This window comes from Amblyraja radiata, chromosome 15 (genome assembly GCF_010909765.2).
Source record: "Amblyraja radiata isolate CabotCenter1 chromosome 15, sAmbRad1.1.pri, whole genome shotgun sequence".
Classification (NCBI taxonomy): Eukaryota; Metazoa; Chordata; class Chondrichthyes; order Rajiformes; family Rajidae; genus Amblyraja; species Amblyraja radiata.
The window spans coordinates 23119966-23348337 of NC_045970.1; the positions used below are offsets into that span (position 1 = coordinate 23119966).

The window sequence follows — 228372 nt, forward strand, 5'->3', positions numbered from 1 at the left end:
TCAGAAATCCTTTGATAAGGTCCCCACACAGGAGGTTAGTGGGCAAAATTAGAGCACATGGTATTGGGGGTAGGGTATTGACATGTATAGAGAATTGGTTGGCAGACAGGAAACAAAGAGTACGAATAACCGGGTCCCTGTCAGAATGGGAGGCAGTGGCAAGTGGAGTGCCACAATGCTCGGTGCTGGGGCTGCAACTATTTACAATATATATTAATGATTTTGATGATGGAATCAAAAGTAACACTAGCAAATTTGCAGATGACACAAAGCTGGGTGGCAGTGTGAACTGCTAAGAGGATGCTATGAGGTTGCAGGATGACCTGGACAGGTTGAGAGAGTGGGCAGATGCATGGCAGATGCAGTATAATGTAGATAAATGTGAGGTTATCCACTTTGGTGGCAGGAACAAGGAGGCAGATTATTATCACAATGGTGTCAGATTAGGAAAAAGGGAAGTGCAACAAGGCCTGGATGTCCTTGTTCATCAGTCACTGAAAGTAAATATGCAGGAACAGCAGGCAGTGAAGAAAACTAATGGCATGACTTGACTGTCGGATGGCGTGACTGTCATATGAGGAAAGATTGGAAAGACTGGGCTTGTATTCACTGAAATTTAGAAGGGTGAGAGGATCTTATAGAAACGTATAAGATTATAAAAGGACTGGACAAGCTAGATGAGAAAAAACCTTTTCACCCGGAGAGTTGTGAATTTGTGGAATTTTCTGCCACAGAAGAGGCCAATTCACTGAATGAATTTAAAAGGGAGTTAGATAGAGCTCTAGTGGCTGGCGGAATCAAGGGGTATGGGGAGAAGGCAAGCACGGGTTACTGATTGTGGATGATCAACCATGATTACAATGAATGGCGGTGCTGGCTCGATGAGCCAAATGGCCTCCAATTGCACCTATTTTCTATGTTTCTATGTAATGTAGAAATTTTGACATTTGTCACAAAATGGAAAACTTTAATTATTTGTGCTAGATTAGAGTAACATCTCCTGTGCTTTTAATTTCCAATCAGGGATACCGATTACCTCACCAGACTAACAGAGATGCTGAAAGTACAACAAATGGGATTGATTTACCATTGGACTGATATACAATATATAAACATTTTGTCAAATAATCAGTGATTTTTGTGGAAAGACAGGACCGGCAGCACAGTACCACAGTGGTAGAGTTGCTGCCTTACAGCGCCAAAGACCCAGGTTCGCTCCTGACTGTGGGTGCTGTCTGTACGGAATTTGTATGTTTTTCCCGTGACCTGCATGGATTTTCTCTGGGTGCTCCTGGTTTTCTCCCACACTCCAAAGGCATACAGATTTGTAGATTTATTACTCTTTGGTAAAAAATTGTAAATCATCGCTAGTGTGTAGGATGGTGCTAGATCCGCTGGTCGGCGCAGACTCGGTGGGCCGAAAGGCCTGTTTCCGTGCTGTATCTCTAAACTAAAGTAAACTAAACAGTATGTAAACATCTTGTCAAATAATCAATGATTTTTTAGGACAAATATCCTGAATAAAAATTCAATTATAAAATGCTTGTGAATGTGCAGACCAAGACATTTATAAGAATGATTGACAGTAAATAATACTGACCTATAATAGTTGTGTAAAGGCCACAATATCCTAGAGAGAAAGAAATTAGTAATTTAAATTATTCAGTGTCTTTTATCAAGTTGCTTCTAGTCATACTCAGAAATATTATTCAGACACATGGCAGAAAATGCCAAGTTCAGTTCTGACTGAAAGGGGATGAGCAAGTTCACAACAGTAGTCAGGAAACTTCCTAGTGGTGTCAGGTGACTGTCACAAATAGCACTCACAGCAAATGCTTCCCTACCCTGCCCGCCAGCAAACCCTGCCCTAATGTCTCAAAAAACTCACAAAGTCTTAAATTCGGCAATGATTATGCTCAGGGAAGGTTGGAGAACAAAAGAGAGAGGCCACCCTGCTTCTCCCTATCAGAATTTGTGGAAACAAACAGGTTTCACCAACACAAACCATTTCCATCAGTTTTATCAAACCACTCCAATCTTTCCTTCTGTCCTGATACATGGCTGATATAAGCAGTAAAAGAGGAAAAATCTGCTCTTTACTTAGAAAATGTGTTATTCAGGTAACATATGGTTGAAGCTTGATCTTAAAGGCATACATTTATTTTCCAGTTGAAATTAGTCTAGGATCTCATGAAGGTCTCAATACTGACATAGGAAAACTGTCTGAAGAAGGGTCTCGACCCGAAATGTCACCTATTCAATAGGTGATTAAATCAATTATAGATCCACCAATTTCCCCCCTTTCCCTGGTGGTGACAATTAAAATACTAGATTCTAGTTTATGTACAAAACATAATTTATGCTCTATAATTTGAAAGAAGTTGAAGGAATTATGTCCTAGTGTGGAGTAGCTGGATGGAATACAGCCAAATGTAACAGTGTGTAGTGATCCAAATTGCTGTATCCACGTGCATTGTGAAATTCCACAACTTCCTACAATTACAATCATGAAACATTATTTATTAATTGTCATTTTGTGTGTTTGAATGAATCAGCTGCAGTTGGGGATTTAGTGGAGCAAGCAGTTGATTTCCCAAATGTCTGATAAGCAAATCACCAACAGTTCATAATCTGGCTCTGCATATTTGAATAACTTTGCTATGGATAAATGTAATAAATTAAAACAACACAGCAGTGATTAATTGGAAATGTTGAAACAAAGAACTGCAGATGCTAGTTAATATATAAAAGGACATGGGGAAACTCAGTAGGTCAGACAGTATCTCTGGAGAACATGGATAGGTCACGTTTAGGGTCAAGACACTTATAATAACATTGTTGTAAATATGTTTCACTAAAAATCTTTTCCTGTCCGAATTTATACCCAGGTGGTCATTGATGCTTCCCATCCTCGCTCAGTGGAATTATTATCACCTCAATGCTACTCAATAGAGTGATGCATGAGAACTACATCAAACAGTTCAAGATGGCCATGCTAATGATAACATTGTCCATTCCATAAACTCAGTCAGGGCACCAAGTGCCATCTACACTGCTTTGACAAAATACTACTCAAGGAATTTTTGATCACTTGAGGGACTTGTTCCATTTGTAATATGATAACTTTCATATATAGTTAAGGATGACTTTGCCTTTTAAAAATCCTTACCAGAATCCATGTAAGAACAGTAGTCACAGAAATCAGGACAACAGTTGCCATAGTAACGACAGTTGTAATCACAGGAGCATCCATATGAAGACCCCCCACAGTTGTATCTGCACGAATCGTATCCTGTTGTCCAGAAAATGGTGGGTTAAATTGAATGAACTTTTCAATTTTCAAATCTGAGATAAATTTAGCAGGTTAATCTTTAAATGTGGTGCAATATGCTTTCAAAGAACATTTTCATACCTGCTGTCTCCATTGCTTCAGTAGTAACTGTAAAAATAATAAAATTAAAAGCAGTATCATTTATTTCTGTTCAAACTGTGTATGTTTTTCCATAATCAGAATAAGACCATGGCAAGAAACTTACTGAAGTCTTTGTCCCTTTCTTGAACAAAAAGCCCATGCATATAATCTTTTTCCAAAATGATAATGGACTAGAATGATTAAAAATTATTGCCAAGTGATAACTATTGCAAAACTCCAAATGGAATTAAGATATCATTCTAACTTCACATTTTCCTTTTATGTATGAAGCCGAACTGTTAATCTCACGTGTGCAGTACTATTTACCATAACTGAGTGTCAGTGAAGCTCAAATAAAGTGCATCTAAAAGTACAATGAAAACTTACTGTCAGACTGACGTACAGACTTTAGGAACCAACATGTAAAAATGTGATCAACAGCATGGTTCTATAAGGACAGCCATTACAGATACAAATTGATTGATAAACTGAAACAAAGAGTCAAAAAACATTTATAAGAATGTTTGAACTAAACTTTTACTAACCTGCTCCAATTGTGTAACCACCACAGTTTCCTGGAAACAAGAACATTAGTTATTTACTTACTTCATTGTTGAGTTACCTACCAGTTAAACTCGGAAATAGTTATTAAACGCGTGCTAGAATTAACTATTGTTAAGATTGAAATGAATGTGCAAGTGACCAACAGCAGTCAGGAAAAGTCCCAATAGTGCACCCAGGTTGTCACAATCAATGTACAATATGGACAAACTTGTTGTAAACTCCACCCTCGACTTCGCAACTCCCCAGAGTGCTTGATTCAGATAAGTACCATTGGAGAAGGCAGATATAAAATTCCTTTCCAATGGAAATTAGTTTAGGAATTCCCAAAAATCTCAATACTGATATAGGAAAACAAACAGATCCTCAATTCACAGGACAAGAACCTCCTCGCTGCAGTTTATCCACCTGTAGATGACTTCAGACTGTCTGTCATTCCTGCTCTCCCCTGTAGAAGCAAACAGGGTTCACTCACACAAAGCTCTCCCTCACAACACTTCCACAGTTCTATCCAATAATCTCAATGTTTCCCCTTTTCCTAATACGTTGACAATTAAACCAGATTCTCGTTCTCTCTGAAGAAGGGTTCCGACCCATAAACATCACCTATCCATTGTCTCCAGAGCCTGACCCGCTGAGTTACTCCAGCATTTTGTGTCTATCTTCAGTATAAACAAGCATCTGCAGTTCCTTCCTACACAAACTAGATTCTAGTTTATGCAGAAAGCATAATTAATGCTCTGTAATTTGAATGAAGTCAAAGGAACTACATTCTGGTATTGGAGGGATGTGTGGTTGAACTAGGAATTTCTCAGGAGTTTTGGACAAAAATGGGATGCCTTTTGGAGGTGGGATGTATTACAACTTGATCAGTAGTGATCCAAATTGTAGCACCAAAGTGAAGTATGTTTCAAATTCCACAACTTCCTATGAATGCAATGTACAAACATTCTGTATGCCTATTTACTTATTTATTATACTTGGTGTGCTTGAATGAATAAGCTGGAATCAGAGTTTTATCGAACAAAGACACAAAGAGCTGGAGTAACTCATTGGTACAAGCAGCAACTATGGAGAGAAGGAATGGATGATGTTTCGGGGCAAGAGCCTTCTTCAGACTGGTTAGTGATAAGGGAAATGAGAGATATAGACAATGATATAGAGAGATAAAGAACAATGAATGAAAGATATGCAAAAAAGTAAAGTTGATGAAGGAAAAAGGCCATTAATGTTGGGTGAAAAAGTATAGCTAGTGCGACTTACGTGCGGGAGGGATAGAGAGAGAGGGTTATTGAAGTTACTTAGAGAAATCAATATTCATACCTCTGGGCTGTTAGCTGCCCAAACAAAATATGAGATGTTGATACTACACCCTGGTGACCATTCATGCGTTCTATTCTAGCTCTCATCAAATACTGCACAAAAATGTGATGCATGAGAATATCAAACAGTTGAGGAATATGTTCCATACACTGTAACTGGTCAATATTTCATAATGCCCAGATGTTCATGATGGAAGTAATGCAATTGCTATGCTTTTGATCACATTGTGCATTGTTGATGACTTTGTCATGGCATTAAGATCCATCTACATTGCTTTGCCAGAATAATCTGCTGTATGGATTTTTTGATAACTTTGAGGGCCTTGTTCTAATGTGATATCTCAGCTTTAATTTTTTTAAGAATTGGATTGCTTTGTAAATATTCTCTTACAAGAATCCATTCACCACACTAATCTTCCATTCGGATCAACTGATAATTTGAGACTATTTATAGAACGCAACATTTTTGACTTGAGCATATATATACTGTATGAACATTGCTTTCAAAATGGTCCCTTACCAGAATCCATGTAAGGACAGTAGTCACAGAAATCAGGACAACAGCGACCATAGTAACGACAGCTGTAATCACAGGAGCATCCATCTGAAGACCCCCCACAGTTGTATCTGCATGAACCGTATCCTGTTGTCCAATAATTGCCTTGTGCTGTTGTGTCTGTACAGATATGAAAATTAAATGATGGGCTACTTATTCATTTTCAATAATTAAACTTTGTCAAACTTGCTGAATCACATTAAATAGAGAAACTGAAGTATAAATGACTGGGCAAACTTCAAACATCCCTTTAGCATTTCTCTTGCATTCCCCCATCACTCTCAGACATCCCCATGGTGCAGAGATGTGTATTTCTGTACCATTGATAATTACAGGTGATATTTTGTCATTATTCAACTCGGTGTAAAGATATTGTATAGAATTGCCTCTCAGTTTTCTTCAAGATTATTGCTTCTTTCTTTTTATACCATTTGAGTTTTTATGTGCACACAATCAAAGTCAGAGCACACTGAAATAGACTTTTGCACATTTTTATGTATTGTAGGGTGCATAAGTATTTTTCTGTGAATCGTGGCTCTGGTGTGGTCTGGTGTCATATATGTTTAATTCATATTGATATTGGAACAAATTGATATTCTAAGTCTGAAACAGATTTATCATTTCTGATTCATGTGAAATGCTGGACTCCTAATCACTGTTGAATCATAAAAAATACCATCTCAGGGTGTCATTAAGAGAGCGCAATAAAACAGGACAATGAAGAAACACTCCTCCACCCTGGGAATGATATAGAGACTTAAGTCACTAATATTCAACAACTTTTTCAAATCAACAAAATAATTCCCAGTGAACAGGCTTTGTGAATAAAATTTGACTTATTAAGGGTGCGTCAACATACAGATTCACCAGTTTACCCAAAACCTTGTACTTAAACGTTACTGACCTGCAACAGTTGTGTCATAGCCACAGTATCCTACAGACAAACAACAAAACAAACGTTTTGGATATAAGTACTTGTGATTAATCTTCTAGCAGTTACACTCAGAAATATTAATGGGGCTGTGATAAAAGTGAAATTTTTCATTGAAATTGATGGCGAGTGCACAGCAACTGCAAATCAAGGTCCTGGTGATGCAGGCAAATTCAGTCAGGCAATGTAAAATATATTCAAACACTTCATCTGGCCCACACTCTCTCTTCCCAGCTCCATACCTAAGGACCTTTCAGTTGCTTGATTGAGTAAATTATATCTCAGGGAAGTATGGAGAAGGCCAATGTAAGATTGGTCAGCAACAGATGCTGACTGGAGTCAGCAATGCTGTGAATTATGAAGACACATGAAACTGCAGATGATGGAATCCTGAGCAAACTACAGATTGCTGGAGGAACTCAGCAGATCAGGCAGCATCTGTGAAAGGAATGAACAGGCAATGCTTCGCGTCCCAATCTAAAACGTCGCTTGCTCATTCCCTCCACAGATGCTGTCTGACCTGTTGAGGTCCTCCCGCACCTTGTGTCATGGTCTGAATTATATTGTTTGAAAACCATCCTTTTTAAAAAGTGATCCCCTTAGCATCCAGAAGGAATTCAGTAAATTATTATTCTCTATACGAGTTAACATTTCTTCCTCTGTTCTCTGGAACTAAAGTAAATCTTTAAATTATTCCAATTCCATCTTTTTCATATAATTTCAGAAAGTCACTAACTGGTTCCTAACTGATTGGACAAAAAGTTTTACTAAGGTGAACAACTTCCATGAACACCTCATTAAGTGCTATTATACCATCCCACTAGAATACTGTATAAAGGTGCCATATTTGTTGTCCCAATGTATAATATAAACAAACGTTCATCTCTCATCCTTTTTCATACCCAGCCCCCCGATTCCTTGCATTGTCTTTAGTGAGATATAGTTACAATCTAATGGAAGTTTGGAAAAGACAGATATAAACTTGTCTCTAATCAAAACTATTCAAAGAAACTTGAGATTTGAAAGGGATTCTGAACTGGGCATTGACACAAAATGCTGGAGAAACTCAGCGGGCTAGGCAGCATCGCTGGAGAAAAAGAATATGTGAAGTTTCGGGTTGAGACTCTTCTTCTTCAGAGTGTGAAAAGGTCACTTCTTTATCGTAGTGTCCTGCTAGAAATTACACCGGACAAAGACACAAACAGCTGGAGTAACTCATTGGTTACTTTGGATTTGGAGAAGACAGATATAAAATTCCTTTCCAATGGAAATTAGTTTAGGTATTCACAAAAATCTCAATACTGATATAGGAAAACAAACAGACCCTCAATTCACTGGACAAGAACCACCTCACTGCAGTTTAGGTTTACCTGTAGATGACTCAGACTGTCTGTCATTCCTGCTCCCCCCTGTCCATATTGGTAGAAGCAAACAGGGTTCACTCACACAAAGCTCTCCCTAACAACACTAATTATACCGGACAAAGACACAAACAGCTGGAGTAACTTATTGGTACGAGCAGCAACTATGGAGAGAAGGAATGGGTGATGTTTCGGATCGAGAGCCTTCTTCAGACTGGTTAGTGATAAGGGAAACGAGAGATATAGGCGATGATGTAGAGAGATAAAGAACAATGAATGAAAGATATGCAAAAAAGTAACGGTGATGAAGGAAACAGGCCATTGATGTTGGGTGAAAACGAGAAGCAAGTGCGACATGTGTGGGAGGGATAGGGAGAGAGGAAATGCCGGGGTTACTTGAAGTTACTTAGAGAAATCAATATTCATACCTCTGGGCTGTAAGCTGCCCAAACAAAATATGAGATGTTGATATTATACCTTGGTGACCATTCATGCGTTCCATTCTAACTCTCATCAAATACTGCGCGAAAATGTGATGCATGAGAATATCAAACAGTTGAGGAATATGTTCCATACAATGTAACTGGTCAATATTTCATAATGCCCTGATGTTCATGATGGAAGTAATGCAATTGCTATGCTTTTGATCACATTGTGCATTGTTGATGACTTTTTCATGGCATTAAGATCCATCTACATTGCTTTGCCAGAATAATCTGCTGTATGGGTTTTTTGATAACTTTGAGGGCCTTGTTCTAATGTGATATCTCAAATTTCTTTTTTTTAAGAATTGGATAGCTTTGTAAATATTCTCTTACAAGAATCCATTCACCACGTTAATCTTCCATTCGGATCAACTAACAATTTGAGTATTTATAGAACACACCATTTTTGACATGAGCATATATATATTGTGTGAACATTGCTTTCAAAATGGTCCCTTACCAGAATCCATGTTAGGACAGTAGTCACAGATATCAGGACAACAGTTGCCATAGTAACGACAGCTGTAATCACAGGAGCATCCATCTGAAGACCCCCCACAGTTGTATCTGCATGAACCGTATCCTGTTGTCCAGAAAATGGTGGGTTAAATTGAATTAACTTTTCAATTTTCAAATTTGAGATACATTTAGCATGTTAATTTTTTAAATGTGGTGCAATATGCTTTCAAATAACATTTTCATACCTGCTGTCTCCATTGCTTCAGTAGTAACTGTCAAAATAATAAAATTAAAAGCAGTATCATTTATTTCTGTTCAAACTGTGTGCGTTTTTCCATAATCAGAATAAGACCATGGCAAGAAACTTACTGAAGTCTTTGTCCCTTTCTTGAACAAAAAGCCCATGCATATAATCTTTTTCCAAAATGATAATGGACTAGAATGATTAAAAATTATTGCCAAGTGATAACTATTGCAAAACTCCAAATGGAATTAAGATATCATTCTAACTTCACATTTTCCTTTTATGTATGAAGCCGAACTGTTAATCTCACGTGTGCAGTACTATTTACCATAACTGAGTGTCAGTGAAGCTCAAATAAAGTGCATCTAAAAGTACAATGAAAACTTACTGTCAGACTGACGTACAGACTTTAGGAACCAACATGTAAAAATGTGATCAACAGCATGGTTCTATAAGGACAGCCATTACAGATACAAATTGATTTATAAACTGAAACAAATAGTCAAACAACATTTATAAGAATGTTTGAACTAAACTTTTACTGACCTGCTCCAATTGTGTAACCACCACAGTATCCTGGAAACAAGAACATTAGTTATTTACTTACTTCATTGTTGAGTTACCTACCAGTTAAACTTGGAAATAGTTATTAAATGCGTGCTAGAATTAAACTATTGCTAAGATTGAAATGAATGCGCAAGTGACCAACAGCAGTCAGGAAAAGTCCCAATAGTGCACCCAGGCTGTCAAAATCAATGTACAATATGGACAACTCCCCAGAGTGCTTGATTGAGATAAGTACCATCTCAAGAAGATTTGAAGAAGACAGATATAACATTCCTTTCCAATGGAAATTAGTTTAGGAATTCACAAAAATCTCAATACTGATATAGGAAAACAACCAGACCCTCAATTCACTGGACAAGAACCACCTCACTGCAGTTTAGGTTCACCTGGAGATGACTCAGATTGTCTGTCATTCCTGCTCCCCCCCTGTCCATATTGGTAGAAGCAAACAGGGTTCACTCATACAAAGCTCTCCTTAAAACACTAATTACATCAGACAAAGACACAAACAGCTGGAGTAACTCATTGGTACGAGCAGCAACTATAGAGAGAAGGAATGGGTGATGTTTCGGGTCGAGAGCCTTCTTCAGACTGGTTAGTGATAAGGGAAATGAAAGATATAGGCGATGATGTAGAGAGATAAAGAACAATGATTGAAAGATATGCAAAAAAGTAACGGTGATGAAGGAAACAGGCCATTGATGTTGGGTGAAAACGAGAAACAAGTGCGACTTATGTGTGGGAGGGATAGAGAGAGAGGAAATGCCAGGGTTACTTGAAGTTATTTAGAGAAATCAATATTCATATCACTGGGCTGTAAGCTGCCCAAACAAAATATGAGATGTTGATATTATACCCTGGTGACCATTCATGCGTTCCATTCTAACTCTCATCAAATACTGCACAAAAATGTGATGCATGAGAATATCAAACAGTTGAGGAATATGTTCAATACACTGTAACTAGTCAATATTTCATAATGCCCCGATGTTCATGATGGAAGTAATGCAATTGCTATGCTTTTGATCACATTGTGCATTGTTGATGACTTTCTCATGGCATTAAGATCCATCTACATTGCTTTGCCTGAAGAATCTGCCATATGGGTTTTCTGATAACTTTGAGGACCTTGTTTTAATGTGATATCTCAGCTTTCATTTTTTTTAAAGAATTGGATAGCTTTGTAAATATTCTCTTACAAGAATCCATTCACCATGTTAATCTTCCATTCAGATCACCTAATAATTTGAGACTATTTATAGAACGCAACATTTTTGACTTGAGCATATATATACTGTATGAACATTGCTTTCAAAATGGTCCCTTACCAGAATCCATGTAAGGACAGTAGTCACAGAAATCAGGACAACAGCGGCCATAGTAACGGCAGTTGTAATCACAGGAGCATCCATCTGAAGACCCCCCACAGTTGTATCTGCATGAACCGTATCCTGTTGTCCAATAATTGCCTTGTGGTGTTGTGTCTGTACAGATATGAAAACTAAATGTAGGGTTACTTATTCATTTGCAATATTTAAACTTTTTTCAAACTTGCAAAATCACATCAAATAGAGAAACTGAAGTAGAAATGACCAGGCAAACTTCAAACACCCCTTTAGAATTTCTCTTGCATTCCCCCATCACTCTCAGACATCCCCATGGTGCAGAGATGTGATTTCTGTACCATTGATAATTGCAGGTGATATTTCATAATTATTCAACTCAGTGTAAAGATATTGTATAGAATTGCCTCTCAGTTTTCTTCAAGATTATTGCTTCCTTCTTTTTATACTATTTGAGTTTTTATGTTCACACAATCAAAGTCAGAGCACCGCAACTAAAGTTGCTGAAATAGTCTTTTGCACATTTTTATGTATTGAAGGGCGCAAAAGTATCGTGGCTCGGGTGTGGTCTGGTGTGATATATGTTTAATTCATATTTATGAATTCAGATTTATTATTTCTGATTCAGATGCAATGCTGGACTCCTATTCACTGTTGAATAATAAAAAATACCATATCAGGGTGTCATTAATAGTGCAATAAAACAGTACAATAAATAAACACTCCTCCACCCTGGGAATGATATAGAGACTTCAGTCACTAATATTCAACAACTTTTTCAAATCAACAAAATAATTCCCAGTGAACAGGCTTTGTGAATAAAATTTGACTTATTAAGGGTGCGTCAACATACAGATTCAGCAGTTTACCCAAAACCTTGTGCTTAAACGTTACTGACCTGCTCCAGTTGTGTCATAACCACAGTATCCTACAGACAAACAACAAAACAAAAAATGTTGGATATAAGTGCTTGTGATTAATCTTCTAGCAGTTACACTCAGAAATATTAATGGGGCTGTGATAAATGTGAAAATGTTCATTGAAATTGATGGCGAGTGCACAACAGCTGCAAATCAAGGTCCTGGTGATGCAGGCAAATTCAGCCACGCAATGTAAAATATATTCAAACACTTCATCTGGCCCACACTCTCTTCCCAGCTCCATACCTAAGGACCTTTCAGTTGCTTGATTGAGTAAATTATATCTCAGGGAAGTATGGAGAAGGCCAATGTAAGATTGGTCAGCAACAGATGCTGACTGGAGTCAGCAATGCTGTGAATTAATTATGAAGACACATGAAACTGCTAATGATGGAATCCTGAGCAAACTACACATTGCTGGAGGAACTCAGCAGATCAGGCAGCATCTGTGAAAGGAATGAACAGGCAATGCTTCGGGTCCCAATCTAAAACGTCGCTTGCTCATTCCCTCCACAAATGCTGTCTGACCTGTTGAGGTCCTCTTGGTAATTTTGAAAGATTTCTATTATCTAAATATTTTGAACTTTACCAAATACTTCACCATTAGTTTGCTTTTCCTCACCATTATCCATATAAGCACAGTGGTCACAGAAATCAGAGCAACAGTTGCCATTGTAACGACAGTTGCGATCACAGGAACAATCAGATGAATATCTCCCACAGTTGTATCTGCAGGAACCATATCCTGTTGAGCAGAAAAAATTGGTTAACTTTGAATAAAGTCTGCCTTATAGAATTTTGAAATTAACAGATGTGAAATTTATAATTTTCAGGTGGATCCATATATTTTCAAAAGATATTTTCATACCTGCTGTAATCGCTGTTGAAAATATGTCTGTGACAATAATTAAAAATAATGGCAGATTAGTTTATTTCAAGTCTCACACATTGTGCAAACATTCTGAACAGCATTAAACAAAGAATTTGAAGTAAAAATGACCAGGAGAGGTGATATCTTTCTGTTAAACTGTAACTGTACACATTGAAGGCAGACAAGATAGGACCATTTAAGAGGCTTTTACATAAGCACATGGATATGTATGGCATGGAGCAATAAAGATCAAGAGTCAAGAGTGTTTTCTTGTCATATGTCCCGAAACTGAACAATGAAATTCTTACTTGCAGCCACGTAAACATAGTACTCTGTAAAACCCATAGTAATCAACAGGTGTAGTAATCAATAGGTGTAGTCTATAGTTTGCAATATTTCATTTACTTTCTATTCTGAGCATTGTGGCCAATTCTAACATCCTGACCACGCCCCTTGAGATAAGCTTGAGCTAAACTGATTAAAATCAGTCAAATCTGAGGAATCCGCAATTTAAAACTTCAGAGCTTTTGATGGAAACTATTGTATACCTTCATCTTAATAATCAGCAAATTCCTTCCTTAAGAATTTGATCCTGAGAGGCCAGTCTATGGAAAATATTTTGAGGTAATTTTTTGATCATTAGACATGCATAGGCAATGGAAGAATTTATCCCTACAGAGGTTTACGATTCCAAAGCATCCTTCCATCCTTTTTCATTGATTTGTTATCTTTTGTTACTTCAGTGCAAACTTCTGTACTGGACCTTCTGAAGTATCCTTAGATTTTCATTACTAATGTGTTATTATTAAATATCCTCTAACATTTAATGGTTCAATGGTGCAAGGTTCAGAGCAAAACATAAAGTGCTGGAGGGTTGTGCAGCATCTGTGGAGAGAATGGACAGACAATGTTTTGGGTCAGGAATTTTCTTGTGACTCCATTTAATGTTCAGATATGAACAATAGCTTTTTGGCGAAGGCAGACGTAAGCTTAACTGGACCCGATTATATATCACATCTTACATTTAAGTTTATTGCAGAAACATATGGGTAGCATTTAAAATTAGTTACCTGTTTTTGGTGCTGAAAAGAAGAAAAAATAATAAAATTAGGAAAGTTGATTATAAATAATGATAATGTATTTTGACAGGGTATAATTTAAAAGCAGTAAACTATGAAGTTTTAACTGTGTCAAAATTGATCTAGTACAGATTTCAATACCTCTGATCACATTTACCCATCCTGCTTTCATATCTCTTTAAATTCCTCTTCCACCATTCAATCTAATCTTGAATACTGATATAACTTTTGTCTCAGTCACTCAACCTAGAAGTGAATTGCATTTCTTCTCAAGTAACTTCTAAAGGTTCCTCTTGTTCTCTAGCCTGGGCCTGTCAATTATCGGACATGTTATTCTGTATCTAACCTTCATATTGTTTCAGAGGCCACTCAAAATAATAACCAAATTGTAAATGCTGCATCAATGAAATCAATATTTTTTTTAAATGCGTGAACTGAAAATTACTAAACTGTTGTGTATTTTTCACATTTGGGGGGCAAACCTTACCATGGGATTTATTTTAACTTTTTCCCGCCTTTTCTATTTTGATAAATAAAAAATTGGCTATGGATTTATTAAAAATGACTGTCAAGCCATAATTGTAAAATTTCAAATGGAATCTCAAATATTGCTGTCTAATTTCACCTTTACTCTTCAGGTGCAAAGCTGTTTTTTAACTTCTGATGATCAATACAGATTATCTTTACCAGAGTCACAGCAATGCTAATATGAAGTACATCCATATAGTACAATGAAGAACTCATTGCTTTACTATGGGACTGATTACAGACATTAAGTAAATGTTTCATCAAATTAATAAAATGTTTTTAGAGGTCAACCTTTCTGAATAACATTCGACTTATAAAACCTCTGACAATGTGCACATCAACAAATACATAAGATGTGTTAATGAAAAGGGAAAGAGAGTATAGGAAAAGTTAAGAAAGACACCAGAATTAACAGGACAGAAAGCTCACAAAGGGATAGAAGAGTATGGCCAAGTGAAATAGGAATCGATGTGAAAGTTGAGGTGAGTAATGGATTAAAAGTATTATATATGAATGTGTGAAGTATAAGAAGTAAAGTGGATGAGCTTGAAGCTCAGTTAGAGATTGGTAGATATGACTGTGGGGATTACAGAAACATGATTTTACCAGCTGAATTACTGCTTGGTAGCAAATTATTTCTTCAACATTCGAAAAAGGAAATCAAAAGGAAGGCTCTGCAGGGACAGGAAGGCTCTGCAGGGAGGACAGGAAGGCTCTGCAGGAACGGAAGGGACGTCACGACCGCGGTGCCACAGGTGCTGTCGCCGAGGGAGGACGGACGGAGCCGCGGCTCGAGAGACTAACAGAGGCAAAGAGGTTTGCCACGCACTGCTAGGGAGCAGTGGACCAGACAGGAAGAGCGGACGGAATTACCACTAGACAGCCAACCCAGTAGGTAATTTACGGCTGGGGTGAGTACTTTCCCATTTATAGGAGGTAGGATTATATAATAAATAAGGGGTGTATCAATACAGTAATCCGGGTAGGGGATTCTTAAATAGGACTAGTTAATTACTTATATAAGATGGGCGGCCAGGAGATGTGCCAATACTGTGAGATGTGGGAATTTGTCGACACCATTGAAGTAGAAGATCCCTACAGCTGCAGTAAGTGTTTGAGGCTAGAGGAACTCGAGCTCCGCATTGATGAGCTGGAGACCCAACTTCATACGCTGCGGTACATCAGGGAGGGGGAGTATTACCTGGATGTTTTGTGCCAGGGGATGGTCACACCGACCAGTTTAACTAATTCAGTAGGCAGTGAGCAAGGAAAGGAAGGTGTGGCCATAAGCGAGGCAGGTAGGGGGAACCAGGAGGAGATGCGGCAGGAGCCACAGCCCTTGTCCCTGACGAGCATGACCGAGGCTCTTACTCAATGTAAGGACGGGATCAGGGGCTGTGGGAGGGATGAGCAACCTGGCTGCAGCACCGTGGATCAGGGGGCCATTCAAGAGGGGGGAGTTAGAAGAAATGCCGTAGTGATAGGGGATAGTATTATTCGGGGGGTAGATAAGGTTCTCTGCGGCCAGCAGAACATGTCCCGAAGGCTGTGTTGCCTACCCGGTGCTAGGGTTAAGGATATCTCTGCGATGCTGGAGAGAAATTTGCAGAGGGAGGGGGAGGATCCAGTGGTCGTGGTCCATGTGGGGACCAATGACATAGGAAGGACGAGGAAGGAGGATCTGCTGAAGGAGTTTGAGCAGTTAGGGAATAAATTAAAAAGCAGAACCTCGAGGGTACTGATCTCCGGATTGCTACCTGAGCCACGGGCCAAATCGGCGAGGGTACGTAAAATTAAAAAGCTGAATGCGTGGCTCAAAGACTGGTGTGGGAAAAATGGGTTTGGTTTCTTGGGCCACTGGCACCAGTACTGGGACAGGGGGGATCTGTTCTGTAAGGACGGACTTCACCTGAACGGTGCTGGGACTGGGGTCCTGGCAAATCATATAACTAGGGCAGTAGAGAGGTCTTTAAACTAAGTAGCGGGGGGGAGGTATCAAGGGGGGTAATAACGGCAGGGGTAGAGGAAATAGAGCAGGGTATCAGTGTGGAAGCGGAAAGTCAAAATGTGACAGGAGACAGAATGTGTGAAGATAAAGCTCTAGATGTAAAAGGGGCAAAAACGGAAAGGAAGGGTAGTAAAAATCATCTGAAAGTGCTTTATCTAAATGCACGGAGTATTCGAAATAAGATAAATGAATTAACGGTGCAATTAAGTATATATAGTTATGATATCGTGGCCATTACGGAGACATGGCTGCAAGGGGATCAGGACTGGGAGTTAAATATAGAGGGGTACTCGACAATTAGGAAAGATAGACAGGAAAGAAAGGGAGGAGGGGTGGCCCTTTTAATAAGGGAGGGAATAACGGCAATAGAGAGGAAGGATATTGCGTTGAAGGATCAGGATAGTGAAACAGCTTGGGTACAGATAGAGAATAACAAGGGGAAAAAAAACACTAGTGGGTGTAATTTATAGACCTCCAAATAGCTGTGACGCTGTTAGTCAGAACATAAATCTGCAAATAGTTGACGCATGTAAAAAGGGAACTGCTGTAATCATGGGGGACTTCAATTTTCATATTAATTGGGCAAACCAAACTGGGCAGGGTAGACTAGAGGAAGAGTTTATAGAATGTATTAGAGACGGGTTCCTAGAACAGTATGTCACAGAACCGACAAGGGGGGAGGCAATCTTGGATCTGGTCCTGTGTAATGAAGCAGGATTAATTAAAAATGCCATAGTTAGGGACTCGTTGGGAACAAGTGACCACAATATGGTCGAATTCCATATTCAAATAGAAGGGGAGCAGGTTGAAACTCAGGCTAGGGTGCTTAGTCTAAATAAGGGGGATTATGAAGGTATGAGGACTGAGCTGATCAAAGTTGACTGGGATAGCAGACTCAAGAATAAGACGGTACATGAGCAGTGGTGTACGTTTAAGGGTCTACTGTATAACCTTCAAGAAAAATTTATTCCTATGAAGAAAAAAAGGGGTAAGGGTAAGAACAGTCAGCCATGGCTCAGTAAAACTATAAAGGATAGTATTCGGCTGAAGGCAAGGGCATATAAGGTAGCCAGAGATAGTGGGAGGGTAGAGGATTGGGAAGCATTTAAAGGTCAGCAAAAAATAACTAAGAGATTAATTAAGACGGGGAAAATAGACTATGAAAGGAATTTAGCGAACAACATAAAAACTAATAGTAAGAGTTTTTATAGCTATATAAAAAGAAAAAGGGTGGCTAAGGTGAACGTTGGTCCATTGGAGGGTGAGACTGGAGAGTTGTTGGTGGGGAACATGGAAATGGCAAAGGCATTAAACGAGTATTTTGTATCAGTCTTCACCATAGAAGACACAAAAAATATTCCAACGCTGGATAAACAGGGGGCGGTAGGAATGGAGGAGCTAAATACTATTAAGATCACCAAGGAGGTGGTATTAGGGAAATTAATGAGACTGAAGGAGGATAAATCCCCTGGGCCTGATGGATTACATCCAAGGGTCTTGAGGGAGATAGCGGTGGGGATTGTGGATGCATTGGTGATAATTTTCCAAAACTCCCTGGAGGCAGGAACGGTCCCAGTGGATTGGAAAATGGCCAATGTAACACCTATATTTAAAAAAGGAAGTAAACAGAAGGCGGGTAACTATAGACCGGTTAGTCTAACATCGGTGGTGGGTAAAATGTTAGAGACAATTATTAAAGAAACACTAACGGGGCACTTGGATAAACATGACTTCATCGGACAGAACCAGCATGGTTTTGTGAAGGGGAAGTCCTGTTTAACGAATCTGCTCGAATTCTTTGAGGAAGTAACAACCCGGGTGGATAAAGGGGAACCGGTGGATGTGGTATACTTGGACTTCCAAAAGGCTTTTGACAAGGTGCCACATAAGAGACTATTGCTAAAAATAAAAAATTATGGGATTGGGGGTAATATATTAGCATGGGTAGAGGATTGGCTAACAAATAGGAAGCAGAGAGTGGGGATAAATGGTTCATACTCGGGATGGCAACCGGTAACTAGCGGGGTTCCGCAAGGGTCGGTGCTGGGACCCCAGTTGTTCACAATTTATATAAATGATTTGGAGGAGGGAACCAAGTGTAATATATCAAAATTTGCGGACGATACAAAAATGGGAGGAAAAGTAGGGGATGAGGAGGATAGGAAGAGTCTGCAAAAGGATATAGATAAGCTAGGTGAGTGGGCAACAACTTGGCAGATGAAATTTAATACTAATAAATGTGAAGTCATTCACTTTGGGAAAAAAAATGATAGGGCAAGTTATTTTCTAAATGAGGAGGAGCTGCGTTGTAATGCAACGCAAAGGGATCTAGGGGTATTAGTACATGAATCACTAAAAGTTAGTATGCAGGTGTAGCAAGCAATCAGGAAGGCCAATGGAGTTTTGGCCTTTATTGCTAGGGGGATTGAGTATAAAAACACGGAGGTCTTGCTGCAGCTGTACACAGTATTAGTGAGACCACATTTGGAATACTGTGTACAGTTCTGGGGTCCATACTTAAGAAAGGATGTACTAGCCCTGGAGGCAGTGCAGCGAAGGTTTACAAGATTAATTCCTGCAATGAGGGGATTGACATATGAGGAAAGGTTAAGTAGGCTGGAACTCTACTCTTTGGAGTTTAGAAGAATGAGAGGCGATCTCATTGAAACATATAAGATCGAGAGGGGCCTTGATCGGGTGGATTCACCGAGGATGTTCCCAATGATCGGGGAAACTAGAACTAGGGGACATAGTTGCAGAATAAGGGGGGGCTCTTTTAAAACTGAGATGAGGAAGAACTTCTTCACCCAGAGGGTGGTTAATTTATGGAATTCACTGCCCCAGGGAGCAGTGGAAGCAGAAACGTTAAATATATTTAAGACTAAAATAGATGGTTTTTTAGCTGCCAAGGGGATAAGGGGCTACGGGGAGAGGGCAGGGATATGGACCTAGGTATGGTTAGTATAGTAAGACCTGAGTGATCTCCTGGACAAGTGTCGATCGCCTGGATTGGGGTCGGAGAGGAATTTCCCGGATTTTTTTCCCGAATTGGACCTGGGTTTTTATCCGGTTTTTTGCCTCCCCCAGGAGATCACGAGGTTCTTGGGGTGGAGAGGGGTGATAGCGGTATAAAGGGGAGGGTAGTGTCTTGTGTTCTGTGTCTTGTGTCTACTGTTTGTGGGTAAGTGTGTCTGTTTAGTGTTCAGCCATGAGCGAATGGCGGTGCGGGCTCGACGGACCTGGTGGTCTACTCTCGCACCTACTTTCTATGTTTCTATGTTTCTATGTCTGCAGGAGGATCAAGACTGGGAACTGAATATTTAGGGTTATACGTCCAATAGAAAGGACAGGCAGGTGGGCAGAGGGGGTGGGGTAACTCTGTTGGTGGGGGATGAAATTCAGATCCTTGTGAGGGGTGACATAGGGACTGATGATGTAGAGTCGCTGTGGATAGAATTGAGGAATTGTAAAGGTAAGAAGACACTAATGGGACTTATCTACAAGCCCCAAACAGTAGCCTGGATATAGGGTGCAAGTTGCAGCAGGAGTAAAATTGGCATGTAACAAAGGTAATGCCACTGTGGTTATGGGAGATTTCAATATGCAGGTAGACTGGGAAAATCAGATTGGTTCCGGACCCCAAGAAAGGGAGTTTGTAGAATGGATTCTTAGAGCAGCTTGTAATGGAGCCGACCAGAGAAAAGGCAATTCTGGATTTAGTGTTGTCTAATGAACCAGATTTAAGAAGGGAACTCGAGGTAAAGGAACCGCTAAGAGGTAGTGACCATAATATGATGTTTTAAACTGCAATTTGAGAGGAAGAAGGTTAAATCAGAAGTATCAGTGTTGCAGTTGAACAAAGGGTACTATGAAGGCATGAGAGAAGAGTTGGCTAAAGTCGACTGGAAAAGGATCCTAGCAGGAATGACGATGGAACAGCAATGGCAGGAATTTCTGGCCATAATCTAGAAGATGCAAGACCATTTCATTCCAAAGAGGAAGAAAGATTCTAAGGGGAGTAAGAGGCAACCGTGGCTGACAAGGGAAGTTAGGGATGGAATAATATTAAAGAAAAGGTGTATAACAAAGCAGAGTAGCGGGAAGCCAGAGGATTGGGTAACTTTCAAAGGACAACAGAAGGTAACAAAAAGGGTAATACGGGGTGAAAAGATGAAGTACGAGGGTAAGCTGGCCAAGAATATAAAGAAGGATAGTAAAAGCTTCTTCAGATATGTTAAGAGAAAAAGATTAGTAAAGACAAATGTGGGTCCCTTGAAGGCAGAAACAGGTGAAATTATTATGGGGAACAAGGAAATGGCAGAAGAGTCAGTCTTCACTAAAGAAGACACAAACAATCTCCCAGATGTACTAGAGGACAGAGGATCAAGGGAGACAGAAAGAAAGACCATCAAGGGAAAAGGGGATCAAGGGGAACTGAAATAAATTTACATTATGCGGGAAATAGTATTGGGTAGACTGATGGGACTGAAGACTGATAAATGACCAGGGCCTGATGGTCTGCATCGCAGGGTACATAAGGAGGTGGCTCTAGAAATTGTGGATGCATTGGTTAAAAAAAAAAAAAATGCAGATGCTGGAAAAATGGATGATAGACAAAAATGCTGGAGAAACCCAACGGTTGAGGCAGCATCTATGGAAGGGTCTTGATCCAAAACATCACCTATTCCTTCGCTCCATAGATGCTGCCTCAACCGCTGAGTTTCTCCAGCATTTTTGTCTACTGTGGATGCATTGGTGATCATTTTCAAATGTTCTATAGATTCAGGATCAGTTCCTCTGGATTGGAGGGTGGCTAATGTTATCCAACTTTTCAAGAAAGGAGCGAGAGAGAACACGGGGATTATAGACCAATTAGCCTGACATCGGTGGTGGGGAAGATGCTGGAGTCAATTATTAAAGAAGTAATAACGGCTCATTTGGATAGCAGTATTGGATTGGTCAAAGTTAGCATGGATTCACGAAGGGGAAATCGTGCTTGACTAATCTTTTCGAATTATTTGAGGATGTGACAAGTAAAATGGATAAAGGAGAGCCAGTGGATGGAGTGCATCTGGACTTTCAGAAATCCTTTGATAAGGTCCCACACAGGAGGTTAGTGGGCAAAATTAGAGCACATGGTATTGGGGGTAGGGTATTGACATGGATAGAGAATTGGTTGGCAGACAGGAAACAAAGAGTACGAATAACCGGGTCCCTGTCAGAATGGGAGGCAGTGGCAAGTGGAGTGCCACAATGCTCGGTGCTGGGGCTGCAACTATTTACAATATATATTAATGATTTTGATGATGGAATCAAAAGTAACACTAGCAAATTTGCAGATGACACAAAGCTGGGTGGCAGTGTGAACTGCTAAGAGGATGCTATGAGGTTGCAGGATGACCTGGACAGGTTGAGAGAGTGGGCAGATGCATGGCAGATGCAGTATAATGTAGATAAATGTGAGGTTATCCACTTTGGCGGCAGGAACAAGAAGGCAGATTATTATCTCAATGGTGTCAGATTAGGAAAAAGGGAAGTGCAACAAGGCCTGGATGTCCTTGTTCATCAGTCACTGAAAGTAAATATGCAGGAACAGCAGGCAGTGAAGAAAACTAATGGCATGACTTGACTGTCGGATGGCGTGACTGTCATATGAGGAAAGATTGGAAAGACTGGGCTTGTATTCACTGAAATTTAGAAGGGTGAGAGGGGATCTTATAGAAACATATAAGATTATAAAAGGACTGGTCAAGCTAGATGAGAAAAAACCTTTTCACCCGGAGAGTTGCGAATTTGTGGAATCTTCTGCCACAGAAGAGGCCAATTCACTGGATGAATTTAAAAGGGAGTTAGATAGAGCTCTAGGGGCTGGCGGAATCAAGGGGTATGGGGAGAAGGCAAGCATGGGTTACTGATTGTGGATGATCAACCATGATTACAATGAATGGCGGTGCTGGCTCGATGGGCCAAATGGCCTCCTCCTGCACCTATTTTCTATGTTTCTATGTAATGTAGAATTTTGACATTTGTCACAAAATGGAAAACTTTAGTTATTTGTGCTGGATTAGAGTAACATCTCCTGTGCTTTTAATTTCCAATCAGGGATATCGATTACCTCACCAGACTAACAGAGATGCTGAAAGCACAACAAATGGGATTGATTTACCATGGGACTGATATACAATATATAAACATTTTGTCAAATAATCAGTGATCTTTGTGGAAAGACAGGACCGGCAGCACAGTACCACAGTGGTAGAGTTGCTGCCTTACAGCGCCAAAGACCCAGGTTCGCTCCTGACTGTGGGTGCTGTCTGTACGGAATTTGTATGTTTTTCCCGTGACCTGCATGGATTTTCTCTGGGTGCTCCTGGTTTCCTCCCACACTCCAAAGGCATACAGATTTGTAGATTTATTAGGCTTTGGTAAAAAAATTGTAAATCATCGCTAGTGTGTAGGATGGTGCTAGATCCGCTGGTCGGCGCAGACTCGGTGGGCCGAAAGGCCTGTTTCCGTGCTGTATCTCTAAACTAAAGTAAACTAAACAGTATGTAAACATCTTGTCAAATAATCAATGATTTTTTAGGACAAATATCCTGAATAAAAATTCAATTATAAAATGCTTGCGAATGTGCAGACCAAGACATTTATAAGAATGATGGACAGTAAACAATACTGACCTATAGTAGTTGTGTAAAGGCCACAATATCCTAGAGAGAAAGAAATTAGTAATTTAAATTATTCAGTGTCTTTTATCAAGTTGCTTCTAGTCATACTCAGAAATATTATTCAGACACATGGCAGAAAATGCCAAGTTCAGTTCTGACTGAAAGGGGATGAGCAAGTTCACAACAGTAGTCAGGAAACTTCCTAGTGGTGTCAGATGACTGTCACAAATAGCACTCACAGCAAATGCTTCCCTACCCTGCCCGCCAGCAAACCCTGCCCTAATGCCTCAAAAACTTCACAAAGTCTTAAATTCGGCAATGATTATACTCAGGGAAGGTTGGAGAACAAAAGAGAGAGGCCACCATGCTTCTCCATATCAGAATTTGTGGAAACAAACAGATTTCACCAAAACAAACCATTTCCATCAGTTTTATCAAACCACTCCAATCTTTCCTTCTGTCCTGATACATGGATAATATAAGCAGTAAAAGAGGAAAAATCTGCTCTTTACTTAGAAAATGTGTTATTCAGGTAACATATGGTTGAAGCTTGATCTTAAAGGCATACATTTATTTTCCAGTTGAAATTAGTCTAGGATCTCATGAAGGTCTCAATACTGACATAGGAAAACTGTCTGAAGAAGGGTCTCGACCCGAAATGTCACCTATTCAATAGGTGATTAAATCAATTATAGATCCACCAATTTCCCCCCTTTCCCTGGTGGTGACAATTAAAATACTAGATTCTAGTTTATGTACAAAACATAATTTATGCTCTATAATTTGAAAGAAGTTGAAGGAATTATGTCCTAGTGTGGAGTAGCTGGATGGAATACAGCCAAATGTAATGGTGTGCAGTGATCTGAATTGCTGTATCCACGTGCATTGTGAAATTCCACAACTTCCTACAATTACAATGTATGAAACATTATTTATTAATTGTCATTTTGTGTGTTTGAATGAATCAGCTGCAGTTGGGGATTTAGTGGAGCAAGCAGTTGATTTCCCAAATGTCTGATAAGCAAATCACCAACAGTTCATAATCTGGCTCTGCATATTTGAATAACTTTGCTATGGATAAATGTAATAAATTAAAACAACACAGCAGTGATTAATTGGAAATGTTGAAACAAAGAACTGCAGATGCTAGTTAATATATAAAAGGACACATAGTGCTGGGGAAACTCAGTAGGTCAGACAGTATCTCTGGAGAACATGGATAGGTCACGTTTAGGGTCAAGACACTTATAATAACATTGTTGTAAATATGTTTCACTAAAAATCTTTTCCTGTCCGAATTTATACCCAGGTGGTCATTGATGCTTCCCATCCTTGCTCAGTGGAATTATTATCACCTCAATGCTACTCAATAGAGTGATGCATGAGAACTACATCAAACAGTTCAAGATTGCCATGCTAATGATAACATTGTCCATTCCATAAACTCAGTCAGGGCATCAAGTGCCATCTACACTGCTTTGACAAAATACTACTCAAGGAATTTTTGATCACTTGAGGGACTTGTTCTATTTGTAATATGATAACTTTCATATATAGTTAAGGATTACTTTGCCTTTTAAAAATCCTTACCAGAATCCATGTAAGAACAGTAGTCACAGAAATCAGGACAACAGTTGCCATAGTAACGACAGTTGTAATCACAGGAGCATCCATATGAAGACCCCCCACAGTTGTATCTGCACGAATCGTATCCTGTTGTCCAGAAAATGGTGGGTTAAATTGAATGAACTTTTCAATTTTCAAATCTGAAATAAATTTAGCAGGTTAATCTTTAAATGTGGTGCAATATGCTTTCAAAGAACATTTTCGTACCTGCTGTCTCCATTGCTTCAGTAGTAACTGTAAAAATAATAAAATTAAAAGCAGTATCATTTATTTCTGTTCAAACTGTGTATGTTTTTCCATAATCAGAATAAGACCATGGCAAGAAACTTACTGAAGTCTTTGTCCCTTTCTTGAACAAAAAGCCCATGCATATAATCTTTTTCCAAAATGATAATGGACTAGAATGATTAAAAATTATTGCCAAGTGATAACTATTGCAAAACTCCAAATGGAATTAAGATATCATTCTAACTTCACATTTTCCTTTTATGTTTGAAGCCGAACTGTTAATCTCACGTGTGCAGTACTATTTACCATAACTGAGTGTCAGTGAAGCTCAAATAAAGTGCATCTAAAAGTACAATGAAAACTTACTGTCAGACTGACGTACAGACTTTAGGAACCAACATGTAAAAATGTGATCAACAGCATGGTTCTATAAGGACAGCCATTACAGATACAAATTGATTGATAAACTGAAACAAAGAGTCAAAAAACATTTATAAGAATGTTTGAACTAAACTTTTACTAACCTGCTCCAATTGTGTAACCACCACAGTTTCCTGGAAACAAGAACATTAGTTATTTACTTACTTCATTGTTGAGTTACCTACCAGTTAAACTCGGAAATAGTTATTAAACGTGTGCTAGAATTAACTATTGTTAAGATTGAAATGAATGTGCAAGTGACCAACAGCAGTCAGGAAAAGTCCCAATAGTGCACCCAGGTTGTCACAATCAATGTACAATATGGACAAACTTGCTGTAAACTCCACCCTCGACTTCGCAACTCCCCAGAGTGCTTGATTCAGATAAGTACCATTGGAGAAGGCAGATATAAAATTCCTTTCCAATGGAAATTAGTTTAGGAATTCACAAAAATCTCAATACTGATATAGGAAAACAAACATCCTCAATTCACAGGACAAGAACCTCCTCGCTGCAGTTTATCCACCTGTAGATGACTTCAGACTGTCTGTCATTCCTGCTCTCCCCTGTAGAAGCAAACAGGGTTCACTCACACAAAGCTCTCCCTCACAACACTTCCACAGTTCTATCCAATAATCTCAATTTTTCCCCTTTTCCTAATACGTTGACAATTAAACCAGATTCTCGTTCTCTCTGAAGAAGGGTTCCGACCCATAAACATCACCTATCCATTGTCTCCAGAACCTGACCCGCTGAGTTACTCCAGCATTTTGTGTCTATCTTCAGCATCTGCAGTTCCTTCCTACACAAACTAGATTCTAGTTTATGCAGAAAACATAATTAATGCTCTGTAATTTGAATGAAGTCAAAGGAACTACATTCTGGTATTGGAGGGTTGTGTGGTTGAACTGGGAATTTCTCAGGAGTTTTGGACAAAAATGGGATGCCTTTTGGAGGTGGGATGTATTACAACTTGATCAATAGTGATCCAAATTGTAGCACCAAAGTGAAGTATGTTTCAAATTCCACAACTTCCTATGAATGCAATGTACAAACATTCTGTATGCCTATTTACTTATTTATTATACTTGGTGTGCTTGAATGAATAAGCTGGAATCAGAGTTTTATCGAACAAAGACACAAAGAGCTGGAGTAACTCATTGGTACAAGCAGCGACTATGGAGAGAAGGAATGGGTGATGTTTCGGGGCGAGAGCCTTCTTCAGACTGGTTAGTGATAAGGGAAATGAGAGATATAGACAATGATATAGAGAGTTAAAGAACAATGAATGAAAGATATGCAAAAAAGTAACGTTGATGAAGGAAAAAGGCCATTAATGTTGGGTGAAAAAGTATAGCTAGTGCGACTTATGTGCGGGAGGGATAGAGAGAGAGGGTTATTGAAGTTACTTCGAGAAATCAATATTCATACCTCTGGGCTGTTAGCTGCCCAAACAAAATATGAGATGTTGATACAACACCCTGGTGACCATTCATGCGTTCTATTCTAGCTCTCATCAAATACTGCACAAAAATGTGATGCATGAGAATATCAAATAGTTGAGGAATATGTTCCATACACTGTAATTGAATTGAATTGAATTGAATCCTTTATTTGTCATTCAGACCTTTCGGTCTGAACAAAATGCTGTTGCCTGCAGCCATACATGTAATAATAACAAAACACAATAAACACAAATTAACATCCACCACAGTGAGTTCACCAAACACCTCCTCACTGTGATGGAGGCAAAAGTCTTAGAGTTACTGTCTCTTCCCTCCTCTTCTCCCTCTGCGCCGAGGCGATACCCCACCGGGCGATGGTATCAGTCCCGCGGTTCAAGCTCCACGGCCCGGGGGTGGTCGAAGCTGCCCGCAGCTGTTGCAACGGGTGCTCCGGAAAACAGGCACCAGCCTGTGACCTGCGAGCTCCCGACATTGTCCTCCACTGGCCCGCGGCCGAGCCCCGGATCCAGGTCGCCGCCGCCAGAACGCCGCCTCAGCCGCCGTAGCACCGTCACCGCCCCGCACCACAAGGCAGCGTCTCAGCCCCGCACCGGGCTGCCCCCACGAGAGCACCTTCCAGCCGGGAGCCGGTCCGCCCACACGGCAGCGTCTCAGCCCCGCACCGGGCTGCTCACACGGGAGCGCCTTCCAGCCAGTAGCCGTTCCGGCCGCACGGGAGTGTCTCAGCCCCGCGCCGTCCGCCCTCACCGGAGCGCCGATACTGGTCAATATTTCATAATGCCCAGATGTTCATGATGGAAGTAATGCAATTGCTATGCTTTTGATCACATTGTGCATTGTTGATGACTTTGTCATGGCATTAAGATCCATCTACATTGCTTTGCCAGAATAATCTGCTGTATGGATTTGTTGATAACTTAGAGGGCCTTGTTCTAATGTTATATCTCAGCTTTAATTTTTTTAAGAATTGGATTGCTTTGTAAATATTCTCTTAGAAGAATCCATTCGCCACGCTAATCTTCCATTCGGATCAACTGATAATTTGAGACTATTTATAGAACGCAACATTTTTGACTTGAGCATATATATACTGTATGAACATTGCTTTCAAAATGGTCCCTTACCAGAATCCATGTAAGAACAGTAGTCACAGAAATCAGGACAACAGCGACCATAGTAACGACAGCTGTAATCACAGGAGCATCCATCTGAAGACCCCCCACAGTTGTATCTGCATGAACCGTATCCTGTTGTCCAATAATTGCCTTGTGCTGTTGTGTCTGTACAGATATGAAAATTAAATGATGGGCTACTTATTCATTTTCAATAATTAAACTTTGTCAAACTTGCTGAATCACATTAAATAGAGAAACTGAAGTATAAATGACCGGGCAAACTTCAAACATCCCTTTAGCATTTCTCTTGCATTCCCCCATCACTCTCAGACATCCCCATGGTGCAGAGATGTGTATTTCTGTACCATTGATAATTACAGGTGATATTTTGTCATTATTCAACTCGGTGTAAAGATATTGTATAGAATTGCCTCTCAGTTTTCTTCAAGATTATAGCTTCTTTCTTTTTATACCATTTGAGTTTTTATGCGCACACAATCAAAGTCAGAGCACACTGAAATATACTTTTGCACATTTTTATGTATTGTAGGGTGCATAAGTATTTTTCTGTGAATCGTGGCTCTGGTGTGGTCTGGTGTCATATATGTTTAATTCATATTGATATTGGAACAAATTGATATTGTAAGTCTGAAACAGATTTAACATTTCTGATTCATATGAAATGCTGGACTCCTAATCACTGTTGAATCATAAAAAATGCCATCTCAGGGTGTCATTAAGAGAGCGCAATAAAACAGTACAATGAAGAAACACTCCTCCACCCTGGGAATGATATAGAGACTTCAGTCACTAATATTCAACAACTTTTTCAAATCAACAAAATAATTCCCAGTGAACAGGCTTTGTGAATAAAATTTGACTTATTAAGGGTGCGTCAAGATACATATTCACCAGTTTACCCAAAACCTTGTGCTTAAACGTTACTGACCTGCAACAGTTGTGTCATAGCCACAGTATCCTACAGACAAACAACAAAACAAACGTTTTTGATATAAGTGCTTGTGATTAATCTTCTAGCAGTTACACTCAGAAATATTAATGGGGCTGTGATAAAAGTGAAAATTTTCATTGAAATTGATGGCGAGTGCACAGTAACTGCAAATCAAGGTCCTGGTGATGCAGGCAAATTCAGTCAGGCAATGTAAAATATATTCAAACACTTCATCTGGCCCACACTCTCTCTCTTCCCTGCTCCATACCTAAGGACCTTTCAGTTGCTTAAGTGAGAAAATTATATCTCAGGGAAGTATGGAGAAGGCCAATGTAAGATTGGTCAGCAACAGATGCTGACTGGAGTCAGCAATGCTGTGAATTATGAAGACACATGAAACTGCAGATGATGGAATCCTGAGCAAACTACAGATTGCTGGAGGAACTCAGCAGGTCAGGCAGCATCTGTGAAAGGAATGAACAGGCAATGCTTCGCGTCCCAATCTAAAACGTCGCTTGCTCATTCCCTCCACAGATGCTGTCTGACCTGTTGAGGTCCTCCCGCACCTTGTGTCATGGTTTGAATTATCTTGTTTGAAAACCATCCTTTTTAAAAAGTGATCCCCTTAGCATCCAGAAGGAATTCAGTAAATTATTATTCTCTATACGAGTTAACATTTGTTCCTCTGTTCTCTGGAACTAAAGTAAATCTTTAAATTATTCCAATTCCATCTTTTTCATATAATTTCAGAAAGTCACTAACTCGTTCCTAGCTGATTGGATAAAACGTTTTACTAAGGTGAACAACTTCCATGAACGCCTCATTAAGTGCTATTATACCATCCCACTAGAATACTGTATAAAGGTGCCACATTTGCTGTCCCAATGTATAATATAAACAAACGTTCATTTCTCATCCTTTTTCATACCCAGCCCCCCGATTCCTTGCATTGTCTTTAGTGAGCTATAGTTACAATTTAATGGAAGTTTGGAAAAGACAGATATAAACTTGTCTCTAATCAAAACTATTCAAAGAAACTTGAGATTTGAAATGCATTCTGAACTGGGCATTGACACAAAATGCTGGAGAAACTCAGCGGGCCAGGCAGCATCGCTGGAGAAAAGGAATATGTGAAGTTTCGGGTTGAGACCCTTCTTCTTCAGAGTCTGAAAAGGTCACTTCTTTATCGTAGTGTCCTGTCAGAAATTACACCGGATAAAGACAATATAAAGAATGTAAAAAGAATCTTAAGAAAGAAATTAGAAAAGCTAAAAGAAGATATGAGGTTGCTTTGGCAAGTAAGGTGAAAGTAAACCCAAATGGTTTCTACAGCTATATTAATAGCAAAAGGATAACGAGGGATAAAATTGGTCCATTAGAGAGTCAGAGTGGACAGCTATCTGCAGAGCCAAAAGAGATGGGGGAGATATTGAACAATTTCTTTTCTTCGGTATTCACCAAGGAGAAGGATATTGAATTATGTGAGGTAAGGGAAACAAGTAGAGTAGCCATGGAAACTATGAGATTCAAAGAAGAGGAAGTACTGACACTTTTGAGAAATATAAAAGTGGATAAGTCTCCAGGTCCGGACAGGATATTCCCTAGGACATTGAGGGAAGTTAGTGTAGAAATAGCAGGGGCTATGACAGAAATATTTCAAATGTCATTAGAAACGGGAATAGTGCCGGAGGATTGGCGTACTGCGCATGTTGTTCCATTGTTTAAAAAGGGGTCTAAGAGTAAACCTAGCAATTATAGACCTGTTAGTTTGACGTCAGTGGTGGGCAAATTAATGGAAAGGATACTTAGAGATAATATATATAAGCATCTGGATAAACAGGGTCTGATTAGGAACAGTCAACATGGATTTGTGCCTGAAAGGTCATGTTTGACTAATCTTCTTGAATTTTTTGAAGAGGTTACTCGGGAAATTGATGAGGGTAAAGCAGTGGATGTTGTATATATGGACTTCAGTAAGGCCTTTGACAAGGTTCCTCATGGAAGGTTGGTTAAGAAGGTTCAATGGTTGGGTATTAATGGTGGAGTAGCAAGATGGATTCAACAGTGGCTGAATGGGAGATGCCAGAGAGTAATGGTGGATGGTTGTTTGTCAGGTTGGAGGCCAGTGACTAGTGGGGTGCCACAGGGATCTGTGTTGGGTCCACTGTTGTTTGTCATGTACATCAATGATCTGGATGATGGTGTGGTAAATTGGATTAGTAAGTATGCAGATGATACTAAGATAGGTGGGGTTGTGGATAATGAAGTAGATTTTCAAAGTCTACAGAGAGATTTATGTCAGTTGGAAGAGTGGACTGAAAGATGGCAGATGGAGTTTAATGCTGATAAGTGTGAGGTGCTACATCTTGGCAGGACAAATCAAAATAGGACGTACATGGTAAATGGCAGGGAATTGAAGAATGCAGGTGAACAGAGGGATCTGGGAATAACTGTGCACAGTTCCCTGAAAGTGGAATCTCATGTAGATAGGGTGGTAAAGAAAGCTTTTGGTGTGCTGGCCTTTATAAATCAGAGCATTGAGTATAGAAGTTGGGATGTAATGTTAAAATTGTACAAGGCATTGGTGAGGCCAATTCTGGAGTATGGGGTACAATTTTGGTCGCCTAATTATAGGAAGGATGTCAACAAAATAGAGAGAGTACAGAGGAGATTTACTAGAATGTTGCCTGGGTTTCAGCAACTAAGTTACAGAGAGAGGTTGAACAAGTTAGGGCTTTATTCTTTGGAGCGCAGAAGGTTTAGGGAGGACTTGATAGAGGTCTTTAAAATGATGAGAGGGATAGACAGAGTTGACGTGGATAAGCTTTTCCCACTGAGAGTAGGGAAGATTCAAACAAGGGGACATGACTTGAGAATTAAGGGACAGAAGTTTAGGGGTAACATGAGGGGGAACTTCTTTACTCAGAGAGTGGTGGCTGTGTGGAATGAGCTTCCAGTGAAGGTGGTGGAGGCAGGTTCGTTTTTATAATTTAAAAATAAATTGGATAGTTATATGGACGGGAAAGGAATGGAGGGTTATGGTCTGAGCGCAGGTATATGGGACTAGGGGAGAAAACGTGTTTGGCACGGACTAGAAGGGTCGAGATGGCCTGTTTCCGTGCTGTAATTGTTATATGGTTATATGGTTATATGGTTAAACAGCTGGAGTAACTCATTGGTTACTTTGGATTTGGAGAAGACAGATATAAAATTCCTTTCCAATGGAAATTAGTTTAGGTATTCACAAAAATCTCAATACTGATATAGGAAAACAAACAGACCCTCAATTCACTGGACAAGAACCACCTCACTGCAGTTTAGGTTCACCTGTAGATGACTCAGACTGTCTGTCATTCCTGCTCCCCCCTGTCCATATTGGTAGAAGCAAACAGGGTTCACTCACACAAAGCTCTCCCTAACAACACTAATTACACCGGACAAAGACACAAACAGCTGGAGTAACTCATTGGTACGAGCAGCAACTATGGAGAGAAGGAATGGGTGATGTTTCGGATCGAGAGCCTTCTTCAGACTGGTTAGTGATAAGGGAAACGAGTGATATAGGCGATGATGTAGAGAGATAAAGAACAATGAATGAAAGATATGCAAAAAAGTAATGGTGATGAAGGAAACAGGCCATTGATGTTGGGTGAAAACGAGAAGCAAGTGCGACATGTGTGGGAGGGATAGAGAGAGAGGAAATGCCGGGGTTACTTGAAGTTACTTAGAGAAATCAATATTCATACCTCTGGGCTGTAAGCTGTCCAAGCAAAATATGAGATGTTGATATTATACCCTGGTGACCATTCATGCGTTCCATTCTAACTCTCATCAAATACTGCGCAAAAATGTGATGCATGAGAATATCAAACAGTTGAGGAATATGTTCCATACACTGTAACTGGTCAATATTTCATAATACCCTGATGTTCATGATGGAAGTACTGCAATTGCTATGCTTTTGATCACATTGTGCCTTGTTGATGACTTTTTCATGGCATTAAGATCCATCTACATTGCTTTGCCAGAATAATCTGCTGTATGGGTTTTTTGATAACTTTGAGGGCCTTGTTCTAATGTGATATCTCAAATTTCTTTTTTTTAAAGAATTGGATAGCTTTGTAAATATTCTCTTACAAGAATCCATTCACCACGTTAATCTTCCATTCGGATCAACTAACAATTTGAGTATTTATAGAACACACCATTTTTGACATGAGCATATATATACTGTGTGAACATTGCTTTCAAAATGGTCCCTTACCAGAATCCATGTTAGGACAGTAGTCACAGATATCAGGACAACAGTTGCCATAGTAACGACAGTTGTAATCACAGGAGCATCCATGTGAAGACCCCCCACAGTTGTATCTGCATGAACCGTATCCTGTTGTCCAGAAAATGGTGGGTTAAATTGAATTAACTTTTCAATTTTCAAATTTGAGATAAATTTAGCATGTTAATCTTTTAAATGTGGTGTAATATGCTTTCAAATAACATTTTCATACCTGCTGTCTCCATTGCTTCAGTAGTAACTGTCAAAATAATAAAATTAAAAGCAGTATAATTTATTTCTGTTCAAACTGTGTGCGTTTTTCCATAATCAGAATAAGACCATGGCAAGAAACTTACTGAAGTCTTTGTCCCTTTCTTGAACAAAAAGCCCATGCATATAATCTTTTTCCAAAATGATAATGGACTAGAATGATTAAAAATTATTGCCAAGTGATAACTATTGCAAAACTCCAAATGGAATTAAGATATCATTCTAACTTCACATTTTCCTTTTATGTATGAAGCCGAACTGTTAATCTCACGTGTGCAGTACTATTTACCATAACTGAGTGTCAGTGAAGCTCAAATAAAGTGCATCTAAAAGTACAATGAAAACTTACTGTCAGACTGACGTACAGACTTTAGGAACCAACATGTAAAAATGTGATCAACAGCATGGTTCTATAAGGACAGCCATTACAGATACAAATTGATTGATAAACTGAAACAAATAGTCAAACAACATTTATAAGAATGTTTGAACTAAACTTTTACTGACCTGCTCCAATTGTGTAACCACCACAGTATCCTGGAAACAAGAACATTAGTTATTTACTTACTTCATTGTTGAGTTACCTACCAGTTAAACTTGGAAATAGTTATTAAATGCGTGCTAGAATTAAACTATTGCTAAGATTGAAATGAATGCGCAAGTGACCAACAGCAGTCAGGAAAAGTCCCAATAGTGCACCCAGGCTGTCAAAATCAATGTACAATATGGACAACTCCCCAGAGTGCTTGATTGAGATAAGTACCATCTCAAGAAGATTTGAAGAAGACAGATATAAAATTCCTTCCCAATGGAAATTAGTTTAGGAATTCACAAAAATCTCAATACTGATATAGGAAAACAAACAGACCCTCAATTCACTGGACAAGAACCACCTCACTGCAGTTTAGGTTCACCTGGAGATGACTCAGATTGTCTGTCATTCCTGCTCCCCCCCTGTCCATATTGGTAGAAGCAAACAGGGTTCACTCACACAAAGCTCTCCTTAAAACACTAATTACATCAGACAAAGACACAAACAGCTGGAGTAACTCATTGGTACGAGCAGCAACTATAGAGAGAAGGAATGGGTGATGTTTCGGGTCGAGAGCCTTCTTCAGACTGGTTAGTGATAAGGGAAATGAAAGATATAGGCAATGATGTAGAGAGATAAAGAACAATGAATGAAAGATATGCAAAAAAGTAACGGTGATGAAGGAAACAGGCCATTGATGTTGGGTGAAAACGAGAAACAAGTGCGACTTATGTGTGGGAGGGATAGAGAGAGAGGAAATGCCGGGGTTACTTGAAGTTATTTAGAGAAATCAATATTCATATCACTGGGCTGTAAGCTGCCCAAACAAAATATGAGATGTTGATATTATACCCTGGTGACCATTCATGCGTTCCATTCTAACTCTCATCAAATACTGCACAAAAATGTGATGCATGAGAATATCAAACAGTTGAGGAATATGTTCAATACACTGTAAATAGTCAATATTTCATAATGCCCCGATGTTCATGATGGAAGTAATGCAATTGCTATGCTTTTGATCACATTGTGCATTGTTGATGACTTTCTCATGGCATTAAGATCCATCTACATTGCTTTGCCTGAAGAATCTGCCATATGGGTTTTTTGATAACTTTGAGGGCCTTATTTTAATGTGATATCTCAGCTTTCATTTTTTTTTAAAGAATTGGATAGCTTTGTAAATATTCTCTTACAAGAATCCATTCACCACGTTAATCTTCCATTCAGATCACCTAATAATTTGAGACTATTTATAGAACGCAACATTTTTGACTTGAGCATATATATACTGTATGAACATTGCTTTCAAAATGGTCCCTTACCAGAATCCATGTAAGGACAGTAGTCACAGAAATCAGGACAACAGCGGCCATTGTAACGGCAGTTGTAATCACAGGAGCATCCATCTGAAGACCCCCCACAGTTGTATCTGCATGAACCGTATCCTGTTGTCCAATAATTGCCTTGTGGTGTTGTGTCTGTACAGATATGAAAACTAAATGTAGGGTTACTTATTCATTTGCAATATTTAAACTTTTTTCAAACTTGCAAAATCACATCAAATAGAGAAACTGAAGTAGAAATGACCAGGCAAACTTCAAACACCCCTTTAGAATTTCTCTTGCATTCCCCCATCACGCTCAGACATCCCCATGGTGCAGAGATGTGTATTTCTGTAACATTGATAATTGCAGGTGATATTTCATAATTATTCAACTCAGTGTAAAGATATTGTATAGAATTGCCTCTCAGTTTTCTTCAAGATTATTGCTTCTTTCTTTTTATACTATTTGAGTTTTTATGTTCACACAATCAAAGTCAGAGCACAGCAACTAAAGTTGCTGAAATAGTCTTTTGCACATTTTTATGTATTGAAGGGCGCAAAAGTATCGTGGCTATGGTGTGGTCTGGTGTGATATATGTTTAATTCATATTTATGAAATCAGATTTATTATTTCTGATTCAGATGCAATGCTGGACTCCTATTCACTGTTGAATAATAAAAAATACCATATCAGGGTGTCATTAATAGTGCAATAAAACAGTACAATGAAGAAACACTCCTCCACCCTGGGAATGATATAGAGACTTCAGTCACTAATATTCGACAACTTTTTTAAATCAACAAAATAATTCCCAGTGAACAGGCTTTGTGAATAAAATTTGACTTATTAAGGGTGCATCAACATACAGATTCACCAGTTTACCCAAAACCTTGTGCTTAAACGTTACTGACCTGCTCCAGTTGTGTCATAACCACAGTATCCTACAGACAAACAACAAAACAAAAAATGTTGGATATAAGTGCTTGTGATTAATCTTCTAGCAGTTACACTCAGAAATATTAATGGGGCTGTGATAAATGTGAAAATTTTCATTGAAATTGATGGCGAGTGCACAACAGCTGCAACTCAAGGTCCTGGTGATGCAGGCAAATTCAGCCACGCAATGTAAAATATATTCAAACACTTCATCTGGCCCACACTCTCTTCCCAGCTCCATACCTAAGGACCTTTCAGTTGCTTGATTGAGTAAATTATATCTCAGGGAAGTATGGAGAAGACCGATGTAAGATTGGTCAGCAACAGATGCTGACTGGAGTCAGCAATGCTGTGAATTATGAAGACACATGAAACTGCAGATGATGGAATCCTGAGCAAATTACAGATTGCTGGAGGAACTCAGCAGATCAGGCAGCATCTGTGAAAGGAATGAACAGGCAATGCTTCGGGTCCAAATCTAAAACGTCGCTTGCTCATTCCCTCCACAGATGCTGTCTGACCTGTTGAGGTCCTCCCGCACCTTGTGTCATGGTCTGAATTATCTTGTTGGAAAACCATCCTTTTTTAAAAGTGATCCCCTTTGGATCCAGAAGGAATTCAGTAAATTATTATTCTCTATACGAGTTAACATTTTGTTCCTCTGTTCTCTGGAACTAAAGTAAATCTTTAAATTATTCCAATTCCATCTTTTTCATATAATTTCAGAATGTCACTAACTCTTTCCTAGCTGATTGGATAAAAAGTTTTACCAAGGTGAACAACTTCCATGAACACCTCATTAAGTGCTATTATACCATCCCACTAGAATACTGTATAAAGGTGCCACATTTGCTGTCCCAATGTATAATATAAACAAACGTTCATCTCTCATCCTTTTTCATACCCAGCCCCCCGATTCCTTGCATTGTCTTTAGTGAGCTATAGTTACAATTTAATGGAAGTTTGGAAAAGACAGATATAAACCTGTCTCTAATCAAAACTATTCAAGGAAGCTTGCGGTTTGAAAGGCATTCTGAACTGGGCATAAGACACAAAATGCTGGAGTAACTCAGCGGATCAGGCAGCATCGCTGGAGAAAAGGAATATGTGAAGTTTCGGGTTGAGACCCTTCTTCTTCAGAGTCTGAAAACGTTGCTTATTCTTTTTGTCCAGAGATGCTGCCTGACCCGCTGAGTTACTCCAGCATTTTGTGTCTATCTTCAGTGTAAACCAGCATCTGCAGTTTCTTCTTACACATGGAAACAGACCATTCACTAAACAAGTCAAAAGCATGCTGCAAACAACCTCTATTCTCAGGAACAGGAAACTCCTAAAAATCAATTCCAGCTCCATATATTTATGACTTCTGATAATCACCCCTGCTTCTCTCTGTCATAATTGGTGGAAGCAAACAGACATCACCAACAAAAACCATTCCCATCAAATCATCCCATTCTTTGCTTCTGTCCTGCAATAATGAACTGTAAAAACCTGGATTCTGGTTAATGTGGAAAAATATGTTTCTGTTCTTGAGTTTGAAAGCTTTCATCATAAGAAATGTTGTTCTGGATTGGATGTGGTGGGACTTGGACTTTCGCAAGACTTTTTACTAAATATGGGTTATCTTTTGGAGGCTGGTAGCAATTTAACAAAATGTAATTTGGTGTATAGTGATCTGAGCACACTATGGAAATGAAATGATCAATTTCAGCAGTAAACACATATACGGTATAGAGACACTAAACTAGAGTACACCGTATGCTAAGGCACAGTCAATTCCCCTCTACCTCATTGCAGACATTGGACTTTGTCCCTGAAACTGTTGTGCTGTAATGCTGAGAACTGTATCCTGCACTCTCTTTGACTTCATTCGATCCATTTTTCATACATTTGGCTCAATTGTATTTATATTCAGTATTATCTGATTTGATTGGATATCTTGCAAACAAAGCTTTTCACAGTATGTATAAGTAATTTTACTCATTTATTATATAGATTGCAGAATACTATGTTTACATATTTTATTGTGCTGCTGCGTAAGAATGTAATTGTTCTGTCTGGGACATATGACAATAAAATTCTCTCACTTGATTGGATATAGGGCAAAACAGAGTTTTCCACTGTACTCGGTAGATATGATCTAACCTAGACTAGTTTATCCTAATCTCTCACAATCACTGTTCCCCCTCAATACTCTCCCGTAAGGTCCTCTTGGTAATTTTGAAAGATTTCTATTATCTAAATATTTTGAACTTTACCAAATACTTCACCATTAGTTTGATTTTCCTCACCATTATCAATATAAGCACAGTGGTCACAGAAATCAGAGCAACAGTTGCCATTGTAACGACAGTTGCGATCACAGGAACAATCAGATGAATATCCCCCACAGTTGTATCTGCAGGAACCATATCCTGTTGAGCAGTAAACAATTGGTTAACTTTGAATAAAGTCTGCCATATAGAATTTTGAAATTAACAGATGTGAAATTTATAATTTTCAGGTGGATCCATATATTTTCAAAAGATATTTTCATACCTGCTGTAATCGCTGTTGAAAATATGTCTGTGACAATAATTAAAAATAATGGCAGATTAGTTTATTTCAAGTCTCACACATTGTGCAAACGTTCTTAACACCATTAAACAAAGAATTTGAAGTAAAAATGACCAGGAGAGGTGATATCTTTCTGTTAAACTGTAACTGTACACATTGAAAATAGCCACTGCTGAGGATTATCCATCTGTACCTGCCCTCCCACCTCAAAATACATGTGGTGATCCCACAATCTGGTTTTGTCTGTTGGTCAATCCCAAAGATAAATGATATTCCTAATTATTGACTTCAGGATGTGCTATTGCAACATAATAATAATAATAATAAATTTTATTTTTATAGCGCTTTTCTAAGACTCAAAGTCGCTTTACAATAGTAACAGACAATAGCAAACGGAGAAGCGGCGAACAAACAGCATTCACCAGTGTCTCAGGTCAGGTCAGGTCAAGGAAAATATTATTCATTCAGATTCAAAATGTATATGACCACTGAGTGGCGCCGCAATGGCAGCCTCGCCAACAATTTGTCCTTTCTTCTTTTTTTTTGTTATTTTTATTGTGTTTTAAAAGTTTGTGTTAATGTTCGCTGGTTTGTTTTATGTGGGGCGGGGTGAGGGGGTCGGGGGAAACTTTTTTTCAATCTCTTACCTTGCCGGAGATGCGATTGTTTTCCGGGTCGTATCTCCGGTTGCTCTGCGGCCTAACATCATGGATCTGGAGGCCTTGCTCGGGACTGACTTGAGCCACACGGCGGGGCCGTGGAGTTACCATTGGAGCCGATTCCTTCCCTAGGATCGATGCTCCAACCGCGGCCTGCAGATTTCACCATCGAGGAGCTTGCAAAGTCGGGAGCTCCAAAGTCATAGAAGGTTTCGACTAGACCCGACCCGGGGCCCGATCGCCTGGAGCCGAGATCCCCCCCCGATGCGGGAGCTTGATCTCCCCAAAGGAGAGTGCCTGCATGCCAGCTACGGGAGTGAAGATTGTCGCGTAAACGGAAGGCTCGAGGTCCTTGACCACGGGACAATGAAGGGAAGAAATTGAACTTTTTTTTGCCTTGCATCACAGCGAGGAATGTGGAGGAGTCACTGTGGTGGATGTTTATGTTAAAATGTATTTTGTGTGTTCTGGTGCTTTTTATTAATATGATGATTGTATGGCAAATCAAATTCCTCGTATGTTGCAAAACATACTTGGCTAATAAAGTATGATTATTATATTATATGTTTAATTTAGTTTAGTTTAAAGGTACAGCGCGGAAACTGGCTCTTTGGCCCACCGAGTCTGCACTGACCAGCGATCCCCGTACACTAACATTATCTTATGCACTAGGGACAATTTACAGTTTTACCGAACCCAATTAACCTACAAACCTGTACGTCTTTGGAATGTGGAAGGCAACCGGAGCAACCGTAGAAAACCCACACAGGTATCGGGAAGAACGTACAAACTCCATACAGACAGCTCTGACATTTAAGGCAGCAAAGCTACTGCCATTCCAGAATTGTTCAGGATTGAAGATTGCATCTCCCAAGCCTAAGCCATGTGAGCCAAGAGGTATTGAAGAGAATAGTCTGCCCCTTATATCCTTAAGAAGAGAGGGGCCTTCGGATGATTCGTTGGGACTGAATCCCTCCCAGCAAAATCTGTAAATGATGCTTTTAAAGATCTCGGCTGAGATACTTTGGTTTCCTTTATTGTTTCTGTTGTATAAGGACATGCCCTGTCACACAATGCCATGGAATGCAAGTGTTTATTCCTATGCAATATTGACTGGTTTGTATTTAATATCTGGGCTAAAACTGTAAAATACGGTACTTTTTTCAGATATCATGAAGAATGTTGGTTAAGATGCTAATCAGAACCAAAGCACAACAACAAATTTGCTCAAATTGTCTTTGCCATTTTCCTTTGTTAAATGCCAGGAAAAAATATTCGACAGTACACAAGTAATCACAATGTTATTGAAAATGAGAAATGTTTTGCTCAAGGAATACTTGTTGGAAAATAATAAATGGAAAAAGTGAGAATCGTTTCAAATTCACATTTTCTCTTTGGAACTAGTGTTGGATTCTTCCTCTGTGATGAATGGGACAGATTAACTCACCCACATAAAGTACATCAACATGCAGTGAAGAACATACTGCGCTACATTGGATTGATATACTAATTTTAGGCAAGGGTTTATGATTCCCTGAGAGCAGCCACTTTAAGTGTAATAACTAGTTTATAAGGAAAATTGACCTCATCACTGACCTGAGTCCGTTGAGAAACCATTACAGTATCCTGCAAACACATGCAAATTATTTGCTTTGTTAATTGTTTTTGTTTAATTCGCTTCCAGTGATACACAAACATGTTAACAGAACACATATTGCATATGTATTTGATATCAACAGTTACAATTAAAATTGATGAACAACCACAGTATAGCCAAAGACTTGATGTCAAGTATCCCGAAAGGCTTGGGGAGGATATTACTGAAGAAGTGTCTCGACCCGAAATGTCACCCATTCCTCCTCTCCAGAGATGCTGCCTGTTCTGCTGATTTACTCCAGCTTTTTGTGTCTATCTTCTATGAATATCAAAACTGGACATACTCTTCTGAAGGAATTATTATTCACTGTCTGAGTGGAGTATATTGTCAGGAGGTTCAACAAATCCAACCTGCAATTGAACTGAATTTCCACATTTCAGATTGAACTATCATTAATTGTGAAGTTCAGGAGGGATTAGTTTCTCAACAATAATCTCAGACACAGAAAACTATCTCTATCATCAAAACCCAACAAGCTAATTCATATTATGTGGAAAAACCAAGCATGCCCTTTTGTCTGTCTTAAATTTTAATAACTGTAATACACATTTAAGTCTTTGTTTATTCGCTGATAAATGCGCTCTTACCGTAATCTATGTGAGAACAGTGGTCACAGAAGTCATTGCAGCAGTTTCCATCATAACGACAGTTGTAATCACAGGAGCAATCTGATGAATATCCTCCACAGTTGTATCTGCAGGTCCCATATCCTGTTTAAAATAAATGTTAGGATGGTCAGTTATCGTTGTATTATTAGCAAGGCTGCAGATTACTATTTTGAATGAAATATCTTTGCATTTGATGGAAGTGATTTACAATATTTTTCTCAGTTTAGGTTGTCTCTCGCTACTGGAAGAAGGTACAGGAGCCTGAGAACCGTGACCTACAGGTTCAAGATCAGCTTCTTCCCATTAACCATCAGGCTCTTGAACCCTAGCCACAATCAACACTGAACTACTATGAATCTTTTATGCCTGCACCACATACTTTGGTTTGCATTATTTTGGTCTGGTTATCAAGTATTACTCGTAATTTATTGTATTATTAATTATTGTGTATTTATTTCTTATGTTATTGCATTAATGTGTCTATAAAACTGCACAGCAAGTGAGAAATTCATTGTTCAGTTCTATTGTGCATATGACAATTAAACACTCTTGATTGTGTAGTTAGAATCTGAAGCCTGGTTAATGCAGAAAGCCAAGTGTAATCTTTGCTGGTGCAAAATTTAGGTCTGATCGTTGGCCATTTGTTGGCTGACACTACCTAAATAACTTTAATTTATCCTTGGCATAATTTTACCTTTGGTGTCTCAGGCCTGAAACGTTAACTGTATATTTTGCTGCCTGACCTGCAGAGTGTTTCCAGCATGTTCTGCTTTTATTTCAGAATTTCAGCAGCTGCAGTTTTTTTGAAGTTTTGAGGAACATTGACCATAATAACATTGAACCACAGAGAGAGTGGGAGAGGTTGAGATGGAGAGAGAGTTTACCAATACAAGAATCAGCAAGAGATAACCATCTTCATCTTTTATTCCATCCAGGAGTGTGATGAAATTCCGAATAAAAGTGCTCACTACTGGAATATTGGATATATTAATGACTAGAAGACTCTAAAGAGTTGATGAAGAAAATACAAGAGAACATTTGACTTGAATGAAGTGCATTAGACTTGAGAAACCAAACTCAGCTGGCCTTGTGTGGAAGAAATTTCACCATTCCAAGAAAACAAATTAATTGTCCTTCTTTTATACCTTAGGAACAGATGATTTGTTCATTTATAAACTTGCTATTTTTGAGAGTCTGCTAGGTGCAACTGGCACCTGTACTTTCTGCACAACATGGCTGCAAAACACATTTAACCCATCCTGGAATTAGGAAGATATTTTTAAAATGCAAAATCATTGCATTCTATCTCTGCGGCTCATTTGCGTTTGACAGGTGAGTTACTAATCATTGCCCCAACAGTACTTCAGTGTCTGGGTGGTAACTGCATAATGTTCTTGTCTAAAATATGCAAAATTACAACAGTTATGAACACCCTCGTACTTACCTTTAATTTGTGAATGATCCTGCTGCAGGAAGTGTCTGAAGTATATGAAGGAGAGTGACCTTTCAAGCAGCTAAACCTACCTTCCTATTAAATCAATGGGCTAAGGTGATTAAGTCACTTTGGTTCAACGTTCCCTAGAGCCATTGAGGTAGATCTAGAGTGGACTAAGGCAGCATTTACTGATATTAAAAGTCTTAAATTGACTTCCACTTAAGATCCATGATCCTAGACAAAGAGGTTTGAGGCCATTAAGATCCTAAATCCATTCCACCACCCAAGATTAGACTTCTACCACAGCCTTTCCTCCCACTTCAGGAATATTGGTCTGGAATATAGGGCAAATTAACACCAAGGGAAATATAGGCATCGGACTCAGAACTGGAGCTGTGATAAATGATGGAAGCACATCATTATTGGCAAAATCCTGCTCGGTTTCAAAAGCTCTATGTCCTTTCAAAAACATGTCCTCCGCCACTGGGAAAGTATTAGAAGTGAGCACACTCACAATCAAGATGTTAATGACCAACCTTTTACAGGTATGAACTTCAAATGTGTTTCTCCATCAGTTGACCCTGTAGTAGAGGGAAAGTATCTCCTTGCATAGAAGTGTCATTCTGAAGTATATGTTGCATTTTGTATGGGTATTGTTCTACCACACGCACCGGATTTTCAAATGGCATTGCCTAAATACAACATCTGCACTGAAGTGTATACTAGAGTAACAATTCCCCTGACATATCTAGATAATATTTAGGAATATATTCAGGAAAACCAGCCCCCTGGGAATTGATGGCAATGAAGTTATAGCTTGAATTATTGGATTGGATGAATTATTCTCCTCATCCCACAACATCACGGAACACCCAGATGGAGTCTCATTCTCTTATATTTGTTAGCCAACGCACTCAGCAGAAACTGACATCAATTAACAAGGTTTCCACCAAAAAGAGACAATGCCGAAAGAAAGATATACAAGAAGCCAGAACTAAAATGCCAATGGCCAAATGTTAACTGATGGAACAGATAATGTACATAAGCAAAAAACTTCCAATGAGAAGCACAGGGACTGAATTTAATTGTTTGATCAAAGACATTGCTTAATCACCTTAATTTGCGTATTCCAACACTTTCATTCCACATGCCAGTGTCAAAAACATGAGTTCATAAGTTAATTGTTTTTAAATTCATAGGTGCTAGGAGCTGAATTAGGCCATTCAGCCCATCTACACCATTCAACCATGGTTGATCTATTTTTCCCTCTCAACCCCATTCTCCTGCCTTTGCCCCATAACCCCTAACACCCTTACTAATCAAAAATGAGCTTTAAATTAGGAACATTTTCATTACCTGGTGTTGCAGTGAATTCTGTGGATAATTGAAAAAAGAATTGTTAGTAAAACTATTTCAACATACTTTCAAACATCCATTTTGTCCTTATCAATGTGTAAGGCAAGCCAACATTTCATTGATGTAAATTATTGAACATCAAACTTGTCATGCACTCAAATTGGTCAGATTGATTTTATTTCTGCTTTTCTCTCTCAACACAACGATGAGACTAATGACAAACACTTTATTTACTATTAAAGATGTTCAATTAACCCAATTGAATGAAATTAAACATCCTTACATCAATTAACAGTATCACCTTTGAACAGAGAGACAATGCATTAACAATGAATGACCTGACTTACCATGGCTCTGGGTATAGAAGGTAAAGGTGATGAGAACGACATGTAAAAGCATTCCTGCTTTCGATGCCATTTTCTCATGTGGTAAAAGACACTGGGAAGCAGCTTTCATTTATACTCAAACTGACAAAATGGGAGTGTCAGAAGATCCCATTAAATTAAGTAATATAATTTGTTATTCCCTGAAAAAATTTGTAATATCTAATGAACACATTGTATGAATTACACTATCTGTTAATATCAAACATAGGCATGGAATTCTCACAACTGTTATTTTATTGTATTTTTTGATGTTATCGACATTGGACATTGATCACAAGGTTTGGTTTTATTATCTGTGAACAAAACCATCTTGCAATTTTTTTTTATAGCAGTTAGCTTTCAGTTTTACATAAACGGTTAAAAAAAAGGGCCCAAAACATGCAATCTGTACATTTTCTCTGATCAAATCATGAAATCTGCTTTATTAATTGGTTTTATTTTTACACTATTTTTGTACTGTACCTTTCTATTGACTGAGAAAGAGTCAGGTAAAATTGATCTGTATAGGTATTTAAATGATTTATAAAAATGTGCATCAAAATGTCATCGTAATCCCATGCCACATGTACCATCACAATCAATGTCATTTGACCAAACACCGTGCGCTCATCCACGCACAGTACACAATATAGTTCATTAAATAACCAGTGGAAAACAGGTTCGTAAAGAGGTATTACAGAAATATATTCTGTATATATATATTATTTACAAATAAGGAATAATGAGTTCAAGTGCACTGTCAAAGTTAGAATATTCACCAGGAAATGTATCCACCAGAACTTTAACAAAGTTTCAAATTATGTTTTTCCAAAATTAAACCAGTTAATTTGGAGTTTCCAGAAGAACTTGAATTTGATCCTTTGGGAACATGGCTAAACCCTGTAAAAATAGGGCAAAATAAACATACACTAATGTGGCTCTTCGGCTTTAATTCTGAAAAAAAAACAACAGTTAAGGTATAAAGAGGTTTATGAGTAACTTTGTTTGAAAATGTCCCCAAGTGATTAATGTGTAAGAAAGAACTGCAGATGCTGATTTAAAGCAAAGATAGGCGGAAAAAGCTGGAGTGACTCAGGGGGCAGGCAGCATCTCTGGAGAGAAGGAATGGGTGACGTTTCCCATTGTACATTCGGTCCACTGGCTGAAACATCTACTTTCCCAGCAGCAAGCCTTTTGCACTGACTAACCCAGATGGTCTCCCATCCAAGTACTGAGCAGGACTGAGTTTAATCAACTTGATACTCATGGGAACCATGGTGAGCACGAAAGGTTCATTGTTCTCCAAATAATAGAAACATAGAAACATAGAAATTAGGTGCAGGAGTAGGCCATTCGGCCCTTCGAGCCTGCACCGCCATTCAATATGATCATGGCTGATCATCCAACTCAGTATCCCGTACCTGCCTTCTCTCCATACCCTCTGATCCCCTTAGCCACAAGGGCCACATCTAACTCCCTCTTAAATATAGCCAATGAACTGGCCTCGACTACCCTCTGTGGCAGAGAGTTCCAGAGATTCACCACTCTCTGTGTGAAAAAAGTTCTTCTCATCTCGGTTTTAAAGGATTTCCCCCTTATCCTTAAGCTGTGACCCCTTGTCCTGGACTTCCCCAACATCGGGAGCAATCTTCCTGCATCTAGCCTGTCCAACCCCTTAAGAATTTTGTAAGTTTCTATAAGATCCCCTCTCAATCTCCTAAATTCTAGAGAGTATAAACCAAGTCTATGCAGTCTTTCTTCATAAGACAGTCCTGACATCCCAGGAATCAGTCTGGTGAACCTTCTCTGCACTCCCTCTATGGCAATAATGTCCTTCCTCAGATTTGGAGACCAAAGCTGTACGCAATACTCCAGGTGTGGTCTCACCAAGACCCTGTACAACTGCAGTAGAACCTCCCTGCTCCTATACTCAAATCCTTTTGCTATGAAAGCTAACATACCATTCGCTTTCTTCACTGCCTGCTGCACCTGCATGCCCACTTTCAATGACTGGTGTACCATGACACCCAGGTCTCGCTGCATCTCCCCTTTTCCTAGTCGGCCACCATTTAGATAATAGTCTGCTTTCCTGTTTTTGCCACCAAAATGGATAACCTCACATTTATCCACATTATACTGCATCTGCCAAACATTTGCCCACTCACCCAGCCTATCCAAGTCACCTTGCAGCCTCCTAGCATCCTCCTCACAGCTAACACTGCCCCCCAGCTTAGTGTCATCTGCAAACTTGGAGATATTGCCTTCAATTCCCTCATCCAGATCATTAATATATATTGTAAATAGTTGGGGTCCCAGCACTGAGCCTTGCGGTACCCCACTAGTCACTGCCTGCCATTGTGAAAAGGACCCGTTTACTCCTACTCTTTGCTTCCTGTTTGCCAGCCAGTTCTCTATCCACATCAATACTGAACCCCCAATGCCGTGTGCTTTAATGACGTCACCTTATCCCCTTTGTGTATTTTTTCCTCCTCTTTCTCTTAATGAAGACTCTGGTGAGGCCGGATACCTATGGAGATTGCCACACGCATTCTAATAATGATGAAGAATTGTTGATTCAGGGAATATGCAGATTGAATTAGACTCTAGCACTGGTGGAAGTGGTCAAAGTGCAAATCTTAGGGAGGACAAAAATGAGGGGAAACGGGTTGAAAATGTTGACGAAAAGACAAACCTCAGCAAGCAAAATTTGAAGTTGGGGTTGCATCTGTGGCCTGAGAATGATGCATCTGTCAAACGTTCTAATGGTGCAAGAATGGAGCAAGACTAGGAAACTCTGGGTGCCGTGGAACGGTTGACTGGTTAACTCATTGAAGGTATCCCATTCAAGTCACGCATCCAGGCCATTGAAACTGTAAAAAGATTGAGGAAAGCCGCATTGATCACACTGAGAGTGGACAATGTGCTAAACACATTTGCTTGACTTATTTTGGTAAATTGAAGTTACTTTGGTAATATCGATAGGAAGTACATCAATTTATTAATAGCCTAAATTCTAAACAGAGTGGAAATCCAAGACCAAAACTTTTAATCTGTTAGTATTAAGATATCTCATCCACTCATAGAAAAAATGCTAATTGGTTACTGCATTCTACAGTGCCTGCCTATTAGTTTCCACAAACCAGAAACAGGGAAGGGACAGGACATTTAGTTTTTATTTTACTTTTAGAGATACAGCATGGCAACAGAGGCTCTTTGGCCCACCAAGTCCATGCTGACCAGCGATCACCCATACTCTCGTTCTATCCTCCTAGGGAGAATTTACAGAAGCCAATTAACCTGCACACCTTTACAATGTGTGACGAAACCGGAGCACCAGACAAAACCCACAGGGTCACAGGGAGAATGTACAAACTCTGTATAGACAGCATCCGGAGTTAGGATCGAACCCATATCTCTGGCACTGAAAGGCAGCAACTCTACTGTTGCACTACTGAAGGAGTTAAAATGAAAAACATAAGCTGGACATATCTGGTACCATGTGCACTCATTGACTGTTGTGCAGTAGCAGATATTGGGCATTAGAGTAACCTGCCATTATGAGGTAGCAATTGGATCATTGCCTTTAAACCAAGCTCCAACAGGGCTCCAACTAAAACCGTCTTTGAATCAATGATTTCCATGGACACCAAACGACACACCCCATCTCTGTCTCCCTCAAAGTCATTACCTTTGCGTCAACCCCACCCCCTGCTGTCCATTTAAGCCTGTGTTGTCATTCAATACGTTCATGACTGCGGAAACCTTTGTTAATGAGGTCGGAGAGTGACATCGTTAATTCAGAAACAAGTGTCCTGAACTTAAAGAAAGGTAACTTTGAGGGTATGAGACGTGAATTGGCCAAGATAGACTGGCGATTGATTCTTAATGGGTTGACGGTGGATATGCAATGGAAGGCATTTAAAGACTGCATGGATGAACTACAACAATTGTTCATCCCAGTTTGGCAAAAAAATAAATCATGGAAGGTAGTGCATCTGTGGATAACAAGGGAAATCAGGGATAGTATCAAAACAAAAGATGAAGCGTACAAATTAGCCAGAAAAAGCAGCCTACCAGAGGACTGGGAGAAATTCAGAGACCAGCAGAGGAGGACAAAGGGCTTAATTAGGAAAGGGAAAATAGATTATGAAAGAAAACTGGCAGGGAACATAAAAACTGACTGCAAAAGCTTTTATAGATATGTGAAGAGAAAAAGATTAGTTAAAACAAATGTAGGTCCCTTGCAGACAGAAACGGGTGAATTGATCATGGGGAACAAGGACATGGCAGACCAATTGAATAACTACTTTGGTTCTGTCTTCACTAAGGAAGACATAAATAATCTGCCGGAAATAGCAGGGGACCGGGGGTCAAATGAGATGGAGGAACTGAGTGAAATCCAGGTTAGCCGGGAAGTGGTGTTAGGTAAATTGAATGGATTAAAGGCCGATATATCCCCAGGGCCAGATAGGCTGCATCCCAGAGTACTTAAGGAAGTAGCCCCAGAAATAGTGGAAGCATTAGTGATAATTTTTCAAAACTCTTTAGATTCTGGAGTAGTTCCTGAGGATTGGAGGGTAGCTAATGTAACACCACTTTTTAAAAAGGGAGGGAGAGAGAAAACGGGGAATTACAGACCAGTTAGTCTAACGTCGGTAGTGGGGAAACTGCTAGAATGAGTTATTAAAGATGGGATAGCAGCACATTTGGAAAGTGGTGAAATCATTGGACAAAGTCAGCATGGATTTATGAAGGGTAAATCATGTCTGACGAATCTTATAGAATTTTTCGAGGATGTAACTAGTAGAGTGGATAAGGGAGAACCAGTGGATGTGTTATATCTGGACTTTCAGAAGGCTTTCGACAAGGTCCCACATAAGAGATTAGTATACAAACTTAAAGCACACGGTATTGGGGGTTCAGTATTGATGTGGATAGAGAACTGGCTGGCAGACAGGAAGCAAAGAGTAGGAGTAAACGGGTCCTTTTCACAATGGCAGGCAGTGACTAGTGGGGTACCGCAAGGCTCAGTTCTGGGACCCCAACTATTTACGATATATATTAATGATTTGGACGAGGGAATTGAATGCAACATCTCCAAGTTTGCGGATGACATGAAGCTGGGGGGCAGTGTTAGCTGTGAGGAGGATGCTAGGAGGCTGCAAGGTGACTTGGATAGGCTGGGTGAGTGGGCAAATGCATGGCAGATGCAGTATAATGTGGATAAATGTGAGGTTATCCACTTTGGTGGCAAAACAGGAAAATAGATTATTATCTGAATGGTGGCCGATTAGGAAAGGGGGAGATGCAACGAGATCTGGGTGTCATGGTACACCAGTCATTAAAAGTAGGCATGCAGGTGCAGCAGGCAGTGAAGAAGGCGAATGGTATGTTAGCATTCATAGCAAAAGGATTTGAGTGTAGGAGCAGGGAGGTTCTACTGCAGTTGTACAGGGTCTTGGTGAGACCACACCTGGAATATTGCGTACAGTTTTGGTCTCCTAATCTGAGGAAAGACATTCTTGCCATAGAGGGAGTACAGAGAAGGTTCACCAGACTGATTCCTGGGATGTCAGGACTTTCATATGAAGAAAGACTGGATAGACTCGGTTTGTACTCGCTAGAATTTAGAAGATTGAGGGGGGATCTTATAGAAACTTACAAAATTCTTAAGGGGTTGGACAGGCTAGACGCAGGAAGATTGTTCCCGATGTTGGGGAAGTCCAGAACAAGGGGTCCCAGTTTAAGGATAAGGGGGAAATCCTTTAGGACCGAGATGAGGAAAACTTTTTTCACACAGAGAGTGGTGAATCTCTGGAATTCTCTCCCGCAGAAGGTAGTTGAGGCCAGTTCATTGGCTATATTTTAGATGTGGCCCTTGTGGCTAAAGGGATCAGGGGGTATGGAGAGAAGGCAGGTACAGGATACTGAGTTGGATGATCAGCCATGATCATATTGAATGGCGGTGCAGGCTCGAAGGGCCGAATGGCCTACTCCTGCACTTATTTTCTATGTTTCTATGTTTCTATGTTTCTATGATACAAGGAACTGCAGATGCTGGTTTCCAAAAAAAATGCTGGAGTAACTCTGTGGGTCAGAAGCATCTCTGGAGAACATGTTTATTCGGCCGAGATCTTTCCAAATCTGAAACATCGTCAATCCAAGTTATCTAGACCCACCTGACCCACTGAGTACTCTAGCACGATGTGTCTATTTTTGTTAATGGGGTCCTGTTGGTAAATATATGCCTCAGACCTCATTAGTGTAAGTTGTTCATAACTTCATCCTCACCTTTCCCACTGATATCTGGGATCAGTTTTCAGTTGTGACATTTAGACTATGGTATCAGTAGCAGGAATATACAATAAGTGTGGGATATAAACATTGCAGAGCTGGAGACGAGGGCTGAAAGAAGGTGTTTTGCGTAAACCGAGACCTCTGAACAAGGCAAAAGCAGAAACAATATTCTCTCTAGTGAGAGGCTGATCCATATTTTTGGAAGGGAATGCATCATGATAAAAGAACCTGGGCTGCTGTAGCTCTCTTTACGTAGGAGATGGCTTTTTGTGTTTGCCCTTGCATAAAACAAATATATTATATGAGCGTATATTTATTGGGTATTCCAAGCATGCCTGCTTACAGATTAATATCACATTGTTCCCGCATCTTCTTATCTGTTTAATTTGTTTAAATAAAGATAAAATCTAATTTTCAAGCATGTAAGGTTATAAAAGATATAATTTACAATCAGGAGTCTTATTGAACCAATATGCAACATCTGACTGTTTCACACCACATCACAGACACGGATTTTCCTTCATGCAACACCCGGACAAAAATCCTGTCAGGAAATTAAAATACTTGTGCCCAATAAACATATTAACGCCAAATTCCTTTGCTTCTAGTTTATTTTAAATACGTAAGCATCAGATTTAATATAATGGACAAGATCATTCAGATTCAGATTAGTTTATTGTCACATGTGTTGATGTGTCACCTTTCATCAGAACTGGGAAAGAAAGAAGTAGATGTGTTAGTGTAGGAAGGAACTGCAGATGCCAGTTTAAACCGAAGATAGACACAAAATGCTGGAATAACTCAGTGGGACAGGCAGCATCTCTGGAGAAAAGGAATGGGTGACGTTTTGGGTCAAGACCCTTATTCGCCAAGTTACTCCAGCATTTTGTGTCTAAGAAAGTACAAAGTTAGCTTTCAATAGAATTGCAGATGTGTTGACAAAAAGGGAACATATCTGACAGGGTGAGTTAAAATGGTTTAATGTGAGTATTTACCAGCATATTGTCAGTGTGAAGTATTGTCAATAGCAAGGTTATGGGACCTACCCAATAGACAAGACTATACATGTAGAATAAGCAGATTTAAGATAACACAATATAGTAACAGAAAAGGGAAAATGATGGAAAACCCCAACATGTCGGGCAACATCTGTAGAAAGAAGTACAGTCAAATGTTTTGGATGAGGGACTCTTCATCAGATGAGAAAGAGAGAAAGATGTTAATGTTGGTGGCAAAGAAGAAGGGAAAAGGCATAAGGGTGAAAGGAGACTTCTTTGATGGAATGAAGGCGTATAGCAGGTAGGCTCAGGTTAAACTATTACAGCTGCGTAATGTGCTGCTAATGTGGTGTTGGTTCTAATCTGACTCTACATCTTCAAAATGCTCTTAAATCCGAGCACTATTACACAAAGAGATTGCCAGATGAACGGGGTAAAGATTCAAGGATGTGCTCAAATACTCCTTGAAGAAATGTAACATTGCCCTGTTTCGTAAGAATACCTAACCCATGGCCACTCATAGAACATACTACATAGAGAAGTGCAGCACAGGACATAATTGCAGGTACTATAACAGATTTAAAAATCACTTGGGCAGGTACATCTGTAGGAAAGGTTTAGGGGGATATGGGCCAAATATGAGCAATAGGGCGAGCATAGATGGTGCATTTTGAAGATTTCATGTTTGCAGTTTTCAATTTTTTCTCTTTACCTGACTTTAAATTCTTTCATTCCTTGCAGTCAAAAATCTATTTTATTGGCTTAGAATTGCAGAAATGTATCCAAAATATTGCTGCAAAAAAATAGGAGGCTCAGAAGTTGTTGGAATTTAAGAGGGGTAAAGGTTAAAAGAGATGTGGGGGACAAGTGCTTTTACACAGAGAGCGGTGAGTGCCTGGAATGCGCTGCCAGGAACAATGATGGAAACTGATACCATAGTGGTGTTTAAGAGGCTTTTAGACAAGCACATGGTTGGGCAGGGAATGGAGGGATAGGGGTCATCTGCATGCAGCCAAGATTAGTTAATCTTGGCATCATGTTCGGCACAGACATTATAGGTCTGTTCCTCTTCTGTACTTTCTATGTTTTATGAACTATGTTCCTCAACACTTACAGCCCTAAGGAAGAAAGGTAAGAATATACATTTATTTTATTATTATTTTAATTTAAATTTTGAGGTTTTTATCCTTTTAATTATGTGCAAATGTGATTAACGTTATAGGTTTTAATGATTTTAGTTCTTTTGAAGTTGTAATTGTTTCTGAATGTTTTCCATTTGATATTTTTTTACATTTCAGTCACTAGATGGCACTGCCTTAGCATCTCCCACTGATTATGTGCAAAATTACTTCTGATACCAAACTCGCTTTTATAACAAAGTGAAGCATTTCAAGTTGCTTCACACTACCAGCCAAAAAGCAACAGAGAAACAAGTTAATAGGGCGTGTGACCAATACTTTGGTCAAAGCGAAAGGCTTTGAGAAGTATCTTAAGGAGGAATGAAAGATGGAAGATGGAACAGGATACTCTGGAACTTCTGCCAATGGTGAAGTGATGAAACGTTTTGGAAACACTAAAGGTCAGAATTGGAGGAACAGTCTATCAGAAGGCTAATGAGGGCAGTGGGTTACTGAGATGGGGAGTGGTGTTGGCATTAACAGGGCTGCCAACTCTCACGCTTTGAGCGTGAGAATCACGCATTTGAATAAACTCTCACGCTCTCACGCTGATCAGAAATTTCTCACGCTCTGTGGTGAGAAATTCTGTAATCAACGAAAATTTTAAAACTCCGATAAACTGCATGGGCCGCGGGTGTTGGAGAGCCGGGGCTGAGGGAGGGATGGAAGCAGCGGGCGGATACAGATGCGGGGAGTCGGGGCTGGCGAGTGTTTGTGGGGCTGGCGAGTCGCTCGCTGCAGCTCTGGCCATGAAGCAGCCCCTGTGCAAGAGTCCCGGGCCGTCGGAGGCGTCGGAAGCTTTGCGCCGCTGCCACAAGAGTCTCTGTGCCGAAGGGACAGACTCTCAAAGGGAGGTGGAGAGAGAGAGGGGAGGGAGACAGGGGGGAGAGAGAGAGCGGGTGAGAGGAGATAGGGAGATACAGAGGGGGCGTGAATGGAGAGAGAGAAGAGGGAGAGGGGGGAGAGAGAGAGGGGGGAGAGTGAGATGGGAGAGGGGGGGAAGAGAGAGAGGGGTGAGAGGGAAGAAAGAGGGAAGAGAGAGAGGGGGTGGAGAGGGAGGAGAGGGTAGGAGAGAATGGGAGAGAGAGGGGGAAGAGAGAGGGGTGGTAAAAAAAGTGAGGGAGAGAGGGAGAAAGAGAAAGAGATGGGGGGGCAAAGAGAAAGAGGAGATAGAGACAGGAGAAAGAGAGAGGGGCGAGAGAGCCAGGGGGAGAATGAGGTGGGAGGGAGAAATGGGGGAGAGAGAGGAGCAGGAGGAGAGAGGAAGAGAGAGAGAGATGAGAGAGGGAGGGGGGAGAGAGAGAGAGAGAGAGAGAGAGAGAGAGAGAGAGAGGAGGAGAGAGAGAGATGAGGAGAGAGAGAGAGAGAGAGAGAGAGAGAGAGAGATTGAGGAGAGAGAGAGAGAGAGATTGAGGAGAGAGAGAGAGAGAGAGAGTGTGGAGGGAGAGGAAGAGGGAGATAGAGAGGGAGAAAGAGAGAGGGGGGGAGAGAGAGGGGGAATCGAGGGGGAGAGAGAGGAGAGAGAGAGGGAGAGAGGGAGAGAGAAGAGGGGGGAGAGAGAGAAGAAAGAGAGGGGGTGAGAGAGAAGGGGAGAGAAAGTTAGGGGAAAGAGAGGGGAGAGAGAGAGGGAGAGAGGGGAGAGGGGGGGAGAGAGAGAAGAGAGAGGGGACGAGAGAGAGGGGGAGAGAGAGGGGGGAGAGAGAGGTGGGAGAGAGAGGGGAAGAGAGGAGAGAGGGGGGAGAGAGGAGAGATGGAAGGGGAGAGAGTGAGAGCGGGGAGACAGGGGAGAGAGAGGGGTAGATAGAGACGGGGAGATAGAGAGGGGGGGAGAGAGAGGGGGAGATAGAGAGGGGGAGATAGAGAGGGGGGAGAGAGTGGGAGAGAGAGAGGAAAGAGAGAGGGGAGAGAGAGAGGAGGAGAGGGGGTGAAGGGGGGGATAGAGAGGCAGGGCTGCCAACTCCCATGCATTGAGCGTGAGAATCACACATTTCGCCAAATTCTCACGCTGATCACAAATTTCTCTCGCTCTGTTGTGAGAAATTCTGTGATCAACGAAAATTTAAAATCTCATATCAACTGCATGGGCCGCGGGTGTTGGAAGCAGAAGCAGCGGCAGGGACAGATGCGGACGGGGAGCGGGGCTGGCGAGTGTTTGCCGGGCTGGCGAGTCGCTCACTGCAGCTCCGGCCATGGAGCAGCCTCAGTGCAAGGCGTCGGAAGCGTTGCGCCGCTGCCGTGAGAGTCTCTGTGCCAAATTCACCCTGGTGACCGGCATGGATCAGGCTGCGGCTCGATGCATCCTGGAGGACAACCAGTAGCTGCTGGAAGTAAGTACCAAGCACTGGGTAGAAATGGTGGAAGATAGTGGACTTCAAATGGGGGTGGTTGGAGAAAGCATCCTGCTTGCCTGCTAGATTTTCACTTACTGTAACTGCAGTAAAAATGTTCCCGATGTTGGGGGAGTTCAGAACCAGGGGTCGCAGTTTAAGAATAAAGGGGGGGGGGGGGGCAGTTAGGACTGAGATGAGGACAAACTTTCTTCACACAGAGAGTTGTGAATCTGTGGAATTCTCTGCCACAGAAGGCAGTGCAGGCCAATTCACTGGATGTTTTCATGAGAGTCACAAGGGATATGGGGAAAAAACAGGAAAGAGGTACTGATTTTAGATGAATAGCCATGATCATATTGAATGGCAGTGCTGGCTCGAAGGGCCGATGGCCTATTCCTGCACCTATTTACTATGTTTCTATGCTTGAGTATATGGCAATAAAACTCGATCACTTGATTTTGAAGCATTCATGCATGGTGGAGGTATAATGTAGTCATAGAGTGATACCGTGTGAAAACAGGCCCTTCGGCGCAACTTGCCCACACCCGCCAACATGTCCCAGCTACGCCACCTGCTTTTGGTCCATACCTCCAAACCTGTCCTATCCATGTATCAGTCCAACTTTTTCTTAAATGTTGGGATGATCCCTACCTCAACTACCTCCTCTGGCAGCTTGTTCCATACACCCATCACCCTTTGTGTGGATAAAGTTACCCCTTAAAAAGTTACCTCTTAAAAATACTTCATACAAAAAACATTGAAATCATACTTCTACAATGCACTAAAACATGATTTTAATACATAAAATTTCAAAAAGTTCCTACCCTGGGAGGGGGGGACACCCTTCTTCCACACCCTCTCCCCACTCTGTTGCTCCACTCCCTCACCGGGTACCCCCAAGGCCAGTGATCTGTGATCGTTCAGCCTCCCCCCTTTCAAAAAAGCTCCAATCCAATTTAAAGCATATATATTGCATTCAAGTGTAAGTTAAAAGACTTGCCCCCCTCAGTCGCTATGCTCTCTCGGGCTTGGTCTCTCGCAATTTCTCACTCCCAACTCTCACCCAATGTTGGCAGCCCTGGAACATTGGAAAATGATCACCAATGCGTCCACAGTTTCTAGAACAACTTCCTTAAGTACCCTGGGATGCAGACCATCAGGCCCTGGGGATTTATCAGCCTTCAGTCCCATCAGTCTACCCAACAACATTTCCTGCCTAATGTGAATTTCCTTCAGTTCCTGCATCAACCTAGGTTCTCTGGCCACTAGTACATCTGGGAGATTGTTTGTGTCTTCCTTAGTGAAGGCAAATCCAAAGTACCTGTTCAACTCATCTGCCATTTCCTTGTTCCCCATAATACATTCACCTGTTTCTGTCTTCAAGGGTCCAACTTTGGTCTTAACTATTTTTTTCCTCTTCACATACTTAAAGAAGCTTTTACTATCCTCCTTTATATTATTGGCTAGCTTACCTTTATACCTCATTTTTTCTCCCCATATTGCCTTTTTAGTTATCTTCTGTTGCTCTTTAAAAGTTTCCAAATCCCCTGGCTTCCTGCTCATCTTTGCTATGTTATACTTCTTCTCTTTTATTTTTATACTGCCTTTGACTTCCCTTGTCAGCCTCTTACTCCCCTTAGAATCTTTCTTCCTCTTTAGAATGAACTGATCCTGCACCTTCTGTATTATTCCCAGAAATATAAATCTATAAAAAATAATTTCATATGTAAACGGAATATATTAAAGTATCTTGCAGTTCCTTTGCAGCAACTTCAGTGGAAATTAATTTACTGTTTAAATTGATTTTGCAGGAGAGGTCTGAAGAAATGCTGATGCATTATGTTGGGCCATGTGAATCTACAGCAGTGGTTCTTAACCTGGGGGTCGTGACCCCCTATGGGGGTCGTTTTGGGCTTTGCCGGGGGTCATGAAGGGGACACAAATAACATATCAATTTGTTGAGCCCATGTTTAGGAACCTAACAAAGGTACATACCACATACAGTATTTTGTTCACATATGCCAAAAAGGTTAAGAACCACTGATCTACAGTATAACATGAGCTAAAGTTCATGCAGAATGTTTAATGCTGTATTGCTAAATGTCCAAATTAGAGGGTCCGACAAAAATCAGACAGTATTATTTCTATTATGCATAATTATTCCCAGCTGATTCAACAAAGAGAGGACAGAATAGAGACGATTAGAAATGTGAAATGTCTGGCCAAGTTGGAGCCACAATACATAAATAATAGTGACTAAATGTGAACAAGTTAGTGCGCTCTCAGCCACATTAGCTATTAGTTCCTTAACCACATCAGATTCAAATGTTCAGTTACATTACAGATATGTAATTGAGTTATTTGACTCAGAGTTACGCTGGCTTACATGGATAGTATGGGTTAGGCATAGAGGATAATTTGTGGATAAAAAGACCGTTGACTCGGGCTGCATAGGAAAATGGATAGGACGGATTGTCTCATTCATTAGTGAGGGGAGCAGAGAGGATCATTTGCGTCTCGCTACCCTCGGTACAAGAGCCGCTGCTTGAAAAAAACACTGAGCATAGCAAAGGACAGATTGCACCCACTCCACACACATCTAGATTGCACCCACTCCTGCCATCAGGAAAGAGATACCGTAGCATCAAAGCCCGGACAACCAGACTGCTAAACAGCTTCCTGCCACAGTCTGTGAGGCTGCTAAACAGTCACTCCACCTGATTCTGCTGCTTTTGCTATGACAATTTAATAACTGGCACTAAGTAATAACTCTGGCACTGGCTCAGGCCACTTAACTCAGCTGCCCTGGACATTTTATGATTGTTTTTACTTGTATTTTAATGTTGCTGTTTTTACCTGCACTTTTAAAAAACTATTCGTACTGTTTTATCAGGAACTGGATTGTTTTTTTTTGTCGTTTATATTTTATGTGTGAAATGTTTAAGTTTTTATGTGCGATGCTCCGGTATTCCCTGGGAAACGTCTTCTCATTTTGCACTGTACAACTGTTGCTTTGCAAGATGACAATAAAGGATGATAATAATGATTAAATAACTTGTTTACAATAAAAGAATGTTGCATTTGCAATATCTAATAGAGTCAGATTGAGATGCACCACAGCAACAGGCCTTTCAGACAATGCTTCCCCCTCTGCTCTCAAGCTCTGTGCCGAACAACTGGCACCAGTCTACACAGACATTTTCAACCAGTCCCTGCAAACCTATGCTGTCCCTGCCTGCTTCAATGTCTCCACTATTGTCCCTGTATCCAAAAAGACAAGGATTACTGGTTTTAATGACTACAGGCCTGTGGCACTGACCTCTGTAGTCATGAAGACCCTTGAAAGGCTTGTGCTGAAAAATATCACGAACCCCCTGTTGGACCCTCTGCAGTTTGCATACCGGGCCAATAGATCTATGGATGATGCAGTCAACCTGGGCCTGCACTTCATCCTCCAGCACCTAGACCGCCAGGGGACCTATGCGCGGATTTTGTTTGTTGATTTTAGCTCTGCATTCAACACCATTGTGCCAGAGCTACTACACTAGTCAGGAGCATGTCAGGCTGGGAAAGCACATCTCGGACCTGCAGACCTTCAGCATTGGAGCACCGCAAGACTGCGTACTCTCCCATCTCCTCTCCTCACCAATGACTGCACCTCCACTGACTCCTCTGTCAAGCTTCTCAAGTTTGCGGATGACACAACCCTGATTGGACTGATCCAGGATGGGGAGGAATCTGCCTACAGACAGGAAGTGACACAGCTGGCGTCCTGGTGCCATCGCAACAACCTGAAGCTCAATGCTCTTAAGACAGTGGAATTGATTGTAGACTTTAGGAGAGCTCCCCCTCCCCTCACCCCACTCGCCATCAACAACACCACAGTCACATCTGTGGTGTCTTTTAAGTTCCTGGGAACCATCATCTCCAAGGACCTTAAATGGGGGGCCACCATCGACTCCACAATCAAAAAGGCACAACAGAGGATGCACTTCCTGCAGCAGCTGAGGAAGCACAATCTGCCACAGGCAATGATGGTCCAATTCTACACGGCCATCGTAGAGATGAATTTGGTCTAGTTTGGCACAGCAACCAAGCACGACATCCGGAGGCTGCAGCGAATCGTCCGATCAGCTGAGAAGGTTGTTGGCTGCAACCTTCCCTCCATTGACGAACTGTACACTGCAAGGGCCAGGAAGCGAGTGGGTAAGATCATCTCTGACCCCTCTCACGCTGGCCACAAACTCTTTGAATCACTTCCCTCTGGAAGGCGACTCCGGACTGTCAAAGCTGCCACAGCCAGACATAAAAACATAATTTTTCCATGAGCAGTAGCTCTATTCAATAACCAGAAATCTGCAGCCTCCTTTTGCTCTGGTATTTTATTTAATTCACATGTTTAATCGATAATGTTTTATTATTAATGTTTAATGTTTTATGTGTCATTCCTAACTGTCACTGTATGTTATGTTGTCACTTGCGGTCAGTGCACCAAGGCAAATTCCTTGTATGTGAATACTTGGCCAATAAAATTATTCATTCATATATTCATTCATTCATATATTCATTAATTCATTATTCATTCCTTCATTCAGCCCATCAAGTCCATCAACTGCTCATTTACACCAATGCCAAATTAATCCTATATTTCATTCTCTCAAACACCACTGTGATAGGGTTTTTTTTGCACTATCAGGGCAAATAAATTTACAAATTCTAAATGGTTTTGAAACAGTTAAAATGTCAGCAAACGTTACACAGCCTGCCTTGTTTTTAGGGCTCTTTCTGAAAACCAGCTTGGATTTTTGGCACAGAAAGCTAACCACTGATCCATTTTATTCGATGTTTTCAATTCTTTACCACTTTGTATGGTAACATCATGTCACACTATTCCTGTTATTTTGCAAAATAAAAAACTACTCATGGTCATTTTACCAAAAAAACTATTTTGAACATTGCAAAAACTTAATCCCACATACGGCAATATAGAGATTTGATTTTAAAAGTAAAAGCTTTACATCTTTTTGTAGTTATAACTGGTTGGAATCATTCCTTTTTCCTTCATCTGTTAGCTCCCTTTTTTTATACTTGCCAGAAGCTGTGTGACTTTGTACTACAAGCTCCTTGAGAGTAACTGAATTTCAACGGAGTCATTGGGCAGCCAGCATGAAACCCATATCATTGATTTGGTGGGATAGAAGATAAAAACAATTTAAAACAATGACAATATATATATTATTTTCACTAATTAATGCATGCTTAATGGGACTCTCACACAGGTGATTAGGCTGTCGCCACATGGTCGCCGGAGTGTCGCCTGTATGGTCTCTTCAGTCGCCCAAAGAATTGTAGCGTTTTCCTGGTCGCTGGTGGATTTTGAAATTCGCAAAACTTTTCAGCGACAGTCGGCGACAGTTGGCTTGTCATAGGTTGTCGCCAGGTTGGCGTAGGTTGACGCCAGGATGGCGTAGGTTGTTGCCGGTGCTGGCTTAGGTGAATTCCATTGGCGACTACCTACGTCAACCGGCGACAGGTACCGGCGACTGAATTGTCTTACCTTGTCGTAGCTTGTCGCAGGTGGACGAAGGTTGTCGTAGGTGTGGTCGTCCTAATGGGTCGCCGGTTGTCAGTAGCTTGCCGTAGCTGGACATCAACTAGGTGATAGGTTGTTGTAGACATTGTCATAGACATTGTCGTGGGCGGGGGGGTCCAGTCACCGGTTTTTAGGCGACCTGCTACGACTATGACAGTTGCCGACAGTCGCCGAAAAAAATTGCCGGACAGGCCAATAACATTTTCTCTTCATGCATTATTCTGTAAAAGTAATGGCCAATAAATATGGAGTTGAAGCATTCGGAAAACACTTTACCTTGTGCACGGAGAGTTTATGATCTGGAACTCTGTCTGTAAGGGTGGTGAAAATGGCTCCAACCAGGGCTTTCAAAGGGGAATTGGATAAGCACTTGAAGGAGTATAATTTGCAGGACTGTGGTGAAAGAGCAATGGGTTGGGAATGAATGGATTGCTCTCCATGCAACAGACATGAATTTGAGAGGCCAAACAGCCTCCTTTTGTAATCACGCAAATTGATGACATTATGATTCCAAATGCAGTCTACAGTTTTCCCAGCAAATTATTTTGGTTTATCTTTTGTTCAATATGAATTTATAATGACAGAGAATTTCCAAGCTTTGAAATTAATGGTCCATTTTTATGATACATTCCAATGCATTAGAATTTCCGTTGTGGTTGCCCTAAACTGCATTCAAAGCTTTGTTTGTTTTTTTTGTCTGGATTCTAATGTTAATTGCTTCTAAACTATAACAACCTTATCATGAATAATGTACATTTTTTTTCCAAAAAATTGACAGCTCTGAAAATATTAATAGAATAAAAAGAAACATGCCTTCAACATTATCTTCAACAAGGTTGATTCAGATTCATTTTAACCTTAATGCAATACAGCTCCAGAAAAAGTTAATATAGAAGCAATACAATGGCACAGCTATTCGAGCTAATGTGTCACGGCGCCAGAGACCCGGATTCAATCCTGACCTCAGGTGCGGTCTGTATGGAGTTTGCACGTACCCCCTACGACCACTTGAGTTTTGTATGGGTGCATCCCAAAGATTTGCTTGTTTGTAGGTTTAAGGCCCTAATGTGTAAAGAGTAGATTAGCAAGTGTGATAACATAGGACTAGTGTGAATGGGTAATCAATGGTCAGGTGGGGACTCGGTGGGACTGAGGGCCTGTTTCCATGCTGTATCGCCAAACCAAATACAATATCAACAAATGTTCTTCAGATGGAAAGGCATGAAAAGGTAACTAAGGTCTTCTCTCCACAGATGCGACTTGAATACCTCAATATTTTCAGCATTTCCTATCGTTATTTCAGACTTCCAGCATCCAGAGTATTTAGATTTAATATTTATGTATACTGTTTGACAGGAGGACATCATGTCCCTTTACCCGATAGTTTGAACGGTTGAACATGCATAAACAGTGGTGTGTTGTGGTTGGGAAGGACCCATGGGATACTGGTCCATGAATATTGCTGCTTTCAGGACTGTCACGATTTAAAGTTGGATTCAAGGAAACCAGTTGAGATTTCACAGAACTTGAAGACCACTGTCTAGACAGATGGAATTTCCAATCAGAAACCAGCCTCACCAGAAGCAAAGCATATTAATGTTCTCACCCCTCCCTCCATACTGTGCAATGAGCTCACAATTCTCAGGAGTGAACTAAGCTGTTGACAAGTGGAAAATAGTGAGATGGTGCAGGGAATAAAGACTGCAGGAGTTTAAAGGGCTACCTCTCAACTTCAGAGTTCTCTGCACCAAAGCATGACCATGTGTAGAAGTAACGGTGATAGGGACACATTCTTTTGTTCTCTCTGTCCCCTTTTTTTTGTTATCTAAAACTTTTTAACAGTTCTCAGTCTTGATGAAAAGGCCGTTGATCTGAAATGTTATGAAACGTTATGACATGTTAATTCTAATTCTCCACAGACACTGCCTGACCTGCTGAGCATAACTAGTATTTTCTATTTTAACTCAATTTCCAATTCCTGGAGGAATTTGTTTTTAAATGAAACAATAATAAGGGATATGTGCAAACATGTGTTAATATTCCAACATGACCCTGTTACAGACTGATTCTCTCTCATGTGGTAATTACAACTTTGAACAATTAAATGGAAACTTTCCATTTAAATCTCCCATTGTTACAAATTACTTTACATTCACCTCACTGGTAATGAGGGAAAGTGTTTAATTAGGCATAAAATGTTCCCAATTTTCTCATTAAAAAGATTGCGTTTGTCAAACAGCCTTCTTTGAGAGCAAGTAAAACAAAAAGGCTAGGAGCAGATTTTAATAAAAAGATCATGTCACTTTTTTGTATTCGTGGAAGACAAAATCTGGCTAGTACTTTACATAAAAATCTTCCAGTAAAAACATTCCACTTGCATTCACCCAGGCGACCAACATGTCTTAACCTGTGTAGAATCATGTTCCATTTTATTGGAGTGAAGGGAGGAGACGGAGGTCGTCATGCAGCCTAATGAAATCAATCATCCCCATGACAACTGTTAACCGAGAAGAAGGGGCTTCATGCAGGATAAATGTAGTCAAAGAATCACAGCATTTATGTTCTACTTTGTATTATATACTATACATTACAATGAATCACTAAGAATGAACTAAATTGTTTCCTCGTGGCTTAGCCACCAAAACGACCATCATTGTTTTAATTATAGATTTACCATAACATGGGTCACAAAATACTCAATAAAGCACTTATAAGATTAAAATCAGAATTGCAAACATATTCCAGTCTCCATTGCAATGACAGATGGCTCCATAATTTTATTTTCATGAGGTTTCCCAGAAGCTGTGCTCCTTTCTCTCTCCAAGATGTAGAATGTTTACTTCCACTGCACTTCACAGAGGTTTGGCTTGGATCCACCATTTAAAAAACAACTTCTGTCTGCTGACATTAATATTGCTGACTTTAACTGATTTAGTTTCATTTGTCAGTTGTACCATGGAAATAGATGTAAAAACATCTATTTTTCATCACTAGTTATTCTGGCACTGCCAATTGTATGTGAAACCAGATATCAAGAAAAGGAGGTGAACAACCAGATGAACAGAATTGCATAGTTGCCAGGATTACGCAAGTATCCAGTAGATTGCCTCTAAGGGTAATGGAAAACAATGTTAATGCGTAGGAACCTGTAACCACAACAACTGCCCAACCATGATAACTACAGGTACACCTGAGACCAGAACCACCAATGCTTTCTTAGCATTTGAAATGTGGTTGGGCAGCAAAGCATGTGGAGACATCCATTACGGCACCAATTCCTGCTGTCTGCGCTGATGAAGCTGGAATGTCCCTGATGGCATGAGGAGTTTCAGTCCCATTTGACATTTGAGATCAAGAGTGAGCTGCACAGCCGTGTTTCAAAAACTTGTCATGATGAGGCCAATTAATAACCCTAAAAGAACCCAGGCATCACCTATGCACAGTTAGCCAACTGCAACCAGAATAGTTTTTGACCGGAACTCGAAAGAGGAAGCACATTACGCCAATTTTGGCCTCCCTTCACTGGCTCCCAGTGCACTTTCGAGTTCATTTTAAAATTCTTTTATTTGTTTTCAAATCGTTGAATGGGCTCGCCCCGCCTTACCTCTCTGAGCTGCTCCACCTATATGCTCCTGCCCGGTGCCTCAGGTCAGCTGATCAGCTGCTCCTTGAGGTACCGAGGTCTAAGCGGAAGCTCAGAGGGGATAGAGCCTTTTCTGTTGCTGCTCCGGCACTTTTGAACACCTTGCCGTTGCACATCAGACAGGCCCCCTCACTGTCCATCTTCAAATCCTCCCTAAAAACTCATTTTTATTCTCTGGCTTTCGACACTGGCTGAGACATTGCTCCTGTTCTTAGTGCTTTTAATGTCTTTTAATTTTTACTGTTTTTAGTCCTTCGTTTTACGGTTTTTAATGAAATTGAATTTGAAATTGAAATAATTTAATTGCCACACAACCAAGGTCGGTGGAATTTGGGTTGCCAGCAGCGGTACAATAATAAAGAACACAACCACAATAAAAATTTTACACAAACATCCACCACAGCATTCATCACTGTGGTGTAAGGCACAGAGCTTGGCCAGTCCTCCTCCATTTTCCCCCGTGGTCGGGACCACCACCCTCCACAGCCGTTGCTGCGGGCGTCCAGATGGTAAGGGACAAAGTCAAAGTCAAGGTGAGTCCAGGATCGGCTCTTCCCAACCAGAGACCACGGCTTCAGGCTGGTGTAGGCCGCAGGCCGGCGGTCAAAGTTTTAAAGTGCCTGCCGTGCCGCAGCCGGAAGCACCGCAGTCTGCAGGGCCGGCGGTCGAAGCTCCCCTCCAGGGGTGATGATAAGTCCATGTCGCACCCGCGGTAGAAGACGGCCGCGGGCCGGCGGTGAAAGCTTCTTCTTCCCCCCGGGTCCTCCACGTGAGATCCCGGGCTGTAGACGCCGCACCAGCTGGAGTTCTGCAGACCGCTGCTTCAGGCTGCCGGCTGCCGCGGGCCAGCGTAACGGAGCGCTCCCCTCCAGCGAGGTCTCACCCGCTCCGCGCCGAGAGTCCACGCTGTGCCCGCCGCTGAAGCTCCGGGCGCGTCTCCGGGAAAGTCGGCGCCGATCCCTGCTGTTAGGCCACGGGGGAGGCGACCTGAAAAAGTCGCCTCTCCATGGAAGAGGCGGCCGAAACGGTTTCCCCCTTACCCCCCCACACCACCCCCCACACATAACACACAAAGAAACATTAAAAACTGACTTTTAAACATACTAAAAAAATTTAAAAAGTTGAAAAAAAGACGGACACGCTGCCGACAGGCACTGCCAGTGCAGCGCCCCCTACCGGATATGGTTTGTAATAACTTTTTGTCCATGAGTTCTCATGTACAGCACTTTGTGGCAACTGCGGTTGTTTAAAGTGCTTTATAAATAAAGTTTATTATTATTATATTGATCAAACCCAGGGTTCTTGGTACGGCGAGTCCTGGATGTACAGTACGATGAATCCTGTAAGTGGCAATTCAATTGGTAACACAACCACTGGATGACCAAGGGTTGATCGTACTCTCAATTTCAATAGTGACAAATTTCCTAGATGGGATATGTGGGATTTCTTTCATTAGATCTCATTACGATGACCTGCCTTGCAATCATGATTCTGAGCCATTCTTTTAATATTTCTCGTTGTATCTCTCGTTTAGGCTGTTGGGGATCTAAAAGCAAGAAATTCTGGGCTGCATTGCCAATGTTCACCATTTACTCTTCATCATTTGGAAACTAAAGCTGGGAGTTCTCCTGATCTTCTGACAAAGTTTCCCTCACCAATAGAACAGATTACCAGAAGAAGGGTCATGACCCGAAACATCACCCATTCTCTCTCTCCAGAGATGCTGCCTGTCGCACTGAGTAACTCCAACATTTTGTGCATATCTTAGGTTTCAACCAGCATCTTCAGTTCTTTCCAACATAGAACATATTACCTGGTCACCCCAGTCATTGTTAATAGCTGGACATTGATGGAAAAGTATAGGTGTAGTGTTCACATATAGCATAACATTGACCACATTCTAGACGTGTGAAATGCCTTCATCTGTTTCAACAGTAACGTGATTATATAAATGTTAGTCTGAAATTCCATTCTAATTGTAATATTAATTTGGTTGAAACAACAGAAGTGGATCCAGCACAGTTCAGCAGTTCTCTGCTGATCGTACAATTGGTAACTTCATATGCATTGAAGTCTTTGCCCAGTTAGGCTGTGTTCTCAAGGGAAAAGAAAACAACTGGAAACTCTACATAGGAGTTTCCATTTTCATGGCTCAGACAGGATCCAATAAAGGTCCAAAGCCTGGTACAAAGCCATTCAACTTTGAGATTGTTAAAAACCAAACAGCCTCTCCCCTTTGCTTCCTGCCAAGGTCAAGCAGCATCTTAAAAATATTAATTGCATTGGCCTAATTGTAAAAGTGCTAAGGTGATGCTTATCTCTTGGTGTAAACGCCTGGAGAAACCGCATGGCAATTAAAGAGATGATATCCTACGGACAAAGTCTACTATGATCAGGGCAGTTATGAACTTCATCTGCAGGTCCAGTCAAAGGGATACAAAATGTTAGGTTTTCGAAGATTTCAGTGACCCTAACATTTATACAGTAGCTCTTTGAGCAAAGATCCAAGAAGTTGTTTTATTAAAGTAGTCCAGTTTCACCAAAAAAAACACTTTTTGAGCAATGTTAAGATTAGCTTGTGTAGATGCTCTTACGATCAAAGCCTGTTACTTTATAAGTTGATATATTTAGATGCTTTAATGTTGTAAGTTGATTGTAATCAGCTGTCGGGAATTAAATGCATATTACTTTTTATGCATGACTCACATAGCAGTCAGACCTAAAAATATTTCTTCCTCTGACTCGGTTGCACGCTGTTTACAATAAAATAGTTCACATATTCATTTACAGACGGCTTTATAATGTCACGAAACATAACATTTTCCAAGTCCATGGTATGAGTTTAGTTTAGTTTGGTTTACTGTCAAGGTCATAGGTGATAGGAACAGAATTAGGCATCAAGTCTACTCTGTCATTCCATCGTGGCTGATCTATCTCCTAACCCCATTCTCCTGCCTTCTCCCCATAATCCCTGACACCTATACTATTCTACCTCATCTCCTTCATAAAGGAAGGCCCTATCATTCTGAGGCTATGACCTCTAGTCCTAGACTCTTCCACTAGTGGAAACATCCTCTCCACATCCACTATACAAGTCTTTCACTATTGGGTATGTTTCAATTAGGTTCCCCCTCATTCTTCTAAACTCCAGCGAGTTTAAGGATAAGGAGTAAACTATTTAGAACAGAGACGAGGAAACACTTTTTCTCACAGAGAGTGGTGAGTGTGGAATTCTCTGCCTCAGAGGGCGGTGGAGGCAGGTTCTCTGGATGCTTTCAAGAGAGAGGTAGATAGGGCTCTTAAAGATAGCGGAGTCAGGGGATATGGGGAGAAAGCAGGAACGGGGTACTGATTGGGGATGATCAGCCATGATCACATTGAATGGCGGTGCTGGTTCGAAGGGCCAAATGGCCTGCTCCTGCACCGATTGTCTATTGTCTACAAGCCCAGTGCAGTCAAACGCTCATTATATGTTAACCCACTCATTCCTGGGATCATTCTTGTAAACCTCCTCTGGACTCTCTCCAGAGCCAGCACATCCATCCTCAGATATGGTGCCCAAAATTGCTCACAATACTCCAAATGCGGCCTGACCAGCACCTTATAGAGCCTCAGCATTACATCCCTGCTTTTGTATTCTAACCCTCTTGAAATAAATGCTAGCATTGCTTTTGCCTTCATTACCACCAATTCGATTTGCAGATTAACGTTTTGGGAATCCTGCACCAGTACTCCCAAGTCCCTTTGCACCTCCGATTTCTGGATTCTCTCCCCATTTAGAAAATAGTCTATGTCTTTATTCGTACCAAAATGCATGACTCCACACATTGCTACAATATATTCCATCTGCCTTTTCCCTGCCCACTCTCCCAACTAATGCAAGTCCTTCTGCAGATTCCGTGCTTTTTCTGCACCACCTGCCCCTCCACCTATTTTCGTATCATCCGCAAACTTGGCCACCAAGCCTTCAATCCCCTCATCCAAATCATTAATATACAACGTGAAGAGTAGCGACCCCAGCACCGACCCCTGGGGAACTCAAGTGTACCAAGGTACAGTGAGAAGCTATCCAGTCAGCAGAAAGACTACACATGATTACAATCAAGTTGTCCGCAGTGTACAGACACAGGATGGAGGGAATAACGTTTAGTGCAAGATAAAATCTAGTAAAGTCCGATTAAATAAATTCAGAGGGTCTCCAATGAGGTAGCTGATGGCTCAGATTACTAGCATGGATAGAAGGTTGGCTGAATGGCAGAAAGAAAAGAGTGGGAATAAAGGTGGCCTTTTCTGGTTGGCTGCCAGTGACTGGCGGTATTCCGCAGGGGTCAGTGTTGGGGCCGCACTTCAGGTCGTATATCAACTATTTGGATGAGGGTATTTATGGCTTTCGGGCTAAGTTTGTGGATGATACAAAGATAGGTGATGGGGCAGGTAGTGCAGACAAAGCAGGGATTCTGCAGAAGGACTTGTGTAGATTGAGAGAGTGGGCAGAGAAGTGGCAGATGGAATACAGCTTAGCAAAGTGTGCAGTTATGCATTTTGGTAGTAGGAATAATGGTGAGGACTATTTTCTAAATGGGAAGAGGTTTCAGATATCGGAGGTGCAAAGGGACTTGGGAGTGCTGGTGCAGGATTTCCAAAAGATTAATTTGCAAGTTGAATCAGTAGTAAGGAAGGCAAATGCAATGTTTGAATTTATTTCAAGAGAATTCGAATATAAAAACAAGGATTTAATGCCACTGGTCATACTGCATTTGGAGTATTGTGAGCAGATTTGGGCCCCATATTTGAGGAGGGATGTCCTGGTGTTGGAGAGAGTCCAGAGGAGTACAAGAATGATCCCGAGGATGATTGGGTTAATGTATGATGAGCATTTGATAGCACTGGGCCTGCACTCACTGGAGTTTAGAAGGATGAGTGGGGACCTCATTGAAACTAACCGAATAGTGAAAGGCCTGGATGGAGTGGATGTGGAGAGGATGTTTCCACTAGTGGGAGAGTCTCAGACTAGAGGCCATAGCATCAGGATAAGAGGACAAACCTTTAGAATGGAGTTGAAGAGGAATTTATTTTGTCAGATGGTGGTGAATCTGTGGAATTAATTGCCACGGACAGCTGTGGAGACCAATTATTGGGTATTTTCAAAGTGGAGATTGACAGATTCTTGATCATTAAGGGTGTCAAAGATTATGGAGCCTTGAATAAAGTGGAGAAGGAAAGATAAGTCAGCCATCATTGGATGACAGAGTAGACACCATGAGCCGAATGACCTAATTCTGTTGCTCTTCAAGAAACTCCAACCAAATGCCCAATTATTTAGAATGGTTTAATTCAGGACTTCATTAGTTAGTAGGCTGAAATTGTTATATTTTAACATGCTTCAAGAAATTGACTCAATTACAGAACATTTTTGAAAATTATTTATATCTTTATGTAGTTTTCACTTATAGTAAAATGTGCAAATATAAACATTTGAAACTGTTAAAGACCTACACTCCAAACATAGTTTTGTAGGTGAATTGGTTTCTGTTAATAATAAATTCTCCCAAGTGTGTAGGATAGTGCTCGTGTACGGGGTGATCCCTGGTCGGTCCGGACTCGATGGACCGGTGGGCCTGCTTTTGCCCTGTATCTCTAAAGTCTAAAGAATTGCCCAGATGTCTACCTTATACGTTCTTACCCTTTGTTGTGCATTTTGAATATACACCCCCAAATGATTTGTGTGGTTCAATGGCGAAGTGGCAGAATTGCTGCCTTACAGCGCCAGAGACAAGAGATCCATCCTGTCCGTACAGGTTTGTATGTTCTCCCTGTGACCATGTGGATTTTCTCCTGGTGCTCCAGTTTCCTCCCACACTCCAAAAACATACAAGTTTGCAAGTTAATTGGCTTCCGTAAGTAGAAAAATTTTCTCTAGTACGTAGGATATTGTTGAAGTACAGGGTGATCGCTGGTCGGTGCAGACTTGGTGGGCCAAAGGGCTTGTTTCCATGCTGTATCTCTGAAGTCTAAAGATTACTTTTTCCTTTTCTGCATAATATACTATTACTAAAACAATCTTCTATCTAATGGATTAGTTGTCTATTTCAAACACCCAAGGCTCTACAGATTTCTTATGCTGACAGAATGTAATTGTGTACAGGGTAATGTTGGTACTGTTATGAGCAACATTTATTGCCCTGAATGGAAGGGGTAGTAGACTCATAGAGCACAAATTAACTATAATGATGAGTCTACAATTAAGTTTAGGCTAGTTCTGGTAAGATCAGTGAATTTGTCACACAGACATTAGCAAACCACCAGTTTATAACCACAATCTGACACATTTTCCCCCTTACTCATGTTATATTATCATTTCCAGACCAATTTAATGTCTTCAATTTAATATTCTCTGCTGCCATGGTGGGATCTGAACACAATAAGTTAGACTCCCGAGTATCACTACAGTAATTTAACCACTTTGCCACTAATCAGTTTTGTGGCCCTTCTCAGAGGCTGGAAGCCTGCATTAAAGAAACCAGAAGTACAGATGAAAATATAATTTCATGCTTAGGAATCGTCTTGATATAAAGATTGCAATAAAAAGATCACTCACCATACCACAAATTGAGTAGTATATCTGGACATTGTTCTATTGTAAACTATTTCAGAAAAGTCAAGGGGAGCTTGTTCCCCAAGAGTCCCCCTTCTACAACTATGATATCTACCTTTCCCAATCTGCCTGACCACTGGCAAGTGGGCCTCGACCAAACCAGAGTGTTGCCCATCTAGACAGCACTGGGATCCAAATATGATCTAATTGCTCATTAGTGAGGCCCAAACTTCCAACCTTGGCAGACCATTGGAGCTCTTCAAACCCCACAAATAACCATGAAAAAAACGACCTGATGATATAGATGTCAGGAGCATTATTTACCTGCATTAAAAGTTATCTTTATTGTCTAATATTTTAATAACCTTTTAAAATAAATGTTTTTCCTGTATGTGTGGATATAAACAAAGGATCCAGAAATACTCAAAGGGACCATTAAAGATCCAGCTTCTTAACATTTTTCCTAACCCCTTAAAATCTGACTGCAGGACCTCATCCATTTTTCTATTTGTGTCACTGGTATAACATCAGATGGGCCATGTCTCTTCCCAGCTGTTACCAGGCAACTGAACCATCCTATCACCAACTAGAGAGTGGTCCTGACCTACCACCTACCTCACTGGAGACCCTCGCACTATCATTAATCAGACTTTACCGGACTTTATCTTGCATTAAACATTATTGCATTTATCGTGTATCTGCAAAACGTGGACGACTTGATTGTATGTTAGTTTTGAACTAGAGCATAATGAAGACAGACACAAAAAGCTGGAGTAAATCAGCGGGTCAGGCAGCATCTCTGGAGAAAAGCAATAGGTGATGTTTTAGGTCCAGACCCTTCTTGAAACTGAGTCAGGGAAGAGGGAAACGAGAGATATGAAAAGGTACAAAGAAACAAATAAATTAACGGTATGCCAAACCAAAGCCAACAACGATGATCAAGGAAAGGTGGAGCCCACAATGGTCCATTGTTGGTGGAGAGGGGGAGGGGAGAGGAGGGGAGAGGGAGAGGGAGAGGGAGAGGGAGAGGGAGAGGGAGAGGGAGGGAGAGGGAGAGGGAGGGAGAGGGAGAGGGAGAGGGAGAGGGAGAGGGAGAGGGAGAGGGAGAGGGAGAGGGAGAGGGAGAGGGAGAGAGAGAAGAGGAGAGGGAGAGAGAGAGAGAGAGAGACTTGATGTTAGAGAAATCAATTTTCATACCGCTGGGTTGAAAGCTGCCCAAGCAAATATGAGGTGTTGTTCTTCAAATTTTCATTTGTCCTCACTCTGACAGTGGAGGAGGCCCAGGACAGAAAGGTCAGTGTGGGAATGGGGAGGGGAGTTAAAGTGTTTGGCAACTGGGAGATGACATAAGCCAAGGCAGACTGAGCGATGGTGTTCAGCGAAACCAGGACATTTGGCTAACAGAATATTAGAGAGCTTGATTGATGAATAGAGTAGAGCTGCACATTGATAATCTTCTGTCAAATTCCAATCTGTCAGGTCTCTGGTCATATATAATGTAATTTGCAAGATCTGGCTACACACCTGTTTTTCCAGCTGTAATGACTCAATACAACCTCCCATGGTTTATTTGTATGCCACTCAACACAGAAATTAGAAACACTTCAAAATAAATTATTCACTATTTATTTTCTAGGAACACAAATGTATTTTTCCCTCTTCCTACTTCTAATTGACTACTGATGAAGATGGAATCCTGAATAGGAGGTCTTGAGTTGATTTCCAAATTTTCATTTTCAGGAAATGTATTTCCGTCTCCCTCTGAAAGCGTTACATCAGTGTAACCAAATACAGAAATGATTAAACCACTGACAGTCAGAACAGACTGACATGTTGGCCCAACATCTTCAGAACAGGATTTAAAGGGCAGCACAATGGGTGCAATAGTAGAGTTGCTGCCGTGCAGTGCCAGAGACCCAGGTTCGATCCTCACTACAATCCTCACTGTATGGAATTTGCACATTCTCCATGTGATCGCATGGGTTTTTCTGCAGGTGCACTGGTTTCCTCCCACATTCCAAATATATGCCGGTTTGTAGTTTAATTGGCTTCTGTAAATTGTGTCAAGTGTGTAGGATGCAAAACTAGAATAACATAGAACAAGTGTGATCATTGGTCAGCGTGGACTCAGTGGGCCAAAGTGTCCATTTCCATGCTGAAATAGTCACTAATCGAAACTAAAATAGGAAAGGTTTGGAAGGATATGGCCTAAACACAGATAAATGGGACTAGCTGAGACGGGGACATTAGATATACAACTCTCTTGAGTTGTACCAGATACATCATCATTGAGCCTCTCTGCACAGTCCACCTGCTCTGCCAGATATTTGGTATATTTTGTTTTATTTCTGATTTCTAGTGGGCTAAGCATTGGTATCTTGCTCAGGTCTTGGCCTTCTCAACCAACTACTGCAGTGCAAACTCCAGATCATATTTCCACACTGTAAAGGTCTGATGACAGCTGAAAGAGGCTGCCAGATTCACCCATATTAAACACTAAGATATTAAAGTCAAGATAATCTCATCAAACTAATAATGAAATACAGCTTCAATATAAGTGTTTACAAAGTCAGTGGTTGGAAAGTGTGGTGGAAAGTTGTTTTTCTCATTCATTCTCCAGAATAATATCCAGAAAAATGTTGGAGCAGTATAAAACAAAAATTGCTTCATTGAAGTTGAGTCATTGATATGACAGATGGCCACGTCAAGCAGAGATTGTCAGCAGCAGCATCTGCGTTCATTCTGAACATTGCACAGTTAAACACGGCAAATAACATTAGCAGCAAAAGGGAATTTTTATGTGTGACAAGGGAAGGTTTACAATTGTCCATCTGAAGTGCCCCTTGTTAGTTTTAGGCTCATCAATGCACACATCTTTGCAACACTGATGGGCAAATTGGCTTGAAATCAACTCAAGTCTGTATGCACCTCAGTCATCAGCAGGCAATTAATCATTTTATATTTGCTTTGTTTTAACACCCTGCAGGAAATGTAGCAAGCCGATCAGTTCAGTACTCTGTTGAATCAAGTCCTAATTCTGTACATAAACACTGGTAAAACCATGAGCAATGTAACTGATCTCTGATCTAAGCCACACTGTCTTCATCTCATTTCTGATTTTTTTGTTCTTGGGTGCTGATAGTTTTTCTTCCACATCTTAAAATCAATGGCACACTTATTTTCAGTTAATCTTTGCAGACAGAAGCTAACTTAACACATACTTTTGTAAATTGTATAAAAATCAAACATTTCTGGATTGATATTTTTAGAATAATCTCTGAAGTTGTTAATACACAATTGGATCCCGACTCAAAACTAATAATACTAGGAATATCAGAACAAAGCCTAACACTTACAACAAGCCAAAGAAACTTTCTCGACTATAGTATAATAACTGGGAAAAGATTAATATTAAAATTTTGGAAAGGCCCTATAATCCCCACAATTAAAATGTGGATCATGGAAATGTCGGAGACCCTACACTTGGAAAGAATTAGACTTGTCTTAATGGACAAACAAGAACTTTTTGTCAGAATATGGTCTCCATTCATTGATTATTTGAAGGGGTAGAATGGTTCAGCACGGGAACCTAACTGAAGCTTGAACTCAGGATTAGATGAAAATTTATACTTTATAATTTACGAACCTATCTCCAATGATGTATTATTAGTAAATTATTCCATTCTTCCTTATCATGCCTTTTGTTTTTTTGTTTTTTTTCTTTCTCTCTTGCTCTCTTTCTATTAAACAAAACCTAGAAGCAGAGTCAATACACAACTGATAATGCTATTGGTGTACGACTGATATACATGAAATGTTTTTATTATGATATGTGCTTGCTTCTAATAAAAATATATATTAAAAAAAACCTTTGCAGACAGATGTAACCGGTTAATACCTTTCCATGAATATCTTTTCCAATTTGCCCACTGTGCTTTTGCAGAGTCAAAGAGACTATGTCAATACATAACCAAATGATAGAATGTGAATCATTACTTGGCAAGATTTATTTCTCACTCCCTCTTTCATTCCTTTACTCAGTTTACTTTCTTGCAAGAGTACCGAGGGGCCAAGAGTCAGTCCAGTTCAGAATGGAAAGCTAATTGCAAGGTTTATCCTTTTCTTCCCATAATTTGTGAAGGAAATTGGTAGTACAAATAACTGAGGCGATTTTGAAAATGGGAGAAACAAGAGTTGCATATTTTCTTTCATTTATTCTCTCACAAGATGAGACAATTGATGACTGGGGATCAGCATGTTTAGGCCGCTACTATTGATTACCGGTTCCTAATCGCCACTGAACAGAGAGCAGTTAATGCGCCAAACTGGGTAACAGCAGCAGCTTTCCTTCACAAAAGAAAATTAATAATGCAGATGGGTTTCTAAGTCAATGCAGCAGTTTTGCGATTGCCATTGGTTATAACATTTCTTAATTCCCGATTTAATTAATTGCTCGAATTGAAAGTCTATAGCAGACCCTGGTGCCATAAGGCGATTAACTACGGATCGCTGGATGCAAGTCTGATAACTTAACCATCGTGTCCCCAATTTCCTATTATGTTCCCGAAATATTCCACAGAAGTGTGATTAGTAGGTTAGAAAATTCTAGAATGAGAAACCCAGGTGATTTTAATCGAAAAAATTGCCTTACTTCAGAGAACCCCATTTTGGTTCCTCACTTCGATTTGCTCTTACAGGCAGGCTCATTTATTCAACCATTGAAATATATTGGGGGCCCACAGATATAAGATACCAACTGACATGCCTAATTCATCAAAGGGTTTGACAGCACAAATATAACCCAGTTAAGATTAGTGACCCGGATTGTTAATTTATATATAATACAGAACTGCAAATCTCTCCATAACCAAGAAAAAGTACTTCTGGATGTTCTTTATACACTACTTCATTTCAATTATGGTGCTAAAAACACAAGGATGATTGTGATCGATTGCTGGCTTCCATTTCCGACTCATAAACCCACCAGTCCGTTCCTCCCTCAAGTGAAAATAGGATCTAATAAAGCTTGTGTTCATAAAATTGTACAGAATCAAGTTCCCATCCTGTTATACGAACTGCCGACTTAATATATCAGCACAAATATGATGACAAACAGTACAAATTGAGCTATTTCATTATAAATTCAGCTCAATTATTTGACTAAAGTGCATGACAGCAAGTGCCAGCTTTACTCCCCAAGCTTGGCTTTGGACTCAATCAACAGGAACAAATGTAAGCTGGACAGCTCCTCTGGGGATGATCACAATATCAGCTTAATGCAAAGGAATGCAGCAAAGGAGGCTTAATTAGAGCAATTTGCATTTAATTGCTGACTTTAGAAAAGTGATAGTGACCCAAACCAGACACTGAAGTCAGAGGCATTTTCACAAATAATTCAGGTCCCCATTTAATTAGAGGTAGGCTAGCCTAAAAATAAATTATATTTGATAGGTCACTAGACAAAGTGGGACCCGTTGGGTCCCATGTTCACACGGGAGGGCTGGTCGCCCAACGCAATATTCCACCTCTCCACCAATTCCAATATTGGCGGCCAGTGGGGGGGGCATTCTGGAGTGCTAGTATGGGTGTTGTGGGCTGAAGGGACTGGTTTCCAGAGGGCTACATGGACATTGTGGGCCAAATGCATTCTTGGGATGGCAGCTCAGTCACTCAAGCCTGATGTGCTGCCAGCTCACTCACGGCTGGTAGGCTGGCAGTTGACTCACAGCTATTCCTTGAAAATCCATTTCAAGCAGGGTGCAAGGCCACCAAATTCAAGTGCAGCATCATACCCCTTCAAGCAGGGTGCAAGGCCACCAAAGTCAGTTGCAGTTTCCTACCACTTCAAGCAGGGTGCAAGGCCACCAAATTCAAGTGCAGTTTGCGACCACTTCAAGCAGGGTGCAAGACCACCAAATTCAAGTGAGTTTCATACCACTTCATGCAGGGTGCAAGTCCACCAAATTCAAGTGCAGTTTCCTACCACATCATGCAGGGTGCAAGCCCACCAAATTCAAGTGCAGTTTCCTATCACCCAAACAGGGTGCAGGGCCACCAAACTCAAGTGCAGTTGCCTTCCACCAAGCGGGGTGCAAGGCCAACAAATTCAAGTGCAGTTTCATACAACTTCACGCAGGGTGCAAGTCCACCAAACTCAAGTGCAGTTTCATACCAATTCAAGCAGGGTGCATGGCCACCAAATTCAAGTGCAGTTTCCTACCACTTCAAGCAGGATGCAAGGCCACCTAATTCGTGCAGTTTTATGCCACTTCAAGCAAGGTGCAAGGCTACCAAATTCAAATGCATTCATACCATTTCATGCAGGGTGCAAGGCCACCAAATTCAAATGCAGTTTCATACCATTCCATGCAGGGTGCAAGGCCACCACATTCAAATGCAGTTTCATACCATTTCAAGCAGGGTGTAACCACCATAAAACCACACAAAACACCACATAAACAGAACACTCAGTTCAGTAGACATTCAGTGTGTTCAGTTGATTCACAGCTCAGACAGAGTCGTGACCTATCCCTCCCCCATCTTGCTGAGACTGAGCCACACCCACACTTCCGGGTTTTATAATCCTTCCCCCTTCCACCGGAAGGGGCGTGGCCTTCATGGCGTGATTGACAGGAGAGAGATTCTCAACATTTTTTAAACAATAACTACTTTTATTTTTAATTGATGGGAAGAATTCTCCGCACCTGATGAGCGGAAGGGGACCAAAAATCACGGCCGTAAGTGGTAGCGTTTTATCTAAAATCAATATACAGTGCAAACAGGAAGTTGTCAAGTTTAGACTTTTAATCATTTGCCATTTCAAACCAACCACCGCCAACCATTTGCGGTGCTTTATTTCAAACCAACCACCGACCACCATTTGCTGTGCTTTATTTCAAACCAACCATTTGCTGTACTTTATTTCAAACCAACCACCACCAACCATTCGCTGTGCTTTATTTCAAACCAACCGCCGACCACCATTTGCTGTGCTTTATTTCAAACCAACCATTTGCTATGCTTTATTTCAAACCTACCACCACCCAACCATTCGCTGTGCTTTTTCAAACCAACCATTTTCATTTTCAAACCACATTAAGGGCACTCAAGGTCAGTAAAACCACACTCAGTTTAGTAAACATGTGTTCAGTGTTATTCACAGCTCAGACTGAGAGACGCGATCATCTCGCTCCTCCATCTTGCAGAGACTGACTAAGGCACTCAAGACTTCCGGGTTTTATAGTCCCTCAGGAAGGGGCGTGGCCTTCAGAAGAGAAAATCTCAACATTTTTTAAACACTAATAACTTTTATTTTTCATCGATGGGAAAAATCCTCTTGTCCTGTGCAGCGGAGGGGGACTCTTACTCAAAGATGGCTAAAAATCACAGCCGTAAGTAGCAGCGTTTTTTCTAAAATCAATATACAGAACAACAGGAAGATCAGACTTTTAGTATTATAGAATAGATACCGAGGAAGGCTGAACGTCGATTTTGTCCCAAGTGTTGTATCGTGTTTTTAATCATTTCATTTGAAATTTTATCACCAGAAGCAGAGAGATTTTTTATTGTACCCGTACCTCACGGATTTGTGCATGTGGCAATAAACTCAGCTCGACTTGTCCTGGTCCAGATTCTTGAAATGTCTTCACGCTGTCGGAGTAACAAGGTGTGTTGTGCAAGAGTGAATTCTCTGCTGATTTTCAAATCTCAGCAATGAGTTAAGGCATGGATATGAGCTTGGACAAATTGTTTTAATGTTTTTAAGTAAGGATAATCTTTTACTGTTCACCTTTGTATTTTAATTGGGACGGGAATGGTAGTGATGGTTAGTTGAATCATGAGAGTGAAACAGAAGCTATTACTGAACATAAATGGCGCCAAGCAGCACCAGTAAAGGAATGAACACTGGATGAAACATATTCAGGAATAAGTTTCAATGGTTCCAAAATGTTGCCCCCACTTGTCAATGGGGCAGGAGTAAAGACATTTTAATTGAAGAGAACAACATCCCAGTCCTTAGTCAGAGCCAGCTTTGTCCTCCATTTACAGGCAGAGATCAAATCTAATGGATGATCCAGACAGTGATCGTGGAAAAAGTTTTCTTGAGCACTCAAGAATAAAATTTCCACATAAAATTTCCCTCTTGGACAATAAATGTGAGTTGAAAGCTGAAGTATTCTGTTACCAAGATTTATTAATTTTATGAAATAATCACAGCAGCTTGGTGCTCTTACTTTCATAGACTCCAGACAGGAAACTGGTGGCGCAGAATTATTACGGAACTAAACTCTCATTGCTCAGTGGATGTGGACAGTGTACTGTGTCCAAGTAATCAACAGGAGATCTGGGTACTGGCTTCACCTTTAGGTAATTCAAACCTTAAGAGGTAATGGTTAAACGGAAACCTCAGCAGAGCACCTGAAGGATTTATAACTTGACTAAGAACAGGATGTGAATGAGCAGCTTTATTTGCTTAGAGGCATCTCATTTCTATAGAATACTTTCCACCAAATGTGAAAAATGAGCAGTATTCTGCAATAAATGTTGAAGCAGAATAAATATTTATCCTGAGATATACCAATATAGACTTGTATTGACAATACAAGTCTACCTCTCATGAGAAATATTGCCTAAACAGCAGGGCAGGAAACGGTAGTGTCTCACAATTTCCCCCTGATCTTTTACCAGTGCAGTCCAGAGAGATGGTGCATGCACAGCTACTTGACATTCACACCATCAAAACGTTTCAGATAAAATTAAGTGCAGGCTGACGAATTTAGCTGAAGTCTTGTTAAAGGCAAATAATTAGCCTAAATTGTTTCTTGGTTGCTTATTGGAGCAGGATAGAGAAAGTTTACCCTGATACAAGTGTGCTTAAAATATTTAATGGCATATAAACCACAACTAGAAAGCCCTAGGCGTCAACCGACATTCACTGCTGCAGTTCAAAACTGATCTCTTTCCCAAATTTCACTTGAATCCTTTACTTAGAGATGAGTGGAGAGTACACAAAATACCCACTGGCCCATTGGATGGAGAATTTCTACCTTCTCACTCTCCAAATGTAGCCTTTGCAGACTAATACTGGAATACTTGCAAAGTATATCTGCTGATCAGGAAAATAATTATACAAGCAGAATAAAATCACCAACAATTACTCTCATCATCCAGAGTAGGTTAGCTCCTCAACATGTGAACATCATGGCATGTCTGTGCTGCAGAAAACATGGACAGGTAGGGATGAAGGAGGCAAATAATAGTCAAAATGTAGAAAACAAAGAACTGCAGATGCTGGTTATTATACAAAAGGACACAAAGTGCCGGAGTAACTCAGCAGGTCAGGCAGCATCGCTGGAGAACATGGTTAATTAATGTTCCAGGTCAAGACCCTTCTTCTGTCAGAAGAAGGGTCTTGACCCAAAACGTCACCTATCCACATTCTCCAAACATGCTCCATGACTGAAGAAGGGTTTCGGCCCGAAATGTCACCTATTTCCTTCGCTCCATAGATGCTGCTGCACCCGCTGAGTTTCTCCTGCAATTTTGTGTACCTTTTATGCTCCATGACCTGCTGAGTTACTGCATCACTTTTTGTCCTTTGAAATAATGCAATCCATTTATTTTCGTAACGGTGAGAAGCTTGGCTTCTGCATTCTGATATCCAGCAGAAGAAAAAGGCTTCACCAACATATTAAATTTGCCAGGCCCACACGTGTAACATCAAATTGAAAATTTACCAATACAGAGTGAAAATTAAACAACTGTAAGAGAATTAGTGCCAATAACAGTAATCTCAACATTACTGGAGTGGAATATCCAGCTGAGTTAGTCGCATATACGGACATTTGAAGTAAAGCAGATTACAATAAATCAAGAAAGAAAATATGGAAAGATGCATCAAGGAAGTACACAAAATAAACGTTACAACATCAGGATCACCTCAGCTTGTAATCATCAAAGAGTTATATTCAAGCTGTAGATATCTCCTGATGATGTTTTGCAGTAGAAATACCAACAAGATTATGAGCCATTAACTAGAGACCATCTTTATCCAGTAAATAACCAAAATCTTTGCTGTTTTATACATAAAGGCAGGAGACCCAGCTCCATCTAAGGTTCAATTTCTTCAGTGACAACATTTATTATCACATCTCTGTTGCCACGACGGACCACAATGGACAAGGATGGATCCTTTTTAATTGCTTCGCTGACATCACTGGAAGAAGTTATCAAGTGATTATTTATGCTAATAATCACATCATTGTCCTCCAGGCCACCGCTGTAAAACCAAAAGGAAAAATTGTCAACATTCAGAAGCTTCTGTTCCCTATATATATTTCGCAAACCAAAAATGCAAAAAACTACTAATGCTGGAAATCTTAAGTAAGATCAAAATTGCTGTTAGCATTTGTTCGGTCAAGTAACGGGTGATTTATTAAACTGATACACACCAGGAGGTCAGACAAAGCTAACCTACCAAGTGTGACTTTGGTATGGTTTTTATATTCTCAGATTACCCAGATACTTGGCAGTAAAACGTATTTACATAAACTTGACTAACAATAAAACAAGGTCTTGCACAGAAACTTGACAAACAGTAAAACGAGGTCTTACACAGGATGGAACGTCAGAAAGACTTAATTATGTGACAAACAGAATGAGATGATTATCCACAAGCCTAACTACATTAACAGTAGATCCAATTTTCTGTTACAATGATAGATATACAATGATAGATATACAATGATAGATATACAATGATAGATATACAATGACAGATATACAATGATAGATATACAATCAATGAAGTACCTGAAACCTGGGTGTCGTCATAGCTACATTCCATGTCTCTACTTTTAGGCTGTCTGCGATTCCCTGTCGCCACGTGAGCACAATACACATCCCTATTTACTAATTATTAGCCCTCACTATTCTTTACCCTATAATGGTCAAGCAGTGGCATCTCTGGAGAACAAAAAGTCTACGATCTTTCACCAGAACCAGGAAAAGTTCAATATTAAACACACTTAAGCTGCAGATGAGGATGGAGAAAACAAACTGCATGGAGATGACAGCCAAACAGATATAAACTAAGTAATTCTCATATTCTAGATTATTTTCACACCAAAAAATGCCATACAATTTTTCTCCAACCAGTGGAAGAAAGTGGCGCACAAGATTAAAAAGAATGATTCAAATATGGGAGACATTCATGCTCGCTCAATCATACATATCCTAAAAAAACTCTCCAATAAACCCCTACCTATTTCTTAAATAACAGTAGTTTTATTTTCACTTCACTACTCAAACATTTATTGCATATGATGCCTATTCTTTGCACGTGAGATTTTTGATTGAATTCAAAAGGAATTAATCGTTCTTTATTTGTTTGCCCGTCCCACTTACGTGTCCTTGGCACGCAAATTACGCGACCTCGTGGTCGCGTTGAGCCGCGACAGTCCCGCGAAGGTCGCACGCGATTTAATACGTACGCACAGCCGTCTGGAGTGCATGACATCATTTGAAGATGGACACAAAGCTGGAGTAACTCAGCGGGACCGGCAGCATCTCTGGAGAGAAGCAATGGGTGACGTTTCGTGTCGAGACTTCTTCAGTCTGAAAAGAAGGGTCTTGACCCGAAACGTCACCCATTGCTTCTCTCCAGAGATGCTGCCGGTCCCGCTGAGTTACTCCTGTATTTTGTGTCCATCTTCAATTTTCTTGGCCCCGCTCTGGGAGTAGAAGTGGGGGCGGATCCGGTCCGCAACGGCCGTGAGCCCCAGGCCGAGTTCGGCGATCGTTTGCCTGCTTCTGCTGCTGTTGAAGGTGAGACGTTGCGTCGCGCTGGGGTCTTGGGACTGTCCCACTTTGGCCGTCAGTTACGCGACAGGCCGTTGGCGCTCGAAGATTTTGTTTGTTACAAAAATTTCGGAGCCCCGCGCGATGTCGCGCACAACTACATACCCCTCCGTGCTTCTCAGTGGGACCGGCCCCGTGCGCCTCAATGCGACCACGAGGTCGCGTAATTTGTGTGCCAAGGACACGCAAGTGGGACAGGCCCTTTAGGTGCTGCCTGACCCACTGAGTTACTCCAACTTTTTGTGTCCGTCTTTGGTTGAAACCAACATTTCCTTCCTACATGAGCCGTTTGCAGATATCGGATCAGTGCAGATTTCAGCAGATTTCATAGACTTTCAGCTGCAGCTATAGAGATTCCGGTGAAAGAAATGAGCAACAAGGGAGGCCCCTTTCCACACAGCTGTGGATAGCAAACAGGCAAAGGGAGCTGGCATTCACATTTACCCATTATTGCCAGAACCCAGCTGCAATATCATGGGGAAACTGAGAATCTTCTTGACAGTTCTAAGGCAAGTGTCAGTAGAAATCTCTTGTCCTATGTGAATTGTAAGGGCCTTGTCTTTGCATCATGAATTCTTTGGTCACCCACATGCTTTGAATCAATTAAGAATTACCAAGGAATACTTCCACACAAGACCTTTCAACTTGCAATGGTTCAATGGTGTTTTACTTGCAACTAATGCAACCGCACAGTGAAATTATTTTTGCATGTATTGGCATCATTTCCAAAGTCCAAAGTCTACTAGAGCAGTTTCCGACCCTGGTAAGCCCCAGTCTCTTCAGTGAGAGCACCTGAAAGCTCTCAATAGCTGCATCTGCAGTCGAATATCCATTTGCTGATAAAATGTTGAAACCTCTTACCAAGGAAATGGTCATGTTTCTCACAAACAAAAAATCTGTCAAAAGGTAGAAAACGGTAGACGACAAACTCCTTTCGTGGTCAGGACCAAACTCAACGATGCATGCAAAACAGTCATCATTGGAGATGTAAAGACTAGAGGCCCTGTACAGAAACTAACATTCATTTCTTCTATCATCAGACTTGTGGGAAGTGCTCCTTGATGAATGGGGATTCAACGTAAAAGAGAAAAGGAACAATTTATCATCCTTTCAGTCACATCTTGGCTGCGACCATTTACCGATTGCACTGCTAGAGCATATCCCTGGAACTACACCTTATTGCAGGCCTCGCTCCACATGAACAATCATTTGGTTTTGACATTTCCGTGCCCTTGAAGAAGAATTACTCCATAACAGCTTCAGAGCACCATTCTCAAACAAATCAAACTCCAATGAAAAATTAAAGCTGCACAAAAAAAAAATTCAAATGGTGTTAAGCATATTCTGCCATGTAGTAAGCTTGCATCTATCCTATTATTTCTCATTGTGCCTGTTCAAACGCAAGAGTTAAAAGGAAGAACTAAATTCAACACAAGCCCCAAAACTGATAGTTAAATGAAAATTGTCTATTGATAAGAAACTTAATGTCCATTTATTTTATTTTGTCAGCTTTATTTTCATTTAATCTTTTTATCAAAATCTTAAAGCTTACTTTGTTGAACATTTGTATGCAGGAAACATTCAACATCTTTGTTGAATAGATAGTGTATTAAAAATAGACATTGGAATTGTTCCATTTTTTGAGAAAGATGACAGTGTTCATGCATTCCAAGCATGCCAACTTAGTTTGATAAGTTTCAAGGACAAAGATGTTTATTATAATTGCCAGTGACAAGTGGAAGTAGATTTCCTTCTAATCTTACCTTGGAACAAAACCGATTCCAGCACAATGAATTTTAAAGTATCTTTCTCCCAGCTTATTCAGTTAATACAATTTTCTTTGTTTTTTCCAGTTAAATCAGTTAGTACATTTATTCCTCAAAGCGCTATGACATAATGGAAATCATGACAGTTCATTTAATTGCTTTGGCATTTATTAGAATTGTATAATGTTAAGTACAGAAAAATGCCATCTGACCCATCAAGTCCATGCTGTGATAATAAAAATGCTGGAAACACCCAACAGGTCAGATGGCAGCATCTGTGGAATGAGAAACAGAATTAAAAGTGCAGGTCTGAGACCTCGTCTCATGTAGACGCACGTCAAATGGAAACACAAGGAACTACAGATGCTGGAACCTTGAGCAAAACCCAGTGTTGAAGCATCTAATGGCGTGGATAGGTGACAATTCAGGTCAAGCCCTTCTTCAAACAGATTGTCATGAGGGGAGGGGGGGAGGGTTGGGGGGAGGAGGGAGAAAGCTGGAAAAGAAGTGGAGGAAGGACGAAGCCTGGAAATTGGTATGTGGGAAAAGTGATGGGGGGAGGGTTGATGGGTGGAGTAAGTGACAAAATCTAGAGGTGAAAAGGAGACAAAAATGGTGTTGATAAAGAGAGGAGTTAATGTAAAGCAGATGGAGGGATATAGCTGGAAGTGGATGGAGGGGGAAGTGAAGAGGATGTGGGATAGTCAGAGAAATGGGAACATATCAGGGTGGAATTTATCCTTGATGCTGAGACATTGCCCAGGAAAATGATTCCTGATATTTTAATGCTAGCCTTTCCGATAAGACACAGATGACTTTTACTGAAAATATACTGTAGGAGATGTACATGGGATTTTTGGGTCAGAATATCTATCGTAAAAACCTCAAACTCCCACGCAATCACAGTTGCAAGAATAGCATTACTCAGAGGATGTTTCATTTTCACAGTTCACTGAAAAGATGATTAAAAAAATGCTGACTTTTTAGCCACGAGTATCTCTACTCAGCACATGCCTGAATACTTCAGCACCATAAGCTTATAGGCTTGTCACTTACAGCAAGTGACAAAGGTTGGATATATATAATGTCAAAGACAGAGAACTGTAAACAGGTGAAGCCCTTCAGGAGAATAGTAAGTGTAAGAGGTACTCAGAGGTAAGAAGAAAGGACAAAGAACCTTGTACACCAGTGATATTTAAGGGAAATGTCCAACTATGTTACCAGTGTATTCAGAACAAGAGAGTAACCGTGAAAAAAGAGTAGAACTGCTTTTTATTTGCATTTACCGTGGAGAAAGTCAATTCAGGAGAGGTGGATGGTGGAATTCTAGAATAATTGGAAGTGGTAATGATACACCAATCAATGTTTGTTTCCTGTAGACATTATCTGCCCATTATCAATTTTGAGAACACAAAGAGCTGGAATAACTCAGTGGGTCAGGCAGCATCTCTGGGGGACATGGACAGGTAACGGTTTGGGTCGGGAGGCTTCTTCAGATTCTGCATTATGTCTCAGTTTTACTATTTCACTGCAAATGTGTCCGAAGAAGGGTCCCGACACGAAACGTTCCCTGTCCATCTCTAGCGATGCTGCCTTACCCACTGAGTTTCTCCAGCACTTTGGTTGTTATGGGGAGAAGGCAGGAGAATGTAGTTAAGAGGGAAAGATAGATCAGCTAAGATTGAATGGCGGAGTAGACTTGATGGGCCGAATGGCCTAATTCTGCTCCATTCACTTATGAAAATGGAGGTGGTATTAGCTAACGCTGATGGCTGAAAGAAGGTGAAATGGCCAGGGTCTGAGGAGTTGTAACCCAACCTGGTTTTAGGAAGCTCGTGAGGAGATTGCTCGTGTTAGGATTAAAGGTTTCAAATCAGACCATGAAAAGGTGTCTAATGACTGGCAGACGGCAATTTATTCAAGAAGAGCAACTGGGATTAGCCACATATTTAAAGGCCTCTTGTGTCACTGGTAGAGACATTAGGAGGTTGGGGATCAATCTACATTTGGCGATAAGTCAGCATGGGCTTTGGGATGGGAAAATCCTGTCAAACTATTACAGCTGCTTCAATATTTAGGCCAACACATTTTAATTTTATATTTTTAAATGTGACGCACTAAAACTTGATAAGCTTGAAGGGAACATTGGAAACTGGATCAGAGTCAGCTTAACGAGAGCCCCAGATCTCATTAAAGTTCTGAATAGGAGCAGAAGTGCGGGTGAGTTGAATAGGAGCAGAGGAACCAGGACTAGAGCAAGGCAGAGCCACCATTTCAGATCAAAGACCTTTCAAGCATGTTGGAAAAATAGACAAATGTCTTCATTTGCAGAGATGGATTGTAGAGAAATTACACAGAATGCCCGTGATAACTGTGCAGACCAAATATGTCAAGGTAACAAGTATTTTAAAACCCGTCAGTCTGAACTAAATGATCTGAGACAAATTGCAAAATAACAAGTTGAAACAAAGGTACAGCCACATTTGTGAAAAAATGTGTGGAGAGGGAATAAGGTGAAATCATTAAACCCAATAATAAGTCCCCAGGGTTGAAACGTGCATTTTTGGAAAATGAATTGCCTCACTTAGAGCTAACACCAACATCTCTGGAATGATCTAACAGATCAAAGATAGAGTGGGAGTGAGATGGAGAATTAAGATGACAAGCAAGTGGAACCTCGGGGCTATCTTTCCAGGCTCAGGGCTCTTTTACAAAGCAACCACAAAATCTATTTCTGGTTTCTCTGAAGTAGGGAGATCACATCAAGAGCACCAAAAGCAGTGCAATAAATCACAAGTGCAAGTGAATTGGTGCTTGAACTGAAAGATGGAAGAGCAAAGGAGATGTTCACAAAGGTTACAGATCTTTGTAATGCTAGAAGGGGAGTGAGAAGAAGAGGTCTGGTGATGGAAATTAAGGATCTGGTGAATGTGGAGCCTGGTGGGATGGAAAGCGAGGATAAGGGGAAACATATCTTGCTCTAGCAGGGCGAGAGTAGACATTCAGGAACGGAGGAAAAACATTTGAGTGCTTCAACCTCGACAAAGGAAAAGCAATAGCTAAAACGAGAAAGGAAAGCATCTTAAAAGCACTGGGAAGGATAGAACAGATACAGACAGAACTAGAAACGGAGGTTAGAATGGCCATTTTAGGGAGCAGGAGGCATACTCACGATATCATGGATAATGGTAGTTAGATGTGAGATGTGGTGCTGGTCATTGACCTTGTTCTGGGCCAGTCCAGTGCAAGTTTAAAGAACAGCACCTTTCCTTCTAACTGCCTATGTTACAACTCTTGGACCTAATTAGTTTAATAATTTATCGTGAATATCAATTTTTCTCCACATAGATGTAGTAGTACATTTATTTCAATGTTAATGTCCTAATTTGTACCTATTTCATTTTGTTCCAATTGATAGATTTTAAAAGTAATTGTGAACTTGACAACTTTGTTATGACATTCCTTCAGTTCTCTCTACCTCCCCCTCCCTCTCCTCTCACTTGTCTAGTCCTGAGGAAGGGCTCATGATTCAAAACGTCAACACTTTTTTTTCTCCCACTGATGCTGCCTGACCTTGTGAACACTTCCAGCATTCCGCATTTTTGTTTTGGATATCCAGCACCAGCAGTTTTTTATTATTTTCTAGAAGATATAAAATCTGTTTCCTTGACTTACATGAAAGCAGGTGTACGTGGAAGAACCTCAATGATATAGGCTCCAGAATTAACATCTGGGAAATCACTCTGGCGCTCCTTCAGTTCCTTGGCAAGGCTGGGGGAACAAATAAGACTCAGCAAAACTTATACGCATCCAAATAAAAACCTGCATTAAATTTCCTGATCTTTGTGACAACACATTGTTTTTATCAATGTATGACCACAAAGAGTTTTCCACTAATATAAGATATTAAATTCATCTGGATCAGTCCAGTCATAACTGGAAGCTGCTTTTTTTATATACGTTTTGCATTATTTTCCTACACTATTGGGATGAGAAGCCAACAAATCCACGTACCTAATGTCCAATATCCTAAGATTCATAGAGATGGCTACATGCATAGTGAATGCATTGGTGGTGGTTCTCAAAATTCCTTAGATTATGGACATGTCCCAGGAAATTGGGGAAAAAAAAGCTGATGCGGTATCATTACTACTAAAGAATGTACAGAATGAGCAAACAGGGAATCATAGATCATTTAAGGGCCTGTCCCACGAGCATGCGACTCCATGCGACAAGGGCGACCTAAAGGGCCTGTCCCACGAGCATGCGACTGCATGCGGCAAGCGCGACCAAACCAGAAGCGGGGGCCGCGCGGAGGTCGAATGAGTGACATGAAGTTCGAGCGAAGCCCGCGGGAAGTTCGCGCGTGACGTACGGCGTCGAGGCGGCTGCGGGCCAGCAGGCCGTTGCCGTGCGGAATTTTTGAACACGGTCAGTTTTTCAGAGCCCCGCGCGATGTCGGGACCAGCTCTGCACAACTCCATACGGCTCCGATGATCGAAGTGGGACCGGCCTCGCGAGGCCGTACGGCTCACGCGACCACGTTAGGTCGCGCTTGCCGTAAGGAGTCGCATGCTCGTGGGACAGGCCCTTTAGGTCGCGCTTGCCGCATGGAGTCGCATGCTCGTGTGACAGGCCCTATAGTCTCATAGCAGTCTACAGGGAAATGCTGGCATTAGATTGATTAGACATACAACATGCTTTCACGAACAGGTCATTTGTCAAATCTAATAATGAAAACATAACTGGAGGAGGAATCCGTTGATTTAGCATATCGGCATTTTCAGAAAAGTGACTACAGGGAGTGGCTGAAGCAAATAATATTGAAGCATTTAAGGCTGATATATGCATGAGTGAGATTGAAGAAGAGGGATGGAGTTTAATGGATTTAGATGGATTTAGGAAAAATGGGAGGAGGTTGGAGCAGAATATAAACACTGGACAAAATGGGCTGCCTGTGTTCCGCGTACTCTGTAAGGACTTCAACGTCACAAATATCCCCACTCACTGATCATTGTCTGACTTTGAACAAGATTGTTCACAACCTTGCCATCAAAAATAATTGAACTCATCTGGACTTCTGAACCTATAACATGTCCATTACACAGACTGACCACTGAGACCTTCACAATATTGCCCAACTTGGTTCTTCCCACATTGCTTTTATGGAAATCCTGCCAGCACTCTCAGCATGGGAAGGGTTTATCAAAATAAAAACTCCACACACAAGCAAACGTTGATTTCAGTGTCAATCACTGTTGGGATGTGCAATCTTGGGTGTGTGACAGGATTTCTGAACAGCTATTCAGTCCAATAGTGACATTCTTACCATGTTGTCGATAGGAGGTGGCCCATCAACAACAAGAACTTGGTCCCAACATGAGTTAGGATTTTGCAGCTGGGTACTTCAAACTATAATTGAGGCCTATGCTCAGCTGAGCACAGAGCAGCATTAGAACAAAATACATCAGGATTCATATGATGAAACTTTGGCATTTTACATACCCAGGGGTAAGTGAAATCATTCTAACTCCAAGATATCTTTTTTTTGTTGAAGTTTTTCCTGCAACAGAAAGCAGAATAAACTTACGTGGGACACAAAAAAAAGGCGCTCATCAAAAAGTCGGCTTTCAAAACACTTTCAAAATATAGTAGTCAGAGTATTATTAGATTCTGGAAAATAAGCACTACGAAATGAGAAATAATCACTAAATGCAGTTATAATGAGTAGAAACTTGCTGGTTAATGGGCAGCAAGTTGAGGACTTTGAATGGGTAATTACTTTCAGATACATTGCCAAACACATGAACATACTCTTACATTCTCCTGATAAATCAGTCATTATGCTTTGCTACTGAACTCTGCAAGATACTGGCAGCGAAGCACAAAAAGGCTGAAATTCGAGGGCAACACAGTGGTGCAGCTGGTGGAGCTGCTGCCTCATGATGTCAAAGACCCGAGTGCGGTCCTGACCTTGGGCGTCATTTGTGTGGAGTTTGCATGTTCTCCCTGTGACAGACAAGATAGTGGCATTTAAGAGACTTTTGGATAACATATAGATATGCAGGAAAAGGAGGGATATGGATTACATGCAGGCAGATCAGAGTTAGGCTTGGCATCATGTTTAGCATGGACATTGTGGGCACAGGGCCTGTTCTCATCATGTGCTGTTCTATGTTCCATGTTCTAGCTGCTTCAATAATTTTTTTAACACTTCTTGATATCATAGAAACATAGAAAATAGGTGCAGGAGTAGGCCATTCGGCCCTTCGAGCCTGCACCGCCATTCAATATGATCATGGCTGATCATCCAACTCAGTATCCTGTACCTGCCTTCTCTCCATACCCCCTGATCCCTTTATCCACAAGGGCCACATCTAACTCCCTCTTAAATATAGCCAATGAACTGGCCTCAACTACCTTCTGTGGCAGAGTTATATCAGTGTTATTCAGAAGCACAGAAAATCTGGCTTCCACAGATAGCGATCCTGGGGATGAGACAATGCTAAACAAAGGTATTGCAACCATTTTGTGGGTGGTGCTTATTCTACCCAAGGCATGTGATAGAAGTTGCACAAGCAAGGCCCTTAAGCAATTGAAAGCCTCACCATTTAACATGGAGAATTGTGTTTTCAGCACTGAAATTTAGATACTGTATAAACTAGCACCAGCACAAGTAATATTCTCTTCTGCGTGAATGTGGGTGGTAAGCCACACGCAGTGAAGTTCAAACTGCTGAAGGAGTTCTGACACAATGACACCAAGTGGGCAACTGTAAATGGAAATGTATGACTCTTTCACTAATCATTCCAGCCCATACTTGGCGATCTTTAAGGTTTGTTCAGAATATATCTAGCAATGAAAGGTTGAGAGTCAGAACGTTTTCTTGGAATTTTCCCAGAGGACACTTTTACAGACATATTCTTGATTTCAGGACATCTCTGTTAATGCCAGCACTTTTGCTGTAATCTTAGCGGTCATGAAATAAGGGGAAAATGCAGCTTTCCTGCCATTAATAAATTCCTAACAGCAATTTAAACTCACAAATGTGCAGAGTATTTACCTATAACGTAGCCTTCTCTTCAATCGGTTTGTGCAAACATTAGAAATCTGAGTTATTAAGTTACATTTGAAGGCATTTTTTTCAAATATTAATGTTTCACTTAAAATGGACTAGTATTCATTGCTTGAAACATTTAATACAGTGCAAGTGACTACAAGCTGAAGTACTGGCTCCTGCTCTCCAACATAAAATGGAAAATCTCAGTTAAAGCGACAATTGCAACAAAGTGAAATACAATTGTGTGCTTGTCCTTCCCAATTTCTGACAAATAGTCTCAGTAAATATTCAATGCTCTAATCAACTGCTACCAAATCCATAAAGTCACATTAAATTCAACCAAAAAGAACTCAGAATAGTGCATGAAACCTAACAACTAAACCCGTTTTAGGTGAACTGTTTTATTATTTCTAATGCAACGAACCTTGCCAAGGACTTCATGAAGTGTGTAAAGTTGGGTCTGTGGCAGAATCCTCTCTCATTTACACTTTTTGTTCAGAACTCTCTAAGAATCACCAGCTATCTCACAACGTACGACCTTAACATAACTAGACCAATTTCATATCTTGCAACTTCAGTTTCAGATTAATTAATTATCAAATACACCACTGTGTAATGACATTCTTTATTCATGTGAGAAAATTAGATACACTGTATCTGGTATTAGTAGATACATCAATAAATACAACAACAGAACAGCAGAATGGTACAAATATTGTAGTGCAAATGAAATACTAAGTTGTAATCATGAAATAAGCAAATGTGGTAAAACTAAGAGTTTGAATACGGGATGTAGGTGCCAAAGACGTGATCCAATCAGGAGTCTGATAGCAGCATGGATTAAGCTGTTCTTAAATCTAGAAGTCTGGGCTTGCAAGATTCTGTATCTTCTCCCATAAAAAGGGAGGAAATAGAATGGCCAGTGGTGCAAGCTTCCTTGGCAATAGTTCCAGCCTTTCGGATGCAACACGCCTCGAGGATGGACGATGGAACCAGCGATGAACTGCAATAGATTGAGCTGTGTTCATCACTCTCTGCAGGTTCAGGCAGTCAAGAGCAAAGTAGTTGCCAGACCACGGTGAGATACATCCAATCGGAATAGTTTCCATAGAGCACTGCAGTAGATCAAAAAAATACTCTTGACCACACTGAATCTTCTCAGATGCCTAAGTAAGTAAGCATGCTGATGTGCTTTTTTCCAAATCACCACAGAGTGAAGGGTCCCGGATAGGTTGCTGTTTATACGAATGCCTAGGAATGTGAAGCTGTCAACCACATCTACAACAGCTCTGTTGATGAGGACAGGATTGTGATCACCCTCCCCTCCCCTCACTTCCTTAGATCAACAACTAATTATTTTATCCTGAAGACGTTTAGGGCTAGATTGTTGTTCTGACACTATGACAAAAGGTTCCTGATCTCACTCCTGTACTCGGACTCATTTTTGTGGTTGTCCCAGCCAACAACAGTGGTTTCGTCAGCAAATTTAAACAGCGAGATGTTGCTGGACTTGGCCATGCAGTCATGAGTCTACAGGGAGTAGAGCAGGGGACTTAGCACACAATCCCAAGGAGCAGCAGTGTTGAGGGACAGGGTGGAGGAAATATTATGACCAATCCCAACCAACTGAGATCTGCTGGCCAGAATGTCCTGAAGCCAGTTACAGATGGTAGCTTCACGACCAAGGTCCAGGAGCGTAGAGATGAGTTTAGTCGGTATTGCAGTGTTGAAAGCTGAGCTGTAGTCAACAAGTAACCTCGTGATATAGGCATTCCTATTGCCAAGGTGATCCAGAGCTGAATGTAATGCAAGGGTGATGCTTTCCTCCACAGATCCATTTTTACCTACACATAGATTTTGGAGACTGAAATGATGGAGGTTTCCTTGCAGCGGATGGAGACAGACTGTTAAAGCGAGAGGTTGAAGATGTTGGAGAAAACTGTGGCGCACAAAATCCAGAACCTGTTCAAGGACTATCCGAGCTTTCTTGGCCACTTTCCAACCGTTTACCCTTATGAAAACCGATATGACCTGCCTCAGAGATGACGGGGGCAGAGCCAGCAGGGGATGGAGGCATGCACTTGGATAGAACTTTGTTTGACTGTTCAAATCAGACATAAAGGCTACCTATAGAGATGTGCTGTTGCCAGAAATCTTCCACCATTGTTTTCAAAGATTGATACAATTTATTAAAACAATAAAGAATGATATGCCCAATCTATGTTCCACATACCTTTCAATTGCCGGTCATGTGATTCAATTAGAAACTGGCGAATTATGTCCGATGGGATTGCAAATGATATCCCTGCAGTCACTTTCAGAGTATTAATGCCAACCACCTCACCATCCTGTAAGGAACAGTGTACAAAAATTGCCATTATGTAGATTATAATAATTTCCCTTTGACAGAAATCTACACAATGTACACATTGTAAAGGTGCACTGATCAAGAAATGGTTATGAGGTTTATTTTCAACACTCACCTAATTCCATGCGACATGCATAAGGTTTAACAATACAAACCCTTCTGATTTAAACTGTGGCTTTGAGAAGGCAGAGTTGCACAGACATCCTTTGCTGCTGGCATGTTAGTGCAGGGTTAGTTTAGAAATCTCAGAATGTGGATAGTGGTTAGTGTAGCAATAGACCTAAAAAGCAAAAAAATAAGTTTCAAGTAGACGTGAGCGGCATAACAGAGAACAGATTTTTTGAAAAACTCTTACCAGATTCACCAATGGACCACCCGAGTTTCCGTACTGTGAAGAGAACAAATTAATTTCAGTTCAAAATATGGACTATGGGAACTTCAAATTAAAATCTTTGCCCGTGCCGAGAATGTCCGTGTCAAACATACGTTGATAATCGCATCCGTCTGAATGTAATCGATGTCAGAGTTTCGAAGTCCCAATTCCTTGCCTCCTCTCTGAGTCGTGCTTACTATTCCGGTCGTCACCGTGTTTTGCAGTGAAAATGGACTTCCAATCGCGACCACAAACTCTCCTGGCCTCAGGTCTGTGGAGCGACCAAGCAGCAGCACTGGGAGCTTTACCTAGCAACAAATGGCAAAATCATTACAATGGACAATAGGTGCAGGAGTAGCCAATTCGGCCCTACGAACCAGCACCGCCATTCACAATGATCATGGCTGATCATCCACAATCAGTACCCCGTTCCTACCTTCTCCCCATGTCCCCTGACTCCGCTATCTTTAAGAGCTCTATCTAACAGCCAGAAAATTGGCCTCCACTACCTTCTGAGGCAGAGAATTCCGCAGATTAATAACCCTCTATGTGAAAACATTTTCCTCATCTCCGTTCTAAATGGCTTACCCCAACAGTACTTGTTCGGTTTCATTTCAGTATAGGTAGTGCAATTGATGTACATGATCGTGTTCTAACGTTTTCCAGAGGAAAAAAATCGAATTTCTCATCCAATTACTTACTGACCATTCTCTCCCAAATTCAACAAAGCAGGGCAGTAAAATCAAGTTTATTATGTCCTATAGCGTGGAACATCTACATGTTAAATTTGTGGTTTTACTCAATGTTCAGATGCAGAGAGGTAGTTCCATAACGTGAGGAGAATCACTCAAACCGATCCTAATTAGCTGTCATTAGTCAATGTATACAAGACAAAGGCAAGAAAACTTGGAGTTAATGTGTCTCCTGGTCAAATGCTTGTAAGGATATAGAATGCGCCGTGGAAAGTATCCTCTCCTATGGAATCCTGGTGTGGTTTGCTAGCTGCACTGTGGCTGAGAGGGGGGCGCTGCAGTGAGTTATAAAAACTGCACCGAGCATTACAAACGCTCAACTGCCCTCCTTGGATGATATATATATATATATAGGGCCCGATGCTTGCGCCGGGCCACAAACATCAAGCAGGACACATCCCACCCTGCCAACCACCTTTTCACTCTGCTACCCTCTGGGAGGCGATTCAGGTCTCTGTAGACTAAAAAATAGTTTCTACCCATGTGGGATAAAAGAGCTTCATTCCAACAGAGAACACTGGGGAAGCAAAATGTAATTCCAAGAAATGCAACATTCTCTTAAAATTCTTTTAAAATACTTATTTATTATTTTTACTAATAAGTGTACATATGTGTCAATGGTTGTCGTGTTGTATTTTTTAACCGGAGGAGATGCAATGGAATTTCGTTGCACAGTATTGTGCAATGACAATAAACGTATTCATTCATTCATTCATTCATTCATTCATTCATTCATTCATTCAGAAGCACTGGTCTACAAGAATGATAACAGAAACAAGGTGGTATATATACAAAGCAGGGAAGGATGAACAGACCAAGTTTTCTTTCTTCTTGAGAAAGGGCCAAGGAATAACCCAATAGAGGTCCTTAAAATCATGAAGCGTTTAAAGAAGTGGATTCAGAGTATATGTTTTCATGTAGACAAGGGTGGTGCCAGTGAGCATTATTTTAAAGACAGTCACCATCACCCCATATAGGTGGGGTTTCAAAAGAACCCTCATATTGGTGAGAACGAGTAATTCACCACAACAGATTGCTGATGGGAACATTACAGATCAATTTAAAAGTTCAAATTCATTTAAGGGGAGGGTGGATACTGTAGAAGCCATTTAGCTTAACTCAGTATGTTATAACTATAACCAGTTAAATTTAAATTTTATCTGCCCGTAATTATATGGGTGGGATTTATTACGTAGTCGGAGGCGTGTTTGCGGCTGGGATTCTTGCGCAGACACGCTAGTAGTTTTTAGTGTAGTTTGAAGAAGCTTGGGGAAGAGGTCACAGGCATGAGTTTGACTACGAGTAAGATCAAAATGTACTTAAACGAGAAGAAGTTTGGATGAATATCTTACTGTTTTTATTACGACAATAAAAAAAACTATTAATCAAGAGACTGTGTTTTGAAGATTTATCTTTCAATAGTATTGAATGTTTCTGGAGAGCTCGTGGATGCGTATCGATATTATCTCCTTACCTTCAATCATAGTGGCTAGAGGAAAGATTCCTTGAACGAGGGAAAAGACAAAGGAAAATAATGCTGATAGATTTAGACAAGGAAAGACAGGAACCTCCAGTGAAATAAAGGCTGAAATGCACTGTTGGTTGAATGGTTCTGTGTTATATATCCAATGTAATGCTATGTAACCAGGGAGGGCAACAAGATCTTGCCTGTGATACCCATAAAGCACAAAAAAATGAATTAAAAATAAGCTTCTATTTGCTACAAAATTAACCACTTTGCATGTTTTTTTCGAGCTAACAGCATTAAATACTCCAGTATTGTTCTCATACAGAAAGATAATATATTAAGAGAAATATGCGCCTATTGAAACTTTCATGATTTTATTGTTAATAAAGCACTAAGCGATGACAAGTAGCCAGAATAGAGTAGGATTGGGAATGGAGCGCACAGACACTAATGTTGAAATGCAGAGAGCAATGGATAAGCAAGAAACTACCAGTAAAAACTCTGATGCAACTACTCTTAGAATTATTTTTGCAAGGTGTTCACTGCCACTTGTACTGCTGATGGTTGTTCACCAAAGAGAACATGTATACGGTGGATAGAAAGGATACAAGGACTGGACACAAGGGTGACAATGTGAGAGAACAGAATTATAGATAAAAAGTGTAAAGAAAATTGTGTGGTTAACACTGTTGAAGATAGGGCAAGGAGAATAAGATAGAATTCTAATTGCAGAGTCAGAGGACGTCATGACTGACTTTGTCCAATGCAACCATGGAGCTGTAGATGAGGCACAAGCCATTTTAGAGGGCTTCAAAAAGGAAGCTATGGGGGTGAAAATGGATAAAAAGGTGTATTAAAGGACTGTGGGAAAAAACATTGACATCAAGCAGCAAGAGAATCCAGAAGAGATAGAGGTTTAAATCTCCTTCATTCCTCAATGCCATCCTAATCTTTTTGCTGGAGGCACATAAAACAGGCTCAAGTGCAACTCTACTCTCGACTGTGCTTGCTCACAAAAGTGCTGGACAAATGTGCTGGAGAAGAACCAAGCCTCTTGCCTGTCATTTTAAAAGCATTTGAACTTTCACAGTATGAAACTTCACAAGGCTTCCTAAATATGGAAATAAGTACATAACTATATCATTGTATTTTGCTCCCTTTTGTTGCATACACATAAATCAATCTTCATCGATTTATTTAACAGTACAGTATATTGTACTTCGAATACGTGCTTAGGATTTATGAGACTGGATTTGAATCCAAGTTCAAACTAATGAATAGTCATCATCTGTCTTGCACAGCTGCAGAACATCTGACAATCTGGACACAGTCTTAATCCAATTTATTGCTTATGCAAGAGAACATCATGAAACTGCTGATAATTTTATCTAAGTTCACAATAAAACTTAATAGTGGTCACAAAATTGATATTTTAATATCTGCATTGTGCCCTCATGTACAATTAAAGCACCTCTTCTGAGATTTCAGTCATAATATACTGTTAAACATCTGCCAGAGCCTAAATTTTTTTGTTGGTGAACTAATATTGCACATCGAGTTGGACTCTGTGAAATAAATAAGTGCTACAATCCCCGGAAATAAAGAAAGAATAGTTTCCGATTTGAAGTTACTTATTTATTAACTAGTCCTGTTCAGTTCTAAATTGAACATCGATTAGGAATTGTACCAACAGAGACATTGATCAAGCAAACAACAATGGCGCAGCAATAGAGTTGTTGCCTTACAGCGCCAGGGACCCAAGTTCGAATCTGACTACGGGCGCTGTCTGCAATGAGTTTGCACGTTCTCCCCGTGACCATATGGATTTTCGCTGGGTGCTACGGTTTCTTCCCACATTCCAAAGACATGCAGGTTTGTAGGTTAATTGGCTTCTGTAAATTGTCCCTAGAGCGTCAGATAGAACTAGCGTACGTAATTATGGTTGATCTTTTCCGGACTCTTCGGACCGAAGGGCCTGTTTCCATCTCCAAAACTAAAATTAAAAAGCTGACGTCATGTCTCTAGAGAATGGGTTATCTAGGATCAGACATTAGCATGTGGGATTGAATTGGGCAAACATGGCACTGACAAACTAAGGCAAAGGGTTTGTTACCAACAAAATGATATTCAAAACACATGACCATCCTCAGCCCTTTCCCACAATCACTTTCCCATTACTTGAAGCGTTCAAAAATCTGCAGCATGCTCTGAAGTAGTTCAGCTGGAATTTGCAAATTTGTCCTTTGTGACATCCAAAACAGAAGCTCAGCACCAAGAAGCAGGCGTTGCCTCCCTGAATACATTTGTAAATCCAGCAGCAAGATTATTTTCTTGGCTTATTCTTGACATTCTTTATTTAAAAAATGAATTGAAAAACAACTTTCTACATGTGTGGTGATACCGATTATTTTTATGCTTTGACTAGCAAATGAGGAAAATAAAATCATCCTCTTGGGTATGATTTTCCAATGAATTACAGTTCGTGGGGGAAAAAAGGATAGGTTTCACACTGTTATGAGTCAGAATGATAATTGCTTCGGAGAGTCCTTTACCATTTGGTCTATGTCTGCTTATAAGAACATACCAGTTAGGAACAGTAATAGCCCACTTAACCTCAAGCCTGTTCTGCTAATTAATGGGATTATGATCTATCTAATAATAATTGCAGTTGTCATATACCTCCCTATGATTATGGATGCATTAACAAATCTAGGAGCTTCTGAGAAAAATCTAAATTAATGGAGCACAAAGCATATAAAGACAACTTTGTTCCTCGTGATCACCTCTAAGGTTAAGTTAGACTAAGGCTAAGATAGATTAGAAACTAAACCTAATACCGTTTCACCCACGTATATTTTAATATATTTATCAATACTTAAAAATGTTCAAAGACTTTATTCCTCTGAGGACAGTGGAAATAAAGTTGCAAAGACTTGCAACCCCCTGAAAGAAGAAATAAATTGCCTCACCGCTGTCCTTAATGAGTGACTATTTATGTTTGAAAAGTGAATCCTAATTCTGGATTCTCCCACAAGAGGAAACACTCTTTTCACATTCACATTATCACGACTCCTCAAGAGTCTCATATGTTGCAATCAAGTCTTAGAGGAATGAGAAACAAAATTCCAGTGAATGCAATCCTAATCTGACCAACCTTCCAAGAGAGAGTTAGATTGAGCTCTTAGGATTTCAAGAGAGAGTTAGATTTAGCTCTTAGGGGTAAAGGAATCAAGGGATATGGGGAAAAAACAGGAATGGGGTACTGATTTTAGATGATCAACCATGATCATATTGAATGGCGGTGCTGGCTCGAAGGGCCAAATAGCCTACTCCCGCACCTATTTTTCTATGTTTCTTTACACATTACAACCCACACATTCCAAGTATTGAGCTAAACTTCCTCTTAACTGCTTCCAATACAACAACATTATTTGTTAAACAAGACCAATAGAGCACAAATTACTTCAGATGTCATCTCATGCATAATTGTATAAATTAAACGTAACCTCCCTAATTTTGTATTTAATTTGCAACATAAATTTGTGTGGCACGCTGGTTTAACGGTAGAGTTACTGCCTTATAGCATCAGAGACCCGGGTTCGATCCTGACCGAGGATGCTCGTCTGTATGGGAGTTTGTACATTCTCCCCATGACCTTGGTGAGTTTTCTCAGAGATCTTTATTTTCTTCCACACTCCATAGACATACAGGTTTGTAGGTTAATTGGCTTGGTATAAATGTAAATTGTCCCGAGCGTGTGTAGGATAGTGCTAGTGTGCAGGGATCGCTGGTCAGTGCAGACTCGGTGAGCCGAAGGGACTGCTTCCGCGCTGTATCTCTCAACTAAACAATAAATAAGGTTCTGTTAACTTCCTGATCAGCGCATACCAGCCTTACTTGCCTTCTGTAAAACAAACACCAGAACAACTACAGCCCTCTACATTCTCTCATTGTTTATGCTTCTATTTTTAAGTTCCTTCCAAAATGGACATACTTTTTTTCACATTATGCTCCATTTGTCTGATCTATTGAAACAAGATTTAAAATTTCGCTGAACCTTGGACGCTCATATTCATCACTAGGTCATGATCGATCTCACCCCATGACTGTGTAGGAATGAACTGCAGAAGCTGGATTAAACGAAAGATAGACACAAACAGCTGGAGTAACCCAGCAGGTCAGACAGTATCTCTGGAGAAACGGAATTTGTGACTTTTTGGGTCAGGTCTGAAGAAGGGTCTCAACCCAAAACATCACCTATTCCTTTTCTCCAGAGATGCTGTCTGACCCACTGAGTAACTCCAGCTTTTTGTGTCTATCTTCACCCCACTACTTGTCTATCCTGGCACCCTTCCTATCTCAGTGTCATCTACCTTCCAATAACTATGGATGGATAAACGAGCCGAGGAGCCGCTGAGAAATGTCAAGGAGCAAAAAAACATATCAAGCCATTTTGTCCCTCAAGTTCACCTCAAAAGACTCAGATTAGAAACTATGCATTCTAAACATAATGCAGATTCTGAGAAGTGTCATAGGATGAAGGACAAGTTCCATTGAAACATGATAATTTGAGTTTAGCATTAGATTTCCAGTATTGTACATCAGTTTTATCACTGAAAGCTGTTGTCAAACCACTGGAAGAGGAGACAGCACAAAAAGCAGATTCGGAATGACCGAACTGGAGCATGCAGCTTGAACTATCAATATTGTGAAGAATTACAAAAAACACATAACTATTTAAACTACTGACATGGTATATAGTTTAGATTATTTATTTTAATATTCTAACATGCTGCACCATCATAACTCATCCAAGCCAGATTAACTAGTCTCGACCAAGGGTGACAGTAAGGAGGCAATTATTGAACTTTGAGTAACGGTGCTCGAGGAAAAGCATGGAGTGATTCAGCTTCAATTGCAACACATCCCCACGGCCAAATATACTACCACCCATTGAAATGCAGGTACTTGGGTGCAATACCAGAGATTGATTGGCACTGATGGAACGGTCATCTACAAATCACAGCTCTTTAATTGATAAAGGAAGAAAATTAAATAAGAGGGTGAAAAAGATTGAGGAGAGAAACTCAGAGACAGAGTCATATAGCATGACAAGATGGTCCTTTGGCACAACTCATCCCATGCTGATCACGATGCCCTAAAGCTAGTTCCACTTGTCCTCCAAAATGTTCCAATCCATGCACCTGTCCAAATGTCTTTTAAATGTTATTGTACCTGCCTCAACAACTTCATCTGGCAACTCATTCCTTTTCCCCACAACCCTCTCGGTGAAAAAGCTGTCCTTCAAGTTCCAATTAAATCTTGCCCCCCCTCACCTTAAATCCATGTCCGCTGGTTCCTGATTTCCCTATTCTGGGTTAAAGACTGTGTATTCATCTTGTCAACTCCGCACAAAATGTTAAATATCTCTATAAGATCAGTGCTTTGTCCTCAATGAAGAAATATGCCTTTGTAAGTCTTTTGTAAACATATTCCCTATAGTTCCTTGGTAAAGTACTTCAATTATTTACATATCTACAATAAATCTTCATTTGGATTTAAAGAAGCACTAGTACAGTTCAGAGGTCCAGATAACAGATAATTATGAGGAATACCCAATCTTGAAGCATGGTTCCAGGAACCGCATCATACTTTGTTCCCCGAATTAGTTCACATGCAGCTGAAGGATTACTATTAAACCAATATAATTCGCTATTCCTAGAGATCTGATAAAATTCAATTCAGTTCAGGTTTACTCACAGCTAATCTTAAATTCTGGCTGACTTATCACTCGCTGCTGGTACAACGCTCGTTCATTAGACGCTTGCAACATGATGCTCATAGTTTTGCTTATCCAGTAAAACAACATCCTCCGCTAGGGAATGTGATCATAAGCAGAAATGCAACCTTTCTTTGTTGATTTTTCTCAGCTATTTATGTTATCTTGCTGTGCAATGAAGTATTGGTGCGATCTACATTTTCTGCTGGCAATGTTCCACTCAGAGTATACATTGTCACGCAACTTGACCCTCAATCGTAGGATTGTTAAATCATCCCCCATCGCCACGGTTAAACCAAATGGAGGTTTCCTCTCAAACTTCACAACATTAATTCATTCCCGGGCTGATCATGTGAATATTTTTCTAAAACAACAATCAAAATCTGTAGGAAATGTTTTATCCCAACCGGCCTTAATCCTTGTGAGTGAAAAATATCATTACCAAAGTACTGTTCTGACAACGATTTCTTATTGGGTTGGTCCGTTCATTGCGTTACAAACTTTCAGACATGAAAATAACAAATTTGCCTGGACATTTGCCTGGACAATGTTCCCATTTAGTCAAAATAAATAAATACATATTTAGAATTACAACATAAACTGGTAAAACTATTCCATGGAGGAACACCAAACATGGCAACATGAATGTAGCAAGACCTTTGGAGACTGACGATCACCAAGCACAACTCTGAGAGGCACAAGGGAATTTAATTAATTGAATCTCTTAAATTTAAAATTAAACTGAAAGTGGCAGCGAATCTTTCATGGATTTGACCTACGCTCACCATTTCGTCCCCCTAACTCTGCATGCTATTTCCACAGCTCCGTCAAACATGGCCCAAGTTATACATCCAGCAAATGACCACTAGACCGCTCAGTGTTACATCCAGAAGTGTGTCCTCAGCATCTCCTGTCAACCCTTGACATCTTTCCATGACAACAAAACTGTTTCACTGTTCTTAAATGTATGATTATAAAAACAGCTGAAATGATAATAATGTTTTAAAATTTACAACATGCTTTAAACTATTGTTCATTATTGACAATGAAATAAAGAAAATGAAACAGAAAACTTAATTACATTTACCTATTTAATAAAGATCGCAGGCTACTATGAAATGAATGGGTCAGATTGGAAGTTTGTTATGGAATAACTAGACACTTCTCAGGTAGAAGTGGTGATGCCATGGTAAAGGTGGCTCCGTTGTCCATCATCTAAGTAAACTCTCACATTAAACAATGGAAAGTCAAATTGCTCATTGTAAAACCAATAAATGTAATTAACTACAGTGAACTACAATAAACAGTCACTCCACCTGATTCTGCTGCTTTTGCACTGACAATTTAATAACTGGCACTGAGTAATAACTCTGGCACTGGCTCTGGTCACTTAAATCAGCTGCCCTGGACATTTTATGACTGTTTTTACTTGTATTTTAATGTTGCTGTTTTTACCTGCACTTTTTTTACCTATTCGTAATGTTTAATCAGGAACTGGATTGTTTTTTTATTGTTTTTATTTTATGTGTGAAATGTTTAAGTTTTATGTGCGATGCTCCGGTATTCCCTGGGAAACGTCTTCTCATTTTGCACTGTACAACTGTTGCTTTGTAAGATGACAATAAAGGTTGATGATGATGATTCAGAAGCTTGAATCAATTTAATTAATTTAACAGGCAAAATGCATGTATGCTCAGCTCTAACCAATGTATAATTAGCTCAAAACAAGACTGCACGTACATTTGGTAAAAGTCAAATACACACTTACAGTGCATTATACCTGGCTTGGACTGAGCAACCTTTGGAATTCAGATCCAACCCCTAAAATTTCTGTTATACAAAAGAAATCCGTGCCACAACTACATTAAATTATTACTTGGTCGCTCAATGGCTGAAATTTGTCCAGACCTGTCCTTGAGCAGGATCAGACAATGGCATGCAAAGTAGGCAAGGCAACTTCAATGATTCAATCCAGAACTATTTTCTTAATGAAATACATGACCAGACCTGCTTGGAAGAGTATGTATTTTTAATGTCAAATATATATCCTAGACAAATGTAACAGACATTAATGACAAATATTCTACGCAATTTGAAGTGCTTCATTAATGGTTGTTAAATGTTTAATTTAAGTGAGGTCAATGGGAAGCAGCATCTGACTTGGCTTTCATTTTCCAGTTTAGTCAATTTGTTCACCTTATCGCCCACTCAATGGTGTTGTACAAAATGAGTCCTCTCCATGTGACTCACTTGCCCTTCAGATCTGATGAAAAATCATCAAAACAATAACACCTTTGCTCTCTCTGCAGATACTTTTGATTATTACAGAGAAATGTGGAAGATATTTAATATATAGAGAAAATTATACATTCTGTGCTGCAAAAAAACAAAACAAAAATGCTGAAAGGGTTTCTCTTTATCAATGAGAAATGTGGAAGATATCATTCAACGTAATTGAGCGTGTGCATGGCATGTGCAAAACCTAAATGTTATCAGCCGCCTCATTGTAATTTCTATACATCCAGATAAAGCAGCCACTGGGATAGTGACAGCACTTCAATTAATTATAACAATTAATTTATTACCTAAAGCTAAATTCAGTCATTATAAATAATATAACCTTGACACCAAATATATAAATACACACACACATCTACAGATAAATGATGTTCATTATCAATATACTACATCATTCAGCTGAAATCACTCAACCTGCCAACCGCTTCAATAAAACAAGGTATAATTATATCTCTTACTGAAGAAACTTGGGTACATTTTACAACACTTACAGTACACATATTTGAGCAAAGAACCAACCTGGATCTCCACATGGTCAATGACTAGTAGTAACAGCTGAACACCAAGTTTCATTGCCAACCCCTTAAATTTATTGGCACAGATATTAACCACTATCATACACAAGCAGTTGAGCGCTGGATTGTGTCCTAAAGCTCCGGGGATAACAGTTCATTTATGCTGCTGACAAAACATTTCAACATGGTCCCAGCTGTTTTTAAATCAAGGCTACCAGGTCATGGAAGTTAGGGAAAATCCATCTGGGATTAACGGAATATCTATCCAATGAACTAATTTCATAATTAACTATGATGTAGCGCATCCTGATGAATAAAATAAAGTACCATAGTGCCTAATATACTTCTAATCTTAACTCCTGTTTAATAAGATGATTTACAATTCATACATTCATAGTGACTGGCAGTTGCGCAGCTGTTGAGCTGCTGCCTTACTGTGCCAGAGACCCAGGTTCAATCCTGACTATAGGTGCTGTCTGTGCAGAGTTTGTATGCTCTCCCTGTGACCATGTGTTCAGGATGCAAAGGGGTCAATATGCAGTGTGGACTTGGTGGGCCGAAGGGCCCGTTTCCACGCTGTATCTCTAAACTAAAACTAAACATCCTGTCCAATAAGCTATTAGGTAGGAGTCAACCTAATCTCCAATATATTAATAAAAAGACCATGATAATCACAAATATTTGTGCTCTTGCCCCCGTTATTAAAATTCTTACAATTGAGTCTGCTCAGGTTTTAAATACTCCAGAGAAGCAATAAATCTCTATTACAATTCTTTCCTAAGGTTTGTTTTATGTTGTTTTTTTGTTAATGTGAATACTGCTAAAAATTGAAATGACTATTGAATAAGATATAAAAATTGCCTTTAAGGTATTATCAGGTAAACAGAATAAATGTCCCTGGTGTTCTGGCCAATATTCTTGCCTAAACTAACACCATTTACAACTAAATAATTGGTCAGTGATTCCTTTGCTCTCAATGAAAACTTACTCTTGCATTTAAAGTAATTATATGCAAAATGCACCAAAGTATTTGACAAAATAATCACTGTTCATATATATCTTACCTTTAAAGTGCAACGTTTTGCCAACATGACTACCTGTCTTGGTCCAAGGTTTGCTGGGAATTCACAATGGCTGATCACTAACTTGCCGGAGCTCCACAACATTTATGCTGGAGAAACTGTCCTGTGGTCGTGAACCAGATTAGACTTGGCACATGATCCACGGGCTTTTGTTAAAATTGAAAACGTATGCTCGGAAGAATGAAGTCAGCTCACGTTCAATAAAAATTATTTAATTGTAGTAATTTTTTTTTAATTATTTAAATAATGGGGTTTTTTTGCAGAATTTACATAACATTTTATTCTTTTAAAGTTTTTAAGCAACTTATTTTTTTGCCAACTTTCTTGGGGCACATCAACCATTGTCCAAAAAAATCAATGGCAACCTGCCCTATACCTGCCGGGATCACCTTATCAGAACATTTCATGCAATATTTCTCGACTTTTAACAGATTAAAGTTGAAAATCGTCAAAAGACTGAATTTAAAACGATCGGCTTTTGCTGATGACGTCACAATGGGTCTGCTCGGTGCCGTCTCACACACAGAATCTTCCACGCACTTCGAGTGACGTCACCCCCCCCCCCCCCCCCGGGTTATTCAAAAGACACTGTCGGTGGAAGAAAGGACGAGCCCGGAGAAGAAGACGGGCCCTGGACTGGAGACTGGGGCGGCTGAACTCACGGTCCTTGGGTCGATGCCCGCCTGCGGCCTCCCTCTAGTCCACGTCCACCCGCTGCCCTTATTCCTCATCTCTGCCCTCCCTCCCTCCCCATCTATGCCCTCTCCCCCCGTCTCTGCCCTCTCCCTCACCGTCTCTGCCCTCTCCCTGTCTCTGCCCTCTCCCTGTCTCTGCCCTCTCCCTCTCCCTGTCTCTGCCCTCTCCCTGTCTCTGCCCTCTCCCTGTCTCTGCCCTCTCCCTCACCCTGTCTCTACCCTCTCCCTGTCTCTGCCCCTCTCCCTGTCTCTGCCCTCTCCCTGTCTCTGCCCTCTCCCTCTCCCTGTCTCTGCCCTCTCCCTGTCTCTGCCCTCTCCCTCTCCCTGTCTCTGCCCTCTCCCTGTCTCTGCCCCTCTCCCTCTCTAGCCGCGCCTGCATAATTAGGGGCTGTGCGTGAGTGATCGGGCGGGGGATGGGGTAAATAGAGCAAATGAATAATATTAATATAGTATCGAGGGGGGGGGGTGGTTAGTGCGTGTGTGCGACGCCACAGGCCCCCCCTCCCCCACCCGGGACCCAACGGATCCCACTTGGTCTAGTATAACACTAAAAGCCTGTTTAAAATAAAGTAAACACACTTGTAATCAAATCCAAGCATCGAAACTAACTTAAAATAATCTTCACTTATTTTTTTCCCCACGCAGTAGCTGATGTCTCCCATTCATTCGAGTGGGCTGCATTTGTCCCAGGTTTCAACTGCCTCAGGTCAACAGGCAGACTTTCCACTTATGCCCCTGTCTCACTTAGGAAACCTGAACAGAAACCTCTGGAGACTTTGCGCCCCACCCAAGGTTTCCGTGTGGTTCCCGGAGGTTTTTGTCAGTCTCCCTACTTGCTTCCACTACCTGCAACCTCCGGCAACCACCTGCAACCTCCAGGAACTGCACGGAAACCTTGTATCACTAATTATCACTATTAGACCAGTCTAAGTAGAGAAGGCAGCCAATGTCTGGCATACCAGAGGAAGGAAAACGAATGAGGACCTGCAGAAATTGCAAAAAAAATAATAGACAGGACTTCAAAGGCTCCACATTAGTCCCAATTTCTTGTGCCAGACAAATAAGAGCTTAGTGCCAATTAATGAATAGCTGAAAGGAAGATTCATAGAATCTTGGGTCAATAAGATAGATTTGGTGGAGATGGGATTCATCCAAGTCAGATGACTTGCATCTCCATATGGCATGGCATTAATATAGTCATGAAATGGTTTGCAAGTGCTGCTGAGGAGGGTATAGATTTTCTTGACGAGATGGCGGCAAAACAAGTGTGCATTCAGAAGCAATAGAATAGATTTTAAAAACAGCCAAGAAAAGACCAGAAAATTTAAAAAAAGGTTTGACAGAACATAATCCAATATGCATCAGTACAGAGAAGCATTTTATATAATTGCTGTTACAGACACGAATTGTAAAAGGGCAAGAAAAGCAGTTGAAGATCTTTGGTCACAGGGCTGAGAGGATGGAAATTGCGTGTTTAGTCAGGACGTTAAATGAGCCAGACACGAAAAAGGCCAGACCCAGGAAAAAGTTCCAACATTGTGGTCAGAATATTTTTAACTGGGCTGAAGTCTAACTTGGCAAAAGTGGATAGAAAACAGCCACAGGGGATAAATCAATGTCAGAACACCCGGGGGCATTTTAGGAAGTGGCAGTGAGGGGTCAGAGCAATGATATGCCCATTAACAGAACACATGGCACTCTTAAATCATGGATGCCAAGGAACACACAGAATTGGATAAGCCAAGCAAGGAACGTTTATGGCACAAACTGGTTCAAACTGGCACAAAAGTGCTGGATTGAAAATATCAAGGGAAAATAGGAAATCAAAGAGAGCATGAAAAGAATTGACACGTAAAACAAAGGAAAACACAAATATATTTTGTGAACATTTTTCCCCCCAAATACTTAGAGAGCAAGAGGATAAATAAGAGGATAAAGATGGTAACCAGAACACAAAACTTACCGGAGTTTCTATTTTAATTAAAGCAAGATCTGCCTTCTCATCTATGTCTTTTATTTTGGCATTGTATGTGGCTCCATTCCATAGTTCTACTTTGACTCTTTGCTTATTGGTGACCACATGTGCATTTGTTACGATCAATCCATCTTCTGAGACAATAAACCCCGAACCGCTTGCAACAGACAATTCACGGTTGGAATAAACTGCCCTGGATAAAAAGATTTAAAAAATCATTTACTTACAGAAATATACAGGTTCACACACACCTGGCTTGCTTTTTATAGTAGGAAGGAACTGCAAATGCTGGTTTGCATTGGAGATAGACACAAAATGCTGGAGTAACTCAGAGACACTCTGAAGAAGGGTCTCGACCCGATAATTCACCCAAACCTTCTATCCAGAGATGCTGCCTGTCCCACTGAGTTACTCTAGCATTTTGTGTCCATCTGGTTGCTTTTTATACCTTGAGTGTCCCGGGTATTGGCAACATATATCTTTGGTCTGCACAGAACAAGATTCAAGTCGTGATAAAACTTGATTATCTTTTGATATTTAAAACATAAGTTTCTACCAGTTAATTAGCAGTTTCCTATATAAACGACTTTATCTGATGTTGTGTCTGCTTCATCGGTCAGAATTTAGAAGAATTGAGGAGGATTGATTAAGATATACAAGATCCTAAGGAGTGCTGATAGGATCTAGTGATAATGTTTCCTTGGTAGAAGATTCTAGAAATAGAGGTTACAATTTCACCCAATTATTAGAGAAGAGGTGACATTTTCTCATGTGTCTTTGGGTTGCCTTCCTCAATCTGCAATGGAAGCAAAGTCTTTAGACATTTTCTATGGCAGAGATGGATAGATTCTTGATAAGCAGAGGGATAAAGGGCACTGTGGGGAAAAAGGCAACTGGAACTGGGATTTACATCAGATAAATCATGATATTAAATATCCAAACAGGTCTGAGGCACTTTGTAGCTACTTTTGCTCCTAATCATATCTTTGAATGAAAGATTTCACAGAAATATAGAATATCCAGTTTACATGTTAAATAAAAACCACATGATAGGCAGGTTGAACTCAATCCTGGGTTTTAGTGTCAAAATGGTTTTTGAATTAATATTCATTTCGGAGATGAAATGAGGTACAGATTAAAAGCTGTTTGTTTTCTTAATTGTAGCCGATGTGATGACATGTATTTCCCATGGGGAAGAAAAGGATAAATCTTATTCTGACAGCAGACAATATTAGCAGGGAATGTGAATGGGAGACACAGCGAGTGAATTAGATCGCACTTTGCCTTCATGAGGGGGTCTGTCAAACAAATGGTGTTGGGTGGAGCGGACTTGGATCAACATTCGGATGACAACATCCATTTCATTTAAAAGAAGGGGAAGGGAAGAAGTGAAATGAGAAAAGAATAAGTTGGTTTGAAAAGCAACCAGAACAGGTTGATAGTCCAGCAGACTAAAGATATTTAAGGGTGGCACATTGGCAGAATTGCTGCCTTACAGTGCCAGAGACACGGGTTTGATCCTGACTACGGGTGCTGCCTGAGTGGATGTTGTACGTTCTTCCTGTGACCACGTGCTCTTGTTTCCTTCCACATTCAAAAGACGTGCAAGTTTGTAGGTTAATTGACCTCAGTAAATTGTCCCTAGCGTCTAGGATAGAACTAGTGTATCGGTGATCATGGTCAGCATGGACTCGGTGGGCCAAAGGGCCTGTTTACAAACTGTATCTCTAAACTAAACAGAACTAATAAAACTAGATTCCAAGTAAATGACTTTACTTCTACTTATTGTATTAGGTGTGCTGAAGTAATTCGACATTGGCCTTTGAAAATGTTGCACTCAAATATATTTACCAGTTATAAACTACATTGACCTAAAACTGAGCTGAGACAACCCACTCATGCCCACTCCATTTCTCCTGACCCATTCACCTTCCAACTGAATCTGCATTCATCTTCAGCAGGCTTTTTTTTCCAGCACAGTAAAGATATATGTTGCAGATATATAGGAACCAGCTGCAAAGGCCCCCCAACAATGGGTTGTTTTTACCTTGTAAAATTATTTACAAAAGCATCGAAATTTTGTGATTGGTTGTAATCGGCTTCATCTCATATTGCTCCTTTTTTTTTAACTTTGCTTGTTGCCCCGAAAGTAGCCAATATTTTGAAATTGTTCAATTGATAACTGAATTTGCAAATAATACTAGGAATGCAACCTATTACTGAGACTTTGAACTTCCTGAACCTAACTTTGAACCTAACTGACGCACGCCTCAGGTTAGAAAGTTCAAAGCCTGAACAGTAGGTGGAATTGTTGCTCTACTTACAGACTTACCTTTCACATACTGGCAAATATAGAAATCAAACAGTGTCAACATCAAGTGTAAATTTACACAAACTTTAATCTGAGGGAGATGGGTCTTGTTAAATCTTTTGTATCCAGAAGATATCCTTTTCCCACTTTCTTTCTCAATCGGCATTTTTTATCATTTGGTTTACCCAACATGCAGACACCATGCCTTAAATAAGCAAGCATAGCCTGAGAGAAGATTTTCATGTTTCTTCCTGTATTTCCACAGATGGCTGCTGTTTATTTAACTTCAGGAGATTTTTCAATCAATGACAGTATGCTCTTTTCAAGTGGCAACACGTCTGCAGAAGTGCTAATAACATGCAAATTACAGAGAAATTAATTGAACGACTTGAAGGGCTTTGCATACCTACGAAAAAGTTCAATATGAACCACAGCAGGAGCTATTTTATCCACCACATCTGCAATAAAATTGTATTTGTGTCTCAGGCTGTCAGGATCATTCTGACCTGTGGACAAAAAAATATCAATGAATTAAACAGTTGTTAAGTATTTTTCTTCAGGTTAGCTATGCTGTATGAGATTTGTTCTCATCATTAATTCGAATGATTGTGCAGCAGCACAGTTTTTGGTGATGAATTTGCTGGAATCTAGCTTGAATAAACATACTTAGTGAAACAAAGACAGAGTGCTGGAATAGCTCAGGAAGTGAAACACCATCTCAGGAGAACATGGATAGGCGACGTTTCAGGTTGGGATCCTTCTTCAGAATCAGTCTGAAGAAGAGTCCTGACCAGAAATGTCATCTATCCATGTTCTCCTGAGATGTTGCCTGACCGGTTGAACTAATCCAGCAACTGTCTTACTTTGTAAACCAGGATCTGCAGTTCCTTGTTTCTATACTTGGTATAGAACTAATTCTAGTTTCTAGAATTAAGAAATTCTAGAAATTCTTCTAGAATTCAAAATAACCAGCTGACCTATCAACATTTATTTGCATAAGATAATTCCAATTAATTACTACCCAATTTGTGGAAATGTTCTCTCCTCTTACATGAATGGTTTAGATCTAATTTTCAGACCAAGACCCTGCCTTTAAAGTCCCCAATCACCAGAAATAACTTTTCTCCACCATCAGGCATTCTTAATCTATTGAAAACTGCAAAAATTGCACCTTTTTAAAATATGATATCTCTGCTCATATTTTAAATGCAAATTCATTTTCAATGTTGCTTTCTCTCCAAGGCTATTCTTTCAGATGCCAAAAATGTGATAGTATTCCAAATGTGGTCTCAAGGGGTTTGCTAGAACGTCTACACGTTTGTAGTCCAATTCTTCAAATGTTACACCTGTCTTTATGATTATTTTCTGAGTGTTCATTGTATTTTGACGATTGATATGCACGGATAAAACATATACTCTTTCCATAATACCACACAATATAGTAATCTATACGGGCTTATCAAGTCTACACAGCCTCACAGAGCAAATCTCATCACCACACTCATTTTGCACATAATTTATTCTCCTCACACCCTTCTTCCCCAAATGTGCAACTGAAAGTGCCCAACTAACCTACCTTGGGAATGTGGAAGGCAACCAGAGAACTGAAAGGAAGTCCACATGGTCACAGGGAGAATGCTCAAACTACACACAGACAGCACCAGAAATCAGGATTGAACTTGGAGGTAGACAAAAATGCTGAAGAAACTCAGTGGGTGAGGTAGCATCTATGGAGTGAAGGAATAGGTGACGTTTCGGGTCGAGACCCTTCTTCAGACTGATGCGGGGGGTGGGGGGGTAAGAAGAAAGGAAGAGGCGGAGACAGTGGGCTGTGAGAGTGCCGGGAAGGGGAGAGGAAGGAGGGAGAAAGCAAGGACTACCTGAAATTGGAGAAGTCAATGTTCATACCGCTGGGGTGTAAACTACCCAAGCAAAATACGAGGTGCTGCTCCTCCAATTTGCGGTGGGACTCACTCTGGCCATGGAGGAGACCCAAGACAGAAAGGTCGGATTCGGAATGGGAGGGGGGTTTGAAGTGCTGAGCTACCGGGAGATCAGGTTGGTTTTGAGCAGAGGTGTTGGGTGAAGCGATCGCCAAGCCTGCGCTTGGTCTCACCGATGTAGAGCAGTTGACACCGAGAACAGCAGATGCAATAGATGAGGATTGAACTTGGTCTCTGTAGCTGTGAGGCAGCAACAATGCATCACTGTGTTTTGGACCACCATTCTGAACAGCTTTTGATCAGTTGGAAACTTCCAAACCAACCAATTTTGCTGTCCACAAGTACAACATCAGAAGGCACAAAAAGTGACATTGATAGATTGATTTAGAGCAGTTACAGAAGGGCGCAAGACACAAGGGAAAATCCAACATTAAGACATTAAGGGGTTGCTGAAAATACTCAGCAAGTCAGGCAGCATCTGTGCAAAGAGAAACATAATGATTCAGGATGGTCACCATTCATCAGAACTGGAAAAGTTTGAAATAAAACAAGTTTTTAATGCAGAGAAAAGAGGGTATGGAAGGGAATGGAAAATCAATGACAATGTGGAGACTGGAAGAAACGAAATGACACATGGTGGTAGTCCAGGATAATGGAAGGTGGTAATGGCTGGTGAATACAAAAGGCATATTTGGGATAGGTATAAATAAGAAATAATGACTAAAATCTGAAATCACAAATACAGGAGAGAGAAAATAAAATCTGGAAATGCTGGAAATGTAAGGTACAAGACTCGAATGGTTGATTAACAAAAACTGTGGAATACAACATTAAAAACAGAGGGCTGTGATCTGCCACGTTGGAGATATAACACTGTTCAACAAACTTTTGAGTTTGGAATTCCTTTCACTATCAGGGCTATTGGCCTCTGGATGACACAGATCAGAACAGGCCAAGAATCAAGGAACTCAGTCAAGAGCCAGAGATGAAAAAAAAGGAGAAAGAAAATCCAGCAAGACACACTCATCTCTAATATACGGACTTAAAATGGGTTGTAGAAGCAGATGGACAGGTTACTTTAAAAAAATAAATGGACAAATAGTAACACAAACAATTTCAGTGCAATGGGGTAATAGAATGGCAAAGAGCCAGTGCCGGCACAAACACCTGAACCAACTCCATCTGTGCTCTATACGACTTATCAAGTTTCAAGTCCCATGAGATTGCAAGATATTTGGCATCTCAAGCCCATTCAAAACATGACACTTCCCACAGTGCAGTGCACTCTCAATATTGCACTGAAATTACTGAACAAAATGTGTGCTCGAGTCGCTGAGAGATGCATTGAACAGTACACCGTAGAAACAAGCCCTTTGGCCCATGATGTCTGTTCAAATCATAATGCTATTTCCAGGGAACCTGTACTATTAGGTCCCCCAGTTCTATAACACTCTGTCATTGATCGTCCAAGATCAACTTCCCACAATGCAACAACTCGCGCTTATCTCCTTGACCTGCTTATCCCACTAATCAAGGTCCCGCTGTAATTCTTGATAATCTTCACTGTCTGCAATACCACTTATTTGTGTCATCTGCAACCTTACTAACCGCGTCTTGTACATTCATCTCCAAATTATTGGCAAACTACAAGGAGTCCATCACCAACCACTAAGGCATGCCGCTAGTCATGGGCCTCATTACTCAAAAAAAAACCCAACTATCCCTAAACCAGGGGTTCCCAACCTTTTTCGCCTCATTTACCCCTGGCAACTTTAATAGCACATAACAATGTTATTTCACTTATTTATGAACAACTAATGATGAACAGGTACTGGTATACCAGAACCAAACACAGTCAGTTAATGAGAAAAAAAAGATGTACAAATCCAGAATCAACAAATTTACCCCCTGGGTAGGGTGAAAATTACCCCCTGGGGGTAAATTTAGCCCAGGTTGGGAACCCTTGCCCTAAACAATCCAGCTTTCTAAATGCATTCATACCTAATCCCTCAGAATCCACTCCAGTGACCAACCTACCATATAAATTAGGCTTACTGGTCTACAGTTCTAAGGTTTCTTTTTACAGCCCTTCTTAAATATAAAAACAATGTTAGCCACCTTCCAGCTCCTTCCTGTAGCTAACGATAATGCACATAACTCAGCCAGGGCTCTCACAATTTCTTCTCTAATCTCCTGCAGGGTTCTTGGATATACTTTAACAGTCCCCAGAGATTTTAAGATGTCCAACACCTCCTTTACTGTAATGTGCACTATCCTAAGATGTCTGCATTAACTTTTCCGAGCTTCCTATGATCCTGACTTTCTCTATAGGAAAAACCAAATATTCATTTGCAGTCTTGCCCATATACTGCGACTCTACACATAGATGTCCATTTTGGTCTTTTAGGGGCCCTAGTTATTCTAGCCTCAATATCTGTTGTCATGCAAGGTTCACAACTCCTGCCAATCTTTCCCTTCACTCTACCAAGAAGGTGCAGACCATGAAATGTTGCTACTCACTTTTAAAAGCTTCCCTCTTGCCCGACATTCTTTTATTCACAAATAACCTATTCTAATCAACTTCTGCAAGCTCCTGTTCAATATCATCAGAATTTGCCTTGCCTCAATTTAGATAATTAGCTTCTGTTATTTTTCATAACTATTTTAAAACTTAAAAGTTCATTGTTTCCAAAGTGTTCCCCCACTAACAAATCAGTGATTTGCTTTGTGCTATTCCCCAAGATTAGGTCTAGCTTTCTTTTCCATATTAGGGCCTCTACATATTGTCTGAGGAAGCTTTCCTAAACACACCCAACAAATTCTATTCCATCTAAATATTTAGCACAATTGTAGTCCCAGTCTATATTAAGAATGTTAAATATCCTACTATGACAACCGTCTTAATTTTGCAACAATCTGCAAATCCCTATGCTATTTTTGTTCCTCTTACTACCTATTTGAGGGCATATAGTACCACCTCCAACTTTTTGATCAACCCCTTCTTATCCGCCCATAAACCCTTATTGGATAATCCCTCGCTAATATCATTTTGAACAACTGCCATCTTCTCAATCAAAACTGTAACTCCCTCTCCTCTCTTTCCTGCCTGTAGCACCTGTATCAGTCTTGTCATCGCCTTAGCCATGTTTCCATAATGGCTATAACGTCCCAGTCACACATACCTTGCCAAGCCCTGCGTTTATTCCTCTTACCTGTCAGTCCTCTTGCATTGAACTAAATGCAATTTAATCAAATTGCCTATCCTCACTTCAGTTTAGTTTATTGTCACATGTACTGAGGTACAGGGAAAAGCTTTCCTCCCACTTCCTCCCATATTCCACCCTATTTTTTCCAATGAATATGTTTTTTTCCATATGAATATGTATCAACTTCCAGCCTCTCGTATGCCTCTCGACTGATTAGCAAACTTGCCTGCCAGGATATTGATTCACCCTCCTGTTCAAGTATAACATCCTTCATGCACAGGTAACTTCCGCTTCAGAAGAGATCCCAATGGTCCAAAGCTCTGAATCTCTGTCCCAACTCTTCAGTCACATATTCATCTGTCCTATCCTCCTTTTCCTACCCTCACTAGCACATGGCACTGGTCTGTATTCCAAATTTCCCTGTTTGTTCATGTGTTTGTCTCAAAGCCTCTAATGTTGCTATTGTATCTGCTTCCAGCACATCCCCCTACAAGCATGTCCCATCCACCTATCACTCACAATGTAAAAGAAAATGCCAAGTACATCTCCTTTATATTTACCCATACTCAGCTTAAAGCGATGCCCTCATTTTTTGGCATATCCACCTGGAAAAACTCCACCCTATCTATGCCTCTCCTAATTTTATGCATTACTTGTTTAATGTATCTTGTGTTTTATGACTGTTGGAAGATCAGTTTCCCTCCTGTGGTAAATAAAGTTCCATCGTATCGTATCAACTCTCCCGCTGCCTTTGACGCTCCAGAGAAAACAATCCTACTTTGTCAACCTCTCCTTGCAGCAAGACACATCCATCTTGATGAATACAAAACTAAAATACCCCTCCACACACATTCTAAATTTGATCTTTGCTTTTCGATTTTGATTTTATCTAATTTTCCATTATCGAGCAACTGGATTCATTATTAATGCCATGAAATTTTAGCAAATTTGCACATTCTCCAATTTCTATTGAAGGCATTATTGTAATCCAATGTTCTTGTTACCTAACAAGGAACAGCTGAAGGCTCAAGTCATAAAAATGTTCCACACTCACATGATTAAAAAGAAATGCAAGATGTCTGGCTGCTTGCTCCTTTGACCACACGTCCCAAACTAATCCTTCATTCTTGCTGCCAAGATTGCTCAACATTTCTACAGGAGATTCCTCTTTTATAGTCAAAACGGGACCGTAACCCAACACGGCAAAGCAAGCAGTCAGCTTTATTTCAGAGAAGGTTTCCGAAAATTAGAATGGGAGCAGGAGGAATGATATTTGAACCAGTTTTTCATAAAACTATCAGATTCTCTGGAATCTAAAGCGCTTTCATTGGGTCCTCCTGCAATTTTTCAGCAAAATCTCAAGTCAATCATAATCGTAATTTATTAGCCAAGTATGTTTTGCGACATACGAGGAATTTGGTTTGCCAGACAGTCATACCAAAAAAGCAACAAGACACACAACTACATTAAAAATTGACATAAACATCAACCACAGCAGCTCCTCCACATTCCCCACTATGTTGGAAGGCAATAAACTCTTATCTTCTTTCCTCTGGTCGGTCGGGGGAGTTGAATCAACCGCAGCCGGCAATCGAGCTCCCACATCGGGGCGGTCTAAGCTCCCGCAGCGGGATGGTCGAAACTCCTGCAGCTTGGAGTCCCCAAAGACGGTCCCTATCCAGGGACCGCCAGCTTCTCGATGTTATGTTTGGATCCTATGCAGTTTGCATATTGGGCCAATACATCTGTGGATAACGTAGTCAACCTGGGCCTGCACTTCATCCTACAGCACCTAGACCACCAGGGGACGTATGCTGGGTGAGAGCTGCTACACTCCAAACTTTCCGAGTTGACTGTGCCTGAACCCCTCTGTCGGTGGATCACCAGTTTCCTGACAGACAGGAAGCAGCATGTGAGGCTGGGGAAGCACATCTCGGACCCGCAAACGCTCAGCATAGGAGCACCGCAAGGCTGCGTACTCTCTCCTCTCCTTTACTCTCTCTACACCAACGACTGCACCTCTACTGACACCTCTGTCAAGCTTCTCAAATTTGCGGACGACACAACCCTGATTGGACTGATCCAAAATGGGGAGGAATCTGCTTACAGACAGGAAGTGTCACAGCTGGCATCCTGGTGCCATCGCAACAACCTGGAGCTCAATGCTCTTAAGACTGTGGAATTGATTGTAGACTTTAGGAGAGCTCCCCCTCCCCTCACCTCACTCACCATCAACAACACCACAGTCACATCAGTGGAGTCTTTTAAGTTCCTGGGAACCATCACCTCCAAGGACCTTAAATGGGGGGCCACCATCGACTCCACAGTCAAAAAGGCACAACAGAGGATGTACTTCCTACGGCAGCTGAGGAAGCACAATCTGCCACAGGCAATGATGGTCCAATTCTACACGGCCATCGTAGAGCCTGTTCTCACCTTCTCCATCATGGTCTGGTTAACCTCAGCCACCAAGCATGAAACTTGGAGGCTGCAGCGAATCGGCCGATCAGCAGAGAAGATTATTGGCTGCAACCTTCCCTCCATTGATGAACTGTACACTGCAAGGGCCAGGAAGCGAGCGGGCAAGATCATCTCTGACCTCACTCACCCTGGCCACAAACTCTTTGAATCACTTCCCTCTGGAAGGCAACTCCGGATTGTCAAAGCTGCCACAGCCAGACATAAAAACAGTTTTTATGCACGAGTAGTTGCTCTACTCAACAGCCAAAAATCTGTAGCCTCCCTTTGATTTGGTATTTTGTTGGTTCACATGCTTGATCATTGGTGTTTTATCATTAATGTTTTATTATTATTAATGTTTAGTGTTTTCTAAGTCATTTGTAATTGTCACTGTATGTCATGTTGTTACTTGTGGGTGGAGCACCAAGGCAAATTCCTTGTATGTGAATACTTGGCCAATAAACTTACTTACTTACTTATTAGCTGACATCCTAATTTTCAGTCTGAAGAAGGTTCCCAACCCATCTCCTCTAGACATCCAGCCTGACCCGCTGAGTTACTCCAGCACTTTGTGTTTTTATTTGTAAAGCAGCACCTGCAGCATCTTGTATGTCCTGATTTAATTTATTTTTAGGACGGTGCTGAACAATGTGAAGTATTTTGTTGCTTTCTGTTTTACAATACATTTCTTCCTATCTAGACAGCTACTGAAGATGTGAGTAATGACCAGGGAATTTTCTCTATACATGCTACAAAATCATACTTAGAGATCGTTAGTATCCATTTTGGCCTGATTGCAGTATTAACTAGGAAATGTTGGTGTATACCTGCCATTAAGTAGCAGCTTAAAAGCCCAGAAAGTCCGTAGCAATGCATTGATGCTTGCCATGGACCCCATAGCTTTCCACAATCACCAAGCAGTTGCCATGTCAAGGGCTTTGCCTTTCCTGACACCTTCTGTAGTTAGGAGGCATCTCCTAGAATTCCTGATGTTGGATTCCCTAAAGCTACCAATGGTTGAACCATTAAACCAAACACATTTAAAACTTCTTAAAGAGAGCACACATCACAATGGGCTAAATATTGGAATATACAAATGTGAGATGAGATATCAAAATGCATTGTGGTTTGATACAATTATGCAAGAAAAATGTAACATGCATTCATAAAATTTGCCCCTTTTAGGAACGGATAGTTTGTCAACCAGTTAGAACAGTCCATTTAAAAATATCTTAAATAAGATTATCAGGATCTTTATAGCAGGATTACTTTGTAAACACCAGAAAGCCACATCATTTTAGGTAATTCCATTGGTGAAGGTAGGAAATTGCTAAACCTGTGAATAACTAGGTTATTGACAGCATATTTGGGGTTTTCATAGATTTTTTTTAAGCTGGGGCACCAACATATGAAACAAGATGCCACAAGTTTCACCAATTGCAATAGTGATGAAGGTCTAAATGGGAAGTGTTGAAGCATTTCACACTGGGCGTGGCTGTGACAGCATCAATAGCCAGCACTGTTAAAGGCATCAGGATGGATATTACAAACTGTCAAGAGAACAAATCAGTGGTTATTGCTTTTTGGAAGATTTATGGTTCTGATGTTCCACATTTAATTGAAATCTGTTCTTTTGAATTTTCGAATGGAACACTATTCACTTCTTCCTCTGATGAGCCTCTTGGATTTTAAAGTTCAAATTCAAATATTCCCAGAGTTTAAAATAATTGAGAAAAATAGGGAATTACACTCAAACTAGTGTACATTGTACAAGCACATAATTATGCTTCTTCATAAAGACCGTATGATTCATGCACCCACAAATCTCTCTACAGAAGATGCCCAACCTGCTGGGCATGATTTTAAATCATGAAAAAAATTGTAAAACCAGACTATGTGATTATTAATAGCTAACAGTGAAAATATTCAGGTTGAATAACTGCTGTTCAACTAAAAAGTGGAACTGCCCAATTACTAGGATTTATAACACCCAGAACTGGTGAGATTTGGCTGAATTTCAACATTATAACAACGATTAGCTTTTGCTTCCCAGCAAAGCATGGTTGATATTTAAAATAGCATCAAGCCTCCAGTTAGACAGTGGAACCATTTTTTTTTATGTTCTTTGGATTGATTCCATCTCAGCATTTTCCACCAATTCTTATCCAACTGTTGCCACTTTGAATAAAGATACAGCTAAAACACCCTAAAGAAAACTGTCATTTAACAACTGATAAATCACACGTGTAAATTGCATGTTCAGTATTAATGCGAGTTATGGACACAAAATAATTCCAATATTTATCAAATACATCCGAGAGATCAGTGATGGCCAATCCACGTGGATCAGCTCATTTCCTCTTTGAGTTAGAAATAACATTGTTTATAATGATCCAGCTGGTGATGTTACTCCACAAGAGTGCAGAGAGGAGATCCCAGGATAATTTTATCAGATGCCACTGACACATTAAACCAGATATCTTTTGCTCCCAATCATTTCAAGATTTTCTAAGGAATGCCTCTGGAAAACATGGGTCGTCTCAACAATTTGTCAATTTTGATTATTGTGGGAATATGAAATACTTTAATCACCAAAAGAGCTGCTATAAAATATGATTAGTACTTTCTTAAAAAAAAAAACATTAGAAGTTTGATTCCTCAAGTGTGTTTGTACTTCGTCTGTAATGTGTTTTTCCCTGAATCACCCTGGCTGAACATCTGCGGTACCAAAGGGATAACCACAGTTAGTGCGTCAGTACATCTGGATGTCATATACCAGCTAGTTGTTGAGCATCTGTAGCATTAGTGAACTGCTGTTAAGCTGAAGAGAAGATGTCCTTTGAATCAGGCTCGCAGCTTTACGTCAAGCTGTCAGATGGGGCTGGCATATGAATGGTATCCCAGACTCATTTTAATTGTGTCATCAACCTTGTGTGTGGGGAGTGTGTGTGTGTGTGTGTGTGTGTGTGTGGGGGGGGGGGGGGGATATGGTAAGTGCACTTCATTTAAAACATGAGAGTATTTACTAGTATTTTAATATGTCATTAAATTTATTTTTGCTACTGATTTTAAAAATATACGTTTTAAGTACATTTTGATGGTTCTGAAAGACTGACCATCAGAGACATATAAAAAATAAAGTCAGTCATTAAAGAATGCAATGTATAGAAAGGAACTGCTAATACTGGTGTATATACTAAAGATAGACACAAAGTGCTGGAGTAACTCAACTGGTCAAGCAATATCTCTGGAGAACAAGAATATGCGAGTTTCGGGTCAGAACCCTATTTGGTTTGGAGATCCTGACCTTTTCCGTTGTCTGTAACGTGTTTGCATATTCCCCAAGTAATCACATGGGTTTCCCCACAAATGTTCCAGTTTTCTGCCACATCGTTAAGAGGTCTTAGTTGACAGATCAAATGGCTACTGTAAATTACTCAACATTTAAATGAGTGATAGGCGAATCTGTGAAGATGTTGATGGGCATGTGAAATAAATTAGATTACCAGTAAAACAAGAGGAGGAAATGAGATTGATAGGATTGCTTCAAAAACCAGTGTGGACTCAGTGGGTCAAATGCCCCCTTTCCATGTCAGAAGATAGTGAGAAATGTGGCATGGGTTGCTGCATCATGGACATGTGATAATGTTTCTCTGGCATATTATGAAAATATGGCTATCACCCACAGTTGGCAAATATCCCAAGTACTTTAGCTACCTGTTGGGTCATGTGGGCATTTGACAAAAATCATCATCATATTGCTAAATATCTATGAATGAACTAGTTGATTCATTACACATCCCACTTTTTAAAATGGTGAATATAAACAGACATCACCGAGAATGAAGAAACCTTCAAGATCATTAGGTGACGTACCCAGTTTAGGATCTTGATCAAAACATGCAGATAAAAGGCCCACTTGTCAATACAAGAAATGTCTAACTATGTGATTAGAATTGGAGCTTCAATCCAATTTGATGATTATCATTAAACGGTGTGGAAATGGTTGCCAAAGATCTTCTGCCACAAACACAGTTTGCCTGTAGTATTTAGACTTTATTGACACTGAGTTTTCCCACAATTACTAGATAATCCATTAAAACAGAACAGACAAATGGACTTGTGATATTTTAACATACTTTGTAAAAGCTAAATTAAAAATATGGTGAGAAAGTCAAAAATATGGCAGTATAGTCAAATAGTTCAAAGTATCTGTTCATATCTTCAGACCATAAAAATCACACCACAGCTGAATTGATGCTTTCAGCTAAATTCACCTACTTGATATGTCCTACCATATTATTTATTAAATTTGATCTCTCTACATACAATTCTGATTCCAACACATTTGATATGTATTTACCTTCACCAGTCATGGATTAATCGAGTGGAAATGATCAGGGATGCTTTCTTAAAACAATCTAAACTATTGGTAGAGCTGCTGCCTTACAGCACCAGAGAGCCAGTTTCGATGCTGGCTTCAGATCCTGCCTGTGTGAAGTTTGCATGGTCTCCGTGACCACATGGGGTTCCTCCAGGTGCTCCAATGTCCTCCAACATCACAAGGACATGCAGCTTAACAGGTTAAATTACCTCTGAAAGTTGCCCCTGGTGTGCAGTGGATGAGAAAGTGGAATATCATAGAACTGGTGTGAATAGGTGATCAATAGTCGACATTGGCTCGGTGGGCCAAAGGGACTGTTTCCATGCTTCTTTCAATTAACCCCTTAAGTGCTTACTATCCAGAGCTACTCATTGTTCGCTTCACGTTAATCAGCCATTTCAATTCCTACTAGTTTCCTTACTGCTAAATACTGAATTGTTTTGTTGATTTTATTTTATTTAGATCATATTAAACATTTCTAGATAGTTTCATGTTTAGATGCAGCATTTAGACAATAGGTGCAGGAGTAGGCCATTCGGCCCTTCAAGCCAGCACCGCCATTCACTGTGATCATCCACAATCAGTACCCCGTTCCTGCCTTCTCCCGATATCCCTTGCCTCCGCTATCTTTAAGAGCTCGATCAATCGAACATATCAAACCTGTGTGTTTCAAACAAATCATTAGTATAACTGCTCTGGCACTGGATGGTGCGCATTTTCCCTTTGTAGGTCACATCAATAGATGCGGCCGCTCTGAATTCTATCTTTAAAACAAAGCCACAGGATGGAGAGGTCTTCTTTAACACTGTTGCTTATTAAAACATAACACTGTTGCTTATTAAAACAAACCTTCAATCAGGATTGGCTCAAGAGTAACTCGGGAGACGAACTTGGAACATCGCAGAAATGACAAGTAAACGGCAAACTTGTCATACCCGTGGGAACTCGGTTAAACTCTTGATCATACACTTGCAATCTCGTACACAACCACGAGTCTTTCACTCGGGGTACCTCTTGTCTCAACTCGCAACGTGAGAACCAGCCTTTACTCTCTCTTGAAATCATCCAGAGAATTGGCCTCCACTGCCTTCTGAGGCAGAGAATTCCACAGATTCACAACTCTCTGGGTGAACACGTTTTTCCTCATCTCTGTTCTAAATGGCCTACCCCTTATTCTTAATCTGTGGCCCCTGGTTCTGGATTCCCCCAACATCGGGAACATGTTTTCTGCCTCTAGCGTGTCCCAACCTGTCCAAGTACACTGTATCCTAATAGCATCCTCCTCACAGTTCACACTGCCACCCAGCTTTGTGTCATCTGCAAATTTGCTAATGTTACTTTACTCTAAAACCCCTTAATCTAAATCATTAATGTGTATTGTAAATAGTTGCGGTCCCAGCACCGAGCATTGCGGTACCCCACTAGTCACTGCCTGCCATTCTGAAAGGGACCCGTTAATCCCTACTCTTTGTTTCTTATCTGCCAACCAATTTTCTATCCATGTCAGCACCCTAACTTGATTTAATTGATTATAACATCAAGTGGTTTCCTCCCAAGTCCCAAAGATGTGCAGGTTTCTAGGTTAATTGGCATCAGTAAATTAATTGGCCGTGATATGTAAGGAATGTATGATTAAGTGAAATGACATAAAAGTGTGAACGGGTATGAGCGAGATGGCCAGCATAAAATCAGTAAAGGTGTAGGAAAGAACTGCAGATGCTGGTTTAAAGAACCCAGTCTGAAGAAGGGTCTCGACCCAAAACGTCACCTATTCCTTCTCTCCAGAGATGCTGCCTGTCCCGCTGAGTTACTCCAGCATGTCGTGTCTACCAGTGGTCTAAAGGGCCACTTTCCAATCACTATCTCTAAACTAAACTAAATGAATGGAACGAAAATCGAGACAAAAATATATATACGGGAGAAAAACTGACCATGCGCCCAACTAACCAACGAGTTTCATGATGTATTTCTTTGTAGTGGCTCGCAATGCACATTCTACATTCACGCACCACAAAAAGTATTGAGATTTGGGGAGCAAATGGTTAATTTACTGGAACCAACGTTGGGAATTAAGTTTGTTTAATCCCTACAACACACATCCCCCAGTTGTTTACACTGAAATGAAACAAAAACATCTTGCCGAATATTGAAGGGCATCCTTAATCCAAGCTTCTCCTCAAACCACAGATTTCAATCGCGATTTACTTTATTTTCCAATTAACAGTCGGCTACTGGCAAACGGCCAGGTACTTCAACTACACTGGGATTTGATGCTCTAAGAAGAATGTGCATATGCACACACTAACACAAAAAGCTGCAATGGCCATATCCAGACCCAAGCCAATGTAATGAAATGATATGTGTAGAATAACAGGACATCGGTCAAAGTACGGTCCCACTCCTATTTATGTGCATTCGTGACTGGACCATTATAACTTCTGCATCTCGGGTAATAAAGTACACGATAAAACTGAGTTTATGCATTTCCTGTTAAAACACAACTGAATAGATATATATAGTGTAGGAAGGAACTGTGGATGCTGGTTTACATCGAAGATAGACATAAAATGCTGGAGTAACTCAGCGGGTCAGGCGAGGCAGCTTCTCTGAAGTGAAGCATCTCTGAATATAGGCATGCTACTTCCATGCAGACACACATCATTATTGTCCATAGCTTTAAGTGAAAAGGTGCCCCATTCCTCGCCCACCGCTTACCTAGACCACAGACTCCCCTCTGGATGAAGATGACGGGAGGCTGGTTGAGGCTCTGAGCCCGGCGGCTCACTGCCTTCAGCTGGCAGACGTTGCGGTAGGTGCTACCGTCGCTGCCGCACACCGGCTCGGGCTTGGCACACACACAAACGCCCTTGATTCTCCTCTTGCCCGGGTAGGAGGCCGGCGGCACCGTGCACTTGAGCTCCTCGCCGCAGGCGCTGGCGTCCGCACGGCCGCCGCACGAATCGCCCTCGCCGGCGGCGCAGACCCGGCAACAGCCGCAGGCGTCCTGGACCTGCCCGGCCCAGCAGTCGGCGGGTGGCTCCGGGCAGTGGGACAGGTCGCACGTCTGCTCGCAGCGGGGGGAGCGTCTGGTCAACCTGCCGTCCACCAACAGCCAGCAGGCAGCTAACACCGCGCACCACAGCATCGTCTGTCTCAGAGCAGCGCCCGCGGTGTAGTCTGCATCAAAGCCCCGGGGGATGTTGTTAATGAACCGCCTCAACTGCAGCTAAACGTGAAACAAAACCCTTTCCCTGCTCAAAGACTCATGGCCTGGGGGAAAGTCGCCCTCAGCTTTGGGTACAAGTCGTCTCCTACCCGGAGTCAAAGTAGCGCCGACTTTATCAGGCGGACCGGTTTCATGAGAGTGTTCTGGCTGCTTTCTGACAGCGCGAAGGATCAAACCCGCTGGGTGTCACACACACCGGCTGCCCAGCTCCATTGGAGGAGGCGAGCGGTTCTCCACCCCCACGACCCGCCCTCTCCTCTCTCTTGATTCTCCAGTACCCACCTTCACCACATCCCTCCCTCTCGCTGCCTCTGACCGCCCCCTCTCTGCCTCCCATTCCTCTCCTCCCAACTTGACATTTCATAAAGCCTTTGCAAACCGACCATTCCAATTACAGAGAAAATATTTTTTTGAGGCTCTCATTTTGAACATCGCTCTGTAAAACAAAGGCAACCGTGACCCCGGCACAATCTGATCAAATCACCCGAAACAAGTCTATTTCCCATTGCGGTTGATCGAAGCTAATGGTGCGATGACCTATGAATTATGAGCTTTGCTTGAATGATCGTCCTAACCATCTACTGCGATTTAGTTCCAGCGTATCAAAGCAGAGTTATAATCAAATCCTGGCAGAAACGAAAACGTGTGGGAGAGATGCGATTGCAATTATGAGAATTGCAATGCTCTCAGCACCACTTGTATAATTCAGATTTCAGTTTGCAACTTGGCGCTGTCTCCTTTGGAAATTATGAATTACAACCAAAGCTACGATTGATGTATCCCAGTGTTCAAAAGCAATGTATTTCCGTTTGAATTTGGGGCATGATTCTAATGTCAATTAGCATGTGTGAGAACCTCGATTAATTAAGCTATTAACTTTTAAATATATATATATACACATATATTTATTATGGTGTAGCTTAATAATTTAAAATTAGTTTTGAATGTTTGCAACCCTTTCGATGAGTATATAGTTATATACTACTACTTTTGCAAGACAGATTTCCGAATCTGTCTACTAACAGTTCTAAGTTTATAAATAAAATGCCATATATATTAAATGTCATATGTACAGGGAATGAATAATAACATTCTTACTTGCTGCAGCTTACTTGCTGCATGACTCAACAAATAAATATACAATGATTAACAATACAATATGTTATCACAAATACTAGATAATAGTACAAATCAAAGTACCTAGTGCAACCAAAACAATGTTTCCATAGTTTAGAAACAGTGAACTGCATATGTTGGTTTATACCAAAGGTGGACACAAAGTGCTGGAGTAACTCAACAGGTCAGGCAGCATTACTGGAGAACATGAATAGGTGATGTTTCTCGCTAGAGATACTGCCTGACCTGTTGAGTTACTCCAGCACTTTATGACTATCAAAGTCCATAGCTGATAATTGCTGAGGTCAAGGTGTGGTTAGTGTGCAGTGTAGACCAAAAGCATGATGGCTGATGGGAAGAAGCTGTTCTTGAACATGGAGGTAGCTATTCTCAGATTACAGTGCCTTCTTCATGTTGGTAGCAGCAGGATGAGAATGTGATCAGGCTGCTATGGGTCTTTGATGATAGAAGTTGGCTTTCTGTGGCAGCACTACCTGTAGACCCCTTTTATGGTGGGGAGGTCAATGCATGATCTCCACTGTACATCGTCGAAGTAGGGCCATGGATTAGCTTTCTTTGTGATTGTATCAATGTGCTGGGGCCAGGACAGATCTTCAGAGATAGACATGCACAGGAAGATGAAAAAAGTTGAGTGTGTTTAATCGTCACATGTACCGACAACTGAAGAATTAAATTTTTACTTGCTGCAGCTTACAGCCCATTAATGCAATAATATAACAATAATACAATAAAATAATAACAGCAATACTATTTAACCATAATAGCACTAAAATTAGGTTTTATAGTGCAACTAAATTACAGTCCCATAGAAGATCAGAATCGTTGAGGTAGCAGTTTTTTTGTGCAGTGTTTAAGAGTCTAATGGTTGCGAGGAAGCAGCTGTTTGACGTATTCAGTGACGTACCAAGTCTCCTCAATTTTTGGGAATTAATGCTACTCCTTTGTGATTGCATCAATGTGCTGGGCTAGGGACATGCATGACCAGGAACTTGAAGTTGCTTACTCTTTCCACTGCCAATCCATCGACAGGTTCACCTATTCCCCCAACGTGCCCTTCCTGGATTCAACAATCAGCTTATTGGTCTTGCTACCGTTAACAGCAAGATTGTTGTTCTGGTACTATGAAATTTGGGTTGTGGAGGTGGTGGTGTAGTGCGAGTTGGTTAATCGACAGAGAAAAAAAAAATGAAGTCGTTTTTCTCATGTTATTGAAGCTGAAAATAGTGGGATATTGCATTGATGCTGTAAATGCTTAGATGCAGCCATTTACAATTAAAAAAAACTCCCAAAGTGCTGCTAGAATAACTTGGCGAGTCGAGCATCTCTGGAGAACATGGATAAGCAACACTGTGTCGGGACCCTTCAAGCTGATTGTAGCAGGAGGGAGAAAGCTGGGGTAGAGATGGCGGCAGGAAAAAGCCTAGCAAGCGATAGGTAGATCCAGCTGTTTGGGGTTTGCTAAGCAGACGGACAGACAAAAGCCAGAGATGGGGAATGGCAAAAGGCTGCAAGATAAGGAGAGAAGTGGCATGAAATGTGAAGTCAGAGGAAGAGATAGAGGTAGAAGGGGTTGCCGGTTATTTTGGTTAGTTATCTAAAATTGAAGAATTGAAAATGCATACTGTTGGCTAGCCATGGAATCTGAGGTGCTGTTCCTCTAATTTGTGTGTAGCCACACTCTGGTAGGCCTAGGATAGAAAGGTCAGCGTTGGAATGGGAAGGGGAGTTAATATGGTTAGCAGTCAGGTGATCTAGCAGACCTCGGCAGATCAAGTATTTGGCAAAATGGTCATTTAGTTTATGCTTGGTCTCACTGATGTAAATGAGGTCACATCAGGAGCACCAAATACAGCAGACAAGGTTGAAGGAGGTAAACTCGAATTTCCGTCTCACGTGGAAGGGATGCTGGGGTCCATGGATGGATGTGAGGAAGGACATGAAGTGACAGGTCTCATGTCTCCTGTGGTTACAAGGGAATGCACCTGGGGACTGGGTGTTAGAAGTGGAAAGTGGAATTTAGTGGTAATGTTAATGAAATCAACAAATTCTGCACTGGTGCAGGATGCAGCCCTGATGCACTAGAGAAAGAGTTGGGGGATGGTGCCAGTGTACATTTAGAACAAGGAGTGTTTAACATGACCAACAAAAAGGCAGATATAGTCGCAGCCTGTATGAGTGCCATGATGACTCATTTAACGTGAAGAAATTGAGAGGCCAAAAGAGTTGTTGAGGACTAGGACAGGTTCTGTCAGGTGGAGGTGATTGTTAGTAGAGGGGTAGTGATTGGGTCTCTACTCATGGAGGAACTGGAGTGTCTTGAGACTTTATTCTCAGGGAATGGATGTGTAGGTTTGGACTCCATGGTAAAGATGGAGGCAATGGGGGGCCTAGGAATTGAAAGGTATTGAGGAGTTGAAGGGTGTGTGAGGTGGGTTGGATGTAGGTCAGAAGAGACTGGATGGGGGATGGAATCAAGATACTTGGAGATGAGATGAGCTTTGTGGGACATATCTACCATTAGCCTAACAGGGTCCAAATGCCACATAGCCAAGTCTGTTGATGTTGATGCAAAACTAGATGAAATTTGAATAGGGAATGACATGAAATTGGCATTAAGCTACAGATAATCTCGATTTGGAATCATAACACCAATCCAACATCACTGGATTTTGAATGTTCTTCACTGTCAGACATCATGGTGGAAGCACTTTCACCAGGAGGAACAGTTCACCATCACTTTAAAGAGCAAGTAGAGATGGGCAGCCTTGCCTAGGATGCTCACATCACCAAAATTGAACAAGGTAACCGGGGAATAACTGCTGCAGCAGCTCAACTATCTTACACACTCACAGCTCCAGTAAGGCAGGTTAAATTGTGACCCAGCAAGATTTTTCTAGCTTCTGCCTGCATCTGGGTTGGGGGGTTAATTAATTTGCCACTATCATTGCCCTGAAGGTAGTTGATGAGAACGTGGTAAGAATAAATTATTCTTGACAATTCATGTTTCTGTGCAATGCAATTCTAGCACTCTTCAATCTTGTCCCTTCTTCAACAGCAGCTGGTAGATCTGTACCTGAACAGTAACCAAGGTTCAGGTGCTGTCTTGCAAATTTACCCTGACCATGTGAGTTTCCTCCTGGTGCCCTGGGTTCCTCCATATTCCAAAGACTTGTAGGTTAATTGGTGTCTGCAAAATTGCCCCTAATGTGTGGGGAGAGGACCAGTATGAACAGGTGATCGATGGGCTCTGTGGACTTAATGGGTCAAAGAGCCTGTTTTCATGCTGTATCTCTAAAAATATATTGAAAAAATGAGTGAGCAAAATGCAACAGATAAAAGAGAATTCATACACTGGGGCGCAAATACATCTGAGTGTTTTGTTTTTAAATGTAGTACATTGGGAACTGTGCAAGGTTCTCATGAATATCCACATGTTGCTGAATATGGGCAGCATGGCAGCACAGTGGTAGAGTTGCTGCCTAAAGGGGCTGTGCCACTGCTGTGACCCAATTGGCGAGTTTAGATGAGTTTAGGAGAGTTTGAAAAAGTGTCACGTTGAAGACCTCCTTTGACTATGTAGAAGACTAGCTTCGGCTAGTTTCGGGAAAATTGGACACCGAATAGTAGCAAGTGAAGACGACCTCCTTCGATCTCCTTCGACCTTCCTTCGATTATGTTGAAGACTATCTATGACTATCTTCGATTACCTTCGACCACCCTCGATTATCTACGAATAACATGCCAACCTACCACGACCTACTTCGACTAAACCTACGAGATTTTTTTCCATGGCTACCTTTTTTTACTCACAGGCATTTTTCAGCATGTTGAAAAATATGCCGGGGCCTTGCTAAGGCCTCGAGTATGCGGGGACTACTCTTGAACATGAAGGAGAGTTACAAAGACCTCCTAGGACCTCGTGTCGACCATGCTGTGAGTATGAGTCGAGGGCAAACTCTTCTAAACTCGCCAATTAGCTCGCCGCAGTGGGACAGCCCCTTTATAGTGCCAGAGCCCCAGGTTCAATCCTGACTAGATGTGCTGCCTGTACTGAGTTTGTAAAGAAACTGCTGATGGAACTGGGGTCAGGCAGCATCCACAGAGGAAATGGACAGATTGCTAATTTGAGAAAATGTGAAAAAAACTTAAGATTGTCATATATGCTCACATACTGGTTCAAGTATAATCATTTAATATTTTCCAATATATGATGCTTTAATACAGGCTTCAATTTGCTTCATTACCTAATGTAATTACGAGAAATATTTGACAAATCTCCAGCTAGCACTCAAGTAACATTTCCCATTTAGGAGACTTTTGGATAAGCACAAGCATGCATGTTGGAATGGAGGGATATTAGTAAAGGCATTTTCCTGTTCAACCATAAGCATCCATAAAACATGATTCCTTGGTCATTGTAAAGAACCTCTTAGATAGCATCCAAATCAATTCTCTCGTATCTCATTAAACTTTTTTTTTTCTCTTCAGGCTATATTCATCCAACTGGTTTAAAAATTGCAGCTGCTCTCCCACAGAAACATAGCACAATTTTTTAGTTTCTCCCCATGATTCGGGTAGCCCAAAGTCCAAGACAACCAGGTTCAGGAACTACTTTCCTATAACTGTCAGGTTCTTGAACAAATCTACACAACCATAATCCGACCTTGACAATAGAACATTATGATCCACTTCTTACACTGCCATGGACATTAAAAAAAGTGTTTTTGCACTAATGTCTTGCTTTTTTATCGGCTTTTCCTTTTGGAAATTGTGTGATTTATGTAAAACATGTATATGTGCCTACAATGCTGCTGCAAGCAATATTTTTTTATTGTACCTCCAACTCGCTGCACTTGTGCATGTGCCAACAAACTCGACTTGACACGACTCGGGTGACCGAATGGTTCAAATGCAATAACATTACTGGGTGGCATAATGGCACAGCACTGCACTGTGCCAGAGACCCAGGTTTGATACAGACTACGGGCGCTGTCTGTGCAAAGTTTGTACGTTCTCCCTGTGACCACATGGGTTTTTGCCAGGTGCTCTGGCTTCCTTCCACATTCCAATGACCTATGAGTTTGTAGGTTAATTGGCTACTATAAATCGACCCTAGTGTGTAGGGAGTGGAGGCGAAAGTGGGGTCATATAGAACTAGTGTGCGGGTGATCAATGGTCAGTGTGGACTCGGTGGGCTGAAGAGCCCATTTCCACCCTGTATCTCAAAGTATAGAGATATTGAAATATGCAAGGAAATATCTAGTCACCTGGAGAGAGATGCAAGCTTCTATATCATTCCTTATTTTCCTTTTCTGAAATACCAGTTGTATAGATGCCAGCAGTCATCCATTACTGCATATAACTGGCAATCTTTCAAATGCAAGTCTAGATCTAGTCTAAAAAGTATGATCAGAACTTGTAAGACCAGACTGATGAGCCTTATGGCACACAAGGAAAAAATTGGCTCATCTCTGGCAGAATTCACTAATTTGGCTTTCACTCTACCAATTAGAATCACACTGCATCTTGCAAGTTGTATATGTTGATACTAGCCTCTAAATTGTATTCACTTCTACACTTCTAAAAAAAAAAGCTCTGAGAATAGCTAAGGACAAACTGCACCCCCTCCACACACACCTGAATCTCCTGCCATCAGGCAAGAGATACCGTAGCATCAAAGCCCGGAATACAAGACTGCTAAACAGCTTCCTGCCGCAGGCTGTGAGGCTGCTAAACAGTCACTCTGTACTCAGTCACCTGATTCTGCGGCTTTGCACTGACATTTTAATAACTCTGGCACTGGCCACTCAAATCAGCTGCCCTGGACATTTTAATGATTGGTTTTACTGTATTTTAATGTTGCTGTTTTACCTGCTTTTAACTATACTGTTTCATCAGGGACTGGATTGTTTTTATTGTTATTATGTGTGAAATGTTTTAAGTTTCATGTGTGATGCTCCGGTATTCCCTGGGAAACGTCTTCTCATATTGCACTGTACAACTGTTGCTTTGCAAGATGACAATAAAGGTTGATTTGATTTGATTTGAATAATGTGCTATCACTTTTAACAAGATTCAATTTAAATATATCAACTCACCAGCCCAATCAATGGTATATGACTTGACAAAAATATCCACCAATTATTATAAGAGCATGTCTGACCCACATCATATAGCATCCAGCCACTTCAATTATGGATAAAATGAAGGATGGTCAATGTTTAGGGTCGAGACCCTGCATCAGGACTGGGAGTGTAAAGTTTGTAGGGAGGGGTAAGGCAAGGTTGGCACAATAGATGGAATTGGGTGAGGATGGCGACGATGGGCAGATGGACCCAGGAGGTATGACAGAATTTGGGGATAGCAGCTATTGGGGAATCAGAGAAATTCAAAGAGGGAGAAATAAAGGACCAGGTGGGTTGACTTGAGACAGGCACTGGATGACGATGCACATATATAATTTCTGCCATCTGCAAGAGGATCCCATCAAGTCAAATCTTCCCCTCCCAATCCCTTAGTGCAGGACCACTCACCCATGATCCTCCTGGTTCACTAATCCCCACACGCCTACTCCTGCCTGTCTCTTGGTACTTCAATGAGGTGCAACAACAAGAGGTGCTAAGAGCTCCCCCTTTATTAAATCTCATTTGCTGGATTCAGTGATCTCGGTGTGGCATCCTCTGCATCATCAAGACCAAACACAGACTAGGTGACTGTTTTGCAAAACACCTGCACTTTGTCTGCAACGGTCATCATGAGCTCCTGGTTGTTTGCCGCGTCAACTGCACTTCCCAGTCCCATACCCATCTGGCTGTCCTCAGCTTTTACCACTGCCAGCGCAACCAGATGCAAAGAAAATATATATTCCATATATTCCAATTAGCTACTCTACAACCCAATGGTATGAACATTACATTTTCAAAAAAAAAACAAAGTGCTTGAGTAAGGCAGCCAGCATCTCTGGAAAACATGGATGGTGATGTTTCGAGTTGGGACAGTTCTTCAAATGACTTGCTCTCCAGAGATGCTGCTTGACCCCTTAAGTTACTCAGCAATGTGTGTCTTTTTTTTTGTAAACCAGCATCTACAGTTCCTTGTTTCTCCATTATATTTTTCAATTTCAGTTTTCCCATAATTTCTGTGTTTTTCTCTCCTTGTGGTTCTCACTATCCTCTCCCACTTGGTTCCACTTGCCTATCATCCACAAACTTGACTAACTGGACTCATATCACCATCCAGCCTGTACCCATTTCCACCTTACATGCGCCCCCCCCCCCCCCCCTCCTCCCCTTCTTTTTCTTTCTCCTTGTCTCCACCCAACATGCACCAGCTGGGCAATCCCCAACCCCACTCCCTCCCACCTATCTGCCCATCATTCCCACCTCACCTGGTTCCACCTTTTGCTTGCCAGCTTTTGCCTCACCCTCACCTGTTTAGACTGGCCATCTCCTCTACATTCACAGCAGGCCGGCAGGGTCTCAATCTCAATCACCCCTCTCCTTTACTGATGCTGCCCAAGCTCCTCCAGCAGTTTGTTCATGAATTACCATAGAAATTCCCGTAACTGATAACATTTATTGTATTACTTAAGTGGCTGAAGCAAAACAAAAATATTTTAAGTTAAAGTTGAGATTCTCATATGGCCACAAGATGTCACTGCTGCTTTCTCCATAACAATTAATTTATAAAACACCAATTCAAATTTCAACCCAAAGCTTTCTGCAAACTCAAACCATTTCTGACTATTGCTATTATCAAGAACTGGCTCAATGTAAAGATGTGAAATTAGAAATATTAAGTAAATGACTCAAAGCCACAGCTTATTGAACATTTTCTTCCAATACGGTTCACAATGCTGAAAAGTCCAGCTGCTAACCAGAAGCTAAAATGTTTAAGTGCAAGTGATTATACTCAGAGTAATGCACAGCTCTTCAAATAGCACATGATCAACCTACAATTAATCAAGATACAAGTGAACTCACCTTTATTTTACTTTCAATGCCAGCAAACGTCCTGTGTAGATATGACAGTGGTTTCAAGGGCTTAATTAATGATCCATGCATATGTTGCCAGAAGCTGTGCTTTAACTTTCTCCTGATAGAGATATGTCACCTGCAAGACGTTCAAATCTTCAGCTGCAAAGGGATTATCCCTTTCTCTGCTATGCTATAGTGAATAATTGTTCCATTCTTTCGATCCTTGTAGTGCATTAAGAGTAGATAGTATACTAAATATAGTCATTCCAGTCATGTGTACAATGTGTCAAGTTTAGATGAGCCATTATTAGTAACCTTTAAGAGAAAAGATTCATATTAGATAATCCAACATCCTATAAGGCATGTAAACCTAACCTTGTGTCCATAACTTTGAAATGCTGTTACTTTGAAATGCTGATTTACTGTTTAAAAACAACTTTGTCATTTCTATAGCAACAATAAAGCATGAAAACCCAAAGATGGCTGCTGTTAGCATGGTGTTGATTTATTTCTTCACCATGAGATTTGAAGGCACATTCACTTTTAAAATTCAACTGCTGTGCTACCAGATTCATTTCAGTCTACTTAAATACTGCTTTAAGAATTGAAATATTTTGTAATTAATGTATTATAATTAAAATACCGAAATATTGGACAACTGGCTTAAAATTCTGCAATCTGTGCCAATTTTGTACAGCGACTTTACTCCATTGCTCACGCATTGGGGGGGGGGGGGGGGGGGGGGGGGGGATGCTTTAATGCAGTGTTTTTAGGTGGCATCTTCTACTCAGGCTCAATTTCAAGCAAACAGCAATATCTCTGGGACAGAGATCTCTATCAGCTTCCCAATGATCCCAGTTACTGACATCTACAAATGAGATGCACAAGTGTTTTAATATAAACATAGTGCAAAATAATATTTATACTGCATGTAATGGTTTCCAGATAACATGTTACTTATTTTGTAAGATGTAGATGTTGTAATCAAAGTAAACATTATTTTAATTGATTTTGCAAGCACGTTCTTACCGTGCATTCGATACAACTTTGATTATCTCTCTTGCATCCTTTATTCATGTCTTATTTGAAGCGTGGAAATACAGCTTGGAAATACGCCCGTTGGTCAGTCAACTATCTCCCATACACCAGTTCTACCTTAAACATTTGGGATAATTTACAGAAGCCAGTTAACCTAGTCCTTCAATATTGTAGCTTCTTGATTTCACCCTACAAACAGCAAACAATGGCCAGTTTCCTTTATCATCATTACTTTTTTGCATATCTTTTATTCATTGTTCTTTATCTCTCCACATCCACGTCTATATCTCTAGTTTCCCTTATCCATAACCAGTCTGAAGAAGGGTCTCGACCCAAAACGTCACCCTTTCCTTCTCTCCAGACGTTGCCTGCCCGCTGAGTTACTCCAGCTTTGTGTCATCCTTCAAAGGTATTGGGCTGCATATGTAACTACTGGGGTGCTGGGTTCACCCTTCATCCATATAACAAAAGCAAATCAAAGTGATAACATTTAGAGGCTTCTTGCAGGAAAATATATAAAAACAAACTAGCTCGATATACCTGTAAATATTATATTTTAAATTTACTGCAGCAAATTGACTTTAAGCTTACTCAGAAAATAACTTTAAAGCTATCAACTGAAGTCTGATTAAGCCACATATACAGTGCCCTCCATAATGTTTGGGACAAAGACCCATTTATTTATTTGCCTCTGTATGCCATAATTTGTGATTTGTAATAGAAAAAAATCACTTAGTTAAAGCGCACATTGTCAGATTTTAATGAAGCCCATTTGTATACATTTTGGTTTCACCATGTAGAAATTACAGCAGTGTTTATACATAGTCCCCCCCCATTTCAGGGCACCATAATGTTTGAGCAATGTCATATAAGTGAAGGTAGTCATGTTTATAATTTTGTTGCATATCCTTTGCATGCAATGACTGCTTGAAGTTTGCGATTCATGGACATCACCAGTTGCTGGGTGTCTTCTCTGGTGATGCTCTGCCAGGCCTGTATTGCAGTTTTGGGGGCTAGTCCCTTTCAGTTTTCTCTTCAGGATATAAAAGGCATGCTGAATTGGGTTCAGATCGGGTGATTGATTTGGCCACCCAAGAATTGACAATTTTTTAAGCTTTGAAAAACTCCTTTGTTGCTCAAGCACTATGTTTGGGATCATTGTCTTGCTGTAGTATGAACTGCCGGCCAATGAGTTTTGAGGCAATTGTTTGAACTTGAGCAGATAGGATGTGTCTATACACTTCAGAATTCGTTATACTATTACCATCAGCAGTTGTATCATCAATTAAGTGAGCCAGTACCTTCAGCAGCCATACATGCCCAGGCCACATCACCCCCACCACCGTGTTTCACAGATGAGATGGTATGCTTTGGATCTTGGGCAGTTCCTTCTTTCCTCCATACTTTGCTCTAGCCATCACTCTAATATACAGTGCCCTCCATAATGTTTGGGACAAAGACCCATCTTTTTTTTTTGCCTCTGTACTCCACAATTTGAAATTTGTAATAGAAAAAAAAAATCACATGTGGTTAAAGTGCACATTGTCAGATTTTATTAAAGGCCATTTTTATACATTTTGGTTTCACCATGTAGAAATTACAGCAGTGTTTATACATAGTTCCCCCCCATTTCAGGGCACCATAATGTTTAGGACACATGGCTTCACAGGTGTTTATAATTGCTCAGGTTTATTTAATTGCCTCCTTAATGCAGGTATGAGAGAACTCTCAGCACCTGGTCTTTCCTCCAGTCTTTCAGCACCTTTGGAAACTTTCATTACTGTTTATCAACATGAGGACCAAGGTTGTGCCAATGAAAGTCAAAGAAGCCATGATGAGACTGAAAGAAGAATAAAACTATTAGAGACATCAGCTGCACCTTAGGCTTACCAAAATCAACTGATTGGAACATCATTAAGAAGAAAGAGAGCACTGGTGAGCTTACTAATAACAAAGGGACTAGCAAGCCAAGGAAGACCTCCACAGCTAATGACAGAAGAATTCTCTCTATAATAAAGAAAAATCTCCAAACACATGTCCGACAGATCAGAAACACTCTTCAGGAGTCAGGTGTGGATTTGTCAATGACCACTGTCCACAGAAGACTTCATGAACAGAAATCCCGAGGCTAAATTGTGGTGTATTTATGAACTGTGGAACTGTGGAAATTGTGATGTATTTCTGAACTGTGGAACTATGGAACTGAAGTTTTAAGTTCTTCTTGGCAACTGTAACCTGGCCAAACTGTAACCTGGCCATCCTATTTTTGCAGCTAACCAGTGGTTTGCATCTTGCAGTGTAGCCTCTGTATTTCTGCTCATGAAGTCTGCTGCGGCGATTAATAAGCTCACCAGTGCTCTCTTTCTTCTTAATGATGTTCTAAACAGTTGATTTTCGTAAGCCTAAGGTTTGGCTGATGTCTCTAACAGTTTTATTCTTGTTTCGCAGTCTCATAATGGCTTCTTTTACTTTCATTGGCACAACTTTGGTCCTCATGTTGATAAACAGCAATAAAAGTTTCCAAATGTGATGGAAAGACTGGAGGAAAGACTTGGCACTGAGAGCTCTCTTATACCTGCATTAAGGAGGCAATTAAACAGACTTGAGCAATTACAAACACCTGTGAAGCCATGTGTCCCAAACAGTATGTTGCCCTGAAATGGGGGGACTATGTATAAACACAGCTGTAATTTCTACATGGTGAAACCAAAATGTATAAAAAATACCCTTTAATAAAATCTCACAATGTGCACTTTAACGTGTGATTTTTTTTTTCTATTACAAATCTCAAATTGTGGAGCACAGAGGCAAATAAAAGAAGGGTCTTTGTTCCAAACATTATGGAGGGCACTGTGTGGACAAGGTATGTTTCTACACTGAATTTTTCATCAGCAGTAAATGTGCTCAACCATTTACTTAAATGCCCGTTTGATTCTTGGTTTATCTTGGTTCTTTGTAGCATAAGAAACTAAAAAATGATACTTATTTCCAAAAATAGGAAACATTTAATATTATAGAATTGGTATGTCCAATCCTTTTGCTTTGCCCTATTAAAATGGGCATCAACAGATTTAATGCAGACATTCCAGAAACTGATGAAGTATAAAAGTTAGGAGTGCTCCCTCACATACTTTTATTGAATTCATCTTGAAAAGTCATTTGAATACTTTAGGGAAAAAAAAAATCATATAAAGTGATATATGACTCTTGAACTCTGTAAAACAAAACACACTAGAAAGTGAGATTAATGGAAGCAAAAAAGTGATCACAAATGAGAACTGCAGATTTCAAACGATACGAAGAACGATACTGTGTGCCCCATTATATGAAAGGTTCTTGAAATTTCTGCTTCTTTATCACTGCAGTGTTCTTATGACAAAATGTTACTGAGTAATTTTGATATGTAATAAGTAATTTAGAAAGGAGACAGAGATAAAAATCATGTTATTTTTATTGTCTCAGATGAACAAACATCGTCCAGGACACTCCTTACATAGGCCATCAAAAATAATTTAAACATTTTTATAGATTTATATAAAACGTTCAGCAAAGATAAATAAAAGCTTTTGTTAGCAGACTAAATCAGAATACAATTTCCCAACTCAAATATTAGATTTTTAGTTCACCAGTAGTTGAATATTGTCCCCTATAATAGTGTAAATGCAGTCAATTTCTTCACCCAATTCTTACAGAATGTTTTCAAGTACACAGCAGTAGCACATGCAATGTCAGAAGCAGTACCAGTGCCAATAAGCTTAGCAAATCTACAATTATAAAAATAAAAATATTGAACTTAACAAATTTTTTTTACAGGTTCTAAAGGTAACTTTTCCCCACAGGCATCTTTTAAGAATAACTGTAGTTAATCATATACAATATATTTCCACTTGTGGGAAAGAAAACTAATCAAGTAAAGAATCATTTTCATCCTTTATATCCAGTTCTTTTTTGGTGGTAAAAATTCAATTTTCAATGTCACAGTGGAAACAGAAGCTTTAGTGTGTTCAAAAGGTAATGTCAGGAGCATTTTCCTCTCAGTTCAAGAAGTAGCCATCTTTGAAATTTGTACTATGTTACATGTTTTAATGACCCTGTTCAACAATAACAGTTATTAGCAAATCAACAATTTAATTTACAATACAGACAACCAGTGACAAAACGTGTAGCACTTGAAGGCACAGCGACGCTGTCTGGTTGATACTTAAAATCAAAGCCCTGCATTAATGTATTTTATTCCAAATATAAATTTAAAGCAAGCAAACTACAAAACTCTAACATGCAAAAATCACAGGATATATTTATATATCAAACTACTGTATGAGATGAATCATGACAGTATTTTCAAGTCTCATGACATGACAATTATTAAAACAATTTAACTAGTCTGTATTTATAAAATCCTAACATCCTAAAGGTCCTCCAAAATTAATAACACTACTAAAAAACAATGTACGGTAAACAAAAATGCTGGAGAAACTCAGCAGGTGAGGCAGCATCTATGGAGCGAAGGAATACGTGACGTTTTGAGACCCCTCTTGACCCCAAACATCACGTACTCCTTCGCTCCATAGATGCTGCCTCACCCGCTGAGTTTCTCCAGCGTTCTTGTCTACCTTCAATTTGCAGTTCTTTCTTAAAAAACAATGTAAATCTATTAACTTTGAAAATTACAGTAATGGCGTCAATTGTAGCATTAAAGTGATCAAAATCCACCAATACAAAGCAATCAATTAATTGAAGCAAGATTGTGGAATTTAGTCCAACAAATGCTTTAAGTGAAAAAAAATTTAAACATGAGAAGCACCCTCCAGGAAAGGCATTAAAAAAAATTGCAATGAGTTAGCTTTACCACAGGGGGCTAGTATTTTCCAAATAATTCCTAGTGAATAGCTGCAATACAATGTTGATAGCTCAACCTTTGCCTCCAGGACTCTTCTTGCTTACCATTTTCAGATGAGCAGCAGAATGTGACAGCAGCAAAGAGCAAAATATTTTTTTTTAAATCATCTTGCAGCACTGAAACCTCAATATTATTTCCAGAATTGAGATCACAGATTGGATGCGAACACTACTGTAAATTACAAGGTGCTGCAGAATCTTGAAAATAAATAAGCTGTGCTATCCACACAGTATGCAGCAGCATAAAGTCCTTCCTATCCAGATAGCTACACACATTTGGCACAAACTGTGAAGGAACATATGTAATAGAAAACAGCTCCAGGAGAAACAAAGTTAACTTACCATACAAAATAATGAATATTAATGACAACTCCTATAAAGGATGTGCAAAATAAATATTTTATCCCAAATTCTCCAGGGAACATATGTTAAATATATCCTATGATTAAAAACTGCAATAATGCTAGGTGGAAAAGGGCAAAAACTATTTCCGTGCATATTAATTAAATAGGATGTAACAGATGTACCATAACTCAAATGACCACCATATGTTCATCATAAAAATATCCTTGAGCTCAATCTAAACAATGCCAAATCACTATTAATGCTCAGATCTGTGTTTCTTCAAGTCTTTACAGATATTCGAGTTCCATTTCAGAATATTGACCAGTTAATATCGTGTCCAAAGCAATCACACTCTACTCCTCCATAAGATCTTAAGGTGAAAAGCATGTGGTGTACACAGTACTGAAAAGTCATCTGCATAACTTTGATCCTGTGTAAAACATACTTTAAAAAAAAAAACATGCAGCACTGCTCACATTACAATGACATTATCAGAACTTCCAGTAACTTTTGCAGTTCACAATTAGTGAAATAAGTATTGCACAGGCAACCTATAAAATTTGAGCAATATTCACACAATTTAAACTCATCCAATCAAATTACATTTCCTCCAGTAAAACAAAAAGTTAATTTAAGGAAGAAAAACATTGTGCAATTAGATCATATATTGATATATTTGAAAACTTGGTTCCAGAATGTAGTCAGGCACTTTAAGCTAAAAGGGGTTTGGTGCATTAAAAACATGTAGGCCCCAAGTTAAAGATCATACACAGACCAGCCAAGGTTGAAGAATCAGGTTCAAGTTTTCTCACAATGAAAATTCTTACTGACCCAAATATATAAAAGAGTGCTCTGTACGTTTAGTGACAAGGTGACATTTAGTATCTTTGGGACCAAGGCAGTACACAAAAATGTTCTTCAGGCACAAACAAAGTAGGCAGATAATGGAACACCAATTGATCTAAATTTATCCATAATATTAGAACATGGAATCTGTTAGAGAGATCTTAGCAGGTGCACTTCACTACATAGATTAGACGTATATCCAGCGGCAAAGATTTGAATAAGAGCATGAACTCTTTGTCTGCCTCATTAGTTCAGAGATCTCAGACTTGTAACTTCCATTTTCAGATGTCACTGACAGGAAGACTGGCATCATCCAGATCCACAGGAACAGGATAGTTTTCCTGTACACCATTTTTACCTTGAGGGACTGAATCATCCTTCGTCATTTTGGCAGCTGGTTTTCTGGTAGAGACAGTCTGGTTCTTGATCTGCCCTGACTGAGCCATGGCAGAAGCTTTGTGAAATCCTCGCTTCTCCTGGTTATGTTGGAGATTTTGGTCGGCAGGGCTACAGGTGATGAGAGCTTGGGGATTATAGACTTCTGCTGCTTTTGAGGAAGATGAGACTGCGCTGGATTCTGCTGCGGAAAGGTCGCAAGGCTCCTGCAAAGAGGATTGTTGATCAGACACACAAGGCTATTAGTGGTATGTCAGTATTTCAGAGTCAGATTTTACTCTCTGCAAAACAAAAGCAGAAAAACCACAGAGCAAAGCATCAGCAATGATGTTAATAAGCATATGCTACCAAAGGAGAAGCACAGCATGTTAGGTAGTGAAAGAGGACTAGCACCAATACTCAATTGAGAAAATACACCATTTGTTATACAAATTTGTATCTTTAAAAACCCAAGAGAATTCTCAAATGTTATTTATAATTGTTTAAAAAAAAAATCAGGATTCAAAAATCTGAAATACGATGCCTCTTTAAGCAACATGCCATGCAATCCACATCTTTCATCTAACCTGTCAAAGTACTATGACAAATTGTTTAGTTTAACAGATTACCACCTTCCCCGCACCATTACATCCAAATTTTTGACCGAATCGTTTCTCTTGGAGAATTACACATATCAAAAAAGGCTGTTTTAACTCATTCCTTGTGCAGGCACTCCCTTTCACAGGATAACCTACAAAATTGTGTGGGGGAGGGGAGACAAGGTTTATTACCCAGAGGGTGGGAGAGGTCTATAACGTGCTACCTGAAAATGGGTAAGGAGGGCAGAGACGCTCAACTCATTTCAATAGTATGTATACGTGCAATGTTGTAGCCTTCAGGACTATGGGCCTGGTTTTATTGCCAACCTGTACATGCACAATAAATCGGCTGACTGTCTGCCTCCTCTGAATTTTCTACAACTTAATAAATCAAAATTAAATAGAATTGCACCAGTAAAAAAAAAAAAAAAGTAAGAGAATACTACATTTTTGGCAGGCATAGCATAGAACCATGCTGAAACAAATGACTTTAGATCCAATTGGTAAATATAAGCACTAGATGCCATGAGCATCGAAATGAGACTCAATTTGGGTTCAGGTACAATATAATTGATAATGAGTAAATACATTCCATAAATATCTTGTAAAAATATTGCAGAATAAACTTCAATTTTGAATAGAGTGCAATTTCCAAATTTACTGTTAATTCACTGAAATTGTGCAACTGAAGTATAGTTCACCAACCACTTCTGCTTCAGATTTTGAAGTATAAAAATCAACAATTTTTCAAATAAATTATGAGATATACCTATTTTTAAAATAAATGGTTTCAAGAATGTAAACACCACTGAAGTTTTACAATGAAAATTCAGAATAGAAATCTGGAATCAAATATCTAAACATTTCACACAAATTCAATTGTCTCTTCTGTTTGAATTAGCATTTCAATGCAACTTTTCATATCACCATCTTGACAGGTACAGATGAAATACCAGTGCAACCAGTTCTGCTGTAACACAATCACTGTATTCGTAAGAAACTTCGCATTGTGAAAAATCACATTACAAAAACAATTGTGTCAATGGGCAAAAGAGGGTTTAGAAGCTAGAGAATACCTGACTCCCAATAACAAACTCTTTTATACCTGCAGGACTTATAAAATAAAGGTCTTTTTACAGCTAGAACTTTATTTTTGTTTCTGCATGCAAAAAGTACTAAAATTGATATGTTACATTGTTTAATAAAGAATCAATGTACAAATGTCAATATACAAGTGATTGCTTGTCCATTTCAATGCCCTCCTGTGATGAAAGCAGCAGTTTTGTTCTGAAGAGACTGGTATCTGATTACTGGAGGGAGGCAACATTGAAAGAGATCTGTTCCCCTCCACCACCCCTCTTTAAAAAAAGATCTCTTTTTTTTGCTTGCAAATTTCAAAAATAACTTCAGTGGTCGACATTACGACATAACCAATCTGACTCTCATAGTACAAATAGTGTTCTCTTTCTCATCAATTGCCATGGAAAATTGTTATAGCAGAACTGCAGTTAATTCATATTCACATGAGCGTTTACAGCAAGCAATGAATGCATGTTTTTTCTTTACTCATGCAAAGTGCAATGCAGGAGCTGACAGCCCTAAAGACACTATACACATTGATAATAGCATGAAATAATTAGAAATAACTCTGATATAAATATTAATATGTACCAATAAGACAATGTTATTTAAATAGTAACTTGCCAGACAATTTGACAAGTTTCAGAGGAAATTAAATTGAATGATAAAATAAATTAAATTCAATGAGGATCAGTAATGTACACAAATCGCACTACAAAATTGCGCATTGGGCAACATCAATTCACCTTGTCATTTTACAATTAACAAGTTCACCAGATAGAGCAAAGAAAAGCAATAAGTAGTGGCGGAGATATTTATCTTGCTCACGATAAATTAAAATATAATTTGGCCACCAGTTTGGAACTCTAAGCTAAGGTACAGAAAAAATAGGTAGGGCCAATTTATTGTTTTACAGTGATTTTAAAATCAAACAGAATCTCAATTATTTAAAATATCTTGCGTGAAAAACTTGTATTATGTTAAAACTAGGCATATTGCTCAAATTTTACTATTTAAGACAAGTGCATGTATCAGTATTTTGGGATCAAAAACTATATTTGTTCAGATACAAGGTTTAAAATACACATCCAGATCTGCCAAGTTTTGTTTGAGCATTTCAGTATTCCAGTAACTGAAAATCAGTATTTTGCTGAGGAAATCAGTATTTTTACACGGTGCCATTTTGCTGAAAAAATGTTTTTATGTGCAGTCATGTAAGAGTACAAGAATGCATAACTTTGCTACCAATTGACATGTCATCTATGCACCTTACTTGACAGTGCATTCATGGCCATCTCTTTGTATACTGCTGTTTGAACGGTTGCTTCCTGCTTTTAGCACCAGATGATGATGTAGAAGCCATTTTGTAAGCCTCCCTCGCTTCCTCTCTCCCTCCTTCCTCTCTCCCCCCACCCTCCCGCTCTCCTCCCTTTTTTTCTCCCTCCCTCCCTTATTCCCTCCCTCCCGCTCCCTTCTTCTGCCTCTCTCCCTCCCTCTCCCTCTCTCCACCTCTCCCTCTCTCCCCCTTGAGCCCACCCACCGTTCTGTAAAATCAAGGCCAATCCCAAAGTAACTGCAATTTCACCACTAGGCGTATCCAGAATTCTACCACTGCCTGACAAATAATCAAAGGCTCAACTTCCACTGAGAAAGAGAATTCCAAAGACTAAATGTTATACGAGAATTTTCCTGAACAGTCTGTGACCCATACCTCTGTGGCCACAGCGCTGTGTGTAAAGCCCATAGCGCTATGTTTAAAGCCCATAGCACTCCAGCCGGTAGCGCTATATTTAGAACCTACAGCGCTTTGTTTAAATTCCCACGCGTTAAACTGACAGCGCTTTGTTTAAACCTGGAGCAGGGCATGCAGCGACTCTGGAGAGAAGAATGGGTGACGTTTCTGGTCGAGATCTTCTTCAGTCTGAACTGAACTCCGTATTTAAAATATGTATTTAACAACACAAAATCGCGCATCACTATTCTTATCGCATTTCCATACAAAATACTGAAAATACGTACGACTTGGCAGCTCTGCATATCCATATTCAAAACTACTCTCTGCACACCTACGAACAAAATGATGACTGCAAAGAATTAGTGAAACCTGCAAGTCTTTAGAATGTGCATAATTTGTTTTCTCAAATCTGTTATTAAATACAAATTGTTAATATAATGCCTGACTACCTTGCAGGGAACACATTACAAGAATGCTAGACTGGATGGTTGAAAACATAAAAAAAGGCACATCTCAAATCCCCCCCCCCCCCCACCCCACCCGTTAAATGAATCTGCTCAATAAACATGCTGAGTAATTCAAAAGAATATCAAGTTCTAGTAACACAAAATCATTGATGGAGTATAGAAAACAAATTCAGCAATTCTACCTTTGAAATTAAGTAATAATCATGATATTTATGGCATAAAGATTCTTTCACACACATACACACACTAAAAATATACTCGTGCAATGCCGTTCTACTAACATGGTGTCATACATTCCAGAACACATTTTGCATGCAAAGACATGATTGCAGACTGTATTCAAGAGCAGTGATCAATCTGTTGCAAGAATTGTTAATAAGCATTAATACTTGGTGTTGGTTTTGCAGTGATAGAAGTTATCTGTGCCATAAATAAAAATGAGGAAATATGAACTCTCATGCAAATTTCTCAAAAAGGCAATAAGGCCATGGAGGAGTAAATATAAAATGTTAAGGAAACATTTGTACCATAGCATTAATGGTAGTTTTTCCCCACAGCTGCCAATATTTATAGATGATTAAAGTTTAACTTATTTTTTTAATTCATTTCTCATTGTATAAATTTTGTTCTCTGTGACCAATATATGAAGGTAATGAGCTCCAAAATCCAAGCCATATTTCCATATGATAATTTTTTTCCTTCTTTGTTGGATGAAATTATTTTCTATATATGTCTCTCTAGAGCCTTGGTTAAACAATGGAGTGAAACCCATCCACCCCATGACAATCTGTCGTCAATATATTTTTTAATGCTAGTCTCAGAAACTATGCCTCATCTTCTATTTAAATAGGTGTTAGCATATTCCTTGTTCTACTTGTGGCACTTGTTAGAGAAGGATCATCATGAATTACATGGATTTCAAATCAACATCAAAAGTATATCAATTTGTAGCAGATAATGTTAAAATTATACAAGCTGTTTATTTCAGGAAGGGATAAAAGTATTAGTTTCAATTTTGGTTGAAAAAAAAAAATCAATGAATGAATAGTTTAATGTCTATTATTTTTAGCCAACCAGAAGAAGAAAATACTTCTGGAATAATCAGAAGTTACTAGACTCTAATCCTCCTTAAATAAGCTTTTCTCTTTACATGAGAGCTCACATACATGCCGCATTCACCAGTTCTTGATGTATACCTCTGTATACAAGGATTCGACAGCCGTCTGGCTTGCCGCATCTGGAAGAACACAGTGCAAAGCTCAAATTAGAGTACCCTACAGTCATAAAGACAGAAGAGAAATAACAGAAAACACAGTCATATACTTGCATGTTAAGGTAAATTGCATGTTCAGCCAACCAAATTCATTACGTTTCCAAATTCACAAGCTTAATTGGGATTGACATTTTTGTACATTTTTTAAACACAATTTCTGTTGGAATTGGAAAATAGTTACAGAGCAATATGACTGTGTGATCTTTGCGGGAAAGTAAAACCAAGAAAGCTACCTTGAGATATATGATTAACAGAAGGAATTATGAAATTCACTTACAGCATAAGTTGTCTAAAGAATATAAACTTGCAGAAGCAACCTGAACTTTGAAAGCTTGGCATTCAATGTTAAAATGGTACAGATTGACAACTGAAGACCCATTTAAATTGCACAACACATGCTAGAGATAAAACACCCGCACCATCACTTACAGCAGAGTGCTTCAGTACTCGAAGGTAGACACAAAATCCTGGAGTAAGTCAGCAGGACAGGCAGCATCTTTAGAGAGAAGGAATGGGTGACGTTTCGGGTCGAGACCCTTCTTCAGTCTGATAAAGGGTCTCGACCCGAAACGTCACCCATTCCTTCTCTCCAGAGATGCTGTCTGACCTGCTGACTTACTCCAGGATTTTGTGTCTACCTTCGACTAAAACCAGCATCTGCAGTTCTTTCCTACTTGTTTCAGTACACCACATACGTAGAAAACACTTTAGTGGACCATTTACAGTGCCCTCCATAATGTTTGGGACAAATATCCATCATTTATTTATTTGCCTCTGTACTCGACAAGTTGAGATTTTTAATAGAAAAAAAATCACATGTGGTTAAAGTGCACATTGTCAGATTTTAATAAAGGCCATTTTTATACATTTTGGTTTCACCATATAGAAATTACAGCAGTGTTTACATATAGTCCCATTTCAGGGCACCATAATGTTTGGGACACACCAGTGTCATGTAAATGAGAGTAGTCACGTTTAGTATTTTGTTGCATATCCTTTGCATGCAATGACAGTTTGAAGTCTGCGATTCATGGACATCACCAGTTGCCGGGTGTCTTCTCTGGTGATGCTCTGCCAGGCCTGTATTGCAGCCATCTTTAGCTTATGCTTGTTTTGGGGGCTAGTCCCTTTCAGTTTTCTCTTCAGCATATAAAAGGCATGGTCAATTGCATTCAGATCGGGTGATTGACTTGGCCACTCAAGAATTTACCATTTTTTAGCTTTGAAAAATTCCTTTGTTGCTTAAGCAGTATGTTTGGGATCAGGGCCAGCCTTAAATAGATTGGACCGATTGCTCCCAATTGGGCCCCGCGCCAGAGTAATCTACTCTCAGCTCAGGTAGATCTACCCCGGGTGGAGGGGGGAGAGGGGTGGAGAGAGAGTCCAGAGAAGAGGCGTCCGGCAAGGCTGCAATCTGAGCCCGACACTGTTTAATGGATATATCAACGATTTGGCAGTAAAGTTGGACCAGAGCACATCTGTCTTCTGAACGGAGAGGTAAAGTCCCTGTTTTATGCGGATGACTTGGTTCTGCTGTCCCCCACAGAACAGGGACTGCAGCAACAGTTGGACCTAATTGATGAGTATTGCCAAAATTGGGCCCTGGCAGTAAATCTAAAGAAAACCAACATCATGATTTTTCAGAAAAGACCCAAATGTCAGGAAGATAAATACAAATTTACTCTCAATGGTATTGTTATCAAACACACTATGAGCTATACATACCTTGGTCTAACTGTTTCAGCATCAGGGAACTTCAATATGGCAGTGAATGCACTAAAAGAGAAAGCTCGAAGAGCTCTGTATGCAATAAAAAGAAGATTCTACAACATCCAAATTCCAATTAAAATCTGGCTTAAAATATTTGACAGTGTAATCCAGCCTATTGCGCTTTATGATAGTGAAGTATGGGGTCCGCTCAGTCACCATAGTTATAGTAAATGGGAAAAACATACAACGGAGGCACTGCATTTTGTCGGAACATCCTCCGTATCCAAAGGAAAACACCAACAAACGCATGTAGGTCGGAATTAGGCAGATACCCACTGATAATAAATATCCAGAAAAGAGCACTACATTTTTGGAATCATCTTAAATCTAGCCCCCCAGATACCCTCCAGTTTAAAGCCCTTCAAACACAAGAGGGGAGCCCAGAAAATAGTTCCCTGTGTCAGTTGGTACTGAGACTAACTACCCCTATCCAGTTAAAACCTATCCAGTTAAATCCTAACCAGCGTCAGATCAATATTGATCCCCAATCACCAGTTAGAGTGAACCAAATTATCAAACAATGTAAAGAAACGTATTTGGAACATTGGGATAAAGAAACCAAAATCCAAAGCAAATTAGAATGTTACCGTGCCCTAAAAAGAGATTATAAATTGGCAGACTATCTCTCAACTGTTAGAGACATAAAGCAGAGACAGACCCTCACCAAATACAGATTAAGTGACCACTATTTGGCAGTTGAAAAAGGAAGACAGAAGAGATTCTGGCAACCAAGAGAAAACAGAATATGCGGCCACTGTTTGACAGATGAGGTTGAAACAGGGGTGCACTTCCTCCTAAAATGCAAAAAATTTGACAAAACAAGGAAAGCATACTTTGACAAACTCAGTGTGGCAACCCCTGATTTTAAAGAACTAGATGATACATCAAAACTAAGAATAATCCTTGTCGAAGGAAATACGGCACATCTTGGTACAATACGTAACAGCATGCCACAACCTGAGAGACGGTGAATGACCAACATGCACATATGTACGCACACACTAATTGACATTAACTGACACTAAGAAATTAATATTGAATTGCTAAACTTGCTATTGTGTTGTATTGCTTACAGCTGCAAAAACGTGTAGCAATCAATAAAGGGCTATAGGCCGATTGCAAGTTTATGTACAGGGACATATCTATCCATGCACTGTATACTTGTATTTATACTTATGCATCTTAAATATGTATGTCATGTTTTATACTTTGGCAATATAACAATGTATTTTTTATCATGCAAATAAAGTTTTAAAATTGAAATTGAATTGAATTGAGTAGAGGGGTGGAGGGGGGAGTAAGGGGTAGTCAGGGAGGGGGGTGTGAGGGTGAATGAAGATGGGGGAGAAGGGGAGGTGGGTCGGTCTCTCACGGTCCCGGGGCAGCGCTCCCGCCCCTCCAGTCTGTGTGCTTCACGCACATAGCCCCGGCTCCACCCCTCTCTCTCCACGGGAAGACGGGGAGGGCCGGGCCGGGGGTTGGAGCAACGTTTACAAACCTCAACCTCAGCTCACACCTGTCCGATGGACCCCGGCATCCGCTCCAGCCGCCGGCCCTCTCCCTTCTCTCCTCCCCTTCTATCCCTCCCTTCTTCCTCTCTCTTTTTTCCCTTCTCTCCTTTCCTCCCTTCTTTCTCACCTTCCTTTCTCTTTTCCCTTCTCCCCTTCCCTCCCTCTCTTCTTTCTCTCCTTCCATCCCTCCCTTCTTTCTCTACTTCCCTCCCTCCCTCCTCTCCTTCCTTCCCTCCCACACACACACAAACACACACATAACACATAGACAACCAACACATACACATCACGCACAGACAACTAACACACACACACACACACACACAACTAAGTTAGGATGGGGTAGAAGCCCAAAGGGTAGGATGGGGCTGAAGCCCAAAATTTAATGCCTGGACTGGTTTTTCGCCAATAGTTATTGGTTTTCCAGGATCTAGTTAATTATATATTTTTTTCATTTAACAATCACTAAAACAAGAGGTATTGTAACTATGTACTTTTCAGAGGTGATCTACACATTTTGTTTGTTACTTGTAACATGTATGCAATTTTATATTAAAATGTAGCTTAGATCTGTTTGGTCCATTAACTCGCAGGCACTTTTTAAGCACACATTTTGATTACTTTCCATTCTACCATAGAGATATAAAGTCTATAATAGACTTTATTTGTATTCCTATAATTCTACAGACCTTGGCTGGGAACCTGGGGCTCACCAAAATTGTTCCCAATTGGGCCCCCGAGGCGCTGACAGCTCTCTTATCCCTGCATGAAGGAGGCAATTAAACACACCTGAGCAATTCCAAACACCTGTGAAGTCTTGTGTCCCAAACATTATGGTGCCCTGAAATGGGGGACTATGTATAGACACAGCTGTAATTTTTATATGGTGAAACCAAAATGTATAAAAATGGCCTTTATTAAAATCTGGCAATGTGCACTTTAACCACATGCAATTTTTTCTATTACAAATCTCAAATTGTGAAGTACAGAGGCAAATAAATAAATGATGGGTCTTTGTCCCAAACATTATGGAGGGCACTGTAAAAATTGTAGCCAAACGTAACGTCTGTTTTGACACGAGTTATTCCAGCCAACCCTCTAAATCTTGGATTCCTTTTTGTACACAAATGGCAACTTTAATAGCAAACACCATCTCTAATAACCCTCAAACTTTTAATTGTATTGATTAAACAAGTGTCTGTAGATTGTTATTTATGAATCAAAGATGGGTAAGGTCAATAAGTTACACAAAATAATAAAACATAACTAAATGGTTAATTGTTGGCTCCCCAGGTTATTAATTTTCTCAAATGAATGAAACAGCAAAGAAAGGGACAGAAACAAAGCAAGGTAGGGGTAGGAAGAGAAAATGAAAAGAAGATTAAATTATTCAAGATTGCAAAATAAAGTTTGCCCCAGTGGTTTCAAACATTTCCAGAAGAAATTAATGGATATACATACAGAAGCTGCTGATCTTCCAGGACCTCGTTGTGCTACTATGGCGCCTGATATTGCCTTGATCCAGTTGTGCATGTCTTCAGGGCTGTCAGCCTGGAACAATATTTGCACAAGGTACTCATTATAGTAGCATTCAACATCTTACAATAATACAATAGTTAGTTTTCACTTTCTAATTAGAGGCTATATTTTCCACTGTGCAAGTTCAATAGCATTCATGAATAGTTATCTAGATTAAATGAAGTTCTTATTATACGGCTATTTTCCAATTGCTGATAGATACAAACTCGATACAATTGAAATCAGCAAAGTAATTTGCAACAGAACCCTAGATCGGCTTTCTGGAATTACAATGTCAATGGACCATTTGATCATTTTTTGCACAGGGTTTTTTTTAAAAATCCTTTTACAACAGGCTTTTAAAAGTATTGAGCAGAAAAACAAATCTGCTGGTGGAATAGAGCAGGCCATGTGAAGGGATCTGTGAAGGGATATGGATAGTAGAATTTTCAGGACGAACGAGTAGAGGGGAGATGAACAATATATGAATGAATGAATGAATGAATGAATGAATGAATGAATGAATGAATACGTTTATTGTCATTGCAAAATACTGTGCAACGAAATTCCATTGCATCTCCAGTTAAAAAATACAAACACGACAACCATTGACACATATGTACACTTATTAGTAAAAATAATAAATAAGTATTTAAAAATAATTTAAAAAGAATGTTGCATTTCTTGGAATTACATTTTGCTTCCCCAGTGTTCTCTGTTGGAATTAAGCTCTTTTATCGCACATGGGTAGAAACTATTTTTTAGTCTACCGGTGCGAGCCTTCAGAGACCTGAAAGAGTGGGGGAAAGGTGGATGGGCCAAGAGCTGACATGTAATAGTTGGATGCCAGTGTAAAGCACTGGATTGGTGATGGGGAAGAGGGATGGGGATTAAAGAGAAGTGGGGAGCTGGAATATGATTTGTGGAGAAAAACAGACGTGCAATACGAGGTGCAGATCCTTCAGTTTGCGTGTGTCCGCCAAGGCCTGCTGGAGCTCCTGGCTGCTAATAATTTTAGGTCCTTCCCATACTCTGTCCTTGGCTTTCTCCATTGTCAGAGTGAAGTCAAAAGCAAGCAGCACCTCATATTCCGCTTGCAACCCAATGGTGTGAACATTGGATTCTCCAAAGTCAAATAAAAATTAAGCACATTTCTACCACTACAAAGTTACCCTGCTCATTTCCCCTTCTCCATTACATTCACATCTCATCGCCGTCCCATATTTCTCTTTTCTCATCTTCCATCCATATCCATCCCACTCTACATTTCACTCCTTTTTTTGACATCCGACATCCCCTTTGCCTCTTTTTCACCTTTAGTCTTTGTTGCCTATTCCACGCATCAGCCAATCACCCTGCTTACCTGCATCTACCTACAAGGTTTGCCCCACCTCTTTTCCAGATTTTTCTACCCAACGTAAATCAGTTTGAGGCATGGCTCTGACCCGAAATGTCATCTGTTAGTTCCCTCCAAATATGAAAAAGAGTTTTATGATAAAAAAGTGTTGGACATGAGGTATTTGCAATAAATGCTTGCCTTCAACTACACACTGTAAAGTTTTTTTTTTAAAGCCTGCTTACCTTATCAAAAAGAAAAAGCTCCAAGTTGTGGCACAAGTACTAAATGGAATTTCATGCTAGTTCCCTTGCGGGCTGGCAACCACCCCTCCCCCCCATCCATACTTTGGGTGATGTTGTTGACGGATATTTTAAAAGCCTTACTAAGGTGTATATACAATTCTCACAACAAGATACTTAGGAATATTGCACAAACGTTTAACATTAAACATCTAAAATTTACACTTAATTGTTTGCCTCCTTGGAAATAAAAACTGTCAATTATATACGAGATTAGATCTTGAGTTCATTCTGTACGAATGTCATCTTCAATTAAATTCAGTTTTCTTGCAAGTATTTGTTCACATAAAAAGTTTCTTCAACTTAGTGCAATTAACATACTTACCTGAACATAAAATGTTCTAAAATTAGTTACCATCTCAAATAAGTTGTCACGTAACAAAATTTCTCTGCAATAGAAAAATACTGACATTAATAATTTTACTTTGATTGATGTTTTGCAATTGTATTCATAGAATCACAGGCCCTTCAGCTCAACTTGCCCACGCCGACCAGCATGCCCTATCTACACAAGTCCCATCTGCCTGTTTGGCCTATACCCCTCCAAAACCATCCTATCCATGTGCCTGTCTAAATGTTTCTTAACCGTCACAATAGTACCTGCCTCGACTACCTCTGCCACAGCTCGTTCCATACACCCACCACTCTTTGTGTGGAAAAAATTACCCCTCAGGTTCCAATTAAATCTTAACCCCCCTCACCTTAATTCTCAGTTTAATATTTAGACTGAGAATTCATAAAACATTACTTTTTAAATATTTCAGCAGTTTTGATAAATCAAAACAAAATAATGTTCCAACTTTTGAACTGGTTTAAAGGGGGACTAAATGGTTAATGACTTTGAGGTATTGTAAAATCAGAAGAACAACTATTTTCATGGATCAGCTGGTGTAAGCAGCTACTGGATGTTCAATATAATTCTTATCCTGTGGTTCTCAATTCCCTTACTCTGAGCAAGAGAATCTGTGTGTCTACCCGTTCTATTTCCCTCATGGTTTTATATACCTCGAAGATCACTCCTCATCCTCCTGCGCTCCAAGGAATAGAGTCCAAGCCTGCTCAACCTCTTCCTATGGCTCAGACCTTCAAGTCCTGGCAACATCTTCGTAAATCTTCTCTGCACCCTTTCCAGCTTGACAACAACTTTCTTATAACATGGTGCCCAAAACTGAACATACTCTAAATGCAACCTAACTAACGTTTTATACAACTGCAACATGACATCCCAACTTCTACACTCAATGTTCTGACTAATGAAGGCGAATGTGCCAAAAGCCTTTTTGACCACCTTATCTATCTATGACGCCACTTTCAACAAACAAGGTACCTGTACTCCTAGACCCCTCTGCTCTACAACACTCCCCAGAATCCTACCGTTCACTGTGTTGGTTCTGCCCTGGTTAGACTTCCAAAAATGCAACATCTCGTACTTCTCGGTATTAAATTCCATCAACCATTCCTCAGCCCAACAACATAACCAATCAAGATCCTGCTGCAATTTTTTACAACCATTTTCACTATCTACAATTCCACCCACTTTTGTGTCATTTGCAAACTCGCTAACCATGCAATGTATGGTCTCATCCAAATCATTGATATGGATGACAAACAGCAATGGACCTAGCACTGAACCCTGAGACACTCCACTGGTCACAGGCCTCCAGTTCGAAAAACAACCTTCCACCACAACCCTCTGCTTCCTTCCATGAAGCCAATTTTCCATCCAGTTGGCAACCCCATGTGATCCTACAATGCAGAACTTTGTTAAATGCCTTGCTGAAATCCGTATAAAGTGTCTATTGCCCTGCCCTCAACCTTTTTGGTCACATCCAAAAAATTCGATCAGATGTGTGAGACATGATCTCCCACGAACACAAAACCATGTTGCCCATCCCTCTTCAGCCCTTGTCCATCCAAATTAATGTTTATCTTGCCCCTCAGAATACTCTCTAGCAACTTTCCGACCACACATGCTAGGCTCACTGGCCTGATGACTTTTCCCCGCAGCCCTTCAGAGCAAAACATATGTCACCCTCTAGTCTTCCGGCACCTCACCATATTTAATGACGACATAAATCTCAGCTAGGGCACATGCAATTTCCTCTCTCGTTTCCCAGTCTCCTCGCATATATCTGATTTAAGCCCAGGAGATCTGTCAACCTTCATATATGTTAAGACATTTAGCACCTCCTCGACTGTAATAATAACTCTCCTCAAGACACTTCCATTGACTACCTCAAGTTCCAAAGTCCTCATGTCTTTCTCCACGGGTAAAACAGGAGAAACACTCATTAAGGACCTTGCCCATCTCCTGTGACTCCACACAAAGGTGACCGTTTTGATTCCTGTGGAGACCCATTCTCTCTTTGGTTACCCTTTTCCCCTTTAATGAACATAAAATCTCTGATTATCCTGAACATTAGCTGCCAGAGCTATCTTCTGTCCCCTTTTTGCCCTCCTGCTTTCCTTTTTTAGCATGCTCCTCCGTACCCAAAAGTCCTCCAGGGATTCATGTCAAGTTTTTTCCCCGCGGAAACAAGCTCTACGGACCACCGAGTCCGCACCGACCAGCGATCCCCGCACATTAACACTATCCTACTACTTGGGACAATTTACACATACACCAAGCCAAGCCTACATACCTGTACATTTTTGGAGTGTGGGAGGAAACCAAAGTTCTCGGAGAAAACCACACGGTCACGGGGAGAACATACACACTCTGTACCGACAGCACCCGTGGTCGGGATCTAACCCGGGTCTCCGGCCCTGCGCCACCGTGCCACCCTCGATTCCACCTACCTTGTTATTCTTGATGAGAGCCTGAATTTCTCCTGTCATCCCACTTTCCAGACATTCCTTTTCCATCAAACAACCTGCTCCAATCAACCAGGGCGAATTCCTGTATAATACCTTCAAAGTTGACCTTCCCCTAATTTTGAATTTTAACACGTGGGCCAGCCAGCCCTGTCTTTATCCATAACGATCTTAAACCTCAATATTAGCTCCAAATTTCTGATAAGCTGCCAGCAGTAAGCTCAGCAGAATGGAAACGCATAGACAACTTGAAATTTAAAGGTTTAGCAGCAGTTATGCTACAATTTATTGATCACTTAAGCATGCGAAACATCAGTTCTTTACGGTCTAAATTAGAATATTGACCTTTGTTTGCATTCTTGAACCTTATTAACTTCTTTAAGTGGTATACAACGAAGTGGTTCCTTGTCCTACAAGATAAAAATAAGTATTGCATTAAAATGGAAAACAAACCTGATACATTAAAAGTATGAAAATGATTTTCATTTTATGGATGTAAACTATAATTTTCAGATTTAATAGTTTTTTAACAAGAACTGTACATAAAATCTCCAATTCAAAATATAAACCAACGAGTTTGCATTAAGCTCTCAAAAACTGGTGTTTTGAATCTTAAATTGTTAAAAAGAATTAGATTAGCAATCTTATGCAGCTCTTGGGGGAAAAAAACTTTTACAACAAAACTATTCCACTTATACGTGCATTCTATATGGTGTATCAGTTTGAAAACCATATGCTAGTAACTCAGGGACAGCTTAACATAGTAATAAAAAAATCTACATGGATATTTAAAAAGTCCACAACAGTTCTAATTTAAAAGAAACAAAGAGGGTTAGCTTCATCACTTCTTGCACACGTATATGGGTAGTGTACATTCGCAGAGTCTTTATGATACACCTTATGAGTTACGGTAATATGCCGCTAAGGTTGCAAGAAGGCAAGGAGCAACATACCAGCAAACAAGAAATAATGATAAATCAGGCTTGTTCAACTATCACTTTCAGAATCATTACTGAAAAAGTCACAAATAAACACTTTGAAAGCGAAAATTTGAGAAGTTCACGAAAAAAGTTTATCATAATTCTTTTTAATTGCCTTGAATGAGTGCCATTGAGACTTGGCATAAATTCCTACTACCTTAAACTAGTTCCACATACTGATTGCTATCAACATTAGTCAAGGAGAATTTAAATCAAACTTCCATTTCATCTTTTAAATATTCATCAAGTTAATCATAAATGTACTTTTGATTTAATTGATTAACAACAAAATATTCTAATAGAATGATTTTTCTCTGATCATGTGAATTTCATAACAAGCTCGACAGGTTTCAACTGGCTGATCTAATCAGTTAGCAGTTTGACGGTGCTTGTATAATGGGGAAATGGAATGATACCTTCTCATAACTTAACAAGTCTCAGCAGCGTTGTGCCAGACTCTCAGTGGCAATAACAGCTATACAAGTATTTCATGTCCATCTTCCACACTGAAATTAAACAGTCAAGCTTCATGATGAAAACTGAAGGTGAAAGTTAAGCATTAATCCAAAATTCTGTGCATCAGAAAACTGCTGCTGCAAAAAGCCACCTTTTACATTTCTACAAATATCATCATTTTTAAAAAGAACACATGCAGTTCATGTCCTCAGCAAGTCCCAAGGTGCTTTACAGCCAACTGGACTATGCAGTGACGTTAATGTTGTAATATCGTAAAATTTAGCAGCCATCTTAATGACAACAAGCGACCAAAAGCTACAATGCAAGTAATGAAGGGGAATAAAGATGGGTCTGGACATGGTCAGAATGAAACTATTAGGCCAATCTCACCATAAATACTGCTTTGAAAAGAGTAAAAATAACATCTCAATTTCCTGATAATAGGGGTCATGGGAATCTTATCCAAGTTACCCAAATAAATTAAGCAATTGTCTACAATTCATATTGCAATCATAAACCAGCATAATATACAATGTAACACATATACATAAACCAATTTAGCTTGGTCACATTATAACCACACAAATGTAATCTCTCTCTGTCTCTCTCTCTCTCTATCTATCTATATGTATCTATCTATATCTATACATATCTATCTATCTATCTATCTATATATCGATCTCTATATCTATATCCATATATCAAAAACACTCTTCAGATGTCAGGTGTGGATTTGTCAATGACCATTGTCCGCAGAATACTTCATGAACAGAAATACAGAGGCTACACTGCAAACCACTGGTTAGCCGCAAAAGTAGGATGGCCAGGTTACAGTTTGCCAAGATGTGCTTAAAAGAGCAACCACAGTTCTGAAAAAAGGACTTGTGGACAGTTGAGACGAAGATTAATGTATCAGAGTGATGGCAAATGCAAAGTATGGAGGAGAGAAGGAACTGCCCAAGATCCCCAGCATACCACTTCATTTGTGAAATACGGTGGTGGGGGTGTTATGGCATGGGCATGTATGGCTGTTGAAGGAACTGGCTCACTTATCTTCATTTATGATACAACTGCTTATGGTAGTAGCATAATAAATTCTGAAGTGTATAGACACATCCTATCTGCTCCAGTTCAAACAAATGCCTCAAAACTCATTGGTCGGCGGTTCATTCTACAGCAAGACAAAGATCCCAAAAATACTGCTAAAGCAACAAAGGAGTTTTTCAAAGCTAAAATATGGTCAATTCTTGAGTGGCCAAATCAATCACCCGATCTGAACCCAATTGAGCATGCCTTTTATATGCTTAAGAGAAAACTGAAGGGGACAGGCCCTCAAAACAAGCATAAGCTAAAGATGGCTGCAATACAGGCCTGGCAGAGCATCACCAGAGAAGACACCCAGCAACTGACGATGTCCATGAATCGCAGACTTCAAGCAGTCATTGCATGCAAAGGATTTGCAACAAAATACTAAACATGACTACTTTCATTTACATGACATTGCTGTGTCCCAAACATTATGGTGCCCTGAAATGGGGGGTTATGTATAAACACTGCTGTAATTTCTATATGGTGAAACCAAAATGTATAAAAATGGCCTTTATTAAAATCTGACAATGCGCACTTTAACCACATGTGATTTCTTTCTATTACAAATCTCAACTTGTCGAGTAGAGGCAAATAAATAAATGATGGGTCTTTGTCCCAAATGTTATGGAGGGCACTGTAGTTGTGGGAATCAGTGTGTTTGTAATAGACGTTTGTCGATAGACTACCTCCTCTGAAGCAATCCTGAGTTGTAATTATATATCATTTCATCTTAAAAGACTGCTCATATTTATTGAATTAAATAATATTTAACGGGGCACCAAGCTTAGGACAAACCTTTTGCAATTATTTAATCAATTTGTTTACTGATGCCAATGTGTTATTTATGTTGGATATATCTCTCTCCTCTATTTGATTAGCCTATTTATACAGGTTCTCTTTTCCTTGGAAGATAACCACTACTATTTAAAATTGGTGTTACTTACCGTGACAAACTGCTCACCACAATATCTTCATTTTAGAATTTCATTAAACTAAACAAGCAAACCCTGCTTTAAGTTTACTTGGTTCCCGCATATTTATCTACCCACTACCAGCATGTTTACTGTTGCACTATTTTAAGCCACCCTATTAATGAAGATTAGTCCAAACAAGTAGTTCTGCTTTTGAATATTTGCGCAACTACATGAACACACCAGTTATTATTGAACTTGGGGGATCATAAAAATGCAAACTATTAAAAGATAAGTGGCATACCAGATCAGATTTGTAATAACTTATGGAATTTTCATCTAGTATGAAATATCTTCTTTTCCAGTTTTTCATCTGTAATGATAGAGACAGTAGTTAAAAATAAAGCAACTAAATGCCAGTTCAAAAATATATAGCCATTTCTAGAATTCTACCTAACATTTGACTTAAGACTTCCATTTATATTCATATCAGATGCATTAGGTTGCGGATGCCAATATGCTGTCTGCCTGAAAAAATCCTTACATTATATGTACTAAGCCAAGTCGCTAATAAATCATAAATTTCTTTAAACTGTTCTCTATTTCCTCAATTCTCATAATTGTCCTCCAATCTCCCAAATTATCCATGGTGTATTCTGTTTCAGAGAAGCAAAAGCAAAAGCAATAATATCCAATCATCCATTTAATGGTTCTATTAAAGTATATTCCAAAAACAGATATAGGTAATTCATACTTTTAATATAAGGAATGTCATTAGTCAAGTTTTACAGGTCCTTGGCACCAGACCAGTATTTAAAGACCAATCTTAAATGACCTTGAGAAAATGGTAATAAATCGCCAACATTACCAGCCAGGACCAAATACTATCCATGCAAAGGAAATGAATAATGCAGAACCACTAGCACCACATGGTGTTGACCACATGCATGCCCTACCATTCAATAAGACGATGGCTGATGTGATGCACTCCCAATTTCTCTTCCATTTCAGTTACACATTGCCCTCAATTTCCCAATCATTCAAAAAAAATCTACTTCATTAAACACCTCCAGTGGTCTGGACGCCACAACTCCAGAGATTCACCATCATCTGTATGGCACAATTACTGTACACCTCAGCTTTAAAAGACTGGTCCATTACCGTGAAACTATATCCTGACGTCTGAGACTGGTCCACTAATGGAAACCTCTCAACAAGTTACCTGTCATGTCTCCCTAAGATCTTGTATATCTCAATAAGATTACCCATCAGTCTTCTAACCAGGAGATATAATCAACATTTTTTTAATCTCAAGATTCAATTTAATTGTCACATGTACCAATTAAGGAACCATGAAATTTGAGTTACCATACAGCCATGCTAAATAAAAAATAAAAAATACACACAGCATATAAAATAAAGTTTAACATAAACATCCACCACAGTGGAATCAACATTTCTCACTGTGATGGAAGGCAATAAAGTTCAGTCATCTTCCTCCTTTGTTCATCCGTGGTCGGGGCCTTGAACCCTCTACACTTGCCGTTGCCGACAGTCTGCTGTTCAAGCCCTCTCGTCGGGATGATCGAAACTCCGGCGTCGGGACGGATCGGAGCACTCCGTGGCATGGAGCTCGCAAGTCGGCCGCTTCTTACCGGAGATCGCCGCTTCATGGCGTTAAAGTCCACGGGCCCTGCGGTCGGAGCTCCAACACTGGCGATCCTCAGCAAAAGATCCCAGACTCCTCGATATTAAGCCCGTGCCACACCAGCGGCTTGAAGCTTCAGGCTGGTCTCCAGGAAAGCCTGCACCACTCCACTTTGTAGGCCGCAGGAGGGGACGGAGATGTGACACGGAGAAAAATCACATCTCCGTCGAGGTAAGTGACTGGAAAAAGTTTACCCCGTTCCCCCCCACCCACCTCATAAAAAATACCAAAACACTTTAAGACAAACATTCAAGACATGCTTAAAATAATAAAAACAGTGAAGGGACAAGCCAAACTGCTGGCGAGGTGGCCATTACGGGCTCTCTCATTCCAGGAATTAGCCTAGAAAGTCTCCTGCTCAACACCTCCTACACGTAATTCCTTTCTTAATAAAGGGCCCAATAGAATACAAGGTACTCCAGGTGCAGCAACAATCTGTACATTTCTAACGATTTTTGTATAAGCTCTAATGACTATTACAACAGTCAATGTGAGTTTTGCCTTTAAGTACTTGCTCGATTTGTTTTTTTAAAAAATATTTTATGCACGAAAACATCTTAATCTCCCTGTACTCCATTCATTTGCAGTCTCTCCTCAGTCTCTTTCAATTCCTCCCACTGAACATCCATCACACTTTCCAACATTAAGCTCCACCCATTACCTACAGCCGGCAGCACAGTACAATTATCTTCATTACAGTATGCAATCCCAGTTACCTTCCTATCATCACCAGACATAAATATCATAAATATCACCAAACATAAATACTCCCCCCTGCAAGTCATTTATATAGATTTTAAATAATTGGAGGTCCAAGAATAGGGTAGTCAATTCGGTAGATTGCTCTGACCTGAAAAATACCCATTTATTCCAATTCAAACTTCCTGGTGATAACCAGTCATGTATCCTTGTCAATACATTTGTCAGACCATGAGCTCTTATCTTTGCATGCCAGCTTATTATGTAGTATCCTATTAAATGCCTTTTGGAAATTTAAACTCACTGCATCAACAAGTTCCTTTCTATTGACTACTTGTTAAATCCTCCAAAAACTGCATCCAGAAATTTTGTCAATAACTTTCCATTCATAAGACCATGTTGACTTGTTTTCATTAAATTAAAACATTTTTAAAGGACTAGCTATACCATCCTTGATTTATAGATTCCAACATCTTGCCAATAACAAATGTTATGATAACTGCCCAATAGTTTCCCACTTCTTTGTCTTCTTCCCTTTTTGAACAAGGGAGCCATTTTTGCAGTTTTCTACTCCACTGGCACTCTCCCCAGAATTAAGTTTTAAAATTCATCAACCAACAGCTCAACCACGTCTGCAGTACCATCCTTTAAAACATTATCATACAGGCATGATTTGAAACTAGCTCATTTGCTGTCTTTGGGATATTTGCATCTGAAGCAGATCATTTAAACAGCGTACAGAAACAGGCCTTGCAGCAACAATGCCCATGCCAACACTTGGCTGTTTACTTCTATTTTTACTAATCCAATTAATTTTCTGTTCCATAATTTTGCTTATATTTTCTGCCTCTTCCTAGTTATGTTCTACTTTATTTCTCCCTTCCACTATATTGTGCAACTACTCTCTCATTCATTTATTCGGGATCATTGTTATATCTGAGTTTATGATGGAAAGATGGTTAGCAATGGAGCAACAGAAGATCACTGGACTTAGGATACTGCTCCAAGGAATTCATATATTTACCTGTTGGGACTCGGTTGACTGACATCCAGAGAACACAACCATCTCCCTTTGTTAAATGCATGACTCCAAACTGAAACATCCATGAAGCACTTTTTACAGAAAGGTAGGTTTACTGCAGCTTCCGCTAGATGGTCATAATTTTATTTAATTTTTCTGCCACCGTCTTATTTCACAATATAGCATCTCTTGTCCGAGTCTACAAAATACTCATCAACTCCAGCAAATCTTTTCATTCTTGCATAGGTTTGAAACCGTCTCCATTTCTCACCAGATTCCACTCGTATTCTCCCTTTTGCTCATTAATTTCTTTATTCTTCTTTGCTTGTATTTGACATTTTAACATTTCTCAAGTTTATTGCTCTTCTGGGCAAAATTTTAAGCCTTTTCCTTAGATCAGATACCATGTTTAATTTCAAGTGCTAGCCTTTTATTATCATTGTGTTTTTGTGCTTTAGATCTCTTTTGTTATTTATACATTGAATTTTTTAATGTTCACCTCTGTCAGTACAGTCATACATGGTAAAGTATTTTATCGATCTACTATAGCCATTTCTTATTTTGTATCTTTGTGGCATGCTTTATTCAAATTTAAGGTCTGATACAAGATTGAACTAAAACTTAGTTTAAAAAAATAAAATAGCATCTTGTTACCGATGTTTCCAAACACCACTTTGCACCAGATCATCCAAAATTGATTACTCCACATTTAAATTTTAAACTATTATTACTGCCTGAACATATTGATCCAGAAAACCATTTCTTAAACAATTTATCCTTTGTCCCCACTTCAAATATTATTCTTGCTCAAAATGTCATTATATTGTTGACAGTTTCAATTACCTCCTGAACATTTTCCTGTTCTTCATATTTCTCACAATTGAGCTCATCAAAAATGCTATTGGTCATAGCTTGTTTGAAGTTCCAGTCAACATTCACCAATGTTACCATTAACCTATTATTATATATTGCCCCACAATACATCTGATATAAACATTTTCATTCTGTACTTAAATATTTCAAGGACTAGTTACTCTCCAAAATTGTAATCTACCCAGTTCCTCAACCTACCATTCAACCTCTTCACAATCCTTCCACTCTGGCCTCTTGCGCATCAGCACCTTTTGTTATTTCCCAAGTAACAATTTTGCCTTCAGCTAGTAAGACTGATTCTTCACTCAAATCAACTGAGAGACACATTTTTAATCAAATGTTTGGTAACCCTAAACATCTCTTTTTTTAAAAATGTTTTTTAGCCCACGTAAAACTTTTGAGTTACTTGCATTATTGGTAATTGCATTGCCAAATAAGATATGTAAAAGTTCCAAAACAAAAGTAAAATCCAGGAGAAAGAACTGAAGGACTGTATCAGAATAGGACCTTTAGGGTCTTTATCAAACGGTATGGAGGAATATTGCTTGCACTACAGTGCAAATGTAGGCTTTCCTCTATTTTGTTTGGTATTGAGAGCAGGAGGAAATTCATCCATTGTTGAAATGCATAAACATTTTTTAGGGCAATTAAATTCTTTGGAAACAAATTACATAAAATGGAGATGCTATTGATTCACACAAAGCCTTAAATCCAGGACGCAACGATTAAAATCTTGGTCATCTGCTGCAAAAAAACCAATGCAACAGATGTATTAGTAGCCAAAATGGATGTAGAGCAAGGTACAGAGAAGTAATCAGAATCTCTATTGGGCAAGTGACAAGAAAAAGCAGGAATATGTTATTTAGCCTTCTCATTACATTTTTTTTAAACAATCTTTTTTTGGAAGGTTATCTCAACATTAAAGATAAATACATAGTTACACATAAACATGCATGTAAAGTTTAGATAACCAAATATAACTGCAGTTAATATTTTTACATGCTCCGATTACTCACCACTGCTCCTTGTTTAACACAGTAACCATTTTTAATGACAGCTTGATCAGATGTAGATTTGCCAATAAAATATGTAAGCTGACTGTGGGAATGTTTCAAATTACTTTTGTCAATTCCTTCCAAAAATTCCATTCCCTCCTGTCAAATAAATTAGATTATCAAAGTCAAATGGTATCTAAACTCAGATAACTTACATATTATTGAACAGAAATTAGACATTTTTAAACTACTGATAAATTTACTGCTGGAATAACTCAATAGGTCAGGCAGCATCTCTGGAGGACCGGGATAGGTGACATTTCGGATCTGGAACTCTATCCTTGTTCCATCTGAGGGGAGGGGGGAAATCAAGAGCAGAGCTGTGTGACACAGAGGATGGGTGAGTGTGCCCCTGGACCTTACCTATTACCCCAACAGCCTCCACACCCAACATATAATTTCTGACATTTCCACCATCTGCAAAGAGATCCCAATTGTCACATCTTCCGAAATCTACTATGTTCAGTCCTGAAATTTAAAAATGTGAGATTCATAGAATTTTGTTTAAATATATTAAAATACATAGAGCAAAGGCGGGATGCACAAACTTGAGGCAGAATGGCCTTGATCTGAGGGCTCTAGGGGCTAAATTGTCTACTCTTGATCCTGTATTTCTATGATTGAACAAGCTCTCACATTATCTAGTAAGTTCAGCTCATACATGAGCTAATCAGAGGAAACTTGTGTTACTCAACCATTTCCATAAACTATTTTCAGCAATCTTTTTGACTACAAAATATCTGGAACAGCAATTTCTGAACCTCTAAGCTGAATTACAAGCATGCCTTTGTAAACAAATATCTTCTCCAAGTTATACTAAATAACGTTGATCTCAGTGCACCTTCCTGCTCTATTTTGCAGCAGTTTTTTCTCAATTATTTTTTAAATACAAAATGAGTATTAATAGAAAATCTAACAGACAACAACATTTTAAACATGTAATAATTAATAAACGTGGTGTTCCTAACTATCACGTTGGAGACAGCTTGCTTATTTTTAAAATGCCAAATATCATGACTATTTTCAGGAGAAGTAGCAATTCAAAAGCATACTAGGAGATTATGGCAGTTGAGGTGATTTATGACAAACATACTTCTAACCAAACATGGATATTTTTTGTTTAAATTAAATCCTAGACTTTACTTTTGAGTGTTTAAAAGTGGAAAATAAACTAGCAGAGCAAATGAACCAGGGCATTACCTTTAGTGCTACAGTCCACAAACTTCCCACAGTTATTGCATATTGCAAGATAAATCAGGCAAATAATTTTAAATCGAGCTAAATTGTTGCATAGGAGATAGTGGCAGTTGTATACAGTTTTAGCATTCTTGATTGATTAATTCTGAATGTGTAATAACCAGACTGTTGGATTATACTAATCAACAGGACAACAAGGATTCAAAATAAAATGGTAGAACACAATGGTCACTAAAAAGTCTGTGAATAATGTGGCCTAACTTCAGATAAAACTTTTCTCCTTCAGTTCAGCCAATGTTATATTTGCAATTCCCACATCATGAGTGTCAGAGGAATACTAATAATCCAGCTCAAGTGGTTATAAATCTTATCACGGCACAAAATTGTTATTATAACTTCAATTATGTTATAACAACAATTTGTGCTGTGATGAGATTTATAACCACTTGAGCTAGATTAAAATTGCAAAAATAAATTCATGTGCACCACAGGGTTTTGCGAATAATTAATTGACTTTAAAAATATTGATTGATCCACTCAATAGAGGTAGTTTTTAGCCATAAAATTGTCAACTTTGTTGCACGAACATATATTGTTTTGAATAGCATTGTAATTTGCTAGTTAGGTTAATACATTAATATTATTTTTCACCTGATTGGTCTGCGTTATAATTGGAACACCACCAATTATTTCTGTTTTGTATGGCCCAGTCTTCCGTGCACATGGCCCCTCCACAAGGCAATTTTGGTTTTCCGTGCTCAGCTGAACATCTGCTGGTTTTGGCACCTATGTTCAAAAAAAAGTTAGGAGAGCAATACAATTAACAATGTGCATATTTATTTTACCTAATGGTTCAAAACATGTCTCAGAAGGGACAATCCAAGGTAAGTGATATCACCAACAAGAGTGGCAGTCTTAGCTAGGTCATAGATTCTGTACAGTTCAGAAACAGGCCAAATGGCCTATGAGGGCCATGCTGACCTTTTTGCCGATCTGCGCTAATCTCATTTGCCCACATTAGGATCATATCCTTATATGATCCTACATATCATTATATGGTCCTACATATCCTTATATGATCCTGAAGTGTCCCGATCCAAAATGTCACCTATCCACGTTTTCCAGAGATACTGTCTGACCTGCTGAGAACTCCAGCACTGTGTCTTTCCTTCTATGTTTGCCTATTTAAGTATGTCTAATTGTGTTAAACATAGTAATTGAATATTGTTCAAGTTCAAGATCAAGTTCAAGTGAGTTTATTGTCATGTGTCCCTGTATAGGACAATGAAATTCTTGCTTTGCTTAAGCACACAGAAAATAGTAGGCATTTACTACAAAACAGATAAATGTGTCCACATACCATGATATAAATATATACACACATGAATAAATAAACTGATAGTGCAAATAACAGAAAGTGGTTGGTAATAATCAGAGTTTTGTCCGAGCCAGGTTTAATAGCCTGATGGCTGAGGGGAAGTAACTATTCCTGAACCTGGTTGTTGCAGTCTTCAGGCTCCTGTACCTTCTACCTGAAGGTAGCAGGGAGATGAGTGTGTGGCCAGGATGGTGTGGGTCTTTGATGATACTGCCAGCCTTTTTCAGGCAGCGACTGCGATAAATCCCCTCGATGGAAGGAAGGTCAGAGCCGATGATGGACTGGGCAGTGTTTACTACTTTTTGTAGTCCTTTCCTTTCCAGGGCACTCAAATTGCAGAACCAAGCCACGATGCAACCGGTCAGCATGCTCTCGACTGTGCACCTGTAGAAGTTAGAGAGAGTCTTCCTTGACAATCCGACTCTCCGTAATCTTCTCAGGAAGTAGAGGCGCTGATGTGCTTTTTTGATGATTGCATTAGTGTTCTCGGACCAGGAAAGATCTTCAGAGATGTGCACGCCCAGGAATTTGAAGCTCTTGACCCTTTCAACCATCGACCCGTTGATATAAATGGGGATGTGGGTCCCCCTCCTACTCCTTCCAAAGTCCACAATCAGTTCCTTGGTTTTGCTGGTGTTGAGGGCCAGGTTATTGCGCTGGCACCATATGGACAGTTGCTCGATCTCTCTTCTGTACTCTGACTCATCCCCATCAGTGATACGCCCCACAATAGTGGTGTCGTCAGCGAACTTGATGATGGAGTTCGCACTGTGGTTCGCTACGCAGTCATGGGTATAGAGTGAGTACAGCAGGGGGCTGAGCACGCAGCCTTGAGGTGCTCCCGTGCTGATTGTTATTGAGGCTGACACATTTCCACCAATACGAACAGACTGTGGTCTGTGGACGAGGAAGTCAAGGATCCAGTTGCAGTGGGATGCGCAGAGACCCAGTTCTGCGAGTTTGGTAACCAGTTTGGAGGGGATGATTGTGTTAAATGCCGAGCTGTAATCAATGAATAGCAGCCTGACATATGAGTTTTTGTTGTCCAAGTGGTCCAGTGCGGAGTGGAGGGCCAGCGAGATCGCATCCACCGTTGATCTGTTGTGGCGGTACGCGAACTGCAGTGGGTCCAGGTTTTTGTCGATGTAGGAGTTGATTTGCTCCATGATCAACCTCTCAAAGCACTTCATCACCACCGGCGTTAGTGCCACTGGTCGATAGTCATTGAGGCATGTCACCTTACTCTTCTTGGGCACTGGTATAATTGATGCCCTTTTAAAGCAGGTGGGGACCTGACCTCAGAAGTGAGAGGTTGGAAATGTCCGTAAAAACTCCCGCCAGTTGGTCCGCACAGGTTTTTAGAACACGACCGGGTATACCATCAGGACCAGGTGCTTTTCGGGGGTTCACCCCTCTGAAGGATTTCCTGACATCGGCCTCTGTGACTGAGACTGAAATGCCATCGCAGCGAATGGGGGATCGGGAAGGCACATCAGTATTCTCCCTGTCAAAGCGTGCGTAAAACGCATTGAGCTCGTCAGGGAGTGATGTTACACCGGCATTCGAGCTGCCTCCTGGTTTTGCCTTGTAGGAGGTGATTGCATTCAGACCCTGCCACAGCTGCCGAACATCTGTCTCGTCCTCCAGTTTGGAGCAGAAGTCCCTTTTGGCCTTTTTGATGGCCTTACCAAGGTCGTATCTGGTCTTCAAGTAGGCCACTGTATCATCGGAGGTGAATGCCCTGTGTCTGGACTTCAGGAGAGTGCGGATCTCAAAGTTCATCCAAGGTTTCTGATTGGGAAACACTCGGAAGAGAATTCCTTCTCTGGGAGATGATATTAAGCAAAACCATTTGTCAACAGTAGTTGACATTGAAATATTTGTGGTTACAGAGAAAATTACCATCAGCTGAGGCATGATTAAGGGAGAAAGCAATAATGCAGTCAAAAAGCTTGGAGGACAAAGTACGTAACAAACTAATAATGTTCTAACATGCACAACCCTGGCAAGATCCCAAAGATGCATATTTTCCAAGAGATCAAGCTCGAGAGCCAATTGAGCAACTACTCCAGGTGTGTTTTTTAAATCGTCATATTTGTTGAACTCAATCTCTGCTAAATAGTAATTAATATCCGAATAACGAGAAGAGAAACAAGAAACAAATAAGAACAGGATCCCATGACTGATCCTGTGTGGAGACCAGTTACTGCCCAATTCCCTCAGTGCTCATAAATCAATCAACCTTAGCATCGAATATCCTAACATCTAAACATCCATAACTTCAGAATTAGATAATTACAAAGATTTACAACTGCTGTAAAGATTCCACTCATTCCAGTTCCAAACAGCCAAATCATAATTTAAGGCCACACCTCGTCCTTCTGGATTCTGAAACCCAAGCAAAAAGTCTTCCATTTATGCTGAACATCCCAGTGAAATAAAGAAAGTGGAAGGGAAGGATCTTGGTTCAGAGAATGAAGCAACGGAATCGGTTGGATGGAGTTGAGAAAAAGCAAAGGGCTGAAATACTGATGGAAATTGTCCAAAGCACTCTGAACTATGGTGGTATTGCAGGGCAAAGTGGAAATCAGAAAGTTGCGTGTACATAATCGTAGGACAATAGCTACCTATGTATAGATTAGACAAATCAAATTAGCATTTATAAATTCATTGTATAGTTTTCAGTTTTCAGGCTTAATATTTTATGGAACAGAGCTCTCAAGATATCTTGCTGAAGATACAAAGCTGGGCGACAACTCTACTGGGGAGGAGGATGCACTTTCAGGGGGCATACAGGTTAAATGAATGCGAAGGAAATGGTAGATAGAATGCAATCTGGAAAAAGTGAGTGTTCATGCTGATAAAAAGAGAGCTTTTTCAATTCATTATTCACAACATAATTTCTTTTATCTCAAGTATGCAAGGGACTAACATTAACTGTAGCTAATCTTCTCTGTACATATCTACAGAAGTTCTTGCAGCCTGGTTTTATGTTCCTCTTCAGAGTACTCTCTGGTTCTACTTTCCTTTTACAAATGGTGAAAGACTGAAAAGTGGTTGGTGTTCAAAAGGACCTGAAAGTTCTTGCACACAAATCACTTAATATTAACATGCAGGTAACACAGTACCCTGGCATCTATTGCAAAGAACTTGCACAAGAGTAGAGTCGTCTTGCTCCATCTGGAAATACTGTGTGCAGGTGTAAATTCCCTATCAAGGATGCATATGCTTGTGATAGAGCAAAGCAAGGTTCACCAATTGATTCTGGGAATAGCAGATAGGTCACAAAAGAAAGATAAGCAGACTGGGCTACTCAGTTTGCTATAAGGAAATTATCAAAAATGTATTCTACAAACTCATCTTCCAAACTAGTTTTACCAATTTGATGCATCCAGCCTGAGATCAAAATCCTTCACAAATTACTTGATTCATTCTGAACAGTGACGTTTTTCCAGTGACACTCCCAACAAGAGCTACAGCAAATATTGGTTAGACTGCATTTGGTGTATTTTGTACAGTCTGGTTACTACTCTATAGGAAGGATGTGGTAGTAACAGAGACTGGAGAAGAGATTCACCAGGTTGCCTGCAATAAAAGTCTGCAATTATAAGAAGAGATTAGATAGGCTGGGTATATTCTCACTGAAATATTGGAGGCTGAGGGATGACCTTATAAAGGTCTATAACATGGAGGCACAGATAGAATAGATAGTAAGCATCTTTTTTTCAGGACAGGGCAGTTTAAAGCTGAAGGCACAGGTTTTAAATGAGTGCAAGTTTATCACACAGAGGGGAGTGATTGGAAGGAACAAACTGCCTGAGATGGAGGAGGATGGTACAATTACAACTTTTAAAAGGCATTTGGGCAGGTACTCATAGAAAAGGCATAGAAGGGTACAGGTCTAATGCAGGTAAATGGTATGTGCGTAGTTAGGCATTACTGTGTTGTCATCACAGATTAGATGGACCAAAAGGCCGGTTCCTGTACTATGTGATATACTATACTATCCCCATCCATACTAATTGTGCATTCTGTTCTTCGGAGCTGATACCATCCCTCATGACAGTCCGAACGAACGACACACTCTATGCAGAGAAGCCAAACTTAAATAATCAAAATGATGCACAAATTCTTTCACCTATTTTCCCTGTCTAAAGATATTCTTTCACCTATTTTCCCTGTCTAAAGATATTTTCCATCATCTGTTCTGCCATGTCTATCCTGTCTTTTCTATAGTGAAAAGATGATATTTACAGATCCTAACCATCAAACCTGCAGAAGCACTTTTGAAGAACAACTAGTTTAATCCCACTCTGCCACTTAACTTCCAGAATTAAAATGTGTTTATGCATATAGTATAGTTTATTGTCTGTGGTCAAGGAAAGAGCATTCACTTTGAGGCCGTTTCCACCACCACGCACAAGAAGCGCAACACAGACACCATTGTGCAAATGTCGAGAAGCATGCTCTGACTGAACAATTTCTAATCTTGTATGTGGACTCGATAAAGAAGAAGTTTATTATCTTGGGGGGGGGGGAACAAATCTCAGATCATCTACAAAGCATCCACTTTCACAAATCCCATATTTCCCCTCAATCAGTCCTATTGAGTCAACCAATTGCATCCTGTACACACCCCCACACGATACCCCCACTTCCCAACAGTGCATAGAACAATTTAAAGTGAACAAGTAACCAACCATCCATCAAATATTTGGTATATCGAGGGAAACCAAAGCACCCCAAGAAAACCCACGCAATCAAAGGCAAAACATGCACAAATGCAGAACCCAGGATCAGTTTCAAACCTGGGATCTGGAGCTGCAAAACAGTATTGCAACTGTGCCACAAGAAAATAAACTTGTCATAGGAAACACATTAAAATGTTATGGGCCTGTCCCACTTTGGCGATTTTTCCAGCGACTGTCTGTAGAGTAGAGTAGAGTAGAACACACACACACACACACACATCGCTTCCTTCACCAGCCCGTTATGCAGGCGGGGGACAGGGCAAGTTGTCTGAGTGAAATTCACATGGTGCAAAGCCAACGTGATAGACACACACCGCAATGTACAGGAAGGTTGGCGCTGTAATTAAGACGGTGAAAGCACAGTGTACGGGAAGGGTCATGTATATCCTTTAAAAGAGGGGGGGTGAGGGGAAGGAGTGGAGACAACTTTTAAGAAGCTAGAGATATACGGCTGTGAAGCTCGGCGGACATTAACATTACTGGTCGGTTATCCTTGATTCTGAAAACTACTGCTTACGTTTTTTTTCCTCAATGAACCAATGAAATTCACCGGTCAGCACCAGCTACAACCTACGGCAACCTTCGCCCTCCTGGCAACCCACTACCACTGCACCTACGGCACGAGAATTCTCGCTACTCTCCATGGCAGCTTCATTCTGGTCACCGCTAATTTTTCAACATGTTGAAAAATTTGTGTCGACCATAATGAGGCGCGACTAGTTCCCAGAATGCAGGAACTCCTCACGACCGCGAAGGCGACTGTCCGGCAACTACCCGCGAACATGTGGAGAACGTAGAGTCTCCTGCAGTCGCCTAAGTGGGACAGGCCCATTAACATTCCAAAGAGAGTATTTAATCTAGTTGCAAACAGCATATGTATAGTCAGTTATTATTTAGTATTGCGTTATAATAAAATGTAAATGAGCAATACTTACTGTGATCTTGGTGGCTTTGTTCAGAATATTCACCCATTCAACCAAGTCTTGCTGATCATTAGCCTGCAGAAAGTATTTTCTCATCCCTGCATTAATGACTGTTAGGACACAAGTAGAGTATAAATTACACACACATAAGTAAAGTTTTGCAACTATAAATCACTGTTTTGGTTTATATCTACAAATTTTATTATTTTTAAGACTAGTGCAGTAATATCTGACTGCAAATATTGGTTTAAATAAATGTTGGAATATACATTTTTTTAACCTCGGTAAATGTGACCATTATGATACAAATTAGAGGTGTTTATGATATAGGCAACTCTCTCTTGTTCAATTATTTAAATTCTCTCAACTCAAAATTAGAGATTAGGGTATATTCTGAACAGAATACTTTATGATACTTTGTTGTGAGTTTATCATTGCAGTTCTCAAGAAAATGCAATGTATAATATTCTGATGCAGGTCCATGCTTGGTTATCAACCAAGACATTATCTAGTATGCAGTGCAGACGGAAGAGAACACTACATTACTGCAAACATTTCTACAGATTTCTGTCGAATGCAAATATCTGATGGACTTTCTTCAGTGTACTATCTACAGGTGCGCAACACAGCTGCACAAAACACTAAAATACTTGTACTGAATCTTATCATCCATGAAAATTTCAAGATCCTGTAGGTTAACAAGAATCTCAAATAAGATGCAACCCACCTATGCACAACTGCATGGTGGTTTGACAATAACATTAAACTTAAACCACATGAGCTAGCTTAATGAAATAAAGTATTACACTATGTGGTTATATACAGTAGCAGAGGTATTTACTCTGTCAGGGTATTTTCAGTCTTACACAACAATCCTTTTAAAAAAGATAACAAATCACTGTCAAAACAATTTTCACGTCTAATCGCCAAATGATATGGTTAGATTGTTCATCTATTGTAAATAAGATTTCAGAACTGTCACTAGAGGCTGTAATGATTTTCTTGGAAAAGGTTTTGAAAAAAGTTTCGAAAAATTCCATGCTGCTGGCAGGTAGTTACCAAGCAATTTTCTCATAAAACATGAGCCAAATTTGCTAAATTGCAGTTCACTACATTTGCCATATCATTCTCAATCTGGACAATGGCAGTTTATATCAACCTGCTACTGAGATAAAGTCACAAATTTTAAACATCTGTACAAGGTTAAGTGTGTCTAATTAGGACATGGTTAGGACATGGGTCATTAATTAAATGAATCCACATAACTTCAAAAATACATTTGCTTGATCTGTAGGATATGATGCATCTTTGACTTGCTTTTCAATGCTTCTGTCAATCTCACAAAAAAACCTGTAAATCTGCACAAACATACAGTAAGATCGCTCCCATCTTATCCTCCTACACCCCATCCCATCAAACATTCAAGTCCCAATTGCTTCCAGTTTTATGTCAGATTCAAGTTTAACTTCCAAACCCCATCTATTCATCATACAACACACAAACATACAAACGGGTACACCATGGGAATAATTACATATTGGCCCACACAATGCGTCTCACAGCCCACAGTTCCAGGGACTACTGGATTCATAGCATTACGCTGGTTAGTGTGAGCATACATGCCAATATATTGTATTACTGGTGAAAATTGCACTAAAAGGTCCAATACCTTCTGACCTTCAACCTCACCATTTGTCTCAGCACTGCAACTGGGGGCAAGTGCAACCATATTTGCTGACACGTCAAATGCATTTTGCCCCTTACCTTTTGCCATGACTGGCATATTGATTGGCAATGATTTTGATGTCATTGTCTACTTGAATGAAGAAGTTAAAGAGAGACAAAAAAGGTCTGTGTTTTGCCTTATATTTTATCATCTATTTATTAGGTTTAATATTTTTCATGAATGACTTTCAATGTTAGTTAAGTCTACTTAAACTCCTTTTCAGTCTTTGTAAACTCAAGAATTTAGAAAGAATCAAAAATTACTTGACAGTTGAAGCTCTGAATTGGTTTGATAATTGATGCAAAACTGTATGTTGTAAACCTAAAATAAAACAGATGTCAGAAAAATTCAGCAGGTCGAGCAACATCTATGGCGAGAGAAATAGTCAATTTTTCAGGTCAATCACCTCGACTCAGATGTTTTGTTCTCCACAAATGCTGCCGGTCCTGCTCAATGTTTTCTGTTTGGTGTTTTAGATTACCAACATTTGTAATTTATTGCTTCAATTACAGATGAACCCCCCCAGTACTGAAGTTTGACATTACAGAATTCACAAACCACAACCTGGAAGTTTGAAATTAAATTCAGCCGTATAAATTAATATGTAAAATGTAAATAGTAAATAAACACAAAAGTTAATTTTTTTAAACTCTCATATTTTGACGCTGGTACAGGTGATGCAGTGTCATGTAACAGAAAATTGTGATACAGTCCTTTCATTAGGAACACAACCCTAATGAAGGTTAAGGGGGTGGGAGGGTGGTCGTCTGTACATTCAATTCATTGCTGCTTCTCTGCCAGGAAAGAGCTGGTGATCTATATCAAGAGTGTGCAATCTGATTCCACTTGAGAGGAATGCAAACACAATATTGGATGACTCTCCAGTAAAGCATTTCAAGAACCTTTTACTGTCAGTAGAGTCACAAAGTGCAATACTTTTTAGTTAAAAGTAAAGTTGTGTGTGCTGTAGGGAAGTGAAGTAGGATAGTTTCTTTCCATAAGTTCAGTATTCAAGCATAACTAATAATTATTCTTCAATTAATGTTTTTCTTAATTAAGTGCTCTTCATTTTCACAAATCTATTTGTAGGACTTGCTGTGTGCAAGTTAGCTATAAATTTCCAAGATTACAATAAGGTCACATTATCATGAAAAACACTATAAAAATGCAAGTCTCTCTTAATTTAGACTGCACTTCATTAGTAATCCAGATGGGCACTTTAGGATGCTGGGGATATGACAAACTATTGCATAAATTAACATTTATTTTCCTCTAAATTTTTAATAGACTACTAATTAAATAGTCAAAATTAAAATAGAATTATCAATATCACTGATGGTGTCAACTGATAATGAAGACATATTTAACATTGGATAACACTTACCAAAACAGTACTCTGCTTTTGGTCGTTGCTTTGTTGCATCACTGACCTAACAAATGATAGGCACCAAATCAATGGACAAGAAAAAAAAAATGCTATATTTTTCCAGATTTCAGCAGATAAAAGAATATGTTTAAAACATTAATTTTAAATTATTGTAGATAATGGAAATGCGTGAAACAGTGGATTTGAAAGAACCCTTAGAATAAGTTGCTAGAATATGATTCCATAATTAAAATTAAGGTGATCAAAACTACTTTTCACAACAATAGTATACACTTTTTCATATATTCTGAATTCCACATTTGGCTGTTTAATGTATTCAGCATTGTCTTGCAAAGAAACAGAGCATCAATAAGAATTTGTAATTGCAGGGAATTGTTTCAGACAACGTAAAATTATTGTGCACATGTGGCTTTCCGTCTCCAGAATTAATTGGCCCAACTGTAGTTTCTTGGTTTCAATACAGAAAATTGCAGATCTTGGTATACTTGGCAAGGTATGTAATCCAGTATAGCTTGTGCTGACACACAAAGATAAGGGCAAAACCACAATTTCAGAAGCACCACCTTTCCAAGAGACAAAGTAAAACTTCAGCTTGCCCTTAAATGGTCAGAAAAGATCAAAAAGCATCTTCTGAAAGCTCATGTGAGTGACATCTAATGCCCTGATAATTTGTTTTGACTCAACCAGTATTACATTGTTACTATTAATTAATGCAGTTTGGAGAATGGCTGATGCATTATACCCTATAGGGTGCCAATTGAGAAGTTTTAAAAGCATTTTATGACAAACTGTCAGATTTAGTTTTGTTTAGAGATACAGCATGGAAACAGGCCTTTTGGCCCACGAGTCCATGCCAACGCACTGATTATTCATTCACATTAGCTCTATATTATCCCATTTTCTCATCGACAGGGTACATTTTACACAGTCCAATTAATCTGCAAACCCGCACATCTTTGAGAAGTGGGAGGAAACCAGAGCACCCAGAGAAAACCCATACAGCCACAGGGATCACGTGCAAAGTCCGCACGGACAGCTCCTCAGGTCAGGATGGAACCTGGAGACGCGAGGCAGCAGCTCTACTAGCAGCGCCACTGTGCCACCCAATACAAGAGATTTTATAAAGTGAATTCAATCCTTTACTAAACATGAACAGATTTGGTTCACCTAAAAAATACACAATTAAGGTGCTAAACTGAGCGAATTGTTTAAAATCAGAAAATATGCAAGGACAAATTAACATAAAGCCAAATAGAAAGATACCAAAAACCTTGTTGTCGAGTGAGCTAAACTGGAATTCACCAGAGGACAGATTACAAAATGGTACAAATACTAGATAAGGCAGATAAGAATTAGAAAAATGAGCTATACTAAAGCACCACAAACCTCCATTCCCTCACCTACTCTCTCCAAAAATGTTATTTTAGTGGCTTAATAAATTAATTAAATCAATAAAGTTTCATGTTACTTCAAACAATTACTTCAGTTGACTGAGTAACATTACCAATAGTTTTTCTTAGCTTTGATCTAATTATATTATTTTCCAAAATAGTCTATATTACCTTCAATAAAGATAGTTCATATGGTAATGCTTATTTTGGTTAAAAAGCTCATAATTTAGCAAAACATTAAATTTCAGAACACAGTCCTGATTATATCTAAACTTAGATTCCCAATTTACAAATTTGTGCATATTCATACAAGTTATCTTGTAATGTAATGTAATACATGGGTGATATTAAAGACATCAATACTGTCAAATATTGAAAAAGATTTCATTTTTTTCTGTACGGCAAAAAATGCTAACATTTTGATATTTCTATATATTAGAATAAATTCCATCAAAACGAAGAATTACCTTGGAAATGTAGGTAAGTTTAAGAGCTCCAACATGTGAGGCTCCTGAAGGCAGATTCTACAATTAAGCAGAAATTTGAAAATAGAAATTAAACTCCAGCAAGTTCTGCAGTAGATTTTATCATTCATTAAATGCAACTCAGCTGCATCTAAAAGGTTTAATTTGCTATTGAAATATAATCTAAAATAAATACAATCACAGCGATTCACTATTTACCGCTAAGCAAATTAGTATGAATTAAAATAACAGATCAACATGAAGCAAATAATGAATGGCACTGGATAATAAGTACTTGAGGGAAGAAATCAATTGTTTTTACAATCCCAGTTGCAGTTATATTCAAATGTATACATTCAGATGCTCTAAATTATGACATACAATTTTGAAATACGGTTCACACATCAAAATGGGAAAGGTGTACATAACTGCAGATGATAGCTACACAGGGGAACCATGGAATCCGAGATAGATTACATCAATAGCTTTCTTAAAAATTTGGCACAAGTTGCTTTTTCAGAAAACCTGGGATCATTGTTCATATTGTAACAATGTTGAGTGGTAATTTGTTTAATTTAATCAATATCATAAAGGTTTAGACACAATGAATAAAGGGGAAGCATTTTCATTGCTGCAAAGGGCTAGGATGTCAATTTAAGTAAGCATGAACACAAAGTTCCCCCCCAAAAAGAATGGTGGAAACAGACTTGCACATTCCTATTCAAAGCAAATAAGAAAATATTGAGGGAAAAAGAATCAAGGTTCAGGGAATATGTTATGATCTAAGTATGACCTGATTGTCTCAACAGGCATCAGGGTTAGTAGATTGACTGTGCAATTTATCTATGACTCTTGAAGCCCTTCAGAATGAGCAATGAACTTTTTATAATATCTTCATACCGACTACAATATATGGCATTTGCATCATATCCATTTCATGCAGAAGTACTGTCTACATAGAATTGAATATTAAAATCTATAGTAATAGCACGAGTTTAACAGAAAAAAGTTGCTGACCTGTGGATTGTCCATATACCACAGCAAACTATCTGCCCGAGTGTCCAGTATAAAGTATCGACGTAGAAATTTTCCGCTGTTTTCATTTTCTTCAATGTCTAAAAATCCACAAATACGATTCTGTCGATCCACATAAGGCATTTCTGACTCTCCACATCACACTGTAAAGGAAATAAATTCCTACCATTGACGAATGACATTCCAAAAAAAAATGTAAACAGAAAACATATTGTAATCAAACATATCAAGTGCTAACAGGAAATGAAAAAAAACACACAAAATGGAGGAGTGAACATGAACAAGTGACATTTTGGATTGGGATCCTTCTTCAGACTAATTGTAGTGGGGGTGTGGGAGAGGGGGAGAAAGTTAGAAGAGGTGGATACAGTACAGAGTATGGCAAATGATAGATGGATACAGGTGAAGTGGTTTTAATTGGCCGATAGGTGGACAAAGGCCACAAATGAAAAGACAGAATGCAGCAAGGTGAGGAGACAAGAGGAGTGAAATGTGATGTCAGAAGGGATATTGGTTGAAGGAGAGAGTGGGGGCCACGATTGTGGGAGAAATAGGTGTGCATATGGGCGGGGCACAGGGAGCAGTGGGTGGGGGGGGGGGGGGGGGGGGGGGGGGGGGGGGGGGGGGGGGGGGGGGGGGGGAAAGAAAATAGTGGGGTGAATTTTAACCTTAAATTCGAAAATTCAAAGTTCATTCTGCTGGGTTCTACCCAAATAGAATATCCAGTTTGCTTGTGGCCCCACTCTGGCGGACCAAGACAGAAAGGTTAGTAGGGCCATTCTTAGTCACGTGTGCGACCAAAAATATGGAAAATTGTGGAATAGATCCTTCTAATTCTGAAAGCTTTACAGGTATCTTGTATTGTACTGTATATATGACTTAAATATGTCTAAGTTTATCAAGTGAAATTTTTATATGTCATGCTGACAATGTTTAGGGTCAGAGGTCAAATATGACTGGGCACGTGTGTGACCTCACGGAAGCATTTTTTACATAACTCAGTTTTATCTTACAAATTATGAATTTTTAAAAGCTAGAATGTTCATATCTTTAGCAGACATGTATTATAGTTCTGTAGGTAGGAATATAGCAACGAATAAGATTAATCTCACAAGAATCTTAATGTATTATTTTATGTGATGACATTTGGTCACATGCGTGACATTTTTAGATGGTCACGTGTGTGACATGACATGCATGGAGGGAATATGTGCAGATATGGCAGCATGTGGGTAGTGGATACCACAACAAAACATAACTATCTTTGGTTATTGATGTTCATGATTTTAACTGATATTGTAAAGAGTGAGTCTCTGAACCTGGAAATAAAGGTTGTAATCATAGAACAAATTCCATATAATTAACTCTAATATTTAAAATCAACTGCATGTGTAAAATGCTCATCTTCAAATCATTTTCAAGCTCAAAACAGCTCAGAAATGTATAGCAGTAGTGAAGAGTTTGTACAGATCCCATTCCGAATCCGACCTTTCTGTCCTGGGCCTCCTCCATTGCCAGAGTGAGCACCACCGGAAACTGGAGGAGCAGCACCTCATATTCCGCTTGGGCAGTCTGCATCCTGGTGGCCTGAACATTGACTTCTCCAATTTCCGGTAGCCCTTGCTGTCTCCACCCCTTCTCAGCCCGAAACGTTGCCTATTTCCTTCGCTCCATAGATGCTGCCGCACCCGCTGAGTTTCTCCAGCAATTTTGTCCACCTTCGATTTTCCAGCATCTGTAGTTCCTTCTTGAACAGGTGCATCCAGTTGTCCAGCAGGCATATGACCAGCTCATACAGTGTACTTTGTGTGGTATTTTGGTAATGTGTGTGAACCATGTGTGGGCCAAGTGCTAGACACTGGCATAACATACAATTACTCCATTGTTTCTCAGATCATATTCCTGCAATAACTAAGCGGACTATACCATTATATTTATGGGTAATCTGGTCAGGACGTGGAGCAATGATAGGTATAAACAGAGTGCATTCATGGATTGCTTTGCCACACACGTGACCATAAATGCCACATGTGTGATCACGGTCACATGTGTGACCAATTAATTAGTTCTTTATTAATTAAAAATGACAGTTTAGTGAATTCATATTTGGGAAAAGCAAGGCACAATAAAGCACAATAAAGCTAGCTTTTGACATGAAAAATTAATATTATCAAAGCTAGACAAAAATGCTGGAGAAACTCAGCGGGTGAGGCAGCATCTATGGAGAGAAGGAATAGGTGACGTTTCGGGTCGAGACCCTTCTTCAGACTCAAGTCTCAACCTGAAACGTCACCTATTCCTTCGCTCCATAGATGCTGCCTCACCCGTTGAGTTTCTCCAGCATTTTTGTCTACCCTCGAATTTTCCAGCATCTGCAGTTCTTTCTTAAAAATTATCAAAGCTGCGGTTTTCAGATGGCACAAACTTCATGTTTTTCAGTCACGTGTGTGACATTGAGTTAATTGGCCCTTTGTTAATTATTTCATTAACAAATGAAGGCTATTCTTTGTAAGTGAAATATTCCCTATTTCGCTGGACAGATAATTCAACACAGGTTGCGTGTATTAATTATAATACACCCCTATATATTATAAATGTACTTCCAGCCATCAACATTTTTTCTTGGATTGTGCTTTGGGTGTACACAAGTATTTCGGACACTTGTTTATTCATCAATTCCAAATAAATAGCTGAGAAGAGAATACTATCCACAAAGCTGCTCCATTTTCTGTATTTTCCATGGTTTTAAGAGCTTTTAAACCCTTTTTATCGTCTTTATCAGCAGTCAAGTAAAAATCACAAAAATATTAACAATGATCTTTTAAAGCAATGACACACGAGCAGCATAGTGAAGCAACTGGTAGAGATGCTGCCGCACAGCACCAAAGGCCTGCGTTTGATTCTGACCTAGGATCCTGTTGTGTGGAGTTTGCATGCTCTCTGTGACATGTGTGAGTGTCCTCCAAGTGCTTCGATTTCTACCCATATCTCAAAGATGTACAGGTTTCCAAGTTAATTGGCCCTTGTAAACTGCCCCTATTATATAGGGAGTGAATGTGAAAGTCGGATAACAGAACTAATATAAAAATGGGATCACTGGTCGGCGTGTACCCAGTGGGCAGAATGGCAGAATGTGCTGTATCTCTAAAATACACTACAGGTGCACAACCTTTTATCCGAAATTCCGGAAACCGAAAAGCTCCGAAAATCGGACGTTTTCGGTTCTGGAAAAAAGGGAGGGTATATTGCCCGCGAGAGTAGGAATCCCTAGACCTAGTACAGTGAGCGTCCACCGAGGGTCGCCTGGAGAGGTTCCGCGGTCACCTCTCCGGGTGACCCTCGGTGGACACTCACTGAACTAGGTCAAGGGATTCACAAAAATGCTGGAGAAACTCCGCGGGTGCAGCAGCATCTATGGAGCGAAGGAAATAGGTAACGCTTCGGGCCGAAACCCTTCCTCAGACTGCCCTATCAGTCCCCCCCTATCAGTCTGAGGAAGGGTTTCGGCAAAGGGAGGGGAGAGAAGGGAAAAGAGAGAGGAAGGATCTGCCGGACATGCTGTGGGTGTGTGTGTGTGTGTGTTTGTTTGGCGGAGTCTGAGGGGAGAAGGAGAGAAGGGAGAGAAGAAGGGAAGGGAGGGAAGGGAGGGAGAGGTCCAGCGGCGGGAACAGATGCCTGTGTCCGGACGTGAGCTGAGTCCGAGGTTTGTAAACGTTGCTGTAACCCCCGGCCCGGCCCTCCGTGTATTGTTCACCGTGTCTTCCTGGAGAGAGGGGGGAGGGCGGGAGCCGGGGCTGTGTGCGTGAAGCACGGCGACTAGAGGGACGGGAGTGCTGCCCCGGGAGCGTGACGGCACCTCACCCTTCTCCATTCCCCCTCACACCCCCCTCCCCATCTACCCCTTTCTTCCCCCTCTACCTCTCTACTCTCTCTCGGCCCGCAGCGATCTGCTAGACATGCTGTGTGTGTGTTTGTTTGGCGGAGTCTGAGGGGAAAAACGCCGGCACTAAGAGCGAGCGAACGCGCGGACAGAACGGACAAAAGCAACGATCATAGGTCGGAATAGGTGACCAAAGATCTTTGTAGGTGACATTTCGGGTCGAGACCCCTCTTCTGACTGACTCAGGGGAAAGAGGAGCAAGAGCTATGGACGGTACTAAGGACAAGTGAATGGAAGATATGCCGATATCTCCCGTTTCCCTTTCCCTTGACTATCAGTCTGAAGAAGGGTCTCGACCCGAAATGTCTACCAACGCCGCTCTATGAACGTTGCTTTCGTCCGTCTGTCCATGCTTTCGCTCGCTCTTGGTACCGGCGCTTCTCCCCTCATGGCAGCTATTGAAAAAGTCGACCCGAAATATCACCCATTTCCTCCTATTGTCACGTATTCCTCATCAGAGATGCAGCCTGATCCGCTGATTTACTCCAGCCTTTTGTGTCTGTCTTCAGTTTAATCAGCATCTGCAGTATGTGCCGTTTAAAAAGTACAAGGCATGTGCCGTTTAAAAAGGAAGTGATAAAAAACATTTAAAACATTTAACAACACCTAAACTGTTCCCCCGCAACGCTGCGAGAGGCATAACTGAAGTCGGGTCGGGGTTACTGAAATGACGCAGGTTATGCTCCGGTGCGGACTACGCGTCAGTTCATTGTATTTTGCAGGAGTGGACCATCTTGCGCGCTATAAGATCTTTGCTCCAATTGATTTGATTACTCTAGCGCGGGGCCCCCTTAGGCGCGGGGCTCAATTGGGAGAAATAGGTCCTATCGGCTAAAGGCCGGCCCTGACCGGGCAACTGCCGGGATCGAGGCGCAAACTCGCGACCACGAGCCGAGCACTCTACCACTGAGCCACATGTTAAAATCTACGCTAAAAATCTTCCGTTCGGAAAACCGAAAAATCCCGAAATCCGAGAAGTGTCTGGTCCCAAGGCTTTTGGATAAAAGGTTGTGCACCTGTAGTATCAGATTCATTCTTAAATCGTAAACGTTTAAAAAGCTCTTTTAAAATATCAGAATTTTGTAACATCTTCCATGGTCTCCAAGAGTTAACTGGAAACCTTATTCAACTTTATGGGAATTCTCTGGCTAATTCTATGACACATCCAAAGTAATTTCCAGTAATGTTCGACAAGCTTTAAAAAAAATATGGCAGTGTTCCATACACATCATGATGAAATAATACGTTACTCTGGTATCCTCTACGCTTAGATACTAGGCCCCCTTGTACATCAATGCAAATGAGCTTTAAAAATGCAACTGCATGGCTGCAAAAATATTAATGGGACTAGAACAAAAGTTACAAACGATTACAAGGTGCATGCGTCACAGAAGCACCATTCAGTACAGTAGTCACAGCATCAGTCTGAAGAAGGGTCTCGACCTGAAACGTCACCTATTCCTTCGCTCCATGGATGCTGCCTCACCCGCTGAGTTTCTCCAGCATTTTGTCTACATTCAGCACAGTAGAATTGGTTTGTGCCTGTACTACATGCAAGTTTTCTCCATTCCATCTACCCCATTTTAGTCCTTCGGCACGCATTTCAATTTGCATTTATATACGCTACAAACAAATATTAATTTATTAAATATTAATGATTATTAAACAAAATCTAACACTAAGATGATATGGCAGCCCGCCAAAAGCTTGGCCAGGTAGTTGGTTTTGAGGCACAGTTCAATAAAAGAGGAAACAAAGTACTATACATAATTCAATAAGAGAAAAAAAAGAACCATAGGAAGAACTCAGCAGGCCAAGCAGCATCTGTGAAGAGAAAAGGCCAAGACGACATTTCAGATTGGGAACCTTCTTCAGATAGATCAGCAGCCTAAGTGCAAATACTCATCACTTCCAGATGAGCACAGCACCTTTTAGACATGCTTTGAAAGTGAGAACATTGATATACCGACACCCACAGCCTCTGACAGCCCTGTAATCTCAATCCAATCTCAAATCCACAAAAAGCGCCTGCCCATCCCAACAGGTCAGCAGCAGAAAATGTGTAGGAAGGAACTGCAGATGCTGGTTTAAACTGATAAGACACAAAATGCTGGAATAACTCAGCATGACAGGCAGCATCTCTGGAGAGAAGAATGGATGACGTTACGGGTCGAGACCCTTCTTCAGACTATGCTATCTCACCGGCACTGAACAGACAATAGACAACAGGTGCAGAAGTAGGCCATTTGGTCCTTCGAGCCAGCACTGCCATTCAATATGATCATGGCTGATCATCCACAATCAGTAACCCGTTCCTGCCTTCTCGCCATATCTCCTGACTCCACTATCTTTAAGAGCTCTATCGAACTCTCTCTTGAAAACATCCAGATAATTGGCCTCCATTGCCTTTTGAGGCAGAGAATTCCAGATTCTCATCCTTCTAAATTACAGAGTATACAAGCCCAGCCGCTCCATTCTATCAACATATGACAGTCCTGTCATCCCAGGAATTAACCTCGTGAACCTACACTGCACTCCCTCAATAGCAAGAATCTCAAATTTGGAGACCAAAACTGCACACAATACTCCAGGTGTGGTCTCACTAGGGTCCTGTACAATTGCAGAAGGACCTCTTTGCTCCTATACTCAACTCCACATTAAACTGCATCTGCCCACTCACCCAACCTGTCCAAGTCACCCTGCATCCTCCTCAGTTCACTGCCACCCAGCTTTGTGTCATCTGCGAATTTGCTAATGTTACTTTTAATCCTGTCATCTAAATCATTAATGTATATTGTAAATAGCTGTAGTACTCGCACCAAGCCTTGTGGTACCACACTAGTCACTGCCTGCACTCTGGAAGTTATCCCTACTCTGTTTCCTGTCTGCCAACCAATTTTCTATCTATGTCAGAACCCTACCCCCAATACCATGTGCTCCAATTTTGCCCACTAATCTCCTATCTTGGACCTTATCAAATGCTTTCTGAAAGTCCAGGTACATTACATCCACTGGCTCTCCCTTGTCCATTTTCCTAGTTACATCTTCAAAAAATTTCCAGAAGATTAGTCAAGCATGATTTCCTCTTCGTGAATCCATGCTGACTGGGACCGATCCTGTTACTGCTATCCAAATGTGCGGCTATTTCATCTTTTATAATTTACTCCAGCATCTTCCCCACCACCGATGTCGGGCTAACTGGTCTATAATTCCCCGTTTTCTCTCTCCCACATTTCTGAAAAAGTGGAATAGCATTAGCTACCCTCCAATCCACAGGAACTGATCCTGTATCTATAGAACATTGGAAAATGATCACCAATGTGTCCACGATTTATATAGCCACTTTCTTAAGTACCCAGGGATGCAGCCCATCAGGCCCTGGGGATTTATCAGCCTTCAGTCTACCCAACAACATTTCCTGCCTAATGTGAATTTCCTTCAGTTCCTCCGTCACCCTGGATCCTCTGGCCACCAGTACATCAGGGAGATTGTTTGTGTCTTCCTCAGTGAAGACGGATCTAAAGCACCTGTTCAACTCGTCTGCCATTTCCTTGTTCCTCATAATAAATTCACCTGTTTCAGTCTTCAAGGGTCCAACTTTGGTCTTAACTAATTTTTTCCTCTTCACATACCTAAAGAAGCTTTTACTATCCTCCTTTATATTCTTGGCTAGCTTACCTTCGTACGTCATCTTTTCTCCCTGTATTGCCTTTTTAGTTATCTTCTTTGCACTTTAAAAGTTTCCCAATCCTCTGGCTTCCCACTCATCTTTGCTATGTTATACTTCTCTTTTATGTTTTATACTGTCCCTGACTTCCCTTGTCAGCCACAGTCGCCTCTTGGAATCTTTCTTCCTCTTTGGAATGAACTGATCCTGCACCTTCCGTATTATTCCCAGAAATATCTGCCATTGTTGGCAGGTATCTGCCACTTCCACTCCACAACCTAGGATGAGGGGTAACCTCATTGAAACTTACTGAATAGTGAATCGCCTGGATATAGTGAATATGGAGAGGATGTTTCCACTAATGGGAGAGTCCAGGACGAGAGGCCATAGCCTCAGAATAAAAAGACGTACCTTTAGAAAGGAGATGGAGGATTTTCTTTAATCAGAGGGTGGTGGATCTGTGGAATTCATTGTCACAGACAGTTGTGGAGGTCATTTGATATTTTTTATGGTGGCGATTGACAGATTCTTGATTAGTAAGGCAGGCGATTGGGGTTGATAGGGAAAGATAGATCAGCCATGATTGATTGGCGGAGAACACTTGATGGGCCGAATGGCTTAAATTTGCTCCTAGAACATATGCCCTGCACCACCTGAATAACAGGACCACGTGTGTCAGGCTCCGGTTCGACTTTCAACATTTGGCATTCAACACTATCATCATCTCCAAAATCATCATCAAGGCCTCTGGGCTGCACACCACCAGAAGCATCAGACCTGGGCCTCTGTACCTCCCTTTGCAACTGGATCCTTTACTTCATCGGTAGACCTCAAATCACTCAGATAGATAACATCATCGCCTTTTTACTGACCACCAACACAGGACAACATCAAAGCTACATGCTTAGTTGCCTGCTCTACTCTTTTTACACCCATAACTGTGTGGTTAAGTATGGCTCCAATACCATCTAAAAATTTGTCATTGAATCATGAGTTATCACACAAGCGAGATAATGCACCTGGTTCAGTGGTACCACAACAGCCTCTCACTTAATGTCAACAAGAACAAGGATCGACCCGCCAGGTGTGGCATTTCCAAGGGCAAGGGCAACAGCTACTTTCCTACAACCATCATGTTCTTGAACCAATCCGCACAACCTTAATCCTATCACAAGAATAGTCAAGTCAAGTCACATTTATTTATATAGCACATTTAAAAAACACTCTTGTTGACCAAAGTGCTTTACATTTGTTATAAGAATAGTATACACAAGCAAGCTACATACATATATACAAATAGCCCTCGCTCAAAGGACGTCAGGAAAGGCTTGGGAGAACAGATACTTTTTTAGTCTAGACTAGAATAGAACACCATGAGCCATCATGTGCACTACCATGAACATTTTCCACATTGTATTTTGCACTAATGTCTATTTTTTGCAGTCCTTTGTTTTTATTGTCACGCATATTCCACATGTGCTATTTGTTTGAGTGTTTGCCTACATGTCTGTCATGCTGCTGCAAGGAGTATTTTCATTCACTTGTATCTCATTGTAGGTAGACACAAAATGCTGGAGTAAATCAGTAGGACAGGCAGCATCTCTGGAGAGAAGGATATATCTCATTGTACTTGTGCCGATGACAATAAATTCAACTTGGCTCGTGAGTTGATTTCTAGTAAAGTAATTGAGTGCTCTACAACACTCCCCAGGGATGTACCATTCACTGTGAAGGTTCTGCCATGGATTAACTTCCCAAAATACAACACCTCATCTGAATTAAACTCCATTAACCATTCCTCAGACTGTTTCACCCTGGTCATTCCTTTTTTCCCTGCTCCCGCCCAGCAGAAGGTACGGAAGCTTGAAAGTTCACACTACCAGACACAGGAACACCTTCTTCCACTCTTATCAGGCTTCTGAACAATCCTTCTGTAAGCTAAGGTACTGTATGATACGCCTCTATCTCAATGAGGACATTGGACTTTTTTTATGGAACTGATGTCATATAATGCTGAGAACTATATCCTGCAATCTGTATCTTCTCCTTTGCTCTATCTATTGTATTTTATATATAATATACACACGGTATATCTGGATAGAATGCAAAACAAAGTTTTTCATTGTTCCTCAATTTGTGACAATAAACCTGAACTGGTTGATCAAAAACCATCATTACTGTCCATGAAACCACCCATTTTAGTTTTATCTGCAAACTTAATCATGCCAAGTACATCCCCATCCAAAACATGGAAGGATGACAAACATCAATCGGCCCAGCCCTATCTATCCCTGAGGCACACCACTTGTTACAGACCTCCAGTCAAAAAAACCTTCCGTCACCACTCTGCTTCCTATAGGCACTTGAATATATTCTAAACTACTGAACCTTAAAATTGTAATGATTAAAAAAAAAATATGTACATCTATTTGAATTATAGAAATGTTCAGATTTTCAGACATTCAAAACAATTCAAGACATTTAGCAGTCACAAGCTGTCAGGTATCCAAAAGTGTCTTCTGGCCCACCACTTAAGGACTAATTACCATATGTGACAGCCATTGCAGCCAAGTTTCAAGGTCAATTTATGCCACAAAGTCAGAACATGTAACCACAACCACAGGAAAAACATGGATTGTGAATGCATGCATCTTGTTAAATCAAGCAGTGTGGCGCAACTAATCCACATGTCAAGCCATGACATGCACGCCAAATAATTAGACAATACTATACCATTTGCATTTATGCACCAACAAAATAGCATATCCTTGCTGACTGCAGACTAGACATTACTAATAGATTGAAAAACACTTTTTAGACAATTTGGGTTTGCTATAATGCAAGCAGTAGGCTGGATTTTGAAACAGGATGAACAGTTAGCAACAGCACTCATCACTATTTGCATTAAACTCAGAGTCTGAAGAGGAGGCCCAGCCAGAACATCATCTGTCCATTTTTCTGACCCACCGAGTTCCTCCAGCACTTTGTTTTACTCAAGATTCCAGCATCTGCAGTGCTTTGAGTCACCATTACATGGATCATGCAGTCACAAATGACAAAAACTCAGCGTTTGCAGTCATGAAACAATCTGCAATTTGAGAATTCCTATAATTAGCTCTGCACAAATCCCAAAGTTGCTGAGAGCGATTCAGTCAGCCTCTGCAGCCATTACCATTTTGCAGCCTTCTTCACCACAAAAGAAATTTGTAAATCGACAATAACAATGAGCGGATTCCAAAATTAGGAGATTGCAATGCCTCACTGAGGTCTGAATGTTTGATTGCAGAAGTCAAACATGCTCCTTGGATAAAATTCCAGAGAAGTGGAAAGGGCAAATCAAAGGAACAGTGATGATTAATGACACAGGTATCAAGATCCAGAAGGAAGCACGGTAGGAGCCCCTGCCCTTGCTGTCATTCTACAACTATGAGGTTCTTGCAACCTGTATGGATGACAGCAGAAACTACAGTGTGGAACAGTAAACTGACCACAGCATGTTAGGAGCCATTCAAGCTGATGCAATGGAAAAGAATGTCGCACTGACAAAGGGAAGTGTGGATAAGGGGAAAGATAGTGTGTGTTTTTCAGCTGGAGGCATGAATCCCAAAGGTTGTGATGTCTGCACGGCCAGAGTTAAGGCCACCTCCTTGGGGCTGAAGAACTGGGAATAGAAATAGAAAGAGAATGTTGCCACTGTCCAGAATTCAGAATTTCAGAATTCAGCAAAACAGGACTAGAAAACAAGGGAAAGTAGAATCGAGAGAAATCCAGAAAGAATGAAATTCCAGAACAGTTCCCACATTCTGAAATATGCAATACAATTTCAGAGAGATAAAAGCAGATTAGACTAGTTAGTCTAACATTAACAGCAGCAGAATCCTAGCATCTATTTTTAAGGAAATGGTAACTAGACACTTTGAACATAATAATTTCCCTTTCCTATCTGGCCAATTTTATTACGTGACAAATCTGTTAGACCTATTTAGTAGGAGTATGAATACTTTATTGTCACATGTGATTAGACACAGTGAGATTCTTTGCTTGCATACACAATGTATACTAATAGCAGCCACCTACGGCATTGACAAAGTTACAAAGCACGCCGGCTCCCACTTTTGTCCCCCTCCTCCCAGCGGTTCCGCAACCCCGGGTCCCCATTGTCCTTTGCCCCCCCCCCTCTATTGTCCATTGTTCTCCCCCCCCCCCCCCCTCCCTCACAGCAGTTTCCCCACACCGGATCCTCCATTGTTCTTCCTGTCCCCCCTCACGGTGGCCCTCCACGCTCTCATCAACCGTCGACCACAGGTCAACCCTCAAGGCACCGACCGCCACCGCCAGGCTTCACCATTTGAGGTTGTAAGCAACAGAAAAGTGAACCCGTTGAAATGGTGCATATGCACTTTCAAAAGGCCTTCAATGAGGTTCCAGAGAGGTACGTTTTAAAACAGATTCAGTGCTCAATATATATGAAGACCGAGAATTTGTTAAAGGACAGAAAAATTGAATAAATAGATCTTTGCATTGGGAGGTTATGACTACTGGGACTATTAGTATTTTGTTGCATATCCTTTGCATGCAATGACTGCTTGAAGTCTGCAATTCATGGACATCACCAGTTGCTGGGTGTCTTCTCTGATGATGCTCTGCATTGTATTGCAGATATCTTTAGCTGATGCTTGTTTTGGGGGCCAGTTCCCTTCACTTTTCTCTTCAGCATATAAAAGGCATGCTCAATTGGGTTTGATCGGGTAATTGACGGCCACTCAAGAATTGTCCATATTTTAGCTTTGAAAAACTCCTTTGTTGATTTGGCAGTATGTTTGGGATCATTGTCTTGCTGTAGAATGAACCGCTGGCCAATGAGTTTTGAGGCATTTGTTTGAACTTGTGCAGATAGGATGTGTCTATACACTTCAGAATTCATTGTGCTACTACCATCATCAATGAAGATAAGTGAGCCAGTTCCTTCAGCAGCCATACATGCCCAGGCCATAAAACTCCCACCACCGTGTATCACAGATGAGGTGGTATGCTTTGAATCTTGGGCAGTTCCTTCTCTCCTCCATTCTTTGCTCTTGCCATCACTCTTGATATGTTCCAGAGCGGTGGTTGCTCTTTTAAATACTCCTTGGCAAACTGTAACCTGGCCATCCTATATTTGCAGCTACACTGCAAGATGGTTTGCATCTTGCAGTGTGGCCTCTGTATTTCTGTTCATGAAGTCTTCTCTGGACAGTGGTCATTGACAAATCTACACCTGACTCCTGAAGAGTGTTTCTGCTGTCGGACAAGTGTTTGGGGATTTTTCTTTATTATAGAGAGAATTCTTCCGTCATCAGCTGTGATCTTCCTTGGCCTGCCAGTCCCTTTGCAATTAGTAAGCACACCAGTGCTCTCTTTCTTCGTAATGATGTTCCAAACAGTTGATTTTGGTAAGTCTAATGTTTGGCTGATGTCTCTAACAGTTTTATTCGTGTTTTTCATTCTCATAATGGTTTCACATTTGACTTTCATTGGCACAACTTTGGTTCTCATGTTGATAAATAGCAATAAAAGGTTCCAAAGGTGATGGAAAGACTAGGTGCTGAGAGCCCTCTTACATCTGCCATTAAGGAGGCAATTAAACACACTTGAGCCCGTGAAGCCATGTGTCCCAAACATTATGGTACCCTGAAATGGGGGGACAATGCAGCTGTAATCTTTACATGGTGAAACCAAAATGTATAAAAATGGCCTTTATTAAAATCTGACAATGTGTACTTTAACCACATGTGATTTTTTTCTATTACAAATGTCACATTGTGGAGTACAGAGGCAAATAAATAAATTATGGGTCTTTGTTCCAAACATATATTGAAGATTGGGAAAAACATACATTTTTTAAGTTATTAATTTTTCCAAAGTTTGGACATCACTGGCAAAGTCAGCATTTATTGCAATAAAACCTGCAGAGGAGATGAACTAAAACATTGTTGTGGATGGAGAATTATAGTTATGGGGAGGATCTTTCCAAGCTATGATTGGTTTATCTGGAACAAAGGAGACTGAAGGTAGGTTTAACTAAGGTGTATAAAATAGTAAGTCTTTAAATCACATGGAAATAAATACATGGTTGACCTATCAAGGAGCTGCTGGAAATCTTGATTTACGGCCAGCATGAGCATAAAGTGCCAAATTTCCTTCAACAAATTCACTTGCATCTCTGACAGCACTCACCCCATGCTTGATCTCTGTCTTCAGAACAGGGGGATAGACCATCGTCTACTACAAACCTATCAACTCCGACAGTTATCTGGACTATACTTCACCCCACCCTGCCTCTTGCAAAGATACTATCCCCAGTTCTCAATTTCTGTCTCCGCCACATCTGCTGCCAAGATGAGGCTTTCCGCTCCAGGATATCCAAGATGTCCTTGTTCAGGGCTCTCACTTAACATTTTTTTCGCTGTTGCCAGCCGGGCAACCTAGGCAGCTTTTTAGGTTGCCGAATGACAGTTTAGGTGGTCATTTAAGCCGGCTTGCATGACACGTGCCATAATGTGCTCAGACGAAGTGCATTGTTACCAGTCGGAACTATGCTCAATGAAGCACTCGCATATTATTTCTGCTTCAAATAAAGTCACAAAATAAACATATTCACCAATCAAGACATGATATATACCACAATGACACGCAGCAAAATTACAATACAGTATCTCAACTCTTTTTACACGTTGCAATGAATGCAATTTCTATTATTTCTTTCCACTTCCAAACAAAAATGTGGATGGATTATTCAACGTATGATCAACCTGTGTCAATAAATCCTGGACCATGGTAGCATATATGCTTAACCATGCACACTACAGATTGATGCAAGCATGTTTTATGTGAAGGACTGAAAATTATCATGACATGGCCATTGCATGGGTATTTTCCTTTTGAATCTTCAATCATCAATCTCTGTTGTGCCCAGTCACAGCAAGGTAAGTTGATAAAGAATTGAATCGATCTGTTTGACACCTTTCAAGGTAGACACAGTAACAACATCAAGTGGGGAAAAATAGGTACATAATATCCTTTCTGCGCTAGGATTTTGTAATTTAAAAGAAATAAAGATAATGGAAGTGTACTTTGATTCTCTTTTCCTTGTAACATACTTGTATACTGTATTATTATTATTATTATTATTATTACCTGACCAGACCTATACCATACTTTTGAATGTACATAGTACCTCTTTTACTCTGTGCCCAGTAAGAAGATGAGTCATGGAAGTAGATGACTACATTGAATCAATCATGGAACTTGGCAAGTGAGATTGCCCAGAAGGGCAATAAAAATGGCTGAAGTGGTTATTTTATTTATTTATTTGGGGGGGGGGGGGGGATATCAACTCTAAATGAACAGAAACATTATATTTGTGAGAACTTGTGTAACTTTTCTGCTTGATATTTGAACCATCTCCTGAAAAGCAAAGTAAAGAGCTGTTCAAATACATCTAAAAGTCACTTTAATTGCCATCTGAGTCGCTCTCGAGCAGAGCATCCTCCTCATCAGACTTGTCACTGTCAGGGTGAGTTCCCGAGGCAGATGCTACAGCTGGGTCTTCTCCCGTGTCAGGCCTCCTTGCCCTCATCCCTCCTGTATGCCACAAGCTGATGGCTGGCTGGAGATCAAAGTCCTTGATGCTACTGGCATGCAGCAAACACGATGAGGAGCTGGTCTGTCACCTAGTTGTCCTGGAGGGAACTGCTGATGGTGGTCTTCAGCTGCTTCAGCCGGCTGAAGCCTCGCTCAGCCTCAGCTGAACTTGCCGGTATTGTAAGGACGAGGGCAAGGAGAGTGCAGATGTTGGGTGGCTCTACTGGTGTGGGACTTCAGGAACACCATGCTGTATCACAACAACCCTTTCAGCAAAATGTCTGTTACTTGGCACTACACTGGAGCATTAGGGGGAGCTTCAAAGCCCAAATTTCGGAGTGGGTTTCTGATGAAAAAGTGGGGGAGGACTGCTAAGCGAGAGACAGAGACTTAGAGACAGAGAGAGACAGAAAGAGCAGAGGCAGAGACAGAGATAGAAAGACAGGGACAGAAACAAGGTACATGGATAGAACAGGTTTGGAGGGATATGGACCAAAGGCGGGCAGGTGGCTTTGCAGTTTCTCTCCCCCTCCCATGGGGTGAGAGATTTAAGGGCCTGTCCCACTTGGGTGCCATTTTCGGCGATAGCCTGAAAAGAGGTTGTCGCGTCGAGATCAGGTTGTGACACGTCGTGACGTATGGTAACACATGTAGTGATGCGCGGTGTCTCCCTGTCGCCCCAGGATTTTGGAATGTTCAAAATCCAGGGGCGACATTTGGTTGTCTCATCATGTCGTGCGCCCTGTCACACGTTGATGTATGCTGTCTTGCGGGTGACGCCCAGTTAGGGTTAGGGACCACAGATGGGCTGTAAAATATTCTTCCTTCAATGCATGGATTTTAAACATTAATATATTAAAATTAATACACTAAAATCAATTGTGCAAAGGAAAAGATGTCTGAATCGTTCCGTTTCATTTTGTATTGGTCCGCTTCCAGATCCAAATCACCGTCTCTAAGTTTTCACAGGGATTGATTCAGTGAGTGTAGACTGAACTCCCCTCCACCCCCTTCTTCCCCACCACCCCCCCCCTACCATTCTCCCTTCCTCTCTCCCCCCCTTCTTCCTCCTCCCCGCTCCACTCTTCTCCCCCTTCTCCACAACCACCCGCTCCTCACATCCCCTTCTCCCATTTTCCAACCCCCCCCCCCCATTTTCCAACTTGGAGCTCCCATGGATTTTGAAGAAACAGCAGCAAAGAGAAGCAGGAAAAAGCAGTGATTGGCTCTAGCCCGAGTGGGAGGAGAGTTAGAAGTGAGTCAGAGGGGGAAAACAGTTTAAAACTGAGGAATTTGGTTTGTAAATTGGTAAATTAGGCAATTTATCAGTCAATATAAGCAAGACGGCTCTTAGGGAGCAGCAGTGAGGGAGCGGCCTTGTGAGTAAAGTGTGAGTCTTTGGTTCGAGAGTCTTCGGCGAGGAGGCTACGCATAAAGCTCGAGAGGACGGAACGCGGTGAACACATGTCGGGGCAGACGAGACAGTGTGAGGCTTGCAGAATGTGGGGGCCCAGGGACACGGATGGAGCTCTGGCTGCTACAACTGTGGTAAGTGCGTCCAGCTTCAGCTCCTAAAGGACCGTGTTGGGGCACTGGAGAAGCAGCTGGTGACCTCAGGGCCATCCGGGAAAACGAGTTTCCTGGACAGGACCTACAGTGAGGTAATCACGCCGAGGATACGGGAAGAACCAAGGTGTGTGACGGAAAGGGTGGAAATCGTGGTGTGCAGAAGACCCAAGTGGATGTGCCTAATGAAAACAGGTATGCCCTCTTGGGAACTGTCCGGGGAGACAATGTTTCCAGTCCGAGCGGCGGACACGTCGGTGGCCCCAATCCTAGAGATGGGACTCGACCGGCGAGACCGACATCAGGCAAAGCCCTAGTGGTGGGTGAGTCCATTGTCCGAGGAGCGGACAGGAGATTCTGTGGCGGCAGACGAGATGCGAGGATGGTCTTTTGCCTCCCTGGTGCCAGGGTTCAGGATGTCACGAGCCGAATTCAGAACATCCTCGAGAGAGAGAAGGTGAACAGCCGGCAGTAGTTGTGCACGTAGGCAAACGACATCGGGAAGAAGAGGAAGGAGCTTCTCTAACATGACTTCAGAGAGTTGGGAAGAAGACTGAAATGCCGGATTTCTAGGGTGGTTATCTCTGGATTGCTTCCAGTACCTCATGCTAGGACAGGAACAGGGCGATAGGGGATCTGAATGTGTGGCTGAGGGGCTGGAGCAGGGAGCAAGGATTTAGATTTATAGACCACTGGGATCTCTTCTGGGGTAGGGGTGACCTGTACAAAAGGGACGGGTTACACCTTAACTGGAGGGGGACCGACATTCTGGCAGGCATGTTTGCTAGGGCTACACGTGTGGGTTTAAACTAAATAGTGGGGGGAAGGGATTGACAAATTGGGTGTATAAAGATGGAGTTGAAGGGGAAGTGACTACAGGAAAAATTACAAAAGATTCTCGAATTAATGGGAAGGAAAGCTCGAGAATGGACAACAGTGTAAGGTCAGGGCCAATTGCGAGCGGTGCGAGGGGGAAGTGAATACGGAGGTCAAAGTGCTGTATATGAATGCGCAAAGTATAAGGAATAAAGTGGACGAGCTTAAGGCTCAGTTAGAAACTGGCAGGTATGATGTTGTGGGAATTACTGAGACATGGCTGCAAGAGGGCCAGGGCTGGGAACTGAATATTCAAGGGTATACCTCCTATCGAAAAGACAGACAGGTGGGCAGAGGGGATGGAGTTGCCCTGTTGGTGAGGTGTGAAATTCAGTCCCTTGCAAGGGGTGACATTGAAACAGGAGATGTGGAGTCAGTATGGATAGAACTAAGGAATTGTAAGTGTAAAAATACCCTAACCAGGGCTCGAAATTAGCGGTTGCCCGGTTGCCAATGGCAACCCACAGTCCTGCCGGGCAACCTAAAAGCCATGCCATTTTGCCCGGCTTGGCAAGCACCCGGGACACCCATCGTTTAATTCTGAGCAGGCCCCCTCTCTATCTTTCTCTCTCTCTCTCTCTCTCTGTCACTCTCCGTCTCCGCCTGCTATCCGTGTCCATGTCTCGGGTCTCCGCCCACTCCTTGTCCGCCGGCACGGCCGGCCGCCTTACACATGTGCACAACCACGGCCAGCACCAAAGATCCTATAGCGAGGATCTTTGGCCAGAACATCATCGGCCGTGGTTGTGCGCATGTGCCGCCCTGCACATGCGCACTGCCACTGCAACTGGTCGGCGTCGGCCACTTTCTCCCTCCCTTTGCATGGTGGGAGATCACCTCAAATGAAATTTAAGAAATATTTCTTGACAATGGTGATAACAATGCGAGCTGCATTATTCCATTAAATCATTCCTTCCATGAAACTAATCCTTGCCTTGCATGAATCACTTCCCCTTGGCACTACTTTCTATCTTTGTACCTACATTCCAAGGATCAAGAATTCTCTCCCTAAATCAACGGCATCACCTTTATGGTCAGTCTTAAACCCATCCTTCTGACTAAACTCCCCCCCCCCTCCCCTCATCACCTTTATGGTCAGTAGCTGGCACACTGACAAAACGCAATTCTATATTATCTTAGCTCTACAGTGAAATCAAATTGGGATTTTATGCTTATTGACATTATTTCAGGTTTTGTACTTTCAGTTTATATTTTTCAAAGGATAAATAAATGATATGAAGAGAAAATTAATTTTGAATGGCACTTCATTCCATTCAGACAACTTGGGTAACATTTACCAATGGCATAAAACATGCAGCTGTCCAATATAGTGTGCCAGATTTTGCCTTTGCAACAAAACAAAAGAAATAAAGTGAACAGAGCTAATGACCAACTTAAGGGGTTGGACAGGCTAGATGCAGGAAGATTGTTCCCGATGTTGGGGAAGTGCAGGACAAAGGGTCACAGCTTAAGGATAGAGGGGAAATCCTTTAAGACCGAGATGAGAAAAATAATTTTCACACAGAGAGTGGTGAATCTCTGGAACTCTCTGCCACAGAAGGCAGTTGAGGCCAGTTCATTGGCTATATTTAAGAGGGAGTTAGATGTGACCCTTTGTGGCTAAAGGGATCAGGGGGTATGGAGAGAAGGCAGGTACGGGATACTGAGTTGAATGATCAGCCATGATCATATTGAATGGCGGTGCAGGCTCGAAGGGCCGAATGGCCTACTCCTGCACCTATTTTCTATGTAACTGACTAGGTAATGCTCATTTTATTCAATTGCCTTAAATTCACGTTTTTGTTTGTACAACAAACCATTACTGCATGAAAATACCGATGCCAATGTGGCAGGGCTATATATAGCAATGGATGGGGAAGTTAAGAATGAGGGGAGCCAGGAATAACAATACATCATGTGCACAATCATCATCACAGTGTGCACAACCTTCCCAAAAGGAATTGCTGATTTGGAATAAAACCAAGAATTTGAGGAAGACCTTTTTTCCTCTTTCCCTGAATAACTTTGTGTTCTATTTGGAGTCGAGTTAGTTTATTCTGCAAAATAATTAAATGCATAGCAAGTCATTTTCCTTGTTTGGCTTTAGGTTAAAAAGTATGATCACTATTATAATTACAAATATGACAGGCCAGAGTTCTATAGAACTTCAAAAATGCATACAATTATAATCAAAATCTTGTTTATAAAAATAGTGGTATTCAAGCTATTTTGATAGGTGGCTGGGTAGCCAGCAGCAAAATCTCAACAAGGTAATTTAATTATGATTGGAACGTATTAAATCAGAGATAATATGGTGGAAATTTTACCTTAAGCCGAAAATAAAATCACCACTTAATGATATTAAATAACTTTTAAGGTACAGATGAGAAAGAGACTACACAAGGAGAAAAAGTCCCAGCCTATCCTTAAAATTCAAGCCCTCAAGTTCTGGTAACATACCAGTGAATCTTTACTGCACACATTCCAGTTTAATCACATTCTCCTTATAGCTGGCTGACCAGAACTGCACACAATACACCAAATATGGTTTCATCAAATCCTTGTGCAGCTATAGCATGATGTCCTAACTGTTATACTCAAAACACTTTCCGAGGAAGGTAAATGTCAAACACCTTCACCAGCCTGTCTATCCATGTAGCCCTTTCAAGGAAATGTGTACCTATACCCCATGGTCTCTCTGCTCTAAAACATTATCCAAGGCCCTACCATTTACTATGCAGCTCCTGCCCTGGTTTATCTTATTAAAATTAATTATCTCACACTTGTCCATCTGCTCTTCCATGGCCCACTTGACTACTTGATCGAGTTAAACTTATTTAAGTTTATTAGCCTTCCACATTGTCCACTACACCACCAATGTTGGTGTCATCTGCAAACTATGTTAACTAAATTGTCATCCATATATTTAATATACGTAGCAAACAACATTGGACCCAGCACAAATACCTGCAGCTCACCATTGGTCACAAGCCTCCAATCAGAAAAACAACTATTCATTCCCATCCTAATTCCTTTCACCAAGCCAATTTTGAATCCAGTTGGCTAGCTCATTCTGGATCCTATGTGATCTAACCTCCTCGACAAGCCCACCATGCAGGACCTTGTCAAAGGTCTTGCTAAAGTACACGGATTCCACACCTCTGCCTTGCCAATCCTCATGTGACGTTTTCAAAACGATCAAATATGTGAAAAATGATTTCCAATGCACAAAGCTGTGCAGACTATCCCTAATAAGCCCAGTGGCTATCCAAAAGCTGGTAGATATTGTCGCTCAATATCCTCTCAGTAACATCTCAGACCTGTAGTTCTGTGCCTTGTCCTTGCAGCCTTTCTTAAATAAAGGTATACCATTAATACCCTTCAGTCTTCCAGAAACTCTCCCATGGCTAAAGATGTGGCAAATCTCTCTGCAGGGCCTCAGTAAATGCTTCCCTAGCTTCCCACAATATTTACAGGTACACTTGGTCAGACATAGGAATTTACCCCCCTTAATTGTGTTTAAGACTGCTAACATCTCCACTTTTGTAATTTGGATATCAACTAAAACCTAGCCCATATCCTGAGGCTCAACACATGGTAATGTTGATGTTGATTCTTAAGTGGGCCTATACGGTTTCTAATTACCATTTTGCACTAAATATGTGTAAAATCTCTATGGATTTTCCTTTATCTTGCCTACCTGCGATGATCTTTTTTGCCCTCCTGATTTTCCTCTTAACTGTACTCAAGAGACAAGAGCTGTCATACACATCAGGCACAAAACAATGGAATTATTACTTGTTGCAGTTTTTCAGGCACACACACTTCGGGCTGGCTACCGAAGCTGAAGGGAGGAATGTGCACACATTCTCGCTGTCCGAGCACGACGTGAGGAGGGCTCTGACACGGGTGAACACGAGAAAAGCTGCTGGCCCCGATGGCATCTCGGGGCGAGTACTCAAGTCCTGTGCTACGCAGCTAGCTCCAGTGCTCACTACATTATTCAACCTCTCCCTGGACAAGTCCGTGGTCCCTGCCTGCTTCAAAAAATCCATAATTGTACCGGTACCAAAAAATGCCTCCCCAGCCTGTCTGAATGCCCTTACCTCGGTAGTCATGAAATGCTTTGAGAGGCTGGTGAAGAAACACATCTGCGTCTTCCTCCCTCGGAACATGGACCCGTTGCAGTTCGCATACCGTCCGAACAGATCCACGGACGATGCGGTCTCCCAGGTCTTGCACACCGCTCTCTCCCATCTGGACAGCCAGAAGGGGGGGTACGTGAGGATGCTGTTCATAGACTACAGTTCAGCCTTCAACACGATAGTCCCCACCAGACTGGCCGGTAAGCTAATGGAATTGGGGCTCAACACCTCCCTGTGTGCCTCGGTCCTGGACTTTCTCACCGCCAGGCCCCAGGTAGTCAAGATGGGAGGGAATACATCGAAGTCCCTCACCCTGAGCACAGGATCGTCCCAGGGTTGCATCCTCAGCCCCCTATTGTACTCCCTGTACACACATGACTGTGTGGCTAGGTTCAGCTCCAACTCAATAATTAAGTTTGCTGATGACACTATGGTGGTGGGCCTGATCTCAGACAACGACGAGAAGGCCTACCGGGAGGAGGTGGCTGGTCTAGCACTCTGGTGCCAGGATAACAGCCTCCTCTTGAACATCAAAAAAACGAAGGAGCTGATCATGGACTTTAGGAGGGCACATCATCCGAGGACGTACACTCCATTGAGGATAAATGGGGATCCTGTGGATAGGGTGAACTGTTTTAAATATCTGGGAGTCCACATCTCCGAGGATATGACATGGGCATCACACGCCTCAGCACTCGTGAGTAGGGCAAGGCAGCGCCTTTACCACCTCAGGCAATTGAGAAAATTCAGAGTGTCTCCGAGGATCCTCCAGTGCTTCTACGCAGCAGCGGTGGAAAGCATCTTGTCCGGGAACATTACCATCTGGTTTGGGAATTGCTCTGCCAAGGACAAGAAGGCTCTGCAGAGAGTAGTGCGTTCGGCCGAACGCACTATGGGAACTTCACTTGCCCCCCCTGCAGGAACTATACATCAGGAGGTGCAACTCCAGAGCCAACAATATCATGAGAGACCCCTTCCACCCCTGCAACGGACTGTTCCAGCTGCTACGGTCAGGCAAACGCCTCCGTTGCCATGCGGTGAGAACGGAGAGGTTGAGAAGGAGTTTCTTCCCAGAGGCCATTCGGACTGTTAACGCCTATCTCACCAGGGACTAACTCTACTGAACGTTTTTTCCTTCCATTATTTATTATGTAAAAGAATATGCGTGTTATGATTGTGTTTATAGTTTGTTTGGTTGTTTGGTTGTTTGGTTGTTTGTCTTTTGCACAAAAGTCCGCGAGCATTGCCACTTTCATTTCACTGCACATCTCGTATGTGTATGTGACAAATAAACTTGACTTGACATGATAAATGTACAATGCATAATAATGCAATAAATTATAAGTAATATTAGACAACCAGACCATAATAATGCAAGCCGAAGCATGGAGGGCAACAAATACAAGTCCATAGCAGTTCTATACAGGTAGGGATGTGGTTAATGATGTGCAGTGTAGCCCAAGAAGCTGTTCTTGAAGTTCTCATGCTCCTATACCTTCTTCCCGATGGTAGCAAGGAGATTACAGCATTGTGTGGGTGTTTGATGATAAGCTGCTTTCTTGAGGCAGCACTTCCTGTAGATCCCTTCAATGGTGGGGAGGTTAATACCTGTGATGGACCCGGCAATGTCCACCACCTTCTCTTTTGGACGTTTAATGAAACAGGCCATGTTGCAACCAGTAGGTATGCTCTTTATCACAAATGTAGACGTTCCAATAGATCCTCTGTGCCTTTCCGAATCTCCTCAAACTTTTGAGAACACAGGAGGCATTCATGAGCTTTGCGACTGCATGAGTGTGCTGGGCCCAGGACAGATCAGAGATGTGCAGTCTGTGGGCTCCCTTCACTGCCATGCTCCTTAAGACTGCTTCACAGACCTTCAGCTATTTTATATTTCTCAAGGGATTTGCTGGATTACAACTCCCAGTTGTTTACATCCGACATATGCCTCCTTTTTATTTGACTAAAGCCTTAACATCCATGTCCCCTACTGCTCTAATAAGCAGCAACGAATCATACTCTGAACCATATCATAATTAATCTGCCAGTGACAAATAGTTTTATGGCTGAGGTCCTAGGCAAAGAAATAGACCCCAATGAATGACCTTAGGATGTGGTGGAATTAGGGAGAAGGGGGAATTGGAGTTGCTAGCAAAAGAGCAATGCGATTTGACATTAAGGACTTTGTTGAAGTAATAGGTAGAGGAAGTAATGGAACATGCACTTGGGCATTACAAATGGTTTAGCAATGGGAACAAATTACCACACAGATGTTTTCCTCAATGTCAGGGTACAATAATTTTATCCACATGAGGTCATGGATGGCAAGGGACTTTACCACAAAAAATATTCAAGGCACAAGATGAAGAGATTGATTGTTCATCTGCTGGCATGAAGGAGTGGTACAGTAAACAGTGAGCAGGAATGGTCAGAGAAGTTAACTTAGCTGAGGAACTCGGGAAAGGTGATAAGAACAAGCATTGGAAGTATGAATTACTGCTCAAAAGGAGGCAACAAAGTGGTAATGGGCATGAAATGGAGAAATCATTTCAAGAAATTCAACAATAAAAGAAACGAAGCAACTAAAAATGGGCAGAGGCTGAAAGAGCAAGTGAGCAAAACAATCAAAAGAAAAACTATCAAAAGAAATAGAATGGGTTCTGGGTTCTAATAGCCACCAGTATGCACATCTTAAAAAATATATAAAATTCAAATCTGTAAACAAGGTTATTTTCTTTAATTTGGTACTTAAATACCAACAAATGTTTTTTTTTTTATAATTTAAACATTTAGCAAATTATGGCCCTTTGAGTTATTCTACAACATTTTCAATTTTCAATGTTTATATACATTAAATACAGATAAGTTATCTGTAATTTCAGAAATCCTACAGATTCGGCATCCAACTCACAAGGCAATGTTTTCCTACCCTCTTTCTACACCGGAGGACCCCAGTTCCCATTCTCCCTTTCCAATTTCCCAAGGCTCCAGTTCCCACCTTCCCTTTCTGCTGGAAAATGATACTGACACTGGAAATTTTACCATACTGAGTAACATATAAAAAGTGAATTAAGAGTGGAGGTATTAATAGAAATTACATTCAAGTCTGGAAGGTCAGCCAATCTAGGAACACAATTCCAGGATTTTCAGAGCTTTACTGGAATACACTCCAGCGAGTGCTGTCATAAGGACAACAATAATTCAACTAGGCCAGTCTCTCTTTCAAACAATATAAATGGTTTGTAAAAGGCACCTACTCCATTATGCTCTATCAAACAAATACATAAAAATGGCAGACTCAATCTACTGAAAGTAAAAATGATCTTTCCCCACCCCACCTGTATTAAAACAAATTAACCCTCTTGCTAATACTGCATGGAAATGGACCAAACTGTGTTAGCCCAAAATATCAATGGAGTATGTTGATCTAAATATGATTCAATTAAACATACCTATGAAATACATTACCTCATGATGTTGTTCTGGGCTCTTAATTATAAAATACAATGTGCCTTTTGAAGAAGTGGCAAAAAAACAAACTAATTTTAATAAATTGACGGCAACTCTTTCTTCATGATTTACCATAGAAATAGTTGTGCTTTTATTTTTAAATAAAGCACGCTCAACGATGTTATGAGGGCAGTCACAATTTCACGATATTTTGTTTGTACTGCTTGTGGGCATTTAACTTGTCAGCTCTCAGCATTTGTACGGTTCCAATGATACTACATTTCGCAAATACAAGCATAATCAAGTCCACAGAATTAAAGCAAAAGTACCTAGAATTTCTCTTTTAAAAGTATAGTAATGACAGCAACATTAAAGTTTGCAAAGATTGCCCATCAATTGTTAGTGACATAAAGTGTTTGCCATGCCATCTGTTGAGCTACCATGCATTTTTATAATAGCTGAATCAGAAATGCCAAAGTCCTTCAATGCATATCGTTCAAAAATGTAAACACTTGAATAGGCAGTGGCACATTTTTAGGAAGCAATAGTTACTTCAACAAAGTCTATGTATTAGGCTTTCACATGCACTCACATCAAACATGATTACAGTGAACTGCTGCAGCTGGGAATTGAAATCAAGAATGCAAATACAGTTTCTTCAGCAAATGGGTAACCAAACATACTAAATTCTCATCGAAAGAAAGTACATTTATAGTTTGTGAGAGCAAAAAAATCAACTGCTGATGGAACTTAATAGGTCAGACAACATCTGTGGAGGCAGATAGAAAGTTAACATTTTGCGCTCGTCCCAAACATCAACTATATGTTTGCCTCTACATATGTTGCCTGACCCAGAGTTCCTCTAGCAGTTGTTTTTTGCTCCAGGTTCCAGGGTCTGCTTAATTGTATTTGTCCAACAACTTTCATATCATCTCCATGATTCAATATCTAAGTGGTATGCTTTTGCAAAATATGCAACATGTACACCTAGCACCAATTCAATTGCATTTCATGGGAGTGAATTTTAGAAATTATTTTCTGAAAATGATTAATTTTGTAAATGTTTACATTTGTGTATTATTCCTAAATATTTTCAAATGCAAAATGCATCACTATTTCTGAAGCACATGACAGAAAGATTCATCGTGCACGAGTCATTTTCACATTATCTGGTTTTCTTTCAGAAAATGCCCTGTATAATATCCCAAGTTAAAGACAATTATTTCCAGGAAGAAAAGTAATTAGATTGCAATTGTAAGATGAATGGTAAGACTTTTTTTTAAATATGGAATTCAAGCAGATTGTTTTATTTTTAAATTGTATCTTCAGTAATTGATGCTAGCTTTTTAATTCCAGGTTTGCTCGATTATTTGGATTTAAATTACCCAGTTACTGTGGTGGGACACAAATCAGTTTCTCTAGATCTTTAATCCTGTGAATACTCGCCAGTAACAAGTTATTGTGCATTAACATATCAAGAAGTTCTAATGCATTTTTTCATATTTCTAGCCATCATATCTTTCAAACATGGTGGGCCATGTAAAAATTAATCACTTTACATCAATTTTCTCTCACTCTTTTGTCAGTGTTCAACAAGGCAAGCTACAAAATTTGTCACAACCATTCCCAAATAGGTTTGTATCTGACAGAGTACAAATTAATTTTGGCAACTACAGGTTCAAATTAAAAAAACTTGGACCATTTTTTACCATCTCAAGCAAATATTTTGTACACTGTAACTTAGTATTATCAACAAAAAGCAAAACAAAAACAAATACTGGGATTAGGACCTTCAATCCTCAATCTTTTTGCACCCTAACTAATTCACACTTCAACTCTTTCTATTCAAATCTCTTAGTAGCATTACAAGAAGTTACTGGCAAGCAATCACAGGATTAAAGATCGAGCAAAACAACCCACCACAACTGAGTAATTTAATTTCAATTAACTAAACAAATTAAAAAGCTAGCATCGGTAAAGGTAACCACGAAATGGCCAGATTACTGTGAAAAACCTACTTGGTTCATTAATGTCCTTCAGGAAGAAAATCTGCGATCCTTACCTTTGCCTGTGTGTGACTTCACATCTATCAATGCGGTTAACTTTCCTAGGTTACCCAGTTTAGGACAATTAAGAATGAATAAAAATTGTCATTGCAAGGAATATGTGCATTTTATGAAGCAAAACTAAAAATACTTGAACCCCCAATAAAAGAAAATTTTCAACACAAAATTTCAATTACCTCAACATCCCCAAGATTTGAAATTCGTATATCCTTGGTTCATCTCTAATCACCAAACCATAATTATGTCACTTGTTTGAGATTCTATGTGGAGGACATAACTGCCTTAATGACTTAAAATCTTGTTATACATAGGCACACTAGGGCAGATCTTAGGCATTTAAAGGAAGGCTTAAGCAATTGTGCCCTTTAACCACCCAATATAAACTCTGGTGAATCCAAACCATACTCTGAAGGTCAATATACCTTCTCCAATGCTCCCAAGATGCATCATACAAGATGAGCTGTGGGCCTGGGATCTACTTAAAATTCCAAGAGACTTAATGACATTCTATTTTATCACATATAGCTGTAAAAAGTTAAACGTATACTGACACTAAAACCTCCTATCCACTCAGTTAAAATGCTCATGCCCTTCCAAATAAAACAGCAATAAACCTGCACTTCACCCTACCAAATTTTGTCAGTGATTAGCCATACACAGAGATTAGCCATACATTCAATCTGCAGGAGACACAAATGGAGAGATAATGGGCAGGTATTTCAGTTGGTACGATAGGACTCAGTGTCCCATATGCATGTGTCAGAGCCAAAAGCAGTTGATGAATTTATTAATTAGTTGAGAAATGTATTTAGGTTTACGAACAACAAAAAGAATCTGCACCAGAGATTGATGTCTCTCAAATCAGGTTCCTATCCCACCCACAATACAAAATGGCTTGGAACAAATCGCAATAATACAAGTTGAGTTTACAACAAAGGGACTCCTTTCCTTCTTAGCATTTTCAAAATCCTGTTGCTGCATGTTAATTTCTGTTTGATAACTCTTCTGTTAAATAAGCAGAGATATTTCTGCTGTGTTAAAAACTGCATAAATAAAAGTTGTTGCTGAATTAGGCATAATATAAGCTTCTCGTGCAGGATCAAAGAGCCGAGATGGCCCCACTCCTACTTCCATGCATACAGCACCATCTGCAACCTTGGATATCATGGTGCAGCAGAGGAAACCATTTTAGTCCAAACATTAGCCTGTTGAGGGAGAAAGCGAGTGATGTCTACTCCCCTATCTATAATTGTCTTCAATTTTTTCTCTTTCAAGAATTTAACAAATTCTGACCATGTAAGGCTACCAATGAATCTGTATCAGTTTAGTTTAGTTTAAAATTACAGTGTGGAAACGGGCCATTTGGCCCACCGAGTCCACACTGAGCAATCACACACTAGTTCCATTCTTATTCCACTTTAGCATCTTACACACATGGGGCAATTTACAGATGCCAAATAACGTATGAACTCGCATATCTTGAGAGGTGAGAGGAAACTTCATGCAGTAAAAGCCCACGTGGTCACAGGGAGAACGTGGGAACTCCTCAGAAATGTGTATGCCTCATAAAGATTCACTTTTGTTCTTCCAAAATGCAATGATTTGAGACCCAAACCACAAGACAAGGAACCACATCTACCCAGGAATCATCCTAACACACCCTCCCCAAATTGGTTTAATAGAGGGAACAAAGCCACACATGGAAAACCTGGTGTTGTGTCATCAAAACCCTGTTCAATTATAATAAGATTTTCCTGTTGCATTCCATTCCATTTATGATAAAGGCCAACAATTTACATTCACAGTACCCTCCATAATGTTTGGGACAAAGACCCGTCATTTATTTGCCTCTGTACGCCACAATTTGAGATTTGTAATAGAAAAAAAAAAATCACATGTGGTTAAAGTGCACATTGTCAGATATTATTAAAGGCCATTTTGACAGATTTTGGTTTCACCATGTAGGAATAACAGCTGTGTTTATACATAGTCCCACCCCCCTCCCCCCATTTCAAGGCACAATAATGTTTGGGACACATGGGTTCACAGGTGTTTGTAACTGCTCAGGTGCGTTTAATTGCCTCCTTAATGCACATATAAGAGAGCTCTCAGCACCTCGTCTTTCCTCCAGTCTTTCCATCACCTTTGGAAACTTTTAGTGCTGTTTATCAACATGTGGACCAAAGTTGTGCCAATGAAAGTCAAAGAAGCCATTATGAGACTGAGAAACAAGAATAAAACTGTTAGAGACATCAGCCAAACCTTTGGCTTACCAAAATTAACTGTTTGGAACAGGCACGAAAATCGTTATCAAAATAAGTGGGGGACCAGGGGGACACAATTTCTTGGCTGCCTCGCGCGCATGCGCACGCTCACACACGCGAGGCTTCGGAGGTTTCAGCCGTGGGCCCTGTGAACGGTAATTACAGCTCAATCCAGCGCTAAATGCAGCTCAACTCTGCCTGTCTTGCCGGATTTCCTACAGCCCTGCCTGGACACCAGCCTGGAGTCGTGGAGCTAGCGCTGTAAGTCCAGGCAGGGCTGTAGATTAACCTGGCGGGCCAGGCAGAGTTGAGTTGCATTTAGTGCTGGATTGAGCTATAATTATCGTTCACAGGGTTTAGCGCTGCTTCTCTGCACTGGCTGTGGGCACCAATCTCGTCTGACTCCCGATGTCTCTGGCCACCCCCGGGCGTGGGGCACTCGGGTGGGGACGGGGATGGTCCAGTGGTGGTTCGGCAGCGATTGCAGCCGCCGGGATTGATCCTGGTTGCGGATGAGGCGCAGGTCTGTGTCCAGGGCTGCCGAGAGTGTTTTGTCAATTTGTCCGTAGAAGACTTCATGAACAGAAATACACAGGCTACACTGCAAGATGCAAACCACTGGTTAGCCGCAAAAAATAGGATGGCCAAGTTAGTTTGCTAAGAAGTGCTTAAAAGAGCACCCACAGTTCTGGAAAAGATCAAAGATTAACTTATATCAGAATGATGGCAAGAACAAAATATGGAGGAGAGGAGGAATTGCCCAAGATCCAAAGCATACCACCTCATCTGTGAAACACGGTGGTGGGGGTGTTATGACCAGGGCATGTATGGCTGCTGAAGGTACTAGCTCACTTATCTTCATTGATGATACAACTGCTGATGGTCGTAGCATAATGAATTCTGAGGTGTATAGACACATCCTATCTGCTCAAGTTCAAACAAATGCCTCAAAACTCATTGGCCAGCAGTTCATTCTACAGCAAGACAATTATCTCAAACATACTGCTAAAGCAACAAAGGAGTTTTTCCAAAGCTAAAAAATGGTAAATTCTTGAGTGGCCAAATCAAACACCCGATCTGAACCCAATTGAGCATGCCTTTTATATGCTGAAGAGAAAATTGAAGGGGACTGGCTCACAAACATTATGGAGGGCACGGTACAATGACTTGCTGTACCCTTAAGCTAACTTTGTGTTTCATGTACAAAATCTAGATCCTCTGTACAACAGCATTCATATGTAATTCTATATTCATATAAACAATTTTCTTCATACATAATTATTGCCTTTTTCATTATGTAACCCACTCCCCCAACACATAAAATGCAATTGTATTAAGTATGATGTCCTTCGGCAACAACGCTGGCTCTCTTATCGACTCACACGATTCCAAATGCTCAAAATTCCCAACCCTAAAAGATGGAACTATTGAACCCAAAAAAGCTCTAGAAAATTAATAGTGTATGTGCAGTTTCTACAACATTTTTTATATTAGAATACAGAATAGTACAGTACAAGAACATGCCTTTCGGCTCACAATGTCTGTGTCAAATATGAAGCCAAGACCATCCATGTGCCTATCTAAACATCTTTTAAATGGCCCTAGCACATTTGCCTCCACCATCACCCCAGGTATTCATCGTCCTCTGTATAAAAACTTGCCCAATACATTTCCATAAGGTTTGTTCCTCTCACCTTAACACTATGCCCGCTAATGTTTGATATTTCCATTCTGGGAAAGGTTCTGACTGTCTACCCTATCTATGTCTCTCATAATCGTATTTACTTTTATTCTATATTGGGGGTGGAAATGATCAGGCTTGGGAGATCTTTCTTGAAAAGGATTTGTGAGTCCATAATCTCATTCTTTCTAAAAACATTGAAAATCACCATCTTCCTCCTTTCATTATTCACCCTTGCAATATTTTCATAACCCCACTCTAAAAGTTACTGTATATGAACATATTTTAAGTTCTGTATATGAATATATTTAATAGATGTCTTTCTTTCATTATTCATTAGTTTCACATGTGTCTTTAATTGGCTGAGTCATCTTTATTACTCGATTATATATTTCTCATTTCCCTTTTGTAGCTTATATCACATTAACTGACTTTTATACCTGTCACGTTGTTAAATTTCCATTTACTGTATTATGTATGGAACTTAAAATTATTATTTGAACATCCCTAGCTAAATCTGTACGGTTTATCTGTCACCTAGCCATTTCAAAGTCAAATTAAAACTAGAAAACTATTTTAACTCCCAAATTTAACATAAAATTCAATGAAATTTAAGTCACTATTTACAAGGTGCTCTCTGACCAACAAATAATAAGTCAAGTTAATAATCACTAAATGTAATGCGGTTTAATCAAAAAAAACTTCTGCAAACAATTCTGTGTACTTTCTAGAAATATATTGCTTTCGCATCTGTTCTGCATGTTCCAATTAATACAACTAACACAGGTACACAAAAATGCTGGAGAAACTCAGCGGGTGCAGCAGCATCTATGGAGCGAAGGAACTAGGCAACGTTTCGAGTCAAAACCCTTCTTCAGACGGGTTTCTGAAGAAGGGTTTCGGCCCGAAACGTTGCCTATTTCCTTCGCTCCATAGATGAAGCTGCAGCACCCGCTGAGTTTCTCCAGCATTTTTGTGTACCTTCGATTTTCCAGCATCTGCAGTTCCTTCTTAAATACAACTAACACATTCCACCTAATTTGCTAGGTGCTACTACAATGTTGAATTCTGTTGCCAGACAGCACCGTTAATGCAATTTCTGCTACAATTGTTAAATCTTTTTCAATTCCCCCCTCACCCAGCGACCTTGAATATTTCACTATCAATGAGACGTTCACAATTCACCCAAGGGTTCAAAGTTTAGGTGCACAGAACATATCAAATAGGCCAGATCCATTGGTTCTTTCTGCACCACCAGAATGAGAAACACTCAACATACAATCACCAATCTGCTCTCTGCACCTCTCACTTGTTGCCTTGACCCTGGAAGCCTGTTCCTGAATACCACTGAAAATCGCAACTCCAACTTCCCACGAAATAGTCTTGATAGTGTAAACCTCACTTCCTGGTCTAACATTGAACATGTCAGAACATCTGATGTTCACAAATACTCAAAATAATTGAAGACTATCACAGTCTATTAAAACCCAAAAATGTTTAAATAAGCCAATTCAAGAAATTTACAAACTATCCGAAACTTCCTCCGCTTCCTTGTAGTCATTCTCCCCTCAAAATGAATGGAAGCTAAACCTGCATCAGATCTAACCTGACACAGGTAGATATCTCACCACAAATGCTGGTAAACTTCAGGAAGTTGCGAATCCGCAGCTGAGAGTCCAATGCCAAAAAGCAATCCAAATGTCAAAAGACAAGAAACTATCCGCCAAAAAAATATGCAACGCTGGTCAGAAAATGCAACAGGTCTGGTAACATCCGCTGAGCAACAGCTTCCAATTATGTTCGCCGTGCTATGAACCAATGCCCCAAATATATGTGTGTGTGTGTGGGATGGGGGGGTGTATTTGGTAATAACTCGAGGCAAACGTTGTCGCGTTGGGGGGGGTTGCAATTTTTATAAACAAGCGAAACGTGCGCAAGTTTGAAGCAAGAGAACAGCAACCCACGGTGACAAACCAGTCTCCACAATCCGATGTATAATGTGGGTGGTGGTGGGGGGTTGACTATGGTAGTTTCCAAGAGTTACCAAAGTATATAAATATCCTACAAGTGAAAGCAGCAATCCGTGGCGGACTCCCCGCACCTTTTGCGAGGGGGTTTTGCTGCTGCTGTTGCTGCAGGTTGAGGGGCAGCTGATGCCGCGACAGCAGCGGGCGAGCGGGCGGGCAGGTCACTCAAGGCCGGATTAGCGCCCCCCCGTCCTCACCGCAGCGGCGTCCCCATCCAGTCGACGACCTCCACCGGCATAAACCAGCCCTCCCCTCCCTCAGTGCGGTTCACCAGCGAGCCGCAGCCACACACACACACACCTGGCTGCTGTCACACTCACCCAAGACACACCCGCAGCGGAAAAATCTATCAGGCGGCTCCGGTTTGGCGAAACTCTCCGGCGGAGATGGAGCCGCCACCGCACCAGCATCCAACCGACCACTTCTCCCGCTCCCTTTCCGGGTCAAAGGAACCCCCCACTCCCCATCCTCGCCTGAGGTCGTTGGCAAACCGGATATGCCGTCACCTGGCCCCCTCGAGGATTCTGGGGATTGTAGTCTCATCAGGGACCAAGTTTTGCAGAAGGTAGACAAAAATGCTGGAGAAACTCAGCGGGTGCAGCAGCATCTATGGAGCGAAGGAAATAGGCAACGTTACGGGCCGAAAACCTTCTTCAGACCCTTTTTCAGTTTTGCAGAATCTCAGCGGGTGAGGCAGCATCTAAGGAGCGATGGAAATAGGCAATGTATCGGGTCGAGACCCTTCTTCAGTCTGATGACCATCAATCTGAAGAAGGGTCTCGACTCGAAACATCGCCGATTTCCTTCGCTCCATAGATGCTGCCTCACCCGCTGAGTTTCTCCAGCATTTTTGTCTACCTTCGATTTTCCAGCATCTGCAATTCCTTCTTAAACATTAAAAGTTTTACAGAATGCTAACTTTGTGGTCCTGTCTGCCCATCATTGGTCCGAGAGTTCTTGCAACGGTAACCAGAGAAACAAAAAAGCAGTGGAACAAAAGCAAACAACAAAAAAATAGCTATACCTTCTGGAAATCTGAAATCAGTACACCAATTTTGCAAAACAAAACAGTCCGAATATGTGAAGGCTAAAATAGTTAACTCTACTCCTTGTTTATTTGCACAGAACAACCATCGCTTGCTGTTTTGAAATATTGCTTTTGCTTTGATTCTATTTTTTATTTCATTTTATTCATTGTCAAGCTGTGAGTATCATTGGCAATGAGGGTGTTTATTGTTCATCCCCAAATTCCTCACGAACTGGGGCAACTGTTAAGGGTCAGATGAATTGGTGGTTCTGGTCTCACCGAAAGAACAAGACAGGTAAGGGCATTACATTCCCTTTGGTGAATGACATTCGTGATCCAATGGGTTTTTACTATTATCTGGATCACTAAAGGTGACAGTTTCGTATTGGTTTGAATTACTTGGACTTAAAACCCCAAGATGGAATTTATCACATGTATTTGTATCAACCTGTGTCCAGGGTAGCTATGAACATAAATATATGTAGATTTCATCTCTCACCCCTCCAGCCTCCACATCCAACACATTATCCTCCAACATCTCCATTACCTCCTTCGGGATCCTTCACTAACACATCTTCTCATCTCCACGCCTTTCCGCCTTCCACAGAGACTGGCCCCACCGTAACTCCTCGGTTCACTCATCCCTGCCCACCCAAACCACGGCCTGCCTGGGTACTTTCCCCAGCAACCACAGGAGATGCAACGCCTGTCCTTATATCTCCTCCCTCGACTCCATCCAGGGACTCCGATAGTCTTTTCAGGTGAGACAAGAGGTTCACATGTACCTCCTCTAACCACATCTACTGCAACCGATGTTCCGGATGTGGGCTTCTGTACATCTGTAGACTTGGCAATCATTTCGCTGAACACTTACAAACGAGGGTCCAACGCGCCCTACAGAATTTCCCGGTTGCCAACCATTTCAACTCCCCTTCCCATTCCCATACTGATATTTCTGTCCTGGGCCTCCTCCTTTGCCAGATTGAGGCCATATGAAATTGGAGGAAAAGCGCTTCATATTTTGCTTGGGTAGCTTACAACCCTGCAGTATGAATGTTGAATTCTCAAATGTTGAATTCCTCCTATACTCCCCTTCCTCCCCCCTTGCCTCCTTCCTCCACTCTAGTCAGTTAACCAGTTCACCACATTGTATCCCTCTTGAGATCACACCTTCCCTAGCCACTAATTGGCCTACCAGGACACCGCCCTGCCTAAGGTCATTTGTGGCCGGCTCAGATTGGTCCTGGTCTTTCCTCGCCTCCAGCTGCTCAAACCTCCCCCACCCCCTACTTACAGTCTGAAGAAGCGTCCCAGCCCGAAATGTCACCCTTCCTTTTTCTCCAGAGATGCCGCATGACACATGATGGTCCTTGACCATGATGCCAGCTTTCCCAAAGCAGTGTGAAGCAGAGATGGAATTAATTGGGTGGGAGGGGCAAAGTTGGTTTGTGCGATGGATTAGGCAACATTCACAACTCTGCAATTTCTTGCGATCTTGAGCAGAGCAGTTATCAAACCAAACTCCGGTGCTTCCCGATAAGATGCTTTCTGTGGTACATCTGAAGAAGTTGTTAAGAGTCATTGGAGACAAGCCAAACTTGCTTATTCTTCTGAGGAAGTAGAGGAGTTGCTTTCGTGACCATACCCTCAACGTGGTTGGTCCAGGACTGATAGTTGGTGATATTAATGCCTCGGAATTTGAGGCTCTCAATCATCTCCACTCCGAAACCATTGATGCTGACTGGGCGTGTACACTATCTCATTTCATGGAGTCCATAACTTGTTCCTTCGTCCTGCTGACATTGAGATAGAGGTTGGTGTCTTGACACCATCTTACTAAGCTTCCTATCTCCTTCCTGTCCTCAACTTCGTCATTGTTCAAGATCTGGTGTTCTACAATGGTGTCATTGCAAACTTGTAAATGGAGTTAGTGTAGAATTTAGCCTGACACCTGCGAGTGTTTAGGGAGTATAACAAGGGACTGAGAATGAATCGCAGGCGTTGAGAATGAATGTAGCGGATGTTTTGTGGTCTACCTTCCTAATTGGCATCTATTTGTCAGGAAATCAAGGATCCAGTTGTAGAGGGGGTGCTGACTCTTGGATCCAGAAGTTTGGAGGTGTATTTAGTTGGGATTGTGGTGTTGAAGGTGGAGCGATGGTCAATAAATAGGAGTCTGAAGGTGTTCATCATCATTATAATTTATTGTAGTAAATACTGTGGAGCCTATTCCTAATTTCTTTCTGGAAAAATATACAGATGTGAATATGTTATCTATTAGATATTGCTCCATGCTAGCTTAAATATTAGATCTCAGGGGAAGGTGCTATCTTAAAACAATAGCCATCAGGATTGAGGGGTTTGTAAAATGAGTACACTTTCGCTCTTCAACACTTCCACCTATAAATGGTTCTTTGAGGCACTGCTTTTTAAATGTTAAATTGATAAAATATTTAAATAATTAAATATGGGTTGAACGTTGAAACATCGTCAATGACCTGATCTTATAATGCAGGCAGACAAGTTACCACTGTGCGGACGTACTGCAATGTTGCAGAAGCCGTCTTTGAGATGAGATATTAAGTTGAGGAACCATCTGCCTGTAACAGTTATTCATGTGCAGAATTAAAATGCCAATGCGCAATTCGAAGATGAGCAAACAGATCTCCCAGCATCTTGGCCAGTAGCCATCCCACAACTAATCACTAAATAAAGAACAGCTAGTTATTCATATCAAAGCTGTTGTTAAACTTGGCTTTGCATAAAACTATTTCTATTTTTGTTCACAGTGCAATGACTACATAAGGCTTTTCTCTGCTGTGTTTCTGAGAAACGTGTTAAGATGCTCCAGTCATGACATTTCTTTATTTCAATCAGTTTGTTCTTTTAATCAATTTCACAGACAGTTCACACTTTCCTCCATTATCCTACCTCACTTCATCGTAATTTTTAAAATCAAGCAGTTAATTTTCTTCTTGCCTGACCCATCTCCCACCAACAAACTTGAAACTTCTGAATCTGCCAGTTTATATGAGTAGTCTCCAACCCCATGTTTGGAAAAGTTATAGTTTGTACATTGGATATTCAAATCCCAGAAAATGGAAACTGGGTTTTGTTTAGTTTTTTAGTTCAGAGATACAGTGTGGAAACTGGCCCTTTGGCCCACTGAGTACATACTAGCCAGCGATCGCCCGTACACAAGTTCTATTTTATATACTAGGTAACCTATTTTGCAAAAGCCAATTAACCTACAAACCTGCACATCTTTGGAATGTGGGAGAAAACCGGAGCAACCTGCGAAAACCCATGCGATTACAGGGAGAACATACAAACTCTTGACAATCTGCACCCGTAGTCAGTATAGAACTAAATAGATTTAGCTCTTAGGGCTAAGGGAGTCAAGGGATACTAGACTAAGTGGGACCTGTTGGGTCCCTGTCACACAGGAGGCCTGGTCCCCCAACGCAACCCGTTCCCCAACGCAATATTCCACCACTCACCCGTTCCCCCAATGCAACCCGTCCCCCCAACGCAATATTGCACCACTCACGCATAGCCCCCAACGCAATATTGCACCACTCACGCATAGCCCCCAACTGCGCAGGCACGGGCTCATTTCCCCTCATCCCCCAGAACTCCCTTCCCATCCTCTTCTTTCGCCTCTCCTCCTCCCCTCCCCAATCCCTCCCTCACCTCTCCCTCCCTCTCCTTTCCCCTACCCTCAATCACTCCCTCCCTCCCTCCACAACTCCTCTCCCCTCCCTATCCCATTTTCCCAGTCCCACTTTGGCCGTCAGTTACGCGACAGGCCGGTGGCGCGCGAAGATTTTGTTCAGGACGAAGTCCACACTACTCCACGCCACTCCACACTCCTCCACACCACTCCATACGCCCGTCCCGCGCTACCCACGTGCTACCCACACGCTACCCACATGCTAGCAGGTCGCGTAAATGGTGCGCGAATGACAGCCAAGTGGGACAGGCCCTTAAGTGTGCTGCTGATGCCTGCCTTTATATTTTCAATATAAAGGAGATTAGTGTGCAAAATTAGAGCACATGGTATTGGGGGTAGAGTGCTGACATGGATAGAAAATTGGTTGGCAGACAGGAAACAAAGAGTAGGGATTAACGGGTCCCTGTCAGAATGGCAGGCAGTGACTAGTGGGGTACCTCAAGGCTCGGAGCTGGGACCGCAGCTATTTACAATACACATCAATGATTTAGATGAAGGGATTCAAAGTAACATTAGTAAATTTGCAGATGACACAAAGCTGAGTGGCAGTGTGAACTGTGAAGAGGATGGTATGAGGATGCAGGGTGACTTGGCCAGGTTGGGCAAGTGGGCAGATGCATGGCAGATACAGTTTAATGTGGATAAGTGTGAGGTTATCCACTTTGGTGGCAAAAACAGGAAAGCCGATTATTATCTAATTGGAGTCAAGTTGGGAAAAGGGGAAGTACAACGGGATCTGGGGGTCCTTGTTCATCAGTCAATGAAAGTAAGCATGCAGGTACAGCAGTCAGTGAAGAAAGCAAATGGCATGTTGGCCTTTATAACAAGAGGAGTCAAGTATAGGAACAAAGAGGTCCTTCTGCAGTTGTACAGGGCCCTAGTGAGACCACACCTGGAGTATTGTGTGCTGTTTTAGTCTCCCAATTTGAGGAAGGACATTCTTGCTATTGAGGGAGTGCAGCGTAGGTTCACCAGGTTAATTACCGGGATGGTGGGACTGTCATATGTTGATAGAATGGAGCAGCTGGGCTTGTATACTTTGGAATTTAGAAGGATGCGAGGGGATCTTATTGAAACATGTAAGATTATTAAGGGTTTGGACACACTCAAAGCTAGAAACATGTTCCTGATGTTGGGGGAGTCCAGAACCAGGGGCCACGGTTTAAGAAAAAGGGGTAAGCCATTTAGAACGGAGATGAGGAAAAACTTTTTCACACAGAGAGTTGTAAGTCTGTGGATTTTTTTTGCCTCGGAGGGCGGTGGAGCTGGCTCTCTGGATGCTTTCAAGAGAGAGCTAGACAGAGCTCTTAAAGATAGTGGAGTCAAGGGATATGGGGAGAAGGCAGGAACGGGGTACTGATTGTGGATGATCAGCCATGATCACATTGAATGGCGGTGCTGGCTCGAAGGCCCGAATGGCCTACTCCTGCACCTATTGTCTAATACCATTGAAAATGCTGGTTCTCCACTTTGAATGGTTGGAAGCCAGCAATTCCCAGGTGTAGTTTGGAATGCAGTATTTCTTCAAGGTGGCTTGCATCTTTTCCCCGACTTTCCGGTAATATTTTCTTGTGACTGAGTTCAGAATAGAATACCATAGCTTAGGGCTTGCTTTGCCATTAGTCTTTCACTTGCTTTACTCTCTTGGAAGTTTATCAAAATGTAGATGCATTTTGCCTCTGTTCTAAATTCTCCTTTCACTAATTCTTATTTGGTCCAACTACCATGATCCTAATGTTAAATGTTCCTTCTAATACATGGATTTCCTTTTCTCTGCCATGTTTATGATTTCTTCCCACGGTACTGAGGATCAACCGGTGATTTCACTTTGCTCCAGCACCGTTTTCCCAGTTTCCTGGTGCCCAAGCAAAATCCATTTTTAACTAGTCTGTGCAGTTTCAGCAGATCCTCCCCTGATATTCAGCATTATGATTCCTTTCTTTACTAATGCTGCACATTCGTCCTTTAATCACCGGTAGGACATCCGGTGGCGCTGTTGCTAGCTGCCTCCGCCCACGGTCTGGCTGTCTTTTTTTATTTTGTTATGTTTAGAGTATGTCTTTTAGTTTTTTTCCCAGTATTTTATGTATGGGGAAGCGGGTAGCGTAAGGGGGAAACCGTCCTTCAGTCGCTTCCTGGTGAGGATGCGGCTATTATCCGACTCGCCCCCCCCCCCCCTCCCCTCGCGGCCTCCCAACTGGATTGGCGCGGTCTTTCCTGCCGGGCCGGACCAGAGCTTCATCAGCGGCGGCGAGACGCTGGAAACATCGCGGAGCGGGCGAGTCCTTACCTGGGATCGCCGCTTGGAGCTCCGGAGTGTTGGGCCGCTGATCCAACATCGCGGAGCTGTGGGTGCGGAGCTTCCAACACGGGCGGCGCTGACTTTAACATCGCGGAGTCCTGGGACCCTTTGCCGGGGTCGCCAGCGCGAATCTCCGCCCAGCGCGGCCTGTGGACATCGGGAGCCGCAGACTCCGGTAGAAGGTGGCCGATTTAGAGGTCCAGGCCACTGAGGATGTTCTCCCGTTCGACGTCGGGGTTCCATCGTTCCCGGCGAGAGGGCCTGAATATCGGGCCGCCCGTAGCGCCGACTATGGGGTGCTCGGGAGGCCCCGATCACGGGTGAACATTGGGGAACATCAGCGAGGTGGTTGACTGGATTTTGGTTCCTTCCCTCACAGTGGGGAACTTTGGTGCCACTGTGGGGATGTTTGTGTTGTGGACTACTGTGTTCTGTGTTTTTGTGTTTTTTTTATTTTATTATTTTGTATGACTAAGGGAAAAATAATTTTGTTGTCTCTTAATTGCAGACAATGACAATAAATTAAATCAAATCAAAATCAAAATCAAGCTGCTATTTACATCATGGTCATAGATTCATAGAGTGATACAGTGTGGAAACAGGCACTTCATTCCAACTTGCCCACACCGGCCAACATGTCCCAGCTACACTAGCCCCACCTGTCCACGTTTGGTCCATATCCCTCCAAACTGGTCCCATCCATGTAGCTGTCTAACTGTTTCTTAAACGTTGGGATAGTCCCAGCCTGAACTCCCTCCTCTGGCAGCTTGTTCCATACACCCACCACCCTTTGTGTGAAGAAGTTACCCTTCAGATTCCTATTAAATCTTTTCCCCTTCACCTTGAACCTATGTCCTCTGGTCCTCGATTCCCCTACTCTGGGCAAGAGACTCTGTGCATCTACCCAATCTATTCCTCTCATGATTTTACACACCTCTATAAGATCACCCCTCATCCTCCTGCGCTCCAAGGAATAGAGATCCATCCTACTCAATCTCTCCCTATAGTTCACACCTTGTAGTCCTGGCAACATCCTCTTCTCTGAACCCTTTCAAGCTTGACAATATATTTTGTTTAACTTGGTGCCCAGAACTGAACACAATATTCTAAATGCAGTCTCACCAACGTCTTATACAACTGCAACATGACTTCCCAATGTCTATACTCAGTACTCTGACTGATGAAGGCCAATGCACCAAAAGCCTTTTTGACCACCTTATCTACCTGTGACTCGACCTTCAAGGAACCATGCACCTGCATTCCTAGATCCCTCTGCTCTACAACACTCCCGGGAGGCCAGCCATTCACTGTGTAGGTTCTGCCATTGTTAGACTTCCCAAATGCAACACCTCACATTTCTCTGAATTAAATTCCATCAACCATTCCTCAGCCCAGCTGATCATGTCAGCAAGTTCTGCACTATAAAATATAATTTCTTTAACTTGCAATATTAAATTTCACCTACTACTGCCTGCACTTTTAGAAAATGTTCCATTTCTCTTACAGAAGTTTTTTTTTACAAATATAAATTTTCTATCGCCAGCCTATTGTCAGCCATACTTACTGTGCCTGCAACTAATTTGGGCAAAATATGAGGATAAATATGGGGTTAAACTCAGTTCTTTATTTTCTTGTAAGGGAATCCTTGCTGTCTTTGCTTAATATCACTGTGCCTATCTGAGGTTGGGAAGAAACATTCTCCTCTCCATGAGCAGTGCACGAGCACCACATGATTTGGTGCTGAAACTTAATATCCCACCATTGCTCTTATTTTTCCAAGAAGCAGATGTGAGGAGGAATTTCCATTGGGATATCCATTATATTCTTCTGAAATTATAGGAGAAAATAGAAAATATCTCTTGTGAAATGATTCAGGACATCCAACACACATTAGAGGAGGTTTTTGAGGTTATGCGGTCAATTGATCCCCAATTGGTCATAACGCATGTCTTATGCTTGAATACATTACAGTATTTCCCAAATCAATCCAAGCAGATAGCTCACTGTCATCTCCAAGCTTTTGACCAAGAAAGGGTTAAGCAATTGCCAGTAGAACCACAGTTTTTTCACTTTTTTCCATTGTAATGTCATGCCCTGACAGCAGTATTGGTTTACATTTGCACAATAATTGCCATGTCTGTGAGAATCAGACCTTCATGTTTCAATGCAACGTTTATAATGTGAATGCACCGTGAAACAGTGCTGAGTTGCTAGGCTTAAGTAATAATGAATTTCACATCATATCAAACCTGCGGTCACTGTCGCCTATATTTTTCAAAAACCACCATTCTCTGAGTGATATCATGCTTCCATTATCAAACTGAACTGAAAGCTGGTTCTTAAGTTTCACTTACAGTTTGAGTCAAGAAACAGCCATGCATAAAGGTTTAGAATCTTCAGGCGTAACAATTGATATTCAATTAGTTGCATTTCTCTAGAATATCTGAGACAAATTTTAAGTATGCTCTTTGCCACATAAACATTCTGTTGTCACTTTTTGGAGGATCTTCTTTTTCACTCCCTGTTAATATAATGATTAAAATTGCTGTTGTTTTGAGTTTGGTGACAATCCTGATTAACATATGTGAAATTCAGCCTCAATAATGCTGGTGCTTATTCTAAAAATGCATGCTGGTATTATGGATAAACAAATATTCAGTGCATTCATAAATATTCCCCTGTCTGCTTTATTAACATGATACTAATCTGTGATTTCATCTGAGGAATATCAAACAATGCCACACACATTCAACTAACAAAGCTCGGTTATTTCTAACATTAACAGGTTTTGAAAGCTGTGAGGAATTAATTTTGTCCCTCTTAGATCAATGAAGTCATATGTTATTTTCCAAAATAAATGTACACATGTTGGAAATCTCATGTTATTAATGCGTAAGGGAAGTGTATGTCAGATGTGGAGAGCAATTAAGTTCATGACAAAGCACCTTAACTACTCCTGTCAATAGAAGATCATTGTTCACATGACCATTGTGTTGAACATTGTTAGCACAGCTACTGACTGAGCTGGTCAAATCTGGAAGGACTTGACTGCCAGGCGGAGTCTACAACCGGTAGTGAGTGAACCAACCAGAAAGATAAATCCACTAGACGTCAAGCACATGTAGCCGATTAGGAAATCGCGTACAGTTTTGGTCTCCTAATCACATTCTTGCCATAGAGGGAGTACAGAGAAGGTTCACCAGACTGATTCCTGGGATGGCAGGACTTTCATATGAAGAAAGACTGGATAGACTCGGCTTGTACACGCTAGAATTTAGAAGATTGAGGGGCAGGACAAGGGGTTACAGCTTAAGGATAAGGGGGAAATCCTTTAAAACCGAGATGAGAAGAACTTTTTTCACACAGAGAGTGGTGAATCTCTGGAACTCCCTGCCACAGAGGGTAGTCGAGGCCAGTTCATTGGCTATATTTAAGAGGGAGTTAGATGTGGCCCTTGTGGCTAAGGGGATCAGAGGGTATGGAGAGAAGGCAGGTACGGGATACTGAGTTGGATGATCAGCCATGATCATATTGAATGGCGGTGCAGGCTCGAAGGGCCGAATGGCCTACTCCTGCACCTAATTTCTATGTTTCTAAACTTACAAAATTCTTAAGGGGTTGGACAGGCTAGATGCAGAAAGATTATTCCCGGTGTTGGGGAAGTCCAGAACAAGTGGTCACAGTTTAAGGATAAGAGGGAAGTCTTTTAGGACCGAGATGAGAAAATCATTTTTTACACAGAGTGGTGAATCTGTGGAATTCTCTGTCACAGAAGGTAGTTGAGGCCAGTTCATTGGCTGGATATAAGAGGGAGTTAGATGTGGCCCTTGTGGCTAAAGGGATCAGGGGGTATGGAGAGAAGGCAGGTATGGGATATTGATTTGGATGATCAGCCATGATCATATTGAATGGCGGTGCAGGCTTGAAGGGCCGAATGGCCTACTCCTGCACCTATTGTCTATTGTCTATTCCCACGACAACCTTGATAGAAGTGACCAATGCACAGTTTTGTGGAGATAAAGTCCCACCATCACACTAACGATATGTTCCACAAAGATGTGGGGTGCTACAATCATGCTAAATGGAATAGCCTCAGGAACACCACAAAACTCGATATCCATCGGAATCTGTAGGCCATCAGCATCAGCAACAGAAGCATTCTCAGCTCTCAGCTCCAATGTGTAATTTCCAGAACTGGAATATCTCTCCATTTCTATCAAGCCAGAGGGACAGCTAATGGGAAAGGAGTCTTTAAGAACACCCCCATCTTCAAGGAGTACGAAAAGCAACACTGAAGCATTCAAAACCATGTTCAGCCAGAAGTGTCGAATGGACGATCCATCTCAGCTTTCTTGTGAGCTCACCGCCATCTCACAAACTAGTCATCAGCCAATTCAGTCTCCCCATCCCTTCTGTATTTTATCACAAAATAGCTGAGAGCAAGATACAACAAAGACTATGGATTCAGATAACATTCCTTGGTAGGACTGAGGACTTGGCTCCAGAACTAGCGCATTAGCCAGCCATTAGTGCATAGACCAGTCCAGACAAGAACACACCCTCCCGCCCACATTGTGCTGAACTTGATGCCAAACTAAGATAAACTGATCTTATTTGCCTGTACATGATCCTTATCCCTCTATTCCCTGCATTTCCAAATGCCTATCTAAAAGCCTTCTAAATGTCACTGTATTCTCCTCCAGCACCAACACTGGCAATGCGTTCTAGGCCCCCACTACTCTCTGTATAAAATAACTTGCCCCACACATCTCCATTAAACTTTCACCTCTCAACTTTTAGCTCTGCCCTCCAGTGTTGGATATTTCCACACTGGGAAATAAGGTCTGCTTTTCTACCCTATCTAAGTCTCTCATAATTTTGTATTCTTCTATCACCTACCCTGAACCTCCAATGTTCGGGAGAAAACAATCCAAGTCTATCCAACCTCTCCCTGTAGCTGAAACACTCTATTCCGGACAGCATTCTGGTAAACCTCCTCTGCACCCTCTCCAAAGCCTCCACACCTTTCCTGGAATAGGGCGACCAGAACTGCACACAATACTCCGAATGTGGCCTAACCAAGGTCCCATCAAGTCTGCATCATGAATTCCTGACTCTTACATTCAATGCCTCAAGCAATTAAGGCAAGCATACTATATATCTTCTTTACCTCCCTATCTACTTGTGCTGCCACCTGATTAATTCCAAATCCCTCTATGCTCTGGTCATTCAAGTACCTGTCCAGATGCCTCTTAAATATTGTCACTGACCTGCTGAGTTGCTCCAACACTTTGTGCTTTTTTTTCCCCAAAGCCAGACTGACTATTCCTAATCAGTCCTTACCTTTTCAAATGGCTCTAAGAATCCTTTCAATTAACTTTCCAACCACTGATATACTGCTCAGTGGCTAGGTGCTGCAAACAGCATCTCCCAATTAAGTTCCTGTTTTTGCCACTACAATAAGCATTCCACCAATTTAGTTTTAGTTTTAGAGATACGGTGGCATGGTGGCGCAGTGGTAGAGTTGCTGCCTTACAGTGCCGGAGACCCGGGTTCAATCCCGACTATGGGTGCTGTCTGTACGGAGTTTATACGTTCTCCCTGTGACAGCATGGGTTTTCTCTGAGTTCTTCGGTTTCCTCCCACACTCCAAAGACGTACAGGTTTGTAGGTTAATTGGCTTGGGTTTGTATACTTGGTATAGATGTAAATTGTCCCTAGTGTGTGTAGGCTTGTGTTAATGTGTGAGGATCGCTGGTCGGTGTGGACTCGGTGGGCTGAAGGGCCTGTTTCCACGCTGTATCTCTAAAACTAAAACTCAAACTAAAGATACAGCATGGAAACAGGCCCTTTGTCCCACCATGTCTGTGCTGATCCACGAGTTTCACCTGTTCACTAGTTTTAACATACACACTAGGGAGAATTTACAGAAGCCTATTAACCTACAAACCCGCACATCTTCAGAATGTGGAAGGAAACCACAGCACCTGAGGTCTGGATCGAACCTGGTTCTCTGGCGCTGTGAGGCAGCAACTCTACCACTGTGTCACAATTTAGGATTTTAACTTGAGGACCAGTCCTAACTTTTTCCATGACTATTATGAAACAAATAGAATTATTGTGACTGGTCTCAAAGTGCACTGGCATGTCGACCACTTGTCCAGCATTGTTTAGGTTTAGCTTTATTATTGACGTATTTACCAACGTACAGTTTTGCATCCTATCCAATCATAGGAGCAGACCACTCCACTGACAGCCATTTCTACCTCTGGAGTTAGTACTGGTTAAAAGAAGGAAAAACGATTGACCATATCTTGTCATTGTTCAACCTCCTCACTAAAACTCCATGATTAAAGGCTCTGAATTGGCCTCAGCACTCACTTCAATCTCAAAATTGCCCTTCTGAAAATGGCAACTCCAAGATGGCCACCACTGGAACTTGCCTTTCTTTGACATGCTGGTACTTATTTCCCCAGGCCCGTTGGTAGGAAAAATAAGTTCTTACCATGCTCAGCGCTTTTTAAATTCCCCTCTGCAATCCATTTGCTAGGCCATTTGGAAGGAAAATGTCATTACCAAGAGTAAATAAATAATTTATGCAATAATTTGGTTCACGCGTGCCTTTGCATAACTAGGATTCATAGCAGCTTTTCAACGCTGTAGCATTACTTTAAAATATGAGTAGT

At 40.7% G+C, this 228372-nt stretch overlaps 2 protein-coding genes across 6 annotated transcripts; both read right to left on the reverse strand.

Moving 5' to 3' along the window:
- Positions 1–81385: 81385 nt before the first annotated feature.
- Positions 81386–127442, reverse strand: htra1 (HtrA serine peptidase 1). The gene is made up of 9 exons (XM_033033780.1): positions 126744–127442; positions 112442–112541; positions 109713–109917; positions 95274–95468; positions 95143–95175; positions 94653–94767; positions 90865–90922; positions 89035–89130; positions 81386–82013 (listed from the first exon to the last, which is right to left on the reverse strand). The coding sequence occupies exons 1-9, from the start codon at positions 127171–127173 to the stop codon at positions 81845–81847; spliced, it is 1401 nt and encodes a 466-aa protein (XP_032889671.1). The 5' UTR covers positions 127174–127442; the 3' UTR covers positions 81386–81844.
- Positions 127443–141941: 14499 nt separating this feature from the next.
- Positions 141942–215088, reverse strand: plekha1 (pleckstrin homology domain containing A1). Of its 5 annotated transcripts, none has more exons than XM_033033783.1 (13): positions 214945–215088; positions 181302–181462; positions 180288–180344; positions 178427–178472; positions 175329–175426; positions 168916–169050; positions 167029–167166; positions 162016–162084; positions 158621–158685; positions 155787–155850; positions 153767–153856; positions 148948–148988; positions 141942–144097 (listed from the first exon to the last, which is right to left on the reverse strand). In XM_033033783.1, exons 2-13 carry the CDS (start codon positions 181440–181442, stop codon positions 143878–143880), a joined length of 1164 nt encoding a protein of 387 aa, XP_032889674.1. In that variant the 5' UTR covers positions 181443–181462; positions 214945–215088; the 3' UTR covers positions 141942–143877. The 5 variants fall into 5 exon arrangements, with proteins under 5 accessions (XP_032889674.1, XP_032889673.1, XP_032889672.1 ...); XM_033033782.1 differs by having other exon boundaries at positions 148918–148988; XM_033033785.1 differs by having other exon boundaries at positions 143955–144172; positions 148918–148988.
- Positions 215089–228372: the final 13284 nt, after the last annotated feature.

What these genes read in the sequence shown, in the direction of transcription:
- htra1 (XM_033033780.1), bottom strand. Translation starts at nt 127,173, where the DNA reads ATGCTGTGGTGCGCGGTGTTAGCTGCCTGCTGGCTGTTGGTGGACGGC. An exon ending in AGACGGATGCGATTATCAAC is followed by an intron (nt 95,176 to 95,273) that starts GTATGTTTGACA and finishes TTCTCTTCACAG; the next exon opens with TACGGAAACTCGGGTGGTCC. An exon ending in GTGGTCCATTGGTGAATCTG is followed by an intron (nt 94,768 to 95,142) that starts GTAAGAGTTTTT and finishes TGTTCCTTACAG; the next exon opens with GATGGTGAGGTGGTTGGCAT.
- plekha1 (XM_033033781.1), bottom strand. Translation starts at nt 181,442, where the DNA reads ATGCCTTATGTGGATCGACAGAATCGTATTTGTGGATTTTTAGACATT. An exon ending in GGTATATGGACAATCCACAG is followed by an intron (nt 180,345 to 181,301) that starts GTCAGCAACTTT and finishes GCTTAATTGTAG; the next exon opens with AATCTGCCTTCAGGAGCCTC. An exon ending in TTAGAACATTTTATGTTCAG is followed by an intron (nt 153,857 to 155,786) that starts GTAAGTATGTTA and finishes ATATTGTTCCAG; the next exon opens with GCTGACAGCCCTGAAGACAT.